At 31.6% G+C, this 249047-nt stretch overlaps 1 protein-coding gene and 1 long non-coding RNA gene across 3 annotated transcripts; both read right to left on the bottom strand.

The window, feature by feature from the left end:
• Positions 1-24884: 24884 nt before the first annotated feature.
• Positions 24885-32868, bottom strand: LOC143241034 (uncharacterized). Of its 2 annotated transcripts, XR_013022154.1 has the most exons (3): positions 32626-32868; positions 30985-31065; positions 24885-25314 (listed from the first exon to the last, which is right to left on the bottom strand). It is a non-coding gene; the product is annotated as an uncharacterized LOC143241034 (long non-coding RNA). The 2 variants fall into 2 exon arrangements; XR_013022155.1 differs by lacking the exon at positions 30985-31065.
• A 64999-nt stretch (positions 32869-97867) lies between these two features.
• Positions 97868-232820, bottom strand: LOC143237848 (protein turtle-like). Its single transcript, XM_076477521.1, has 14 exons — positions 232549-232820; positions 149576-149908; positions 149187-149297; positions 133258-133461; positions 130014-130307; positions 128050-128340; positions 127141-127428; positions 126098-126397; positions 120488-120613; positions 118700-118724; positions 104067-104164; positions 102787-102914; positions 98788-98847; positions 97868-98154 (listed from the first exon to the last, which is right to left on the bottom strand). The coding sequence occupies exons 1-14, from the start codon at positions 232664-232666 to the stop codon at positions 98104-98106; spliced, it is 2427 nt and encodes an 808-aa protein (XP_076333636.1). The 5' UTR covers positions 232667-232820; the 3' UTR covers positions 97868-98103.
• Positions 232821-249047: the final 16227 nt, after the last annotated feature.

The following is a 249047-nucleotide window of genomic DNA, read 5'->3' as shown; positions in this document are numbered from 1 at the left end:
TATTCTACACAATGAAAGTTGTGCAAATGTGTTGAGTTGATAGTCTTTCATGAGATTTGATCTCATTTTATAGCGCTCTCTTTTTGCAGCTGTAAAATGTGTTGCAACAGTGGGGTACTACACATTAAACCTTAGATTTATTCTTCAGCCTTAATAGTTACTGAGCCATACCTAATAAACAGATTTTTATATGGACAAACAAACAAACGTCATACTATAATGTAAGTAATCTTGCGTATTTATAAACCAATAACCAAACAGTAACCAGTGATAGATTAATGCTAGTAAATGAACTTTGCTCACTTTATTGTTTTTGACATATATTATAGGATACATAGCTGTATTTCCTTAAATCTACCACTGTAGGACTTTATGTGAACTAACTGCTACACTCACCCAACCGGGGAATCATAATTATCTCAAGTTTTAAATATAAAACTAACTAGAGTAACTACTTCTATACGTCTTTGTTCTGCATCTGTTGAAGTACATTTCATGAATCCAATAATTCTATCTTGCAAAAAAATGCGGTTCTCTCTCTAATAATAGTTAATTAAATCACAGTGAAAGCAAAGATTCCTTCCTTTTGGTCTTGGTACCTTTCAGAGCTCAAGTTGCATTAAATATGTTACACAGAAATTGAAAAAGGGTTTAAGATGCCATGATATTCCATAAGGAACCAAAGCAATTACATTGGAGCTGAGAGTTGACATTTTCAAGACATGAACATCATTAGAGTATGAAAACTATCTTTGTTTCAAATACCTTCCAAACCCATGTATGTTGAGTTCACAGGCTCTCGGCTAATTTCTCAATGATTATTCATTATGATATGTATAAAATACAGTCTGGTATGCTTCCATCTAATGTCCTGAACTTAGTGACTAACTTCTCGGGAAACCCTTGTATTGAAACTTCGATTATTGCCTCATGTGTTGTTCATTTCTTTATAGGATGGAATTCTCATTGAAAAGCATTTCAAATGTTATTCCACTAATTATGTTACTTTGTCCATGTAATGTTAGGCAGTGAGTATAAGACCATACATCCAAACTCAGCATTAGTTGTTCCACTACTTGTCTCTGAATTTCATCCACTACACACTAAATGGAAATATTTGATTACGACAGTTGAAATAAGAAGTAGTAGGCATCTTTAGACATTCTTTTGGACACAAGTAGGTCTACTTGTTTCATCCAACTTTCACAATTTAATAGTTTAGCAAAAAGTAACTGATTCCAACTTCTATACTGCTGAGCAATGAGAGTCTTTGCGCACTTGGGAAAAAATCACTATTTCTAACCTTCCTGAAAAAAAAATGCGCAGACCTTGACTAAAATCTCGTGATGAAAGATGTGGAATGTGAAGATAAACGTCACCGTCACATTTCGCATCAATATTAGTTGTCTGACAAAGTGTTGCTGTTCAAAAACGTTCCTCACTGATACTAAATTATCCTGGCTTATTGTAAAGCATTACGTATATTTCACTTCAGTCCTTGGCTACACATGTTCTAAATGCTTGAAGTATATTATGTAAGCATTTTAATAAGTGTTTAAAGTATTCTATATAGATCAGTTCAGATGATCAATTGATGTTGATGCTTTTTCACACACCACGACTCTTCTTTGCTCTTAAGTAACCAATTGTGTAAAAACAATCTGCATTTATAATGGATGCCTGTTGGCTGCACAGTACCAAGAATGTGAAGATTTATCCTTGCCATATTATCTGATGGAGTCAATATTTCAAACATAGTCTTTATCTCTACACTATAAATTGTACATGTTCTTCAAAAGTGTGAATCTATATACTTTGCAATTACTTAAGATTAAAGAACCAGAGTTAAATATAAAAAAAAGACTCACCTTCAAAATACATTCCACGGTAAATAAATTTTATGGTCAAGGTATTAAAACGAATAAATAGTCTGTAGAAGTCGGATTCACAGATATATTTCAGAAAATAGCGAAAACCGAACAAAATGCAAGTTCTGAAAATTAATCAATACATTTACTTGCAAACAGTTATTTACAGTAATAATTTATAAATTTTCTTTTTTTCTGGTGTGACTTTTCACAATATAATCACATAGTCATGTAACAACTCCCATATAAGGATTGAGTAATATTTTTCTAAAATGTTCTCACCTAACAACATAAAATAATAAAGGCTCACACAGGATAAGGATAGATGTAATAATAACCAAGTTCTATACTTTAAATTCAGACCAAAGCCCTAGTGTAATAGAATACAATACTGAGATTACCTACATTAATGACCATTGTAATTAAAATGTACTAAAAAGATAATCCTCATCTTATAATAAATTGTTCTAATGTCTGTTTACCACTTCCAATGCACATACAATCTTTGTACACCATTATTAATAGGAAGAAAACTATTATATACACTACGAATTAATATATAATCTCAAGATCCAATAATGTTTATTGATTATATGCATACCCTCTTATATATGCATTTATATTATGGATGAAATAAAGCGAAGCATGTGTATTGAAACAAACAGAAAAGTTGAAAATTACTACTAACTGATCCACAGAATAAATATTGAGATAAACCGTTGAAAATACTTTATTAATTTCAATACTGTAGGAACTACATAGCTTTTTTGCCATGGAAAACTAAAATGTAATTCAGTATCAATATTTAAGGATTTACTTCTTCTGTTCGAAATTCTAAAACAAAATGTCATGTTCATGATGATAAAATACATTTTAAAGGAATGTCCACTGACTTATAGACAGGTTTTTATTTGATTATTTAGTTTATTCACCCAAAGGTGAGACGTCAAAGAGTTTTAGAAATGAGCCGGTTAATTAAGTAACAGAAGTTTACAGTTAATCTGTTTAGGACTTATGAAAGGAGTTTATACCGAAATTCCATGTTTTAATAAAAAAAAATATAAACCAAAAAGAGGGTACTGATGATTATTAACTTAAAATACTGGCTTTAACTGGCTAGAGTTAAAACATTACATAAAATGTACTTTTATGTATATATGTCCTACTAAAAAAAATTACTAAAAAACTAGAAAGTGTATTATCTGGTCAAGTCGCCGTAACATTTATTTAAGTAAGCCCTAAAGGATGATTTCAGGTAGAAATATTTTGTATCAAAATGTATCACAATGAATTTTTGCACACATGTGAAACTTTGTATCTGAATGCTGTAGTTATGAGGGAAATAAAGAATGTTTACATAAATGAGCTGTTCTAAGCGCTTATTTCAATAATTAATATAATTTGAAACAATACCAAACAATTTGTGACTTAAGCACCTTTTTTATTTCAGGAAGTGAATATTATGGATAATTCTAATTTATATTCTTAAGAAATATTAATACTATCTCTTTCTCTTTGTAAAGGTAACAGTATTTTTTATAGAAGCTTAAGTTAGAAGTCAAGTTTATTTTTGCATCCCTCCCCTAATCCTCGTGAAGTAGCAATAAACCTGAAGGTTCTTTCGTTTTGTCTAATATGTTTTTTGAATTTCTCGTAAATTGCACGAAGGCTATCTGCGAAAGAATAGAGAGAAGGTAGCTAGCCACAATCACCCATCGCCAAATGTTGTACTCCTCTTTTGCTACTTTCACATTATAATATCTCCACAGTTGAAAGAGAAAGTGAAACGCTTTAATAACAAACAAATAAAACATAACTTCTATTTTATCACAGTTGTAACAATTAGAAAGTACTACGCACTCACCCATGTAGTTAAGGCACTCGACTCGTAATTTGAAGGTCGCGGGTTCGAATCCTCGTTACACCAAACATGTTTGCTCTTTCAGCCATGGGGCATTATAATGTGACGGTCAATTCTACTATTCGTTGGTAAAAGAGTAGCCCAAGAGTTGACGGTGGGTAATGATGACAAGCTACCTTCCCTCTAGTCTTACACTGCTAAATTAGGGACATATGACTCAATAAAATTTATTGAGTATCCTAATTCTACATGCTGTACAAATATTTTTAGCTCTGTAAAATATTCTCAATAACTTGTCAATAGTTTTTATACAGTTCTCTTATATTCAGGAAAAGACTGATCACCAGATCATTATATTTAATCTATATATAATTTTTGGCTAAAGTATGAGAGAACGTTCTTGATGATAATCAGTGATGTCGAGAAAACCCACTTGTAGAGAAATATATATGTAAAAACGGCTCGATGACCAAAGAAGGTCGAAACGTTGTTCGCTCTTCTATGTAAAATATTTTCTCAACTCGAACGAGCAGTTTTTGCATATATAGTTCTTGATGATATTATTGAAAACCTGGTTTCTTCATGAATGTCATAGCCTTATACAATATTTCACACTTAAACCTCTCATCTATTATCAGGGTAAGACAATGGTTGAGATTTGTGATGAAAAACGTCAAAGTAAGTTTTTTTTAAAAAAACTTAATATAATAAATTAACTGTTTAAAATTATATGGAAGAGGGATTCCTTGCAAGGCTCCATATTATTTTGTTTTGTATTCCTTTATTAGGTTTGCTTTTCTAACGTCCCTTCGGCAATCAGTGACGGTGCCATATTATTTTACTTTTTTTACAAGCCACTGGTCTTTTTAATTTTTTAATCTTCTGATGGTTCAGCCGTAAGTCGAAGGGATTCCGTCATTCAACAATGGATTTTGATACACGAAGGTGCCTAAATAAAGTACAAATTGTGCATATGCATATCAATAGATAAATATACAGACTTTCAAAAAGTTATTATAGTTATTTATATTTTTACATTCTCCTTATTTCCATCTTTGTTGTATTAGTTGAATTAATAAAATATGGAAAAGGCGAGGAAACATTCATTTAATGTTTAATCTATTAATTAATTAATGTATTTAATGTAGATGCTTAACTCATTTTGGTGGTACGTTAATATTATGTATTTATATCATACGAAATCTAAACTTTTTGTTACCTTAGTTTAGTCTAATTATTGAAAACCTAAATCTAACCCTTTTGTCTTGTAGATGTTTAACAAAAACAACTTACAAGGAAGTATAATTTTTACAGGTTATCTTATTATTTATATATTAAATCAACACATGATAATTATAATGTTATTCACATAGATATTATCTTTTTGAAGCCCCGAAGTGGCTTAGCGGTATGTCTGCGGATTTATAACGCTAAAAAGAGGGTTTCAATACCCATAGTGGGCAAAGTACAGATTTCCCATTGTAGAGCTTCATGCTTAATTCAAAACAACAAACTTTTTGGTATATTTATTCTTTACGTTAGTTATTTTAATGGTTTTTTTTGCAGACTTTATTGATTAATGTAAATGATACTCTTAATTTACTATTTTTTAAATATGTATCGTTATTTAATAACTTATTACTGGTCCACTGAGTAAAATATCAAAACATAATGTTAGTAAACGAAGTCCAGAATAACGAATTTAATAGGAAAAAAATATCAATGGTTTTAACGATATTACAACAAATTGTGATTTATAAAATGTCCTTGAAGAAAGGATGAAAGTTCAATTTCATGTATGTGTATTAAATGGTAACAAATTTTGCCCCGAAGAGTAATTTCTGCATTTCTCCTATTAACACCCGTTCCGATGTCAGTATTTGAATTTCTCAAAGACGAGGTAACCCAAACAGAATACGTTCATATTTTCATATAACAATGTGTCAATGCTTGAAGACAACACGTGGGACTAACTTTTATATCAAATATTCGCATTGATTCAAATATTAACTGTGTGATTACACTTGCAAATCGTTTAAAAACAATATTGGTAGATCACGTACGTAGCATGTCTTACTTTCTTAAACTGTTAATTTTCTCTGTCTGTTAAACAATATTGTCATTTCTTCTAGTCTATGGTTGGGGCAATAAGGTTAACAATAAAAGTAATATGTTACACGAATAGGCATAAAATACTAATAAATAAGTGGACATAATATTTTTCACTCATTTTCGGCTTATTTAATTTAGCTTATTATACTCTGTCAGTTTTCGGAATTTAAATAGTAATACTCTCTATAACGTTAAACCTTAAAATTTTGCCATTAATTAAGTGTTTGATTCTAACGTTATTTTACTGACTCTTTGGTGTTTGGCAGAACGTTTACAATAATAGAATCACTCTTTGTATCATGATTCATCATCAAACTAAACACTTTCTTAATTTTTTGGGTTTAATCGGTCTTCAGTAATAAAGAAATTTTTATGATGGAAAACTATGTAGAAAGAAAGTTTACTTAAAATGTTTCTAACTTTTACCACTATTAACAATTCCACGACAACCCAGATACTACGTTCCATCATCACCACATACACAAAATCTGTCTAACTTAAAAGCCTTGTCTATTACAGATCTTTAGGATGGTTTTTTGTTTTGAAATTCGTGCATAGCTACATGAGGGCTATCTGCGCTATTCGTCCCTAATTTAGAAGTGTAAAACTAGAGGGAAGGCAACTAATCATCACCACCCACCGCCAACTCATGGGCTACTCTTTTACCAACGAATAATGGGATTGACCGTCACATAATAACACCATCACGGCTGAAAGGGCAAGCATGTTTGAAGTGACGGAGATTTGAACCCACGACCCTCGGATTATGAGTCGAGTGCCTTAACCACCTGACCATACCGAGCCCAAATCTGTTGGAACAGTGATATTCAACACCATACGTGAAAGATAACATTGGACTGAGAAGTATGGTTGCTGAAAATGTCGATGGAATCACAAAAAGGGTATATATATATATATATATATATATATATAAATTGAATTTTCATTACACACTGACTTTACGTTTAGCCATTTCAAAGTAAAGACGACCCTATTTAAGTTTCAATGGTATATGGCCGCATAATATAATTTTTATGTTGAAAATGTTAAATTTATACTTCAATAATACTACGTTTACAACAATTAACTTGAATTTCAACGGTATTATGTAATAATTTAAATCCCAAAGAAAGTAATTCTTTGTCTTGTATAAAATCGAATTTTTAAGTTTATATTCCTAAGTATACATTAAAAATGCACGTTTAAAAGTATTATGAATTGAACATTTTAATGTTAAACTATTCAAACATGTCAAAACTTACATTAAAACCAAATGCAAACTTTTCCCTTAATTAATGTTTTAATTATATTATCATACTATCAGTAAATTAAACATTACAAAACAAATTATTATGAGGTGATGTCACGTACGAGTAATGAAATCAAGTGTAATATGTTCACATATTGTAAATTCATGCTCTTTAGAACCATTTAACTTTAGGAGGAATAAAAATGAAAAAATAAAAGATTGAGGTAACTTAAAAATATTAACATGTCCTTGCAAACATCAACTGAAATTCAGAGTGACTGCTGAACACCAAGACGAAAACTCATCTAAATTGTGGCTTTACGTTATAAAATTGACAGTTTGTGCTACATAATATAAATAAGTAATTTAAAGAATATATTGTTTCTCTCACCTCACATAAACGTTTTTGAAAGAGTTATCTTTTTTAGCATTCTCGTCAGAAACTTTATAAAGAATCAAACATAATTGTTTCTTTGTTTTAGAATAGCTACATTAAGTTATTTACTGTTTCAATCACGGATATTGAACCACAGGTTTTACTGTTTCAAAAACTAACTGCCATCTCAAACCTTTTACGAAATTAATATTCAAAAAGTTTAGTTCAAATTCGATCACAATGTGTTCAGCAATAAATTAGTATTATGGAAGAAATTACCAATCGTGACACTAACATGACAGAGCAATTTACAATAATAATTATTTATAAATTTACATTCAATCACAGTAAGTATGTTTGGTTTGGTTCTATTTCTATTTATTAACATATTACAACATTTAGCGAATCAAAGAGTGGCCCCACTCACATGTTCCTTTTTTGGAAATAATAGTTTCTGCACACCCAATTTGCTCTGTTATGTGTAAATAATCAAGTGGTGTGAGGTTACAAAGTCCCAACAATGTTATATTCCTCTTTTTTGCACCATCCCCCCGTGACACAGTGATATGTAAACAACAAACTGGGTTTATGTGCCTATCAGTGTTGTAGCTTTCTACTTAACTAAAAAGAAAAACATCCAATTAATATTTTATTGAGGGGAGAAGTAGCTTTAAAACATCTTAACAGTGGTTGCATATATAATAAAATTCTCTCAGGATTTTATTTCATAACAAAAGCTCCCTGATTATTGTTTGATTTGTAGGAATACAAACATTATGTCAAGTACTAAATAAACAACATGTATCGAATTAATATACTGCTAATATTCATTCTATTTATTTCAGCAAGAGGTCACAAGGTAGGTCCAGCATGGTCAGGTGGGTAAGACATTCGACTCGTAATCCGAGGGTTCCGTGTTTGAAACCCGGTAACACCAAGCATGCTCGCCATTTCAGTCGTGGGATATTATAACGTGCGGTCAATCCCACTATTCGTTGGTAAAAGAGAAGTCCAATAGTTAGCAGTGGGTGGTGATGATTAGTTGTCTTCCGTCTAGTCTTATACTGTTAAATTAGGGACGGCTAGAGCACAAAGCCCTCCTGTAGCTTTGCGCGAAATTCAAAACAAACAAACCAGGCTTAATATACTAAAAATCGGGTTTCTATAATTCTGATGCCTAGTTCAAATAGCCAATTGTGAAGCTTTGTGCTACAAACCAAACATAGTGCTATTTATACACTAGTACTACTATACACCTCTTTGAATTAGAGCTACTGTTGATGCTGGAAACTAAAATCATTTACTTCATATGTCACACGTTTCACAAACGTGATAACAACCAAAACATATGACAAAGGTACGAACTATAAGATATGTGACAAACGAGTAATGATGCAATAAGTTCTTTTATGAAGTATTTTAAAATTAATTTACTGAGGTAGCGCTATATAAAAAAACAACTTCTAATGGAATATTCTTTTAATAGCTAACTTCATTTCTGATATCAGTGTTTAAATAAGCTGTATGTATGATAAATTTCCTAGCTTTACCATTTTTTCCTCATTCGTTTGGAGTTTTTTTTATGTATTTCTACGAACGTTGTGTTCTTTAATTCCTACCTGTCACAAAACACTTCACTTTGCTTACCGCGAATGGGATGCAATTTGGTGTAGATATTTTACTAGGTGGTCCTGTTGTCCCAAATTGATCTGTATTTTTTCAATGTTATCAAGAGTTATGCCCATCATATAAATTGTAAATTTCTGATATCAGAACATTGTAATGATCTCAGTATGTGAATATTTTGTATTGGAAAGCGCTATTTATTGCATACTCTTCACGTAAATTATCGACTACACATGGCTGCGATGGTTTTATTTTTTTTAATTTTACATATTGTATTGTAACTTCTGTACACTGGATCCGAAAATTATATCCATTTTTCTCCATCCAGTACAGATTTTTCACAAAATGTCATGTCTACTTTGACATAGGTGAATCATTTCCAAAGAAATTGAGCAACATTTTTTACTTAAAATGATGACAACCACTGGCTATACATTCTTCTCGATCAATACGACGTTTGAGTCTGATCGATTGTTTTGGAATCCAAACATAATAATGCAAAATGTTCATTAAAGTAAACGAAGAAAAAAATTGATATAATTACGTGTTTTTCTCTTATCGATTTGTGAAAAATCATTACATGATAAAACAAAACGTATTTTATTTTCGAAATCTTTGAAGCTGAATTACGGAAGATCCGTTTTTAAACCCAAAACAACTTTTATGAAAATTAAATGCGGATTCTTGTGTTATCGATGAAATCACATTACCTAAATAAAGTCAAACAATGCCTAATTGAAGTTCCCATACGTGACATTTCAAGGTAACTTTATGACAGCTGTGGTTTTGTTGTTCTCGTAGAACACTGAGTTATTTGTTTTTTTTAATCACATGATGTTAAGAAAATACTAAGATGGAAAAATTCAGTTTAACACGAAAAATACAAAAACCCTACAATGAGTGAGCTTTCATTGAATGCTGTTAGCTGTTCAAATCTGTTTGTTGATTTTGGTATTTTATAACCTTTTTTCTGACTTGATTTATTTCAAACATATTCAACAAGCTAAGGGCACACAACAACAAAAAAAAAGAGTCAAACAGAATTTTTCTTGTTTTCATCAATCACAGTAACATCAGAAACGTCTTGCGTATTTAAAACAATCTATTTACCACAATTGTATGATCAAATAGGATAGATCTTTACTTGATGTTTCAATTATTTTTTCGGAAGAGCAGAAGTCTTAAAAATACAGAATGGTTGTCATTCAGTAATAAAGCTCGTTTTATATTCTGAAAGTTGTAAAAACCAATACTGTCTCATTTTCTCACATATATAAACAAAAACACTTTACTATCACTAAAGCGATTACTTGAGCATCACACAATACTATTTATCTTATAAAAAATATAAATAAAAATGCAGTGCTTAGTACTTAAGACAGATCAAAAATTCTTTGTGAAAACCTTTCAATACCATAACTTTTCTACTAACACCGAAAGAGACCTAACTGTTGTCCAACACTTCAAACAAACCAGTCATTTTATTAAAGATTTAATTCTCACTGGCATTGAAAAAGGTTTTATACTCAAAACTAGTGGAGATATATAAAACCCTATTGGTTGCCACTTTAAATGCCCTTAAACCTTACATAGTAATATGGATCTTGGAATCAGTTATCTTCAATCATTAATGAGTTCTCTGTGAAAATAAGGAAAACATATTTTATTTATGATGTGAATTCTTTATATTTCTCCCTATCATTTCCCAGCAGATATTAATAACTTATTATAATTTTCCACGTTTATCTTTTTACTTTTGTCTGCTTCACATTTTCTTTTTAATCAATCTTTAATTCTTATATTACTTTATCAATACTTAATATAGCTTCTTCGACATTTTTAACTTTTCATAACAACAAGCTTTATATGTAACTGATATATTCAAAGAGAAGAACGTTTTTAGAATCGTTACCGGATATACATTTGAAAATTACTGGTACATTTTTTACAGTTGCAGATACTAAGTATTTCTTTAAACACCTCAATATTTTTCCGTTTTTGTTATTGATGTTTATATGAAATTTTGATATTTAATCATTTATATTCAATTAGTATTTATTTTAGGAAACATTCAGGATAGCAAAAGCATCAGAGATAATTTTATTTGCTAAAGAAGTAACTGAGTAAAATCACTTTTCTCAAAAAAACAACAACAACAACAAACCTTCCAGATCGTTTGCAGGCTAAGTCGAAATTGAACTAAACAATATCTTTAAATACATTACTTTCATTTTATTTTAAATAAAGGTGTGTGTTTTAAGTTATGTTTTCTTTTAAATATTTACTAACTTCCAAAATTTGAATATGTTTTTAGTTTTTCCTTCATAAAAGTTCAGTTGTTATTTGTTGTCGTCTTCTGTTGTCAGCTGTTGTTGTCAAGAGAAACCATATAACGTATCGAAGTTTACCCATTTCTGTTTGTAGGCATGTCAAAACGTAGCCCAGAAATTTATTCGTCTGAAAACAAACTATTCATAAAATCTTTAGAAAATTTGTTTGTTTGTTTGTTTTTGAATATCGCCCAAAGCTACATGAGAGCTATCTGCGCTAGCCGCCTCTAATATAGCAGTGTAAGACAAGATAGAAGGCAGCTAGCCATCACCACCCACCGCTAACTCTTGGGCTACACTTTTACCAATTAATAGTGGGATTGTCCGTAACATTATAACGACCCCACGGCTGAAAGGACGAGCATGTTTGGTGCGACGGGGATTTGAATCCACGCCTCTTGGATTACGAGTCGAACATCTTAACCCACCTGGCCATGGCGAGGCCAGTTCAAAAATTGATTAAAAATTAAAACTGTAAGTGCTTAGTGCTTTGTAGTTGTTACAATCGTGACAAAAATAAAGGTTCTGTTTTATTCCATTCATATAAAGCAAACTCTCTCTTTCAACTGTGGATGTGACAGTGATTAAATAATAGTACAATATTTGGCGATGGGTGATAATGACTAGGTTCCATCACTCTTTCACAGGTAGCTCTGGTGTAGTTTACGAGAAATTCGAACAATATTAGACAAAACGCTAGAATATTAGCTATCTGCTCATTTGCTCACAATGTGTTTCAAAACCATGTATATAGTGAGAGAACCTTCAGATTTATTGCTGAGTCACGAGTGGTAGGGGACGAGGCAAAAATAAATTTAACTTTAACCTTTTACGATTCCATAAAAAGAGAAATTAGTCCATCAGAGACAGTATTAATATTTCTTACTAATAGAAATTAGAATTCCCCATAACACTTCCTGAAATAAAAAATACGTGTTTTAAATTACAGATTTTTGGTATTATTATACATTTTGTTAGCTTATTAAATTAATGCTTAGAAAATATCTCATTTATGTAAACTTTCCATATTTCCCTCATAACGACAACCTTCAGATGTAAAGTTTTATATGTCTGCAAAAAATCATTGTGAAACATCTTGATACAAAATATTTGTACCTCATTCTTTATGCCTGTTTTAAATATTTTGTTCGGCGACTTGACTAGATATTGTACTTTTATGTATATTTAACCGACCAAAAATACAACTTGAAAGGGTTTTTATTTTGTTTTAACTCTTACCAGTTAAAGTCAGTATTTTAAATTGATAACCATCAGTATCCTCATTTTGGTTTATAATGTTTGTAATAAAACATGGACTTTCGGAATAAACTTCTTTCATAAGTACGTAACATATTTATTGTTAGTTTCTGTTACTGCATTAACCAGCTCACTTATGAAACTCTTTGTGTGAATAAACTAAATTGTCAAAGAAAACCTGTATAGAAGTCAATGAATGTTCCACTAAAATGTATTTTAATGTATTTTATCATTATCAACATGAAATTTTGTGTTAAACTTTTGAAACAGCAGTAGTAAATACTTAACTATCATCTAGAGTATAACATTTAATTTTCAATAGCAGTTTAACTATGTAGTTACTTACAGTATTGAAAGTAATAAAGACTTTTTAAACGTTTTCAACTTTTCTGTTTGTTTCAATACATATGCTTTGCTTTATTTCACCCGTAAAATAAATGCATGTATAATAGGGTATATATATCAGCAATAACTATTATTGGATCGTGATATTATATATTAATTCGTAGTCCATATAATTGTTTTCTTCCTATTAATACTGATGAACGAAAGTTGTATGTGCATTGGAATTGGTTAAACAGACATCTGTGTAATTTATCATAAGGTGAGGATTTTCTTCTTAGTTCAATTTAATTACAATGGTCATTAATGTAGGTAATCTTAGTATTGTTGGCCATTACACTAAGACTTCGTTCTGAATTGAAAGTGTAATATTTTTAATTATTATTATTTCCATCCCTATCTTGAGTACACTTCTATTAGTCTTCTGTTGGTGGGTGAAAACATTTCAGAAAAATCGTTCTCAACTCGTATAAAGAAGTTGTTACATGACTATGTGATTCTATAATGAAAAGCCATAAGAAAAAGAGAAGTAAATTTGTAAATCACATAATAAAAAACTATTTGCAAATAAATATATTGATTAATTATTTCACCAGGCTTAACTGGTTTTATTTTGTTATCTTACTCATTTTCATACTCTGAATAATATTTTTAGACACTTTATTTTCTTAGTATTTGAATATTTTCTGAACGACATTTGTGAATCCGACTTCCAGATACTAATTATCAGTTTTAATACCTTGACCACAGGATTTGTTTACTGTGTAGTGTATTTTGAATGTGAGCCCTTTGTTTTATTTATTTGATAGATTCACCTTTAGAAGACCACATACAATTTATAGTCTAGAGATAAACACTGTGTTTGAAATATTGACTCAGTCAGATAATATGGCAATTATCAAGAGAAACATTGTCTCAGACCAAAAGAGCTACCAGCCATGGAGAGAGCAATCTTCTCAATTCTTAATACTGAGCAGCTAATAAGCATTTAGGATAAACGCAGAGTGTTTTTTACACAGTTGGTTACTTAAGACCAAAGAAGGGTCGTGGTCGTGTGAAGAAGCCTGAACATACATTGATCAGCCAGAATGGTCTATATAGAACACTAAACCATTTATTAAGTAGCTCAGAGCCCGGCATGGCCAAGCGCGTTAAGGCGTGCGACTCGTAATCTGAGGGTCGCGGGTTCGCATCCCCGTTGCGCCAAACATGCTCGCCCATTCAGCCGTGAGGGCGTTATAATGTGACGGTCACTCCCACTATTCGTTGGTAAAAGAGTAGCTCAAGAGTTGGCGGTGGGTGGTGATGACTAGCTGCCTTCCCTCTAGTCTTACATTGCTAAATTAGGGACAACTAGCCGAGATAGCTTTCATGTAGCTTTACGCAAAATTCAAAAACAAACAAACAAGTAGCTCAGATAATAAAGTGCAATGATTTAAATCACCTATAGCCAACTACTAAAGTGTAATATATGTAATGAGTATCGTCTGCATTACAATAACCTATTATATTTTAAAATTGATCAGGAACGTTTTTGAACAACGAGAGTTCGTCAGACAACTGAAATCAACGTGTAATGTGATGGTGGCTTTTATAATCCCTTTCAGCATATCTTTTTATGAGATTTTATCCAAGATCTTCACATTTTTTGAGAACGTTTGGAAATGGGAATCTTTACCAAGTGCGCAAAACCTCTCATTATTCAGCAATATAGAAGTTGGAATCAGTTACTTTTCGCTAAGCTATTAAACTGAGAAAGTTGAATGAAACAAGTAAATCTACCTATCAGTGTTTAAAGGAATGTCTAATGATGTATTACACCTCTTTTTTCAATTGTTTTAGCAAATATTTTCATGTAGTGAATAGTGGATGAAATTCAGAGACAAGTAGTGAAATAATTGATGCTGAGTTTAGATGTATTGTCTCATACTTACTGCCCAGACAGAGTAACATAATTATCAGTGATGACGAGAAAATCCACTTGTAAAGAAATTAATATGTAAAAACGGCTGGTTTGGGTTGAGAAAATTTATTATGTAGAGGAGCGAACAACGTTTCGACCTTCTTTGGTCAGTTATCGGTCAGTTACCTCTTTCTTTCTTTATGAACCTGACGATGACCAAAGAAGTTCGAAACGTTCTTCGCTCCTCTACATAAAAAAAAAATTCTCAACTCAAACCAGAGAAACATAATTACTGAAATAATGTTTCAAACATTTTTTACTGCATAGTTTTTCCTGGAATGAAATGAACAATTCCTAAGGAAGGAATCAAAGTTTCAATACAAGGGTTTCCCAAGACGTTAGTCATTTATGGAAGGAGATTAGATGAGTAAGCGTCCTAGACTGCATCTTATACACATTATAATAAATACTCATTGAGAACTCTGCTGAGAGACTGTGAAGCCAACATAATTGGTTTGAAAGATATTTGAAACAAAGACAGTTTTCATACTCTAATGATCCTCATGTCTTGAAAATGTCAACTGTCAGCTCCAATGTAATTACTTTGATTTTTATGGAATATCTGGGCATCTTAAGCCCTTCTTTTCAATTGTAACATATTTAATGTAAATTGAGCTCTGAAAGATACCAAGAACACAAGGATTAAGCTGTTGCTTTAACTGTGATCTAATTAATCATTGTTACACAAATAACTACATCCTTGTGCAAGATAGAATTACTGCATTTATGAAGTGGACTTAAGGAGATGCAGAACAACTGATATTTCAGGCTAGTTGTATATTTAAAATCAGAGATAGTTGTGATTACCCGATTGAATTAGTGTAGCAGTCAGCTCACATAAAGTCCTACAGTGGTAGATTTAAAGAATTATAGCTATGTGTCCTATAATATGTATCAAAAACAATAAATTGCCCAAAGTTTATTTTTTAGCATTAATCTCTGACTAGTTACTGTCTGGCTATTAGTTTATAAATACACTTTATTATTGCATTGTAATATGACGTGTGTTCATTAGTCCATATAAAGATATAATTACCGAATGTGTATCAGTAGATAGTAATTGAGGCTACTAAGGTTTCACGTGTAATAGCCCACTGTTGCAATATATTTTGCAGCTGCAAAACTAGAGCGCTGTAAAGTTAGATCAAATCCGATGTAAGGCTATCAACTCAACACATTTGCGCAAATTTCATTATGTAGAATAGCTACAAACTAGATGACAGTATAATAGTGTGCTATTAGAAATATTTTGTAGGTGTCACACCCAAAAATTGTCTTCTGGTTTCAGACTTTGGGTTTCAAAATTACAAAATCTGTTAGCCGTGTTTCGGTTGTAAAACAAATGAATTAACTTTTTTTGCAAACATTGCAACATTCACCACCACATTGTTCTGAAGTACAGTGGGTTAAGTGTGTACCTGTTGAATAAGATGTAGTAATGCTATCAAATGTGAAACAATGCTAGTTTTGTACTACGGGGGAAGCTACTCCATAAAATACACTGTGGTTATTGGACAGCCGGCTACATTGGCTAAAATAGCTCAAAATGTAATCTGTTAACGTGAATGTGTTGTACCTGTGATAGTCTTCATCTATAGGCATATGGTATTTAGTTTCCACTCAAAATAATCCTTGACACAGTGACAGAGGATGATTTGTTACAGAACGATTGAGTAGATTGTGTCACAACCACTTTATCGCAAACATTCAAACAATAGAACTAATAATGTTTCAAAAGTTTGTTTATGCAAACACTGAGGTATTATTGAATCTCTTTAGGCATTTGCTACTTTTGTAGAGATGATAAATCGAGTACATACCATAATGTCACATATATGTAGCTTGAACATATTTAAAAACGTATGTCATGTAGCCTTTACTGAAGGATGTGGAAAGGTTTATTCGTTGAATTTGAATAGATTTTGACAGGTGGGATAACAGAGCCCCCAACAAATTTTGGTTGTTTTTCAGGAATAGCTGTCAGAAGGAAGGAAGGTGCTCTGCATCTTTTCTTTATCACACACATACAAACAAATGTCTATATTTGGAAGGTGCTCTTGACTTAGTATATTAAATGTGTGATCAGATTACTGGCAATTTGAAGTTGATATTAAAATAAGAAAAAAGGCTGCTTCCAAGTATCAGAAGGACTTTCAAAATTTTGGATAAAATCATTCTGTCTGTGTCGTGTACTTAAATATTATAGAAAACTTACATATACATCTCAAATACAATAAGAAACAGTTTTTACTTTAGAGATTGCATACTAATGTTTGGAGACGAAGTGTAGTTTAAAATATTAGAATGTTTTTCTAGTGTTCTAAGGTTACAGGTTTAATATTCAAATGCAATAAACGGTAATGCACTTTATGTGAGGAACTTGATAATAAACTACCTGAGGATGGAATGTCACCGACCTATTCAATATTGTAGCAAATGAAAACAGGCTGCAACATAATGTATCTAAATATTAGTAAAGGTGTTTAAAATATTTCTTACATCTTTTGATGTAGGTTATTAATAAATACATTTTTTTTCTAAAATCAATTTTACTTTACGTGTATGAATAAAGTAGCAAAATTAAAAACGAAAAATATATATATATTACTATTTGTTTTTCTTCATTTCATTTCTATATATATACAATTATATATAACTTGCTCATATCCTATAGAAAGTTACTGAAATAGCTGACATTAAGTATATCTATAAAGGGGTACAGTAATATGAAACTAAATTATTAAGGTTATTCAGGATTACATTAAAATTAAGCAACTTTGATGATAAAAAATGGTAGTTTCTCTAATGTTGCTTGTTGCCTAAAAGCACAGCGGTATGTCAACGCTAGAAACCTGGATTTGATTCTCATGATGGGGAGAGAATAGATGGCTCATTGTATCGCCTTATGCTTAATTCTAAACAAAACAAAATAAAGTTTCTGAACTTTAAATTAAATAAGTTTTCGTTATCAAAATAAAAAAATATTTTAGAGAATATCTTAGATAAATGTTTTTGCGTTTACTCACATCTATACTCATGAATAAATTAACCACATTCATATAATTTGATGGTACAGATGTTAAATACAATTCATTGTTATTTACATGCTTATATTTCCAATACTTAGAAAATAAATAATAACATTTATTTTATGATTTATAGTTTCTAAGTACTTTCCTTACCGATATTTACAGTCATTAATTCTTGGTCTTGCTTAATACCCATAAATAGAATCGAGTTTGCACAAGAGGATATGTCATTCTATGACCTCTTTCAGGTTGTCTCATAAAGTATTGATTTAGTCACTGAACATAAAGTATTTATCATGAAATAGTCATATACCTGAAAAAGAATACTTACTACGCAAAGAAACTGAGTCAATTATCACTTTTATTTTTCACTTCAAATCAAATCATTCCTTCAACCCCAATATGAAGATATTAAAAGTCAAGTACAATAATTGGTTCAAAATATGTATATTAAAAGAAAAGATGTTGCCTCATTCCCAGCTTTAGAGAAAAATAGTGACACTAAATTCATCAGCTTGTTTGATTAGTTAGAATATCATCCGAAATGAAAGCAATCGTCATAGCTACAAAATATAGTTAATGTTCTGTAAAGTCTGCAAATAAAGTTAAGTGCCATCAAAATTTAACTCTCATACAAACACCACGCTTTGTTGTGATTGATTATTATGAGACAATGTGATCAGCGTTTAGGTGATTACAGAATATCGGCCAGTAGTTATACAATTATAGTGACAGTTATCAATTGCTTCATATATCACACTAATTTCTACAAAGGTTAACATTACATCACGTTGTGAACTAAAATGTAACCAATCATCCATGTCTTGTAAAGATACTGTTCTTTTAGGTAGATATGGAATGAACACCAACTTTTTTTTTCGTTTCATCTTTTTTTTCAGGATTATTACACTGCACATAAGAAATGTTACGAGAAATAGCAAATCCACAAGGATGTAAATAATTGTACCAACTTTCCTTTTTTTCTAAAAATTTGAAGGAAAGCATTCTCTTTAGTTTAAAATAATTTCACTTCGTTAAAAAATATGACGTTTAGTCACTAACGAAAAAGCAATAAGTTTATTATTATTATTAACCAAAGGGTACTAACTAGACTTTGTCTTCATCCACTGCAAGAAAGCAAATCCAAGTGTTAACATTGTAAGTACAACAATATACCTCAGAACAAAAATAAATCGCTGAAAAAATGCTCTGCGTATTAAATTTTACAGTTTTAAAATAATAACACTTGAAAACGATTCTGAAGGTGACCATATGCATTGTTAAAATAGAATAAACCTAATAATTAACAAGAAAATATTTCGGATAAAGCATAGATATGAGTTCAGAAACAAGTCTAATCTTCACGTAAATTAATATTTTCCAATAATACTTCCTGCTAATCACACATCTCTATTTATTGCTTTACTTTCTATTTGACTTTTGAAATGATGTCACTCTAAATGCCAATTTCCTTTCATGGAACGTACAATTTTGACTCTTTCATAACAGTAGTTTAAAATACAAAAAAAATTATCGCAATGTATAGAATCTAGGTTATATTACACGATTTACTTTCATTTTATATATTTTTTTTTAAATAACATAATATATTTCATAAGTATTGTTTTAAATTATGCACTGTGATTGACCTTAACATTAATAATCACGACATATTTTACACATTCTAGCAATTGTCGTCTTTATTTAATACTTGTTTGTTTTGAATTTCGCGCAAAGCTACACGAGGGCTATCTGCGCTAGCCGTTCCAAATTTAGCAGTGTAAGACTAGAGGAAAGGCAGCTAGTCATCATCACCCACCGCCAACTCTTGGGCTACTCTTTTACTAACGAATAGTGGGATTGAGCGTCACATTATAACGCCCCCACAACTGAAAGAGCAAGCATGTTTGGTGCGACTGGGATTCGAACCCGCGAATTACGAGTTGAACGCCTTAGCACACTTGCCCATACCGGGCCTTCCATTCGAATACTGTATGTACTTCCAGAAGTACTGATAAATCTTCAGTTGGCGACTGTACTTATGCCTTATTCTTAATAACAGTCATTTGACTTGTTCTTAATAATAGTTATTTGTCGTATTCCTATTTAATTATCTAAATCTTCCTGAGTTAAAAGCAAGGAGACGGAATATTTTTGAATATTTGAAATATTTAGATGGATATATTTTTACTTGTAAGTTGACTTTACGAGACAAGCTTCCACTCTTCTGGCAATTATGTAAGTACATACTATAGAAATATTATGTTTAGAGCGTTCATACATTAGACTTGAGAAAAACATTCAACTTTTTAGGCATGATATTCTAGTTTGAATACGTACCTTAATCACGAAAATATTCATCAGCAATGTTTTCTCTTTGCAAACCTTTCTAAAGTTTTTATCGACATAATGCTATACAAAAATGATATTTTCTATGAATTACAGGAATGTATTTGTTAAGAAAAAGGAAAAGTTTCGAAACTTACCCGACGATGGAGACAAAATCATATATTTAACAGAGAACAGATGAGGAACAACTTCCACCAGATTACTGTTTTGATCTACTAGACGCAATTCCTTGTTTCTTACAAGATTTTCAAGTCGTCTTATAACCTCGGAGCTCTGTTCTGATTTGATTACAAAAGTGACTATTTTCAGACCTGAACTAATTGTCACGATTGAAATATACAATAGTAAACAAGTTACTTCTTCTTGAGCACTTTCCTTGAACATATTCGTTTAATGTTTGACAAATGAGACAGGTAGTAATAGAAATACACATCTATTAATGTGTACCTATCATTTTTTAACAAATAAACAAATAGTGAGAAGCAATTAATTTTTGGACGCTATGAATAGAGGTTTCTTGTTTATTTATCCTTACACAGATTAAAATACAATTTTTTATATCCCTCAATAAGAACAAAGTTCAAAAAGTGAATCTTGCTAATATTATAACTTTATGCTATGGTTAATCTTAAATCAGAAACTATTGTTTAGGATATTCTTCAATTACAATAATGTTGAGAAAGAAACGTAAACGGAAAGTTTATGATGTTGAGAAGGAGACATTTTTCCTTGCAAAATTTTGTTTCTGTTTTATTGATTAAATTCGGTAATATAGTAGCTCCTCATTTGAGTGAGCTAATGCTTCTAATAAATATCTCTAATTCATCCCTCTATTTTTACGAATAAAAACACCAGTAAGAGAGATTATTTTTCTCTTTAATTTAATTTTACACTACCTGATAATAACACAAGATTTATGATTCTTGATTCTTCAACTTCCAGGATAGGAGCTAGCTGATACCTTATGACTGATTCTATGTCTAAATTTTCTCTCTTGATAGTAGCATTGAAACACCTAAGGCCACTTCGATTGCTTCTGCTAACAGAGGAAGTCAAAGGTCAATAATGTCGAAAATACATCTTAGCACTTTGATTATCATTATTGGTTTTATTTAGATATTGTTTTAGAGACATCACTAATTGATTACCCCACAAGACGTAGGATGGCCAAAAGAGACCTGAATATCATTTGTTTCAATCTTCTGGTGAAAACGTTTAGTATATGTTAAGATCTGTCACTTGATAATGAGGAACACACTTTTAAAAACCATGTCAGAACTTTTAATATCACTTATCATTCTGAAATATTTATGGTTGTTTCCTATAGCATTAAAAGTCATGTAATATTTAGGTCTGAAATATTACATTAACACTAATATTTAATGGATCCTTTAAATATTTCCCAAGCAGAACATTTTTCCTGCAGAACATACAGTTGTGACATTTGTCTGAAGGTTCACAGAATACCAGAATACGGATTAAATTGGTCTCTTCGATTCGTAGCCGCAGTTTTCAAGAATATAAGAGCAAATGCGTATAACTGATAAAAATTAACATTATTAAATTAAAATAAGTTGAAAGAGGTGTTTCTTATTTTGCAAGTTACTATTAACTCTTTAAATATATATAAAGTGAATAATTTAAAACTGCACTTAGTAAAAAGATATGTACACTATTAAAAGAGTACAGAACTAAAGTAAATACACAATCAATAATTTACTTAAAACGGGGACAAGTCTTATAAAGAACTCATGATTCTGTTTTCTTTGGGGACCATATTTATATTTGTAAAAAATACAGTTAGTTGTCAACTAGCGAAACAAAATGTTCTCATAGCAGAGAAAATAAACGTGTTCTACTCTCGGCGTTCAATTTGTAAATACAATAATATTAATATAATACATCTTTGTAAAATTATAACAGGTACATAATGTTTTTTTATGATAAAAAATCACCAATGGAAAAAATCAGTTACAACACATTCATATCATGGTATCATCCTCAACACTATTCGTGTTTAAAAGAGCAGTTAAGCAGAAAACTCTTTCTGTAAAATCGTTTCTCGAGGAGTACAATAAACTTGCGTAGATGAAGTCCATTTAAAATAACAGCTTTCATTAAATTTTGGAATCAGAATGACCAGATATAAAGAATGTCAATTCTTCATTTGTAACTGACTCAGTACATGTTTCTGTTAAAACAGTGTATAATAGCATCTCCACTGTACTTTGCTACAAATTGGGTTTACGAGACCTAATAGTGAATAATTTATGAAGTTGGTGTAACACACAAAGTATATTAAATTGTTATTTATATCATCACCTAGACCAAGCCATCATGCCGTATACTTAGTGTGTGGTTAACGGATCTTACCTGTTAGGAAATCCTTTAATACATAGGAGTTTAATATTTCGGTACTTGATTTATTTTTTTTCAGGGAATATAATAACATTTCTACAACGTTTTATAATAACTTATCCCTAGAAAAGTAACGATGGAAAAATATATACCGTTTATTTTACTGGTAATTTCGCTAGATTTCATTCCTTCTTGATCACTGTGTATGAGAGGTGAATCTTAGAGCTCTCTAGCCTCAAAATCGTATTGCTATATCTACAGTGGGCAGAGTTCAGATAGCCCTATAAGCAAATTTTTAGTTAACAATAAATAATACAAACATTTCAATATTACGGACGGCCCTGGCTAATTTTGTGCTAAACTCAACAAAAGGAAACACGTGAACGTGACTTAACACATGATTGCTACTAGCGATGTATATTATGGAAACTCCGATTAAGTTTAGCACCATTAGCCTATTTAAGGGAGAAAGTAGGAAATAACTCATATTTCAAGAGTTAGAATTAAATTTTTAGAATAATACATTTAGAGATACTCACTTTATCACACCCACAAAAATACTGGATACACAAAACTAACGAGACCTAATAACTTACCTCTAGGGTGAATAAAAATTAATGGGTGAATTCAAGTGTGGTACCTTTTCATTTGTCTTTGTCACGTAGAAGATATTGAAATGACATAATACGGATTAGCTCTAGTACGAAAGCTAAAATCCTAAAAAAAACTATTATAAACTCGCAAGGTTAATCCGGGATTTAGGATTGGAAAAAAAATATATATCTATATGCACATGCATAAGGATGTGTAAAAAAAATATCAAATACAAAATATAAGAGTGTGTTGGTTGTAAAGAAATACTTAAATGATACTAAGAGAAAAATTGGGGATTGTTTTACGTAGTGTGGGGAAATGAAAATATTTCATAAACAAACTCTCATAATAAGTATCGTTTGTTTAAAGTTAAGCGCAAAGCTACACAATGGATTATCTGTGCTCTACCCTGTTTGTAGTGTTTTGAGTTCGCAGATATACCGTTGTGCCACAGAGGGGGAGGGACAGAATAAGTAGTCAAAAGAGAAACGGCAATAAATGACCTTAATCTAATGAACTCGAGTTGTTTTCATTGTAAAAGTATCACTCATCAAAGAACTGTTAGTAAATACATTTATGTACTGCAGACCACAGAGCATGAAAGTTAACCAATATGAAAGTGCTTTGTCACATTTGTGCAAACAATAAATAACATTTTGAAAATACTAACTGTTTATTGCCAGTTATTACTTGGCAAAGTAACCCTTCCTGAGATATAAAAAAGAACACAACAATATTTAATAGAGAGATACTTTTCCATATCTCCTAGCATTCGAAGATTACGTCTCTCATATCTTGAATCTTCTCCTTTAAAAAGGAAAAATCATGAAGCGCAAGACATGTTCCATGATCAAGATGCAATACAAAGATATGGTTTTACAACCGGACTTCACGTTGACAACATATCCTCAGCTGCATAGTGCAAAGGGAAATTTTTATTTTTTCATTGGTAAATTGTTACGGTACGTTAAACACTGAGCTACGCTGGGTCCAATCAATCCATGAGATAAACCATTACGAAATTATAATAGATGCTGCCAGAATTAAATCATACCAGAAATTACAAATACAGGTTATTAAAAATTCATTAATAAAGCCCAATAGCCCTTTAATTAGTTTAAATTTAGTATAAATAAACAATACTAAGTGGCTGTGTTGGAGGTAAAGGTTATATTAAAATAGGACATCGATGGAGTTAAACATGATTGTTTTATAGTAGAGTTATGCTAAACAACAAAAAAATAGCAAAATAACAAATCATTCATATTGTATTTAGAATTTTACTACTGTAGACATTAAAATAATAAATGCTGTGTCATTCTCAAAGGTTGGTGCTATTCTATCATTATTGCAATTACTAAAGTGTTTAATTATCAAAATTTATTAATAGAAAGAGTGAAATAGTTTTGTGTTAATATTACGCTATAAACAATTTAAAATATTCATAAGAAAGTTAGAATAAAAAAATCCCACAGTAAGAAATGTTGATAGTAATATTTCCATTAATACTTATTCGTAAAATTTTTTCACTAGAGATAAATAAAATTGGAAAAAAAATGTGACAGTTTTTTTTTCTTTCTGATTTACTAAATCTGACAATGCTAGTTATTTTAAGCGCATTTGCTCTCACATCAAATGGCTACTTTTGGAAACTGATCTTCATACATTTATAAATACATGCAATGATAAGATTAATTATTATCTTGTTACTATAAGATAATAAAATAGCAATTTGACGAACAGTCAATCAAGAAATAATTAGTGGTGTACCTACAAAAAAAACGTCATTCTATAGTAATGTAATAAATGTTCAAAAATCGGTTGGTTTAATTAGTATTTGTTATCTTTGAGTTTCATTGAGATAAGAAAGTAAATGTTACAAGCAGTAGTACTTGCCCTATGTATTTCGGTGCTTGACAGCTCCATTCTAATCTTCCATATCTCAATTTAACTTTGAGACACGTCGTTCTATCCCAAAGGTTTGTGTTCCATGTTACACACTAAGTAAAAAAATAGATAAGGCTATGTTATACTTGTTGTAGCAAAAAAATATGAAATATATTATTTTCTCCATGTTTTATTTATGGAAAACATCTACTGCAAGAAATAATATGTTTATATAATAATAAATACAATTAATAATGAGTAGTCTCGATTATTTGTAACAGGACGTCAATAGGTAATAAAATGTAGTTTAACACTGAGAGGTTTGGAGTCCACCAAACTACATCAAAAAAGAAAAAAACAAGCAATAGAAATAAGATAATTCTAAACACAAAATAAAACATATTGCGAAAAACATAGCTGTACAGATTTGTATGCGTTCTGTTACTTTTTACACTATATATATCATAATTACGTTAATAGCTATAGCAGGACTAAATTGTACTAAATATGCAATATGCGCAATACACTTAAAATATAAAACATACTGAAAAAAATATATGTAAACAAAACATTAGAAGTACTTTATACACACTTTGAATAGTAAATAAATCAACATGCACACTACCAAATCTCCAAAACATTTGACAAAGTCACATAGAAAAGAATAATAACACAATTTTCAGAACACCATAAATTTCTAAATATCACTATCTGATTCACTGTTGATGTTGTTTTTTAATTTCACGCAAAGCTACATGAGGGCTCTCTGCGCTAGCTGTCCCTAATTTAGCAGTGTAAGACCAGAGGGAAGGCAGCTAGTCATCACCAACCACTGTTAACTCTTGGGCTACTCTTTTTGCAGCGAATAATGGGATTGACCGTCACATTATAATGCTCCCACAACTGTTTGGTGTGACGAGGTTGTGAACCTGACGATGACCGAAGAAGGTCGAAACATTTTTCTCTCCTCTACGTAAAAAAATTTCTCAACCCAAACGAGCCATTTTTACATATATATTTTTCTCTAGAAGTGGATTTTCTAGACATCACTGATCCAAACGAGTATGTTCAGCAAGTTGTCAGAAAGCCAAACATCTGATTTGAATGCTTCGTACATCGTTTCTCTTGAACTTGCAAGAGCAAAGAAACATTTTATTGATGAAAGTTTAGTAAAGAATGTGTTGTTGAAATGGCAGAGGTGTTTGGGGATGCCAAAATTGTTGAGAAATTTGAATGAGTGCCGATTCCCAACCAAACCATACAAATAAGTGTCACTGGTATGCAAGAACAGTTACAAAACTCACTTGTTGGATTGGCTGAAAAAAGTACTTATTTCTCGCTTTGTCTTGACGAAAATACTGATCAAGCAGATGTAAGTCTTCTGTTAATATTTGTACGCATTATTCATGAAGTTTTTTCAACGAAAGAGGAATTATTGAATTATGTGCTCTTCGTGGGACCACAAAAGGAAATGATATCTTTGAAACAGTGAAAAATTCAGTTGATAAAATCGAAGGTTTCAATTAGTGTTCACGAATAACGATGATGATTGGAAAAAAAATAGGCTTGCTTTTCTAAGGGAAAATTTAGTAACTTGTCCAACATTTCATTGTGTTATTCATCAAGGAGCTTTGTCAACAAGCTGACGTTCCACTTGAATTGTGTGATTTACAAGCTGATCCGTTTCTGGAAACCTGTCAACGAAAATAACCATATTTCTTTAAACTACTTTCAAAAATATATTTCCAAATCTGCGTGCTTTTAGACAGAAAATGATACCAATGTTTGGTAGCACATACATATGTAAAAGTGTGCTCTCCGCGATGAAATTCATTAAGAACTACAACAGAAGTCGCCTCACGGATTCTTCTCTGCTCCACCTCTTGAGACTAGCAACGACAGAACTCCATGTCGACATACCCGCTTTGGGTAATGCTGCTGAGAGACCTCAAAGTTCACATCGAAAATGTTATGTCCTTACTACGTTAAATATCATGGTTTGCTATTCTAGTTTCTTTTATATGCATATTTTTATTAAATTTACTTATTAAGTAATTGAACATGTTTTAATTATATTTTCCTTTTATTTTTACAATGAAATACATCTTTTTTTCACAAATATGCTCGTCCAAATATCATGCAACGTAAAGTAGGTCACATTCAAATTTACTTCTTCCCCAATCGTAACTCATTTTGCCATGTTTAAAGGACATAAACAAACCCTACCATGGATCTATTTACTCTTTATTTTGCATTATGTAATACACAAAAAAGCCCTATTTGGACAAAAATATAATGTCGCCCGCCACAAGACTCGTGAATGTAGTTGTGGCCCTCGGACACTCTTAAGTAGGAAGCCTCTGAAGTAGATGAAGATAGATAAAAAAACAATTAAAAAAAGGAAGGTGAAACCAACAATTTACACGCTGGTGTAAAAAGAGCAAGTAAATAGAAAGTGAGATCTAGAGGAACAAAAGAATCCAATTAAGCAACATAATTGTTTCAACAAAAAGCATACTGTATGGAACTATATCAGTTATAATTAATATTCCAGAGACTCCAAAGAAATGTTGAGAACGGATAGGCGTTTGCTAAGCATGGGTGAAAATGAGTAACAAAATTCAATAGAAATCCAGAACTATCAATTCTGTAAGTTTTATTCCACAAATCTAATTTTATTTGTAAGGTACGGGTATCACATATGTGGGTCTAAAAGTAAATAAAAGTAGAGCATTACATCTTATTTTTCTGAAAATAATGAAACTAATCTCTAAATTGTCCTCTTCCTCTGTACTCGTTAGAAGTGGTAACATAAGAGTGACGTTTCTGTTGTGTAATTCACTTTCTAATTGTCTGAAGTCCACATCATGAAGTGAACAATTGGATTGAGTGGTAAACAAAGTGACGCCTTCTTTATGTCACTTTCTTCCAAGAACGGAGAAGGTGAATGGATGCATATAAACATCTTAAAACTATAAAGACGACATGTCTTTTTATTTCCACATAGCCAAGTGCTGATCATTATTTCTACTTGTATAATCTGAAATATTAATTTAACTAAATATTACACTTTGATCACTATTAGTTTTGTTAAGAGAATGCTACAATAAAATGTCGGCTCCGATCATGTTTGATCGCGATAGTATTAATAATTCTAAAAAAAATATATCCTACTATATAAACAGCGTAATAAACAGCGGTTTCGTTTCTCATGTTCATGATATTGAAAAGTTCCTTGTTCAAGACCGAAGTATAAACTTGTGTGCCATAACTGCTAGTATTACCAGAAGACGTTGTCTGCCTCAAAGTAGAGATGTAACCGCTGTTATAACTGTTGTGTACTCTGGTCAGCATTAAGTTGTAAAGTGCTTCACTATTGTCTCGTTTGTTAGCTAGAAGATTACTCCTCCTTTTTTTTGTTTGTTTATTTTGAGTTTCGCGCAAAGCTACTCGAGGGAAGGCAGCTAGTCATCGCCACCCACCGCCAACTCTTGGGCTACTCTTTTACCAACGAATAGTGGGATTGTACCGTTACATTATAACACCTCCACGAGTGTAATGGCGAGCATATTTGGTGCGACTGGAAGTTGAACGTCTTAACACGCTTGGCCATGCCGGTCCCCATCTTAAGGAGTAAGTCTACAAAAATACTTACATTTTGAAAATAATTCTTTAACTTTGAAATTATGTCGTTTGATAGATACGAAACACACGAAAAACGCTTGTAAGATTTACACGAGTGCTGTCACGTGTGTCGGAACGTTGACAAAAGGTTTAAATTTTATTTCAACCACTTTTACATATGCTTTTAATTTCTATCTAGTTTTTTAACTTTTGTCACTCATTTCATAATAAAGTCACAGTATCGTTGAAAGTTTATTTGTTTTAGCCATTAAGCACAAAGCTACATAATGGGTTTTCTGTGCTTTGCCCAGCTCGAGTATCGAATCCAAGTTTTAGCGTTATAATTCCACACTGGAAGGAAAACAGACTGTTCGTCTGTCGTTACGCAACGCTATATTGAAGTGTGCATAATTCGGCCACTGAGTTCATGTAACAACAACTTCAAAATATACTAAAGAAACAGTCGCGATAAATGAAAATCCATTGATTGTTTAAATAATAAGTTGAAAATTTAGAAAATATGTATAGATATTTTCACGCTGACATTTTTTAACATTCACACGTGTAACACTTCGGCCAAATAATGAGAGACAACAATTATAATAAAATCTTAGATAAATCGGTTCAAGATGTATTTATTAATCCCTCCACACTTTAAGAGAAATGAAGATAGCATATTCACCAATCTGATTTCCCAAATTAAGAATAAAATTGCAATACGATAAAATCAAACTGTCATAAGTAAGATACAAGGAAAATAATATATACGATGAAAAGACTATAAATATATTAAGGAATGAAAAAAAAACATGTCTCTTTGCTCTTTATACCGGAAACTTGAATATGAATAACAGACTGTTAAAGTAGGTGATCGGTATATAAACACACGAACATTTTTTATGCAAATAGTTAAAGCTAACTTTTTATGCAAATAGTTGAAGCTAACGTTATTTTAGAAAATGTGAAACGCATGTACAGGTAAATACATACAATTTAGAATTATTTTTGCAAAATCTTTTTATTAATGAAACACGTCCGATTGTGTAATGAAAAATTTGAGGTTTAATATCAGGATTCAATCTCTTTAAGAGGGAATAGAACAGATATACGATTGTGCAGGCTTAAATTTAACAATTAAATGGGAATTTAAAATAATAAATAAATATTTGTGTTTTGGATCGCTATAATTTCAGCTTTACAGATATATTTATTTCTATTGCGAATTTATTCAAGCAAAATGGAAGCACTACAAATATTTGCCAATACTATACTATAACACATATGTTTAGAACTGTTCCTGTTTCTGATTAAAAGCATATTTTCCTTCGCTTTGCTCTCTTTATTTATTCGTCTTCTGTAATTGTTTGTTAATTTTTAATTTTGCACAAAGCTACACGAGGGTTATCTGCGCTAGCCGTTCCTAATTTAGCAATGTAAGAGTATAGAAAATTCAGATAATCATCACCACCTAGCGCCAACTCTTGAGCTACTCTTTTACAAACAAATAGTGTGATTGACCGTAAAATTATAACTCACCTACGGCTGAAAGGGAGAGCATGTTTGGTGGGACGGAGATTCGAACAAACGGCTCTTAGATCACGAGTTCACTGCCTTAACCACCTACCGTAGTTCTGTATTTTCTTATTCACTTCCATCATTTTTATTTATTTTCCCAAGCCATGCCAGATACACCTCTATTCCTTATACTAAATTAAATCGTTTCATAACCAAAAGGGATTTTGTTGTTTCTAAATCTGTTGAACTTAAAATAGCGTGAGATATTTCAATATTTCGAGCCGGCATGGCCAAAAGGTAAGAGAGCAGAATTAGCAGTCTCAGTAGCCCAAGAGTTGAAGGTAGCTGGCGATGAACATCTGCCCTCTCTCTACCCTTACACCACTAAATTAGGTGCGGGTAGCACAAATAGCTCTTGTTTAGCTTTGCGCAAAATGCCCCCGAAAAAAACAAAAAACTCCAATACTTGGGACAAACTATAGTTGAATAATAAATAAGTAACGAAGTATTATTATTCAGATTTAAAGCGTTAACTGATATCTTCATTACAGGCTTTTTAAGAAAAAAAATGAATTTCTAGGAAATCACGTATTGAAAAAAAAAGACATATTGTAAAAAATGGAAATACAATAAGTTAAACTTACTTCTCTTTCTGATAAGTAAAAAACATTTAGCATCACCGGGACGAATAAAGAGATCAGTTCCAGCATCTGCCTGCAAAAATTCTAAGAGAAAATAAATTATTACAATTTGAGTTGCTTTATATATCACAATAAGTTACCAAGTAACTATTTAGAAAGCTACAACTTTTTCATTAAATTGACCATCATGGAAATATAACAATATCACGAAAAATTTTAAACATACATTATATTTTGTAAGGTTGACTTAAAGTTACAATCACAAAAGTTTCATTCAAATTTTGTTACCTGTTAACATTTCTTTTGACTAAACTATTTTTAAAACCCTGAATGAACTCCAATTGGCTTCAATATTTTAAACGTGATTTATCTTGTGATATGTTTGTACTGCATTTTTTCAAAAATATTCATATAATTATATGTTATAAAGCATTAATAAAAAAATCATCATCATATGATGAGTGATTTTTCTATATATGCACTAGTATCTATGGATTTGAAGCTCATAAAATTCCGTATTTGGCCATTAAGTAAAAAAACCCGAATAAACATATCGAAAATCGTATTGTAATACCTCAAATGAAATACAAACTAAATCAAGGCCCGACATGGCCAATGGCGTGCGACTCGTAATCTGAGGGTCGCGGGTTCTCATCCGCGTCGCGCTAAACATGCTCGCCCTCCCAGCCGTGAGGGCGTTATAATGTGCGGTCAATCCCACTATTCTTTGGTAAAATAGTGGCCCAAGAGTTGGCGCTTGGTGGTGATGACTTGCTGCCTTCCCTCTAGTCTTACACTGCTAAATTAGGGACGGCTAGCACAGATAGCCCTCGAGTAGCTTTGTGCGAAATTCCAAAACAAACAAACAAAACTAAATCAAGAAATAGTTACATATAAATTAAATTTCAATACTTTTGTCTCGATAGAAGAAGGACTGAGGTATCACTAGGCATATTACACTTTAAGAAACAAGAAGGTATTTCATTCATATCGAATTAAACTAAAATATACACTAGTTCCAGAACGTATAACATAAAAAAGGTTTGATTTCCTTGGGTGATTAGTTAGTCTATTGTGTAGCCTTTTGTTTGACAGGAAAACTCAAAAAATTGTTTATTACTGATATTTTATAAAATAAGTTATCTTTGTTTGTTTACGAACATATAAATGTTGCTTATATGGAAGAGCTGAAGTCTTATTCCCTAAACAAATTCCCGTGTACGTTTCAAATGAAAAATAATTTTAAAATAATATATTCTGTTTCCATAAGTTATAATAACGAAAAATAATGAATTCAAAAATTATATTTGAGTGTCGCTAGATTGAAGAAATCTGTCATTATACTTTTTTATATCTATGTATATCCATAAATTTGCTTTATTTAAAATCTTGACTGACCTAACTCTAATCATTCTCTCACCGTATGTTTAATAATACACCCAGCTATTATAAAGTAAGGAATGATCGTAGATGACGCTACTAAAATGTAAGCTGTTTACAAAGCTGCAAAGAATACATTATGGCAATACATAAATTCAAAATTCAGAAATTACATATTACAATACTGTAACAAAATACTTTCTGAAAAAGATTTCGGAGTTTATATTTGGAGGAACATGTATTTTTTCACTAAAAGTAACTTACCTGCGAATGGTGACATTCTACGACCTTGTGTTTCTTCTAATAGTACAACCATTACAGCAATTAATCTATGCAATGCTACTTTTATTCTATCTGACATAACTTCACTTGGAAATATATTCAATACATCAGTCAAGGTATCAAATCCTTCGTTTATAAGATACGGTACTCTGAATAGGCTACAAAGATTTTAAAGAAACACTTTATACAAAAGGTTTATAAGTAGCTAAACACAGCCTTGTGTCTACGTTTCCTCCGTGAAACTGAAACGTGTTACTAACATATATATAGTTACAGAAGTACTTTGTGTACATTTTATGAATTCAATAATTTTACACAAGTAAAAATTTAGTGAAATATAAAGACTTAAAACCTATATCAGACTATTTGAAATCTCAAAAGAACAACAGAGAAGAAGTTAGTTGTTAAAATAATCGAATTAAAGATTAGTTGAACATAAAACAACATAATATTAAACTGACTGTGTAAAATTAAGCACACTTGCAATATACATAATTCCAAACATAAATTTTAAAACAATGACACTTTGATCATAATAGATAGGCAAAACCTCTTTAAATTTTTTACGTGCTAAATTATGTATTCATGCTTTTGATAGAATTATGGTGAAAAATACACCAGAAAAAGGAAATAATGACAAAACAAATAATTTAAAATGGAACAAAATGCTATTTTAAATACTTGTGAAAAGGCAGTATATGTCAAAGCTTCATGAAGCATTATTAACTCATATGGCATAAATTTGAATATAAGCAAATTTTACACTTTAATATTTAAAATTATTCAGATAATATTTAGTTGTACGTAAAAATACGATTAATAATAAACTGAATAATAACTCGGACTATGTTTTTCTTCTTTTTTCTTTATCTTTATTTTGTTTGTAGATATAGTCATCAATGTAGTTCTCCTTAAAATGTGAATATTTAATACGTGGAATACAACTGAGTGGAAAGCACAGAAGAATTATACACTAACCATAATGTACATATTGAACACGTTCCATCACATCCAGAAAAATAGATATTATGAATACACATTAACTGTTTTTAATCACCATGTAAAGTAAAAGAGTCGCGATGGTAACGTTTTAATAAAAAAATTATTTCATTAAACTGTTCGAATTAGTTAAACTTCATTATTAGGTTTACGATTACTGACATACGACGGCCAGGTTGGTTAAGGCGTTCGACTCGTAATCTGAGGTTGAGGGTTCGAATCCTCGTCGCACCGTGAGAACGTTATAAAGTGGCGGTCAATCTCACTATTCGTTGGTAAAAGAGTAGTCTAAGAGTTGACGGTGGGTGGTAATAACTAGTTGCCTTCCCTTTAGGCTTACACTGCTAAATTAGGGACGGCTAGCGCAAATAGCTCTTGTGTAGCTTTGCGCGAAATTAAAAAAACAAACAAACAATACTAATACACGGCTCGATTAAGACGCTCGATATTCCCTGACAAGGATGCAAAAGCGAATTATTGAACTAATAAAGTTATATCATGGAAATTTAGGTTGTAATTTTTTTTTACATTTATACAAATTATTTTATATTTTAGTAGGTGACGTAACCTTTCGTAGCACAGGGAAGAGGGCATAGGGCTTCCTTGAGTGACATAGAAGTTGTGAGATACTTTTCTCAAATAAATGTATTTGTTATTTGTTTTTTCTCTAAAATAATCCCCCCAGAGACACAGTGGTATGTCTTTGAAGAACAGAACACAAATAGTCTTTTAGTAGCTTCATGATTCACAACAAACAAACAACTCTGTAATAAAGAAGTATTTCAATAACATTCACAAATAGAATTGGATTATAGATTTATATCTGGATAACATTTCAAAACTTCATTATGAATTTCATTTTATCACATCTCACGATCTTCTATCTCTTCTCTGTTGAACTCAGATCTTTTATATTCCTTATCTCTTTCGTTTTAACCATGCACTCTGTTCCTGCATTTCGAATTATAACGTTTCATATTATAAGAAGTGTCTTTTAGTTTCCACAGGATTGTCGCTAACTCCAATCATTTCTTACTGAATTTCCCAAGGTAATCAAATAATTTTTAAAACTGACCAAAAACCGGACACTTTCTTACAACTCTCAACACAAATCGATATTTCTAAATTCATAATAACACTGATTTTTCTTTCTAATTTGTATTTAAAACAAAAATTCTATCACTGTAGTTACTATATACATGTATATATATAACATGTAGTTACATGTTATGAATCTTAAACAAACACTTATAATTTGAGTTCACACATTATTATAAGGATACTGGTGATTTTTGGTAAAAAAAAAGCTAGATTCTGATTTTACATTATGTATTTGAACTTTATGATACGTAAAGAAAATGAAACAAATACTCGATTTTACGATAAAATGTTGGAAAGACACATATGCAGCCTTATATTTAACATATATTTCTTTTTCTATGACTTATTCATATTGTTGTACTAACAAACAACAGATCATTTGAAAGAATAATTTTTACGTATAAAATAATATAGACAGTACATAGGCAAAATGTTCACCAAAATTAAAAGCACCAGCAAGCAATAATAATAAATGTTCACCAAAATTAAAAGCACCAGCAGCAATAATAATAAATGTTCACCAAAATTAAAAGCACCAGCAAGCAATAATAATAAATGTTCAAATTGGCACGTTTTACTACCATCTTATGTTGAGAATTATTAATACAGTAGTATTCTAGGAAAATATTAGTGATCCCGTCTACCCTTATCCAATGCTTCATGGAAGGAATGTAAGGGCATTCGACGATACTTTCGATTAGTATGACTACGTTGTTAGTTACACGTCGTGTCTCATTATTAAATGTTCCAGCAATAAGGAAAACTGAATATTAATAACGTAGCAAAAGTCAGCTAACTAATCACATACATAAAAACTTTAAAACCATCAAATGTCACTGTGAAAATATGAATCTTCACTATTAGGTATATTTGATGAAATTCAAAGGACTGTTAAATTAACACTTTTCTATCATTATAAGAATAACACGAATCTCACATTTTGCAAACATATTTATTACTATAATTTAGTGTAAAGAAAATGATATTACATTGTAACATCGGAAATTATTTGATCGATGTTTTGACAGTTTAGACTTCGAACTTCTTGCTGGAGTTAAGTAATACTAATTATACACTTACAGCTTAGTTTTACTTTGATTTACTGATAAAGTAACTTACAACTATTAAAAAAGCCAGATAGTTTTCTATCGAGTTGTCGTGGGGAAAGTTTATTTTATTCTCTAAACAACATCCTAACTTTTGTTTATTACCGTTACACCAGTTTATACTTTTATCGCAACATAAATATTATTATGCTACACAAACTAATGTACAAAGGATACACTGACACTCTTAATTCGTTTTACATTGTCCATTATTCATATTATTTGGTACATTCATGTTTTTTGTTAACTTTGTTTAAATAATAAAATGTCATACTCTTCAGGTGGGCTGGTGTTAACCAACAGAACAAATAAGTTCTTTCATTTTACAAAACTTTATTATACAAATCCTATAAGAAGCACACTTCGGTTTACCATTTATCAGCAGAACTGGTAGAAAGGTTCCATATTGTTAGACAAACAGTTGATTTACAAAAGGCACAGTAATTACAGCCATGTTGTATCACAGAAGTTTTTAACAGTGATTCATGTCAGTATTGCTTAATTAATTAAAAATGTATTTATATTTACTTAGTTTAATCAAACATTATGGAGGGCCTTATTAATAAGCATATTTAGACTTAACAATTATTATCAATTTGTATACTGTATTTTATGGCTGGATGTTATGTTTTCTTCTCTGTGTGTGTTTCTCAACAAAATTTCTCGAAAACGACTGAATGTATTTGAACTAAAGCTGATATACATTAAAACTATGACTCAACTTAGAAGTGATTAGTTTTTCAAAATTCACGTTTCAGGCAGGTCACTATAATCAAATAAAATATCTGTGTTCACATGAGGTCCGAATTTTCCTCTATATGTTAGTCTCAAAGGACTAAATTTTAATGAAACTTGATGGACTTAAGTAAAATATTATTCATCATTATCTTGCCACAGGGTCAGGCGGTTAAGCCGTTCGACTCGTAATCAGAGGGTCACGGGTCCGAATATCCGTCACAGCAGATATGTTCGCCCTTTCAGCGTTGGGGATGTTATTATGTGTTGTCAATCCCACTATTCGTTAGTAAAAGAGTATTCCAAGAGTTGGCGATGGGTGGTGATGACTAGCCGCCTTCCCTCCAATCTTACACTGCTAAATTACGGACTGCTAGCGAAGATAGCCCTCGTGTAGCTTTGCGTAAAATTTAAAAAAAACTCGTTTCAATACCCGTAATGGGCAAATCTCAGAGAGCCTACTGTGTAGCTTTGTGCTTAATTCATAAAAACTAACTAACATATTATTATTTTTGGATATTGGATTACCTGCTGCACAGCATATACTTTACCTATGAACCAATTAGACCGTTTGTAATTATTTCATCAATCAGTCATGGTCTTCTCATCAAATCTGAGGGTCAGCGATTAAGGTTTTTTTTATTCCTAGTTTCTTGCACTACCTTTCCTAATTCTAGCTTTCCTAATATCTTTCAGCTAAATGACTCTCTTTCTATCACTTGATCCTTTATATTCGGCTGGCCTACAGGAACACAGAGAAAAGTATTGGTTTGTCCTCTTGAAATGTGCGATTTTCTGTTAATACTATAAAGAAATAATTACTTGACAGTTGCCATAGCACTCACATTGAAGTAGATACGTAAGTTGATCTTATCAATAATGATGTGCATCGTAAGAAGTTTACTTGAAAATATTCCTGATGAAGACGTTTTCCCCTCCCTTGGTAAGGATTTTTCATTCTTTTCAGTATAATCGATCGTATGAGCTACTTAAAAATTAGTGTTTTAATATTTAATCGCATATATTTCTTAAGTATGCATTTCTTCTAATTTATGTCAAATTTGTAGTCCTTTTTATCCTTTCCCGTCAGAATTTTAGACTCAATCTGCTCTCTACATATCAGCCAATCATCTTTCAGATGAAACTGAATGTCTAAAATCGCGCTTCTTTTGTTTGTTTCTTTGCTTTTTGAATTTCGCGCAAAACTACTCGAGGAATATCTGCGCTAGCCGTTCCCTAATATAACAGTGTAAGACTAGAGAAAAGCAGCTAGTCATCACCACTCACCGCCAACTCTTAGGCTACTCGTTTACCAACGAATAGTGAAATTGACCGTCACATTATAACGCCCCCACGGCTGAGAAAGCGAGCATGTTTGATGCGACGGGAATGCGAACCCGCGACCCTCAGATACGAGTTGAACGCCTTAACTCACCTGGCCATGCCGTGCCACGCATATTTTGTTTTCTACATATATCGAGGAATTTTCATTTCGCTTATGTGCGTTCAGACGATTTAGAAATATTGCTTCTAGTAATTTTAGTTTCTTCTTGAGATGTGAAACGTTAAAATTTGTACTGAGCGTTGGTTCTGCTTACAATTCTAAATTATATGTTTCTAGTTCGAATGCTATTAAGAATGTGAAATTTATAGATATAGGTTATTTGATGCAATGTATTACCACAGTTTTTAATATTCTTGTTATATTTACTTTGAATTGTTTTGGTGTTTCCACTTTGATCTTGTATCTATGTTTCATTCACGTACTATTTAAGTTTTATGCATTTTGTTTTCGGTATCAAGCTGATGGCTGTTGCTGCTGTATTTCCTTTATAAGTTGAAATATAGACACACACATATATATGTAACTTAAGAAGAAATTCTGGTAAAATTTGAGGAAAACAAGATTGAAAGAAAGTTTTTCTTTTCATATTTTTTAATATACTTAATATATAAAGGTTTATCAATGCCATTTATTAACTTATCTTGTCATCTAATTGAAGCCTTACAATGCGTTGTACGCTAAATTGGAAAATGTTCTTGATTAAACTATATGTTTTTACATTAGTTTTCACATTTTGCGAATTGGTAGTACAAAAGATTAAGATATACAGAGGAAAACTGTAGATAATTCGATAGATTGTTTAGGAATTTATTTACTTTTCTAAATAATTTGGCACTAAACATTTTCACAAAAAAAAAGGAAATAAAACTTCTGTCGCTATTTCGTTAAATTATTGCAGGAATTTGCCTACACAGATAATATTTCGCGCTTGTGTTTAATATTGCTTACCACACGTGTGTTTGTCATAAGTAAAAGTGAATATACCAGTATGCAGGCGTTTTCAGTCGTAATTAACAGACATTATAGATCTGCACAGAAAACATACGATATATTGAGAAATATTAAAAGTATATTAAGCTTCGATCCAAGAAACTTCACAGTTATATTATGCTTGATTTCCCAATTTCGATATGGGAATTTGTTTTTCAATATTCTTTGTACGGCTGGTGGATTGGTAGATGTATTATTAGTCAGACAAGATTCACTTGATTACAGCTTAAATCGAAAAACAAAAGAAATAGGCATGGATTGAAAGCTTATTTCATCAAGCAAAAAGCATATAACTGGTTGAGCTAAAACTTCACGTATTTCTTCTTAGTCAGTTTCCTGTTGCTGTATCACATCTGGTAAAATGTCATATATGAAACAGCCCTTTGTCCAGGGAAATTAAACATAAATTAATTCTCATAATAATAAAAAAAAAATGATCATAAAACTTTTACCAATATAGTTCCTGCTATATACTTAATCTTATAACTAATTCATTTTGAAAACTTATATAATACGCCAGATTGTTAACCGTCTTGCTTTATAGTTTATAAAGGGAAACAATTACATTCCAATTTAAGCAGAATTATCAGAATTAATACTATAAACCTTATAAATATATGTATATATATATGTGTACTATGTCAATTAATATGTATATATAGAGAGAGGACTGGCAAAAAATAATTTTATAAGAGGTGGGAAAAACATACAGTTTACAGTTTCGACAATTATTGCAAGTGTTAAAAAATAATATGAAAAAATATAGGTGGCTTTGTATGAAGACTTAGAAATTATATTCATTTTCCATGTGATAACATTAGCAATCGTTTATTTAAAGTGTGGGTTTGATGTCGAATCCCATTCTGTTACAGCAGTGCCATGAAAATAAGGTTACAGCTAAGAACAAAATATGTCACATACTTCATTAGGCTTGAGAAGTTAAAGCAAAACTATTCCTATTTTTTCTTTTTATCTATTGTTCATATTTTCAGATTTATTGCTTCTTTTTTTAACTAACTATTATTTCTTTGTTTACGATTTTGTTTTCTATTTATTAATTACTAAAACATTGGCATTGACAGGGCATATAGTTTTAATTTTGGGTTTTCTTCTAATTTATGTATTAAGTAATGCTTCACGGTGGCAAAGCAGTAAGTGTGAAAGCTTGTAACAACAAAAAAGCAGGTTTTGACACCCGCAGTGGGCACAGCAAAGATAACCCAATGTGTAATTTTGTATTTAACGACAAATAAACAAATAATGAATACATAATTATAAACTATATTGTAAGGACTTTGAAATGGAATAGAACTTTATGTTTTATGTACTGTCAATGAAACATTTCATATGAATACATTGAATTTTCAGTTCGATTTTTTTATGTTGTACGAATTGCGCGATCATAATAAAAGTATGTATCTCACGAGTGGAGACTGATTCACAATACAAGCTAATACTACTTGCGTTACTATGTCATTTACGTTTGCTTGTAGTATTTGACATGCTACATGCTATATCTACTATATGTACTATACATACATTTAATGTCTATTTTAAAGTGAACAACATTAGCTTGTACTGACATAATCATGTATTTGAAAATTTCAACCTGAATGACACTTCATGCAACACATAGGCTAAACGACTCGATGAGAGACCCAAAGGTTTAGAAAAGAGAACAATTAGCTAGCAGTATCCATTGTTTAAACCTAGTAACAGGATTAATTATCACTTTTACAATACACCCACCGTTTATTAGCAGCCAATTGCTTAGTTTCCTTTTGTGATGACAAGAAACCCATTTGATGTAACAAAAAAAGTTTCAATACCCATACCAGTAGTTTACTTTGTTTCCGTATGAGGCGTGAACGGAAACTAAAACATTATCACTATTAGACAGGAGCAGACATTTTCTAGCATTTTTTGTTTTTGTTACAACAAACAAACAGGTGATGTTAATCCTTGATGAAAATGTTTAAGAACAATAGTGTTTAAAATAAAATAACGATGCAAAGAAAATGAGGTCATCGTTTGTGCAAGTAAGATTTTATAATAGAATTGTTTGATGTTTTGAGAAATTCTTATAAGCGTTCCTTCCATCTAGTGAGTTGAAAGTAGACTAAAAACTTCAGTAATGATAAAATAAAGATATATTTTCCCCAAAATTTACGTTTTTAGTTTTTTAGAGGAGGAGGTTATTAACTTCGCCTGAACTGCATGTAGCATACTTTGATATAAAGTTCTCTTCAAAATTATCCATTACGAGTGGATCCTACTAAAATTCATTCTATGAATCCAAAATAAAATACTTCAATACAATAGAATTCAGCACTAATGTTTCTTCTTCAAGTTTCACAATTATGAAAAAAAAATCTCAACATTACTTTAGAAGAATATGAGTCATTTTCATAATATAATAAAAATGAAGATCGAACTTATCAAAACCTCAAATAACAATTCTAGTAAAGAGTTTCAAATTTTACAATAGTGTATTTTCAGCTTGAAACCAGTTCTAGACTTTTAGTAATACCAAGTGAGTTTATGTTAAAATTGCCGATATTTCAAATCATAGAATAGAGAATATATAATTAAAATTTATATTCATTAATAAAGGTAGATATATGTGTATTGTATTACCACAGCGAAATCCCTGAGATATTAAGCGTTAGAATTAAAGTGGTATTTATTTTTGCGAAACGTAATTCACACTGTACTAAGTTCAAGTCGCTATTTCAGTGATGTCGAGAAAACCCACTTGTAGAGAAATATATATGCAAAAACGACTCGTTTGGGTTGAGAAAATATTTTACGTAGAAGAGCGAACCTGACGATGACCGAAGAAGGTCGAAACGTTGTTCGCTCTTCTACGTAAAATATTTTCTCAACCCAAACGAGTCGTTTTTGCATATCTAAGTCGCTATTTTGTTTTCACTCTTGATTTAGCGTCATCTGTTAGTTAGATTTGTTAATATGATAGCTCAAACCAGTAATGAATAACAAGCTAAATTAGATAATTTAATTTAAACATTTATAGGTGTAAGTTTTCTCCAAATATCCTATTTACAAGTTTCAGATACAAACTTTTAATTTCTAATCTGTTCTATGTAAGTTGTTGTGACTGGTGAAATGTTACTATATTACAAGTCTTGAACAGTTTTAAGAATAGATGAAAAATCACTCAATAATAATAATTCTGAGTTTAGAATATTGTATTTTTAGAAATTGTCCTAGAGTACATTTGTTCATTATTATCAACATTATTAATCAGAAGTATTAAACCTTCAACTTCTACATATTTTTTCAAAGAAATATACATACATCATCAAATAGTATAATTTTTTTCGTAGCAGTTCTTACTCTTATGATGTATCAAATACTTTTGAGGGCATAAAATTCTATAAATCTTGGTTCATTACTCGCGGGCACCAAAACACAGATTGTTTAGCTTTTCTCTTTAAAAAGGAAACAGAATACTATTAGTTATGTAAAAGCGGCTGACGATGACCGAAGAAGGTCGAAACGTTGTTCGCTTCTCTACATAAAAATTTTCTCAACCCAGACCAGCCGTTTTTCATATATATTTTTCTATGCAAGTGGATTTTCTCGTCATCAATGATTAGAATACTATTATTGATATTAAGTAGGTGGTCTTGGTTGTCTTAACATATCGGAATTATTGGGTATTCAATCCAAACAGAAAATTAATGATAAAAGCTTGACTACTTTTCGTATGTTGTAGCTTTGTAATGTACAATCAGCATCAATAGGTAGGAAACGACAAACATTTAATTTTTTGTAATTATAAATAATTAAGTATTTGTCGAAAAATGTTTTATATTTCCTTTCCTTGGTTCCCCGCTAGTACTATAGTAAATCTACAGATACACAATGTTACAATCAGCGGTTTAATTCCCCTCGGTGGACTAAGTAGATAGCTCGATGTGGCTTTGCTGTAATGAAACACACTCCATAAATCAGTTGTTTTTCAAGACACAAACTAAAGTAAGCGGTCTTAACACGCTCTCATATTTATTCTATTGAATAAACTAAATATTAGTCAAATAGTTCAATCTAACTTACTGATTATGCGTTAATAAGAATGAGAGATAATTTCTGCTAGAAGATGCACTTTTTCTTAGAAATTATGTAGATGTTATTCATACCACGCCACTATAACAATATCATGTTCTTTCAAACTAACAATATGAACATACACACGTCAGTGCTTGTGTATGTAAAATTTAACCGAAAATCAGTTGAATCATAATCAATTAACCTTGCACTCTATGCAAAGCATTAAATATATATAAGTATTTCATAAGAACTATAAGCTGTGTCTTAGTAAAAGAGATATACGCTAAAATGGATTATACATAGCAATAGGAATATGAAAGACAGGAATAATTTTTATGCTTTTAAGTCTAAGAGTAACTTTCATGAATAAAATAATGACCACTGTGAACTTGAAAGCGTTCAAAATTTACGTACACAAGAAACGTGTTGCGACTGATATATGTGATGTTTTAGAGAGAATTCAATGAACCTTTCTTATTTAGCGTGACATTATAACTTGGTATAAATAAATACTGGTAATACGAAATCGGTAGTTGCGACCCGTTCTGCAGTAGAAAATGATTTAACAAATAAATATGGTAACTATTCACATGTGAAATTGAATTTAACAGTTCATTTTCAGTGAGAGTCATAATTTCGTGAACGAGAGCGTCATCAAAGTAAGTTTAGATATTTTCAAAACACTTGTGAGCCAGAGATTTCAGTTGTAAACTAACAGTAGAAAAGTATCTTAAGCAAATTTTTATTTTAACTGTTTTAACCCATTTGATCCGACAATACTTCAAATACAATTAACATAAAACTATAAAAATATGAACCCCAAGTTCATGACTCGATGGCTACCAAGACACATGACTCATATGCAACAGTTGAAAATTGTCTCAAAAGGTCAAAACATTGTTCTTCTACTTTATTTTAATAAAATTTTAATACCCATACCAGCCGTCTTGAGAATAATTTGATTATTTTTGGCGCTACACTATTTCGTGTAGTCGAAAGCAATTTCTCCATAATAACATATTATGTATGACAACTTGCACCTCAAAATATTTATGAACAATTAACAATATAAATGGAATAATTACAATCTATGATTAAAATTTTATAATTGACGCATTTGATGTCTTTACTAGTTTCCGTATTAGGAATACCTGATTTTTTCTCTACTCGTTGGAAGTAATATATTAAAAACTTGGTCTTCATTGAAGTTAGATGTTCAGCATACAAAAGGTTGAAAGTCGAGATACAAAATATTTTTCACTATATTTCATAGAATAGATATTAGTCCATATTTTTCAACCTAGTTGCATATAAGATCGTCCAAACAACAAATACTTCAATGAATTTAAACTCCAAGTAAATTGGTATGTTCAGGAAGTTTTAATCGCATTAAATTAGACCATCAAACTTTCTACGAGTGTAATTTCCAAAATACAGTCAAAATAAACTATTTATTGTACTACTGAAATAAATAGAATAATTAATCGTAGTTTGGATGAGTTTTAAACAGTTTGGTTGCAGCTGATGTGGTGAAAGTCTGTTCGTCCGCTTTTACTTCAATCAAACAAATCTGATAAGACGACAAGCTGTTTCTATAGACTCCGAGGATATCAAAAGAAAAACGAAATATTGTCCTTTTCTTGATACAGGATGTATATATAGTTCATTAAGGCTCAAAAATGCTGCATACGGCTTACAATCAGTACAGCACAAACTGAAACGTTGGGTAATATTTCACATGGCTAGCAATAACTATTATTATATACTTATACTGAAGCTCTCTTTTCAAGCAAATTACAGTACATCGCGACGTCTATAAGCTCACATCATCTATGGACATTAGTATTAATAAGATGTCATCCCCTAGACTATTGCTGCTAAATTACGGACTGCTATTGCAGGTAGTCCTCCAGTATTAAAAAATAATTTATTTACTATAACAATTCTAAGAAATATTTGTTTACGTAGTTTATTAAACTTGCAATAGCTATCTTGTTATAAAGAATATATAATTGGAGATGCTTGCATTCCTAGTTATGTATTATATTTCCAGCTGCTAGGAAAAATTGAACGAAATTATATGCGAAAGTTATAAGTTTAAAGTATTTAGTTGTGTAAAATTTCTTGCAAGGGCTTAAGTAAATCTTATTTGTGTAAAAACATTTACTTTTACTTGTTTAATCACGCGAAACAAGTATATAATTAATATTCATACCAATAGTTAAAACATTCAAAATCATTTAAACGTTGTGAAATTTACAAATGCCAGCACCGACAACGTGCAATAGCATAAAACAAAAACGTTACATATTACAGAATAAGAAAAGAAATAGTAGAATGCTTTAAAGCAAATAAATTAAATAAATGTTAGAAAAAAAATGGACTGAAATATAGCAGTATTTTAATAGTTCGCAACACAGAACTAACAAAAATACTGGTGTCAAAATACAAACTATGTTGAATAAAAATGAGTTTGTTGTTTAAATTTAAGTATTCATCTGAAATCAAAGAATCTATCTATAATTTCTTTTATTTTCGCAGCTGATACCAATAAATGAATGTTTGTATTAAGCGAATTACGTGTCAGTCACAAACGACATAAACACTAGATGTAACGGCCAATATCAGAACAAAATTTTGACATTGTTTGGCGATACTTTGATAGTGTAATTACACCAAAAAGTGGTCGCTTTAGGGAAAGGTATGAAGCATTCCTTTTCGACTCAAATATATAGACTTGCTACAACTTCCAGCCGTCGTAGGCGATGAGCAGCAAGTTAAAACAGTTGAGGATTCACAAACACAATACTACACAACATACTGAACAATAATCTATTTCTGAAAAAGTGACACAAGTTACTTGAAGAATGGAATGAAAATGGTATTCATTTTATTGAATATCAGTCAACTCACAAAGCAACATCTATGGATTTTTGTGCTAATGGACTGTTGAAACAAGTGATCAGAAATCGTCGCTCTCGTATAGTATATGGTTATGAAAAGCACCTATGAAAAATGATTGAACACTGAACTTTAGACTTGGCAGCCTTATGATAGAACCTGCTTTGTTTTGTAATTGGAAGGCATGTTGAAAGGTTATTTTTTAAATGTATTGTCGTCAAATAGAGCATGACCAAATATGATGCAATGGACTTGCAATTCGGTAAGGTTACAAAATTGTTTTATATAACATAACTTTTATAGAATAAAAGCTAAGTAATGCATGTCATATCAATATTCATAATTTGACGTAACAACACAAATCTTATTAGATACAGTAATTAGAATCTTACCATAACACTGCATCCTAAAGTTTAGAAAACAAAATACCTTTTCTGAATACTTCCAGTGTGAAAGCAAGGGTCTTCAATTTATAGTAACCAATATTCCCTTTCGGGGCAGATAACTGAAAAAACAAAACATATTATAATGGGTAACTAACAATTATGGTATTATTTAAATTATACTATAATTTAACTTGAAACTCAGAGTGAATACAATAAACACGTAAAACATGTAGTCACCAGAAACTACATTACATTAACAGGCATTAAAAATACGTCTACGATTACCATTTAGGTGCAATTAAGGCATATATTAAAATTCTAATAATCTCTTTGCTAAAACCTCTAATCCTCTACTGATGAGAGAAACATTTGTGCAGATTTTTCTACACTGGTATGTTCATAAAGTAAATCTGATTGAAAGCACTTAACAATAAATTATTGCTTCTGTGACGATCGAATCTTGAAGTTGAAAACTAAAGACTCTGGAAAGGAATACTTGTAGAATTACGACTTTACCAATATTTCAATAAACAGAAAAGATTTATTAATAAAATGGTTTTTCGCAGATACATTATTTTACGGTAAACACGACAAATCTATAGATACCCGGAAATTAAATATTTTCAAGGTAATATTAGAAAACCTTTTACTTATGGAAACCACAGATAACAATATAATTACTGTTAATGACCACTCTCACCTACTAATTATATCTTTATTATCTGTGACTGTTCTAGTGCATAACACTTATTATAATGGGTCGTTATATTAAATGGCAACATAGATAATGACACGACACCTTCGTTGTTCTTGTTTGGTTTAGTTTGTTTTGAATTTCGCGCAAAGCTACACAAGGGCTATCTGTGTTTTGCCCACCACAGGTATCGAGACCAGGTTTGTAGCGGGATAAGACCTCAGAAATACTACTGTGCCACTGGTGATCCAGTGTCTTGGCATTTAAAAATATTTTACTAATTGAAAGAAATTGCATAAATGTGTATTACTGTAGCTACATGGTCTAACAGTATACGTGAAATTTCCTTTATTCATAAAGAAAATTAATGAATTTCTGTGTAAAAGGAAGTGCCACACACATACACAGGAGTACGTTTACATATCAGATGATACTAATTATTTTTCCCAATTTATTTAAGAAATATGTTTCCTGCTCTTTTCAAGACAATTATTTTGGTATATTTTGGTGAATGAGAAACACATATTTCGTTGTTACATGAGATAAAGTATTAATATTAACGTACTGAACTACATTCTGTTTGTATCACCTTTCTTAGAATTTGATAAATTCTGCTTTTTGTACTGTTTGGTTTATTTGAAACTAAGCACAAAGCTATGCAATGGGCTATTTGTGCTCTTTCTACCACGGGTAACGAAAGCCGGTTTTCAGCGGTTTGTATTCGCAGACATACTGATCTACCACCGGGGAGCTTTTTGTATTACTGTACACAAAGTTTACAAGGCAGTTGAAATAACCAAAATATTAGTTTATTTCTAAATTGTTTGACATATTACTAAGAACGTTAGGTCCATAGCAAAAAACACTACTGAATTTTTTGACATTTGTTTTGTAGTAGATGGCGCTTTTGTTGAAAATATGTAGAACTTTTATTTTATTACTTATTTGAATTTGAAAGTAATTCGTCAAAGCACATGTTCAATGTGTCATCTGTGACAGATATTCGAATGTATATTTATTTTAATATCGATGTTTGTTTTAGTATAACATATATTTACAAATGTGTGTAGCTTATATTGTTAAATGTGCATTACGAAATTCTCGCTTATTCACTAAATTTGTAAAATAATTTTAAGCATAAGAACGAACAACCTACTATGTGTGTATGTAAAATAGTAGTGATTGTCTAGATCTAGCTATTTACCCGTTAAGTGAACTGTACCGATATTAACTTGAAATTAATGAACCGTTGATAAAATATTCAGTTCCATAATAGATAGAATACTCTTCAGATTTTACTTGTAAGTTTATAGAACTTTTTTAAATATAAATAATTATTTGTAATAACCGTTATTATAAATTGTATTACCGTTTGTATATAAAAATATGTTTGTATTAAGAAAGAAAATTGTGTGTACCAATATTGTTGGCAAATATCGTAAATTTAATACATATCGACATTTAACTAATCTCTGACACTAAACTACAATTCAAAACAGTTTTAGGCTATTTGAAGTAGTAATACGTAACACAAACAACAATTTTTTTACATGTTCTTATGCGATTGATGAAGAGACCAAAAAACCTATTTCTTCTGTTCATTTGCATATCAATTTGCATTTCTTATATTTCAAACTATGAAAAATATGAACATTCTTACACATTTTAAACTGCATTGTCATACTAAGTTTAATGGTGTTAAAGTTAAAATTTCAAACTTCATAGCAATCCATCCAATAAAGCGCTATAGCAACGACATTTAATTCAATTACTATATGAACTCAATGTACATAATATATACCTACTCGCATAGCATTATCTGCTTTTTATACAATGTCAACTCAGTCCTTTTTGATATATATTGCATATATTTGTATATTGATATGTGTATTAATATATATTATTATTATTATTATATATATACGAGGGCTGTTCAAAAAATACGCGGACTAACGTCATAAAACAAAATGTACTTTATTTAGAAGTTACAGGTCTGGGACCCCTTCAAAGTACTCTCCTCCCCAACGCACACATTTGTCCCAACGGTGTTTCCACTTGTTGAAACAGTCCTGGTACGCTTCTTTTTAATGTCCTCCACCTCCTTCGTCGCATTTGCCTTAATCTCGGGAATCGTCTCAAATCTTCTTCCTTTCAAGGGTCTTTTGAGTTTGGGGAACAAGAAAATATCTCAAGGAGCAAGGTCAGGTGAGTAGGGGGGTGGGGAAGAACAGTAATCGAGTGTTTGGCCAAAAACTCACGAGTTCTGAGGCACAAATTTCGCAGCAACGCGGTGCATATTCAATTTTTCGGTCAAAATCTCGTAACAAGATCCAACTGATATCCCACACTCTTCAGCAAGCTCCCTGACAGACAGACGTTGATTTGCCCGCACCAGAGTGTTGATTTTGTCGACGTGTGGGTCGTCAGTTGACGTGGAAGAACGTCCAGGACGCTCATCATCTTCAATGGACTGTAGACCATCCTTAAAACGTTCATGCCACTGAAACATGCCGTATGCTTCATAGCAACATCACCGTAAGCCGTGTTAAGCATAGCAAAAGTTTCAGTCGCAGAGTTTCCAAGTTTAACACAAAATTTCACAGTGAGTCGTTGCTCCTTCAGGTCATTCATTCTGATATCCGCCAAACGAAAAAATCGCACTTCACTTAAAACCGCGTAGCTAATACACAAATGAAGATATCTGCAATCAGAAAATGGCGTCGTAATCATCTGATCTGTGCGAACCTAGCGACACCAAGCGGATTCTCCTGGAACCAACTGGAGCCGCGCAATTTAAACAGTCCGCGTATTTTTTGAACATCCCTCGTATATTAAATTAAGTTCTTGCATTTTTCAATACTTCAGAGAAAATGCATCAAAATTAATGTCTGATATCTCAGTAACTATAACTAATAAGATAACACAATTAAACTTTGTTATAGTTTAAACGTGTGACGAAATGCTTAATTCGTTTCTTTGATATCTTGATAATATCCTTTTGGTAAAAAAAGCATAAGTATTTATAAGTATTTAGTAAGTTTCTTCTTTACTTAATCGTTTATAAACACCTAAGACAAAAAGTACAAAGCTAAAAGCCAAAAGTTATTGTTTGAATACAAACAATAACAAAATGTACCTAGCTTTAGCAAGCCCATTTACAAATATAAAAAGTGAATTCATTTATAATAAACTAGAACATTAGTTTAGAATGTTTGAGAGAAAGATACTTTCGAAAGCTAATTTAAAAATGTTAAATAATTTTGGAGAATATCAAAAATTTGTGATATTTTTAAAGTCATTTTCAAGTATAAAGAGTATTACAAAACTAGTGATAAACTCAACAGCTGTAAAAACAGTCACATAGTTTCTTGGCTTTTTCAGTAGCCAACATAAAATATACATCAACATTTATATATTCTCAGAAGTGTAGGTGTCAAGATATTTTCTATTCCAATTTTTTCTCATGTCGTTACTGTTTTTTTATAAACACCATTTTGCTAGTACCACCGAATTAGTTGACCTTCAACATGATCTTGATCCTGGGTGTACATTCATCAAAAGCTATTCAAACTAAGACACCCTAATTTTAAATAAGATTAAAGGTTTCAAGTTACGCTTTAAAAATATCAGTCATGAGAAAATAAAATAGTATAGATAATATAAAAAGATAATATATGATTTCCGAGTTGTTATTTTTTATAAACCTAGATAAAACACTGGTTAATTCGTAATAAGATTACTAAGCAAAAAGTAATTATTTTGTAAATGTTGTTGTTACATCATAAGATGAAGTTTTAAAGAAATGTATGTGTGTACATATATATATATATATATATACAAAGGTATTTTAAATTTTTATTCATTTCAAGTTGAATATAGTAACTGGATTTTAGGTGTATGCTAAAATTTTGATAAGTGCTTTGATAAATCTTTTCATTTAATTTAGTTATTTCACTTTTTATTATGACAATATGTTACGCAGTGTTTTCGTAGTGTTTGGAGCGTTTTACGTTCTGTATTAAACTTAACTTTGTACTGTTATCTTGATTTGTTTCCAACAATATTTTCGTCAGTTATGAGTTTGTATTTATACTTGGAATATATAGTTTGGAGCAATAAGAGGTAAATGGAGCAGTATTTGGTGTTTGGTAAATATAAAGTAGACAAAATTATTATTAATAATAATATAAAAAATAAAAATATATACTTCCAAAAGACTCAATGTGAGAGGTTTGAAATTTAACAATTAACATGTTCATGGCGGAAAAATAATTACAATTAACTTAGGAGCAATAATTAAAATCGAAATTACAAGAAAACGTTTAACTCAGAAAAATATAGAATTAAGAAGTAAGATATAGAAGTTTTATTAATATTGAAAAATATTATGTAGTGCATAATACAATAGTACTAGCAGTAAGTAATTTGTAACAGATAAATCTGTGATGTATTTATGATCCTTAGGATGTTAATGAGGTGGAGGAAACAAAGAAATCTGTGTTTTTTATGGTGGTCAATTTATTAATTATGTAATACAGTAACAGCTGTATTGGATATACGAAATAGGACAATAATTTCTTTTAGTTCAAGCTGTTCCTAATAGGATAAATCGTTCTAAAGTAGAAACAAAATAATTTCCTTTATTTTTTGTTCCGCTTAATGAATGTCAATGATGGTGTGAAAGAAAGATAAGAAAAATATTAAGGAAAGAAAATTTCGGCATCAAAGCTTTAAGCTCAGAAACCGTAAAATCGCTTCTTTATCGTGCTAGTTAACTGTACGCACGATACGCTCTTTGATAATGATAAAGATGTTAGGTAGTTTTATTTCTTAAAGCGTCAAATTACTTTATTATGAACTTTCTGAATAAATATTATTACATGTTTGGGAATCATGAAATATATTTAATCGTAGAATTGTGGATGGTAAAAATAAAATATGTATAGCGATAATGTGATAGATAACTCTCGAGAATAAAAGTTCTAAAAATTTGTGATGGTTTATTAGTTGAAACTTTTAACAGAAGACAAAATTTGACATGTATTTTGGTATAATCTATAATTTCTCAACTTATAGAAACGTTTTTTATATGTTATCGTTAGATGAGTTGTTTTTGAAAAGCACATTACTTTTTCAAAAGGAAAAAAATGGTTCCTGTGTTTATTTAAACACACAGCTAAGTAGATTATCATGTAACTACTTATTACTGTGAAGAGATAGTAAGAATTAACTTTGAACAAAATTCAAAATCACAACACCAATATTTAATGAGCACAATAAATTTATTTCAATAAGATAAAATGAAAATTATGTTCTGCATATTTCGGTGGATAAAAATAATCTGGAAATATTGTGGATAATATTGTCCATTGAAACATAATAATACATTTTTCTTGTAATATTATAGAAATGAGTTGTTTGTTGTCGTTATTTTTTTTTGTCTGTTGAAGTACTCATAATATACGTCTGGCCAAAGTATTGAAGTAACTTTAGCTTTTACTACAAGATGGCGCATCAGTATGTTTGAAATGGGTTTAAAAACAAGTAAAAGCTCCCAATTTCAAACATGTTGAAGGATAAATATCCATACTGTTATTATTTAAAATCTTACGATGTTTACCAAATACATCATGTATGATTTAGTCATCATTTTAAGCAGCTGTTTTACAATTTTAAAAAAAATAAAATATATATTTTTGTTTCGTTTAACTTTACTGTATTTATTGAGTAAATGTAAAGTTTGTAAGGATTTATATTTGAAATCTCACTAATTTTAGTCTAGTAATAGATGACATGCTTTTAAGCTCATGAAATTTATATGGCTTTAAATATATTAACATGATTTTACTTGAGACAGACAAATTAAATATTAAACTCTTACAATTATACATCGACTTTGAAAGAAATATTATGAGCGTGTGTTTTTCCTTATAGCAAAGCCACATCTCGGGGTATCTGCTGAGAACACCGAGGAAAATCGAATGCCAGATTTTAGTGTTATGAATCCGTAGACTTTTTTTTTTCAATTCAAACGCTTTGACAAATTTTTCAGATATGTGACAAGAAATGAACGAATAAAAGGAAATGATTTAATGACAAGAAAACACTGTTCGAAAGACAATAAATAACAAGCATGGAGTAAACTTCGTGATCTGGCAAATATTAAAATTCTGTATAATAAATTCATATATTTCTGCTTGTTTTCTTATGAAAATCACTGTGAATAATTGTGTTATTCATGTTCATTAATAATTAAGGATTTATTAATTCAAATGTCATAAAATAATCAGAAAAATTGATTTCAACGTTTAAATTTTGTTGTACCAAAAAAACTGTAATGATACAATGTTATTGTAACGTAGCATTATTGAAAGTTATATTACAATGAAACATGGACATAGCAGTATAACTATTTTTTATAACTATTCAAAAATTGGGAAGTATAGCTTCTTATAGATTCAAATAAACGTCAACTTTCTAAGAAAAAAATATTTTTTTTTATTTACCACTGTAGTGGTAAACATGAGGAATTATAGATCAAAATGTCCAAGATTCGAACCGTTTTACCCCTGGACACATCCTAAACTTTCAGCCGTTTGCGTTTGTTTGTTTTGAATTTCGCGCAAAGCTACTCGAGGACTATCTGCGCTAGCCGTCCCTAATTTAGCAGTGTAAGACTAGAGGGAAGACAGCTAGTTTTAACCACCCACCGTCGCTACTCTTTTACTAACGAACAGTGGGATTCAACGTCACATTATATCATCCTCACCTCTGAAAGGGCGAGCATGTTTGGTGTGACGGAAATTCGAACCAGATGGCTAGATGATTAAGTCATTGGACTCATAACAGGACCAAATGTTCGTGCAGCATAAGAAAAATAATTATGTTATTCCATTCAAAAACAGAAAAATACTTGTAGCAGTAGGAGCTATTGACTAGCTGCCCTCTAGTAATTTTAAATTCAGGATAGCTATACTTAAGTTCCACATGATCGTGCCAATTATTCTATGTATGCATAAAGTATTGTTCATATTTAAAATACTAATCTGAAAAAGAAACGTATAAATACAATGAAATAACCTCATCATAAAACAAATAACTGTACATAAGACAGAGATTGTGGCATTGGAAGACCCGATAAATAACACGGTAAGAAAAATTTATTAAGTTTAAAAGAGACTAATTTGCGCACCCGCTAGTACAGCGGTATGTCTTCGGATTTACAACGCTACAATCATGGGTTCGATTCTCCTCGGTGGGCTGAGCAGATAACCCAATGTGGCTTTGCTATAAGAAAAAACACACAGACTAATTTGTTGAATTATTATTTACTTCCAATCAGAATAAGATAACTAGCGGGAACTTGACTGGAAAAAAAGTTAACCTGATAACTTAATATAACTAATTAGATACATTTTTATTATATTGTTACTTTAAAAAGTAAGAATGCATTATTTCATTGCGAAAACAAGTCGAAAATAAGCCTCGAAGGGCCTTTTGAAATTCGTATTTCTTTATTTAACATTCTCAAATCTTGAATTATTTATTATTTCTTTCTATATTTAGTCCTTTCTTAGATTTGTTTTACCTTTGAAGTGAATAGCAACTTTTTCCCAAACTTCATGAAATACACTTTGTTTCATTAAATTATAAAAAAATGAGTTGTCAAATCTTTGTAGAACTTTTATACCATCCGAAATTTTAAACAGAGTATTCTGTTAAATCTATTTTGCTTGTTTAAGATATTTAGGTTAGTCCTCAAAACGAATGTTAAGTAATAAAGTAAAACACTATTTATAATATAAATGTAAATCCTGGTTAATGAGTGGTAAATTAAAGCTTTTGTAAAGATAAAAATTAGGTTTCGATAAGAAAATTGAGTAAAGCATAGTTAGAAAATTGTGTAGGTGTGTATTTAATAACTATTAAAATTGAAAGCAAGTAAGTATTTTCAGACATATATAGATTGAACGTATCAACACCACTAGCTTCCGTTATTGTTCTGCTGTGGATAGCGATATTATTTGTCACAAAATAATTTTAAAACATTATTGAATGTTGAACTAATAATGTTAACACTTTTGCAAATCATGATAAACAAAATACCTTCTGTTATATATATATATATACGAGGGCTGTTCAAAAAATACGCGGACTGACGTCATAAAACAAAATGTACTTTATTTAGAAGTTACAGGTCTGGGACCCCTTCAAGGTACTCTCCTCTCCAACGCACACACTTATCCCAACGGTGTTTCCACTTGTTGAAACAGTCCTGGTATGCTTCTTTTGTAATGTCCTCCAGCTCCTTCGTCGCATTTGCCTTAATCTCGGGAATCGTCTCAAATATTCTTCCTTTCAAGGGTGTTTTGAGATTGGGGAACAAGAAAACATCGCAAGAAGCAAGGTCAGGTGAGTAGGGGGGGTGGTGAAGAACAGTGATCGAGTGTTTGGCCAAAAACGCACGAGTTCTGAGGCACAAATTTCGCAGCAACGCGGTGCATCTTCAATTTTTCGGTCAAAATCACGTAACAAGATCCAACTGATATCCCAAACTCTTTAGCAAGCTCTCTAACAGTCAGACGTCGATTTGCCCGCACCAGGGTGTTGATTTTATCGACGTGTGGATCGTCAGTTGACGTGGAAGGACGTCCAGAACGCTCATCATCTTCAATGGACTGTCGACCATTCTTGAAACGTTCATGCCGCTTGAAACATGCCGTACGCTTCACAGCAACATCACCGTAAGCCGTGTTAAGCATAGCAAAAGTTTCAGTCGCAGATTTTTCACGTTTAACACAAAATTTCACAGCAAGTCGTTGCTCCTTCAGGTCATTCATTCTGATATCCGCCAAACGAAAAAATCGCACTTCACTTAAAACCGCGTAGCTAATACACAAATGAAGATATCTGCAATGGGGAAATGGCGTCGTAATCAGCTGATCTGTGCGCACCTAGCGACACCAAGCGGATTCCACTGGAACCAACTGGAGCTGCGCAATTCAAACAGTCCGCGTATTTTTTGAACAGACCTCGTATATACATTTTTTTTAATTTTTGAAGAAGTAAGCATTTTAAAACTACCAAGATTTCAAATCCTCCTCAAGTTTGAAGAGTTTTTACATACTTGAAATGTTCTTAATTACTTAATTCCTTTTGTTAAACAAATGTAATTAGCCACATCAGTAAGGACTCCATGTCACTCCTAACTTCTTTTTTTCCAGTGAGACGCCAAATGTATTCATTTCTTCTAAGCAACACTTAAAATATACCTGCATCTTAAGTCAACTTTGTGAAGGTAAAAAGTTCTGCTAAATTTTGTTATGGCAAACACAATAAGCAAAAATTAACTATAGCAGCATCTAATATTTTAATTCAACAACAGATACGAAATTATGAAACAGATTAGTGTCTTGAACTAATCTTCTCAGATTATAGATCTCAATTAATTAAAGTATCTGTGAAATCACTGGAGCAATTTATTTTAAAAGTTAAGGAAAACATTTCAGCACCTTATGAAAAGTAATTCGTCACAAAATATTAGAGATGTAATATTACACAGTGAGGAATATTTGAACCACAAATAAGTCACCTCAATGAAACAAGAGGTTGTAGATTTAACGGATGATACACTTATTTGTGTGTTGATAGTTTACGGTGCTGTGGCTGCCACGAATATGAAAAGTCTTTTTTTCTTAGTGTTATGAATCCGTAAGTTTCGTTAGTATGCGCGTGTGGTTTTCGTTTGAGAGCAAATCTACATCATAAGAAACTTCCAAAGTTGTTTAATAAATACAGTTGAATTTTGTTCAGAAAAGTTATATTTATTGTATTATTTGCTTGTTTTAGAAAAGTTATACTTCAAAAGCCCAGCAATAATTCCATGAATTTACAACGCTAAAATTCGAAGTTTGATTTCTTGCGGTGTACAAAGGAAGTAGTCTAATGTAGCTTCGCTCTCAAACAACAACCACACACGCACACTAACAAAACTTAGGTACAGTAAGCTATCTACAAACAAATAAGTGTATCATCCACCAAATCTACAGCCTCTTGTTTTAATTAGGTGACTTATTTGTGGTTCTAATATTCCTCACTGTGTAGTATTGCATTTCCAATATTTTTATACGAATTACTTTTTATAAGGTGACGAAAGGTTTTGTATTAACCTTTATAATAAATTGCTCCAATGATTTCATCAATACTCTAATTCACTGAGATCTAGAATCTGAGATCAGTTCAAGACACTAATCTGTTTCATAATTTCGAATCTGATGTAAAATTGAAATATTAAATACTGCTAGAATTAATTTTTACTTATTGTGTTGCTCATAACAAAATTTAACAGAAATGTTTAGCTACGCAAAATTGACTTAATATGAAGGTATATTTTAAGTGCTGTTTAGAAGAAATGAATACATTTTGTATTTCACTTGAAAGAAAGAAGTTAGGAGTGACATGGAGTCCTAACTGATGTGGCTAATTACATTTTTTCTAAGAAAAGGAATTAAGTAATTAGGGACATTTCAAGTATATAAAATTATCCAAACAAGAGTGGGGCTTGAAATATTGGTCATTTTAAAAATTCACGTCTTCAAATTTAATAAATATATATATATAGAACAGGTGGCATTTTTCTTTAACATGATTTGCAAAATTGTTAAAATATGTTAAACATTCAATTATCTTATTATAATTATTTTGGGACAAATAATACCGATAACAATAGAAGAACAAATACAGAAACTAATGATGTTAATTCGTTGAATCTATATATTTCAACGTCTAGAAATATTTACTTTCTTTGGTTATTTAGTAGCTATTAAATACCTAGCTATAAAATTTTCTAACTATGCTTTACTCAATTTTGGTATCGAAACCCGATTTCTGTCGTTATAAAAGCTTTGATATACCGCTCATTCACCAGGGTAGGGGCGAATCCGTAAATTTGTCGTTCAAACATAAGAGGAAATATTTACATACTTATGTCGATGTTCTTGCAATATTTAACATCATTGGTTGTGATGTTAATGCGTCTTATTTCAAAATTATATACTAAACTTCGCTGGATCGTATAAAAGTTGTGACGAATAATAGTTTAATTTAAGGAGTAAAATTATGTATTGTAGTTGATGAGGTATATGTTAGAAATGTTTTAGACATTGGCTTTTAAGTCTAACTCAGCTAAAGGATTAGTTAGTTACAATTGTGTAATTAAAAAAGAAGTGTTTTATTTCTTGTTTGAGACAAATAGAACGATTAAAAAATTCCACATTACGCTTAAAACTGGAGGTAGAACAAATCATTTAAAAAGTACAATCTTAAACTCGGAAGACATATATATATGCTCGAATAAAATGATCCAATTGTAAAAATAACTGTTAAATGGATTAATCTCATTGCACGTTCTCTAAAAGTATTGGTTATAATGTTTAATATACACAATTTTAATACTTTTCCATATTACTTTATATTTATACTATAAATATTGTTTTACCTTTTTACTTAACACTCATTTTGAAGACTAACCTAAATATCTTAAATAAGCAGAATAAATTTGACAAAATACTATGTTTACCATTTCGGATGGTATAAAAGCTCTACAAATATTTGAAGGCTCATTTTTTATAACTTAATGAAACAAAGTGTATTTCATGAAGTTTGGGAAAAGGTTGCTATTCACTTCAAATGTAAAATAAATTTAAGAAAGGACTAAATATAGAAAGAAATAATAAATAATTCAAGATTTCAGAATTTTAAGTAAAGAAGTACGACTTTCAAAGGCCTTTCGAGGTTTACTTTCGACTTGTTTTCGTAATTAAATAATGTACTATTATTATTTAAAGGAACAACATAATAAAAATATATCTATCTAATTAGCTATACTAAGTTACTAGGTTATTTTTTTTTTAGTTTAGGTCCTGCCAGCTATCTTACTCTGATAGGAAGTAAATACTAATTCATCAAATTAGTCTATTTTAAACTTAATAAATTGTTCATACTGTGTTATTTATCGGGTAGTCCAATGCTACAATCTCTGTCTTATTTACAGCTACGTGGTTTATGATGAGATTATTTCATTGTATTTATATGCCATTTTTCTTTCTTATTTCATGCTTTATTTCATATTGGTATTTTAAATTTGAGCAATACCATATATATACATAGAATAATACGAGTGAATTATAGCTATCCTAAATATAGAACTACTAGAAGGCAGCTAGTTATAGCTCCTACTGTTACAAGTATTTTTCTGTCTTTGAATGGAATAACATAATTATTTTTCTCATGCAACACTAACAATTGAAAGTGTAGAGTATATCTAGTGCTATCGCGGTTCGAATCCTGGACATTGTGATATACAATTCCGCACGCTAACCACTAGCCTGTTCCAGTTACATTAATTTTTCTGTTACAAAGTTGACGATCCTTAAAATCTATAATACGTTTACCCACCATTTTTTGCGTAATTATAAAAAGAAAATTATACTATTATGTTCATGTTTCATATATGTATGCGTGTTTTTCTTATAGCAAAGCCACATCGAGGTATCTGCTGAGTTCACCGACCATGTTTCATTGTAATATTAAATTACTTTCAATAATGCTGTGTCACAGTAACGTAACATCATTACAGTTTTTTCTTTACCAACTTTTCTAATGACTTCTTTCACAGTGCTTTTCAAAACAAAAATCAGCAAAAACAAAGAAATTTATTCTAAAGATTTTTAACATTTGCCAGTTCACCATGTTTACTCTGTGCTTATTAATTATCACCTTTCGTACAGTGTTTTCTTGCCCTTAAACCGTTTCCTTTTATTCGTTCTTTTCATATCATACATCTGAAAAATTTGTCAAACCATTTCAACAGAGAAACTTTTCATGTAAGATGTTGACAATAACATTTAAAAACTTATCAGCTTTTATTTTTATCAGCGTAAGCTAACACAGTTAAAATATTACTTATTTAGGTTGCGAGGATGGTTAAAATAATATAATTTGTGAAAAAAAAATTGAAAACGACAATGTTTAGTTTTAAGAAAGAAGTATGAAGAGAAATGTTTGAAGAGTGGCCTAATTTTATGAATAAGTACACATATTTAACACGTTTTTATAATGACTCTGTAATGAGAAAAAAAGAAGTCTAAAAACATTCACTATCATACAAACACTTTATAACAGGTATTAAATTCAATTGCCTTACATATTCTTTGTTCGTTTAGAAAATGAAATTCGAGGTAAAGCTATCATTACCTTGAAAAATTACGTTTGAATTATGGACAGTTACGTTTATTTCCAATTGAGAACGTTTTCAATTGGATAAACTAGTCCACGGTGTAATTACAAAGTCAAATAATGTGAAACGTCAAACAGAATAAAGTTAAAATATCAATGTGATGTACTAGAAATGGCAACAGAGTCGTATTGAAAACATTTACCATATCTAGAAAATAAAAAAGACAGTGTAAGGCAAATTATTTGTATCACCGACATAACGCAATAGTTTTTAGAAATAGAATATTGCTATTCACGTTATCCATGATACATCAGATGAAATAGTTGGGCTTGCAATAGTTACAACGATATATTAGATATTTAATCAAATATTCACGTTATAATAATCTTACTTACAAAGTAAAGATAATAGAATTACAGAAGCATGTGAAACAATATTATTACGGAATTTGATTAAAACTATTCACTAATTATTGATAATTAAAAAGGTACATTATAATTATATATTAAAAACATTATAATTACAACAAGATAAAATATTTACACGATATTTTACTAGTGAATTAGATAAAGCAATTCATATTATACGTTCGACATTCTATCATAGAATCTTATTAACTCTATTCGTGTTGTAGGCGAGATGTTTAATAAAATGAGCAAATGAAAAGTATTGCATTATATACCAACTGAGGTGATCATAAGGTACGGTTACAACTAAATGATTTATTATTCATATAAGTGATAAAAGAATCAGGCTATAAACTATTTATAACATCCACAGACATTATCTCGAAGATATATTAAAATATTCAAAATGCACAGCACATAGTTGGTCTAAGAGCTAAGTAAAACTATTCGCATTGTACAACACGAAATATTTATAGACTCTTATTGAAACTGTCAATTTTAAGTTAAATTCAAATTAAATAACAACAAATTAGAATTACAACTATTCACAGCACTTAACAAGTAATGTTTCAACAGAGTCAGAGTTAAAATTTCCACGTTGTATACTCAAATTGATTGATTACTTACGTTACACAGGACTTTTTATTTTAAAAAATATGTATATACATTATAGACATATACTTGAACGATACAATTTTATAGACTAAAGACATAATTAAGCAAAAAAAAATTCACTTATTTATTAAGTAAATTTATAATTATTCACTATAAAATATTAGGATAAATTACTAACGTTATACCCGACACTGGTTATTATAGAATCAGTTTTGAATTTTTTATTAAGCATTAGCACAGGTAGTAACGAGTTAAATTAAATTTATTCATGTTATGCAAGAATACATGAGGTCAGAGGATCAGGCTAGAGCTGTTCACGTCAAAAGGTAAAGAATCGTGATCGTAAATTCGTATTAATTCTGTTAACCTTACATACAAAGCGTCTGATCAAGTATATGGGTGAAAACTGTTTATCTTATTCAGACTTTATCCAGTGATGACATGGATGTGGTAGATAATTTGAAAAATGCTATTAACTTGACCTTTTAATCACATTTATTTGATGTTATAGCTGAGTATTAATGAGTAAGTTTATCCTAAGATACGTTTTTGGTAAATGTATTTACCGCATACAGTTATAGATTTAACCTTATTTTGTGATCTAATGTACGCTTTGTACAATATAAACAATTATATTCTAACTCTATCAAAAACATCTTTAGTAGAACAAACTATTTCTTTGCTATTTCCAATAAAAAAGGATTGCAGAAATAATAATAATGATTTATGTTAACCATGATAATGCAGTCAATTTAAAAGTATTTAAATTGTGCTTCAAAGTTAATTGTCATGTGTTTGACAGTTTAATGTTGCCACATTATCAATGTATTTTGATGTTTATTCAGCTTAAATTTCAATATATATAATTAAAGAGTTTAAAACTACTTAAATTATACATAATTTTGAAATATGCACGTTCTACAAAAGAAAAAAGATGTTTGCAGGGTAAGTATGATATTATTGATGCCATACATCAAACAAGAGTTGTCACAGTGTTAAACTGATATTGAAAACTTTCAAGTGTTACATTTGGTTAAACTTTATTAGTAATGACTTCTCAGTGAAAGGGACGATTGTTTGTTTATTAAATTTCACGCAAAGCTGCGCTAGTCTTTCCTTATTTTGAAATTATAAATTATAGGAAAAACAGTTAGTCAACAACACCCACCGCCAACAATAAAACTACTCTTTTAATATTTAATAGTAGTATTGACCGTAACATTATAACCTCTTCAGACTATGTGTGGTGACTGGATTCAAGTGAATAATATGTTAACCACACTATATCTGTTTCATCCAGTATTAACAAAGTCATTTGCTCGATATCAGGAAATTTAAGGCCACTTGTGCTAGGATAGACATATTAGTGGCTGAGATGGTATTTATGTTAAGAATACACTTGAAAAAATAACTTAAGCTAATGAACATATTTATGAAAGACAAGGGGTCATAACGTCACTTAACAATTATTTACTTTGTAAATCATCATGAGAATCAATTTAATATTATCAGTGTTTCATATCAAGCGATTATTATTACATACTTATATAAATTGTTCACGTTTCACATCAAGGCATGTGAGCGAAGCCATGTGAAGGCATTCTCATTAAGTACTAAAAATATGTGGTCACAGAAAAATAAAAAACGAAACAGAAATATAACTTTACAAATCATAAGACATCAAGAAGATACTCACTTAGTTCCAACAGGTATTATTATTTCTCCATACATTTTATTCTATTTCATATAAAGTATGACAGCTTAAATCAAAAGCATGCTTTACATACATATAAATTGGTTGTGCATTTTAAGAAAAAAGTATAGGAAATGCATTACTAAATACTCTCTATGATAATATTAACATACTCTTCAGATATCACATGTTTCAGTTCTTAAAAGCAAACCAACAAAAATATATTCTCTATGCTGTGTAATTAATCACGGAGAATTAAAGATTAAGTAAATCCTATCAAAAGTGCTTCTATATACGCAATATTTATCACGTTTCTTCACTTTAATATTCTGAATCGTATAAACTCTACATGATGTCTCCAGGGGTGTGAAGAAAATAAAAGAAAGAGAAGAGATTTCCTGTTTATATTCTAAGCACTCGTTGGAAAGGGAACTAAAGAAATAACATGCACTATTTTCATATTCATAGAAGGAAAGCATTAAATTATAAATAGATAACTTATTTTTTCTTATCTTTTTTCTTGCAAAATCAATGTGCCATTTTAAGAATGTGATGTTTGATTTGTCTGTCTCAAGTTACATCATGTTATTATACTTAAAACTATATATATATATTTAATGAGCTTAAAAGTATATCCTGTGTTAATAGATTAAAATAAGTGAGATTTCAAATATAAATCCTTAAAAAACCTTGCATTTACTCAAGAAATATAGTAGGATTGAACGAAACAAAAATATCGATTTTATTTTTATAAAATCAGAAATTTTAAAAGAGCTGATTTAAATAATGACTGAATGATACATGAGATATTTGGTAAATATCCCAAGCTTTTAAACAATAACAGTATGGATATTTTGCGTTCAACACGTTTGTACATGTAATTTGGAGCTTTTGCTTGTTTTCTTTCTTAGAACGGCTGCAATGGGTATTAACACGTTTAGTGATCAGGATATATCATATAAAAATGTTAATACCCACAACAGCCATTGTGAGATACATTTTTATTTCAAGTGAGTTTCTCATCATCAAGAATTTTGCTCGTTTCAAAACCCATATTAAGCATACAAGTGCGCCATCTTGTAGTAAAAGATAATTCAAAACTTTGGCCTGACATATATTATGCATACTTTTAATAGATTTAAAAAAATTACGACAACAAACATTTCATATACACAAATATAATTTGTATAAGATTAAAAGAAAAAAAAACACATTGTTTATGTTTCAACAGACAACATTATCCATAATCTTTCCAATTCTTTTTATCCACCGAGACATGCAGAACGTGTTTTTTTTTTCATTTAACCTCATAGAAATAAATTTATTGTGCACATCAAATATTGGTGTTGTGATTTTGAATTTTGTTCAAAGTTAATTCTTACTATCTCTTCACAATAATAAGTAGTTGCATAATAATCTACTTAGCTGTGTGTTTAAATAAACACAGGAAGCATTTTTTTTCCTTTTCAGAAAGTGATGTGCTTTTCAAAAACAACTCATCTAACGATAACATATAAAAAACGTTTATATAAGTTGAGAAATTATATACTCTTCAAAAAAAGAAACGCAAAAGGCAAAATTTGAGAAAAATTGTTAACAAGTTTATTCCGGGTAGTTCTGTATGACATGTGTGAAACTTCGCACATTCACTGCTGAACATCCAAAGTCTGCAAAGGCGAAGTCCACGCTCACTATTTGAAGTTTAACGTCACTCAACGTCAATAACGAGTATGCTCCCCGTGAGCATCAATAACTGCTTGGCCTCTCCTGCCCATGGAAGCGATGAGATGACGAATCACATCCTGTGGAATGGCTGTTCACTTAGCCTGCAAAGCTGCTGCAAGCTGAGGTAGAGTCCGCGGTTGAGGTTGTCGCCGTCGCAGACGTCGGCCCAACTCGTCCCAAAGATATTCGATGGGGTTTAAATCTGGTGATCTGGAGGGCCAGGGAAGAACGTTGATATTGTGGTGTTTTAAGAAGACGGTGGTGAGTCGGGCTGTGTGAGGAAGGGCGTGTTCATGTTGAAAAACGTCGTTGACGTTCACCATGATGGGTTGCACATGGGCCTAAGAATCTCGTAGACGGTTGCGTACGGTCTGATCGGAAATCCTACACAGCCCTGGTATAATTGAGGCATTAGACGTCGCAGTGGTGGTCCTATCCCGAAGGTGACGTAACCGGATGTAGCGATCTTGTGTGGGCGTGGCCACACGAGGTCTGTCAGATCGTGGACGGTCACGAGTTGATTCATGTTGTTGGTGAAGATTCTATAGCCTTGTGATGGTGCTTGGGTGGACATTCACAGCTCTGGCAACATCTGATCGAGATTCGCCTGCTTCTAAGCGACCTATTGCGTTGTGCTTCAGTCAGTCTTAGCGTAACTGTATTGCGTGTCGGTGGCTTAACACTGATCTATGGAAACCGAGAACCCGTCACTTTTATAGGGATTTTTCACATGTTGCACTTGCAGAACATGCAAATCTCTCAAACAAATTTATTGCACACGAATGCGTTTTGGCGAAAAAACCGATGTTTTCCTCCGTTTTCAAAGTGAACAACTTTTATTGTCATTTTGGTCTGACGATCAGTGCCTTAACACGTGTTACATCACATACTCTGAGCTTTTAACGTTCTTACATATATTTCTCTTTAAAATAAAAAAAAAATATCCTTTTTTGCGTTTCTTTTCTTGAAGATTATATATTACACCAAGATGCATATCTGATCTTGTCTTTTGTTAAAAGTTTCAACTAATAAACCATCACGAATTTTCAGCACTTTTATTCTCGAGAGTTATCTATCACATTATCACTATACATATTTTATTTTAACGATCCACAATTCTACGAATATTAAATATATTTCATAACTGCCACACATGTAATAATATTTATTCGGAAAGTTCGTAATAAAGTAATTTCACGCTTTAAGAAATAAAACTACTTAGCATGTCCATCATAATCAAAGAACGTGTCGTTCGTATAGTTAACTAGCACGATAAAGAAGCGATTTTACGGTTTCTACGCTTAAAGCTTTGATGTCGAAATTTTCTTCTTCTTAATAATTTTTCTAACCTTCCTTTAGCACCATCATTAACATTCATTAAGCGGAACAAAAAATAAAGAAAATTATTTAGTTTCTACTCTAGAACGGCCTATCCCATTAAGAACAGTTTGAACCAAAGTTAATTATTGGCCTATTTCCTATATCCAATACCGCTCTTTCTGTATTACATCGTTAATAAATTGTCCTCCGTAAAAAACACATATTTTTCTCCTTCCTTGAACTCATTAACATCCTGAAGATCATGAATACATCACTGATCTATCTCTTACAAATTACTTATTTCTAGTACTATTTGTACTATTCAATACATAATATTTTTCGTTTATTAATAAAACTTCTATATCTTTCTTCTTAATTCCATATATTTCTCAGTTAAACGTTTCTTTGTAATTTCAATTTTAATTATTGCTCCTTTAGTTTCCTTTAATGATTTTTTACCCAATTAACATGTTGTTTATTAAATTTCAAACCTCTGGCTTTGATTCTTTTGAAACTATATCTGTTCTTATTCTTTTATATTATTATTATTATTATTAATTTTATATCATTTATTTTTACCGAACACCAAAAACTGCTCCATTTATCTCTTGTTGCTTCAAACTATGTATTACAAGTATGAATATAAACCCAGAATTAAAAAAAAATGTTCTTGGAAAACAAATCAAGGTAAAAGTATAAAGTTAAGCTTAATACAGGATGAAAACGCTCCAAACACTAAGAAAACACTACGTAATCTGTTGTCATAATTGATAGTAAAGAATTAGAAGTGTTGCTATACCATTTTTAGAGACTGAATTGTTCAAATTTTATTACTAAAATAGATGGTATTCTGATATTCAGTGTCAACATTGACACCACAGGTATAACAGTAAATATATCACTATTAACCTGTGCTGATTACTGAAGCCAACGTAAGCAAAAGAGCCAACATTAGTAACTTTGGACCTGAGAATCATTGTCCAACTATCAGAGTAGTGTGAAATCTATGAGAAGAGTACCATTTGTGCTAGTTAATTCTTAATAATACCAAAAGTTAAATTCAAAGCACATAGGTGTAAAATATGAACCTCACTTTACTTATTCACAAAATACTTTTAAGTAGAGCAGGTTTATATGACACGTCGGTCTCCTCTGTAAACGAATGGTATACATACATTTCGGTTAAAATTTGCTGACCATGAGTCAAACTACTTGTTCCTACTGAGGAACTTACACGCAATTGTTTTCCAGCTTAGACTTGATACAAACAACAACTATAAACTACTGAATCAGTTATCTTAAGAACTGATAAGATAGTGATTCGACATTGCTAAATTCTTTACAGACGAGTGTAATACTATAATCTGTCAGTGCTGTGTCAACTTTTACTTTCAGTACCAAGAAGTGTGTGCAATATGACACATTGAATTGAATTGTGTTGTATATGGATCTTGAACAATATCTTGAAGCAAAATTTGTCACAGGTGATGATCTAAACCTTTTCACCAGAAATTTACTAAAATGAATTCATTGATGAAATCAAACGTTTTGGACTTCCCTCCATTATTTCAGTGCAATTCAGCATTATAAAGTAAATGATAAATCTACATAAAACCATTCACAATGTGAATACTTGAATCAAATTACTCTAAATTATGAGATAAATGTTCTATACTGTGATTACAAACTGAGATATCACCTAATATTTAAACTAAAGTAGTGTTTTAGCTTTCGTTTTAGCTTTCGTTTTCGCTCACTCACGCGTATTCGAGTAGATTTCTCCTACGTGGATGTAACACACGAACCCAAAACACATGTACGCAATTATTGTTGTTTAAATAGACAATAAAAGGGAAGCCACTCAAATTATTACCCACGTTACCAAGTAACCTACGTGGGATTGGTAAGTGTGTCAGTTGTATCTATGACAATGTGTGAGGAAGAATCGAAAGCAGAGTGACACTGGATATTCTCTTCTGCTGAGCTGAGGTATATGAAATGAGCTTTGCGAACGAGAGTGACCAAATGATCGCAGGTATTATTTTATCAGTCGATGTTTTCTATCATTTAACACTGGTCTGTGATGAAACAAATAGATACTTGCTTACTGCAAAAAACTAAATACAGACACATTTAATTCATTGCTTAATGTTGTTCACGCTAGGATTATTATATGTAAAATTTGCGAGAAGCAAATAATAATCAGCTAGAAGTTCGTGTTTCTAGTATTTAAAGTACTCAGTACAGTGATCGCTATTCTAGTGGTTCCCAAATAAGGACCAGCAAGTTCTGATTTCAGAATTTCACAGAAAATTTCGCATAATACTAACTGCTTTCAAATACTGTTGTATTATATTATAAAATAGTGTATTTCAGTAGCTATATTTTAAAACACTTTTTTTTCGATCGTCTTGTGTATGGCCTGAAATCTGCCTGTAGAGCAGTGTTGGTTCAAAAACTGATGGTTGAGAACTATTTCACTCTGCATTTTTCGTGGTTACATTTTGTAGGTGCTTCTCTTTGCTACAAGCAATGGTAAAATACAGGTTGAAAGAAATTTTAAAGCAGTTTAAAAATTTATGAGCAAACTTTGGAAATAATTCTTGCACTTTATTCTTTGTATTGTTGGACAAAGACTAAAAGTCCTTTAAAATGTTTCGCTCTGAACCCAAATGTAGACAGAGAAAAAATGAAATTTTCCAGATCTTACGTAAAAGTGCATAATGTTCAGAATAAAGCAAAACATTTACCAATTTTATTTCCGGCGAAAAGTAATATGAGCGAATATTTCAGGCATAACGAATAAACTGTACAAGTAGAAAGGACATAAATAATTTTGTTTATTTTTATTTTGGATAAAAATTACAGTTTCATTTCATACCGAGAGTGCAGTGAAAAGGATTCCCAAAAGTACGCAAGCATGTCGTGCAATTACCATTTCATTCTATTTTTTTATTACTCCTTATCCATTGAACTAAACTAATTAAAATACCTGATCCCAATATTTAAATACTGATCATTTTAAGAAGTTTAAAATTATTTTGAATTATTGCTAAAAGGAAATATGTAGGTACTTTATTCTTTTCTTATAACTCTCTCTATAGAATAGTATTTATATATATGCAGTAAAAGTGGAAGTTTTATTTCAACACCAAGGCAAGGCGGGTTTAACAACTTAAATGCAACATATACATCTTTAAAAACTTTATATATTTGCTTTATATATTTATAAAAATATATTGGTACTGGAGAGGTTTGATGGTTAACGTTCTGAAATGTGGATACAAGGCTCTGAGGATCGAGTCTGTTGTAGAAAATGTCGCTTTATGCACTTTGGGTATGTGTTTTATAAGAGTTATGGAGAAATTGATAATTTCAAGTTTGTAGTAACAAATCATTTAAGTGGACCTTTTCGGTTTTTGACCAAGTCTGATGTCTTACTGTATATTTTATATAAGGTAGCATTCGGTTTGAAAGTACCAATCCAGCAACTCATAATCTTTTGTTCAATTTTAACAAATTGAACTTCGCCTATTCCTAAGCTATCTAAATAGTGAGTATATTTGCCTATTTTGAGAACGTAGGGGGTGGTTAATGTCATATCTTCGTTATCTACACGTGTTACAAATATAAGAAATGTAATGATTTCTGTGCAACCGTTTTTTTAGCATCTATGACTTATTGTTATTTTTACTGATACTAATTCAGCAAGCCTTTTGTATATGTGAGTATTCTTAAACATTTACGTACTTTAATATTTTAGCATTTTATGCTTTGACTACTAATTTATCTAACAAAGAGGTTGATTTATCTATTCCCTCTAAGTTAGCTTTTCAAACAATCTGGCTAAGTCATATATTTTATGACTTAAAAAATCAACCTTAATCATTGAAATCTATAGAAAATAGACCATGGAATATACTTGCATTGATTAGGGTGTGACACACAGCAGTGTACTCTAATGCTTTTGATAGAACAATACACCATTCTTAGTCTTTGAAAGTTCTTTCCAGATACCTAACCTCATAAAGCATGGAAAATCCAGGTAACCCAGTAAAAACTGTATACAGCCATGAAAACTCTGTAATGCTAATTCTGTTGCTAAACTCTCTCGTTCAATTTTGTACGTTTCCTCTTTCTTTAGTTTGTTGTCCTAAATTTTAGGTGAAAAATGTAAGAAATCCTTAGGTAATCTATTATATATGGATATTACAAGTTACGTATGACTTTGGTCATTATATTCTAATAGCTTGCTTTCTTTATTAAATGCTCTTAGTTAAATGATTTTTATAATTTTAAATCTTTAACTAAAGGTAAATCATTTGCTATCCCGAAAACCCAGGTAATAACAATTTAAATCATTTCTTAGGGAAAGTGTGTCATTGTTATTACCAAGATAAAGAGTTGAAACGCCAAGGATGCATCTGCCTGTTACCAACAATCTTCAGCTGATTCACCAGTGTATTCATGAATACTGTAGTCTCTAACATAGAAATCAAAATGCTTTCGCATTCTTATGTAGATACATATATTGCCAACGATAAGAGCAACTACGTAATAAGTCATTCCCATCAGTTTCTAGGTAAGTAGTGTGAGATAGGGAATTTCAATTTTTTGGTTATGATTTTCTTTATCGCTTATTTATTATGCATTCTATCGTTGAGTTTTCTATGAATTTTAGTTATATTAAAACGTCAGTTCATTTTCTAGCTGAATACTTTTATTTTGAGTAAATATATACGTATTATGAAACTAACATCAGCTTCCCTAACGGTGATGTACAGATATTGATATAGCAAAATATTATGTAAATTTATGATTACATGAAAAGCACCTTCGTGGCCTGAGTGAATAAATATCTAAGCTATAAGCACAACAAACTGAGTGACGAGATAGTGCGTGAAATATTGCTATTTATATTGTTATTAAAATAAAAGAGAAATTTTGGAATATTGTGTATTTGTTGTTTTTTTCTTTTTCAATTAGGTTTTTTCTTTTTCTGGTTATTTTACCTGATTTGCTCGGCATGGCCAGGTGGGTTAAGACGTTCGACTCGTAGTCTGAGGGTCGCGGGTTCGAATCCCCGTCGTACCAAATTTGCTCGCCCTTTCAACCGCGGAGACGTTATAATGACTTGATCAATTCCACTATTTGTTGGCAAGAGAGTAGCCCAAGAGCTGGCGGTGGATGGTGATGATTAGCTGCCTTTCCTCTATTCTTACACTGCTAAATTAGGGACGGCTAGCGCAAATAGCCCTCGTGTAGCTTTGTGCGAAATTCAAAACAAACAAATGAATTTTCTTGATTCCATTATTTGAAGTTATTAGTATTGATATTCACATTTTACTGTCATTAACATTAGTATTAGGTTCTGGTCATGCAACTGTTTGTTGAATGTATTTTTGGTAAGTACTTAATTTTATTCCGAGTGTTGTTATAATTTAATAAAATATTGTTGTTGTTAAACCATAATTTTAGTGGATAATTATTTTAGATAATTGCAGTAAAATCGAAGAGTTGAGTTGAAAGCATGTTTTGAAGTTTATCTGTGTAGTAATAATTAATATAATAATGGATTTCTTATGCCCTTCACTACTTGTGCAACTGCTGTAGCATCACTAACTTGAAATATACTGTGCAGTTTTTTCATATGTATGCCCGCTCTTATTTTTGTTACACACATTAGGGTTACGGCAACTTGTTAAAACGACTCTGTGTTTATTAAAGTAATATTTTATATCTGTTCTTTTGAATTGCAATGCAAATTAATGTTAAAATACATAGACTGACTCAAAGATCTTTATTATTATAAAGTCGAATAAATGTCAAATATTTGCATAATCGATTTTGAAATATCCCATGTCAAAATACCATACAATTCAGATAGCTAGGCCTTATAATTATGACAAACAGTCTTGCTATTCAGATAAGAGTAGTCACATATGTGTATGTGTAGCTAGCAGATGATAAACATTCCCATGCGTGGAGTCATAAATTAAAAATAACTTACAGTAGTCGTTTTACAAAACAACTTTATAAATTGAATTATACAACATATATAAGCTTTAAGAAATGATAATGATGAAGGTAAATTATTGAATGCTATGTCTATAAGACATCTATATATGTTTAACATTTCAAATAATATAATAAAGGTTGATACATTTATTTCGAAATAAAAATAAAATCTTATGAAGTTAAAAATCATAAAATTCAATATATTATTCTATTGTGTAAAAACAAAGTGCTCATGCATAGGAATTATAATTTTAAGGTTCCTGCATTATTTAAAAAATTACAAATAAATAATGGATAAAGTAAATTTAGATAAATATAAGAAATATATGATTAATCTCTTACCAGAGAAAATGTTGAACTTTTACAGTACGTTAAGTCGCGTTGTGTAGAATAATATTAGTTCCTTATCATTTTGGATATCAAAAGAATGTGCAATAATAAACTTGAAAACATACTTGAGCCTTCATATCTGGCCTAGTCACATCTTTTTTTAGTTTATGTATCATAAAAGTTTCGTCAAGGTTGAAAATAACAAATAAAGAATTTTTTTTAAATGTACTAGATAGTAATAATAACAATTCTTTCAGCTAAATCTCATTGTTTAGTTTTGAAAAGTTCGATTTAAATTTTTTACTTGAAAGTAACGTTGAGCTACATTGATGAATCTCAACCATTAAATGTCCTTAAAATGATTTGCTTCAATATTTTTTTCTTATTTTTCTCCTGGTAGTGCCTCGGTGATAAGTCTAGAGGACTATAACCGGTTTTGATACTCGTAGTGGGCATAGTAGAGATGTAGCTTTCCCTTTAATAACCAATAAATAAAGCAAACAGGATTTAATTTTTGTTGTAATACTCTTGTCTTTTCAAAACACAGATCTGCATTGGAAACTGAAATATTTAATTCCGGAAACAGCAATTTTGCTTTAAGAATAACATTAGGATTAACTAATCCATCAGAAGGCCACGTATTAAAATTATGCAACTAATCCTGTACGAAAACTTTTGTTTTTAGATTATCTATTCTCACAGATTTATAAATTACTCCTTTGTGCAGTTCCATGCACATCAAATAGTGTTTTAGTAAAACTAAGATGAATAAAGCCAGGAAAACTAGCTAGTTGATGGAAAGTAAAAATATATGAATTGCATACGTTAAAGCTACAAAAAAGTATATTAAAACATTGCTTTAATCAGTGATGTCGAGAAAACCCATTTGTAGAGAAATATATATGCAAAAATGTCTCGTTTGGGTTGAGAAACTATTTTACATAGAAGATCGAACAACGTTTCGACCTTCATCGGTCATCGTCAGGTTCACAAAGAAAGAGGTAACTGACCGGAAGCTGACCACATGTTTGGAAGGGGTTGTGTAACTGAGTGTCGGAATGTAGAGGGCGGAGTTAGATGTCTGAATATATAATTTCATTTATTTTATTATATTAATATAGGTATAAGGGCGTTCCATTGTACTGGTTTATTTTGGGTTTAAGTTGTTGTATAAGTAAGGCGTCTTTAATTTTGCGTTTCTTTATGTTTGTTTCGATGTTATATCCCTCTTTACAGAAGTTCCAACCACTTAAGCCTACAACATAGCCTTAGAACTCTATATCCAAGACCATAACCCAACTATAGACATTCCCAGCAACCAATTAGCAACCCTCCTAGAATTCACCACGATAAAGACAAACTTCATGTTCAACAACCAAAACTATATACAAACAAATGGCCTAAGCATGGGCAACCCAGTATCACCAGTTCTAGCCAATATTTTTATGACACAAGTTGAAACACAAGCAATTAACTAAGCATTACACTCATTACTATACTGGGACAAATATGTAGATGACACGATTGCGGGATTCAGATCTACAGAACACATACTTAATTTTTTCAATCACATTAACTCTATACATCCCAACATTAACTGCACATGTAAACAGGAAAAAAGCAATCAAATATCATTTCTTAACCTCAAAATAAAAAGAACCGACACACAATTCAAAACAGAAATCCACCGAAAAATCATCCATATTTCATCAACATCAATAAGTTTCCTCCACAAACCGTAGAAAACATTATACGCACACACCTAGACAGAAAGTAAAATCAACCAACAAAAGTAAATATATCTCACGAATCAAAAAATTACCAAACCATATACTGCTGCATACCATATACTCCCAACATCAGCAAACAAATAACCAACATTTGGCAAAAACTAGTAACAAAATATGACATTCCAGTTAATACCAAATTTATTCAAAGACCAGGAACAAAACTGAGGTCTATACTATGTAAAAACTACACTGACAAACACCACACCAACATTATTTATAAAATACAATGTGATAACTGCCACGACTTCTATATTGGAGAAACAAGTAGTAAAATCGAAAACAGATTCAAAGAACATAAAAAGTCACCTTCACACGTTTTCGAACACTGCTAGTCAAATAAACACAACATAACCATAGAAAACACTCAAATACTAAATAAAGAAACAAACATAAACAAACGCAAAATTAAAGAAGCTTTACTTATACAACAACTTAAACCAAAAATAAACCAATACAAAGGAACGCCCTAATACCTATATTAATATAATAAAATAAATAAAATTATATATTCAAACATTTAACATCGCCCTCTACATTCCGACACTCAGTTACACAACCCCTTCCAAACATGTGGTCAGCTTCCGGTCAGTTACCTCTTTCTTTGTGAACCTGACGATGACCGAAGAAGGTCGAAACGTTGTTCGCTCTTCTATGTAAAATATTTTCTCAACCAAAACGAGCCGTTTTTGCATATATATTGCTTTAATATTTATCAGCCTATAGTAATCACGATGAAAAGACTTTTTGTTTTTTCGTAAAAGAAACCTATATAATAAATTTCGTCCATGAAAACAGTTATTAAATATCTATATATTGAAGTTATCAGGTAATCGTGATTCACATTTTAGCTGTGTTTTTCATATGGGCAGAAAATGGGAAATTTCAAGCTATTATTTAATTAATGAATAATGAGACACTATCTGTAATTTAAGTAGGTTACAAAAATTGTGATTCATACAGCATATGACTTGAAAATTATTTTCTTCTATGAGTTTTTGTTGAAAGAAATAAAATATTTTTGTGTGCAAAGTTGTGCTACTTTTTTGTTATTTATCTAACTTTTTTCTTAATTCGTGTATATTTATTTTAAATATTGTAGCAACTAATATATTTAGATATTCTTTTGTGTATGTGTACAATATAATAGGTTCCGGCATGGCCAAGTGGTTAAGGCACTCGACTCGTAATCCGAGGGTCGCAGGTTCAAATTTCTGTCGCACCAAACATGTTCGCCCTTTCAGCGCTGAGGACATTATAATGTAACGGTCAATCCCACTATTCGTTGGTAAAAGAGGAGCCCAAGAGTTGGTGGTGGGTGGTAATGACTAGATGCTTTCCCTCTAGTCTTACATTGCTAACTTAGGGATGACAAACACAGATAGCTCCCGTGTAGCTTTGCGCAATATTAAAAATAACAAACTAAACTCTTTCTACCTTACAGAAAATAATTATTAAGTTACTAAAGTGTATTATTACTTTCTACTTTAAACATTGAATCTGTTTCCGAAAACATACTCGATACACAATTCAAATAATCCTGGGTCCGACATGTCCAGATAATTAGTGCGCTCGGCTTGTAATCTGAGAGTCGCAGCTTCGAATCTCCCTCGCATTAAACATGCTTGCCCTTTCAACCATGGGAGCGTCAATCCTACTATTCGTTGGTAGAAAGTAGCCTAAGAGTTGGCGGTGGGTGGTGATAACTAGCTGCCGTCAGTATAGTCTTACATTGCTAAACTAGGGACAGCTAGCACAGCTCGCCCTCGTGTGGCTATGCGCGAAATGCAAAACGAAATAAATAAATCAAGAAAGTTAACATGTTGGCTCGTAAACCTATACTTTCCAGGGTCCCACTCGTCATTTTACAATTTTGTTTTAGGAAAAATGTAGCATTTCTATATCACATTATATATAAATCCAAGACGTTATAAAGGTCATTTTTGAAACACGAACCATGGGTGGGTCGCTTGGGACCTAAAAATGCATTTCGTCTTACTGTCCCACGTGACCAACTCGTGAATCATGCTAGAATTTAAGAAGCATTTTTTTTGGCATATTAATTTATGTACAATAATTATTTTTTTCTGTTTTTTCAGATATTTTAATATTTTTTACAAATTTAAATAAGTGTTCCAACCAATTTGATGTGCCAGTAAATATTTTTTATGTTTCTAAAAAAGAAAATCAAGATCAGATTCCTCGAAAAATGAAAAAAATTCAGATACTGAAAATAAAGATTCTTAAAATTCAGGTTATGAACCTTCTAGTAACGTCACTTTTTACTCAGAAGATGAAAAAAGCCCTCAAATCTGAAGATTTTGAAAATACAGAATCTGAAACCGAAGCTGAAACTAACGGTATTGCCTAGCAACATATTCCTTCTTATAGATGGCGCCCAGTGAATCGTTCCATACAAAAAACCTTTTCATTTATTGATCCAGATCGTCTACAAATGCTATAATAACGATATTCGACTCTATGAGCTTTGTCACCAAACTAAGGCAGCTAGTGACACGAAGATAAGCATGTGGAAAGACACTAACTGTGATAAAATAAAACGTTTCTTCGAATTATTATGTACATGAAACTTGTGAGGTACAAAAAGATCACCTACTACTGGCAGAAATATCTCTTCTACAGAAATTCTTACATGCCACAAATAATGTCAAGAAATATGTTTCAAGCATTTCTATGATTTGTTTACTTTTTAACTAATAAAACAATTGGGAGAGATCGTTTAGGATAAATTAGAAGGTTGCTTGAGATTCTCGAAATATTTTTACAAGAGCTAATATTTCAGATGAATGCATTGCAGTATATGAAACAATGGTGTCAATGGTGAGATCGCCTAGTGTTTCGTCAATATAATCTTGGAAAGGCACATAAATATGTTTTGAAAGTGTATGAACTACATGATCCCCTATACCAACGCTAGTTTTGTTAAAAAAACGATTATACACAGCAACAGCAAGGGTGTCTCTTAGATGGATTTACCCATGCAACTCAAATAGTCCTTGATCTTGTTAAGTACTATCTAGATGCAGGGGAGAACAACCGCTACAGATAATTTCTATACATCAACCGATTTAGCAAAGGAGCTGCTAAAGTATCAAACCCACCTTGTAGGGACATTACAAGCGAACGAAAATTATAAGTGCAAAACTAAAGAAGAGATGAATTGTAGGTCGCCAAAAGATGGTGGAATTGTAATTGCAAAACGAAAAAAGCAAACATGTTGTTCTTAGGTTTTGAACGAAGCATGATCTGAGGTTCAAGGAAACTAGAAGCTCAATCGATGATGTGGATGTAAAAAAAAAACAGAAATAGTTCTCAATTACAATATAATAAAACAAGGAATAGACGTATCCGATCAAATGTCATTTATTTCTCGCCACTTAGGAAAAACATTAGATTGTATCATAAGATTGTCTTTGAGTTTTTGCTGAACACAGAAGTGGTAAATGCTTTGATATTGTTCAATAAGGCACACAAAAATATACTACAAATACATGAGTCTCGAAAATCAATCATTTAATTTTTGTGTCAAGTAAATGCTTAAGCAGCAGTAGCACCAAGGACAACAGCAAGAAGAGCCGACACATATTATGAAGACTTACACTAAAAGAGACAAGCCTACTGAAAGTTCGTATTTTCACACTTACTGTGATGAATGTGAAGGTAGCTCTGCTCTATGTATTACTTGTCTCAATAAAAGACATTAAGTCAAATAATTTCAAATTATACCTATAATATTGACTGTCACTTTTTACTGCTTTCTTACTATTGATTATTTTTATTTTCATGGTGAACTGATTTATTTGTTTTCTAATCTCTCTTGAAAACACTATGTTGGAAAATTTACATAACATTTCACTAAAAAAAATCTTTGTTGTGCATTTTTTTACATTTACTATGTCAAAACAACAATTTTGTTGCGCAATTCACTTTTGTTATATTAATTTAGGTCTAAATAAAGTTATTTCCGTAGTCTATTTGTATGTACTATATCCAATTATCAAGTTAATAAAACATAACACAAAACCTAAGACAAATAGGTGGACTAAGAAAAGAAATGTTGTCCTGATATCCAACTCTCATCTGTATATATAGCCCATTGAGTCCTAATCAATAAGTGACCCTTTTAAAAGAAAATAGAGCAAGATTCGCCAGTGGGTTGTGTGAGTCTTACTAGTAGACTATCACAACCTACCAATGGGTCATGTGAGAGCCAACATGTTAAAGAAACTATTCTCCAAAAAAATAAATAAAATACAAAACACTAGTTATAACAATCATCAGTTGGAAGCATTATTCAAACTTGCCCTAAAGTCGAGGTGAAAACTACGACCAAATATTTTGCGTGAAAATGGGGCCATTTGTAAGACAGATAAGAACAATCATATTTCTCTGACACTGTGATTGTCCTTGGCTTGGCATCTGCCCCATTTAATAGAAATCGGCCCCACATAGAAGATGTTCTCATCATTCATTTTTAATATTTCGAAGCTCTGACCACTTTAAATAATATTTAGATTATAAGCAATCTATCACCGTGAAGCTTATTTGTGAAAATGAGCAAAACAGAAAATTGCTTTTTATTTATATCGAAATAAATAGATCAAATGAGCAGTTTATAACATCTATTTAGTATAGGAAAAGAAAAAAAAAACTTTATTAACACTTTAGTACTTGCTTTGCAGTATTATTTCAAACTCGCTTAAAAGAAACCTTGTACTCAGCCTTCTCTGTGGAGCTTAGAACATTTTTTTGTTTCTTAATGCTGAAATAAATACCCTATAGCATATAATACTGGAGAAAAATGTCCATTAAGTCTAATTATTCCTCTTTTTCAGGAAATGCCTAGTAAATAATAGAATTATTGCAACATATATATTGTATTCTACACTTTATCCTCAAACGATTGTACTTTTATTTAATTTCTTAGATTGAAATACTAAAACTTTAAGAACTTACGTCTTACATATAGAATTAGGGACGGTTAGTATACATACTCAAGGTGTATCTTTACACGATTAGCCAAAACAAACTTTCGTGTGTGTAATTCCCACATAAAAGACAGAAAATTTCAACTCCTGGTATGTATTTATTGTTCTTAGTAAAATTCTTAGATTATATTTACACAAATAAGTATCTCAGAATTTAGTATTTCTGTTCCAACTTATATTAAATAAATACCGAATGATATTTTAACTTAAAATGGAAAGAGTTAAACCTATTTTTTTATATTTCTCTCTAAACATAAACACAACATATGTATTTGGCATTGTTAATCGTACTCTTTAAGAAATGCATAGCTTTTGTCACACAGAGAAAAAAAACATTTTCCAGCTAAAGTAACATATATAGTTTCTTAGGATCTTTGTACCGTATTAAAGTACCGTATTTAACAATGTTGTTGCTTTGTTGCTAAAGGGAGATTATAATGTTGATTGAGTAATATGTGCTGTTTGTTTACCAGTATTTGTTACTGTCATTAATCCATTCCTTCTAATTCTTCGTTACATGACTAAGTTATTTTTAAAACACTTTCAATAAGAACAAAGAAATAAATTAAGAAAGTTATGTATGTCAAGATAAACAATATCGTTAGAACATCCATAATCGCTATTTGTGTTTGAAGCTTCAATATAGTTTTCTTTATAAGTGGACCAAAGTTGCCAGCCAAAGATATTCTTCATATTTGTTGGAAAGCATTTTTGTCAAATAATAATAAGACGTTTTGAAATAAAAGCTGTGCATCTTACAATAATTTGTTGATTGAGAAACAGAATCACCCTTTAAAAATACAATCGTAAAAACAACTGCCTAATGGTAGGAAGCTGTATATCAAAGCTGTCAAGCTTGCGATACCACAAAATATTTTCATCAGTTTAATCTGTGATTATAAGAATGACACTCAAATCCTTACCATGGATAATAAGTGAAAGGATGCTACTGACTGGTTGGCTACCTTCTCTGTGGTCAGTAGCTTAAAATAAGATACGAAGACGCATGGGCTTAGCAGTTTTGTGAAATCATTAATTATTAGTAAGTATTAATAGATCACGACGCTGCTTAAAGAGATTTGTGTTTGTTACAATTAATTCACAAGATGATCGTATAGAGATTTATAAAATCAGACATTTAATTTGTTTTTGTATCAAAATCGTTAGTTTCATCTTCACATTCAAGAAGGTACTCATGACAACGAAAATATAAAAGATCAATCTTCGATATTCTGAGGAGCCTTTGACCTTTTAAAAAACTATACTGTTTTAAGTTATTTTTGTAATCTGGTAGTCGAAATAATTTATATTATTGTATTTTTCACAAATTATACGAGATTGTCACAAAGCACTAATATATTTTTAATAAAATATCGCGCATGTTGGCTTCAGCATGTTTTAATACCTCGTTATCTGAGTTGTTCGTTTTGTACAGTTCAAACTCTGTACTATTTACAAAGTTGTGGTCATAATCATAAAAGCCAAGTGTCGGTCAGTTACTCGATCGTAGTCGATTTCTCTGAATTTTGTGAGCTACAGAGTCCAAGTCCACTTTTTCTTCTATAGTACGTCCTGTTTTTCAGTGTCGTTCTCATTTAAGTTTAATTCAATCGTTAAAATAGGCGTAAATAATTCATAAAATTTAGTATTTTTCTGTTATGTAAAGTCTGTCAAGGAGACACTTTTTACACTAAGGGTTTATTTAGCACTGAATAAAATTAACTTGTTGTTTGTTATGAAGAGAAGTTTTGAACAATGACCGCGAAATTTACAAGAAGAACGGTTTTAAGAGAACTGTTACAATAATGCAGTCAATGTGATTATAAAATAACTGTGATTAGTGAATGATGAGAAAAGAATTCACACTACCAAGAGACATTATTTAGATAAATTAGACGTTAGATATTATATAATTAGCTATTTACAGGTGACAGAGTCGCAAATACACATTGGAGGATTCAAATATCTCAGACTTTTGGCTTCCTGCCATTTTTAACTGGCCTTTGTAAAGTATAAATAAGTTATTATTAGTTTTATCTACGGAAGCAGTAACGTATTAATCAACCAGTATTCAAATATTAGTTGCGTTTTTGTTCCGTAACTTGCTCATAGCTCTTGGTAATATTTGTAATGTTCCTTCATGTATTTCTGCATTTTTAAAAATAGCTTATATTTTCTTTTCTATTTTAAATTATTTCCACCATTTTGATAAAACATTTTGAGACATTTATTAATGTGCATTTCTAATACTTCTTGTGTTTTTTTTTCTAGCATTAAGAAACACAATTTAGTAACAAGTTTCATATGAATGTTATTACTAAGTAAGTGGGTTTGATCCATAGAAGAATAAGTTAAAAGCAATATTTTTAATCAGAATCAGCCGACAAAGACTTCTATTACTCTTATTTAAATATTACATTAAATATTAAATATTTAAATATTACAGGTGTGTTTCTATCGAAAGTCGGGGCCGGCATGTCCAAGCGTGTTAAGGCGTGCGACTTGTAGTCTGAAGGTCGCGGGTTCGCATCCAGGTTGCGCCAACATGTTTGCCCTTTCAGCCGTGGGAGGCGTTATAATGTGATGGTAAATCCCACTATTCGTTGGTAAAAGTATAACCTAAGAGTTGGCGGTGGGTGGTGATGACTAGCTGCCTTCCCTCTAGTCTTACACTGCTAATTTGGGACGGCTAGCACAAATAGCCCTCGAGTAGCTTTGTGCGAAATTCCAAAAACAAACAAACTGTCGAAAGTCTTTCTCCTTTTGGCCTTTTTACAAGAATAAATTATGTCTAATATTCTAAGAATTTGGTAATACATGTTTTATAGAAGTATATATCTTACTATTTACTGTAACTTAACCAGCTCTTAATTTTCATATATTAGCAGAACAATTAGGAAAAGCTATCATTACTCAATAGGTTGTAAGTTGTTTTAGCTTTTCTTCATTTTTCTAATGGTATTCAAAGCAATATTTTTATTAGCTAAATATTGACCAAACACCTATATTCTGTGCATTATTCTGTGTTATTTAATACAAACGTTGTAATATTTTATTCTCAGCACCAGTTAGCTTCATTACAAAAAAGGTACATCTGGTGTTTGTAAAAATTACTTTCCTAAAAGTTTCTAGCAATGATTAAGTTTCTAAGATTTTATTGAGCAAGAGTCACTACATATAACAGAGTAACGTAACTAACTTTCTATCCAGAAAGAATTGATAACAGACATGTTAAAATAACATTGTTACAAAACTCAAATGTAAACAAAATTAAAAGAAATTATCAGGAAGTTAATGTTTGAGAGAATAAACATTACGTATTCACAGTGTTCGATTACCTTTATTTTGAAATAAGTGACTGGAAATAGATACATTCTTCAGTCAATTCACAATACATGCAGTTGTCTGTACAGAAAGTGTTTTCGTAACATATAATTAGCAGAGAAATAAGTACATGAATTAATCTACTACTTTTAAATGAAATGTACAATAAAATATCTACCTTTATAACGGTAATTTCCTCGTCTTAAGTCAATTATTTAAAGAAAAATCTCAGATTAGCAATATGTTTTTTATTAAGTAAAAGCTACACAATGGGCTATCTTCACTCTGCTCATCATAGGTATCTAAACTCGATTTCTAGTATACTAAAAACACCATACTAAGTTCAAAATTTTAACTATCTTCAAACATTAACAATTTCTGTGCTTATAAAATTAAACAAAAATTTACTTTATAAAACCACTTTTATTTATTTTAATATAACGTCCATATTACCTTAATAACTATTAAATTTGCTAATGAAGACTATTCGTATTAGTTTGTTTTGGTATTAAGCACAAGGTTACATAATAGGTTGCCTGTGCTATTGTGACCGCGGGTAGCGAAACCAGATGTTTACTGTTATATATATATATATATATATAGAAATTTCTACCCTGTCTTCTACGATATATATATATATATATCAACGATAGTGACACGCAATCACAACCTTTTATTTTATTTACAAACCTTTGTTTTCAATGTATTCTACTGTTGTTTTTGATAAATCAAAGCAGACCAAATTGCCACAGAAATAACAACAAAGAAAATATAAGATTTTACTAAACTGCAAAAGTTTCCCAATTTTAATTCAAACGTTATAACACATACCAAGCTTATGGAGCTCTATCTCTCAATTACATATATGAACTTTAGCTATTAAACTGCTCTTGACAGTAATTGAATACAAGGCTCCAACTCTCTGGAGCTTTTAGTACCAAGAGTGAAGCACAATAATAATTTATAAAAAAAAACTCGTTACATATTTTTTCCTTTGGGATGTGGGGTGTAAATTGAGTTTGTGTTTCAATTTAAATGTTTTTGGATCTTTCTGTCGTCATTCATGAAATTTGATTAGGTTGAACCTTTCTTTTCCTATATAAAGTTTGTGTTCTGGTAATAATTTGAGTTGTCAGGAATACCTGGTAATATTTTGATGTTCTGGTAACATCTTTAATGAGTTTTTTCTCTCGAATAGGTTTTCAAACTAAAGAATATATTTAAACTTACTATTATAATAAAAGACATCTTGTGAAAGTGATCAATATAAATAAGGTCATGTAATGTAGAATATTATTTTAAATTATCTCATATGAATACAGTTGCAGAGTTATTCGTTTTAATCACGAAATTTGTCGTCGTAGTGATTAAATCAGCTACTTTTGACTATGGATGGTAGTTATAATCTGATCTGATTATATCATAGATTTACCTCTAACTCTCAAGACTGTTTTTGCTCATAGTTATTTGCATTAATAATAAAACAAAGTCTAAGCGTATTTATAGATGCGTATTAACAAATATGCTTTTACGAAAAGGTACGTACCTTTTGTATTATTCACTTACCTATGTTTTAATTTGTCTTTTAAAAAACAAAAACTCATCTACTTATTGTTTCGAGTTGTGAATTAATAAATATATGATGATTTTTTCTGTTTATTTAAGGTGGATGTTTGTTCTTTCAGTGTGTTCGCGAATTGTTATTGACGTACTGGTTCTAATGTTGAACTGATAAAGTAGCAGGAAGGTAGTTAGTCGAGATTATTTTACACTAAAGCATCGACTAATCTCGTCTAAATAAATAATGAGATTAATCTTCACACTTATGCCGTCCCTACGGTCCCAATGGTGAGTGCACTTTTACAATTATAAGACATCGGATTCTCAATCCGAGCACGCAATTTTACCATGCTCAAAACCACCTGTAAATATTTATACTACACAGCCACTTGAAATATTACTATTTTAAACCTGTACAATGCCTAATGTACACGTAGTATAATTAGCCAAACTATAAAGCACTTAGTTTTACATATGCCTATTTCTGGCTTGAGCTCACCAACTGGAAAGAAGCCAGTGCGCAGCACCCACCAACATAAGGGCCTTGTGTAGCGTTTTGAAACGAATAATGAAATTGTCTATCCATTTTGAACACATTTACGAATAAAATAAATATCATCTTCGCTGGACCATTCTGACTCAAACCCAAAACGCTAGCTTTTGGTAATACCCAGCTCACCAGTTTAAAAGATACTCAAGTTTTCAGATACTTAATTAGATCATTAAACTACTGTGATAGTTGAAATTATGTATTTAAATAATATATACATTTCGCAAACAATTAGGCTTCTCTGGTAACTTTTGAAATATATTATGTTAAAAACTTTGATAAAATCAATAATATACCAAATAGGTGATCTTTATTCGTCCTGAATAATACACTAATACACAGTGTCTTGTAATATTCACATTTTTAAGAGATACAGTGATGATTATTTAATATAATCTGAAAACTAAACAGAAACACAACTCCAAAATCAAAAACTCCCTTTGTTATATGTTGATTTCTTGCGTCATCGTAAATGAAAGATAACGTTAATTTGTATTCTTTAGATTGACGTTTTGATTATTATTTAAATTTTGGTCAGAAATTTTGAACAAATATTAGTTACTCACAGGTAGAGAAGGTTTCCAACTCAAATACAAATTATTATGGTGCAACTATATCTTTTTTTTTGAAAATTCTAGACCTAACATCAAGTGATCGATCTTTATAGCCTCAAAATAAAAATAAAAACTTGTAAAACATCAACAGCGTGACGTATTGAAAGATATCTTCTACAACATGACAATTAAGATTCGAATGCTTAGAATTTGTGGTATGAATTTGGTTTTTGTGATACAAATTGGACTAATAACCATAAAGAAAATTTTTTTTCAGATGGAGAAAAGATAATAAAACCTACTTCAACCATACTCTTGGTTGCACATTTTGACGTGTGTGTACATATTCAGGATAAGCATCAATGTTATTAGACACCTGTATTCTTTACAGAGAAGTTAAGGTTTCATGTTTCTACAAATGATTAATGGGTTAATATCTGGATATCGTGCCGAAATCGATAAGTTCATTGTTGGTTGTAATGATGTGAGGTGAAGAAGAGATATAATGATGCTGATATATGTTGTACATAACTAACTGTTACTACTTTTGCTAGTGTACTTGGAACAGATTTTGCTCTGATGTTACGTTCAGATAATGTCAGGATTATGGGGAACTATAATGACCAAGATTTAATAAAGGTTATAAGCTATCTAGCAAGAAAACCTGATCCTAATGGATAGTTATGAGACATCCGTGATTGCCATGTATGGCCATGCTCTACCAGATTAATTAACATCAATGATATAAATATGCTGGACAGACTTACGAAATGGAGGAGCTTTGTCTGTAGCTACAAATACAACATCGCAAACATTAAAACATTAATGATTACATTACTATAGTAGCAAATAATATTACAAACCTGAATCGTTAAAGTAAAACACTCATAGCTCGTACATATGGAATAATATTTCTTCATTCTGACGATAAAATAAACAAAACCAACCTAAAACAGTATATTTTATAAGATCATTATACACTGAGCAAAAACAGAAAACATGGGTATAAACAGATTGAGAAATCGCAATTTGAATGTCAATATTCGGAAGGATTAATCAAAATAAATGCAATATATTCGTGGTATAGCTTGAGTTCTGAATATGTACACAGTGACTTGCAAAATATTTCACCCCAACTGATAATGTCACATTTTGATGAAATACAAATAATGTAGACAATTTATTTAGCAAACTTCCTTTATTCTGAACTCCACTGATGAAACTTAACACTTATATGTGAATAAGGTTGAATGTCAATTAAACCTGCAAAGAAAATATGTATGAACTGAGATTGGCAAATTGCATAAGTATACAGCAACCGAAGTCAATACTTTGTAGAAGTACCTTTGACAAAAACTACTGATGTGAGTCTTTTCGGATAGATCTGTACCAGCTGCTAGCAATGAAATTGTGTATTTTTGTTCATTCTTTTTGGCAAAACTGATCTAATTTTGATAAATTTGTTGTACAACGATGATTAAATGAAATCTTCAATTCACATCACAATTTTTTCTTAAGATTCAAGTGAAGACTTTGACTCTACCACTCCATAACATTCACTTCAGAACATTGTCCTGCTGAAATGTGAATTTTCGATCAAGTTTTAAATACTTTGCTCACTCAAAGTTGGTCTTTATTTTACATCATCTATCTTCCACTCAATCCTGACAAGCTTCCCAGTTCCTGAAGATGAGAAGCGTCTCAATAACTTGATCATGCCACCACTATTCTTGACGGGTAGGAAGGTTGTTGACTCGCTAATGTGCTGTTGGGTTTTCGCCAGACGTAACACTTCCAATTTAGATCAAAAGTTTAAATTTCTGCTTTACCTGATCACAAAAACTTCTGCAACACATCTACAGTGTTGATGATTTGCTTTTTTGTGTGCAACTTTCATACAGGATTTAAGAGAATTCCTTTTCAATAATGAATTCTTTCTTGCCAATCCTCCGTATAGACCACTTTTGTGTAGGGGCATGGATACGTTAGATGTACGAACACTGATTTCCCTATCAGACACAGACCCTTGCAAGTGTTTTAAAGTCCTTTTCTTTAAACACCTTTCTGCTTTAATCGCTGCTTAGGCTAAAAAGACGGAATTATCTGGATGGAAAATGGGTAGTATGAAGTAAATTCCACTTCTTAATGGAGATTTACCGAATTCAAAGATATAATCAGAGATGCTAATTCTTTACAACTTTATTCTTGACTTGTTTGAAAAGTTTCTTGATCTTCATGGTTTGTTTGTTGTATAACTATATGAGTTGTAACACTGAAGTCAACTTTAACCAATTTAATCACATAAAGACAGATACTCTTATATCACTCTTGTGATCTTTCAAACTATTTTTTTTCTACCTGAACTTATTTATGGTTGCAATAACAGAGGGGTTGAATACTTATGCAATTGAAAATATTCTATTGTTCTTTGTAAAATCTAACTTACATAATATCAGCGTTTTGTTTTGGTTTTTTCAATTTGTAGTAGTTTGCGTAGATTCTACATATAAAGTCCCATTTGAAAGTTTTATGACTGCGAGCTAAGACGGTAAGTTATGGAAATATTGCAGGTAGGAAATACTTTTGCAAGATAATGCATATATGTATGTGTTTAAAAAACGGTAATTTATAATCATAATACTTCCATAATACTTTCTTTTTACGTAATATTTTTGTTTTTAATAAAATATGTAAACTGATTAAAAATGATAAATATTTTGCTTTAGGCGGAACATTACAGACCCGTCATACCCAGATGGTTAAGGCACTCGACCTGTATTCTGAGGGTCACGGCTTCGCATCCCGTTCATACCAAACGTGCTCGCCCTTTCAGCAGTGGTGGGTTATGATGTTACGGTCAATCCAACTATTCGTTGGTAAAAGAGTAGCCGAAGAATTGACGGTTGGACTACTAGCGCAGATCGCCCTCGTGTAGCTTTGCGCGAAATTCAAACCAGAAAATTACGCAGTTGTGAAATAGCTAGACAAAATTTTACTTTATTTAGTTCTGATTCCAAATCAACGTGAATTTCAAGGACATTTCATAACTCTTAATATTCCAATATGTATCAATTATCAACATAATTTTACTAATAGGCTTTTACTTAGTGGTAAGAATGCGAAAAAAAGAGCTCAATGTGCATAGTTTTCAAATTGTGATTCTCAAAACTGTAAAATCTAATAGAAAATATTTCAAAATAATATGTATTTTACTAATAGAAGCAGCTCCATAAACGTAAGATATTTCTGGCAATCTTCAATTTTAAACTAACACATTTTTTTTCAAACCTTAAGTAATTTACTTAATAATGTATTCAATACTATTGATATCTTAATCTGCATATTGTTTCTCTTTATATTAGTGGCTACCATTTAAACATCTTGTTAAATAGTGATGAATACAATTTAAGTGTTAATTTGGTACAATACGTAGAAATACGAGAAATTCAGTAAAAACACGTGTACAATGTACATTTGTTTTTCAGAAAAAGTAGGAGTAGGATGCTTATTTGGACGTCTGAAATAAATCAAATGAGGAATTACCAATGTTACAGCAGCATGAATGTAGGAATGATCAGAGTGGATGCAGTGTCTAGGTTTGCAGTTCATAATGGTAATTCGATTAATACGTGAATGGCTAAGAGAATAGTGTTTTTTTTTATTTTCAAGCTATCAATAAAGTTTCATTGTGAAGAATTAGTACGTATAAAACATAGAACATTAGAAGTTTGGATGACTTGACATGATAGCTAGTTGCAGACAGCTCAATGTGATCTGAACGTCTGGAGTTATCAATAGAAAGTTCTATATGTTACCTAATAGTCACAATACATCAATCGGATTTTACTATATGTACAATTAGAAGTATTGGAAACAATCGATAAGGTTTTATAATACCTTCTAATCACTTAGATGAACTTTTATATCAAACGTTGACGGGATGTCTATACATAAAAATCCAGCTGAAAGTTGTTTTTCGTAGTTTAAATTTTCAGTATTGATTTTTACACTATTATATAAGACCTATACATGAATTCCTAATGTACAGTGAGGAAGATATGTCCTAAGCTAGGATATGGTAAACCACAGAGAAAAATATAGTTGTTGTTTTTCCTGAATTATGCAGAATTTTGTATGTGACATTAACGGCCTGCTGATAGTATGTTTATCATATTGGTAGAATTGTACATAGTATATATCACACGTAATTAATTAATGCTGGAATTTGAATGCATGCATATATTCATTTTGTGATGGTGAGAAATAGTCAAGCATAAGGCTTTAAATATAATTAAATGATGAAGAGTAACTTAGCTATTGAGACATTAACATGAGTAGTGGTCTAGACTTCGGTGAACTCCCATCAGGTATCAGGCAGTCGTTGAGATAATCTCAGCATGTACAATAATACACACATACGTATAAAATATATATGTGTTAATATGTGGTAAAGATACGATTACTATGTGATGTTATAAACTGCCCATCCCCACCACCATTGCTTGAAAATTAAAGGCATAAGAGTAAATAACTTTTTCAGTTATTTGCTCTCACCAAACTAATCAGATAATGACACACAAATATTATGTCTAATAGGTTCAGCCAGTTTTGATTTTCTCAAGTAGTGTGATAAATAAACTCATAGATCTCAGTATAAAATCAAAGTATTTGGCTGTTGAAGTCTATCCGAAGTAATTAATTAAAGCAAAAATCTCATGTTTTTAGTAGAAGTTGTGTGAAATCTGAAGATGATTCGTGGAACTCATCAACATATATATTGTTAAATAATGACAGGATATATTCTTCGTATCACATATGAAACTTCAATATAGCTCTTACTAATGACCTAACTGTAGCTACGAATGCGAATGTTAACTCCAGCATGAAGTTTGTAAATTGATGTTTAGTTGTTTAAAGATACTCCTTACGATAAACAGCTTAACCGAAAGGTTAAAATTGAAATCAAAATGCAATAAATTGATGATAGTTTGCAGAAGAATAAAAATTCTAGATGTTCGGTAGCAGACAATAATAATTTGTTGGATGGTAAAGAGTATAGTATCATGGACAACACAGAAGAGTTTTTAGATCAATACAAGAGTGGGTTGCACATCAGTGTGAAATATACACAACCAATGACACCATTCAGACTTTTATCCCTCCTAGCATTCCATCAAGAAAAAAGAAATGTTTGGTAGCAATTCATCGTCTAACGAAACAGTGACCCCAAGCTATACAGGAAAAATGGTAGACTATATCCTTAAGAAAAGAGGGCAATGGAGTATTGTAAACATGTCTCAACATACACTGAGTACCAAAATGAATAATACTAATGTTTTATGGACCTACTTGGTAGCATGTAAAGGTCAAACGTCTGAAACATGAGTATCAATACTGATACTTCATAAGCTTAATGCAGCAGGAAACAAAATAAATTGTTCTATTTAAAACAAACGCAAACCATTATTGTTTTTATAACTTATTAGCTTTCATTTTGTAATTTCTGTAACAATGTATTTTCCCAATGTTGTTTATTTCATTGCAATTCCTCATTGTTTATCAAGCTTGTATCTGTATCACCTTTATGTTTTCACAATTACTTCAAATACCATGCGTTTATTGTTATTTCATTTATTTTAAAAATCACAATTTGATATGGGTAGGTAGAAATGTGTATAAATTGAAATATATTGTGTTATGTATACAATACCCCGTTTTATTTCATTTTCCGCTTAGAAAGGAGTACAGGTTTATTCTCACGACGGCTAGTATCGGTATTAAAACTTTAATTAAAATAATGTACAGACCAACAACGTCTCGACTTTCTAAAGCCATCTTCAGTTTCCGCAAACTCTCTTTGTTAACCTGAAGATCACCTTAGAAGTTCGAGACGTTGTTGTTCTGTACATTACTTTAGTAAAGGTTTTAATACTCATACCATCCGTCTCGAGAATAAATTTTTACTTCAAGTTGGTTTCTTTTTTCCGTGAACAGGTTTAGTTTACCAGAATTTTGAAACTAGTTTCACATTTCCGTTCATGAAAAACATACATGATGTCCAAGTTATAGCTAAATCAACTAAATAAAGTATGCCATGACTTTATTTTCATGTTTGTCATTAATTGTTGTTGGATATTCTTTTTGCTTTTGAGTGCGTTGATGATTTGGAAAACACCGTGTAAGATTTCATTGGATAATTCATCAGTCTTGTAAAATTGTTTTTCTATCATACTTATTGTATGAAGGTTCCGGGAAAGCTGTGAATGGCAAGTACAATCTGAATAAGTTACTTACTGTAATATGTACTTAGTCTAAAGCAGACATTATGGTGTTTAATATTTATCTTTATTTACAAAGTAGTACTGTCTAAGGTCTTGTGTTATCATCACCTGTTTGTGTGTTCTTCTGGTTACTGAAACAAATATATCATTGATTCTTTTCAATATATTCACATTTAAACATTTAATTCTTCAAAACAATTTCTGTTGTGTCTTCAGTAATCTGTGTAAAAGAATTCTCCACGGTAGTTCATAACTTCAGGCTTAGTATATTAATTCATAAAAAAATCCAATAAATTGTCACGTCAGTAATTTCAAAATATTACATATCAGTTATAGTAATGAATCGCAGTATAAATATGTGTTAAATGTTAAATAATTATTATTTAAATTGTCTCTCATTTTAAAATACAATGGTAAATGTAAAAATAAATACATTATTTCTTACCAAGCATTGCAATTACACGAGTTATTATTCACTATATATCACATATTTACATATATCAGTTATATTCCTGCTATTTTATCTGTAGAATTATTACTTAAGTCAAATATTTGCATTGATTCTTTTTTCTTTGGAGCCCTCATTAAAACAATGTTTAACTTACATACTTATAACGCTAGAATCTGAGGTTTGATTTCTCTCGATGAATAGAGTGCAGAGAGCCCATTGTATAGCTTTGCTTTAAAATAAACAAGATCCTTTTTTTACTAAAGTAAATGGTCAATGTTCCATCAACAAAAGTTAAATTCTACTTTTTGTAAGGACGCAAAAGTGAAATAGTTTATTTGCATTTTATTGATCGGAAAACGATATGCATACAAGGAACGTCCTTTCCCTGGATTATGAGAATAATATATATTAAGATTCTTTGTCTACTAATTTGTTTTTTTTTAAGAATTCTAGGAAGCCAGACATTAAAAAAATTATAAGTCTGAGAACAGTTTCCAAACGATCATAGAAGAAACCAAGATTTTCCAGTACCGTAACACTTGTTTTGGTTATTTTGGTTGCGTTTCGCACTGTGCAACATTCGATTTTGTAACTTTCCGCTTTCAAGCGAATAATGTTATTTTATCATCAATCTGGCTTGGTTAGCATTTAATAACACCTAGTTAATTATGACAGTTATATTAATACGTGTGATTTATTATAATTGTTGAAAAAAGATCTTGTTTCAAGTCGAGTTGCTCAATAAATGGTATCTTTCTTGTAAATAAATGCATGAAAGCACTTTTCATTAATCTTTTTATCATCTTCATAACGTAAAGTTGCGTAATTAGGAAAAAAGCAAAAATAGTGTTTTCAAAACTTTTAAATTATGTAACAATAAAGTAACATAAAATGTGAGGACATGTTAAGCAAAGGTACATTAAAATCACAGATTAAAAATTAAATTATATCATTTTGCCTTTCAAAAGAAGTTACTTAAAAGCTAACTTCGAGTTTTGATTAAGTAATTAGGCATTCAAACAACCCGGTGCTCCTCTGAGAATACTAAAATACTGAAGTTTCAGATTTTAAAAGTAACGTACTTACATATAAATTTTTGAGGTAATTGGTTTTATATTTTATGTTTTACATCTTTCTTTATGATATCTATAACTTATAAAAAATTACGAATATTATTACATATATTACATATATTTTCGTGATAAATCAAAATTTTTAATATACAACGCACGCTTTTTTTAAAAAAAAAACATAAACTTTTACGCTACACATTACTTGCTGTACGTTTTTGAATTCCTTTGCAAAAATCTCAGGCCCGGCATGGCCAGGTGGGTTAAGGCGTTCGACTGTAATCCGAGGGTCGCGGGTTCGAATTCCGGTCACACCAAACATGCTCGCCCTTTAAGCTGTGTGAGCGTTATAATGTGACGGTCAATCCCACTATTCGTTGGTAAAAGAGTAGCTAAACACTCACTAAAAGATTAGTGAGTGGTGATGACTAGCTGCCTTCCCTCTAGTCTTACACTGCTAAATTAGGGACGGCTAGCGCAGATAGACCTCGAGTAGCTTTGCGCGAAATTTTAAACAAACAAATAAGCAAAAATGTTATTGCCTTCGTAGAGGAATATTTAAGGACTAAGTATTTTGTTTTGAACAACTTCCTTTGTAATGTCAATTTGAGTTGTTCGCCATCGCTCGCTTAGGTCTGTTTTAAAACATTAGTAACACAAGAACAATGACGAAGTTATTATTACTGATAACAACATAAACCAAAAAGTAAGAAATATAAATTGTTTTATTTGCAGTCTTGTTACAATATCATTAAAGTAATTGTTGGGTTTATTTTCTTATGCTGACTTTTTGTTGAACTTATATACTTTGGATAGCATTAATTAACTGAATTTGTGTCCTATTTATTACTTAACAGTCATTATTTAGATCAAACTGGTAAGAACTGGAAATCTTTTCTTAATTACATCAATGCAACAAATTAGTTAAACATATCTGAGAGACTTATTGATTCACTTATTAATTTTCTATAGCCCAAAATACGCATGGTGTGGTGTATAAGACACAAATGTCTTATATGTCATAGTGAGTGCGCTAGAACTCTCTTGGAGGAATACAATAACACAAAATGGACGTAACTACTGCAGTAATACATAAACTGAGCTGACATTTGTACTCCAACAGCTACAATAAAGCTGATATTAAGAGCCCTTTCTTCAATTATACCCAGTTCCTACTTTGAACTGTGGCTTTCAACTTTGGTCCTTAAGATACTTCTGCGGCTATTGACCATCATTTAATTAATAATGTGAAACACTGTAGTAGGATATTAAGAGCTGGATGTTGAAAGCGGGTAACAGAAAGCAGCTCTCCTAATTCCATTACTTTGGTCGCTACTTTTTGAAGAAAAGTATCATACTTGATAAAATTCCCTTGGTCTGAAGTTTAAGATATATTCTACAAATTCTAAAAATAAATTTTGCTGATAGTTTAGTTGATTAAGGCCAAGAGCTTATAATGTAATGGTAAAATGGGGATTTGGATCAAAATGTTTTCTTTTTTATAAATGTTGAATAGATATAAGATCATTTCAATTTGTATGTTTAAAAGAAAGGAAGAGCTAAGAGTTATCAGTAAAGTAAAATTATAAACTTTATTGTGTTTTATTTTGTGCCTTATGCATCATTACAATTATCAAACAGATAGAGAAATCAACAGTTTTTACCTTTTATGATATCATTTAACATTGATTGATTGAGTGATTTATTGTTTTGGAATTAAACACAAAGAGTTATCTGTACTTTGCCTATCACGAGTATCGAAACCCGGTTTCTAGCAATATTAGCTCACAGACATAACGCTGTGTCGGTAGGGGAATTTTGTATCGTTTTAATCGAATTAATTTGACAACAGAGAGATTCTTAAAAGTCTTCGTAAACATTATCTGACCTGATAACAAGTAAAAACAAACAAACAGCATATATGATAGCTACTAATAATAAATCGTACAGGAAATAATATAAATATCTGGTTAGTAATTAACAGCTTCGCGACTCTTAATAAAATCTGAATATTTTATGATCTTATTATTGTCCAAAGTGAAACAGACTATTTTTTGACCTGAAAAATATTATGGTCTTCATTATCAAAATGCGTTAGTCTTGTAGCAGTAAACTGGAAACTAGTGTTTTTATTTTTGATTGTAAAACATCCAAGAAAAAGTTACATTATGGAACACCACAGTTAAATATTATATTACTATATCATATTACCAACTAAAAAAAGCGTCTTTAAGCTATAATTATATTAAAAATCGAAGACTTAACAAATGAAAGATTATAAAAGGAATTTTTTACACTGAGTTTCGATTATGAATATCTTCCTTTTATCTCGATACTTCTGTTAAAGCCGTTCACATTTTATTATCTCACCTTTTTATTTTGCAAGTTTAACCGTATGTTGTAGTTGGTAGAACTCTATTTCCAATATGATAAACTAATCCTTTCAATTAAATTGTTGCTTAGAAATTCGATGACCATAGTTACTTTACGATAGTTTTATTCAATATCACAAAAAATGTCAAATACGTTCACGATATTATTGCAATATGATCTACTCTTCCGTAAAAAAAAAACCTTAGACATTTTTAAACAACTGTTACCGGTCATTCATCTACCTACGTTGCAACATTTAAAATATTCTCTTCAAAACAAGAAACGCAAAAGGGATATTTTTGTTATTTTAAAGAGAAATGTATGTAATAACGTTACAAGCTCAGAGTATGTGATGTTACACGTGTTAAAGCACTGATTGTCAGACCAAAATGACAATAGAAGTTGTGCACTTTGAAAACGGTGGAAAACATCGGATATTTCGCCTAAACGCATGCGTGTCCAATAAATTTGTTTGAGAGATCTGCATGTTCTGCAGGTGCAACATGTGCAATATCCCTATAAAAGTGACGGGTTATCGGTTTCCATAGCTCACTGTTAAGCCACTAACACGCAATACAGTTACGCCAAGACTGACTGAAGCACATTGCAACAACGCCATTAGCCGCTTGGAAGCATCTCGATCAGATGTTTCCAGAGCTCTGAATGTCCATCCAAGCATCATCACAAGGCTATGGAATCGTCACCAACAACGTGGATCAACTCGTGACCGTCCACGATCTGGCAGACCTCGTGTGACCACGCCCGCATAAGATCGCAACATCCGGTCACGTCACCTTCGGAATAGGACCACCACTGCGACATCTACTGCCTCAACCATACCAGGGCTGCGTAGGATTTCCGATCAGACCGTACGCAACCGTCTACGAGATGCAGGAATCCGACCTCGACGTCCAATCAGAGGCGTCATCCTCAACCAGCAACATCGTCAAGCACGGCTTCAGTGGACTCGGGCACATCGGGTATGGCTTCATCGACGATGGAGACATGTTTGGTTCAGCGATGAATCACGTTTTATGCTTCGTAAGCAGGATGGAAGGACCCGTGTTTACCGTCGCCGAGGTAAACGTTTTGCAGCAAACTGTGTGCAGGATGTTGACAGATATGGTGGTGGCAGCGTCATGATGTGGGCTGTCATCGTTTACAATGCCAGAACAGACCTTTTGCACATTCGAGGGAATCCTACGGCTCAACGATACGTCGACGAGAATCTTAGGCCCCATGTGCAACCCATCATGTTGAACGTCAACGACGTTTTTCAACATGACAACGCCCGTCCTCACACAGCCCGACTCACCACTGTCTTCTTGAGACACCACAACATCAACGTTCTTCCCTCGCCCTCCAGATCACCAGATTTGAACCCCATCGAACATCTTTGGGACGAGTTGGACCGACGTTTGCGACGTCGACAACCTCAACCGCAGATTCTATCTCAGCTTGCAGCAGCTTTGAAGGCTGAGTGGACAGCCATTCCACAGGATGTGATTCGTCATCTCATCGCTTCCATGAGCAGGAGATGCCAAGCAGTTATTGATGCTCACGGGGGGGGCATACTCATTATTGACGTTGAGTGGCGTTAAACTTCACCTAGTGAGCGTGGACTTCGCCTTTGCAGACTTTGGATGTTCAGCAGTAAATGTGCAAAGTTTCACACATGTCATACAGAACTACCCGGGATAAACTTGTTAACAATTTGTCTCAAATTTTGCCTTTTGCGTTTCTTTTTTTTTTGAAGAGTATATTATAGAATGCTGTATGGCTGGACCGAGAGATAAATAGATAGGGATATCGTCTTTTGTAAAAAACATAGTTAATATTTTTTGTGCACACAATCCATAATTACTTATTCAGTATGTAACTCATGGTATGATGGTATATTACTCTACTTTTCCGTTACTACTCTCATGTTTTGTTTTGTTTTGTTTGTGTTTTTTTTTGTGAATTTTTGCGCAAAGCTACACGAGGGTTGTTTACGCTAGCCGTCCCTAATTTAGCAGCGTAAGACTAGAAGAAAGACAGCTAGTCATCACCAACCACTGCCAACTCTTGGGGTGTTCTTTGATCAACGAATAGTAGGACTAACCGACACTTTATAACACCCCTACGGCTGAAAGGGCGAGCATATTTGGTGTGATGGGGATTCGAACCCGTGACCTTCAGATTACGAGTTGAGGGCCCTATCCACCTGACCTTCTTATATATCATTAAACTGTTTTTGTTAGAATGAATGGTTGCATTTTGAAGAAAGAGATTTATATTAGTAGACTTATAGAGTTTATTTTATTTTCCGTTGAAGAATAAATAATTGTCAGGAATGTCACAAAACAGTAAATACTTTGATCACGTTCTCTAAAGAAAAGTATTAATAACATTGTGAAAGTTGTGTATTGTGCTTAATGATATAACTTGATGTAAATACCTGTATTATAAAATATATATAATATTTGATATTACTTTTTGAGTCGGTAACAATGACAATTTTTATTTCAAATGAAAATACAAAATCATCGAAAAGCTTACAAGTATGTGAAATATATTATAAACGAAATATTTTTTTTTACCTTTAAATTGATTTAGTCAGGATAGTTTAATATGTCAGCTACATAAGTTTGCTGGTTCTTAACGAAGTGTTTATGTGAAGACAAGTTTTGTTCTCTCGTGTCCTCCTTCTAGCTGTATATGAATTTAACAGAGCGTAACGCGATGTTCTGTTGTATTTAGGTTTCAACCATTTTGATGCGACGAACAAAAGCTATGGTTAAAGCGTTTCAATAGAGCAAACCTTTGGTAAAACTATTTCTTTCTCACACCGAAGTAGATGTTGGTTTTCTTTCATAGTTTGAGACTCTTTTTAGCTGGAAAGCATTTAAAGATTAATCAATTACATATAATTTAAAGTATTAATGAAACAATAAATAGTTTATGTACTTCTGTTAGTTTATTTCGCCTATTTAATTATTTCTTTTGAAACAAAATGAGAACTGAAATTCACCAAATGTGTTGTTAAAACAGTTCCATCCTTTCAGAGATACCAAAATACAAATAAACTCTGACTGTATATAAATATCATGACATATTATACACTATATTATTCAAGATGCATATTATATCTATTATGGTTATATGAAATTCCTCAGATGATGTTTGCAAGAAACAGAAAATAATCACGTGACAGTGAAATGAATATATTTCTCTTCGTACCCAAGAAACTTTATTATTGTAGCAAAGAGATTCACGGAACCTGTTCAGAGTAAAAAAGAAAATAAAGTCTTAAATCCCAGTAAATCCCAAGTCATTGATATTGATTCCCATTAAATACATGTCGATTATTTCAATAGGTTAGAGTAGAGATTGTCTCTCCATTATGCCAATTAATGCTTTAGTGCTATCTTATTCATCGTTTTGCAAAAATTTCATTGTAAGATGTTAGTTTTGTTTATTAAACAAATAGTGTAAGTGTATTCTGTTAGCAGGTACTATATTCTTACCTGTTGCAAAGCCTGAGGTTTGGGTAAATACAGTTCAGCGTAAGATACATCATGGTCGACCTAACAAAAATAATACCATGTGTCATATTAATCTTTCAAAGATCAAAAAAACTGCAGTTACAAAATGTTTATTAGTAAAATATGAGCTTGTTTGAAGCCATTCATGAATTTGTATATTAAAAGCTTATAAATCACCATAACATCATTATCTCTACCATATTTTTTACATAAATAAGGAATACAGCATGTACCAAAAGTTATACAAAAAAGGTAATATTATATATACTACTACAGCTCAAAGTATAAATATTTTTTGTGAAATTACTAAAATAAAAGTACGTATATCTGTATAACACATGCAAAGCAATTCTCAAAGGAATAGAATATATATTACAATTGTTCCATTTATATATATATATATTAAATATTAATGATAAACGGATAAAAATAGAATTATAGCCGTAATATTTAGGCATTATTTAGTGACATTCACGAAAGAAACACAGTCATGTACAGAAGTAATTGTTAAATAAACAGTGGGAAATTAGCAATGAAAATACACCTGTAATTTATAATGACTTCGCAATGCGTTTGTAGCTATTGAATCAATATTTCAGCAGCTTTATTACTAAGAAGTATTGACACTTACATGTATGAAAAAACAACAACTGTGTACCAAATTAATTAATATTTCTTTAATTAAGTGTTTTTTTTAGTTTAAAATATTGAAAATGTTAAGCCTTACTACAATATTTCACGAAATATAGTTGAAGTATTATAAAAAGTCTTTCTATTAGATAATAGAAACAAATTCATATTTAATTGGTTTGATGTCTGATTAGTATTACATTTTTATTTATATTGCAAATTGTATTCGTTGAACAATAGGTTCAAGTTCTCTTTTGATTGTAAATGCTAATTTAATGAAGTTGGTTAGAATGTTTTACGTAAATAATTTACTTTGATTAAAATTAATTCCTAAGCAATTCAAAGTAAGTAGTTGACCCTTAGTAAGTAGCTAAAAAAATTGCACTTTTATTTATTTATCAATACTTTGTTTTGTTCCTGTGACAAAACTGTACGTTACTAGTCTACAATAATACTGTAAGTTATTGCGTTGAATACGTAACTCCTATATGTCATTAACATCCTGAAAGGGAGATTAAAATATGCATATTGATCACAGGATATTTATGTAAATACGCCGTACTCTATATACGTAATTGATCGTTTTCAAATTATTTTTATTGATAAAAATATTTACTGTGAAAACATTTATATCTTAGATCTAAAATTATAAAACAAAGTATCAAACGTTTCGTGACTGTGAGCATGTTCAAAATGTATCATTAAGGTCTAATTTCTCGGTGGACTCATTAGAGAGCCTGATGTGGCTTTGCTATAAAAAAACAACACACCCACACACTCTCTAATTCCTCTAATAAAATATAACTTTAAAGGTTTTTTTTCTTAATAATATTTTCCTTATAACAGAGGTTTCCTACTGTCCTGTTAAGAATATTAAGGATTTTATTGGTGAAGATTCGATGGTAGTCGAAGTCTGTTTCTAATGGAAAAGTACTGTATATTACGGAAATCGTATGTAACAAACGACATGATAGTAAACTGGACGATGTTAAGCGTTAGTGTATTGACTAGTCAGTATTATATACATTTTTTCATTACAAGGCTATTTACGGTTTAAACTGAAATCAAGTAAAATGAGACAGATTTCTTCTTTAGTATAACATAAAAGAATTGAAAATAACGAATACTGCATGCTTAGAGGTTTACATTTGTAACTTCTTTAAGCCTACAGATGTATGCATTAACTTCTTATACATTGCACGCATATTTTATGAATACGTGATTTACTTGAGTATCTTGAATATGGTACTCATGTGTAAGGTATTTCCTTGACCCCTAAAAATGCTGAAATGTATTCATTTTTTTTGGACAGACTGCTATATAATCGGAAAGAACAAATATTGTTATTAATTTTTAAAAATGCATTGCATATGTTAAGGTATTGTGCAGTTTCCCAAGAAATATACTAATAGAGTCTGACAACAGTGGGAATCAAAGGGAAATACGCCTATTAGAAGTAAACTCTGTAGCTGCTTTCTACCAATGCCAAGCAGAAGAAAAAAATTAAGTAGGATTTTAAAGTGAAACAGACGTTAACGTGTCCCAGTTCATTAGTTATTTTAACCTTATCCCGCAAAGATATTACAAACCTTCTAACGTGATAGCAGACAGTGAGACTTGAAAATCACTAATTACAGAAGGAAAAAAACAAAAACGGCTTCACTGATGCTTACAATACCTATTAGGAATTTTAATAGAATAGGATAACAAGTTAGTATTATGGAACATGATAGACTGTGTACGTGTGAATATTAAAAACTTTGACAGAATGTAAGTTTTTTCCGGTATTACGGACTATAATAAACAACGGGTGTTTGATGTTATTATAAACTTTGATAAGTTGTCGCTGCACGGTGATATAATAGATTATGATAAACTGTGAGCTTGTGAACTTTAATGGTATTATGGAATATGAAAAGCTGTGAATACTTGATAATATTATGTATTGTGATAGTCAGCGTGTGATGCAGAATGACTGCGCCGTTACGCCATTTTTATTGTAGCAGCATATTTAAAGTATTGACAAAAACTAAGGTGTGTGTTTTTCGTATAGCAAAGCCACATCGGGAGGGATCTGCTCAGCACACCGAGGGGAATCGAACCGCTGATTTTAGAGTTGTAAATCCGGAGACATACCGCTGTACTAGCGGGGGTCCGAAAACTAACGATTTCTATAACTACCTAAATTATTTTGACAACATTGACACATAAATAGTATAAAGATACGGAAAATGCTCGAATCATAGGGTCTAGCTACTTCTATTCATTTAGAAGGAAAAACCTCAACCTCAGTGTACCCACATCTCGATCTTGCAATAAGTCATGTCCGTCCTGATAAACAAAAGCACTTCTGTGATTCAACAATGGAAATTTATCATGCTGTAATTACCAGATAATGGCTCAAAGATCTTGAAAGTCAGTGAAGCTTTATTAATCAGACTATCAATCCTACTATTATTATATTCATTATATTTTGGAAATTCTAGCAAAGCTAGACAGAAGCTTTCTGTGCTAAGATGTGTCTATTTTCAAAATAATAGACGCGAAAATTGACCTGATTAACAGAACCTATCTCTTACTCTTAAGCATAGCTAATTGCTACAGTAGAGTGTAAAGCAATTATATGGCAAAATAATGCGAAACATGGACCCAAGGATTTACAGTCCAGCGTTCTAACCAGATCTTGATTATTCTGTGTCAGGATAACAGTTAATGTGATACATAAAATGCGATAACTGTTGAAATCAATGACCTACAATCAAACACGATACATCTTGGCGTATTATGTATACAATACCATGTTAAGTCTTATAGAAAAGTTGGTTAAATCGATATTAGATGTGGATTTTAATATATTAATCAACTAGTGTAATCAGAGATGTAACACATCCCCAAAAATTATTAATTTTATGACCATTTTATCTATTTGTGTAGAAAACACCTATTGTTTATGTGTAACCCATGAATTTGATAATTGTATCTTAAAATTATTTATACTGACTCATAACCAAAAAAATGATAAGAATATTAAAGGTGTCTTAACAAACAATTATCATTCCTTTTCAAATATATAATAAAATTACCAATACTTCGCATCAGAAACATGTTTACAGTATTTCGACTCGGAAGTTGCAAATAATCTGGATGTTAATAGAAATCTTAACGCTTCAACATCAAGTCCAGTCTATTTTCGCAACAAAAATTAGTCCAATCCTGTATTAGTCACGTTCTGATAAGGTAATAATTGTGTTTATATTCTAAATAATCATAAAAAAGAAATAATAATTGCATTAATGCTATATTTAAATATGTAATATAATATCGACGTTTTGGTAACTCATTTTAGAATACCGTTGTATTTTCAGTGGAAACGATGATGTGCGACTGTGAATTGGCCAAAATATTATCTTCAGGACATCGATCGACTTTGTGTAAAAGACGTGAAGGAATACCTTTCATTTCAAGTACTTCTGCCTTACCTAACAGAATATTTGAAAAAGTATGTAGCAGATTAATTTATACGTTAAATTTCCTCTCTTTGGCATAATCATACTTTTTTTTTTCTTTTTCGTTTAAGAATCACTGTGTAACTCAGACCAAACCATAAAATCAAAATACAAGAATGATTTTGAAAGAATTATATTCCACATAGGCTAATAAAATATAAACTTTAGCAAATATAAAAAACAAACAATATAAGTTATATTTTTTAGCTAATTACATTAAAATGATATTTGTTAAACTATTTCAAAGAATATCAGTAAAATCGGAATAATGTGTTTTTTTTTACAATACACAAATTTCAGTTTCAGTAAATCATGTTAAACATAATATTCTTCTTAATTCAATTCTGAATAAACTTCTAGACGTTTTAAATTTTGATTTTTAGAAATAACAAGTCTAAATTGTTTAGAATATTACAATAATCAAAATGCTATATTAACACGTCATTCTTCCCTCGCCTTTTTATATAGTTTAAATACTTTTATTGATCTCTGACTCAAAATAAATAGAGAGTAAAAATAAAAACAAGTTATAAGTTACTTTTACACCTTTAATGATCAATTTTGACTTTGTACAGTAAGTAACAGATGGTTAAGACTTGGGAGTAATGAGTTAATAAACAACCTGTTTATTCCTTTTTTTATTATTATCTCTACAGAGTCAATTGAAATAGTTGATATATCTAAGAACATCTGATATGGGTATTAACGCTTTTACTGATAAGGAGAGAACAACGTTTCGACCTTCCTAGGTCATCTTCAGGTTTCTCTTAATCAAGGATGAAATAGCTGACGTTTCTCAGACTAGAAGGTTTTTAGTATATGGTATTGTATTTTATATATTTAAAAACGGCCGTTTTGAAATACATAATTTTCTCTACAAATGGGTTTTCTCGTCATCACGGATATGGTACTGTCTGTTGTTGCAGTGGTCTTGCTCTTGCTTCTTTTTGAGACCTGCTCAATCTTTGTATATTTGGTTTCTTAGCAGTAGTTGTGAAAGTATCCGCATATGTACTTCTAATTTTTCTTTAACTTATTTTTAAGCATATTTTGTGATATCGAATGTCACATACTTCGGGTTAATTCATTTTAGTATAAATAAAAAAATCTACATCAGAACATTACCGTGTGGGTTAATTGCAATTGCTGGTATAACATCTGGCTCTCTCGAGTCTCTGTTGTCAGTGATGTCTTCCACATCTTTCTGTATAAGTGTGTGATCCCTTGATGAAAAACAAAACAAGATCGATATACTTCTCTGTACATCGTTTCTTTGCTTTTATCATTGTTTAAGATCTCATTCTCAATTTCAAAATTTACAAGGAAGTATTCTTGCAAAATGATTATCAAAAAAGCAAAATTGCTTCAGAAACTGATTAATTCTTTAACAAAGGTAAAATCCGATCACTAGAATATTTACCAAACTAGTATTTTACATTCAACATTGAAATAATGCTGTAAGAAAGTAAACAAATATTTTTATCTATATTTTGTAAATCAGAAGCATGATCTATACCTAAAATAATATTTGTATTAGTTAAGAAAAATTTCACTATTTATCATATACATGTGTCACATCGTATGTATCTTTTATGAACGCAACATAATTAACATGGGCGAGATAGACCAATAAGTCTCATTTTGTTTAAAAAAATTATGTTAAATGACGTTAATCTCATATTATGATGAAAATAAATCAATAATGTCACTCGTATAAATATTTTATTTTACAAAGAACTACCGTCTTTTATTTCATCTTTGTTGCTGGCAAAAATAATACATATGTATGTATCTAATTTGTGTTTTATTTCTGAATATAAAAGCATTTAATTTTAAATTTGTTTTAAATTGACATTATACAATATCCATTACTGAAAATTTCCTATCGTCCTAGAATTAGAATTTCAACCTTCTTAAACCTGTGGTAAACATACTATTTAAGACTTTCGAAACGTCGTCCTTTACACTTGTGTCTCCACAACAGGCAGTTGCCGTCCATTCTACAAAGTTTCATCATGAATACTCTGCTTAAACGATCTATCAAAGAACATATTATTTGTTTTATACCCTTTATTTGTTCTTTAATTCATACATTCTTTAAAGAGAAACTTGGTAGAGAAAACGATCAAGTTTTTATCGTCCTAGTTACTCACGTAGCTAGGTCATAACCGACTGTGTAACATAAAGTTTCTTGGGAAGACCCACTTAACGTAAAATATGTTGTTTAGAAATAGGCAATGGTATTTTTTGCAACCAAGTCACATTTGTTTTTAAGACACACTGAGACCTCTTCAATACAGACAATACATAATACACTTTTCTTTGTCTCATATTGTTGAAATGAAAGGCATTTCACTGTCATATACACTATATCTGTCTCTTTGTTTCAAGCTGTTTCTGTACTGAGTAAAGTGTTTTGTGACAATCATTCCGTTATTCTATTTCTCCTACATTTTCCCACATTGTAAAATCCCACATTTTAGACTGCTCACGCTCACATTACTTTCATTTAAAACTACCATTCCTAGTTTCCACTATGCAACTGGAAGACAGTGAGCTGCTCTCAAGAGGACAGAAGCATAAAAGCAAAACCATATTATTACGTGTAACGTTAATCTTTTGTTTTGAAATTTGCATTCTACCAAAATGTTCCTTATAACTGCCCCAAGCTTATATATACAGCACAATAAAACTTAATATTCTCAGATTAACATTTCTGCAACAAGAAGAACGGAAAGAGAAATCAGAAAAATACAAGTAAAGCACGTTATACGGTCATTACCACATTTAATAATGACGTGTATCGAGGTTAAGCACCTATGTTTACGTTTAAGTAACGTACCAATGAAAAAAAAAATAGAGAAAGAGAGGTTATTTTACAGTAATAATTTCTGAATTTTCATATACATTTTGTCAGAAAGCATTATTGTTGTTTCTAATTAAGTATTATCAATAATATTGCTGAAAACGATACTGTTTAAATTTATAATCAAATGATCTATAATTAAAGAGAAATTCCAGTTTATTACACGTTCTACAGGATAAGTTATTAAGAAATTGTACAGATTAAATTAAAACTATTATGGAATGGAATACATAAATCTCTAGTGAAAACTAGTTGCCTTTATTGCAAATACTTCTTCTTTAATCTGAAATGTTTTCATTTGTTTTATAACACCATGTTACAAACTTTTTACAAGTGTTATTTTCCAAATGCTTATGCCTATTTATCTCTTCAAATTTTGCTTTTGTGACCTGGGTAATGCAATTTTCAAATTTACACATTTTCCAAAACATTCCAGGTAGATTCAGTGCTGTGTAGCTGACAGAGAATTTTCTCGAACTTACAAGAATTTTTCAAAAACTTTCTGGAATGCTGTAGAAGCCTTAAAGCTGTGCTGTTCCATAAATGGAATAAGTATCCTCGCTAGAAGCCTTGAAGTATTATGAGCATGGCTGGGAGGTTATCGGAGACTTCAAAATGGTGGCATTCCTGATGGGTCTCCAAGGAGGCTTTACCAACTTTCTCTGTTATCTTTGCCTTTGGGACAGCAGGGACACCGCAGCACACTACAACTGGAAGCACTGGTCAGAGTGCACCGAGTTCTCTGTGAGGAGGTATAATATCAAGTGTGAGCCACTAGTGGATCTGCAAAAGGTGTTATTCCTACCATTGCACATAAAACTGGGTCTTATGAAACAAGTTGTCACAGCTCTTGAAAAGGAGTCTGCAGCCTTCAAGTACCTTCGCGACTTCTTCCCTAAGCTGTCTGAGCCAAAGGTCAAAGCTGGTTTCTTTATTGGACCACAAATAAAGAAGATTATGGAGTACACAGGATTCCCCAAGAAGCTCAGTAGGAAGGGAAAAAAGCTTGGGCCAGATTTGTTGCAGTGGTTTGGGGGTTTTTGGGCAATCACAAGGCCGAAAATTATGTGTAACTGGTTGAGATTTGGTAAAGAACTACAGCAAAATTGACTGCAGGATGTCACTGAAAGTCCATATCCTTGACGCTAATCTTGATAAATTCAAGAAGAACTTGGAAGCATACTCAAAGGAGCAAGGCGAGCGCTTCCACCAAGATATACTGGACTTTGAACGCCGCGACCAAAGAGCATATAAGAGCTTTTGTGATCTGGAAGCGTATAACAAAAACATGATGGGAGACTATATTTGGGGGCTGATACGTGAAACTGATTTACATTATAGTAGCAAGTCTCGTAAAACTACTCGCTTCTAAACATTTTTGTATAACTTTAATATAAATACATGTAAATCTTGATTCTTATGTTGTTTTATTCAGACCATAAGTAAATGAAAATGTGCAAATTTGTCCGTTTTTACATACAAAATAGGTTAATTTCTGAATTTCATTATCCAGGTTACAAAAGCAAAGTTTGAAGAGAATAATGGCCATTTTCTTTACTTTTACAGCATAAGCAATTAAGAAATAACACATACTATCCGAGAACAAAATTTGTGTTACATAGTGCAATCTTAACTGTGATCCATTATGACGCATTCAATTGGATGTATTTTACCATAATATAGTTCACTAATACTCTAGTTATTTAATTTGAGAGATTAATTCCAGTATCTCTATCTTCAAGAACATCGAAGAATTGAAGAAAATGATGAAATATAATAAACTGACTTAGTAAACTGAAAGACATATAGAAATACATTGCATAGGATATTGATCTTTCGGTTGCAAGGTGTCTTAAATAACACAAACATTTCGTCATAACAGTAGATATATATATACTAGTACGAAGTAGCAACAATTTTTAGAAGTTTTTAATTGTTCACATAATATACTCTTCAAAACAAGAAACTTAGACATTTTTAAACAACTGTTACCAGTCATTCATCTACCTACGTTGCAACATTTAAAATATTCTCTTCAAAACAAGAAACGCAAAAGGGATATTTTTGTTATTTTAAAGAAAAATATATGTAATAACGTTACAAGCTCAGAGTATGTGATGTTACACGTGTTAAGGCACTGATTGTCACACCAAAATGACAATAAAAGTTGTGCACCTTAAAAACAGAGAAAAACATCGGATTTTTCTCCAAAACGCATGCGTGTCCAATATATTTGTTTGAGAGATCTACATGTTCTACAAGTGCAAAATCCCTATAAAAGTGACGGGTTCTCGGTTTCCATAGCTGAGTGTTAAGCCACCGACACGCAATACAGTTACGCCAATACTGACTGAAGCACAACCGAACAACGCCATTGGTCGCTTGGAAGCAGGCGAATCTCGATCAGATGTTGCCGGAGCTATGAATGTCCACCCAAGCACCATCACGAGGCTATGGAATCGTCACCAACAACATGGATCAACTCGTGACCATCCACGATCTGGTAGACCTCATATGACCACGCCCGCACAAGATCGCTACATCCGGTTACGTCACTTTCGGGATAGGACCACCACTGCGCCATCTACTGCCTCAACCATACCAGGGCTGCGTAGGATTTTCGATCAGACCGTACGCAACCGTCTACAAGATGCAGGAATCCGACCTGGACGTCCACTCAGAGGCGTCATCCTCACCCAGCAATATCGTCAAGCACCAGTTTTAATAAAGTATTAAAAGCTTAATACTTTAAGCTTAACGCAGGTGTCCTAAGGCGAGCTCAGCGAGGACAGAAACCTCGCGTAGAGCAAAAAGGCAAATGCTTGCTTGATTTTGATTTTCAGTACGAATACGGACCGCAAAAGCGGGGCCTATCGATCCTTTTGACATTATGAGTTTTAAGCAAGAGGTGTCAGAAAAATAAGAAATTTTCAACATTATAACGCCCGTCCTCACACAGCCCGACTCACCACTGTCTTCTTGAGACACCACAACATCAACGTTCTTCCTTGGCCCTCCAGATCATCAGATTTAAACCCCATCGAACATCTTTGGGACGAGTTGGACCGACGTCTGCGACGGCGACAACCTCAACCGCAGACTCTACCTCAGATTACAGCAGCTTTGCAGGCTGAGTGAACAGCCATTCCACAGGATGTGTTTTCGTCATCTCATCGCTCACAGGAGCATACTCGTTATTGACGTTGAGTGACGTTAAACTTCACCTAGTGAACGTGGACTTCGCCTTTGCAGACTTTTGATGTTCAGCAGTGAATGTGCAAAGTTTCACACATGTCATACAGAACTACCCGGAATAAACTTGTTAACAATTTGTCGCATATTTTGCCTTTTGCGTTTCTTTTTTTGAAGAGTGTATAAAAACTTATGAAACTGATTGTACTTCCACTAGTGTTTCACACATCAGACATAACATTACATGGGTGTGATTTCTGAAAATTTGAGTTTAAAAAAAGAAACACTTTCTCAGTGTTTCCGGGATATTCATAAATATAATTCATGTTATACTACAAAATATACAAGTTAAGTTGAACTAGCTTTATAAAATTTAGTAGATTTACGCATAAAAAAAACGGACCATTACTTAGTTGATTACTTAAACGTAAATTCGAAAGGCCGGAAAGGTATAGTTAACATAACAAAAGATATGTTAAAGGTCTACAGAGTTTTGAAAACAATGATGACTTAACCTAAACTGTATGAATAGCTATTTAATATTCCCCCTCTATTACTTTTTTCTTGAACAAGCAAGTAACGACTGAAGATAGGAAACATGTTTCAGAATTTAGGAATGCTAAAAACTGGAACTCTTTATAGGATTACTTTTGAAAAGTGAAGACTGACTAAGCACTTTTATACATGTAAACTTATTCGCTGTGATATCTTGGTTTCGTTCTTGTCTGATGACATTATTATTGTGTTCTGTATACATTCAAAGAAATGTAATCATTCAAAAAAATACGATTTATGCACACACAAAAAAACTACCTAAGGTTTCTCATTTAATATTCTACTTCAAAATTATTTCCTCATTCCAGTTCCTTTGAAAACATTTAAATAGAGTTTCTAAACTTGAGGCCAAAGTTATGCAAGAAAATAATTAAAATGGCACATTTTCTTTGCTTGATACTCTGAAATTGTACTTTCTTTTGTACTAACAAAAAGTATCATACTTGTGACATAGGTAAATGAATAGTCTAGAGATACATCGATATAATACTTCTATCATTGCTCAGACTTTTGATTTGTTTAATTAACAAAAACTGAAATTGATGATGTCTGCAGTGTATTTTGCTCAAACCTGTTTCATTATTAAAAAAATCGTACAGTTTAATTTACAAACCACTAAAACATTGCTTGATTAATATTATTCGATATTTAACATGTTTTTTTTCCATAAATTTATATACTACGTCCCTTATGATTAACAAATAATTATATTTCTCTAATAGTTACCCGTAAAAGTAATTTTTTGACTATCTTAAACCGATACTTTAAGAATGTGACATTATCGTGATGATAGTTTATAGGCTATCATTTAAATACCATTAAGGTTGTTTTATCTTAAAATCTTTAATACAACCTTAATGAATTATTAGTATGAAATTTCGTTGTAAACTTTTTTCATTCTATAATATTTGATGAAATTAGTAAAAAGAACGGAAACGTTTTTTTTTCTGTTACCTTTAGGTATTTGTGTTTTGTTATTATTGTCTCGTGTGACATTGTCAAGCTAGAAGTCGACTTTCTTGAGTTACAGGTCTAGTTCACCCATAGAAGTAGAAGAGTAGTTCAGGCATTGTTCACACACTTTGATTTGGTGCTGAACGCTGTGGATACATTCTATCGTTATTTTATATATTAACTTTAAATCATTATAATATTTAGTTCAGTCTCATTTCAGCTCCTCTACACATCATTCTGGTCACTTCAGTACTTCTGTCAGTAAAGATTAGATCTTTCTTAGACCGGCAGAAAAATCAAAGTAAAGTCTTCATAAAACTTTATTGAGTTGTACTATTATCTCTTTGTTTTGTGCTCGAAAACTATAATATAATACTTTGTGACACTTAGGTTTTGTTTTTAATATGACAAATTGCATGCAGCAGTAAAATAGACAGAAACAAATATAATTTTTGATTTATTTAGATTTAAATGTCATTTAGTGTGTCATATTTCATAAAAGTCTTGCAACATGGAATTACACGCTATCTATCCAGTCATCCGATAATCTTTATATCTATCCACCAATTCTGGGGTGTGCATTTTTACATTTTTACTTTGTCTCCCATATTTATGGGTAACAAATCACTGCTCCTTGGTAACATAGTTGCACCTGTAGCGGCATTGTAAAAGTACTTCAGCAGTATAATTGGCAATGATACAAGAAAGCAACACAGTTGAAGGTGAATCCTGTTTGGAATGAAGTGCATTCCAGAACTGAGGATAGATGTGCCAAAGTTAGCACAATTCAACTGCCAGCCTATTGATGGTCAGTAGTTGTTATGAAATTAGATGTAACAAACACTGGTTAGAGCTGAAAGAACTGAGAAAACGATCGACTTTTCGTCAGCTTGTTAGAAATTAGAGAATTACAACACAGTAATTTATTAACAAATGACTGAAGTGAGTAACTACCTTTCTTTTTCAATCAAGGTGGAGATTACCGGACCCTCTATGACTGTGAGATATTGAGAACCAATATAAGGGAAAATAGGTGCCATATGCAAACAAAAAGGGACCTGTTTGGCGTGGGTTTGAAAAAAGAAGTATAAAAGACAGGAGTTTAAAGAAAGTAGACGACCAGATTATGCGAGAGAAAATGAATGAACAATGAGAAGTGAAGGAAAATTGTTATATGCTGGCATTGAAAAATAAAACCTAGCTCTAAACCTACCTGTTATTGATTATAACAATAAACAGCAAGTTGTTACGTTTGCATTAGTATCTGTCGTTTCCTTATAGGAATAAGTACAACATAAATAAACTATATGGAGGATAGGGTAAATAAAGATCAAGTATATACGATAGCAACAAAATGGTGCCATAGCAATCTAAAGCAGTAGTTTTTGAGCACTTCTTTCTAAAATAATTAAACTACTCACCCAATAAACACAAAATACAATACGGGTCATTTATCTGTGCTGTCTCTGCATTTGTATGCTATTTATTTACTTGTATTCAATAATTTGAATGCAAGTAATGAAACTATGAAGAAGAAGTGCATAGATAATTGTAAAATGTGTCTCATCGTAAGCAGAAAAGAACTGATAATATGAATGTTTCACCTTAGTTTCGGCACCTTATGATGACAAGGTGTAATAGATGCGTGTTGCCGTCTTCCATTGAGTACATCATTCATTAATGTGTTTGAGGTAATTATTGTCTACTGAGAAACATGATCGCGTTGATTAAAGACTATTATTAATATTTTAGTCTATGGAGAAGAGCTATCTATCAACATTACCTTAAACCTCTCAACACTGAAACAGTGAACATTTTGGTTGCTTATTTGGGAAATATAAAGAAATTACATTGTCTAAGTATAACAAGATATAACTGTGGCAGATCCACATGTTTATCTAGAATCCATTCTAGTGGGCCAAAAATCCATTACATGGTTATTAGAGTTTTTCAGTGAATATAAGCAACATTCGTAGTTATTACTATGATACTGTAACTGGCAATTGTTTGGCTAAAAAAACAATTGCAAACTAGAACACAACTTTACAAAAATTCAACGATGAAATTTGGCTCTATTGGTTAAGATACATGGAAGGACAGTCAATCTATGCAATGCCCCCATTTGCTTTCAGTCCCTTGGCCATTATCTATGGAAGGAATTGAAAGAGAAGATTCAACAAAACTGGCTGGATACTGTAGGTATTCTGATATGCGATAAGCCTCAGATTCACAGATTTGTGCTGTATATACTGTAATATAATCAGTTTTTGAATCATGACAACCATGAAATTGTTGGTACACTGTTTTTTAAAACACAAATACTTAATATGTTACATGATAATTAATTACATAGAAACCAGGGTATTTACTGCATCATAGCTAAACTGTATTAACACATCTAGTAATCATAATAGTGATTTAACACAGAATAGTAATATTTATGCACTACAAAGTGTATGGAGCCCAGTAAAAATTGACCTGATGAGAACAATTTAAGGAAGTAAAAAGTAGTTTGTATCTGCAGCAGATTATTATGAAAATCTTCCGGAATAAGTTCATTCTGATGAAATTATATACGTTCCAAATAATTATTTTATCATATTAGCTGATGCTTATGCGACTCTCAATACAATAACTTAAACTGTCAGGGTAGAGATTTGCATGCTTGGAAGCAATGTAAAAAATACACAAGAACAAGAGAGTAAACTATAACACCAAGTTGTTCACAGAGCTGTGTTAGTTGTTGGCAATATTAATGATTTCCGTTTGACGACGTAACACTCATTGGTTTAATCTTGTTGAAATTAGTGTACATATAGTTAAACTAGAGTTTGTCATTTTTATTACTTTAGAGTAAACTCTCAGGGATTACTAAATTACAACTCTAATGATACATTATTAAACTGACAAACATCATATTTCTTGTTGTTCCACACATTTTTAATTCATATACAAAACATTGTATATGCTGCAGAGAGAAATTCATGAGGCTGGCGGTATTTAAGTTAACTGGCTAAGAAATATTATCTCTACTAGTGTGTATTTCTTCATTGTTTCTTAGTTTAACATTTTATCTAGATTTACTTTATACATAAAGAAACGTCATGTTGTTCAAATTTAATAATGACCATTGCTGAAAAGCGCGGATTGTGCACTGTTTAGTAAATCTGTGCTTCAGTAAATTAAAGGCTACGAAGAAATTAAAAGGCAACGTAATTGAATATTGAAGCTCAGATGACAAAAAGAAAGATACTCTTTCAGTAGACCTGAACACAATGATCAACAGCTCAGCAGTTGGAGACAATATGTTAGATTATTACGATAGAACAGGAGGAGATATGAATGCATCAGATTTGCATGAGATCAATGTGAAGCAACTACAGAAGGTAAGGATTGTGCAAAGATATTTTTTTTGGAAATAAAGTGAGAGAAGCTACTAAGGGCTGTATGACATTCATGGATAGTAATACTAGAGCTGGTAAGCATAAATAATTTATTAATAGTGTCTGACTTTCCTTGCTGCAAATCGTGGGTTTGAGGTGGAACATTGCCAATGTGTCATGTCAAGATGTTACATATAGGTGTTTTACCTCACAAACGTACGTGCTGGATATGCACTAAGAGCATGCAGTAAATTGCGTTATTGTATCTACAGTATACATATGTATATGTATTTATATACCTGTATGAATATAAAATTAATACTTAAAAATCAAGCAAAATAAAATCAATAGGAAGGACTACAGCAGAAACAATAAATCCAATCCTGTGATAAACGATACAGAAACAAGCATTAAAATAAAACAAAATTAAATTAGAAACGTTTCATAAATTAAAAGAATCCACAGGGTACAGGATATAATATAGGATATAACATATGCCCTGGGTTTCGAGGTGAATGCGAAAATAGGGCCCACATTGCGTTGGAAATACATCGTCTTTCAGTTCTAACTTCCGTTCATCAATCTCATATGAAGGAATTCATTTTAAGAAAATGATAAAAAATACACTTTAGAGGAGAGAGATGGGAGTACTCCAACCCGCAACGTTCCACATATATATATCACGTATCACTTCTGGGAGACAGTTGTTAGAAAGTGACTGTGCTCCAAAATAAAAGAATTAAAACGAAATAAGGTGCTACTAAAACATGGGGTAAGATAAATTTACCTACTGAGGTTGGTATTCCAGCTATCATTATAGTAACAAAGCACTCATTTAACTTAGTTAGTAGTACAGTGGATATATTATATTAGTATTGACTTAAAAAGACGTTTTCAATTTAACTTTTTTGTTTGAGCTTGTTTTTGTCCATTTAAATGTTAAAATACAAAGTTTACGCACTAACGATACTTTTTTTGTTTTAAATTTCGCACAAAATCACATGATGGGCTACCTGCGCTAGCCACCCATAATTTAGCAGTGTAAGACTAGGGGAAGGTAGCTAGTCATTACCACCCACTGCCAACTCTTAGACTACTCTTTTACTAACGAATGGTTTAATCAATTATCACATAATAACGCTACCACGGCTAAGAGGGTGAGCATATTAGGTGTGACGGGTATTCGAACCCGCGGCCCTCAGATTACAAGTCTAACACCCTATTCACCTGGCTATGTCAGGCCTCTAACAATGCAATTAAACCACAAGAAGAAAGCGAAACAAACAAAGCACTTGCTGTTATGGTAAAAATAAAACATGATTTAAGAAACACGTATAATATGTGTATAAAATGAAGATAAAGAAAATATTGTAATTAAAGTAATTATACCCTAAGAATACGTGTCCTAAAAAAGGCAAAAATGTCTTCCGAGCAGGTTGAAAATCATAAGTTTTCTTGTGAACGGTCTAGACATATCATAGCATGTTTAAAATCAATTTATATAAATTACTTTTCTCACAAACTAACATTGTTTTCATGTATTTTATTTATCCTTCCCTCAAGACTGGTGACTTGAATAAAATGTTTGTCAAAATGCATAATACAGCAAAGATTAATTAATCTAATCAGACCAGAAAATTGTCATACTAGCTTCATTTAAGGAAATATTTTGCATGCTGATCGAGAATCAAACGTTTCGAAATACTGTGGGCAAAGATATAGGTTTTTATACGGTATCTTCTTTACAACCGTCATTTAATTTTAAAAATTACGCAGTACATGAGTGAAACAGTATCTTAAACCATTAATATAAATAACAGGAATGATAACAGTTATTGTATATTTATGGGTTATGCAGAAGATTCAGAAGGAGCGAAGTCTTATGGTCACAATTATATAATGGATACTTATGACTGAATAATCTAGACTTCAGGATAGCCAAAGGACTCAACTGATACGTTAATCAAATGAATTCAAACTATAGCATCTCTTGAAGTTTATAGTACACTTTTGGCCCTAGTAATTAAAGCCAGCATGGAAAGGCCAGATAATAATAATATTTCTATAGCCTTAGTAACAGCTACTTTTATTGCTAGTATCGACAGTTATCATATATGATTTCATTTTACAAACTAAGCATTTGAGCTGAACAATTAAGATAATAATGAGCAATTGGCTATAAATAATCCAATTTCTTTGCTTTTCTTCACCATTGATAGTGTTAACGAGCTAATAAAGAACAATACTATTCACTGACAGCTGAAACATAGTTTACCAGAATCTATTTATCGTCGGTACTGGAAACATTTGAACTTAAGTGATGAATTATAGTGTGACCAATTGATAAAACTACTCTTCGATATACATATGAGAATCTTATTGGAGACAATTTCAATAATTAACGATCTGCAAATGTTTTTATATCACTTTTTCAAATGGCTAATTAACACCACAAATTTTCTAGTAGTTGTCAACCATCCACGTCTTCAATTCCTCCAATTAAGTGATCCCGACAGTCAATACCATTGTATAAGCTGATTGAGTGTTGGAGTGGTTCTTCAAATTGTGAAGTGTAGTGACAACATTAGTTGCATATGTGAATGACACCAGAAGAGTTTCACCAAATACATTTAAAGCCAAAGAGATATGATCCAGCCATACTTGGGTAATCACATTAAACTTTCCTAGAATAACGTCAAAGAATAGGAAGATGCCAATTCACCATTGATGGAACTCGCAATTTTTGTCTAAAACCTTTTATCTGAATTTATTACCTCACTTTTCTGATCATTTTTTATCGCAGTCTGTATGTTAAAGATAGGGAATACTCCTTTATTTATACATCACCAGTAAATTTAGGTATTTGTAGGTTTAGGTTTAGTGTCTTCTTGATATCAAATATAACTAAGTCTTGTCATAGCTTTACTACCACACAATCGTAGGCCAGTATTACTACAGGGGTTTTCAGACAAATAGAAAAGAAAGTCAAATGTAATTCAGTAGTTGTTATAAAAGAAGTTGCGATATTTTTATTTAAAATATTTTATTTGTTTTTATGTACACGTTTCCAATTAACATTTTGATACATAAAACATTTTGGTAATCAGTGACCATGTATGATCCCAAGGGTACTGTGCTAAGTTTGCACTACTGGGTTTCATTTCATACTATTAACAGTTATTTTCATATACCTTTCCATTTTTGAGTTATTTGCTTGTATGAGGATTTTATAAATTTGTTGAATAATTCAGGTAATTAAATCAGTATATGTGCAAAGAGATCTCGGTGTTTTAGTACACATGCAAATGCATTAATAGCAGTGCAATTAAAACATTCAGCTTATAAGTAAACATACTGTGAGTATGTAAATTATAAGCTTCGTGTATAGATGCTATATTCAAAATTTTTGAATAATACCATCATTATCTTTTGGGTGAATACTTAGATCGTATAGATATTTCAAACACATTTGTATATACAGAGAATCTACACGTGAACATTTTCCAGAAACGTTTTCTTTCGTCACGTTACCGTAAAATAAAAGTTATCCAAAAACTGTCTACTGGCACTTTTTTCCATATAATTCCGCTTGGTATGTCTAATTTGTAGGAAATAAAATTATGAGAGATCACTGAAAGGGACAAGTTTATAAAATTATTGACACAGCATTATAAAAGTGGGACAGCAACATCAATAAATAAAAACACATCAATACAACATTAATTGACAATAAATGTCCTGAACATTTCACAAAGAGGACAAAAATTACTGACGCCCTTCTACATTTTCTTATGTCAAACGTATCATTAAAACTATACAAAATAAATGAAAACAGCGTAGAATTACAGATATTTTTAGAAGCTGCAATACAGTAAAATTACGTTTCCTACATACCAAGCCACCTTAAAAAGAGAAAAGAGAACATAACTACTATTTAAAGCATCTTATTAGAGTTATCAGGCCCTATATTATTGATTGATCTTTCGTCACAAATTACGTCAGAGAAGATCACAATTAAATTTGATGCGAACCACACACAAGAAAAAGAAAAAGAAAGAAAACGTTAGTTGATAACACTCTCAGACAACATCGCATAACTCAGAAGAGCCTGGATACCTCCCTTAAACGTCTTAAAATAAAAGATTCAAGTTGACTGAAGCTTATATTAGTACTAGTTTCACACTGGTTATAAGTTCTGATAAAATGACTTTATCCGTAATTACAGTGATTTAACATTTTCATATTAATTAAACACATCATAAAGAGCAGACAACAAACGTTGTTTTTATAAATCATCTAAGGTAAGATAGTTAATTGCCTTTGTTAAAAAGTATTGGGTTTGGGAAGATCTTTAGTTAATGTATTCCTAACATAAATTGAATAGAGAGTATGTTTATTTCACGTATATTTAATTTAAACGAATAAAAATGTCTTTATTACATTTTTTAATGAATAGCTGCTTATTGTAACGTAACAATACATTTAATTTTTACACTACACCCGTACAGTTACCGTGTTATTAGACTCGATTTAGTGAAAAACATTATGAATAAAAATTCAATCTATTTTGCTGATATAGATAAAATATTGTTTGAATAGGAAATTGAAAAAAACCTCACACAAACATACTGGTGTCCAAGTTTAGATTTGTGTGTGTGTGTGTGTTTCCAAAATTTGCAGAACACACTGGAGAGATTTAGGTATACTATTACAAATTACTGCACAATATTTCAATGTTTCCAGTGAAAGATGTTTAATGGGTGGATACAAATCGAATTTGTTTCTTAAAATAAAACGGTAAAACTTACTTGTCAACAACAGGTCTTTTAGATTCTGTAAAATAAATAAAAAGAAATGCTTGCTTAGGTTTTATTATGCAATAACCAAATAATATATATATTTATATTCATTGACACGCAACCTGAATTGTTATACGTTATCTTACATCATTTTCTTTGTTCCCAACTTTATTAAAAATAAAAATTTATATATATATATATATAATTTGAAAATACGTATAACCAGCCTTTTAATATAAGAAAAGAATATTTTATATAAATGTTTATTTACCTTTTTGGTTTTTATAATGTGAGTTAACAACTTAAAAGTTTAATATAAGTAAAAAAAAAACGTATCTTTATTTTAAGTTACACTAAAAACAGATATATTTAGTCGAGAAAGTTCTGATATTCAATTTTTGATTCTTCTACCTTATTGTGACCTAATTCCTACTAATTTGGAGCTGACCAGTATTTATATAAACTAATTTTTGTTTTCACTATTAACATATGGGTGGCTAGCCCAATCGGTAATCATATAAAACAATGATCAGTGAGAGGGACTCAACCTCGCTACCATCAGTTTCTGAGTCGAGCATCCTACCACTAGCCAAGAAGTTGTACCTGAGCTTAATTTGAAACAAATTAGAGAACTGCTTAGTATAAAGATTAATAATTTGTATTTTATTTTCTTTTTCGCATCTTTTTACAAGAAAATGACCAAGTTCAAGCAAGTATTTACCACAAAGTTTGTTTTAGTATAATCCTGTATTGCATCACATATAATTTAGTACAGTGTTTCCCCACTGCCAGGGCGCGAGATATTATATTAATATTTCATTCAAATAAAAAAAAAACAACAGTAGTAATACTTTATCCGTAGCTTTGCCCGTTTGGATCTGCTTTCAACAATTAACCTTAACCCTTTCGCGATAGGCAGACCTAAGTGCACATATAACGACGTTTTAGGGTTGATGTAAAATATTCAAAAGATCTACCTGGCCACAGTCGTATTTGGGTCGGTAAAAGCTGATTTAGAAAACACAACTCATACTTTTATCAAAAGCCTAATATTTTTGGAGTTCCAAAAAACAAAATAGTTGTATTGCACTTTGCTAAGTAACTGCAATATAAAATTAAGCACAAAATACAATTCACTTATTATTTTATTTGTATATGCTCTAATAAAATACCTCACATTTTTTCAAGTATTGAAACTATAAAATATAGATCATCAGTGACTTTTAAACCTTACCAAACATTATATTTCAGCTTGTTTTTTTTAATACATTTCAACGTATTGCTATACATTTTTTATTAAATCTGAGAATATTCTTTATAAGATTATCGTCTCTTAACTCAATCAGTTAATCTAGATTTACTGGTAACAAATATTAGGACAACATTAGTTGTGCAATAATAATTAGAGCAGTTTTCATTGTGCAAGTATATTTTATTATTCTGCCCCAGAATACATTTCAACGTATTGCTATACATTTTTTATTAAATCTGAGAATATTCTTTATAAGATTATCGTCTCTTAACTCAATCAGTTAATCTAGATTTACTGGTAACAAATATTAGGACAACATTAGTTGTGCAACAATAATTAGAGCAGTTTTCATTGTGCAAGTATATTTTATTATTCTGCCCCAGATAAGTACATTGTTAATGAAGATAAAAGGCTAAATTTTAATTTATTTCAAATATTTGAATGTTTAAAGTATAAGTTTGCTTCCCATGAAATTTAACATAAGACACACAAATCTCTCTGAATATGCAAAAAATAAAAAACTTATAATACGCTTTAGTTCCTACCTTTCTTGCAAATATGTCCTCGAAGTTTCATGAACACTATGATAATCACACCAGCAAAAAATAAAGTAAGAACAACTCCGACTAATGTTCCCACAACTGGACTTAATATGGGCTCATAATTATCTGCTGCCAAAAAAAAAGAAAAAGAAAAACAATAAATTAATATTTTTCTTTCTGTAGACATTTGATTTCTGTAGAAGAACAACAAAATCGCTTATACTATCGAAAATTTTCAAATTAATTTTTATTTAGACTTTTCCTAGTAATGTAACTAGGATCCCTATTTATTTTGACATTACTTATTTTATTGGCCATTGGTTTTATAATGACAAAGAACTGTGATACTGGTTTACAATTCTATAAAGAACAAGGTGATGTAAATTTCTAACTCTCACAATAAATTAATTTTATTTCGGAATTTAGAATCATGATGACTCCTACGTTAAACATACAGACAATTTTATACAATTTTTATATTTTACCTGATTTTGTCATATAAACAAAAGAACTATTACTGATTTTTTAGTTTCCTTTTTTTACTATAAAAGTTAAGAATTTTTGGACCTTAAACAGAAACCAATAAAAAGATTGCGTAAACACAAAAAATATTGTTTGAATATATTCCTGATATAAAAAAATAATCAAAATATTAAGTACATAAAATTGTAAAATATGCCTAACCTACCTAAAATGAGTATATTTTCTGAGAAGCAAGCTTTGTTAGTACTGTACAGAGCAGCATGGATAACAATACATAAGACAGCTGCTATCGGCAACGTAATCAGATCTTATAATCTTGAAACATTAAATGTTACTGTTTGTTGATCAGTTCCACAGCTGCATACAACAATTAGCATTTTAAAACTGAAACATTAGATAACTGTTACGAAAACATTGTTGTATAGAGCTGGCAAAGATGAAACATAAACATCTAATGTCTTCATGTATAAAATGTTAGAGTGAAAACTCGGTAAAGAAATAAACAGAGAATACGAGATTAGTAAAATATGATTGACTGGCTTTTCTGTGTTGAAGGAGAGAAACAGTTACCACCATCACTAAAACATTTGTATTCGAAACAGAAAAAAACACACAAAATATCATTAAATAATTATCTCTGATTGAAACAGAGTTTTTCATAACAATTACTTGTGAACTGTATGAATTAATACGAGTTAAAATATATGTACATTCGAAAAATCATAAAGTTTAGTTTGTATGCACTTACAGAAGATTAAAGTTATTAAAAATACATTAAAAAGCGTGGCTTAATTTGCATTAAAACCGTGGTTCGTTGTAAGAATTTCAAGACTTGATGACAATTATCAAACAATATTGTGGTGTTTGGATTTTTTTTAATCAGAGTTATTTTACATTATCAATTATCTCTTGCAGCACTTTTACCTTGGATTACAGAGAAAAAGAAGAAAAAAGAACTCTCCTTATTGTCGGGTATAAATGTTTTTTTGTAGTTGAAATTTATTTACCATAAAAAATTAAAATAAATGCGTCAGTCTTGTGTTTTAATTCACAAGTTTTGGAAAAAAAAAAGTATTTCAAATTGAAATAGACTAAAATGTAAAGTGTAGCACTCTATAATATTTTAGTTTTTCTTGTGTAGCTTAAACATGATTTGCACCTTAAGACCATAAATATATCTTTTTACTTTTTACCAGCTACTATGACAAAACTATATATAGATAAATGACACTCGCCATAACTGTCATCCAAAGAACGGTTTAGTAAAAAAACAAACGTTTTAGGTGTGATTGCTTGACATACACTCCAATAAAAGTATTGAAAAAAAACGGAAGCCACAAAGACCAATATTCGAAACATGTAGCTTTATGAAACGATTCACGCAAAGATGTCGACGTAACAGATTTTTAAGATAAAACAAAAGGGAATATTTTTTTCCTGAATTTCTTTTAGGCAGGATTAGAGTAATTAGTCCATTAGTCCTTTTTTCTCTCTTTTACATCAGCTAAATATTTATGCGCCAACAATACCAAGTGTGGGACGCGTGAATATCAATTCAGTTTTATTACTTTTCAAAATCTTTATCAATATATCCTCAAACTGATTTTTTTAGGAATAATTAGAGTAAATCTACCTATGAGACCTTGAGATGGCTAAGATACATCAATCGAAGGGGTTTGAACTCCTGAATCGAAAACTGTAATTCGATTTTAAATTAATCACGGATAACAGGGCTAGAAGTTTGTACTTGGAAAATAACTAAAAAACTTCGAACCATTGTACACCCTATTCTGCGGCTAACAAATTAAGAGAGAAAAATCAAAATAAAATTCTGTGTTTATTTTGGAGTAAATACTTTGACTAATATATAGCAAATAATACTGAATTAAATTAGAAACGTCGAAATTCAGGGGAAACAAAAATGTTAAACTATCCTTGGTAATTATGAACCCGGTTATTCATTTCATGCGTTTCACAGATGGAGAGGATTAGGTTCGACAGCAGTCTCGCGATTATTTCGCATACAACTGTCAACCAAACAACAAGATGCGGTGGAGATTGTGTATTAATTTTAATCTGCTTTAGTTAGTTTGGTGTTAATGTTTAATCTAGTCATGCACATCCTTAGCCAACGTTCCAGATGACGAGAAACTCATTTGAAGTAAATATTTTAACATGAAATTACCTAACAAGGCCGAAACGTTGTTCTCTGCTTTATTTTGATAAAAATGTATTAATACTCATACAAGCCGTTTTGAGAAACATCTTATCCAACATTGTTTTATTTGTATTCTACGGGAAGGAACATGCTTCATTTAGAATGATAGCGCATTATTTTGCACCTCAAAGGATATGAAATACTTCCCATAGGACAAATTTGGAGATTTAATTGCAGTTGAAACTACGTTGCAGTATATGTGAGTTGTCCATTACAACAGGAGTTCCACAACAAGTAACTCCAATAATTAAAAGCTATTAATTCGTTATTGAATCGGACTGCGACCCCAAGGTTAAAATATAACCCTTTCCCCACTACCTTTTCAATAAAAGAAGTTCGAACAATATTACACGTGTGAGTAAGACTGTGTTTGGCCCGGCATGGCCAAGTGGTGAGAGCTCTTGACTCGTAATCGAAGTGTCGCAGGCTCGAATTTCCGTCACATCAAACATGGCTCGCCCTTTCAGCTGTGGAAGGTGTTACAACGAACGTTCGATCCCACTATTCGTTTGTAAAAGAGTAGCCCAAGAGTTGGGGATGGGTGGTTATGACAAGCTGCCTTCCTTCTAGTCTTATACTTTTAAATTAGGAACGACTAGCACAGATAGACATCGAGTAACCTTGGGCAAATTAAAAACAATCAAACAAATAAAACTGTGTTATGTATTCTGAATATGATAATACTTTCACCAGCTATAGCCAACTATTAACTTTCGAAGTAATTTTAATGCTAGTCTGATTAAGTTGAAATTATTTCATTGTTTGTAATTAAACACAAAACTATACAATGGGCTATCCACGCTCTGTCCTCCACGAGTATCGAAACTCGATTTCCATTGTTGTAAGTCCGAAGACCTTCCGCTGTGTCACGGAATGGCGATTACGTTGTCAATCGAAGATGAAACGTATACATCTTTCAACCTCAAATTGTCAGTTTGTTAAGATACCAAGTAACAATAATGTAGACAGCAGGAACTGTAAAGTAGAGTATAAATTCAAAACCACACCAAATAAAACTGATTTTAAGTTTTTTCGATTGTAATCCACATATTAAGTAATTTTATATTCTTACTTGTCAAAGTTTTCAGACTAAGAATCTGATGTAAAACATTAGGTGAAGTTGCTCATTTATTATGTAATTCACGTAGGAAGTCCCAATAGTAATTACTGTGACTCTATATACAAATGAATAATTTGTATAAACTTTATGACAAGGAAAATTAATTACTTTTGGTGAGGGTATGCAACAACCCTTTCTGACAAGAGATAACAATTATTCTTATACAGTAAAGATTTACTTAGTTCGAGAATTTAGAATTTCTAGAATGAAATATCCTTTGCATTTAATAGCATTTGTAAGAAAAATAATACAACTCAATTTTGGGTGCCAGGACAATCCAGAATGAGACATGCAGCAAGTCGTACACCAGTTTTGGAAGCAAAATTGCTGCTATTTATAACAAGTGAGAATCAATAGGTATAAGAGTCAACAACAAAAACTGTCCACATGCTCCAGGCAACAATAACGAACAAAATAAAGAAGGATATATCTGTGTAAAACTGATTCATGTCCCATATACAGAAGTTACTACCATCGAATATTTGTTCATATTTTGCACGTCCAAAGCAACTGAATAATTATTTGTGTATTCTCTACCAAGACATTCTACCCCAGTCCTTGGGCGTATCGTCGATAAAATTGAGTGTGACCTTACTGTTGAGACGAGTGATAGGAAACCATTGTTCTTACACTCTAGATTGTGTATGAAAAACCTGAAAGGTGAAGTGTTTCTCTTTAGATATGCCAATGTTGTGATGAAACATTTTGCAATACAAAATACGCTGCGAGACTAATGTAAATGATTCATAGTTGTGAGATAGAGCGTGACCAAACGTGACAACAATGACCGTAATGAAGTGATGAGGTTATAAATTTATTTTACTATATCGTTCTCAACCTATATATTGATGTATGCCACAAGTTTGACTTTTAAATTTTGAAGTAATTTAAAATTAATTATTTGAATCAGTTGTAGGTATTAAACAACATGTAAAAAGTTTACGTTTTTTCAATCTATAGCTTTCAGTGTGTCAGTAAAAAGTTCAATAAACTAAAAAACTTAGAAAATTGCTACTGATTATAAAGAAAATTAAAAAAGCACGGAATAAAACTAGGAGTAAATCAAATATAATTAAAAACTCTCACGGAAAATGACAGTATTTGTAGTTTATAAATCTCGCGTAAAGCTACACGAGAGTTATCGAGAGTTATCTGCGCTAGCCGTCAGTAATTTAGTAGAGTGAAACTAGAAGGAAGGCACTAGTCATCACCACCCACCGCCAGCCCTTGGGCTACTATTTTACCAATGAATAGTGTAATTGATGGTAACATTATAATGCCTTCACGGCTATAAGGGTAAGCACGTTTGGTATAACAGGGATTCGAACTCGCAACCGTCGGATTACGTAAAAGAGCGCCTTAACCACCTGGCTATGAAGGGCCTTGTAGTTGATATTTATTTATCTAAAACTCATACATGCAAGTAATTTAACTAATATTTTCTGGTAGATGTAAACAAAAAAATATATGAAATCAAGGATTAAGATAGGTATAAAGTTTTTACCTTTGAAAAGTACAAGTTATATCGCTCAGAAATTTATATTAATTAAGTACATTTTTTTCTTGAAAATAGCATTCATTATATAAGTATCACATTCTAAACGCCATTTTTAAGTGATTGTCACAAAAATTGACCTTAGCAATTTATAATGTTTGATGCCTTAGATATAAGGTTGCCTTGTTGTGGATTTTTAAGTCAACAACGTTTCAGCTTTTCGTTTTTGTCAGTAATAACTTATATAGCTTCTGGTATTTATTTCACAGAAAAAAACACAAAAAATTCAGTACATACCAGTTCTTTTTATAGGGGATGATAATGTACTGGCTGTTAATGTAATCGCAGTACTCTTCCCTTTAGAATTCGATGAATATAAAGCAAGAATAAAAGACGTTCCGAATGGTAAATCATTTGCTACAAACACGGGTCTGTCAGTTTTGGTAATATTCTTTTGTATCCGTTCTAGTACCATGTTGAATATTTCCAAATGGAATGTCTGCTTCAATCCACCGTCGTATCCAGGATCACATTTTACTTTTATGACTGTTGTTGATCTATTGATCAGTCCGCAATTACGTAAAGCGTCAGGAGGACCTCAATGAAAAAAAAAATCACAATATAATCGCATTGAACAATATGCAATCTGTTTAGTATGTAATATCAAAATATTTAACTAAATATTAATCAAACTGATAGCCTTTATTTTAATTTCGTTAAGCCATGGTTTTCGATACATTGATAAATTACAATAAACAGAAGTGATTACAATAAGAAAACTTAATAGTTGACACAATGTATTATTAGTTACAAGTTAATTGATATATGTTATCATAAATTCGTATATTCATTTATTACTACGAAAGAAAACATTTTTATTTTGTACACTAAAATCTTTTTTTATTAGTAAATAGTGATTTACCCCTGAGTGACACAACAATTTATCTACGGATTTACAATGCTAGAATCCGTATTTCGATACCCGTAGTAGGCAGCTTATGTTTAATCTTCAAATCTTCAAACAAATGAATATTAATGAATAAATTATCTGACTACTAATTATTAAATAGTTAAACAAATAATATTTTTATGTTTCCAAAACTATGTAGAAATATTAAAATATTAGACCACACAACAAAATTCTAAATAAATAAGTTTAAAAATATTTTAATAAATTACAAATTATGTTTACTAAACGCAGATCTTACAAGTTAAGATATGGATAGATCTGTAATCACCATTTATTTTAGTTACTTTTTATATTATTTTTAAATTAATGTCTAACTACTTTTTAAAACTATTTGTATAACATTATGATAGATTCCATGAACTTAAGGTACCTGCTGGTATAACAGTGAAGACACATGGTTCTTTCTGGATACCAAGATCGTTACTAGCCAAACAGTACAATAAACTGTAACCGGTCATTTTGTCATATTTGTAGATTACTTCAGAGTGAGTTCCATTCGATTTAAAAGAGTTTATTTCGATTAAACCCAAAGAGTTGTTAAGGAACCATTTGAATGAAACATTGGAAGGAGTAGCTTCTATTTCACATTCAACTATAATTGATTCATTTGGTGCTACTCTGTACACTGTCTTCTGACCCCTTTTGCAAAAAGGGATGCCTGTTAAATGAAAGTATATGGTTAATACGCAAAATGTATGTAAAATATTCACTTTCATAATGCGATTATTTATAAACAATGTTTATCTTTGAATCTCAGAAAGGCAGGTATGGGTATTTATACTTTTATTGATAAGGAGAGAACAACGTTTCAACCTTCCTAGGTTAATAAACCTGAAGATAAACTAGGAAGGTTGAAACGTTGTTCTCTTCTTATCAATAAACGTGTTAACACCCATAACAGCCGTTTTGAGATACATTTTTATTTCAAGTGAGTTTCTCGTCATCAAGGATGTTTTTCTTTCCACAAAACTGCTAAACAACAGTTTCGAATTCGCACAACAGCATTGCTTTTAACGTATTTTGTTACATTAAATCTATATTTAAAGTAACTGCTCGTTATCCATTACATTTACCAAACACAGTTAAATTAACATTTATCCATTTAATATGACAATGGTATACTCAGCTGTACAAAATAAACTAAAATTTAAACCATTAGGAAGAATATAACTATTTTAGTGTCGGTGGAGATACTTACTTCGATGTATATTTTCACAACAAAAGGTATATTTTATTTTTTTCTCTTTAATATTTATATTACATAACGAATACCACTTACGGTTTATCGCCAAAAGTACTTCTTTGCTCACTCCTTTGCCTTTCATGTTACTTCCCACACACCGATATCTACCACTTTGATCATTTGTTATCGTCTTCAGCACCAGGGAATGGTTCTTGATAATTATATTTTCTCGCGGATTGCCAAGAAGAGGTTTTCTGTTAAACTGCCATCCAATTTCTGTAACCTGAGGATTGGCTTTTATATTGCACTCAAAATAAACATCGTCACCTTCTTTGACGAGATCGTTTTGTACTTTTGTTTTAAGTGCAAGTGAAAGGATTGGTAAATCTAAAATAAATTCCAGATATATAAAAAATATATATTAAAATGAGAACCAAGCAAATAATTTGAACGAAGTAATAAATAATTAATTATGCAGCGTTTTTGTTCATTTCTAATACTTTTATAATACTTTATTATGATCATAACTATGTAATATATTTTTCGTGAAATGGCATCCTCATATTCTAACGAGATACAAGTGGTAAAGATAAGTATTATATAAAACTAATCTTTTGACTTTTGTTCATGCTATTGAAGCATACATATTTGAAGACGATAAATACAATCCTCGCTACATACGTGGTTAACCATTTAATTAGTAGTTTTTTTTATTAAAGACTTTTACAGCGGTCTTACAACTTATTACTAACCTGAAACTTTGTGAAACCCTGTAAAAATAAACATTTAAGCTGAACAAAAAGTAACAAGGATGCAAAAGGTTTGTAACATGAAGTTATTTGAGTTCTTTGTTAGAACAAACTACAGATACTACAGACAAATTGAGAAAAGTAAAAACTACGTCCAGACATTTTTCCCCAAAGATAAATGATGTTATATTTATAAATATAATAATTTTATGGGTTGCCTTTAACAGGTATTAGAAATGTAAGATGTTATTTAAAACAGCAATAACTTTATGATATCCATGAAATAGATCAAGCAAATACATTTAACGTGTATTTTTCCATGAAAATTGACTTACAAACATGCCATCTGAACTTACTAATTCCACATTCACAAATAAAACAATTAAAATTTTTGCATTTGATTATTTTTTCTCAATTACAAAGTTTTTTTTAAATCTTATTGCGTAAATATTTACTCAACCTATAGACAACACATACAGATCACATCACTGTTTAAATTATTTGTGCTTGGATTTACTCAATTTTTCGTTACAATCTAAAAATCATTATTTTATTTAATTTTTGCCTAACTGTGTCTATATAAAATGTCTAAAAGTTAAGAATCAATGCTTTATTTAAATAAATTTAGAACGTTTATAGATGACTAGAAGTTACGAAACAGCGCTTCATTTAACTTTAGTGTACTGATGTTTTTTATTTACAGAATTGTTTGAAAGCTATTTCTATATACTTGTTAAATAATTATAGGACGCGTTTGCTGGGATCAAATTGTCACTTACAAATTTTTATTTTAGTACATTTGATTCATGTAAATAAAATATTAAATATTTTGAAAAGGAAAAATTAAAAGTGGTAGCGTTTTCTGAAGAAGTTGTTCATTTAATTTTAATGTAACAGTTTATCATAGATTTTCGTCAGTTTTTGAAAGACAAACAATAGAATATTTTCTAGAAATGAAAAATTGGTTTTATCATTCATCATTAGCTACATCTATAGTATTTGCTTTGTTCAACATGCTGTTATTACCACTTTTCTGTGAGATGCATCTAACAATTATGAAGATCTAAGATTATATCTACATTAAAATTTATCAAATTCAATCAAGATGAACTTCCAATGAATATATTAAGATGTTTAGGTTATTTTTTGGTCATAGAATCCTGAGAATAATTTTATTACCACGTGTTTCAACAAAATTAATTCGAAGAAAAATTGTTTAATTTTATGTTGCAAACTGTTTTCGATGGATAACAAATATTATAGAATAACACTTTGCCATATTTTTCAATAAATATTTTACATCATACTTACACATTACATCAAGTTTCCATTTAGCTTCTAAGGCACTATTTACGATGTCAGGATTATCAGCCCGACAAGTCAATATCTTCCCATTATCATGAATTTCCGGTGTAAAATATAAATTGCTGATAGTAATATTTTCTACTGTTGTTGTCGCAGAGGCTGAGAAGATTTTTATTCCATCTTTCCACCATGTCATTCTAGCAGGAGGTCTAGCGCCCCATGAGTAACATTCCAAATGAACTTTCTCATTTTCTGATAAAGGTCTTCTTCTTGAGGTTATACGGACGTGTAGGGGTTTCACTTCAGAAACATACGTAAAATTTACGTTACTTAATAAACGAGTTAACTGAAATTTGAATACTAATATAGAAATAAAAGAATAGTTTTCTAAATTTACCACCTAAAAGAAGGAGAACACAATAAAAGAAGACTTTCTCGCTTAGTAGACTTGTAACAAAACTTTTAGACAAGACCAAGAACAAATGGGAAAGCGTCATACACATTAGACAGATAAAAATTAAAATGAACGGAAGAAACCAAACTACAACAATACAGCGTCTGCAACCAGTTTAAAAAGATCTATTGGACAACCCGCTGCAAATCATAAAGGTCGAATAACAAAACAATACAATCTCAAACGTCTAGATAAAAAAGCTATACAATTACGTGAATGAAAAATAAAATTATCGTTTCAAATTTAGAAAAGCAGGGATAAAAATAAGTCCAGTTGCTGTCAGTGGATGTTAGTTATAGATGTGGGTCGGTATGAGCTTATTCATCTTTAACGAATTCACTGTTGTACATTTATTTTAGTGCCCACGTTTGTTTCTGTATAATTTTCCTTTTTGCTGGTGACATATTTTTGATTGTGGGTTGCGCAATTTCCGCAATTTGGTTCTCCAAATTTGTAGAACGTTCTTGAAAGTGAGAATCAACAATATTTGTTTACGAAATCGCGCTAGAATATTGTTGAAACGTCGAAAAAATCCCGTGATTCGTATAAGACAAAGGATATTGTTATTGAACAGCTACAGCTAGTGTACTATTGGCCGACAAAGCTATAATTGTGATTAACGCATATTAATAGAAAAACTACAGAATTGGACCTGGATCGTTTATAGTATTCAAACATTAAAAAAACATTCAACTTTAAGAAATAACTTTGAACGTTAACATTTCTCCGAAGACATTAAATATCTTCATCGATAAAAAGTGAATTTGTAAGGGTGTGAGAGTAAAAAGACGTCGTTTGCTTAAGCGACGTGCAAAAATATCAACTAAGAATTAATTTTGTTCGTCGTGAATCAGGATCATCGAAAAATATATTCAGACACAGACCGGATACAAAACTCACTATTTTTGTAAGCTTTTAAACTCTTGTATATAAACTATCATTTGTAATAACTATTAGTATTAACTGTCATAATAAATTGTATTATTTCTATGTTTCTATATTAAAATGGTTCAGCATGTCCAAGTGGTTAAGGTACTCGACTCTTAATCTAAGGATCGTGAGTTTGAATCTCCGTCACATCTAACATGCTCGCCCATTCTTAACCCACTGCGTTATAATGTGACAGTCAATTTCACTATTCGTAAGTAAAAGAATAGCTCAAGAGTTGGCGGTGGGTGATGATGAGTAGCTGCCTTCCCTCAAGTCTTACACTGCTAAATTAGGGATGGCTAGCGCAGATAGCCCTCGAGAATCTTCGCGCGAAATTCAAACCAAACCAACTATATTAAAATACTTTTGTGTTAAAATTTGAAATAGTTTGTATTATTCTTATTGGCAAATACCATAAATTTAATACATATTAACATTTAACTAACTTGTAAAATCAATCTTCTGGTTACTCGAAATAGTGATACGTTACGTTATATAAAAAATTGGAGACACGTCCGAAATTAATAATAACATGTGATATAACACATTCAAATCCAAAATCCAAATCTTAATTCAATTTATATTTATCAGTGCAAACAAGAATTTAAAAAGTTTAGAATTAGAATTTAAAAAAATCGATGAGAAAAATGAACTAAAGAAGTATATTGTTGAGATATTATTGGATGATAATTTGTTGACTGAAGAAACATTAAAGGAATACTCTAGTGTCTTTACTAGCCAAGCAGAGATGAGTGATAAAGATAAGTTAGAAATCCAATTAAAACTCAAACAAATCAAGCTTGAACAAGCTCACATCTAATTCCAGAAAGAAGAAGCCAGTATGGAAACAGAAAGAGAAAGCAAACGTCTCGAAAAAGAGAAGCCTAAATTGAAGCCGAAAAAGAGAAAGAGTAAGTCCGTATAGAAGAAAAAAAGAAAGTAAACGTCTCGAGGCTGAACAAGCCCGTATTGAAGCCGAAAAGAAAATTAGGATGAAAGAAATGGAAAGTAAACTCAACTTTGATCGACCAAGACAAAATGACAACTTTCAACTCAATCTACATATTAAAATACCACCATTTCACGAAAATGAAACTGATTATATGAATATTTCCAGCATTTTCAGAAAGTTGCCTAAATCATAAAATGGTCCACCGAAAAATGGCCATTACTGTTACAAAGTATTTTGAGTGGTTATGCCCAAGAAGCTTACGTTGCTCTCTCTCTAGAAAATTGTACCAATTTTGATAAGATTAAAGCAGTTATCCTCAAATCTTATGAGTTAATGCCAAGTTTTCATCGCAATGAATTTGGAGATCATCGCAAGCAAGATAGTTAAACTTATATGGAATTCGCCCACGAAAAAGAGGTTTATTTTGATCGATGGTGTAATTCTATGCATATTGGCAACAGTTTCGACAAACTAAGACTATTATGTCTAATTCAGGATTTCAAAAGCTGTACAAGTGACGACCAGAAAAGTTATTTGGATAAAAGAAAGTTAAACACTACAGTAATCTGCTTCTTTTTCTGGTGTTTACACTTAAAAAAAACCAAAAAAAACTCCTGCCATCCCAGCAAAAACCAATGTCTTTCCAGTCCGTTTAAGTTGAATATTCTTTTAAAAATCCAGCTCTTATGGTTCGAAATCTCTAAACAGTCATGAAAAAAACTATTTTTTTCAGCCATTTCTTTGAAATTTCAAATCCATAACAGACACCAAAAATAATCATTAGTAATTAATTACTTTCTGAAATATTTGAATTAAACATATTCTTAAGCATGACAACTAGAAAATATTTATAAAGCTAAGTAATTAAATAAAAACTACATCTAGTATTATATTAAATAATTATAATAGCTTACAGTTCATATCTAATGTGATAGAACTCGATACAGGAGGGGTAAAATTTGTATTTGATGCCTGACAGGTTAGCACAGTCCACAGATGTTCTCTCTCTAAAACTTCAATAACTAATTCGTTTCTGGCTATTTTCAGTGGCGTAATAATGTAGTCATCATCTAATATAGCTGTATTCTGCCACCAGGTGATATCTGGAGGTGGGTCGCCTGGGGATGAAAACGTGAAACAGAATCTATAATTCGACTAATTGTAAAAATATAGAATAAATTAATTTATGTTACACAAATCATTCTCATAAGTTCCTTGAGGCTGAAACAAACTTTTGTATGAATTACAGCTGATTTTAAGTTCTGAATTTGAAATTATTTTCTGCTCAATTTGTGTCTGAAACATAATTTTACAATGATGAAAAACACGATAATATAGATATTGTGTAACAGTATTTAAAACCATGAATTTCTCAGGGAATACTTTTAAATATAACAAATAATGACAGTGTCGTATCACCTCTTTTCACTGTTTGATAAATACAATATTCAACTCTCATCTACACAAAAGATGTAGTTGTTATAAACTTTCTTAATACATTAACAAAATATAACTACATTGATTTTACAAAATGTTAGCTGCAAACAATATTGTATACTCTGTTATTTCCATAAGTTACCGTCTAATAATTCATAAAAGAGATCTTGAAATAATTCAAGTAATTGTACATCTTGATTAATATATTTTGAATACAATGCTCATCAGCGGCACAGCTGTATGTCTTCAGATTCACACCGTTAAAAATCGAGTTTCAATACCCGTGGTGGACAGAGCACAGATAGCCCATTGTGTAGATTTGTATTTAATTCCAATCAATTAAGTGAAAAGAATAAAACATCAAATATTTTGAAATTACACACTGAACATTATAAGCCTGTTTTTACTATATTCATCTAATCCAACTTTGGAAGGTTTAAAATGCTCTGAATATACAATTACAATAAAATGGTGCGTCTAATATTTAAGTTAGTTATTAATGTTTAAGAATTACACTTGTTTTATTTGAAAGGTACATGTACGTGGGATTAATTTTTGTTTATTAAATATTTATTATGTTGCCACAAAACGGTTACCAATGATAAAGGGACTTTCCATGAATTTTTTGATAATTTGATTATTTCTCAGTTACATTTTTCTGGTACGTTAATATAGATTACTTTTTATTTCTTCTTCCCATTTTTTTTTCAGAAATAAAATATATTCTACTATTGAAACAAAATATTTGTTAGGAAGCATTTTTGTCTTTTTATTATTATAAAGTTAAAGAAGCGATCAAACTTTCAAACTTTTGAAAAAAAAACTAAAGTTAACTGCTATATTTAAAGACGTCTGAAACTGAACGGCTGTCTATTTCCACATACATTCCTCAAATAAATGTAATTCGGTGAAAAGCATTTATTGTTTATCACTATATTTTTTTTTATTTAGCGTTAGATTCTTCAAACTATTTTTAGAGAAAAATATGCGCAATAATATCTTCAAAGATACTGAATAAATCTTGAAAGAATCCTGTTTTATTTCGCTAGAGAGCAAGAAGAAAACTGGATACAGTGAAAATATTAAAAATAGGTTCGTAGTGCAAAGGTTTTCTTTTAATTTCGCAAAAAGATACACGAGTGTTACCTCCGCTAGTCATCATTAATTTAACAGTGTAAGACTAGAAGGAAGGCAGCTAGCTAGTCATCACCACCCCCTGTCACCTCTTGGGCTACTTTTTCGCCAACGAATAGTGGGATTGACCGGGTTATTATAACACCACCATGGCTGCAAGGGTGAGCGTGTTTGGTGCGTCGGGGGCTTCGAACCCGCAACCCTCATATTAGGAGTCCAGTGTCTTAACCACCTGGCCATGCTGAGCCTAGTACAATGGCGTAATGTCTTTCGATAAGTATAAAATTTTAATTTTATTGGATGCAGATGCTTGGCAGAAAAACATTTATACCCAGTGAAAGTGCTACCAAAAAGCATATTGTTTTCTACAATATCTGAGAAAAGGTGAGGTTCCATTTTGTTTAAAAATAATAATTTTAACTCAACTGAACATATCAATGTGATAGAAAATTAGCCTTATCAGATAATGCGAAAAATAAATACATAAACAAACATATTTTATTAGAAATGACAAAATTGATAATTACATTTAGCGAATATACTGAAACGAGCCAAATATTTTAAAAGAACCATGAACTGCCTCTGAAAAGTGACAATATGATACATGATACCTGGGTCATTCAATATTCATAGAAACGTTATAAAAACTATCGATAAGAAAATAAAAACTACAAGAAATGTAATACTAGTTGTATTGATTTTAAAACCATTTTCAATTTTTATTTCTGCTAACATTGTGATTCATATAGCTAAATTAAGATATCTAAATTTGCTACAGATGTGATATTAAGTATTTATTCAACTGGCATCACTTTACTTGTTTGGGCACTTTTATTCCAGTATTTATTTTGTTTTGATTACTCATTCCAATAATGTTACAAATAACCACCGATTACTACTTTCTCTTGAACATTAAATTTTTACCCATATTTATTTGTTTTATATATCCACGAAAAGAAAGAAAAAGATCAAAAACTTCCAGAATAGTAATATTTCTGATAGCTTTAAATTTTACGAGAATTAAAACTACAATAACAAATTTATAAAATTTAATATGTACTTTGGCCTGCACAAAGGTGTATAAAATGCCAAATTAGAGTTTAAATTTTATAAATTTGTGATTTTAGTTTTAATTTTTGTTTCATAGCTTTTTATAGTAGGGCTTCTACTTTGTTTTAAAATTCTTACTTTTTAATACTCTTATGTTTTATTTTTCATATTATATTTGTATAAAGTATGTACTTAACTTTTAGAAACTGTCATACGTCTGTTTATCGATATGTAGCACTTTCTGTTGGGTTGAATTGGGTCAAAAAGACATTTAAGTACATGCTAGATATTTTTACCATTTATAAAATAAATATGTATGTATTTATCAAAATATTAAAAGTAGATATTCATAGATCAGCTGGAGAAATATTGTAGCGATACTTCTAGCCGTCTAGGGGCTGGTCCCACTGACATGATCTTTTAGATAGGTAGATAATAGACAAAAAAAAATATATTCAATAGTATAACCTGCAACGATGTCTTAGCAACCATTTAACATTTTATTGTTATACTGTAAACTCTAGAGTTCTCCTTAAAGAAAATCATCACTGAGGATCAAGACTATCGAATCTCCGTTGCTCCAAACATGCTTGCCCTTTCAACCGTTGTGGCGTTATAACGTGACGGTCAATTCCAATATTTGTTCACAAAGGGTAGCTCAAAAGTTGGCGATGGGTGATGATAACTGGCTGCCTTCTCTCTGGTCTTACACTGCTAAATTAGACACGGCTAGCGCTGATAGTCCATGTATAGCGTTGTGCAAAATTCGAAAAACAAACAAACGAAATCCTATCTCACATGACATTGACTTTTTAAAGTGTTATAACACAAAATTATTATCCCTAAACAAAAAAAATGACCATTTAAATGAATAACAATTGCACAAATTTTGATGGGTTCATTCGTAAGCTCTCTATATAAGTTAATATTTTTCGTTGTTTCGTTGTTAATATGTTTCTTTTTCATGAATACATGTGGCTAAAACTTTAGTATCAGTTTCATGTATGTCTAAACAAAATATTTTTGACGTCGCTTTCTCTAATATTTGTCTAAAACACATTTCTTGTTTTAAATTGTCTAAATTCACAACAACTTGATATTTAAATTAAGGTTCATGAAGAAAATAATCAAACTTTTCCTCCTGTAGACATATGCTTCCTTTTTTCACAGACCTTAAGATTTTTGCTTACTGTAAAAAGTAATCGTTATATTTCGTCTTTTTGGCAGAGGTTATCGAATCTATTCGACGAACCGACTTATTCATAATGAAACTTTTTATGTAATATCTTGAAAAAAGGAGAATTAAAACCTGTTAGAAAAAAAAATGTTAACAAATTCTGTAGCACCGAAGTTCAAATCAAAATCTTAGCAACCACGTCATCTGTTATTTCTTTTATTTCCTGTTTGAATGACAATTATTATTTGATTTCGGCGTTGAATTCCACACGAAAGCTAGCTGTATTAGCCGTTAATAACTTTGAAGTGATAGTCTAGACTCTAGAAGGAAAACCAAAAGTTAACACACTTATAGCTTGGCATCCTCTTGTCATACAGATTGGTGGGATTGTTTGGCCATAATGGAATAGAACCACATAACGTTAGCTTCACATTTCGATACGCTATCAATTGTCCGATCTTGCACATCAAAGCAGATATTAGTTTATTGAACTGAGAGTTGAGAAATTATCTACATTTAACATTACATTAAAAAAATATATTTATGTGATGTGAATAGTTTGCTGTTGTAGGCCCAGCTTACTGTACCCGTTAAACTTGGATATTTATTAGAAATCTCATCCTTAAAAATTGTATTAGCTTTTTAACGAACATAATATGACGCAAGAACCCTACCAAAAACGTATTAAAAATCATCTTTTCATTTACTAATTCTTTTGTTTGTGTATTGTTAAGCACAAAGCTTCTCAGTGAACTGCCTGTTGCCTGCTCTTTTCTGGTACAAAAACTTATTTTTTTATGATTATAAGCTAGTAGGCTTGTCATTGAGTTCTCGAGTTGTGGTAGGAGTCAAGGTTAATATTTAATTTTCAAAATATGTACAATATTTTTCGAACTCCGTGGGGTGTACTGTATACTGATTTGAATTCAATGAATAAATTCACAATTGAACATGCAAAAGATGCATAACCATGAAATTAACAACAAAATGATCGAAAATGCTGAGATTCTATTGGAACCAATAAAATATAAAACATCAATAATAACAATATTTATAGAGCATACGTCTAAGGACATGACAGATATAAATATTTATACATTTTAATTGAAATAAACTAAATAACGCCACAATATTATATCTACAGTGTTTCTCAGTGAAAAAGATATAGAAGGAGAATCATACCATTGATAAATTTTGAATAATTTGTTAAGAATGTGCAGTTCAAGTGATCTGAGGATCTATTTGCTGAGGAGAAGACACTGCTCCCATATTGCCCCCATGTTTATTTTGAGGCTTACTTTCCGCAGAAAGAAATGGATACAGATGCATTTGCAGTGATCATAAATTTCCTTGCAATGGAATGATTAAAGGACTTTGTATCGTGACAGTCTATAAACATTTGGAAAGGTTTTGGAAATTCCCGTTTGAAATTACCGCACACATGCATATTTGCTTTTCACATACTCAAAAACAGCAGTATAAACCACAACCTAGATAATTTCAAAACTGACAGTTCAGATAAGTCTGACATAAAACGTGGATCATAAAAAGAACGCTACTGATCGATTTTCGCTGACCTATTTTCAACAGCATCACCATTTTTCTTACGTAAGACTTTTCCATTATTTTCACCTTAAACACATATAAGCATAAAAATATTACATGATAACAGTTTTACATATGTGATTTTCAACTAAACTTCGATCCACAGAACTTTTATGTGAACATAAGGATAGCAATTAATGTGATGACTTCCTGATCAGTTTATCTCAAATTACGCATTAACAATATAAATTTTTATTCACATTCGCAGTGATATTTAAACTAGCAGCAATAAATCATTTTGAAATATTACGTGTGATGATCATGATTCACGCGAACACATAACAGAAAATAACCTTTCATCAACTTTTGTTGAAGTAAAATAAACCACTATTACATGTTTACTAATGTTAATTTATTTTCGGTCACACATTAATGTCGTATTTAATTTAACCAGTGTAGAACGGCAAGTCTGGGTGCTTATAATGCTAGAATTCGAGTTTTGATACCCATGGTATTTTGTTCAACAATAGACTCAATCAAACCAAACTGGTCAAAGGTATTTCATTTCAGTTAAATATATTTGAAAGAAAAGTAATTCACTGTAATCAGATCTAAAACATGTTTCATGTTTCGTGGATTGTAAAACATCACAATATTTTTCTTTCTTTCACAGTGTTTCTTTAATAGCTATAAATAATACAATATTTTGTATGATTGTACTTAAATTTGAAAAATACAAGTTTATGTTACTTCACTCGCCTTATTTAAAACCATGTAGATCTTTATCTTATTAAATATATTAGTGGTCTATGATTAATTAAAAAGTGGAGCTCATATTCACGAAAATTTATGTAATTTTCCGTTAATGTGATTTTTTTTTGTAACTAATACCAAATGTGTACGTTAATGTGCGTCAAACGTTTCTAAATAGAATTGGAGAATTAAAGACGTGTCATTGGAAACTTTTCAATAACCATTTTTATATGGATTAGCTACTCCCTTCTTGGTTAATTAATTAACGTTTCAACGAATTGTCGGTCGTTCTTTGAGAAGAGAGAACTATTAAATGTTGTTTAGAATAAAGGATACTGAATATAAGGCTGTTGTTTTTGGATATTTCACATCAAGAACTGTTTGCATCAGACCTCCCTAATTTGGTATGTAACGGATTTATTAGTATATACATTTGTTTTAATACTGATGTTTGTTTTATTTAAATATATATTTAGAAATGCATGTAATTAATATTGTTAAATGTGTATTGTAAAATTTCCGCCTATTTACTAAAGTTGTATAAGATTCTCGAGTGTATGAATCAATAATGAGTATGTGTGTATGTAAATACTAGTGACTGGAAGTATTTTTGCGAACTAAAATACCGAGAACCTCGTATAACAATTATAAAATATAGCCATCGGAACACGGGGAGAGACAGCATTTACTGTTGGTTTGCTACAGTTGGTATACATTAAACCTCGAAAATTATAACTGCAACTAACACTTATTAATCGAGAATTTTCGGATATTTGACCAAGAAAGTTTATAGATTTCGAATATTACAAACCGTTTAATTTCAGCTTATTAACTTCGAACGTTAGAATTTCTACAAAGACACTGTGTAACTTTAACTGTTATAAGCTTACGTTTGAAGAGCTAGCTAGCTCGCCGTTAAGTGAATTGCGCCTATATCAATTCGAAATTAAGTCGCTCTTCCTGAACTCTCGATGAGATATCAAGGAAATTCTGGATCGGAAAGAAGAATGAATATCATTTGTTTTAAAACTTCTGTATACAAATAATTATTTGTTATAACCGCTATTATAGCTTGATTTATTGTTTGTACATTAAAATATATTTGTATTAAGAAAGAAAACAACGTGTATAAATCTTCTTTGCAAACACAATAAATTTCATACATTTCTATATTTAATTAATTTCTAAATTTAAATTCAATTTAACTCGATTTCAGGCTATTTGAAATTGTGTTTTGTAACATAATAAATTGGATGCTTATCTGAGATAAATTATGATACGTAATAGGTATAAAATAAAAGGGGATTTTGTTTGCTTGTTTATTTGATTTTAACAAACCTGTATTATGGTATCTGTTGTGTTCACTGCGGGGAATCGAAACTCGAATTTTATTATTGTAAGTCCGTGGACTTACCGTTGTCTAACGGTGAAAGTAGACAATAAAGAAGTAATTAGACAATAGCACGCATGACGCATTCGGTGGGCAACTATAACCGAATAGTAACATTTGAGTATCGCTCCTATAATTGACCAATGGAACCATAGTGAGAAGAGTTTGTTTTTTTTCTTTCTGGAGTAACCAGACCGCAACGAACGCTAGAGAATAATAAGTGTTTCAAAATATATTTATTTGTTTGTTTTGAATTAAGCACAAAGCTACACATTGGGCTATCTGTGCTCTGCCTACCAGGGATATGAAAACCTGGTTTTTAGCAGTGAGAGTCCGCAGTCATACCGCTGTACCACTGGTACAAAAATATATTTTTTCATGTAATCCTCTGCATAAACACATTGGCGGACAGGCTTGATTTATACTCTTTTTTCTTTATTATTTACTTTTTGTTCTTGAGTACTTTGAAGTTTAAAGTTACTGTCTAATTCTACGTTCCTCAATACGACACATACGTGACTCATTATTTATAGTAAAAGAGCGTTTGCCCAATACAGTTGAGTTACTATATTATACTACAAAAGTGTCTGCTCAATATACAATTAAGTCATAAAATTGTACCAGGTTATCTCTTACTTAACGCACTGTTGAGTTTCTCTATCGTATGAGTATATTACTGATTCAAATCACAGTAAAGTCCTTTCATGTAAATAGAAAAATATTTACTTCAAACAATATTACGACAAGCTGTTTTAATAGAAGTGTGTTTACTTAAATGTTACGCATTTACTCTGTTATATCAGAAAAAAAAAAAAAACACTTTTACCTGACAAACCACCGACTGCCCTTATTTAGTACAAAAATAATCAAATAAAAAGTATAATTCTGTTCCATTGTCGTATAAGACAATCACATATCCAGAAAATTATTGTTTTCCACAAGCATTCGAGAAAAACCCTTGTTCAAAATACAAGTGAGTAAATCAAGGACAAAAACATCCATTCGAGTCCGAGATCATAGTATAAATTTACGTTTTATACATGTATTGTTTATTTTGTATTTCATTTCGTGCAAACCTATTCAAGGAATTTCGCATTAGCCGTCACTAAATTAGCAGCGATAAGCTAAGGGGGAGGGCAGCTAGTCAACATCGATCACAGTCAATCTTTAAGCTACTCCTTTACCAACGAACGGTGATATTAACCACCACATTATAATTCTCTACGACTGAAATGACGAAAATGTTCTGTGAGAGGAAATCGAACCTGTAACCCGAAGATTGAGAGTCAAGCCTCCTAACCACTAATGCATACAAGACACAATTATGCCAGTTTCAGTTTCTGTTTTATGTAGAAGAAACAAAACAAAATAATGGCAGACAACTAATACTTTGTTGGTAGATTTTGTTTGTCTTTTTAATCTTCAGGATTGTTTGATTAGTTCATTTCTGTGAAACACATAGGGCTATTTGTGCTGCACCCACCACCAGAATTGAAAGCTGATATTTATCATCATAAGAGCAGGCCTGGCATGGCCTAGCGCGTTAAGGCGTGCATTTCGTAATCTGAGGGTCTCGGGTTCGCGCCCGAGTCGCACCAAACATGCTCGCCCTCCCAGCCGTGGGGACGTTATAATGTAACGATCAATCCTACTTTTCGTTGGTAAAAGAGTAGCCCAAGAGTTGGCGGTGGGTGGTGATGACTAGCTTCCTTCCCTCTGGTCTTACACTACTAAATTAGGGACGGCTAGCACAGATAGTCCTCGAGTAGCTTTGTGCGAAATCCCAAAACAAACAAAAAATCGTCACAAGAGTTCTGTTCTTTAAACAAATGGATAGCGAGTCTAAATTTAGAAATATTTCCGTTTACAAGTAATTTTAAAATTTCATTTCTTGTAAATGCATATTTTTTGACAAATATTATTTATATTGTTTTATCAAATGGGTTTAAGCTGTTTTAGTTTTTACATTCAAATTGAAAAAAAATGTGATAAAATGTAAAGTAAAAACGATTTTTTTCAATTTAATTGTGCCTTTTGATGATTGAGGTGAATGTTTGTGAGGAAGTATTGAGTTTTGAATGATATTCGTTAATGTAGCAGAAAGGATATATTTTACAGGTCTGTTTTGCAGAAAGAATATAATTGTGAGGTGTAAGTTACAAAATTTGTTATTACTTTCAGATCTTGATTGGTTTTGTGAAATAAAAATAAAAGAAATTGAGTGAAATTCGATTATAAAATGTTTTTGAAACATAATTGATACGATGTTTCACATGTTTCTGCACGTACTGAATGTAACTGCTGATGATTTTCTGATTCATACTTCATGCATGAAATATTCCTCATATGAATTTAATGTTGCTTGTTACTTATTCAAGTATAGTAATAACAAATATTAATCTGGTGTTTTATTCTTATTATCTAAGTTATTGAATGACATAGTAAGCCCGGCATGGCGCTCGACTCGTAGTATGAGAGTCAAGGGTTCGAATTCCCTTAATACTAAACTTGCTCGCCTTTTCAGCCGTAGGAGCGTTATAATGTGACTTTTGTACCCAGTATTCGTTGGTAAAAGAGTAGCCTAAGAGTTAAATAACTGCCTTTTCTGTTGTTTTACACTGCTAAAGGGACGGCTAACGCAGTTAGTCCTCGTGTAGCTTTGCGCGAAATTCAAAAACAAACAAACAACAGAGCATTTTCAAATCTGTTTTGGTTCTTGAGTTGCGATTACTTTCTTTTAAAGCAAGTAAATACACATATAATGTTAGGTTATTGTTATTTTTCTTTTCTGTTTGTGTTTCTTTAAACTGTAATAGTACTACTCATAATACTCAAAGGATAATGTGTTTTCTATACGTTTCTTTGCACAATTTGAGCCTCCCGCAAACACAGCGGTAAGACTACGGACTTACAGCGGTAAAATCAGGCATTCGATTCCCCTTGATGTGCTCCGCAGATGGCTTTGCTATAAGAAAACACAAACACACTCAAAATTTGAAGAAAATGATATATTTACCAGTCGTACAACTTATGACACAAAAGCGCGGAGAAGAAATGTTCCCTTTTTTTCTCAGCAATGGGACGCAATCCACAAAGCCGTCTCAGACACCAGAAAATAATGACAGTAAATAGAAAAGACGAGAAAAGTAACTATATCTTCTAAAACTATACCAGTGCTACGAGTTAGCAGAATGACGTTTAACAAAAATTAAACTCTCTTATTACAAGCATCAAAAGGAAACAAATACCAAGCAAGTAGAAGAATTCTTATACGCGTAACAGAAGAGCAAAAATTAACCAAAAATACTTATACTTAACTGAATAAATATAAAAAAATAACTTATTAAGATGAACAAATTTAATAAAATGAACTTGTAGTAGCTGTAGGCTTATTACTTTTCTGCATCTGTTCCATATACTTCTTACGAGAGTTTGGCTAACGTACTGGGGCACCATAGTATCCTTCTGAACGAGGATTTCTCTAAGCCCCTACAGAGTCATAGAAAAATAATGTCTATTCCGTCCTGCTCTCCGTAACAAGTCCCACACATGCTCAAACATGTTTAGGTGTGGTGACTTACAAGCCACTCCAGTACTTCTATTTCTTAATGAATGCTATTCTGCTGATATACGAACTCATCTCTGACAGCACCAACGTAAGGAGTAGCAGTTGGAAGTAAGATCTCATTCACGTAACGTTTTGGTGTTAGGAAAGTTTGTAAAACCCCTGCATGCAGGTGCCATCCCAGGCTATAATTAAGTCATCCCCAAAGAACCATGGTGGACAACGTTACAAAAATATGTGACAAATTTGTTTAAATGGTTTTAATTTATAATTAAAACGTCTACTCAATGTTACAGGCAGAATATTACTTTTTCATTTACATATCCAGGTCCTCTCACGTCGATTATTTGAAAAGACACAGATTTTTCTCTCTTCTGTTAATGGAACAGGAATCCGTTGCCGAAGTGTCCAGGTAACGTGTTATTTGGTGCCTTGGGGTTAATTCAGAGATTCTATCTGATGTTCTAGAACTTATCTTAGCCTCATAAAGTCTGTTCCTGACCGTCCAGCTTAAATATTTTTCTTCAAGCACAGATTGCTACCGGTGTATCTTTCAAGGACTAATTTCCACAGCTATAGGTCATCTACTGTATCTATCTACTTTCTGCAGTCATGACTTAGCTCCCTGGTGTATATTCCTGTAGCCTCGCAACTAGCCATAGGTTGCAACACCTCTATGACTTGACCACCTAAATTTGGGTGCAGTCCTTCTGAAGCAGTGTGACTGTTCTGTAAACTTCAATTTCATTTAACTGTTTTTTACTAGCTTCTATACTCTTTGCATAAATTAGTACCAGTAAGAATCCATAAACCTAGCATTATCTCAGCAATAAACTTCTTTCATAATAAAGTCTTTTGCTTTAAATAACTTGGGTCATTTTCATACACGCCTATTATATAGCAGGTAATAGGCGCATACACATGCAAACATTATGTATGGTTGTGACAATGCCAAATTAAAAAAAACAAAACAAATAAAGAAACTTAAAAGTACACAAATTTTAATAAAACCTCATATACCTATCATTTTCATAAATGGTATATATTAAGCTATTATAATCTAGAAACCTTAAATGCATTTGATTTTGGTATTGTTATAACTATTTTGGTTTGATCGTTCAGTGAAAAGAATACAGGTTTCAGTACCATTGATGACAGTAAAGGCAAGTTATTTTTTAACTTTAATATACAAGTTATACAGATTATGTTCGTTGATAGACGTAACCCGTAAATAAAATTAAAACACTCACTCGTTAAGTTTCCACTGCTATCTATAATATAGTTCAAAACTGAATGACTAATATGTCCTGTTGCAAATTGATAGCACAGAAACAAATTTAATCTCCACGTAATCAACTAACTGATTCGTAAGCTTTGTGCCCTCTAGTGACTTAGTGGTATGTCTGCGGACTCAAACTACTAGAAACCGGGTATCGATGCCCTTGGCGGGCAAAGCACAGTTAGTCCAATATACAGCTATGTGCTTAATTTCAAACATAGCTTTGGCGTTTTTGTACAATATTGTTTTCCCCCAAATTTTGCGGAAATTCCAGCCATCACGTCAAATCCAAACACTAAGAAAATGTATAAGCAAAAGGATGCGAGTACAAAAGGAACAAAGTCACTGTATGTCCAAAGTCAGTGGTATGTGTCTTGTACGTAGTATCGTATGTTATTTATTATTAACTCGTTATTAGCAGAAGACGATCTTTATCCAAAGTTTTTGTCTGAAATTATTTCGAGGTTTCCAAAATATACTGATTCAAATATATATTCCTGATAAAGATTAAACTTCATAGACACTTGAAATTATTAACGAAAAATTTACTTCATACAATTTGTGTTAACTGGTAAGGAAAGCTAATGTATTTAGTCATGTGGTGAAATAATCATCACAAATATTATGTATTTTTCCCACTGTTTTTCTGAGAAACGGCTTAAACATATTGATAGATATTTACTCAAATGGTGCTCCAATTGTTATATTTGTCCACGCTGCTGCTTCTCGGCATCAAACCATTAGAAATGTTCTATTACTCTTTCCATTGTCTCCTTAACACTTAAGTTTCCAGATGATGGAAAATTGTGGAGATGATAGAATGCATCAGGCTGTAATGACTGTAGAAGTACCAAATGTTATCATATCTTCTGTTCAATTATATCTTTCCAATTGCAACAAGACTAAACAATCCTTCTCTTAGCATAATTTATTCACTGTCTCCAGGAAATTTTTTGTCTTTTGGCAAAGAGTGTCATTTCACCCAAGTTATGGGAATTTTAAGACGATTAAATCAAAAATTAATACAAATGGAACTAAGTTTGAAGAAATCCATCTTTAAGTATGAAAGTCTGACTAGCTAGTCAGCCATTAAATCTTAGTAAAGGTATTAAACACAGGTCATTATCCTTATTCCCGAAATGAATCTGATTGTATTAGTGAGTCTAGATAGAGAAATCAGTTCACCAAAAAATACACAATAAGATAAACAGAATAAATTATGGAGCTAGTTATTTGGATAAAGTATGTGCTAACCCTTGCTTTGCCTTTCACATAAGTTTTTAAAATTGTTTTTACTAATATAACTAGTTATTATATGTACAGAAACACTCGATATGACCAAAACAGAGATTTGCCAATGCAGATTATCTCCACTTGAGGCAGAGATTACTTTAGGTGGTTTACAAAGAGTTTCTAGGCTATTGCTTGTCAAAACGCTTCAGCTATAGCTCTGGTACAAACCACGGATGAGCAACCAAGAAAGACTGAAAATGTTGTTAGTGTTACTTAGAGTCATCGTATAAGCATATGATACAATATTTATCTATCTGCATCATAACTTCTGAATATTCCATCCTGTTCATCCTCTTTCTCTTTCGTACCTTAGATTGGTCATCTTTTACTATATTGTGCTTTTCTCTTTTCATAGTATTTAAATTCTTTATCAACGCAAGGCCTTTGGTGAAATGCATCACCATTTCTGTGGTTGTGTCTATGGTGATATAGATGCTAAAATTGTACTTCAAAGATAGAAACATCTTGCTATCAGGCATTTCAGATTGTAAAAAAGAATCACAAGTCACTTTAATTTTGTATGATATTTCCAGAGAGCAAACATTTGTCCATACAGGTTATAATGCAACAAAAATTAAAAGTTATTTGTGAGTTATACAATTTCTCCTTTCTGTAGTATTCATTGCCGTGTTATAGGAGGTGATCTCCCTGCTGTAGTTGTGATAGCACTTGTACTAATATGAGTGCGTCTAAAACAAGAGTAATAGTTAATTCCATCTTCAGTTGGTTCAATACTTATTCAAATTCAGTACTCAAAACTTATCTGCTTCATAAGTAATTTATGCAGATTACGAGATAATTCAAATAATGAGTTTACATATTGACACTAGTAAACGTACAGCACAGGAAATGATTTATTTCACTCAAGTTCTGTGGAGTTATCCAATTCCGGACATACTTAATCAAGTAATCCAGTTCCTAACACTATAATTGTAACAGATTCTTTACACAATGCAAATTACAGTCTACGTAATGATATTCGTCTTTACGTAAGATTCAAGTTCTACAGGCTATGATTATTGATAAGCCTAGCCTACAAGTCACTTTCTAGTTGACTTTGCTCTCGTATTTACCACATAACTCAAAGCTAACAGACTGGCTCATTCTGTATTTGTTGGATACCACAGTGATATATTTGCTATTTAACTAATGAGGTGACTGATTCACTGCCACTCTCATTGATTTTTCAACTGTAGTGTTTCTATACTGTTTTATTTCCTAAACGCAACTCATGAACATTTTAGACATAGCGTATGAGCTAGACAAAACTCTCATCTCTTATGAATGTCATAAATTGGCGTCATAACAAAACACTCAGTTAATATTTAGGCTTTACTAATTACTGCTTCAAGACAAAAACTCTTTCTAGAAAACACTACAAAACAGCAAATTTAAGTATTGAAAATTAACCTACAACATCATGAAAACTATATATGTGCTTAGTTGCTTCGTTGCGGTAATTAAAGGGTGATGAAAACGATCACCTGAGCAACTGTGCAAGAAACTATTCTGATTTATCTGAATACTGATTCATACAATAAACAGATCCTCATTGAAGATTTAAAAACTAGTTATGTTTGGCTAAACGAACTCAAAACTACTTTTTGGCAGTTGACCGAAAAATTGCTTCTCTCTTTCGAGTTCAAAACAACACATTAAAAAACATAAATGATATTATCCTACAAGTTAATATTTTTCAGTATTTCTTGAATATTAAATCACAATTAATTTTATTTACTTAGAAATCTTAAACTCTTGAGATTTACTATTTGCACCTAACTCTGATGAAAAATCCTAAATAAAATTATAACTTAATAAAAGAAAGTCACCAAACGCATTCACTGTTTTTACCATGAATGCGTTTACGTCAAAATCAATCCTACTACTCGTTCGTAAAATATATCTCAAAAGTTGCTGATGGATGGTGATAACTAGTTGCCTTCTCTCTTATATATCATTTCATGATAATGGGTGTTTACTATAGAAAACCCTCTCCTAGTTTTTCACAGAATTTAGCCAACGAAGAAACAATAACAACAACCTAGAAATTGTTCATGTCATACCAACCTATTCCTTTACCGCTTTCAACACACTATTTGTTACAGAAAAAAATTATATTTATTTAATTTGAAAATTCGAATTGTTAGAAAACAGATGAAGTGAGGAAACCCATTTTCTCACGTCAAAACATCACTAATTAATTTAAATATATCAACATACCTCCATCAGCCTCGCAATTCAGAAACAAAAGAGATCCTTCATTATACGGTCCAGCAACTCCTTCTAAACGTTGGCCATTTTCATCCATAATAATTGTAGATTTCGGAGGCACTGCATCACGTAATAGGATAATTACAACGTTATTATTCTATTTAAATGCAACGTAGTTAATTTAATGTTTTTGACCTAAAATATATCATAACACAATATATTATATGTATATTTTGAAGTTATTTTTGCGTTAAATAATCCTGTACAGCCATAGTTTGTTTTGTTTTTAAGAATGGGTGAAATGTCTTTGTGAAACTCGCTATAACGCTCTCTAAGAACAATAATTCACTAATATTAAAGGGTTTTATTTTATTATATTAATGATGAAACGATCTTACCAGTAACATTCAAAAATATTTTCCATTTTTCAGTCCGTGCTCTTCGATAGTCTACTCGACACTCGTATTCTCCTTCATCATCTTTCTTAACATTTTCGATCTTGAGAGCTGGAGGTCTGGAGTTTAAATAGAATTGAGCTCTTGAACCAAGTGGATCATCTGAAAAGTGTGTTGTTTTGTAAGTTGAGTCAGAGCGAGCATCATAGCTGTAAAAAGGAACACCAGAATCTGCTTTAAACCATAAAACTAAAGCAATCCCGTCCTTGTTAGGAAAAACCGCATTACAAGGTAGAATAGTAGGATATCCTTGGATAGCTTGTATCTCCGAGGAAGCTGAAAAAAAGTAATGGTTCTCAGTAACTGAATTCAACCGATAAGTAAACTCCAGTGGTTTATCACCAAACAACAGGTTTCTAAACATTCAGATCAGGTAAAACTGAAGCAAACTAAACTGGACTTAAATAATAAAAATATATGTAGAGTGTGTAAACATTAACTACAACTGTAAACACCATCAAGACATTAGCTTATTGTAATTTCAACACTGTATTTCTACACTTGCAAATACAAGTACAATTTGTCGAAAAAGTCATGCATTCTCACAACGAGTAGTATAAAAAGATAGTTAATTAATGACTTGTTGCTTTTGCGAATCCATTTGGTTAATTTAAGTTTACAAATCAGGTTCAGATCATATTATTGTAAAAATATGATGAATTTTGAACAATAAAGAATTACATTGTTTATGCGCTTTCAATTGAGGATTTGATTATAGTATTCAAGTTTTTAAATTATTGCTCCTATTTAAATATTCTTATGTTGTATTAAGGTATTTCTAGCTTTTTGATAACGAACCAAATATGTGTATCATTACATAAATTTATATCAATAATTTGTTTGAGGCTCGCATTATAAAGTTCAACAATCTTTCTCAACTGTAAAACTTTACTAAACAGATCGAAATAATCCTTTCATAAACACTCAGGTTAATAATAGGTGGTTAAGCAGAACCATAGAAGCTTTCAATGGTAATATTACTCATTTTTAAATAATAATAACAAGAGATATGATAAGGTTAAATATATCGAAAAGAAAAAACAAAATGAAATAAAAAATTATTTCAGCAGATTCTATTGGAATTATTTTTCCGAACAGACAACATAAGGAATTCAAGTGAACATTTCCTCGTGTTTATTTTACGCATCTCCAATAATTATTATGACGCATACGAACGCGTTATCACCCGAAAAAAACATGTTTTATATCAAGATGTACTAATCCATTATTGTAAATTTATTTAGCCTCTTAAGGATGTATTTTGTGTTTGTATTTTCTATTTCTGTGAAAGCTATAAAAGAGATATCTATGCATAGTTCCGTAGTTCTTACTGACAACTAGAACGAAGGCAGCGAGTCAACAGTCCACTGAATCATCTTTTGGGCTGTTCTTGTTTGACCGAATGGTGGGATTTCCTATAACGCTTATAACACATCAAGAATGAAAGTGTACGTAGTGAAATTATTAGACATATTCCATGTTAATATAATGCAATATTAGCCCAATTATGGAATTAGAGTATTTTGAAATAATGTTTCGAGGACTGCGTTTCCATACACATTGCGAATGTCGTACTTAATGAGATCACACTAAATGAGAAAACCTTTCGCTATTACTTCAAAACTTACACTTAATTATTCCCTTACAGAAGACCCGGCATGGCCAGGTGGTACAGGCACTCGACTCTAATCTGAGGATCGCGGGTTCGAATCTCCGTCACACAAAACATGCTCGCTCTTTCAGCCGTGATGACGTTATGATGTTACGGTCAGTCCCACTATTCGTTGGTAAAAGAGTAGCCCAAGAGTTGGCAGTGTGTGGTGACGACTAGCTGTCTTCCTTCTAGTCTTACATTGCAAAATTAAAGACGGCTAACGCAGATAGCCTTGATGTAGCTTTGCGCGAAATTTAAAAGAAACAAACAATCCCTCACAAAAATACACAATTCTAAGTTTATTGAAGTAAATAAAGGTCTATGTTCAGCTTTCTTTACAACAATATCCCAAAATGAACTGATATCAGTCATTTCTTTATTTAAACTGATTCCTGGTGTTAACGTCAGATACAAAGGATGTTTTGGATGTTGTTGCTTCTTATTTTAGAAATGTAAGATTTACTCTCAATATATGAGCAATCTGATATTTACTAGATTACGAATGCACTTTCGAACATTTACTATAACTATTATTTAAGAATTTCTCTGTTTTCTTTTCTGAAAGACATGACATCTGCAATTGGATCTTAATGTAAATGGTTAGCTTATGTTTACAAATGTTTTGAACACTTGAGAATGAGGTTGATTGCAATTTTTACTTGTTTAGCATCTGTATACAGTATACAAAACTCATTATAAATATTTGTATGTTATCCATCATATACAAAGTAATACACTCTAGTGACTCTTTAAATAATTTTTATCTTTTGAATTTGAACGTCAAAGCGCATTTCTAAACACTAGCTTATTGTATAAATTTAGTACTTGTATAGCATTGTAGTTTAGTTTAGAATATTATTGTCCAAATGTTTTGTAATGAAATCTAGAGGCCAAAACACAGAAAGTTAATTAACATATTATATTATGTAGCTAATAATAATTTAATGCCTAACCAGTGAATAGTGTTATTGGAAACTACCGTCGTGCTTAATTTTATTTTTTCCAGGTTTCTTATTTAAATACTTATATTTAAATATTGTTAGCACTGCAGACTACAAATGTTTTTAGAATATTTCTTACAAAACATAGAGAGGAATATAAACGAAAAATATTTTCAAATAATTTTTATGATAAAACTTAAAAGAGAATATTCGATATACAAGGTATAGACTGGTGGAGATCTGACATGCCCTGGTGATTATGGCGTTCTTGTAATCTAAGAATGCCGGGTTCGAACCTTCTTCATACCTTAACTGCTTGCCCTTTCAGTTGTGATGGCGTTATAATGTGACGATCAATTTTACTATCTAAAAGAGTAGCCCAATAGTTGACGATGGCTGGTGATGACTAGGTGTCTTTTTTCTAGTCTTACACTATTAAATTAGGGACGACTAATAGAGATAGCCCTTGTTTAGCTATGCACGAAATTCAAATCAAATAAACTAGACTGGCATAGCATAAAAATGTGATAAATATGTGCAATATGAGTAAACAGCATTATGTACAAGTTAAATAAATACAAATATATATTTGTTTGTTTTTGGATTTCATTCAAAGCCACTAGAAGTCTGTCTGCGTTGACTGTCCATAATTTAGCATTGATGGATCAAAAGAAAGGCAGTTAATCAAGACTAACTATTGGAATTTTCTTTTAACAAAAAAATGCTCAGATTTATCATTAAGTTATAACACCCCCTATGTGGAAAGAACAAACATGTGTGGTTATGAGGATTCAAGCTTTTCCCATCCTGCTTATGAGAAACTAAAATTACACTATGTACAAAATTTTTACTTTTTCTTGTTCCTGGCAGAAAGTGTTATTTCCCAATAAAATAGAAAATACCTATTTTTTCTCAAACTTCGCTTTTGTGACGTGGAAGCGTATAACGAAAACATGATGGGAGACTATATGTGGGGCTGATACGTGAAAGTGATTTACCTTACAGTCGCAAATCTCGAAAAACTACTCACTTCTAAACATTTTTGTATAACTTTAGTATAAATACACGTAAATCTTCATTCATATGTTGTTTTATTCAGACCTTATGTAAATGAAAATGTGCCTGTTTGTACCTAGAGAAAAAAGGTTAATTTCTAAATTTCACTATCCAGATCACAAAAGCAAAGTTTCAAGGGGATAATGGCCATTTTTTGTACTTTTACAACGTAAGAAATTAAGAAATAACACACATTATCCATGAACAAAATTTGCATTACATAGTGTTATTAGTAAATGCACTTTGTCATTATTTAATTGACGTTCAAAAATATCTACATTTATAAACGAAGAACGGCATATTTATTTATATAATTTCTTTTGACACATAAAACTGACTATGAATTGTGGTTTTCTATGCAACAATAATCGAGAATTTCAGTCATAATACTTTTCTTAAAAAACGCATTACCCTTACTTTGAAAATAATAAAATATGTGCATCACATCGCTTTAATTCTTAGTCAGATAACATTAAACTTTAAATTTCTATTCAAGTTATATTATTTTTATACCAATTATTTTCACTCCCGATAATCTTTGTATATTATTGTTAAGCACATTATATTCATATATATTTTTTGTATTTTATCATTCGTACTTCTGTACACTCAGTTTAAATTTGTTGATGTTGTTGGATAAGTATATAAGATATTTATAAATATATATATATACATATATTTACTTAAAAAGTCAAATTATTTCTCACTTTTCTAATGTATTTTCCTACTAGTCACCGTTTACTTTGTCTATCTTATCAGAAAATATAATTTATTTCTGTTATTAAATCCAACAACCATTTAAACCAGAAATTAACGCTTAATTCAAAACAGAAATAAAAGTTTCGAATAACTTGGTGTTATATTAGCATTGCAAATTAACCACATTTATTACGTGTAGAAAAGTTGAGCTTTGGAATATCATTTTTATTAAACAGGTTTTCGTAAAATCTCAATGGGGAATAAAATCCAAAATTACAAATCGTAACACACTGTTGTAGTTCTTAATGAGAACGATAAAAATAGTTAGCTTGAATTACGACTGATTTTATTATCGTCTCCAATTTAAATGTTCTGAATTAATGAAATTGCCAATAATACCTATATATCATTATCCATACTCCAGATTTATACAGGAAAATAAATTTATTTCGAGCACTTTGTCTTGCTAGAAACCATGTCGTATAAATCGACGTCGTATACGACTTATTTCGCTAGCCATCCCACAGTGGCACTATGTATGTCTACTGGCTTACAACGCTGGAATCTGGGTTATGAAACGCGTGGAAGGCAGAACACCGAGTGCCCATTGCAAATATTTGTGCCGAATTATATATAATACATATTTTGTGCTTAATTGCAAACAATAAATATTTTCTTTAGTTTTCTTATGTATGAGCTTCTTTTATAGATTGTTTATTTTATGTTAATTTGTATTGAATAAATTCCTTGTAATTTTAAATTTATAGTCGAATCTACGTTTAAGCATTATTATATTACTATATCAGTATAATTTATATTTCAGAGTATGGGTCACATCAAACAAAAACTCATTAAAATATTATTTAATTGTTTGGCATTGAATTTCGCTCAAAGCTGCAAGAGGGCTATCTGCGCAAGCCGTCCCTAATTTAGCAGTGTAATACTAGAGAGAAGGCAGCTAGTCATCACTACCCACCACCAATTCTTGGGCTATTCTTTTTTCCAACAAAGAGTGGGATTGAACGTATCGCTATAACCCACTCACTGCTGAAAGAACGGCATGTTTAGTATAACGAGGGTTTCGAACCCACGACCCTGAGATTACGAGTTCAGTACCTTAACCAACTGGTCATGCCAGGCCTATTTAACTGTTATCAAATTAGTATATATACATAGATAGAAAGATAAATTTGGTGTTTACATATAATTATTGTTAATATTTTGAACTGAACGACGAGAATTACTTTATTTCATGTTTGTGATAATTATCATTACTCTTACAGTACTTGATTTCGTGTCTTTAATTTTTTTCCCCGCTACGATAACCAGTTGTTGAAGGATAGGTTTGTGAAATTAATACGTTCGATTCCACCTGGTGTTCAGGATTTGCACTAGAAATCAACAACAGCTAAAATAGTTCATGAAAGCTGAAACACTTAAAGTTAAGTAACTATTATTATGTTGTGTGACGGTTTTACTATTATATATTTATTTTAATATCGGTGTTTGTTTCAGTGAAATATATATTTAGAAATGCATGTAACTTATACTGTTAAATGTGTATTGCAACATTCTCGACAATTCTCATAAAGTTTTAAAAATTTATCAAGAATAAGAAACAACAATGTATTTTCTGTGTATATAAATATTAGTTTTTGGTAGCATTGTTTTCCTAGCTGAAATTTTTAGAAACTTTCCTCTTATACTTATGTGTGTTTTTCTCATAGCAAAGCCACGTCGACCTATCTGCTCAGCCCACCGAGGGGAATCGAACCTCTGATTTTAACGTTGTAAATCCGGAGACATACCCGCTGTACTAGCGGGGGACCCTCTTATATTAACGCAACGCGTTATTATTAGTTTGCTACAATTAGTATCCTCTAAACCGCAGAAGCTATAATTGTGATTAACGTTTATTAATCAAGAACTACATATATTTGACCACAAACGTTTATATATTTAGAACTTTACAAACCGTTTACCTTCAGTGGATCAACATGAGACGTTAGTATTTCTAGAAAGACATTATTAACTTCAGCTGTGAAGAACTCATAATGTGATCAGCCAAAAGCTAGCTAGATCCACGTTAAATAATTGTACGGATATCAACTCGAAATTAATTCAATCAAAATGAAACCTCGAAAGATGTCAAGGAATTTCCAGATCAGATAAAAGATTAATATTGTTTCTATGTTTGTAAAACTTGTATATATAAATAATTATAAGCAATAACCGTTATTATAAATTGTGTTATTGTCTGAATATTAACATATATTGTATTAATAAATAAAAATTTGTATCAACCTTGTTTGCAAATTACCTAAGTTTGATGCGTCTCATGATATAAGCAACTTTTAAACTCAAATTAGAATTTAACGCAGTTTCAGGCTATCTGAAATAGTAATACGTAGCATAATAAATTAGATGCTAGTCCGACATAACTTATAATAAATAACAGTTTATAAACCTGAAAAATATGATTGTTTGAAATTTATTAATTTCTTATTAGTATGCTACAATATTAAACTATTATAAATTTAAATAGTTCTTTATAATTCCTTAGAATTGTATCCTGACTAATTTTCAAGGTTTTAATGTTTGTAACTTTGTATTTTTTTGTTTCTCCATTTGTAATGTGTTATTATATATGCAGCTATAACTTGTATCAAACATTTTTTTTTACTATACTGATACCATAGCTCTTTTCAATCAACATGGTATTTCGTTTACAAATATATCAGTATGTAGTTATTAATCACGTTTTTGGCGACACTATACTCATTAAAGCACGATTTCACTGTGATAATTAGATCTATCTATAAGTTAGTTACTCATCTTATTTTACCTGCTTACATTATAAACTGACTACTTCTTATGAGTTTTACTGTCATTCTTGTACCAAAGTTAAGAAAAAGATAAAAAATAAGTAAAACAAAGATTCTAAAAACATTGGTGATACAACTTGAACAAAAGGTAATGATAAAAGAATAAAAGCTATTGTAAGTCTAACCTTTCAGGCCGATAACAGCCTTTCTTCAGAGGCGTTTATTTCCAAATGGCGAATATAAAAAGAATAAAACCTTTACTAAGTCTAAGCTTTCAGGTTGATAACGGCCTTTTTTTAGAGACATAAATAAAAAATATAAAGAGTACACGACCTTATAAAGTTTGTAAATTTTTATTAAAGACTTAATATCGTTTTATTTTTTCTCTAGTACTGATACACAAAAATATATAAAGAAAGAAAGCACTTTTAATATAAAACTAAATCGAGTATTAATACTAGTACTATGTTTGTAGATTTTTTTTTTTTTGTCCTCTGCTGGTACAGCAGCATGTCTATGGATTTACAACGTTAAGATCAGCGATTCTATTCCCTTCGCTGCACTCAGCAGACAGCCTAATTTGGGTTTGCTATAAGGAAAAACACACAAACATTTTTTTTTATGTGTTGTGGTATAGTGCCTTAGCTATTGGATATGATGCCGTTAATGTATTCTTTTAATGATGACACGATTACGGGGCATATGGCAGGGTATAGAAATATCACTACAGAGGAATGATCAATAATATTACGGTGTATATGAATAATAACAATTTTTCGTTACTTTCATATGTTGCAATACTTTGTTTTATTATTGGAAGACAAATAATCAATGCAGATACTTCACGAGTTTCAGTTTATTGAACATGTACATTAATACTTGCATGTAATCGCACCATAAACAATGGCGAAGGTAGCGCTTTTTTTCAATTTCTTTTGATATACAATACAATTTTGTTTGAAATAACTACTAATTTCATACAGCTTCACTCTGAATGTGATTGATATCAACAATATCAGTGCAAAATTTTATAAAACGTCATATGATTGAAATAATATTATTTTTGCTACCGAATAAAATATGAAATTTTCTTACACAACATTAATTATTTCTTCTGCATTAAGATGAAGTACTGAAACGAAAAATGAAACAAGACCTCTGGTTTTAAAAGTTAACAAAGTGTTTCTATAAATTAGTCTTTACAACTAAACAAGGTTTTAACGTAGGGCTCTAAGTAGAGTAATATTAAGTTTCTCTTAGTTTTCTCACATAAATCATGTTTATCAATATATCGATTATTTAAGTTTCTTTGACACATAACTTTACGTATTAGTGGTTCTGATAATATTTATTATTATAGAGAGCTATCTATGGCGATTTATGCATTTCACTTGACGCTAATATTTTAATTAAGAAAGCAAATTTTGTACAAAATGATTTTTAATCTTTCAATAGATAAAGATAACTATTATACTAAAGCTTGTTTTTTGTTGCCTAACTGAACTAAGAAGAAGAACCTTTACTTAAAAAGAAGTTAATTTTAAATTATTATGTACTTTTACCTATAGTATAACTTGGATTTGTTTCTGGTTGGTTTATTAAACTATGCAAGGACGTTTTTTTATATGTATGAGTTTGGAAGACTGTAATCAACATTTATTAAAATTTTGCTGAGGACTAATATCCAGAGTATCACTCTAAAGTTTGTTTTAACTCTGAAATGGTATGCGATTTGAAAGAACTGGCATAGTATAAAAGTGCATTTGTTTTTCTTATAGTAAAGCCACATTGGGCTGTCTTCTGTGTCCACCAAGGAGAACCGAAACCCTTATTTTAGCGTTGTAAGTCCGAAGACTGACCACTGTCCCAGCGGGAGACTAGTATAATATTTTTTTTATCTTGCAGTTAATATCCTTGCACCTTAAGTAAGAAATAGACGTATTTTTAATGCATCAGTTTTTCTGAGCATGTTCCTTTTATTATAAATAATGTGAAAATTACGTCATTACTTTTGAACTATGATTGCAAAACAAACCCAATGTTATCATTACTTGTAAAAACAAATATCTATTCTTAAGAAACAAAATTTTCTAGGATTAAAACCTATAAGGTAATACATTTATTTTAAGCATAAAATAGTCTACTAATTTAAAACGTATTTTAAATCTAGAAAACCTGAAAGTATACTGATAATGATTTAGCAAATTATAACCCAACATATACTTGATACAAGTGACTAATATATGATACCTTGTCTTGAAAGAAAAATTATGACAACGATATAGTCTCTCCAGCTCTTCCGAAAACCACATTTCGTTTTTCACTTATATAACTTATTATGTTTCAAAATATTTTGAAAAATTCGAGTTGAAACACAGTTTTCTTTTTCTAACATTTAGTTCTCTGATGCGATTTCTTCGAACTTTACAATTTTTTTGAAGTAACATAAACAGCATAAAATGATATTCGGTTTTCATGCTCATTTTAAGTTACACACAATGGATTCTGGAATTGTTTGCAAGCACAGTAGACGCAAAGAAAATTAAAAACGAAAAGTTTGGAAAGGTTTGTAGCTCAAAAACAATTGTATTTGCACAAAGCCAAAAGTACGTTGAGCTATACTGAAGATAGAATTCATATGATACAGAATAAAAGTATTTTTTTTTATAAACTCATTCAAGTCTAAAGGTTAAAACTGGTGTTTCTTTCTTACGGTACAGACCTCAATAATCAGTATGTTATTATGTTGATTTATCCTGGATAAACAAAACGTTTGTGATTTATGAAGCATTAAAATAAATAACTCATCTACATATTAAGATAACAGTGAAATAAAGCGTGATATATATTATTTTATCTTTTTTGTCAATGGAAATTAAAGTTCAGTTCTTTCATATATTTGCTTCTGATATTAGCGAAAAACGAAACAAGACATATCTTCGCTAACTGTTTCTAACATAAAATTGATGAACTAGAGGAGCGAAAGCACCGACTCAGTGATGTCGAGAAAACCCACTTGCAGAGAAATATATAGGCAAAAACGGCTCGTAGGGGTTGAGAAAATATTTTACGTAGAAGAGCGAACAACGTTTCGACCTTCAGTCATCGTCAGGTTCACAAAGAAAGAGTTCAGACGATGACCGAAGAAGGTCGAAACGTTGTTCGCTCTTCTACGTAAAATATTTTCTCAACCTTTACGAGCCGTTTTTGCATATATGGAAAGCACCTACTGCTTGTTCATTGGATAGCGTATGTAAATAACTAGTCTTTGACTAATCACGTTTTAAATTGTAACTGTCTACTATTATGTATTTCTTTCAATATCGATGTTTCAGTTAAATGTATAATTAGCAATGCATATAACTTACACTATTAAATGAGTATTGTGAAATTTCCGCCTATTATTTAAAGTTGTAGAATGTTCTCGAGTGTAAGAATAAGTAATGTACTATGTATATATGTATGTAAAGTAATAGTGATTGCCAATATTGCTTTCAACTGAACTTTCAAGAACCTCGCCTTAACGTTTATAAATTAACGCGCCGAAAGAGAGTACATATTGTTGGCTTCCTACAGTTAGTATATTATAAGCTTCGGAAGCCTTAATTGTGATTATCGCTTATCAATCGGAATATTGCAGATATTTAACCAGAAAAGTTTATAGTTTTCAAACGTTATAAACCGTTGAACTTCAGAGAATTAACTTCATATGTTAGTATTTCTACGAGGACATTACACACCTTTTCGTCGCTGGAAACGTACATACGCTCAGTGAAGCAACTAGCTATCTAGTCATTACACCCTACCAGTGACACAGCAGCATGTCTGCGAATTTAGAATGTTTCTATTTTCTATACCGAGTTTCTATACCTGTGGTGGGCAGAGTACAAATAGTCATTGAGTAGCTTTGTGCTTAATTCAAAAAACAACAACTAGTCATTAAGCGAATTTTTGAAATATCAACTCGTAATTCATTCGCTCATCGTAAACTGTCGATAAAATATTCAATTTCAGACCAGATAGAAGACTCAGCATTATTTGTACGCTGGTAAAGCTTTTGTGTATAAGTCATTATTTGTAAGAGCTGTTATTATAAGTTGGATTATTTTTCGTATACTAAAATATATTTGCATTGAGAAATAAAACTGTGTGTATCAATATTGTTAACAAATATAATAATTTTAACATATATCGACAGTTAATTATTTTTTAAATTAATATTAAAACGTAATACACAAAAAATATAGGTACTTGCAGCTCAATGTCCTGAGCTCAATTTTGTAGCAGCGGATCGCGAACAATAGTTCCTAAGATCCGCAATCTGGCACGGTAGTTACTTGGCTACGGAAGACCATTCTGTCTTACTAATTTTCATTAACGTAAAAAAGAAATAGTTGCAAAAGCAGACCTATATGGAACTGCTATAGTGACTTTCTTGAAAACACAAGTTACACCAACGTATTTTTAATCATTAATTCTTACTAAATTCATGATAATATATATAAAACATTGATGTTTTAATTTGCAGTGAAATGTAAAACTAAAATAATGCAAATATTGAGAATTATAGGATTGTAAAACTATAATGTTTCATACGAGTTAACTTCCAAATCATGTAATTTTTAAGCTGTTATTTTATAAGTCAAATTAATAAAATTTTAGTTTCCACATGTTTTAGCACTATGATGTGCACTAGAAACTCTTCTCTTAACAACAAAAAATATTAGAACATAATAATGCGATTAAAAATAAAATATGCATCCAAAGTTCTGAACTCTTTAATAAACACTTCAGCCAGCTTAAATGAACACTAGAAAGACACAAGCACCAGGCAGATAACAGGATGAAAAGCATGTACGTCACTCACCGAGGTAGGAGGGGGAATTAAAATAACTGATAAGATGAATTAAAAGAAAAATGTAATAAATTAAGGGTCATACCCAAGAACCCTCAAAAGGTTTATGATAGTCAAAGATAAAAATGCTAGAACGTATCAGTTACGGTCCTACACATAAGCAAACGTAAACCTCTTTATAGTATATATATATATTACTTATTTATAATGAAGTGCACGGACCATGAAGTGTAGTTTAATAAGTTAAAAAGAGATATTTATTTTCATTTCAACATCCTTTCATATTAGTAATCAATCGGAATTTCTAGCTCAAGTATTTAAAATAATGTGTTGACATCATACGCTACGATAACAAATTTTGTTACTTTATGTAAAGTTCTTTTCCATAATTGACATTATGACGGTTTCTCGCTCAGTTTATTTATACAAACGAATATGTGTCTCACAGTGCAAATTAAAAGAAATTAACTCACAGTGTTATTTTTTTTAACTTAGAGAACACAAAGAACACATTGAATATGGGTTTGATCAAAGGCGTTAATGTTCCGATATTTTATAATTGGTTAAGAATTATTGGGTATGTAATTTTCTGAAAAATAGTTTTGTCTGAACTACTTCACTTAAAGTAATTTGTACTTAGTTAAGTAGTTCTTACATACCTGCATTGCTGATAATTATTATTTATTACAAATTATAGCATTTAGAGAGAGAGAAGAATCTTTTAAAAACAGGTCGACGTTTCGACTGGTAGTGCGATCATTCTTAAGTACATTTCCTTAATATAATTTATGATAAAGTAGTACTTGTAATCAGTAATGAAACTCAAAACGAAACTACTGAGGAAAATTGCTCAACATGGTTGTCATATATATATAAATGAACGTTCTTCATGGCTGTTTTACATTACATCAAAACTAAAATAAAGAACTAACGGTTAAAGGTAATTTGTAACAAATAATATTTCCTAGAAAATAAATAGAATAAGATATAAACTATAAGTAATAGATCCTTGCAAAATACTAGTTATAATTGTTCAACGTGGATGAACATTTTCAAACACGTTTAATACTTTTGTATTAAAGCACAATTATGTTTTCCTATATTTTGCTAATTCTACTTATAACTGAGTCATAACCTTCAGTGAAAACATATGTTAAATGTAAACCTGTAACTAGCAAAAACAAATCAGAGTCGTAAACTGAATATTATATTTCATTCTATATATCGCACACAAAATGAATATAACGTTGAGTCGCGCAGCTTCTGTAAATACATAGCTTACCTTTTGGTGTAGATACATCAAAAAGAGGATCATGCATTCTACACTGTTCAAACTATGTACTTTGTAAGGCAGAATAAAACGATGTGATGTATTGAATTATATCAAGGTGCCAAAGCTCTGACGATTTGTATATAGATTCCAGCTACTATCAAGCTTCAAAACGATAAGAAACTGGAACTCAAATATTTCCATTTCATAACCTACTTGACAAGTATTAGGAAGCAGCATCAATTGACTTTTCTGTGGTTTAGAACTGATCTCACCATTTCTTAGAATAACTTTTTAATTGCACAGTGGAAACTGTAGTGTCTGATAACACTGTGTAATTTATTTTTTTTTTTCTTCTTTCTGGGAAGAAAGTGTTATTTCCCAATTACTTATGCCTAAAATAAATGGAAAAGAACTATTTTTCTCTTCAAACTTTGGTTTTGTAACCTGGAAGCGTATAACGAAAACATGATGGAAGACTATATTTGGGGACTGATACGTGAAACTGATTTACATTAAAGTCGCAAATCTCGAAAAACTACTCACTTCTAAACATTTTTGTATAACTTTAGTATAAATACACGTAAATCTTGATTCATGTGTTGTTTTATTCAGGCCTTATGTAAATTAAAATGTGCAAATTTGTCCGTTTTTACAAAGAGAATAGGGAAATTTCTAAATTTCATTATCCAGGTCACTAAAGCAAAGTTTGAAGGGAATAATGGTCATTTTCTCTACTTTTACAACATAAGCAATGAAGGAATAACTCATACTATCCAGGAACAAAATTTATGTTATATAGTGCAATCGATAAAGAAAGAATTAGTTTCAAAGGTAACGAGGACCTTGGAACATCACTTTTATAATATATTATTACCATTTACTGTATTACCATTTTTTTTTTAATGCTGTTAACCGCTATAGGATAAGCCACTGTTGGGAAACAAGGCTTTTCGACAATGCAATTGAATTAGCACATACGTTTGATATTTGTAGATGATTCGATAAAGAACATTTCTTAAATTTCTTTATATAAGTTAATATAAATTCATAATGATATATACGCTCCTGTAATCTGATCTCAAGTTCCATAATTCATGAAACCCTACTTTTGTATGCCTCTTTATAAATAAACTTGATTCACATACATAAAGCTTGTAACATATTTATGAAAATCTAAACAAGTATTAGCCTTACCTACTGGTAGTTCTTTTGAAAGATCGCAATCGAATTCCGCTCACTTTGTCGAGAAATATTTAAAACTTTCGTTTATTTAATATAAACGGTTTACTTTGCAAATAATGAGTACTTACTGTTAAAAATGTATGTATGTATATATATATATGTTGATAATTTTGAACCATTCGATGTACGTTGGTATTTGTGATCATGTTAAGAGCCATCATAATTATTTGGTAGGTAAGGTACTTATTTGTATAAATAGGTTAATGTTATGATTTATTTGAAATACTCTGCCTGGTGAAGGCTACATCGGATATCATGGTTAGTTTTTAATTTGTCTAGTAGTCAGTTTCTATGCAAGCATGAAAACGTATCTAGGGATGTGGTTGGAAAGTTGATATCTTATTGTTTTTAAATTAATTTAAATACCATACTAAAATAGGATTATTGTTCTATATCATCAATGCAGTGAATTCTGTACTGAGCCTGGCCCGGCATGGCCAGGTGCTTAAGGCACTCGTTTGTAATCCGAGGCTGTTTTGTTATCATAAAGGATAAAGTAAAATTTGATTTAAAAATATTTTACTTACTATAAGTGTGTCTATCTTGAATGCATGGATAAATAATGTGGGAAAAAGCGATCCCTCAAAATGGAATAGGATTTGAGTGAAAGGCAATTGTAGAATTGACGTTTCACCAGTTATAAATGCAACTAGTTTTTTTTTTCTGTTTTTGTCCTAAATATGTTTCTAATGATTGATTAAAAGTCTGTGTGTATACTCCGTGCAATGTAACAGTAAACTAGAAAAATCTCATCAATAACCCTGGTTACCATTTCCAAAGACTGATTTGTTGTGTTCAGTCAGCAGCGGAGTTATGAAATCTATGCATTTTAAAATAAAACTAACTTCTTATTGACACATCTTGCATTACACCTAGCTGATAAACTCATATTTGACAAGTCAAAATACAAAATCCAAAGAGGAAATAAGGGAAACAAACACATAAACAAATCAATTTCTCTCAAAACTATGTAGAATTACCGCAAGTTTAGGATTATGCGTTGCAACGAAAACATACAGCAAGCAATTTTTATGGTTTTCTAAAAATTCAGGTACAAGTATCACACTATAATATAAAAGTGTGTAATAAAATTAGTTGTGAAAATAAATTACAAAATTTCCTTGTAAGTATACATATATTTTGCTGAGAAAAAGTCCTGCTTATAAAAATAGTATCGAAAAAAACGTAGAAATGCACAAGCACTGGACTTACGAAAACATAATTTCAAAAGTATCCACAATAGAATTAAACTACAAACTTAGTGAAATTTACTGAAATGGGTAAAGCAATTACAATCAAGTGAGTAAATTCATACGGGAAGGTTGTAGCGATTAAATATTAATATTTGTCATGGATATTTGCCTACACTATTACTTAAATGTAGTTAATAGTTACTTACTATGTAATGGAACATTTTTAAGTAATACTTTCAAAACAGTTAATATAACTCTCATATGGGGTTCAAATGTATTTACAATACATTGTAACATAACAAAATACTAAAAAATAGTTCCGTGAACACTGAACAGATAATATTCAGCGATACACTTCGCAATGGAAAGAGAAGAAAACAAACTATCATTCCTAGAAGTGATAATTACCATGGCACATAACTTACATACCAAAGGCGTTTTCGAGAAATCCTCGGATACGATTTGTATGTCATACCATAGCAATAGTGTAAATAACAATGTCATAAACTGACTAGTTCTTATAATTAACAACATTTGTAATACCGAAAATTCCAAGAAGAAGGTAAAAAAAAGACATCACTACAAACATCATTGATAGTTCATAAACAAAAGATTTAATAAAGAAGATAATCTCGAAGTATTTGTATTAGTAATATCATAGATACACAGCCGCATTCCTCTGAAAACAAAAATAATATATATAAACAGAATAAATTCATAACAGTTTTCAAAGGTCGTCATAATACATTAACAATTATTACACATGTAACCACCTTTAGGACCATATGAGAGAAAAATCAACACCTTTTACAACATCCTTTATGTGTACTAAGCAGGAGATAAAGAACAAGTTCATAAATTAAACAGAAAAATTTGGTTGATGAATCACTTAAAGCAGAGTATAATTGTAATTGTTCATTATTTTAAATAGAAGACATAAAACAAGTTGATAACTTTAAGTAGAAAATATTATGTGTATTGGAGAGTTTTAGGAATAGCATTACTTTGTTACCACAAAAGACATGAAAGAATTTTATCCGAGTAGATTTAATTTGCTAATCGTATTAATCAGACAATATCACACATATAAAACCAAATATTTTAGTTACTGATCATTAAGACAACTGTTCTTCTCTCGGGTACGTTAGCATTTCTAACATGAAATTTTTGTACATAGAAAATTGATGTTCTAATGTGCAATGATTCTTGATGTTCAAAAGCTGGAGAAGCGTATGTTTTTACGTTAATGATGTTATAACTCTATATCAATGTAGATGTCACTCTTAATATTGAGAAAGTTGTATGACATTTTTCTTTTCGCATGGCATACTAGTTAATGTTTGAGAATCTAATTATTATTGGTTAAATCCAATTGCTGCAAATTCTTGGTTGAGCTGTAAGAATTGTTGTTAAATTCTTCAATTTACAAAAACAGAAGCAGAGAAAGAGTTGGCTATATATGTTTTATATATCCACCATCCTTCTGAAGTTTATGAGGTGAAAATTGGTGACGGGATATGCATAGACAATCTTTGTATAGATTTACGCAAAAAATTATAAAAAACAACGACCAAAATGACTGTTGATTCAGTACTTAATGAAGATTAGTAGTTGTTTCAGATTAGAGTAATATTAAAAAGTTCAAAAATTATTTTATTTTTATATGTCTGTGAAAAGTTTGTTGTTACATCATATACGACACGTGTTAATTAAAAATTCTCCCACATAAACACTTTTACAAACATTACACAGAATATTGTAGTTACCATACCAGAATTAAAAAGTGTGAAGACCTATACAAAGAGTTAAAATTTATAAACGGCTAAAATGGAAAAAAACCAATGCATCATTTAAAAAGAAAACAACGTTTTGCTAATATTAACGTTGTTTTTAAATGATGTATTTTTACCACATTTTTGCCGTGTTTCAATTTTAAATTTTGTAGAGTGTTGGATGCCTTCAACATTTATTATTGTACAAAGATTATTTTTAGAAACTATTGTTTCTTTTATTTTAATGAAAAAGTTTTATTGTAGACCGTATTGTAGTGTATAAATATGAAACAAGTTTATCAGTATTTTCTTATATTAATGTTAAACGTGCAGAATGTTGTGTATTAAATATTCACAATGGCACTTTGGGTAACACAACAATTTTTATCTTTACATCATTATTAGGGATCTTGGAGACAAAGTTCTAATACTAAAAAGTGTAAGATTTAACACGGTTTTAGTGATAGAAAAATTAATAAGACTCTCCAATAATTCTGGATTTTAAATATTAAGAGAGTAAACTCAAGCTTTTGTTTACCACAACCGAAACATGTTTCCTATTACGTAAACTTCACATCATTTCTAAAGTTAAAACAAATCGTAGTTTCAGGAATATTCACCCAAATTTATTCCCTATACAATAATACAAAAACAGTAAATATTAAAATAACTCATTTCTCTCTTTCAAAGACTAATAATCATCTCATAACTCAGTTCATTATGTTTGTATCTTGAAAAAAGAAAGAGAAAGAAAAACACATACGTCACTATAAAACCGAATAGCTCATTGAGTGACACATGGCTCAATGGTTGTGCCACCACTTATAATAAATAGACATACTATATCAATTTCAATGATTTACTGAAATCATTCATTTTCCTCATGGTGCATTTCAACTAATAAATAATATTTCTGATTGCCGTAAGCTCAGACAAAAACACTATCTACTACCATCTCTTAGTCTACTCTTGTCAAACCAAATAAAATCATCAATTTTATGAGGTAAATTTATCTCCAAATATGTGGAAAACATTTTCCTCTTTGTCTAAGTGAAACGCTTCAAAACGTTTGTCAGATCCACAATTGGAAAGTTGATCATTAGGTCGTACTCACTTCTCTAATGTATGTATTGATAATATTAATAAACATATGAAAAATTATGTATTCTAATCTACATTATTACGTATTATAATTTATCTAGGATTTATCTCCGATTCATTATATTACTTATGTTACATAATATGATTCCAAACAGCCTGAAATTATAATTTTAATTTAAAAGTTAATTATGTCGATATTTATGATATTTGTCAACATGATTGATAACACAATTTTCTTTCTTAACACAAATATATTTTAATATACAAACAACAATACAATTTGTAATAATAGTTATTACAAATGATGGTTTTTATACAAGTTTTACAAACTTACAAACAAACGGAGTCTTATATCTGTTATGGAACCGAATCTTTTATCGATGATCACCAAAAGCATTGTTTGTTTCGTTTGTTTCTGAATTTTGCACAAAGCTACTCGAGGGCTATCTGTGCTAGCCGTCCCTAATTAGCAGTGTAAGACTAGAGAGAAGGCAGCTAGTCATCACCACCCACCGCCAACTCTCGGGCTACTCTTTTACCAACGAATAGTGGGATTGACCCTCACATTATAACGCCCTCACGGCTGAAAGGGCGAGCATGTTTGTCGCGACAGGGATGCGAACTCGCGACCCTCAGATTACGAGGTCGCACGCCTTAACCCGCTTGGCCATGCCGGGCCACAAAAAGTAAATTTATTTATTGTTGATACATCTATACACTCTTTTGACGACTAGCTAACTTGAAGCATCTGTAAGTTTTCGCCAGCGACAATATCTAATGTCTTCTAAGAAATTAATACTAACATTCCTGGTCAAATTCTGTTGTTTTCCGATTAATAGGCATGAATCACAGTTATAGCTTCCGAGACCTACAGTACAATGACTGCAACTGGTTAATAGTATAATCTGTTATCTCTTGGCGCGTCAGTTTATATAGTTTAAGGCTAGATTCTCGAATGTTCTAACACGCTAGCGTTTTCTTTAAACAAATATTGTTGATTCTTACTCTCAAGAATCTTCTTCAAATTTAGAAAACAGGCGGGACTAAGGCAATGCAGTCTAATAATAAACATCACATCAATGAAAACTATACTGAAACATACATAGGTATTAAATTAAACATTTAACGGTAATTCCGGTACGTGGTTTAATAAAATAATATTTCAGTAATAAAAAATAATTATGTTTTAAAAATTAATTGCTGAAAATGTAATAATTATAATTTAATGTAAAACAGATGCTAAATTTCTTACTAAATAATAACAAAACACAGGAAAGATGGAAAAATATTTTTCAGAAATATTACTTTGAAAGAGATGGATTCCAAATTCATGGGAAAATCACAACTATCAACTTTCTTGACAAAGGAATAGTTTATTAGAAAAGGAATGTTGCATTAAAAATATTTATATAGTATGTGTATTTTTCTCTTATAGCAAAACCACACTGGGCTATCTGCTTAGTTCACTGAGGGGAACAGAACCATTGAATTTAGCGTTGTAAATCCGTAGACTTACTGCTGTACCAGCGGGGAACATGTAAATATATTAGCAGATCTATTTCTTGTTCACGATTTATAACAAGTACTTTTATATATGAAGTTTCTTATATGTTTATCATCACTTCTATAGAAATGATTTTATTGTTAAGTTATTAAAGTTCTTTCTTTATGCTTCACAAAAATTCCATTCGTTAAAGTTTGTTTCAGTTTGTAGAAATAAATCGCCCCCTCCAGTGACGCTGCAGTAAGCCTGAAGGTTTATAGCGCTAAGACTTTGTTTTTAAACTCTGTGATGGCACAGCACATATAGCTCATTATGTAGCTATATACTTAACATCAAAACAAACATATTAACTCGTAGGTGCCATAAATTGTAAACTTTAGTAATTAAACACCTCGACTGATATATTTGAAAGTCATAATCAGAGCATTTAGCGGTGAAAACGTTCCATATGCGGTGATAAATCTACAAGTTGTTTTGACCTGTTGGAAAAGTATGAATTTTGTCTACTGACTGATAATATGGACGTAACTGTGTCATTGCAACAGTGAAAGTTGCTGGTGGATTTATAATGGTTTGCGACTGATTTTCATGGTGTAGACTAGGTATCATGTTGTAGTTAAGAAAATGAAGAATGTATCATCTTATATTATCATTTTGGACAACTTTATGCCTCTACCTTTAACGCAATACTGAAGTGTGGTATCTTATGTCTATCAGCATGAGAATACGCTTTTTCCATAATGTTGTGGCTAGTGGGAATCGATTATTGGAAAACAACATTGAAAATGTAAAACAGACCAAGATCCATTACTGAAATGGCATTTGATATGAGGAAGGAACTGTGCTTTCTCATGTTCTATACTTACCAAAATTCAGTACAAATTTAATATGACAAATTTTGAAGTGAAGTTTTGCAACGGACGGACCAAGAGTCTAATGGGGTAAATGATTATGAGTTAATATTTTTTTAAACTTTCAGTACTTTTATTAGGTGCTGTTATTTACGATAAAAAATTCTGAATATGTTTTACAAGAAAGCTGTGAAGTTCTAAAAAAATATTTTATTTTTTGCAAAATTTGTTTATTTTACCTATTTTTTTCTTGAATGTTTAGTAATTATTTTACTGAAGTTTTGAGCTAAGGTTTGAATCCTCCCTAACCGAATAGTGCATTGTTCACTGGTTGATGTATCTACACATTTTTGCACTAATTTGTTTCTCTCCTAAAACCCCAATTAATATATAGATATAACATTTTTTTTCATAATCATAGCAATATTTACAATGGAAGAAACATAAGAATATTCTAAAATTGATTTACCCCGATTGTTAGTCATTCAACCAAACGTATTGTATGAAACTGCTTCTCAGACAATAGGAAATATTAAAATTGGTAAATTTAATTTCTGACAAAAATGTTAAAAGATGAAACAATTATATACTATATTTTTCTGTCTCATATTTTCTAAGCTAAACTTTTCCTTTCTTTTACAATACACTTAAGAAGTTCTAAGACGTTTTATTCTAAGCAAGAGTAAACTGAAGTGGAAATTTGAATTTCTCGATATGAAATCACACCTTAAGTAAATTCGGGTTAAATTTTCAAGAAAGTGTTGCTGAAAGCTCAGGAATAGCCACTTGTATTCATGAACAACGCATTGAACAGTTGTGACTTGTATTTACAGAAATTGTAGTATTATTCTGGTCATTTCTTCCAATAACTTGATTGGACTCAGTACCGTGGGTTTAAATGTTTTATACGTATAAACTAACTGTCCATATATAAGTCCTATCAGGCAAACTGATTTTTTATATGTTCCAAATTGCTATTTTTTTTAAACAGTAGAATGTTTAATAAGATATGCTGCTTACTTAGTAAAAATATTTTTTTATAAAATAAATTGAATTTATTTTTATATAGCTTTAACCTATTTAATCATTTTTACATTGATATTGGAAATTATCAAAAGACAAACAATGAAATTTACGAGACTCCTAACACTATCTCAATGTTTGTAGCTCAGAATGGCTGTTATGGGTATTAACACTGTTATTCATAAGGAGAGAACAACGTTTCGACCTCTTTTTCTTAACCTGAAGATGATCTAGGAAGATCGAAACATTGTTCTCTCCTGATCAATAACAGTGTTAATACCCATAACAGCCGTTCTGAGATACATTTTTACTTCCAGTGGGTTTCTCGTTACCAAGAGTGGCAGTTTAAATACAACCAAATATTTTTTTTAAATCGACAGAAATATTTTTATTATATTGGTAAATTTTTATACGGGAACCTAACCATTGACTGTATTTTACAAGATACAGATTTTTAAGAAATGAAGTTTAAATAGTTCACATCATTATTAATTTGTATTTAGATTATTTAGAGACAGAAATATTTCACCTTGTGATATTCAGCACAAAGAAAAGTTGTTGTTTTTTATATTTCATATATAACAACCATGGCTTCATGTTTCCTTAGTACAATCAATATTTATATTTTTTAAATTACATCAGTATCCATTATCCACTGTGAGTAGCTTCCTAATCAATATATTTTTTTGAATATAAACAATGTGTCAATATGTTTATCATCTTATAAATGTTCTGATATGACAGAATGCGATATCTAGTAATCGATTTTGAATTGCTTTTCAAATACAATTCGGTTAGAAAAGTTATAGAACAGCAATATTTCTTCTCTCAATTTATGAGTGTTGTTTTTTGTGATAAATGGTTAAAATGGCACGATGATATATAAGACACTTCAAGAACTGCGCATAAAACTGAAACAGCAGTGTTAGTTTCAGAAAATAATAGTTTCTTATTTTTTGTTTACGAAACTGAAGGAAAGATTTAACAAAACATCAGCTAATATTATTCACAATATTTTTTGTATCATATGTAATTTATTTTATTATTTAAAACCGTGGACATTATATACCAAGTACAATTAGCAAATTCATTAGATTTTAATATCTTACAGGCTTTAAATGTGCAATAAATATTACAAATTTTGTTAATAAGCTTAGAAAATACTTGATATTTATTTCCTGGTATTATATTATTTTCATATCGTCAGTATAAAGGCATATTAAAACTTCCTGAAAGGATAATGTGTAATTTTATTTCATTACCTTAGTTTATTAAATTAGCTTTCCTCTTTTTGTTAAGGGTAAGTTTAGGGACTTACATCACAAAAACCCGAGGCTTAGTTCTCCATTGTGGACAAAGCACAAATAGTGATTATGAACATCTGTGTTAACAAAGACAACAATAATTAAATAATAATCATGCTTACAGAGATCATAAGTTTCTCAGCGTCTAATATGAAATTTTGTTATAGCTGTAAGTTAAGAAACATGAAGTAGAACTCTTGTTATAATTAATGTAACGCAACTACTTCAAATATTTTGAATAAATACAAACTGTAACGCGAGAACCGTACAACTCTTTATATACGTGATTTGAACTCAGTATTTACATATATTTAAGCACATACTGTAAATTCAACTCTATTGAATTCATGTGTTACATGTTGATGCGCTTAAGCTTTTCATTCTTATTGAAAAATAATGTTCTACTTAGTAGACAACTTGTACGTTACAAGCGTTATTAAAAACCTTTCAGTGGCACAACGGTATTTCTCTGGGTTTAAAACGCTACAAATAAGGTTTCGATACTCATGATGGGAAGAGCACAGGGATCTCATGTGTAGTATTGTGTTTAAACTTTGAAGAAAAAATTATTAAAATTAGAAACATGGTTTTAACCGTGTCAGTTAAATGTTGCTGAAGATTATGAATCTATTTTTTGTGTTTTATACCATTACTTGAAGAATAAGCTTCACTCTAGTCAGTTCCATAGTTTTAGATAACTAATAAATCGAACTACATATAGTAAAAGTTACTAATCAAGAACATTATCCACTGAGTGGATATGAATACAACATTATGGTAAAACAATTTGTTTGTAACGACCATTTTTCAAATGTGTTCTGTATTCAAATGAAATGTACAAAATAAAAGGTAAAATGAGTTTATTCAAGCATTGGATGCATAAAGTATATTTCGTAACTATTGATTTTCTTCCATCTATCGATATCCAAACCGTTAACTTCGGACTTAGTCGATTACAATCACGTGTTATGTGTATATATCATGGTGATGGTTGTAATTATCCATTAAAATATTTTTAAAACATACAGATATATTCTATAAGATTATAATAATAAGCGTGCGATATCAGCACTTTTTATGTCGAATTTTAGTAAGCTAACATACACATATTATTAGTAAATTAAGGTATTTCGTAACAAAAATTAAAAGTTCAACATTGCATAAAAATTACATTATCTTCTGTGAAGAGCGATTCGTTTCCACCAAGTGCTACCTTCCAAAGATACAATAAAACATTTTGCATACAAAGAGCTTTCACAACGCTAAAATGTATTTAAATAAAGAGTATTTTACGCTGAAAATCTTACGTCATTAATATTTAAAAAATAACAAAGTTCTTATCTGTTTATGTCGCTACAACATACATGTATGTTATAGTTCACATAAAATATTATTCGAAGAACACAATTTGTGTTCCTAAAAATACGTTTGACTTTATTTGTAAACTTATTTTTCCATGAATTATTTCAGTTTTAGTGTTATCATCTAAGCACCGTCAATAAATTATTTCTTTGTGACGTAACTTAATTGAAAAGTTTTATTGCATTTCGTGTCTATATGTGATGTATAAAAACCACTAAAGGTCGGGCAGTAAGTGAGAGTGATTATAACGTTAAGTTAAGCCTGGCATGGAAAGGTGGGTAAGGTACACGACTCCTAATCCAAGGGTCTCTGGTTCGAATCCCCGTCACACCAAACATGCTCTCCCCTTTAGCCGTGGAAGCGTTACAATGTGACGGTCAATCTCACTATTTGTTGGCAAAAGAGTAGCCCAGGAGTTGGCGATGGGTTGTGATGACTTTCCTTCCCTCTAGCCTTACACTTCTAAATTAGAGAAAGCTAGCGCAGATAGCTCTCGTGTAACATTGAGCGGAATTCAAAACAAACCAAACCAACGTTAAAATAGGGTTTCTATACCCGCGATGGGCAGAAAACAAATAACCCACTGTGTTGTTTCTTGCTCAACAACAAGCGATAAAATACAGATTTTATCCCACAAACACGGACTTGTATGAACTGTAACCCAATTTATTGTTGTAAGATCATAAATACACGTTTTATGTTTTCTAACAATACAAATGACGTGCATTGTAAAGTCAGATTTTATTACAATATTGAATGCTGTAAAAATTCCAACACTCTTTTGTTCTTGGTTTGGTTTGTGCTAAATTTTGAGCAAAGTTACCCGAGGGCTATCTGCGTTAGTCTTCCCTCATTTTGCAGTGCAAGACTAGAGGGAAGGCAGCTAGTCATCACCACCCACCGCCAACTCTTGGACTACTCTTCTTCCAACGAATAGTGAGATTGACAATTGCTTGATAACCTCACCACGGCTGAAAGGGCAAGCATATTTGCTTTTGTTCTTAACTATTTAAACACCATATTTGAGTTTCAAAAGAATACACTTTGTGTTGTTTTTATAGTGAGTACAGTACTTCATATTTTATTTTTGCTTAAGTTGCACTAAGGCTCTAATAAACTCGATATTAATCAGTCCTTTAGAGTGGTACCCAGAGAACTTTTTATGTCTTTTTCTTGAAAAAAAATTAACGGAATTCATTTCTTTTGCTAAGCTTTGTTAATACAACACAGTGTTTGAAAACTTGATGCAAATAAAATCTGAAATTTTGAAAGGAACAAACAGGAAATAACTTATAAACGTCCAAAGATTTAATACAATGATTGTTTGCACTGTAAACGAACAAGTCCTTCTCATGTGACCATAAGTATTTCTCTTGTAAAACATATAAAACGGAAACAACATGTTCAGATTAGTTAATAAATTCTAAGTTCATAAGTAAAATACAGTCATGTGAAAATGTTAGGACACCCTATGAAAGCCTGTGTATTTGTGTAATATTTTTGGATATATAGATATTTAATCTCAATTTCAACAATACTGATTAGTTATATGAATATAACTAAACAATCAACACTGAAGAAAAGACTTTTCAAGATCTTCTGAAAATGTAATTCTACAAAAATATATATTCTAACCAAGAGAAAAGTTAGGACACCCTACCCACTAATAGCTAGTGTTATCCCCTTTGGCTGAAATAACTGCAGTGAGACGCTTATTGTAGCCATCTACCAGCCTCCGACATTCGTTTGAAGAAAGTGTACCCCACTCTTCTATGCAAAATTCTATCAGCTGTGAGATGTTTGAGGGGGTTTCTTACATGTACAGCCATTTTCAAGTCACCCCACAGCATCTCAATAGGATTAAGATCTGGGTTTTGACTCGGCCATTCCAGGACTCTTTATTTCTTAGTTTTCAGCCAGTCATTTGTAGAATTACTGGTATTTTTTGGGTCATTGTCGTGTTACAGGGTCCAGTTCCGCTTCAGCTTTAATTTTCGTACAGATGGTTTCACGTGATCCTCAATTACCCTCTGATACACAGTAGAATTCATGGTGGATTTCATGAAAATTAGCTGTCCAGGTCCTGCTGCAGCAAAGCAGCCTCAAACCATGACACTTCCACCTTCATGCTTTACAGTTGGTATGAAGTTCTTTTCCTGAAATGCTTTATTTGGTTTACGCCAAACATGTCCAATTTTGGACTCATCTGTCCAAAGAACATTATTCCAGAAGTCCTGTTCTTTGTCTACATTCACTCTGGCAAACTTCAGTCTGGCCTTGATGTTTCTCTTAGAGAGCAAAGGTTTCCTCCTTGCACACCTCCCATGCAAGTTAAACTTGTGCAGTCTCTTTCTGATTAAAGAGTCATGCACTTTCACATCAACAGTAGCCAGAGCCTGCTGTAGGTCCCGTGATGACATATTAGGGTGTTTTGAGACCTCTTTTAGCATCTTTCGGTCTGCTCTTGGGGTGAACTTGCTTGGACGACCAGATCTGGGCATGTTGGCAGTTGTTCTGAAAGCCCTCCACTTGTTCACTATTTTTCGGACAGTGAAATGACTGATTTCAAAATCTTTTCGGATCATTTTAAATCCCTTACCAGACTCATAAGTTGCTACAATTTTCTTTCTGAAGGCCTCAGACAGCTCTTTTGCTCTCACCATGGTGCTCACTCTCACTTCAACAGTCAGGAGCACACCAAACTAAATGTCTGAGGTTTAAATTGGGCAAGCTTCATTCAAAATGCTGAATAACGATCTTCTAATCATGTGCTTCTGGTGTGATACACCTGTGTGTAAGTTGAGCCATTTTAAGTGCAAATAAATGTGGGGGTGTCCTAACTTTTTTCTCAGTTAGAATATGCATTTGTGTAGAATTGCATGTACAGAAAATCTTGAAAAGTCTTTTCTTCAGTTTTAATTGTTTAGTTATATTCCTATAATCTTTCAGTGTTGTTAAAATTGAGATTAAATATCTATATATCCAAAAATGTTACAAAAATTCACAGGCTTTCATAGGGTGTCCTAACATTTTGACATGACTTCATGTATTAAATAGAAGCTATATTAATTAAAAAAAAAACAGTTACTTGATAAATTCAATTTATAATCTACTTTGTAGCATATGATAATTTTATAAAATTAATTTCATCAATTTTTTTCAGTATATTTGATCACCATAATTTAGAAATAAACACCACAAATACTAATAAGTTTCAGCTTACTCTCGCAGTAATGGAGTAGAACGTAAAAGCTGTCAAAGTTGCAATAGAGAGTTAAATAAGATCTGTCTTCGAAGTCGAAAGGGAATTGGTTAGTTCATTTGCTAGTTTTCTTTTCACTTATTTTTTTTATTATCATTATTCTTTTGAGTTAAGTAAGTTGTCTGTTCATTGCAATAGGATCCATTGTGTAGTCAAAATGGAAGGGAAGCGAAGTTGGTACAATCCATCTTACTGTTACAGAGCAAGAGCAAGATAAATTTGTATGTTCACAGCTATACTAGAAAAAAGTGAAATATCTTTTTTATCACGGTTAATGATCTTATTAATATGGTTTAAATATAAATTCAATGCACTTTTAACTTAGAAACTTTTTGAATTCAAAAACACTTTGTTAGGAACAATAAAATACTGTTTCAACACTTATAAGTCCCCAGTTAAAGCTGGCAAAGTAAATAAATAAAGGTTCAATATATCATATACAAACAATTTTAAATATATGCAAATAAGCAAACCACCTTACAACAACAGCATATATAAAGTTTGCGTAACAACATGTATGAGAAAATGCTTTTGTTCTATTTGTTTGTTTGTTTTTTAATATCATGCAAAGTTATACGAGACCTATCTGCACTAGCCGTTTCTAATTTAATAGTGTAACACTAGAAGGAAAGCAGCTAGTCATCAACTCTTTAACCAACGAATTGTAGGATTGACTGTCACATTATATCACTCCCACGGCTGAAAAGGCGAGCATGTTTGGTGTGACAGGGATTTGAACACGCGAGCCTCAGATTACGAGTCGAGCACCCTAACCACCTGGCCATGTCGGGCCTCTTTAGATATTGTAAAATTACTAAAATTTTCCCCTCTTAAGAACGACATACAAGATTACTTTTAGATGAAACATATTCGTATACTTAAATCACAAAAATGTATTCATGTCATGTATTTTAATCTTCCCAAATGGGATATCCCTCGAATGACAATAGAAAACAAAGGCATGTGAATTCAATTAAGGCATCAGGCCCACCGAGAGAGAATCCTTCAAAAGCTGTATCAAAAGAAAGAAGTCAGCAAAGTTTGGAGTCTTATAACAAAAACCACAAACTTGCCCTTTTAATAGAATGCAAAATAATCTGTCTAGAAAAGAGCCACCAGCGTTTAGATTCATCTAGATACGTTTTCAGAAATACCTTCAGTTTCACCACTGCATATCTCAAGTAGTTGTAGAATAAAACCGATATTCACGCTATTTCGTATGAGGACATATCGATCAAGTTTTAAAGTACAGCCTATGTAGACCCGAATGTTCAAATAAACGCTGAAAAGCAATTGTCCTTGTTCATGCAGGTAAGAATTGTGAGCTTTTTACATGAAAGCCTTACAATGTAGAATTTTACAATAAGTTGTCCTTGTACATGCAGGTAGGAATTGTGGGCTTTTTTACATGTTAACCTTACAATGTAGAATTTTACGATAAGAACAACGCTGCAGAGCTTTGTTAAAAGTATACAGTCGTTAAGTGAAGCATAGCTCGACCAGACAATATAAGCTGTACTATGAGATGAACTTCACAATATTTTTAAAATAATGTGTTCAACAATCTTTGTGTAATTAAATGTTGCAGTATCGAGCTTTCAAACAACTAATCCTTGAAAAACACTTATTATCTTTTGTGTAATTACATATCAAATTTTAGTATTTAATCGGATAACATTCCTTTTACTTTCTATAAATCGATTTTGCTGCAATTTATTCAGTATGAACCAGCCTGGAATTGCACGAATATATTAGTCATATCGTAATGAAGAAAGCAGAATGTTACCAAAATATTTTTCTCGTCTATAATACGAAATAATTGAAGTCTAGCCAATAGAATCGCTTTCCTATTTGGAGTTAGAAGTGAAATCAATTACTAAAAAAGACGAAAATTGCGAGACAACTATGTTAGTAGTTTAGCATCATCGTATACGTAAAACACATCAATCCAGTGAATATTCAAATTAATTCAACTAGTTAACGTTGATGCAATGGAAATATTTGCTGAAACAATTTTGATAAACTTCAATATCACACACTGTCCTCACATTTACAGTATTTCTAAGAATCCTTTGTTAAGTTGAAATAGTAAAAATAGCAATAAATGGATACATTATGAATTTAACAAAAAGTAAGCGTCTGAGAGTTCTCATCAGCAATAGATAAAAAAATTCGTGTTTTGAGTTACATTATTATAAAAAGGCAAATTGTTCTTTATACTAGTGTGTAAACTCTGTTCGATTTTAGGTTTCTCTGAAAGTATGGAATGAAATTTGCAAAAGTGATGCCTCCTTATACATTTTCAACACAAGTGAACACCATAGAACCAAAAGTAATTAGCAATTAGTAATTAATAAGCATTAGATTTTTTCATAATTTTTAAACACATGCATTGTCTTTTAATTCTTTATTTTTCCTGTGTTTCTACTTCTCTTTTCATAAATTAGAAGTCCTTATATACGGTTCAACGTTCCTGTCGTAAAAGTAAACAATAACTTTCTTATAGTAGAAAAACATTTGAGACGTAGGATAAATTTCTTAGCAATGTTTCTCTTCCTTAAAAGTTTGTGAAAAGTTTAGTCACATTGATTATAAATTATCCACGAAATGTTTCAAGATATTAAATTTACCACAAAATGATGGCTCTTACTAACTCTAAATAAAGTATTAAACTTAATATAAATTTCGTATCATAGCAAGAAAATAGTTGATGAGAAGTTTCATTAAATTGTTTCCTTTATTGCTTGAGGAAAGCAAAACAGAATGGTTTATTTTCCATCATAGTGACAGCTATGGGCGATAAATAGCCACAAAGTGGCTCACAATGCGTTAACAGCATATAATATAATAGTACAGGTGGTACCATATTGGCGGTACCTGTACTCGAACATTCCTAACCATGTGACTTGAATCCGTTAGAAGTTTAATTATTCTTTCCAGTATTTGCTTGTAAAAAAAAATTTTCACATCAAACCGAATATTAATTATCTATAACCCAACGTGATATGATGAATATGTTAATGAATCATCATGTAATATACAGACTTTTTATTAGTTATAAATTTAATGGAAGCCGGCCTTGGAAAAATCTATTAGCATATTGTAAATTAAAGCATGTCAGAGGGAGGTGTGGAAAGTCGTCCCTGAATTTTATTGATTGTTCTTTAGCCCCATAAGAGGTTGAGAAATGTATTATAATACAGCTTCAGAATATCAATGACAAAAGTGTAGAGATATTAACGTTGCATTTTGTCGTTTTCTAAGGGTTAGAGAAAAAAAAATTAGGAAGAGAAGACGACTCAAGAACAAACATCTAAATTGTCATACTACGTAAATTAGGGTTGATTTAAAATATTTTCTTATACAATTAGGACGTAAAGCTTATATAATAATAAAAGGTGATTTATTATCTATGGTTTGATGTTAAGTTTGTTTGTATACCGTAATAGTTAAGTTGTTTAATTAAATTTTGAAGGTAAGTCACTAAAATGTCGTGACATGCATAGTTTGACCTGCCGGGGTTAATCACACCTACTCTAACTAACGTGCAATCTGATATACGAGGGCTGTTCAAAAAATACGCGGACTGTTTGAATTGCGCGGCTCTAGTTGGTTCTAGAGGAATCCGCTTGGTCTCGCTAGGTTTGCACAGATCAGCTGATTACGACGTCATTTCCCGATTGCAGATATCTTTATTTGTGTATTAGCTACGCGGTTTTAAGTGAAGTGCGATTTTTTCGTTTGGCGGATTTCAGAATGAATGACCTGAAGGAGCAACGACTTGCTGTGAAAGTTTGTGTTAAACTTGGAAAATCTGCGACTGAAACTTTTACTATGCTTAACACGGCTTACGGTGATGTTGCTATGAAGCGTACGGCATGTTTCAAGTGGCATGAACGTTTTAAGGATGGTCGACAGTCCATTGAAGATGATGAGCGTCCTGGACGTCCTACACGTCAACTGACGACCCACACGTCGACAAAATCAACACCCTGGTGCGGGCAAATCGACGTCTGACTGTCAGGGAGCTTGCTGAAGAGTGTGGGATATCAGTTGGATCTTGTTACGAGATTTTGACCGAAAAATTGAAGATGCACCGCGTTGCTGCGAAATTTGTGCCTCAGAACTCGTGAGTTTTTGGCCAAACACTCGATCACTGTTCTTCCCCACCCCCTACTCACCTGACCTTGCTCCTTGCGATTTTTTCTTGTTCTCCAAACTCAAAAGACCCTTGAAAAGAAGAAGATTTGAGATTATTCCCGAGATTAAGGCAAATGCGACGAAGGAGCTGGAGGACATTACAAAAGAAGCGTACCAGGACTGTTTCAGCAAGTGGAAACACCGTTGGGATAAGTGTGTGCGTTGGGGAGGAGAGTACTTTGAAGGGGTCCCAGACCTGTAACTTCTAAATAAAGTACATTTTGTTTTATGACGTCAGTCCGCGTATTTTTTGAACAGACCTCGTATAAGCGCATTTTCGTCCTGTTTCAAAGGGTGGGAGTCATCAGTTTGCCATATTTCATTCTATTGATGACTTTCACAGCGTGGTTAGCTTATTGACTGAAGTATTGTCTTAAAACTACCACATCAAACACTTAAAATACTGTAAAAATCAAATCTAAAATACAGCCGAGACATTTGGTCAAAACTCGAAAAGAAGGGAATGAGATAACACATATTATTCTCAGCATGTCATATAGTATAAACCAGTACCGTTACCAGTAATGGTAGCAACTACAAACCCTGATAGAATGTGAGACTTAATCAACAAAAAAAATAGATGACTTTTTAGAAGTTTGAAATACATATAAAGATCAAAGCTTGACTTTTATGGTTCTAAGATTCATATCTTAGTAACACATTTCACATACACACACCAATGTATATATATAACTATTGAGATCAAGCATTGGTTTTTAATATACTAATGGTGATCACAGCGCAAGTGGACTCTTGTCTTATTTTGCGCTTAAGAACAACAAATAAATTATACGATTTTGCAAAATGTTCTCCATAATAATAAGCGACATAACATTAATCGTAAGATAGTAAAAATACACTATTACGCAAATAATTTGTGATAACGTGTATTTTTTTTTAATGTAGTTCAAACATGAAATACTATAAAATAAATGATACGAAATGAATTTGTACGGAATGGAATGCAGATTTCATTATAAAAGTTGTAAGTTAAATCATATTTGATATATATAATCTACCGATACTTTCAATTATATATTTGTTATATTTCGCGAGAAACCTGGTGTACTTTGAAATATTCGTGTTAAGGTAATTTTATGTTGTTTGAATAAATGGGAAAATGTATCTTAAGTAAGAAGAATGGCTTAGAGAAGAAAATGTATGCCGTATATTGTTCTTCAGTATTGTTTGTCTGCTCATTCAAACGTATTTGTTCAGTATTTTCAATGGAAAATTAAATTAATTATTACCTAATACGTTATGCATAATAAAATCTGCCTTTTAATTTATTTTCAATAAATTTATTGCGTGTTTTAAAACATGTCTCATAATCTAAACTACATTATTTAATAATATTTAAAGTAAATCCACCTGTTTGTCGAAAAAATTAAAATATCAGTTACTTAAGCATTTATTTTTACATATTATGAGCTCCTTCTACAGTTTAACAAATTATGAGCAATAATGTAATTTTGTTTTGTTGTTTAATTTAATGTTTATGTAAATTACGAATTAAAGAAATGTTTAAATGTAAACATAAGTTCAATACTATTTCCGAAGATTAAAGTCTAAGAGAAAAAACTCTAGCACTTTGTTAACTGATTTACAGAATTTGTCAAAATTTGTTAGGTAAAAACTTAACATTTCCCTTCTGTGACTCTATATAAATTTATCTCGAGCTGTTATAACACTTATGATATTATCGTAAACTTTTATTTAAACAGGTAGAAGCTATTAATAGTATAATAATTGCTATTTAAAATTCATTTTCTAAAATGGCCCTAATGACCAGGTGGTTAAGGAACTCGACTCATAATCGGAGAGCCGCAGGTTCGAATTCCCGTCACACCAAATATGCTCGCCCTTTTAGCCGTGGAGGCGTTATAATGTTATGGTCACTCCCACTATTCGTTGGTAAAAGCGTAGCCCAAGAGTTGGCGGTGAGTGGTGATGACTAGTTGCCTTCCCTTTAGTCTTACACTGCTAAATTAGGGACGGCTAGCGCAGAAACTCAAAGAAGTTGCTATTTGATTACAGTTAATGGAGAATATCGTATCGTATCATGCCTAAATACATTTGAAATTATATTTGAGTGCATTAAAATTTTCAAGACTAAAAGAGCGAAAGATGCGCAAGTATAGCCACGGTAAAACTATACTTAGGAAATGTTAAAATGTACTCCACTAAGGGAGGGGTAGGGTTACAACATCTATCCTATATAATCTTTTGGAAGTCTCACATGTAGAAGAAAACAATAATTATTGGTGATTATATTCACAACAAATTGTACATATAGAATACTATTATTTGGACAATTGTAGGAAGATAGTATAAAGTATTATTACAACCCAAACACTGGGGTTGGTAAATAAATCATGTTTAATTGGCATTCTTTTTTCCATAATGGCTTCATGCCCACACGTTTTCCTCCTTTCGGTGTTAGATTAACATAACTGTTGTAAAATACTTACAAATATATGTATGTATAAACACGCGTATCTTACAACTAGCTATGGTAAAACCTTTATACTGAAACATTTTATTAACACTATAAGCTTATCTCTTCCGGCTTATATCTTTTCGGTAGTCTATAAGTATTACGTTCCAGTTTCCTTCATTAAGAAAGATGTGCCAATAAATCAGTAAGATTATGAAAGTTTTTTTGTTTTTTTTTCCAATATTTATTTATTAAACATTATATAGAAAGCAAACGTAATTTTGAAACTGTTATGGTAAATATACTGATTTTTTTTTCGTTTTTTATAGCACTTGTAATTTATTTTAATACAATATAGCAAAATGACCATGAACACATTTCCGTATTTACCTGTGTTTTATCTCTGTTACTCAAAAATTAAAAAAAGAACTTTTATGTTTACAGATTGAAATTGATTTTAATCTTAATAAATTTCTCCTTCTCAAAAACACCTAGGCTACTAAAGTATATCACAAAGTACAAAATACACGTGTTTCAGAAGAGAAGAAAAAAGTGGTACGCATTGTTCTATACAATTAGAATCCTTTGTTTCTAATGCTATAAACTAATGGAGGTAACTAAGCATTAATAATTTTAATAATAAATGATCTCAATGAGGTACTGGGACTATTCATAGGTTAACCAAACAATTATATCTAGAAGTATAAAACGATGACATATTTTAACTAAATTAAAATGCCAAATTAGTCGACTGATTTGATAGGTTTTGTAAATTTCTTAAATGTGTGAAAATTTATATGCTGTTAAGCTCAAAGCTATAGAATGAGTTCGCTATCTGAGCTATGCCTTCTATGTACATCGAAACCAAATTTTTTGCGTTATATACCATCAAACCTGTCGGTGGACGCACATATAAGGAAATGGAATATAAAATCCTATTCAAAATATATAAATACGAAACATGCTTGTAAACTGATGTGTAGGTAATCAACTACAAGGAGTTATTGTTGTCAAATTTAAATAATTGCAACTTAATTTCATTGAAACTGTGGACAATTGGAGAATATGTGTACTATATTGTGGAAAATATTTCCTGTATTTCTGGTATGTTAATTATTTATGTATAAGTATATATTTCATGATATAAAAGACTGTTTAGTGTAGATGTTATTAATTTTGTTATTTTGTAAGGGAATGTTTTATTTATTCTTCAGTTTTGTTCATAGCAAGAGAGTTAGAAATAGTTATTTTGAAGTAAATATTTTGACATCTTTAGTTGTTTAATCGGTGGTTATAACTCATTTAAGTATGCATTGTTGAATGTGGCATAAAATTCATTGTTGTGAGGGATTAGTGAGCAGATTAAGTAATAAATATATAATATATGTAAAAAACAGCTGGTATGGATAGAGAAAACACTATGTAGAGGAGCGAACCACGTTTCGACCTTATTTGGTTATCGTCAGGTTTACATATATAGTTTTCACTACAAGAGGGTTTTCTCGTCATTACGAATAATTATATAAATAGTGTGAGATGAGCGCAAAAATTAGACAGACAGAGTAGATGGGAAACAAAGTAAAATCACGTGAAAGAGAAAAAGAGACGTTCGAACAGATAAGGAAGGCGTAACGATTGATGTTGGCCAAAACGGTTGATATATATTAGTGTGATACAAACGGTGTTGAAAGAGATAAGAAGAATAGTTTACTTCGTCAAAGAAAATTATAAAGTAATTAAATCTGCCTGTATGGGCTTTGTTAAAATGTGACATTTATTGGAAGTAAACCTAAAAACGAAAAAGATGCAGAGGATTTTATAAGTATAGGTTACACACTGTGATAACTCAATGAAACGCAAGTAAACTATGCTCGGATAGTCTGGCTGTGGTAATAGAGAAAAATAGTTTGGCTTGTTAACTTAAATGCTAAAGCAACTGAATTGGTATAAGTGGACTTTTGACAACAAGAAGATAACTATATAGTGCTTATAATATGCTTATGATAATCTATACTGTAAAACATTTCTTATACATACGTTTAACTAGTTCCCATTATATATATTATTTCGAAAATAAGTGGCGTGAATGCTGTTCATATATTTTTTCTCGAATTTAGCGCCAACAAGTCACAGGCACCTACTACGGAGAATCCTAAACTCAACAGCAATAACACAGTATATATTTATACAATTCTGCATGTATGATTTATAGCTTAATTGCTCAAATTATTGCTCACAAATTCAACTTATGGAAAGCTCATACATTAGCATTTGACAATTTAAGAACTAAGATACCAAATTTGTTTTCATTCTTGCGTGCAGTTCATAAAGACAAATAGGGGTAAGGAAAGGCTCCTTAAACGATTTTTCCTTCAGCTAACGTTCTATATTACCCTTGGCATTGCCAATAGGAAACAAAAAGTGTGTCACTTCTTCATAGTAAGTTATTTGAAAATTGCTTTTGATTACAAGTCAATCAAAAGTAAGCATTCACTTGGTTATTCATTATGCATAAAATTAAACTCAAAATACAAAGTAATTGCTTTCATTTATAATTTTAGTGATTAACTGTAATTACGTTGTTTCAATTGCTTTTGAAACCAGCCAAATAATTACTTCTTTTGCGAAAAGGAAGAAAAATACAATTAATTCTTTGTGTAGGGCATTTCTTTAATTAGCTTGACCGTGTGAAGACTACAATTTTACAAGAAAAATGATGCAGATCAGAACTATTTATAGTATAAAACAGTCTGAATTCTATTCATGGTTTGAGTAATATATGTGCAAATGTAGACAAACTAGTAAATTGCATTAATAAGATACATATTTTCATATTTTTTTTAAATAAAAGATACATGGTTATGATTAGCATGTGTTATTTAAATATAGAGGCTCCAGTATGAGCCAGGAATTATACGATAGACTGTACATTTCCAGTCCTACGTAAGATTATGTTTGCTGCAAGAAACACGCCATACCCACTTTATGATCGTGATTGTATTGTAAGAGACACGTTCACATTCCACTATTTATCTTGACAATATTAACCTAAGAACAGCTGATGGTATTTGCTAACTATTGGATTTGCTATAAAAAACACACACACACACACACTTGCTGACTAACTGCCTTCCCTTTCTCTCTAGTCCATCGGTAAAAAAATAGAGAGGGATTGGTTTGGTTATTTTATGGCAAAGCCACTTTAAGCTATTTCTTGGGTCCACTGGGAGGACTCGAGGCCCGGATTTTAGCGTTCTTAGTCCGTAGGTTATCGCTATCCCATCCTGATGACAAATCAGAGACCCATAACTCATTCAATATTCGAATAGCTTTGTGAAAATGTCTTAAAATAAGCAAAATAAATCAGTAAATCATGTTACAAATAAAATCCGACATAATTATATGAATCCCGTGACACCCAAATATGCTCGCTCTCTTAACCGTAGGGGCATTATAATGTGATAGTCAATCCCACTATTCGTTGGTAAAAGAATAGCCTAGAAGCTGGAGGTGGAATGTGATGACTAGCCCCCTTCCCTCTAGTCTTACACTGCTAAATTAAGGACGGAAAGCGCAGATAGCCTTCGAGTAGCTTTGCGCGAAATTCAAAACACACTAATTTTGATAACATAGTGATGCAACTGTTGTTAATAAAACCATGGAAAATTTAAACCTTAAATTACGTTTTTAGATTTTTTTCTTAAATGTAAGTCATTCTTTAGATATTTATACCTAATATATTAAATAAGAACTGTTGTTTTGTGTGATTTCGGAAATATATTACTTCCATGATGTTTCAATGTCGGTTTTTCATTAATCAAACAACCACTAAAATACACTAAAAAGAATCAATTGCTTTTGATAATTATTGATACATTACTTATCTAATATACGAAATAGATTGAGACCTACTTGAGGATTGCGGATGATCGTTAGAGGAAAGCATTCTAGGACTTTGTACGAGCTGGCTATTTTCGTAATTAAATCTAGTATTATTATTTTACTTTTCAGATATAATGTATATAAAATTATAACTAAGAACATTAACCATTTTATATAATGAAAAATTAATGATTATACATTCTATCCCATCTGTTTTAATCTTAATGAAAATTAAAAAGAATGTCAATGACTGCCAAAAGGCAAACAAGATGGCGGCTTCAGGTGGAGGAACCGTTTCCAAACGAAAGATGATTTTTCTCCAAAATTATTCGTTGCGAGGAGCAGAATTAATCTCAAACATGTTATCCTTATTAATTAAAGAATACTTACCAAATAACGTAAGTTAAAATCAATAATAGAGTAAATGAAAAAATAATATTAAACTGAATAATTCTTGAAGGAATTCTCATAAATATAAAAGCTACTGTGAGAATCAAACACGTTACATTTTTAGAGGCAGAGTACGTTGTGTTAAAATGACTTTGCAGTTTCACCACGTTATGACGCTTCTTCCTTACATGTTGTATCTGACAAGTGTGCACCTAGAAAATAGCCTGAAGAATAATTTCCGTAGCAATTTACTTCGTCGTAAGACTATAATATCTAAACTAACCCCTTCTACATGTAGGTTTTTCAAAAACTATAAAATATACGAAGATAGCGTTTTTCTGCGCATTTCATAAGCCCAAAAGCAGAGTAATCCATAAGCGTTCCATACAACAAGTTTGCTGAAATTTCTTTGCTTCAAAAAACAACAACACAGATATCTGTTTCATTCTGCTTTCAGTAATTAAAAAAATACGTTCTGGCACTTGTGAAATATCGATGGATTTGTGGTAAAGTCCTAATGTATTTTCAAGACAGTTGGCTTGAAAGTTTCTTTCTTAACCTGACGATTATAGAAGGAGGTCGAAACGTTGTTCGCTCCTTTATTTGTGCCTTCTCTACCTATATCAGTCGTTTTGAAATATATATTTTAATTAAAGTTTTAATACCCATACCAGTCGTATTATAAAAACATTTTTACTTCAAGTGGGTTTCTCGTCGTCACAATGTGAAGAATAAATTTAAAAAACAAAAATATTTTAATTGAGAGTTTAATGTGATTTTCATAAATTTTTATACAAGTCATTAGCTTAGGTGTGATACTGTTTTTACCCGTTGATTAAAATCTAATATATATAAAAGTCATATTTTGTGTGTATGATGTTCTTATTTTGAGTCATTTTAATCTTAATCTTGCATCATTCTTATTGATTTACTAGAAAAATAATTTTATTTTTACCTTGTGTAATTTTTTTCTTTCATGCGAAAGTTTGTTTGTTTTGAATTTCGCACAAAGCTACTCGAAGGCTATCTTTGTTAGCCGTCCCTCATTTAGCAGTGTAAGACTCGAGGGGAGGCAGGTAGTCATCACCACCACCGCCAACTCTTGGGTTATTCTTTTACCAACGAATAGTGGGATTGATCATCACATTATAACGCCCCCACGGCTAGGAGAGCGATCATACTTGGCGCGACGGGGATGCGATCACGCGACCGTGAGATTACGAGTCGCACGCCTTAACACGCTTGGCCATGCCGGGCTTTCATGCGAAAGGAGGAAGTTCAGTATATAAAGTTTATTGTAGAAAGAGCGGTGGCACCGAAATGTTTTTTCTTCAAACCCTCAACCCATCATTTTTTTCTGAAAAGGCTAGATATAATTATTAAAGTGATTAGTATTTTCGCTATTTTTCCTCAAGTGGCCATCATACCCTGTTACATTTCATACTTACTTATGTTTGTCACATACTACGGTAAGTCTGAGGCCTTATAGATCAAAAGCTGCATTGCATAGAACATAGTGTGCGTTTTTTGCAGGTTGTTGCTTTTACAACAGATAAGCAGATGCGAAACTACATTTATCAGATCGTACTTCGTACGGTTAAGAGCTCTATTATTTATGCTGATTTGCGGTAAAATTTACATTGCTTTTTGTTGTTTCTGAACTGAAAGTAAAAAGTGAAACAGTTGAAGCATATATTTAATAACCTCAGAGTTTCCAAGCAAGAAAATTTGTCGGTGACAATAATGTATGCATTACTAATTTATTTAAAAAAAAAATGAAGTTATATAGACATTTCAATAATTAAGCTATAAACATATGAAGGTTTAACATTCTCCGACATATCTTTATTAAGTTTTAGTTAAAGTTTGATCAATGCCAAGAACAGCATTTGAATAAATTTGTCTAGATGTAAATTATCCTGAAATAATAGTACTGAAATATGTATATCTTATAGTGTAAACCTTATGGTACTTAAAAATATCTTATATGATATCCTAAGGTGTGTTTTTTTCTTACCAGTATTATAGCAGATGTAAATTTAATACATTCATTGAAATTTTAGCTTGAGATATGTATTATTGGGATTGTTTATCTTAATTGTTTGTGTGTTTGATTTATCGAATTTCGCGCTTCCCAGGGGAACAGCGATATGTTGGCGACTTACAACAAAGAGACAAATTTTGCACAAAACAGTAGAGATAAGGTAGCTAATCAAAATCCAACTCTCTCTCTAAATATATGTACATATGGAGAGACTCGTCATTTTAAAATGATTTTATTGTGTATTTTTTTTAAAGTTGTATATTTATCATTTTAACATCCTCCTTTAACTCTTTTCTATTTTAATTGAACAGTGTGCTAAACACAATTTTTTATATAGCAATATAGGAGCTCTAATCGTGAAACCTTCGAGCCGCAATTCATCACTCTATCCACTTGGGCGTGCTCAGCTTTCTTTATTGTAACATCATTTTTAGTCATATATCTAATAAGTTATATTATTTTACTCATTAATTTTACAGCAGGTAGTAAATTGAAAATAGAATATTTTATATTTCTTATTCAGAGCCTTATCTACTTATAATTCTTATTTTGCACTTATATCACCACTTTAGGAAATAATCCAGCTTCAACCCTTAAAATGTTATGAATTAGTTCACAGTAGTAGCTAGGATTTTTTGTTTTCTTTTCGTTTCGATTGAATTAATATTTTTCAAGCTTATTTTTAGTAAATACACAGCTGTTTTCGAGATAAAAAAGAGCAAAAAATAAATACGTAGCAAGGGTCATAATCGTAAAACAAAATAATCCAGATAAGAAACATTGAAAAAATAATACTTAACTCCAAATACTGGATAGACTAGATAACGCAAGAGTACAGAATAAAGTTAATAAGTGAATAGCATTATCATTTTATTGATTCATTATTCCATTCGTATGCCAAATGCTAACTATAAGAAATGTTAGCAATTATTCTATTATACTTAGGAAACGCAAGAGTGTACAACACTTCTAAATAACAAAATATTGTGTAATCCGTGTGTTGTTTTTTTCGAAACATTGAATCCTCAAAAGCCTTTTGAGGTACGCTCTTCAATATTGGTAAATTCAACACGTAAACCCTGTTCACGGAAACCCCAATGTATTACAGCTGACAACTTGTTTTTGTTATATTTTGTGCTGAATATTAAGAGGTCAACGTCTTTTGTGCTTGTTTTTTTTGGCGGGGAGAAGACAACATAGCAACAGACAGAATCAATATACAAACAAAATGTGATTTTTCTGTCACATAAAAATGAAAAAGAAAAAATCTGAATAATTTGTAATTTCCTTTTACGTGGTCTTTACTAACAGAATTTTGCAATGTACGAAAAATGTCTAAAATATGTAATATAATATATTTTACTTATAGGATTACATCAGTTCCAAAAACGGTGCACTGTATTTTCTTTCAGACCAAGTTTCAATTTGACATAAATAAAGAGTAAATATGGATAATGCTATACGTGGACGTAGTTAGAATCTATTCACATGTTTTTATTACACCAGCCCCGGCATGACTAGGTGGTTAAGACACTCAGCTCGTGATCCGTGAGTCGCGGGTTTGAATTCTCGTCACATACTCGCTCTTTCAGCCGTGGGGGTGTTATAAAGTGACGGCCAATCTCACTATTCGTTTGTGAAAGAGTAGCCTAAGAGTTGGCGGTGGGTGGTGATGACTAGCTGCTTTCCCTCTAGCCTTACACTGATAAATTCGGGGCGGCTAGTGCTGATAGCTTTTGTGTAGCTTTGCGCGAAATTCAGAACAGACCAAACCAAACTTATTACATCAACATATAATAGAAGGTATTATGGCGTTTTAGATATTGTATGATAAGTAGAAATTTTAAAGTTTGAATACTAGCATAAGCATAGATTATGTTTCAAAACTCATATAAAAATCAATTTTAATGTTGCGGTTTTGATATAAAAGAAGAGTCTTGTGAGTGAAGGAGAAAGTTAACAAAATATCCTAATAGTTAAATTCAACAGTAAATTGTTTGTAAAAAGAAATTGGGTAAAAGTGTTAATACTACCACTTGTAGAAAGTCCAGTGAAGATTATTTTGTCCAGTGACTGTAGTTTCAGTACATAAGTTGCAGATAAATAAGAAACACATTGTATTTAATGACAAATAAATAAACGTTTTAATGTTTACGGTAAAAGATCAAGAAATAAAAACTATGCCATTAACAGGTTTATTGTACAAGCAGTAATCAAGGCTCCAAGGCACCATTACCACAGAGGATTAGATACTAGAAACCATGACGTATACATTGTAAATTACTCTTATATGTAAGCTATTACTTAGCTTTCATTGTAATTTGATTTAGGACATTTCATTTCCAGGTAATGTTTCAACTTGTTAACATTTACAGTGGTCAGTTTTCGATTGAAATTAGAGAAAGAAACGTGAAGAACTATTTCTATTTCACACACGCATATATTTTTACATTTATAATTTTGAACAAAAACTTTTCTCTTATTAGAAACAACACGTAACGTAAAGATTGTTTTTCGGAAATCTTATTAATTTTTCCTGCGACTTCAAGGTTTTTTTAGTTTTAACATTTTCGAAAGCTCTAAGTTTGGTCGATTTAACCAGACCTGATAATTCAGGTTTATGATTAGTTCTATTACTTAGATATTTTATCCTAATATCTAAAATTTGGCGTACGATTTCCGTTACCGCGAAACAGCTCTGTTTCTTACTTGCAACTTTTCAAAAGCTACTCGTACTTTACTTACTGTTGCGTATTTTAGTTGTTAGTAATAAATCACGTTTAGAGTATATTTGTGTGAAGTTTGATAAATATATAAAATGCAATTATATATTTTTGTCCTTTGTGATATATTTAAATGACAAACAGACAGACTACTTTGATGTATTGTTCGTTGTTATTTTTTGATTGAATACAAAGATATAACAAGACTATCTACACTACTGATACCTAATTTTAAAAGTGACGGGTCAGAGGGAAGGCAGCTCGTAACCAGTAACACAGCCAACTGTTCTGTTACTCTGGTTTCATCGACCCGATATAACCAGGTTGTTAAAGCATTCGACTCGTTTGAATGCCAGTCACATCAAACCTGCTCGCCCTTTCAGTCGTGTTGGCGTTATAATATGATGGTTAATCGCACTATTCGTTGGTGAAAGAGTAGTCCAAGAGTTGGCGGCGGGTGGTGATGACTAGTTGCCTTCCCTTTAGTCTTACACTGCTAAATTAGGGTCATCTAGCGCAGGTAGCCCCAGTGTAGCTTTGCCCAAAATAAAAAAAACAAGCAATGAACAATCTGGTTTCATCGAATAAAGAGATCTGTCCGTCATTTTTATCATGTGCCTACGGCACCAGAGCGTAAAGCATAATTTTAATTTGGTGCTTTGAAGTAAAAATTGCATTAATATTATTTGGTTCTAATACTAATATAAAACTTTAGCTACGTAATTCATTTCATCATTTAAAAGAACAATTGTACGACATGAAGCTTTTAGCCCAACTTTAACCTTAAGCATGTATTAATAAAACGTAAATGTCAAATTGAAATGATAGCAAGATTCAAGATAGCAAAATTATTAGATTAGCTGTTCTAAAAATTTAACTTTTTATAAAGTTAATAGTAAGTGATAACAATAAATTACAAGTGAATTAAACTACTGAGTTTTTCTATAGGTACTCTTTTTAGTCGTTACAATATATATTTCATATAACTGAGGGATGAAGCGTATTTTTCTCTGTGTTTTATACACAAATTACAACAGTAATGTATAAATTAATTACTTTTATTTTATTGTTAACGTGTAATTTATTGAATTTTTGTCCAAATAGTTTATTTTAATATCTTTTTATAGTTATTGAAGATAAATCTGAGGCCTCAAGTGTAGTTAAAACTGCGAAAACTGTGCTCTTTAATTATTAAGTAAGATAAAATAGGAACGTTAGTGCATTTTTTTGTGTGTATAAAATTGTCATATACGTGGCAATTGAGTTTACCCTCTAAGGAAATTTTACTAGAATAAGCTTGGAAATTGATATAAAAATACTTCTGATTAAAATTTGCACTCGAGTAGGTATTATAGAATAAAAGCTTGCATTTCAATTATTCATTCATTTAAGGTCTGCTTTCTTTAAATTTTTAGACTCTCATGACATCAAAAATAAATTCAAGGCTATAAAATGAGCAACCTTAAAGTAATTCTATATTTACTTTTCTTATAAGTATTTATACGAACGGGAAACGAATTTTATTTACAAATTACAATAAAATATCGTACAGGGAAATTAACAGTAGTTAGTTATCAAGGTCTCTTTCAGTACTTACAAGCCATTAGTCACACAGCAACATAAACCTTACATAATTATATTCTGTATATAAATTGTCCTTAGATTCTCAAAGTGATGTAGCCAGTTACAGAACTACAAAGAATGTTTACCATTAATACGAAAAAGTGCTCTAACTGTATTTTATTCGACCATTTCATCAAATATGAATTAATTTTGCAGATCAGAAAAGGGTCATATAAAAATATCGAAGTCTGATTGCATGACTACATCCATGTTTGAAATAATTAATCAGATCATAACTGTCTAGTGTAACACGTATGACAAAAAACATGATCTTAATTAACTAACTACCAAAACGAAATGAAAATTAAAGAAGATATCCGTAACTTAAATGCGAATTAAAATTTAAAATCCGGTCTAAACGTGCCGACGACTTATTTATATAGATATTATTCAGTTAGTTTAAACATCTATCCATTCATTCTTTTCAGTTCAACTCACAATTAGGTGAAATATTGTAAATATGCGAAGCGTTTTCATGAGGTTTGAAGGTAAAAATAGTGTAATAATGTGCCAGTCACACTAAAGCTACTATAATTTCATAGAGGTCTCCTGTGAAATAGTGCGGTTGATCAGGCACACTGAAATACGACAGGCATAGCAGTGTAGCTATTTATATCATCACTTTAGATTGTTAATGACAAATGAGATATTTTAGGAGTGTAGAACAAGGGTGCTTGAGTTGCTAGTTAAAAGAGTCGAAACCTTACATGTACTGGAGACATAGATAAGTTTTCGTGATTCAAGAAAAAGTTTTTGACAAAGATACCAATTCAGTTAGTAATATGGTTAAAGATAGGAAGTCAACAGAAATGAAAAAGTGACATTAACGAATGAATATGTAACACCAACAAAATATCTTAGGTTGAAAGAAGATGACAATCAAGCTAATATAACCAGTTCCCTAACTACATTTTGTAGGCAGAATAAGAAAACTTCGGAAAAGAGGGTGAATGTAACGTGTTGTATTGAAGATTATTTTAAATTCAAATTTAAAATAACTGATGAAAGACAGGCAAGCCAGGAATGTTTTATGCAATACCGGTAGTTGAAAAACTCTAATGTGAAAAGAATTACTAAAAGCTATTCAACTTATAGTGATACATTAAATTCAGTTGAGATTAGCATCACAGCATGGGGGTGTCGGTTGCTCTAGCCAAAATCACATTGAAATATCTAGCTTTTGAAGATGAAATAGCTATAGAAGTGGTCTATAGAGTTGCTAAGAGGCGAAGTAAATTTATATGGTTGAAACATATACCAGTAGCAGTAGCAACATATAGCTAAGTAAGACAGATAGCAAATTATATTAAACTCAAAAACCGAAAAGAAGTTGCTAACAAAATATATATTCAAGGAAATAACAAATATATTGTAAAATTTTTATTTCATGTCCAAATAGAGAATATTTATCAATACCACGTAATTAAGTGGTAGTTATTTTGATAAGGGTTTGGATAATGCCGCAGTGGAACCGTTGTAGAAGAACCAGAAGAAACTTAACTTGGTCGAAACCATTGTTACTGACGGGAAGGTATATTGAGGTGTAAATGTAATGGGAACGATGGTAAGAATCAAAGAGTATTCTTAAATGATATAGACTGACATATTATATTTTACGGCTGGATGCAATGTTAGCTGGAGATTTAGACACAGTTAAAATTAAAGAGAGGATGAATAAAACGTATTATTGGTTGGAAATATTTGGAGATATAAGGAGTACTTTAAGAGCTGCTCAGTATGTCAAGTATCTGGTAAGATGGATATGAAGGTGAAATGTCGGGTGGTTAATTCACCAGTTCCGTTAGAGTCGCTATTACCGAACTTCCTCCAGTTGGACAACAAAGAAGTAAATATATTCTGACTGTGTTTGATTCTGAGACTATATATATAGAAAACGTAGCACTAAATTATACAGAATCATTAAAAGGTAAACAAGAACTGATAGTGATATTCGTATAGTTCTGGTTTCTTGAAAAATTCTAGTCAGATTTAGTTAACAATTTTCTATTAAAAACAAGGTAAGAGTTATTGAAAAACAGGACTGAAAATGGAACATACTAGTATGTATAGACTCCATACTGCAATGTTAAAAACACGATAAGAGTAATGGTACGATAGAATCCTATTAAGCTGAGTATGTGGGCCTGGCATGGTCAAGCGCGTAAGGCGTGCGACTCATAATCCGAGGTTCGCGGGTTCGTGCCCGCGTCGCCCTCCCAGCTGTGGGGGCGTATAATGTGAGGGTCAATCCCACTATTCGTTGGTAAAAGAGTAGCCCAAGAGTTGGCGGTGGGTGGTGATGACAAGGTTCGTGCCCGCATCGCCCTCCCAGCTGTGGGGACGTATAATGTGAGGGTCAATCCCACTATTCGTTGGTAAAAGAGTAGCCTAAGAGTTGGCGGTGGGTGGTGATGACTAGTTGCCTTCCCTCTAGTCTTGCACTGCTAAATTAGGGACGGCTAGCACAGATAGCCCTCGAATAGCTTTGTGCGAAATTCCAAAAACAAACAAACTTGAGTATGGTGGTATTTGTATATCGAAAGGTTCTTCATGTTACAAGAATAGTTTTACCATTTGGAACACTATTTGTTAGAGGTGTTGAAAATCCATTAGATTTATCAAAAATAAATTGGTCCAGAAACAAAGCTGAGTCATAAAACGTTTTAGCATGTTTGACTAACTTAAGGTAAAAATTAGCGAAAGAGTCGATAAAGCTGCTTAGAAGAAACATATAACGAAAATTTTGCTGTGTTAAACATACTAGAAAATTTACAGAAATAAATTAGTTGTAGTGCTGGATTCAGTACCAGAAAAAAAAAAAGAGTTGTGGCAACGTGGATAAATCCTTTCCCTATATTTAAAAATGTCAGTAAAGTTACATATGAGGTAGATATAGAGAATGGAGATGTCATGAAACGAACGTATCATGTTAAAATACTTGAGCCATGGTACACCAGATTTTCATCTCAAACTGTAGTAAAGAAAAAAAACAGCACCATATTACATCCTTATGTGGAGACGAGCCATGTTAAACATTTTAAGGACTAACTCTTAATCAGCTAGAAAAAAGTGTATGGGATTGTGAGATATGTGTGAGTACATTTGATGATAGGCTAGGGCCAACCTAATTAATTAAACATGCAGTAAAAGTAACTTTTCATTTTACAACAAATGAACTCCAAAATAGGAGTTAAATAAATTATTAAAAGGCGAAACAGTTAGGAAATATCCTGGCTTTTGTGCAATGGCCGAAGTGTTAATGCCTAAGACTGTAAATATAAAATTATATATTGACCTGAGGAAGTTGAACGAAGTTTATATCGCCGATTTCTATTTGTTTCTGCACATGGAAAATATGACGGATGTAGTTAGTCAAGCAGGGTATATTAACTTATCTTAAGATTAATTGCAAAGTCGAGTTAGAGGAAAAGTATTAAGAGAAAATCGAGTTTTCCATTCTTTATGGATTATTTGAGTTGAATATATTGACAATGAGAGCAAAAATGCTCCAGTAAAATGTCAGAGGTTAATGACTAGAATCCTATGGAACTTAGGGGAACAAAACACAGCTGCCATTGATAATATTTGCCTGAGAATTAATAAAGAGTGAGTACTTAACATAGTTGAGGAACGTACACTACAGGTTGAGTAAAGAAGGCCTAACAGCAAAACTAGGTAACTGGGAGATTGGTGTAGACCGTATAAAGTATTTACGTTACATAGAAGTTAAGAATTAATTGTCTCTGTAGAGGCACATGTATAAGTTATTAGAGATAGTAAAATACGTATAAAATAAGAGCACGGTTAGATTTTTCTTTGGAATAGTATGATATTGAGAAAGCTTATTCTTAGATTTGCAGAAATAGCATCTCCACTCAGAGTATTAAATCGTAAGTAAAGATCACTGTGTGATGTGTGGAATGAGTCCAGTAAGTGGTATTTAAAAAATAAAATGATGTATATAAACATAAGTAGACATTAACTGTTGTTGTGTACATTGACTCGTCTAATACAATTATAGTGGTAGTACTGAGATAATTCCACGAGGATGTGTGGAACAACCAATAGCATATCTAAGCTGACAATTACTAGTATGAAATGAAGCTTTAGTCACAACTGAATAATATTTGAAATTGTGAATGGATGTGGGAAATTAGACAAGTTCTCTTTAATGAACCATTTATTGTGGAAACGGACCATAGCACTTTAGTCTTCTTGCGCACAGTAAAGAATTAAAACAGAGAACATTTGCAATGGAATCTGTTTCCTCAACACAATTTTATAATAAGCTATAGATCAACAAGTACGAAGCGAATTGCAGGCGTTCTGTTGTGCTTGACTTATTAAGATTAACTTGGGACCTTGCACTGACTGAAACTAATTTTAATTTTACTGGATGGATCTTAAGTCGCATACTAATAGAAAATATAAGTCGTTTGTAAACGTCTAATTATGTAACTGGAGGAAAGAATAATATTTTGTGAACTTACTAGCTCGAACCCCGAACAGTAAAAGTGGAACTGAAGAAACGATTAATTGTGTAAGGGTATAGATATGTTACTATATTGCAGCGATATATACATATATATATATATATGTATATAAGAATATTGTCAGTTGTAAAGTGGTATTAGTACTGATAGTAAAGTTATTCGTGTTTCACACTATGACTGGTGAAACAATCCAAAGAAGAATGAGACGATACATTTGAAGCTTGCGGTAACTTCGATATTAGAACGAAACACATCTGCGATTGAATGCAATCAACATTGTTGAATGCACTTAAGGAAAGAATGGAATGTGTTATGAAGCTATTAAAAACGTTGGTTAGGGTTGAAATCCATCTTTAAAACATTAGAAGATTACAGCAGTTTAAGTCGTTAGAAAATTATTAGAATGAGTGGTTGCCTTTCTTGCTCAAATGGTGCGGAGATTATAAGACCCTTTTATGATTATGAAAAGTTGTGAAATGAAATACCAGAAAAGCAGATGTGCAATATCAGAAAAAAAGTGGACTTCTTCGGTGAAGGTTTGGGAAAATAATGTAAAAGACAGGAATTAAATGAAAGAGAAGTGAAACTGAATGGATAAACAGAGCGAAGCGAATGAATAGAGTAATATGCTGTCAATAAGAAAGAAAGAAAACGTACTTCTATATCAAAGAGCTGTTGACTGTAGCAGTAAACCACAGTTTGTTTTAAACCTAAGTAAGGTTTGGTTCGTTTTGAATTTCGCGCAAAGCTGCTCGAGGGCTATCCGTCCCTAATTCAGCAGAGCAAGACTAGAGAGAAAGCAGTTAGTCATCATCATTCACCGCCACCTCTTGGGCTCCTCTTTTACCAACAAATAATGGGATTAACCGTTACGTTATAATGCACCCACTGGTAAAAGGGCGAACATGTTTTCTGCGAGCGTGATTCGAACCCGCGACGCTTGGATTACGAGTTGTACGTCTTAACACACTTAGCCATGCCGGGCCGACACATGTTATGAAAATAATATACTTACATTACTATTTACGAGCTGCACGTGAAAGAGTAACATTAAATTATGGAGCATGTAAGTTATAGAATGCCATATATTATCTCTAGCCCATACAGCGAAACGCTGCTATGAAAAGGGATTTCTGTAATAAAACATCTGTCTGAAGAATAAAAAGCTAATTTTCAATACAGTGAAAGCACACACGCTTCTAAAACCAACATGAAAGTCCTTTCAGCAGAAAAGTAAAAACTCGCACGTGTGAGAACATACTACTTGAACTAGAATACGTGTGTTTTCGTGTGCTTTTTTTCATATAACTAAGCCACATCGGTTTATCTGCTGAGTCCACCGAGGGAAAGAACTAGAACACATCCTTTTGGTATGCGTTTCATGTGCTCGTTCAGAAACTACTTATTCATGAATTCAGATATTTAAAAAATGGATAAGTAAAACAACATGCAAATTTCAAACACGAAAAATATTGAAATTAGAAAGATTTTACATGGAAACTTTTATATATATATTTATAAATGTACTTATATCAGTATATATTCATATTTTTTAAAATATATCCCATAATTTATGCAGCAGTATTTTTTACGTTTAAGTGGACAAACAATAAAATTGGAAAATACGTGTATTTAAAAGTTATATAGACAATATAGAAAAAGAAATCTGTCAACCCAAAACACATTTTAAAGTCGAAAATTCTCTTTAGACGGGGCTAAAATGAAAAATATAACAGTTCATCCTAGTTTGTACGTCAAATAACAAACAACTTTAACACTATACGTCTAGCAACAGTGAATTGTTTATATTAATTTTCGTCCCACATTGGTACAGTGGTAAGTTTACAGATTTGCAACGCTGAAATCAGGGGTTCGATTCTCCTCGGTGGATTAAGCAGACAGCCCAATGTGGCACTGTTATAAGAAAATACACACACACATTAAGTTTCAAAATGCAAAATAAAATTTAATTACAAATATTTTATTATTGGATTTAAAGCTTTTCTCAATTATACATTTTTTAAAGGAGTACATTTCTTAGAAGGTAAAGAATGACATTAACTAATAATCTGTGTTTGTTATTATTCCACAATAAGACAAGCAATAACTTTAATCATTTTATTCTTTATCGATCCATTGTAACCAAATTTATATGATGTGCTTCTGTAGAATACGACATAGAGGATTCATGGTTTCCGAACCGTTGCTACAAAAACGGGTACCGCGCTTTGGGCTGTAGGGTGCTCAGTAAGAATAACTTTAAGTTCTATTGCTTCAGTCAGGAAAGGGTATACTAGTTGTCTACACTCTAGACATATAAACCGCTAGCGATATTTTAATCTTAGGTTATCTATGAATACAATGATTCTTCAAACTTGATGCTTTTCTTATTTCCTTTGTTATATTATTATCATTGTGATATATTTCATTTAATCAAAAATTACGAATATATGGAAATATTTCGACATTTACAAAAGTGATATAAATTTACCGAAATATTTTGTCCTGACATAATTAATAATGGCAACAAAGAGATAAATTGAAGTGCTCAGAAGAAATTATTTGTTTTTGAATTTTGCGCAAAGCTACACAAGGGCTAACTGCGCTAACCATCACTAATTTTGCTGTGTAAGAATAGAAGGAAGGTAGATAGTTATGACCACCCACCGCCAACGCTTGGGCTACTCTTTTTACCAATGAATAGCGAGATTGATTGTCACCTTATAACATCCCCACGGTTGAAATGGCGAGAATATTTGAAGCGACGGGGATTCGAATCTGCGATTCTCAGATTAAAAGTCGGTTGTCTTAACCATCTGGCGATGCCGGGCCGCAGAAATTATAAAAATCAGTGATGACGAGAAACCCACTTGTTGAGAAATTTATATGCAAAAACGGCTCGTTTGGGCTGAGAAAACACTTTTACATAGAAGAGCGAACAACGTTTCGACCTTCTTCGGTCATCGAAGAACCTTTTGTGAACCTGACGATGACCGAAGAAGGTCGAAACGTTGTTCGCTCTTCTATGTAAAAGTGTTTTCTCAGCCCAAACGAGCCGTTTTTGCATAGAAATTATAAAAGAAATGAAACGAAATCTTGGCAGGATTTTGTTTATAGAGAGAGAAATCTGAGAAATTCTCTCCCCAACATGGGTGTTCGGGAAAGTTGTAGTTTCTCTTCGTCCCCTCTCGTCAGAGATTATTTATCTGTACATGGGAGTTTTCTTGTATTTTAATTTGGCTTGTTTTAAGCAATGAAGTGAGGTTGGTTAGTATGAAAATGTCGAGTGAGAATGCAGAGCGAAATGAAGACGGCAAAAAGGAAGTGTTCAAGTCCGGAGCCCGCCGTCAGAAAAGAAGATACCGCAGACCAACCCCGCTATAATCAGTAGAATGTACCTTAATCAGGGCCACAGAATGGTTGGGATCTGTAAATCCAAGTGCCTCAGAATTTGTTGTGAGGGGAAACGGGAGTGCCCCGAGAAAACCCATTTTCACAGGACAGGCGCTGAATATTCTAACTGTCCTGTGCCCAGGCAGAAATTATTTGAAAAGAGCAGTATTATAAACATTTTTTAACATTACATTTAATTGTGTGAAGCTTTAACTTAATAATAAAAAGACATGTATTTTGAGACATCATCTTGCAACTTTTGAATATTATTATACTTATTGTTCTGCTTTTGGAGTATTTTTTAGGAAATAATGCGTTAGACACCACAATAAGAGCGTCATTTCTGTTTTGTATTCATGGCAACACTATTAAAGCAATATGCTGCCATCCCTAAAGCTGACAAAAAAAGGGAGGCAGCCAGTTAGCATTTTCCATATTGAAAAGTTTTCTTATGATGTGCAAAGAAGACGAATGAAAGATGAATAAAATGGGAAGAATTGAAATTAATAACAGTTGGTTAACATTTGTTTGTAATAATATCAGGTAAGACATAAATTAAATCTCTTACAGTACATAATATACCTAATCGTGCCTTATTTTTATATATGTGAAGCCAAAATTGTAATACTAAGTATCATTATTTGTACAAAAATACGAATAAAAGTACTGAACAGAGGAACTTTAAATGCAAAGTCAATTTTTAAGTGCGTTTAGCAAAAACAACTACAACCTATAACAAGACAAAACAAAAACTAGTGGTTAAGCATGATAGATGAGCAGTGAAATTCAGAGTGAAATATATTCAACTACAAAAAGAGCAGTAATAATTGGAAAAAGTTGTTGTTGTTTTAAAATAAGCATAAAGCTACATAATGGGCTATCTGTGCTCTGCCCACTACGGTTATCGAAACCCGGTTTTTAGCGTTGTAAGTCCGCCGACATACCGCTGAGCCATTAGGGAGCTCAAAAAAAGAAGATCTGAAAACATCTAATGTGCATCATTCATAAAGTCTAAGTGTATCCAATTATCCAATTATGAATTATTGTTATAATTAATGAGTTTAAATGTAATAGTATGACACATGTAATGATAATTTACAAATATATTGATAAGTACTATATATTTTAAAAGATATGTTAGGGTAGATTAAATACATTGTACAATTTATTATTAGTAGTTGATTTATCTTTATCGGTTTCTTAAAAGATTTATCGAAACTTTGAATGTATTTTTTAGTAAATATAAAATCCCTCTTTGAAACAAGTTTCTCTCAAATAGTAGATTTATAGTTATTCTTAGAGAATAATCTCTTTCATTAACATGATTACATTTTAAAACTACTTGGCCTATGGAAAGAGTATTCCATTCCATCAAAGGCATATAAGTAGTCAAATGTTCTATCAAAATAGGTTATGTGTGGCACGTGGTGTTAATCCATGTTTTCCCTCATTTCCATTCACTATATCAATCCTACGAAGCTGAATACTATAACGATGTCGGTTCTGGACAGTAATCATTACCTTCTACAATATAATGCACATTGACGTGCATTTTATTCAAATTACTGCTTCAATATTTCAGCTCACCTGAATAAAGCTTATGATTCGTAACGAGTTTCTAATCACACTATGTTTCCCACGACAAGTATGATTTAAATTTTCTTCACATAACCATTTCTGGTAACGAATGTCAGTAAATGTATAGAATCGGTAACCGTTGAAGTCGATTGCCGAGCGGCGGTAAATTTATTTGTTAACCTCAAAAAGTGCCAACAGCTTCAAGTCAGAAAATTCCTCTTGAGGTGAGTAGTTGCGACGCGACAGAAAAAGTTGTCAAGATCATATGAGTTAATTCTTATAAATACATTAACCAAGGATCGGCTCTATTCCTATTCTTCGGAATTAAAATATTTGAATTTATAATCAAAATAAGCACGGTATTAACAGAAAAGCTCAACTAACTTTGAATGTATGTAGCTTAAGGCACATACCATCACTTGAAATAACAAAAACTAAAAAGAATAAAATTCGCGAAACACGTGCTTTCCACAAGGCAGAAATTTGTTTCTAAATTTCGCGCAAAGCTACACGAGAGCTATCTGCGCTAGCCATCCCTAATTTAGCTAATCATCGCCACCCACGACCAACTTTTAGACTACTCTTTTACCAACGAATAAAAGAACTGATTGTCACATTATAACGTCCCCACGGCTGAAAGGATGAGCATGTTTGGTGCGACGGGGATTCGAACCCGCGACCCTCAGATTACGAGTCGCACGCCTTAACATGCTTGGCCATGCCGGGCCCGAAGGAAAGGGACATGACAAAAATACATTTAGCCATTGAAAATACATGAACAATTAAAACATAGAAGGAAAAGGCGTAAAATATTAACAGGCGCCAGACTGGTTGGTGGTGTGAGCCCATTAGTCACCCCAAAATATATTAAGGCGAGGAACCTCAAGATTAGCAAAACAATTAAATAAAAAACTGCAAGCAGGAAACAGTTGCGGATGTAAAATGTTTTCATTTTTAGATGCAAGCACTAATTCAAGTATTTGAATAGGTTGTACCCTATGGAATCCTTGATACGATAAAATTTTAAAGATTACGAATAGGAATCAAAGTAATATTGAGAGAAACAAAAGTTCAGACAAAACCTTAAAAGAAGTAAATAATTAAGAACATCAATACACGAAGACGAAAAAGGAAAAAAGTGGAATATCTAGAGGTTGTAGAAATAGTGACAACAAAAAGAGAAGAGATATATCTAGAAAGAAATTCTGATAGAAAAAATACCAAATAAAGAGAGAGGATCTAAACAGAATGCCAAAATCTGCAACAGAAAACCCCTACAATAATCTAAAGGATTAAATCAAGAAAGCAACAGAGATTTTACATCTTTGTCATCTTCAATCAGTGGTTTTATACTTCAACAATAAAAAAAGGAGTTAGAACGAACTGAAGATTAGAAACTTGAAACTGTAGAAGAAACACCTAAAATCCCACTCCTACACGAGGTAAAAACTGCTTTAAGAAAAAATGAAAAATAGCGAGTCCGTAGAACTGTGTAAAATCACAAGAAAAGCACTGATGGAAGAAGGAGATAAAGTAACCAAGGTTAAGCTCTGTTTGAAAGAAAACTTGAAAATATTACCATTCTACAGGGTATTCGAAAAGTCACTGTGCACTTATATATTTATAAACAGACATATTTCAATATAGAATACAAGAGGTAAATATGAATGATAATTATAAATAATGTTGAAAATGACCCCCGTTGGCATCAATACAGACTTGGATCCTTCTTATTTTGTTTCTAAACACCGCTATCAGTTGTTGGCTTGAAATAGACTGAATAAAATATGATTACAAAAATGTACAGTAACTTTCCGAACACCCTGTATAAGCCTTATCTTTTCTGCAATAGTTCTATTGACTAGACTAGTGAAACTAGCAGACCAACCCAGAGAAAGAAATGGATTTAGAAAATGAATAATTTAATTGAATGTTTACAAGTTATTGGTCATCTACTTGAGCAAATAAATAAGTAAAGATTGAACCTATTTCTTGGTTTCATAGTAATACGATAAAGCTTTCGACTCAAGTGAACGCACACAAAACTGTATGGTTACATCAGGGAAAATAGGCATTAAGTGTGTGTAAAATGCATCATCTATAATATATATATATTATGACGTGTTTGAGATAGTAACAACAGCAAAAGAAGTTAGACTCTATCTCACTCGAGCTGTTTACGGCGGATCTTTGAAATTTGTTTCGAAACGTACATTTATAAAATAAAGGATAATTAATATATATAAAAAAAGCTGCAAAATCTGAGATCTTTAGCCAATGTAGCGAACACGACAGGAAATATTAAAGAAACAGAGGTTTAACTCAATAGTATAAACTCGAAATATTTGGGCATAGAACTGAAAATTCTTAGAATTAATATATCTATGTGCATATATAAAAGAAACTTTATTACAAACGAGGTTATAAAAATTCAAGGAGACACAATCGATAAAATTATTAAAACAAGTAATATAAGTTTTGATACTTGGCGTCTCACAAAAGACAAGATAGAACATACAGCTATAAGAAATAATTAAAGTACAAGGTTTAAAGACAATTATTAATGAAAAATAAATTGAAATGTGCTGGAAATGTATGTGAAAAGGATATGACAAAGATGGACCAACATAATAACAGAAAAACAACCCAAAACAGAGAAAACAAAAAAGTAAAGAATGATGAAAATATAAACACGATATATGAAAGTATATGTGACATAAAATCTGGGAAAATGCTGTGACAGACTGGAGAAGGTGGAAATTATATGAGGAGTGACTAAGAAAAGAAAAATGAAATAAATAAAGAAAAATAATTATTGTAGTGTTTGAAACTCAACTGTTAAATAGAGTCTCACTGTTACTGCAGAAAGGACAGTTGCAAAATACTAGAATCAGTGGATTTACACGGATCACCACAGTTTCTACATCTAAATACCACTTTAAGAACATGATGCATAAAGTTTAACAATTTTATTAAGATTACATTTTGCAATTGAATATATTATGATCCTTATTAAAAGTATTTCAATTAAACACTTTATATGCTCTTCTCCAAGAAAATTATTGAGGTCTGACACTAAGCAAAATGCCTTGATGAGATAAGCTTATGAAAGACCAACTATGACTTATATTCCATACGTACTTGTATTTTTAGGCCCGGCATGGCCAAGCGTGTCAAAGCATTCAACCCGTAATCCGAGGACCGCGGGTTCGAATCCCGGTCGCATCACACGTGTTCGCCTTTCAGCCGTGGGAGCGTTATAATGTGACGGTCAATCTCACTATTCATTGGTAAAAGAGTAGCCCAAGAGTTGGCGGTAGGTGGTGATGACTAGCTGCCTTCCCTCTAGTCTTACACTGCTAAATTAGGGACGGCTAGTACAGGTAGCCCTCGAGTAGCTTTGTGCGAAATTCAAAACAACCAACTTATATTTTTTTTAAAAACTAGTCGAAACTTGCTTGCAACATTAATAAAATAACAATATAAAGTAGAGAAGATAAACAATAATAAAACATTAATGGAATAAACTAACAGATTACTTGAAATTAGAAAAAAGTTGTTTCAACTAATTGTAAGTTTTCTCCAATCTTACTTTGTCAACAACGTCTTCGTGACATCAGAATTTCGAATTCACTTAAATAAATAAGTGGTAAGAAAGCTGTTCATAACGAAATGATCTTAAGAATGATTGAAAGAAGAAAAGTCTTGGATAAAGCTACTCGATATTTCTTAATTTTTCTTTAGGTATTCGTTTGTAAAAAGAAAAAACAAACTATTACTGATTTATTGTCGCTATGATGGCTAGAGTCATACGTATAAAGCTGCCAATTTATATGTTTACATATTTAATCATTTTTATAATGTTTACAATTTCTCATGTTAACATTTTTTCTAGTTTCACTTACATATTTATCACAGGGTTATACAGAGATGCCATCTTACGATGATTGGCTGCCTAGGAGGAGGGAAGGGGTTTAGTCAATTACGCCATAATCCTACCATCAGATACTATTATGTCATAATTCTACGAACTGGCACCATTAAGAACACCCCACAATGAAAAGAGAGTGACGGGGATTTCAACCCACGACTCTCAGTGTGTGAATTGAGCACCCAACTGTAAGGCCATGTTAGGTCCTACGCTTGCAGTTTAATGGTATGAAAGGAGGGAGTGGTGATGCACTTAACGCGCGAAATTCTTAACATGAAACATTATTCAAGATTTATTATTATGATTCATTTAGATACAGCACGACGGGACGTAGCTGTAAGGGTGTGTTAAAGCTTTAAAATTGATTTAAAATAATATGATTAACATTTATATACGTATGAGTATAACAATATGTGTTACTGTTATATGAGAAAAGAAAACAAACGAAAACTTAGACAAACCGATATTCCTTAAGGATGTAATGCCATCAGGATATTCAAACTTTCAGAGAATGTATTTTACAAAATTTCAAGTAATAAGATGTAATGTGAGAAAGTGTAAACAAATATATATATTAGATATATATATAAATTTTTATATAAATATTAATATTTCACTGCAATAAAACTAGGAATATTAGCAGAAATGAATAAGTTAATCGGTAATGTACTTTGTTTAAGTAATAACAAAAATGAAATGTTTAGATAACATTGTTGTTGTTTTATTCAGAAAGACTGAGGTATGATGGCTATCTTTGTAAACATGTTTTCTATTTTAAGAAACTCTTAAACGTTAGAAAGCATAAACTTAATAAAAACAAAAATAATGTTTGAAGAATGAACCCTTGGTTTTATTTACGGCAATTTGAAGAATAATTTTATGAATGCCAGCTATAGTACTTTCCTATTTGAAATAGTTTAGTTTAATGAAGTATGCAGTTGGTGTATGAAGTTTTATCGGTGACAAAATGACATTTAAATTGGCTTCATGCAGATCGGGTGCGTATTACTCCTGACATCATTGCCACAGTTATCTTTGATAATGTTATTGATTACATGATAATGTAATCTATGATTACTATCATGCATTGTGACCAACATATCATTTTTAATGTATGTGCTTGTAAAATTATTATTAATATTACTAGTATATGTATACTCTGTAACTGCATAAAGAGTTTAAAACCCTGGATTTTAAGTATTAATAAACTGCACTGAAATGGTATATGTACTGATTTTTATAACTACACGAGCTTTATTGGATAATGACTAATATTTAAGATCTATGTGTACATAGACACAGAACCATTATAGCTGTTGAGTTTTCTTTTAAGTTGCAAAGCAGTATAAATTTATAGCCAATTGAATTTTTCAAGTTACAGTGTATAGATGTATGCATAGAAATTCAATCTAAATATAAGAAAATATGTCATAATATAATATCATATATGTATAGATAAACATTTCTAATATTGTTTATGGTTGTATATTTCACTTTTCGTCTTCCTTGTCTCTGCTTGCTTTAGTAAAACTAGTCATGATTTTGGTGCAGCTGGCCAAATTTCCTCTGTGTCTGACACCTATTAATATTGTATGTTACTTCCTGTTTCACCTAGTACTATATCTTCTTGAAAGAATGCCAGGCATTTATTATAAACTAATTTATATTATATTCATTATATCAATGTACCTTCCATCTCTCTTTCAAAGTGATACCCTAAACTTTGGTGGGCTTCAATGATGGCTATTCAAGTTGCAGTATCTATAAAAGTTGCAATCAGGCATTGTAGGCTATAATTAGTTATTTCGGTTCAGCAGTCACCATAATTGCCAATCTGATGTTATGAAGTGAGGTCGATGTTATCTTTTAATTTATGGTTTGAAGATATCTTTTGTGGAAGACTAGCTGATACAGTTCATAATAGTTTACTGTACCTATTGATTATTAACTCGCATTAATTCTAAACGTAAAAAAAATTAAGATGCAGCCGGAGGTTGTCAAGGAGAATTGTTTGAGAATATATTGAACATTTATAGTTTCTGTGCAAAGAAATTATCTAAACACAATGCATAGCAATGGAGATATATATGCCTAAACTAAGACATAAATATCCACTAACTCGTATACAATTTTACTTGTAGAAAAGCAATATTTTCAAAGAAATGATATACTTCTAAAACATCACTTTAAATATTCTTTTTACATTTTCGTGTTTTTAAAGCAATTATTCTATGAATGCATGTAAGTGTAACAAAAGTTAATATTATGTACTTTGTCATTTTCTACTTTTTCATTTTGTACATTATTTAGGGGTTGGTTCCTTTAAGACACCTTTTATATAATTTACAAAATATTGAGTATCAATGTATTATAGTCATCTAAGTTTGTTTCTTATTGTCTGTTAATTCCTGTTTCACCCTGAATTTAAGCTTTTGAAAGGACCAACACATATTTGTAAGAAATTAACATCAAAGGGTAATGATAACTTTGTTTACATTAGAATTATGATTTTTCTTAGTTCAAAAAAATTATAGAAATAATTTAAAAGTACCCTACAGAATGTGCAATGATCCGTTCAGTAATATTACCTCGGTTTGACTGTAGGCTGTAGGCTAGAAGAACAATAGCAATAATATTAATAAGAAAAGAAAAAAGAAATGTGCGATCCTTATTATGAACCACTACATTGTGCTTTAATGTGCGCACTAATGGGTAGTATATGCGCATAGATGGTGTGTATGTATGTGCTCTTTTATATAGTTTAAAAGTACTTAACATGTGTATTAAGCAACATTTCTGTTATGCACTTTTGAGCAGGCGTGGCCTCACAGTTAACACATTTGAGAGTTTATAGCTAGCATCCCTCTGATGCAAAGTAGGCTAAAAGAGTGACGGACAAGTTTTACCAGTGGGTCAGCAGGGAGCAGTCTAAACTGTTATTCTTGAGTAAATACTTCTTTTTTTCTGATCCATCAGTCTAAAATTAAAGACGGATTTGCAGAAATTGTTCTTGCGTTATTATGCGCGATGGATAACGAAATCTATCATGCATTGTCAGACTTAATAGCAAACGCTTTAAAGATTCAAAAATATGTTTATGTTTTCTAGATTACAAAAAGAAAGCTAAGTGACTAGAAGCGTTAAATATGCAGATTTCATGCTCACTTTCCACATTTCAACGTTTATTTTCTAAGATACGTATAAATATTTATATCTTTTTCTAAATATATCAAACCTCTCGATTTCATCGATTGCTTTCACGCATTGTCAAAGTTTACACTAAAATATATTCAAGCTATTGTTGCTGAAACGATTCCTTTTCCTGTATACCATTAGTTAAAATATAAAATATCCTAATTTATGCTATGCATACTTTATGTATTATGTCATTTCAAATTTCAACAGTCTGCTAGCAGGCCTGAACTGTTTGTTTGTCTGTTTTGAAGTTAAGCACAAAACTATGCAATGGGCTATCTGTTCTCGGCCCATCACGGGTATCCACACTCAAGTCTTAGAGTTGTAAGTTTTCAGACATACCACCGTGTCACTCGAACATAACAGGCTTGAAGAAAGGCCTCAAGTTCATCTTATAGACGAAAATATACTGAAAATAATTTGTCTTTTCTATTCGTGCTTGTTATTATCAATGTTCTAGCTGTTTCAATTAACTTCTTAACTAAAGATATGTTATCAATTGTGAGTATATATGTATATATATATAGAGAAAGAGTTTTATAGCATTATTAATTTGGATACGATTTTAACACTAAGATGGTTCCTTTTAATTTTAACTAACTCTACATACCCACATTCCACTGTGGAATTTTAAAATTTCTCATGGTTCACAGAGGCTCAAATATGTCAGTTAAGCTCGTCTATTACATCAAATTACTTCTATAATTACTCGAAGGGAGAAAAATACCTGAGAATAAAAACCATTAGGAATAAGCCCTTGGAACCATCTACTAGATCTCATCATATGTTTGTGACCTGGTTATCTGAGTGCATGCCAGATTTGGTCGTGCTAGGTATAAACATGTGTATGAGAAGTAAGCAGTCATATAATGTGAATTGAAGTAGAATTCCTGTGTTTTATTTTGTAAAGTAAAAACTTTTCACTGAAACGAATATAAAAATATATTTTCCTGAAACTGGTTTTGTAAATTCTTTTATGTAAATGAAAATCAAAAATGTGTTTAACATTTATATTTAATGAAACTTGCATAAATTATTCATATTCCGGTCAAGAATATCCTCTTGATTCACAGAAGCAACAATATATCAATCAAGTTTCTCCATTATCTCGAATTATTTCTACAGTTACACCAAGAGTACCAGAACAAAACCCTTTAAAACACTGGCCAATGTATCCTTGGTGCATATATCATATTTGGTTCCGTTAGCTTATGAGTGGACGTAAGAACACAATTTCTAAAATTGCGCCTCAATATCCATTAAGGGGCCAATAACATAAATTCTAATGCCAAATTTGGGTTCAGCGATTTCAAAAACATACTATCAGATCCACAACGTACTTGAGTAGCCTTACGATTACTTTCTGACCCCCTTTTGTGCCACTTGGTTGGGAAGGAATAAGTTATATATTTAACAATACCTCTAGAGCCAAGTTGAGTCAGTTTACAACGGTTGTTTTTTCTAGCTCTATATGTGTGGCGGAAGTTTACGTTGAAACAGATAAATTAAACACAACAAGAATAAATAAATTTAATTTCCCTAAACATTCTTTCTATTGTTTTGTTTTGTTTTTAATAAAGCGAAATTGAGCTATCCGCTGTGTCGAATACGGAAAATCGAGCTCCGGATCATAGCATCGTAAATATGTAGACTTTTCGATTGCAGATCGGGGAACTTTCCCAAAATATTTTAATATAAATTCATCGATCTTTAATATCAGGAAGGAATTTACAGCGTTAAGACAGAAAGTGCTCTCCATTCGGTCCAAGTTTTAATTATTTCTACATATACTACATTTAAGCTTCAAATCTGGAATCTACAACTAATGGTTACTCCTAAAAACGAAAAAAAAATTAATGATATGTACTACGTATGCACACGAATCTTCATCTTTGTATTTACAGGAAGAAAATTAGAATACTTGAGGTTTAAAAGCATTGAATCATACACAAATAATTATTTAGAAATTAACCTTCTTTGAAATCTAAGCACCTGAACTCTACAACTGTGCATAGAAAATGTCAATGTGTTTCTCTGATTTACGTAAGTTTCGTGCATCTAAGTGTTAGAACGAAACGAATTTCATTAATTTACACGCTTAAGTTAAATAAGTTAAAACCACCAACTCTTTCAAAATTGGAGAAGTCAATCAAACTACAATTCGTCGGATGTATGGTACTTTAAGATATCTATTGGGTTTCAAGTTAAATTATTTCTGAATGTAAAAGCGTGTGTGTGAGTGAATTGAACAACAAGTAATTACAAATGCACTGGGATTGGTGGCGAGTACCTGTTGTAGGAAAAACACACAAGTGAAGAGAATGACGTTTCTAAAATTTTCCGTCTTTTATCTCCAGAAATATGATAAAACGAAAGACTTTCAAAACGTTGTCTTTTACACTAGTGCTTTTTGATTTCTACAACAGGTAGTCGCTGCCCATCCCAGTATACTCATTATGAATGCTCTGCCTAAACAATTCATAAAATAATAAATAATAAATTTAGAAAACAATCTTTTCAGGTAAAAAAATATCGTTCAAAATTACATAAGTTCAATATAATAATGAGGTTCTACTGTTAAGATTTAAAAAAGCTGGTTGCTAGAAAGATTAATACATATATACAATGTGCTTTTTTTCTGATGACTACAGTTCTAGTAGGTATGACTGTTTCAAAAATGAAAATATTCTTGTTTCTTTTATTTAATTAGTTTTAAACATATTAACTAATATTATTATTGATATTACGAAATATGTTTTACAGTTTCAAAAATTAAAGTAAAAAACTATGTTAGAATGAATGAAACAATTAATTTGCAATTTTCACAGCAGAGCTTTGTTTACGGATAAAACAAGTATTTGTATCTTTAAAAGCTTATATTTATACAGTGGTACCTCGGTTCTCGAACGACTCCTTTCTCGAACAATTCGGTTTTCGAACATATTGTTTAAGAAAAAAATGTCTCTGTTGTCGAACATAAACTCGGTTCCCGAACCAAGCTGTCGTGGCCTGAACCCCCGAAATAACCCGACTGATGACCCGAACGACCTTTCAACCATTTTCGGCCAACGCCAAGCTTGCCCAAAACATTTTACTCACACCTGTCGCTCAGTCCACACCCCCACTAAAATCTGCTGTGTACGTTCTCGTTTTTATTTTTGTTTTTGTTTTTCTAAATATTCTGATTAAATAAGCCACCATGGGGTCAAAGAAGGATAATGAAAGCAGCAAACCAAAAAGAAAAGTTGTTAGAGCCACAATAGAGGTGAAAAAAGATCTCATAGCAAAGTATGAGAGTGGTGTTTGAGTGGCTGACCTTGCTACACAGTTTGGTATGGCGAGGTCTACAGTTTGCACCATACTGAAAAATAAAGAGGTCATCAAAGGAGCTGATGTTGCAAAAGGAGTGACAGTGCTTACGAAACAAAGATCACAAACAATGGAAGAGGTAGAAGAACTGTTGTTGATTTGGGTAAACGAAAAACAGTTAGCTGGTGATAGCATTTCTGAGACCATCATTTGTGAGAAAGCAAAGCAGTTGCATGCCGACCTCCTGAAAAACATCCCTGGAACGAGTGCTGATACAAGTGATGCCTTTAAGGCTAGTAGGGGGTGGTTTGAAAAATTTAGGAAGAGAAGTGGCATACATAGTGTGGTGAGACATGGGAAGGGTGCCAGTTCTAACAAAGACGCTGCTGATAAATTTGTTAGTGAATTTAAGGACTATGTAGAAGCTGAGGTTTTATTTCCCAACAAGTGTTCAACTGTGATGAGACAGGTCTTGTTTTGAAGAAAATGTCAAAGAGGACCTATATCACCAAGGAGGAGAAGTCACTGCTGGGACACAAGCCAATGAAGGAGAGCCTGACTCTATTGTTATGTAATAATGCAAGTGGGAACTTAAAACTTAAGCCTTTGCTTGTGTACCATTCTGAGAACTCGTGGATTTTTAAGAAAAATAATGTCCTGGAAAGTAAACTAAATGTCATGTGGAATGTGGAGGGCTAATAGTAAAGTATGGGTAACCAGGCAATTTTTTATGGAGTGGGTCCATGAAGTGTTTTCCCCAAGTGTAAAGACTTACCTCACGGAGAAACAGTTACCACTCAAGGCCCTTCTTGTGATGGACAATGTACCTACTCACCAACCAGGCTTGGTGGGCGGGTTGGTGGAGAAGTACAGTTTCATAACGGTGAAGTTCTTGCCCCCTAACACGACTCCTCTCATTCAGCCCATAGACCAGCAGGTCATATCGAACTTTAAGAAACCCTACACCAAAGCACTGTTTCAAAGGTGCTTTGAGGTGACCTCTGACACAGTGTTAACCCACAGAGAGTTCTGGAAAAATCACTTTAATATCCTTCATTGCTTGAGGATCATAGACAAAGCCTGGAGGGAAGTGTCTTTGAGGACCATGAACTTAGCCTGGAAGAAATTATGGCCAGACTCAGTAGCAGATAAAGACTTTGAAAGCTTTGAGGCCGAGCCTGTTGTCGAGGATATTACCTCACTAGGCAAGTGTATGGGCTTGAATGTGAGTGGTGATAATGTGGAAGAGTTGGTAGAAGACTACAACACTGAGCTCATTACAGAAGAACTCCAAGACCTTCAGAAGGAGCAGCAACAGAAGGCAACTGAGGAAGTATCTTCAGATGAGAAGGATAGAAGGGAGAATGTTTCTAGTTTAATAATCAAGGAAATGTGTGGAAAATGGGGAGAGTTACAAAATTTTGTGGAAAAATTTCACCCTGACAAAGCTGTAGCAAACCGCAGCATAAACCTTTTCAATGACAATGCCATGTCTTACTTCAGAAACATTTTAAAATGCAGGGAGAAACAAATCTCATCAGACAAGATTTTAGTGAGAAATAGGTTCAGTGAGTCTCAAGCAGGTTGTAGCGGTGCAAAGAGACAGAAAAAAGAAAGATCCCCAGAAGGAGAGTTACCTGACGTTTTTATGTAAGGTGACTCCCCTTCCAAACAGCAATAACCCTCCTACTCTCCACGTTCCTCACCACCTTTCACTTACGCCATCAGCTCTCCTCAGCACAGTTAAATTTTAATGTATTGTTTTTTATTGTGTTCATAGATTTTGTGGTTGACTTTACGCATCTAAGTATTATTATACAGGTATAAATAAGCAATATGTTTTCTTAAAATGCTTCATAATGCGTAATTTTTGGAGGTCTGTAACGGATTAATTTAATTTACAGTATTTCTTATGGTAAAATTGATTCGGTTTTCTAACAGCCTTCTGGAACGGATTAAGTTCGAGAACTGAGGCACCACTGTATTAAGTTTAAAAAACATTACCTTTCACTATTATCTAGCATTGTTAAGTATATAAAGTAAAATAAAAAAATTAAACCATTAGGTATTGGAGTAACATCAGCGTTACTACATTGCATGTCAACAAAATAAGGAAAATCGATAATAAATACAATTTTTCATCTGAAATTTGACTATTTCTAAGTTTACGATTGTATGATAGGTTTAGCTTCATTATTATTTATATTATTTCTTTAACAATGACAATAACATCCGAAAAAACAAGTGTTGATTTTGAGCCATGTACTCAAATCTAAGGGAGTGTATGTGTGTTTTTCTTATAACAAAGCCAAATCAGGTAATCTGTGGAGCCCTTGGATGGGAATCGAACCCTTCATTATAGCGTTGTCAGTCCGTTGACTTACCGCTGTACTAGCGGGAGGCAAATCCTACTGGACAATTTATGTTTTTTTTATTTAAATTCGTACACATATGTTAACTTGTTTCTTCAATATAAGAGTAAAATACTTACAAAGAATTTAGTATGCGGATTCTTAAATGCTCTCGTTAACAAATTGGTGCAGTTCAATTAGCCTGGTTTTCTTGCTTGAAGGAAAGAACATTTTATATCGAAATCTATGTTGTTTTTTTTCGCTGTTTCTATCCAAGTTTGTTTTGTGTATGCCATGTGAAAATCTGTAAATACGTAGTACAACACAAGAAAAATGCATTGTTATTTTTCAAGTCATTGATTTTATGTTCATTTAGTGATTCATTTTCTAGTAATGTCGTTTGAACTATAAGTTCAGACTCAAAATTTGAATTTTCGTAATTGAAACATCAAATATAATTTGTCAACATTGGATCACCATAAATGACTGAGAACATTAATGAAACATATTGAAACATATGGGTGAAAATATTTTAAGCTCCTAATTAACCACGATAACGAACAACTCCTTAGTACAAAACAACAGAGGTTAATGTTTTAACGTGTTAAACAGCATTAAAGTTCTCGACGTATTATAATGGAAATGTTATTTTTATTTATCTCGCAATACACAAAATGTGCTATTCATAGCAAAGTCCATGGAAAAACAGCAGAAGTATGAATATGAGAGCCATAGTTCTAATACTCGTATTTAATTTCATAAAATCTTTGAATATGTTACTGTTCATACAAATCGTGCACATAATTTGCTACAGCAAATGATTATTCATAATACTGTAAACATTTTCAAGAATGTAGTTGCTTGAAATTAACGCATATGAATGATCCAAGGTGAGAACATTCTCAGTTAAAACAAAATGTGAAGATTCATTATGCAATATTAACATGATGCGCAAAGTCCGACCAAGGAATATATAACATCCATGCATCTAGGAAGTAGACGTACAGCGAAGTTTGTATTAGAAATGGTTCATTGTGAGACTGTAATGTCGTAATTACATTTCTCCTTCCTACTGCTCCAAGGAGACAAGGTTTTCCGGTGCTAATTTCCACACATCTGTCTAGCAGACATCAATTTAGGTACTGTATTCAGCGACTTTGCCAGCATGTTTTGGTCTAAAGTCACATACACGCTTCTTTCATTTTACTCTAATTGAAGTATACGACAGTTCAACGAATATGTTAGTGATGCAACTTGCATACACTTGACTTTTTTGCTTTTCCAGATGGAGAATCTGCTTGATCATTTCGCATACTGTTGTCTGGAACATGTGGATAGCTTTTGTCACTGATCTTTGTGTTTGTTTTTTGAATTTCACGCAAAGCTACTCGAGGGCTATCTGCGTTAGCCGTCCTTAATTTAGCAGTGTGAGACTAGAGGGAAGGCAGCTAGTCATCACCACCCACCGCCAACTCTTGGGCTACTATTTTTACCAACGAATAATAGTATTGAATGTAACATTATAACGCCCCCACGGCTGAAAGGGCGAGCATGTTTTGGTACGACCAGGATTCGAACCCGCGACCCTCGGATTACGAGTCGAACGCCTTAACACGCCTGGCCATGCCGGGCCTGATCTTTGTGTAAGTTAACTCTCGTATGCTACAAGACGCTGAACTCTACTTACAATTACTTTGATAAAATTGTTGTAAACCATTTTTTGTGGATGCCTATGGTGCCATAAACTCATTCATATTCCCCTTTTTTTCTCCAAATATCATTATGTACAAGGGATATACCCATTTTGGAATTTTTAAATAATGATTCGAACACAACATTATGACCTGAGTTTATGAATATTTTAATTTCTAAAGTTTGTTTGTTAGCTTTTTAAATTTTGCGCAAAGCTACACGAGTGCTATCAGCTCTAGTCGTCCCTAATTTGGCACTGTAAGACTAGAGAGAAATCAATTAGTCATCACCACCCACAGCCACCTTTTTATAGGCTACTCTTGTGCCAACGTTTAGTGGGATTTACCATTACTTTATATCGCCCCTTGCGGCTAAAAGGGTGAGCACGTTTGATGTGATAGGGATTTTATCCCGCGACCCTCAGATTACGAGTCGAAAGCCCTAATCACCTGGCCATGCCTGGTCAAGTTTTAAAAGAGTTGATGCATACCTGGCCCGGCATCCCCGTCGCGCCAAACATGCTCGCCCTACCAGCCGTGGGGGCGTTATAATGTGACGGTCAATCCCACTATTCGTTGGTAAAAGAGTAGCCCAAGAGTTGGCGGTGGGTGGTGATGACTAGCTGCCTTCCCTCTAGTCTTACACTGCTAAATTAGGGACGTTTAGCACAGATAGCCCTCGAGTAGCTTTGTGCGAAATTCAAAAAACAAACAAGCTTGATGCATACCTTTCTCAAAAGTGATGAATCCTTGGTGGCATAACAAAACTTACAAATCCTCAAACTTTACTTCAGATACATGTTGTTCCATTACAACTTTATACTGACTGTAGTTGTCAAGTAAGTTGCTGATTTGAATATTCAAATTTGTTTTATTGTAATCCATTTTCATTATAAATTCAAAAAGAAAAGAAGGGATAACTTTCTTATTTCCATGTTTTTCATCATATTATCAACTTTTTATCACAATGTTGGAGTGCATAAACTACTGTTAAATTATTATAGGTAGTAAACGAATATCATTTACTCATGCTCTTGTGATGTTTCAATAGCATATGGATGCTATGAAAAACGCTATACATAACCTTGAGAAAGTGACAGGTGGTTAGTGAAACATAGTTGCTGAAATAAAACTGATCTTCTTGTCTTTGTTTTTCAATTTTTTATTTCTTTTCAATTTGTTTTAGAAGCTTGCTGGTAACAGAAAGTTCTATTATAGTCTTAGGGTAAGACAACCTTATAATTATTGAACCATATAATAGCAAAACGTCATGTTTGTTGACATGATTAATTATAAACTAAGAATTATTTTACCAATTAATTCTGAGTCCTTGCGAATTCACAAGCTCAAAATAATACTGAAACGTATTCATTTGTAAGTAAGGTGCGCGTTTTACAAAGCAAACTTTATATCTTTAAGTGTTCTAAGTTTTTAACTTTTTATAATGAGCATTAACCACAAAAAGGAAACACAAATCATCAATTTTCTATTTTTCCAGTTAATTTTTCACAGCAAACAAACATAAGAATTACGAGAAAGTCTGTTAAAATTTGAAATTTGGATTATAGCTAGATTTTTAGAATAATCCTCAACTTTAGTGTATTGAGTAGGCACAGGAGTTTGTTGAGATGGCAAAAATTTATTTTTATGAGAAGTGGTTTTATGTGTTAAAGTGTAATCATCGGAAGGAGTATCTTCTTTCTATAGTGTTTAAACATTCTTTTATCCAAGCAGCTTTTGAGGTCATGTTGTACACAACGTTTATTTTTTTTTTAATTAGATATCATTTTCATAGTTTGTCAAAACTGTTGCCAGTGTGGATAGTATTACACCTAAAAATCAAATTAAACCTCTTTTTTGTGGGCAAATTCCATGTAAGTTGGATTAACTTGCTTGCAATAATTTCGAAACTTTTTGGCGATAAGCCTCTGTTACCAACTCATATGTTTTGAGAATAGCTGCTTTAACTTTATTATAATTGGTGCAATCTTTTAGTGAGAAAAAGTGATATAAGCTTCTTTTCCTTTACCAGATAAAACACTTTTAAATAATGATGACCATTTAACAGTGGGTTACTTTATGGTTAAGGCAGCATTCTCAAAATGAAGGAAATATTTATCGGCTTTATTTTCATTGAAGGGTAGTAATTTAACATATCGATTAATGTATTCATTTTACTTTTATCGATTGAAATTGACTCTAATTTCCAGTTCTTTCAGCCTAATTTCTTCTTCTGCATCAATAAGAGATCGTTCTTTATCGACTACAATATGGGCTTGTTCTTTCTTGACTTCAATACAAGGTCGATTTTTTTTAGCTTTAGTTGTATTTTTAAGTTATCTCTATCACGCAACTCTCATTGGCTAGTGGAGACACTATACTATTCTTCTCAAACAACAAATCATTATACTCTAATACTTGATTAATACAATTTTAATACATTTTTTTCATTGATTTCTTAAGATCTGGTGCTAAAACTTTTGCAATTTTGACTAATTCACTTTGGTATATTTTTCTAGTTGTTCGTGGGAGTATGGTTCAAGAAACTCTTTGTAATCAGACATGATCAAATATTGTTGGCAATGATAATTTTAAAGTTAATTGTGATTTTAATTTTAATTCAGAACGAATTTTATCTCTGATTAAGATCTCGAACACGAATCTCTAATTTATTATGTTACCTACTATAATTTGCCTCAGACGAGCTTCCATATTATAATTTATTAATGTTACATACTACTATTTCAAGTAGACTGAACTGAATTAAATTGAAATTTAAAATTAGAATTTAATTAAATATAGAGATTTTCAATTTATTACGTTTACCAACAAGATTCATATAAACAGTTGCCTTTTTTAATACAAATATATTTTAACAAACAAACAATAATAGAGTTTATAATAAAGGTTATTATAAAGTTATTATAAATAACTATTTATATACAAAAGTTTTACAAACTTATAGATAGAATTGTCTTCTATCTGATCTAAAACATCCTTGATACCTTATCGAAGATTCATGACAAACGAATTAATTCTGTATTTGCACAGGTACAATTCACTTAACAGGAAGTTAGCTCGCTCTTCGTTGATCATACGTTAGTTTTCACCACTAAAGTTATATACTGTCTTCGTAAAATTACTAACACCCGAAGTTAATTCACTGAAAACTGTAATGTCCGAAATTTATCAACGTTCCTGGTAAAATATCTGTAGTTTCCGATTACAACATTAATCTCAGTGATAGCTTCCGAGTATACCAGCTATAGCAAACCAGTTGCGGAGTTGCTTTGCTTACCTTTTATAATCTTGAAAGGATACTTTCAAGAAATTGCAGCTAAGGCAACAATACTGGCGATCGCTAGAATTTACATACACACATAGAACATTGTTGATTTTTATGCTTGGGAATCTTCTACATCTTTCGTGAATTGGAGGGAATTTCGCAGTACACATTTGGAGTATTCGTTTCCTAGATAGAAATTATGTTAACTCATGATTAATGAAAGGTTATCTTGAACATAAAAAAGCTACTTCCCTTACGAAATACGCAGAAATGCCCATAAAAACTGCATAATAAAAAAGTGAAACCGCAAATTTGCATTTATATTTACATGGACTAAATGAAACATCATACCAAATTTGGTAAACATTTACAAAACCCGCAAACCTCAAATCTAAATCTGTAGGCACGTCTGCATGGACCTAATAACCTACAACAACAATTTTAGCGAAGATGCATCCATACTCTTGACCTATAAAAGCCAATATACAGTGCTGTTATATTGATGTAGATTTATTAATTTATATAATGTGTAAAACGAGAAAATCTTTTGTATTCTGAACAACGTTTCTCTTTTTTCAGGTTTTTATACACATTTACTTGAAATAAATTTTTGCATAAATATGGTTTATCAAACAATACTAATGAAGTAACATGCTAGAACAATAGCTGAGTATCATGAGCTCGTGGATAACTAAGCAACAAATATATATAATTAAACAGATTATAAAATGATGTTCTCACTCCTCACAAACGACAACGCCTGATAATCAAGAGCAACAGAAGATAAATGAATATAATATAAATACTATTCAGAGACTCTAATTTAAATAAGCATTTTTTCTATCGTTTATAATATGTTTTCAATGTAACTGTCTAAAATATTTAGTCATTTATATAAATCTCGAGCATTTTTAAAATAATTATTGCCTGTCACAGATCAGAAATAAAGTAGTTGATATTGAGGCATTTGTAGTTGTTTTTTTTTCTGTGTAGGTAGTAAGGAGGTACAGAATAGACACTTTCATGCTCGTGAAAAATGCAATTTGGAAAATTAAAACTATTTCAAAGAATATATTTTGCATATGAGGACCTACTGAGGCAGAGCTATCCAATTGTGGTTTGCCGCTTCCGCACCAGGATATCCTGGTGGACATTTATAGCAATTTACCTTCGGTAAAGTGATGTATTACAATTACAAACTGTATTTAAGTTTAAAGTTTAAGCACTATTGCTTACATTTATAATATTTTATTAAAAGGTTCAATATATATGTTTTTATAACAGATTGATATTTCAGATAATAACTGTTATAACTACGAATCACATACTATTTTAACAATATTCAAAATGTATCGTTTACAAATTTGTTCAACAAAACTTTGAGATTTTAGCCGTATAAACTAGAGAAAGAATATTTTTTATCAGTACTTTCACTGAAGGCCCAAGTCTGTGATAGCTCGTCGACATGTATTAAAAGTGTATAAGATTGACGTTTATGTCAAGGCTTAAGCGTTTTATACTGAATAAAAACAAAGTTTCTAATCACTTTTAATTTTATATAACTAATAATTTCAATGAGTAACTTTTTTAGATTTCTGCTGCGAAATATCATAGCAGTTTTACAACATTGACTATATAAAAACATAACAATACTAATCCATTTGAGACTAACATAAACATATGTTTGATATATTTTTTTAGTATACTCTTCAAAAAAGAAACGCAAAAGGCAAAATTTGAGACATATTGTTAACAAGTTTATTCCGGGTAGTTCTGTATGACATGTGTGAAACTTTGCACATTCACTGCTGAACATCCAAAGTCTGCAAAGGCGAAGTCCACGCTCACTAATTGAAGTTTAACGTCACTCAACGTCAATAACGAGTATGCCCTCCGTGAGCATCAATAACTGTTTGGCATCTCCTGCCCATGGAAGCGATGAGATGATGAATCACATCCTGTGGAATGGCTGTCCACTCAGCCTGCAAAGCTGCTGCAAGCGAGGTAGAGTCTGCGGTTGAGGTTGTCGCCGTCGTAGACGTCGGTCCAACTCGTCCCAAAGATGTTCGATGGGGTTTAAATCTGGTGATCTGGAGAGCCATGGAAGAACGTTGATGTTGTGGTGTCTCAAAAACAACAGTGGTGAGTCGGGCTGTGTTAGGACGGGAGTTGTATTGTTGAAAAACGTCATTGACGTTCACCATGATCGGTTGCACATGGGGCCTAAGAATCTCGTCGACGGTTGCGTACGGTCTGATCGGAAATCCTACGCAGCCCTGGTATGGTTGAGGCAGTAGACGTCGCAGTGGTGGTCCTATCCCGAAGGTGACGTAACCGGATGTTGCGATCTTGTGCGGGCGTGGTCACACGAGGTCTGCCAGATCGTGGACGGTCACGAGTTGATCCATGTTGTTGGTGAAGATTCCTTAGCCTTGTGATGATGCTTGGGTGGACATTCACAGCTCTGGCAACATCTGATCGAGATTCGCCTGCTTCTAAGCGACCAATGGCGTTGTTGCGTTGTGCTTCAGTCAGTCTTGGCGTAATTGTATTGCGTGTCGGTGGCTTAACACTGAGCTATGGAAACCAAGAACACGTCACTTTTATAGGGATTTTGCACATGTTGCACTTGCAGAACAATGCAGATCTCTCAAACAAATTTATTGGACACGAATGCGTTTTGGCGAAAAATCCGTTGTTTTCCCTCGTTTTCAAAGTGCACAACTTTTATTGTCATTTAGGTCTGACAATCAGTGCCTTAACACGTGTAATATCACATACTCTGAACTTGTAACGTTATTACATATATTTCTCTTTAAAATAACAAAAATATCCCTTTTGTGTTTCTTTTTTTGAAGAGTATATTTTAAACTTAAATATATTGAAACAAAACATCATTTTGTACCTAAGCCCAATGTGTTTATGTACGTCTGCTTTTGTTCTGGTCTCTTTGCATAAAAAATTTAATATTTTGTCATCCAATTAAAATATTGCAAAAAAATCTAATTAAGTCTACATTCAATAGCCTTATATGAGAAGTCTATAAAAGATATGCATACAAAGTAGTTGTTACTAATAACTTCAAGTAAGTTTACTTAACTTTATGTTTGTAATTTATTTTCCTTAATATGTAAATAACGCTGTTTCCCACGTTGTTGTTATTTTTTAACACAGATAATTCCATTTATGCTTTTCTTCAGTCATATGGTAGTTTAATATAACGTAATAGTCGTGGCTTTAATATCTGGAAATTTTCCTGCACGTTACGAATCAACTTTAGTTATTTATCCGTTTCAGTAATGCGTGTTTTCTAATCTCCTTTCTACGCATTTCATGAGTATATTACTGACTAAAATTCAAAATGTGTTTAAACAAGTTTAATGTCAACATGTTTTAATGAAATTATCATTGCAACATATGTCATGATACCAATTTTAATAATATGTGGTTTTTAATTACTTTATTTCGAGAAAAAGTTTACAAATACATAAACTTCAATTTTGTTCTCACATTACACAAGCATTCAAAGATCTTAATATTTTGTTTCTATTATTTCAATAACAGTATCTGTAACATAGTACTTGTATGTCAAGACTTATTTATTCTCCTATAGCTCTATTAATTCGGCTCAAGTTAGTTCCAGTCAATTCAAAACGCGCCCCGCTAGTACAGCCGTAAGTCTACGGATTTACAACACTAAAATCATGAGTTCGATTCCCCTTGGTGTGCTCAGCAGATAGCCCAATGTGGCTTTGCTATAAGAAAACTCACACACAAATACAATTCAAAACAGAAAAATATATATCCTCTCACATATTCAATACATTGACTTGATATTACAAGCAATATATAAAGAGCCACTTTCAACGTAAGATGTGTGTGTTTTCTTATAGCAAAGCCACATCGGGCTATCTGCTAAGCCCACCGAAGGGAATCGAACCTCTGATAGGAGCATATAAATCCGTATACATACTTCTGCACTAGCGAAGAGCTTAAGCTATAATCTCTCAATAGTCATTTTAAAACTAGCTCGTAGTAGCTCTCATTAAAAGTGCGTCAAATCACTGGTGTTTTTGTATTTTGACTTATGGTTGTTTCGCACTTTATACATATTAGTATCATACAAGGTTAAATTGCATTTAGGTTTTACTTAGATATATACTATTTATGTTTTAAAATGCATTTTCATTAGTTTATTTTTTTATATAATCCATTAAAACTTCGCCTCGTTTCGCGAGTGTAAAATTAACACACCAGTGCAAATATATTTTGCCGAAAATTTTAGTTTCTTTGTTTTTTTAATTTTGCACAGAGCTACACAAGAACTATCTGCTCTAGGCGTCCATAATATAGCAGTGTAACACCAGGTAGAATGCAGCTAGTCATCACCACTTACCGCTAACCCTTGGGCTACTCATTTTCCAATGAATAGTGGGATTGACATTATAACGCCCCCATGGCTGAAAGGGCGAACATGTTTGGTTCGACGGGGATTCGAACTGCAACCCTCAGATTACGAGTCAAATGTCTTAACTCACCTGGCCATGTCGGGCCGAAAACTTTACTATCTGTGACAAAGATATTTTGCAATGTCCGAGGACACTCGTGACGTGTGGCCAGATGTGATAAACGATAAAGGACAGGAAATAAAAAAAACAGAACGTTAAAAATAAGCAATAAATTAAAATATAAAGCCTAGGAAGTACTAATACAGTAAAAAAAAGATACTTTAAAATTATTTAACAAAGAGTTAAGGTTTATGTACATGTTTCTATCTTAATTTAGTTTTAAAGATTTCATTTCCCAGTACGTTGATGTTAATAGCTTCAATTTGTGATATGATAGAAAAAACGAAAAGTAAAATATAAGTAATTACCGTAAAAAAACACTTTTTATCTTCATTTTGGAGGTTTAATTGGTTATACAAATAAAAATTTGAAAATTGTAAGATAAAAAAAGTATTTTTAGGCTCAACATGAGAATCATCTTACACTTGAACTATTCCGAGTTTGAGTGCAAATAACTACAATAAATAATGGATCTTTATTAGAAATAGAGAAAAATAAATAAAATTTAAGTATTTCAATTTCTTCTGAAACTAAATGCAGTTAAAAAAATTATATCAACTTTCAAACAAATTTATTCAAAAGTTTCATTTGTTGAATAAAATTTTATGACAGTTACGTGTCCTATTTGTAATGTAAGTACGTCGTCTTGGAAAAAATGTAAAACACCTAATTACGCTACAGTTATTACTTAAAGAAGTTTGTTAACCAGTTAAGCTTTTCGTTGACCCAACGAAGGAAATAAAGATAGAAGAATAAATAGTAAATAGAATTTCTTTAAGAAAAAATTATTTACGAAAAAGTGCCTATCGGCGAATGTCAGTCAACTTAAACTTGTAACTTGAATTAATACTTATATTTCTAATGTAAAAGCTCCATAGAAATCGTTCTTTTAAATGCATGTATTTTGAAAAATTTATGAACCAGACAAAGTCATTAACACTTCTGTTACACTTTCACAATTAGCCCATAACTTTCTGCATTATCGCCTCGATTCGCTCATTTCTGGGGTGTCAATTATTACACTTTTTTTAGAATAGTGTAATTTGTAGAAAATAATACATAACATTTGCTCGTAATTTAGGGTCTTATGTATGGTGTTAAATGTAATAAAACTAGGTTTCTTTACTTTCGTGTCTTTAACTGCACATGGAGTAAAGAAAATAGCAATAAAGTGCCTTTTTCGAAGCACCCTTTTTATGGCAAAACTTTCAAACATTTTGTATGTACTATCGAATAAACTATTACATTATTCCAACGTAAAAGTAAAATTGTTGTATTTTTTCGTATTTGTTTTCATTTAACCGTTAAGTTATTTAAAAAAAAATTCTTATTTAAGCGCATCGATGGTAGATTAACGTGGTTATCTGAATAATTCAGATAAAACTTCATCAGTAAGCAAATGTTTAAGATAACAGCACTGCATGGAAACTCTGGTTATTAGTTTACGTTTTCTACTACGTACTTCAATCGTTATATTTAAATATAGATAGTTCGGTCTTGGACTATTCAGAACCTGGAAGATATATGTAGATTGATGTAGATAATTTACACATAGGAATAACATAGTTTAACATAAATGCAAAATGTTCTGTAGTAGCAGCTGTTGTTGTTCATTAAAAACTAAAGATAATCAATGCTATATCAATCGTTACAAATATCAAACTAAATAAATACTATCACTCTACAAATTAACAGATATTTATGGCTCATAAAGATTAAATTTGATTTAAATTATAAAAAAATTCTTGAAATCAAGATAAAGTAGTAAAAAATAGTTATTAACAACATAACAAAATCTCGTTTTAGCTTTAATAGAAAACATTAAAAGACGTAATAATTATAACTCAAGTCTTGGAGAGTTAACTTTATATCACAGATAAAATCTTGCTCGAAATTTTCAAGTTGTCGCGTTGCAGTCAGAAATGAAGTGTATACATTTCAATCACCTTTTTTATCGTGCATAAGCCTTCTATAAGGAATATAGAGAGTGGTAAAACAAAAATCAACAATTTGTAAACGTATGAAAAAGGAATTTGAAAATTTTCTGTGGGCGTATCTTAGATACGTAGCAGCAGATGTATCTTATTCTATATCTTTCTTATTAGGTACACAACTTATTCTTTCCTTAGACACCTGATTACAACCTAATTAATATTTGCGTCATGATACTGTCAATACAAAATCCGTGTCGATTAGTGCATAAAGCATTTGGATAGCCGGTTGTCGAAAGGAAATAGCAGCATATGTGTAAAGATTGGCTTGGTTCGTTTTGAATTTTGCCCAAAAGCTTCACGAGCGTTATCTGCGCTAGCCGTCCATAATTTAGCAGTGTAAGACTTGAGGAAAGGTAGCTAGTTATCACTACTCATTGCCGACTCTTGGCTACTCTTTTATCAACAAAGAGTGGGGTTGAATGATACATTATAACGCCCCCATGGGTGATAGAACAAGCATATGTGGTGTAATGGGACTTCGAATTTGCGGCACTCAGATTACGAGTTGCCTTAACAACCTGGTTGTGCCTGGCCATATGCGTAAAAAATTATTACTTATCCTATATCACAATTTAATATGCCAAAAGTTATAAAAAGAAAAAATCACGAAGTTGTAATCATGATCGATTTCATTGAACAAGAGTTTGACGGTTAATACAAAAATGAATATAATTTGCATGACTGTTATATTTTACGATAATGGTCCAACAATAAGTGAATGGTAAGTTTCCGATATAAAGTGATGAAATATTTGGTTCAATTTCCTGTGGTGTACAGTAGATAGTTAACATATTATTTTATTTTACTCTAGTGAACCAACAGCGATAAGATTACTCACTATGATAGATCAAATAATTGTTTATTTATTACTGTAATCAAACTACATTTTTAAGTCTATAGGTCAATGTTTAAGTATGATGTGAGGCGGTTGCTAGAAACTTTACCAATCAAACGTTTTTTCTTTCTTTGATGATTTCTTTAACCTCACTCTTTACCTTTTATAATCCAGTTTCTTACGAAATGAATTTTATTCTTTTTTCAGTCAATTAAGTTAAAAATATTTTAACTAATAAATATTAAAACAATTGTGGCACCTTCAAATTATGCATATGCAGCAACACCATAACCTACAATTTTAGCATTTGTTTATGTTTAAAGAATATCATAAATAGCACTTTATATGCTTACAATTTATTAAAAAAACATGTTCCCTACCACTTCTAGTCGATTTTAGAATAGTCTAAACGTTATTTATATCAAATATTTGTATTAATATAATGATAATTAATTATACAGAGTGGTTCAAAAGTGGGTATACAGTTGCATGTATTGAATTTATTGAATTGTTTTGAGTTTCAGAATTTATTGAGTTTCGATTATCTTAATAAAAATTTCCCTCACAAATGGATAGGCCCTAGGGACAACTAGAGGTACTTACATGGTCATCGGGCTGTACTCCTATGGTCTTTTTCTTGTGTGGGATACTCAAAAACAAAGGGTACAGTAGGAAATATCAAAATGTTAAAGAAATGAAAAGATACATCACAGACGCACTTACAAAACTTGATCTACACACAAACATGTATCAGAAAGTTTGCATAAGTGCTGCAGACAGACATCAGGATTGCGTGAACAGTGACGGATTTCAATTTGAACACTTTCGGGATTAATTTAACCATACTTCCATGTCATGTGTAAAGTGCCGTGACATATATTATCACTTATTACTGTGTACATGCTTGTGGGCAACCTTTTATTTTGGATTAAAAATATTCATGAGTATAAACAATCAAAATAACTGACTACAAAATAGCAAATATTTTAGAACAGCCAAAACAGTAGTAGTGACAACATGAAACATAAATATCAGTAACTGATTTGAAGTACTTCAGACATTAAGTCTTCGAGATGAAAACTAATAATGGTAATAATGTTAATATATTACTCACTGTGAATGAGATCGCTTTAAAAAAGGAGTATAGCAATTAGCAAGTAACTATAAGCCAACACTACTTGTTGCTTTATTTATTTTTAATGTTCTTAATTATAAAATACACAAACATTAAACGTAAATGAGCTCACTTTTCGATATGGAACATCCTAGATATACGACTTTTTTTTAAAAGTGGTTAACTAAAGGTCGAGAACTATTGAGTATTTTAAAATCATTGATTACTGGCTCTCATTATTTCTTTATGTTTATGAAAAGTTCTGGATGATGATAAGTTTGTTTGTTTGTTTGTTTGTTTTTGAATTTTGCGCAAAGCTACACGAGGGTTATCTGCACGTCCCTAATTTAGTAGTGTAAGACAAGAGGGAAGGCAGCTAGTCATCACCACCCACCACTAACAATTGGGCTGCTCTTTTACCAACGAATAGTGGAATTAACCGTCATATTATAACGTTCCGACGGCTGAGAGGGCAAGCATATTTGGTGCGACGGGAATTCGAACCCGCCACCCTCAGATTTACGAGTTCAGTGCCTTATGCCATCTGACCATGCCGAGCCCTGATAATAGGTAGTGAATGGTCCTAAATTTCATAACAGAATGCACCAGCTTGTTAAGAATCACAGGCTAAAAAGGGTGAAGTATATAATTAATATTTGTGTAAACTTTATTGTAAGTACTTGTTAAAGAAAAAAAATTAGAAAAGAGGTGTAGCTTTAATGTACACTGTTGAGAAGACGAACATGTTCAATGATGGGACTGGAACTCGCGACCTGAAGATTTGGGCAATTGATTTGCAATCGGCAGATCGCGAATTTCAGTCCCATCACAATTCCATAAAGGGAAAGTCAACATGAATGAACGAAACTGTTGTCCATTATGTTATGTTATGTTCTCGATAAATTAAACATAATTCTCCAGCGGATTTCATAATATAAGGAAGGTCAGCAGTAATAACTGACAAAGCTGGAGCCATACGTTATTACAATGAACATTTTCAATTTTCCTTCAATATCTTTAGCTTTCTTCAATTAAAATAACACTTCAACATAAATGCATACATTTAATAACATCCTCAATGTCATCAGTTTAATTCTTTTTTGTTAAATATTTTATACCTCTATGATGTATTGTTTGTTTTGAATTTCGCACAAAGCTATACAGAGGCTATCTGCACTAGCCGTTCCTAATTTAGCAGTGTAAGGCTAAAGAGAAAACAGCTAATCATCACCACCTACCGCCAACTGTTGGGCTACTCTTTTACTAACGAATAATGCGATTGACCATCTCATTATAACGTCCATACAACTGAAAGTGAGAGCATTTTTGGTGTGACCGGGATTCTAACCCGCAACCTTTAGATTACGAGTTGAGTGTCTTAACCACCTGGCCATACGAGCCTCCTATGATGTAATCTGATTTTATGAAATAGCAGTACTTTCTTGGGTTTTCTTATATACATAAATGCGATTTCAAGGTAATATTTGAAAATAAAATGTTTACCGTTTTCTTCGCCAAACAAAACATAGCTGATAATGTATGATCTTTGTTAAATTTTGATTTATAAAATAATTTGTTAAAAACGTATATTTTGTATTTGTGACCGGTTTTTATGAACTTTTATAGCTTTTGCTAGAATTTTATGAAATCCTAAAAATATTTACATCGATAGGTTAAGCAACCAGTAACAAAAAACTCTACGTTCTGAGCATCCAGCTTTTGTTTAGTCACAAATTACTCGCAAAGAAGGACGTTCTTGAAAGTATAATGATAGGACTTCATACTTCAATAGGCAAGTTACAAGTTCCTTCCTTTCTTTAATCTTAAATCATAACACATGATATTCAAAGTTCCGAGAGATTCGACAGGCATATATCTTATACATGTGAATTTCAAAAGTATCTAGTATTTGTAATTTATTGTAATAGATCTACACTTAGCACAATATCTCTGATTACTTACTTTCATTTACATCGAGACAGCTGACAATGAAGACATATGTTGCAAAAATCCACAATAGCTTTCGGCATACTTTTCTTGAACTTTTTCTCCAAAACCCGTCTCCACACATCATTAACATATAGGAACTTATATTAAGAAACTTTTCTTTGCAAAATATATTGCTTACACGTCAGAGTCCTTTGTCCAAGACAACAACTCGTTATTATATACTACCTAACTTCTAGTAATGTTACTTCTAAGAGTCAAGGCAGCCGCATGAAGACGATGAATCCTTGTACAGTTGCTACAGCATCTAAGGTAAAGATGAAGAGTTGGTAGAACCTGAATCTCCCGCTTTCTCCAATGATCGACCACCTCACGGTTGAGACCACTTATTAACGGGGGAGAATAGAAAGCACGCTCTTATTTGAAATGTATTCTCAGTATTAATTATGATTAGAACATGCTAACTAAAGTAGCAATAACAGGAATCTATCAATGATATATAATTTAAATATTCTATGTTTAGTTTAATTTATAGTGTATTGTTGTTAAATATCAACCTTTATTTTTCTGCATGGTTTTAGTAAGTATTTATAAAATATTCATGTTTTTGAATGAATTGAATATAATGATACATGTTTTACACCTAAAAGATAAGCTAATGCTTGGCGTTACCAGACAGATGATTAGGGCGCTCGATCCCTAATCTGAGGATCGCGGGCTCGAATCCCCATCACACCAAACATATTCGTCCTTTATATATGTAAAAATGGCTCGTTTGGGTTGAGAAAAATTTTTACGAAGAGAATCGAACAACGTGGGTTTTCTCGACATCACTGATACTCGCCCTTTCATCCGTAGGGGCGTTATTATGTGACGCTCAATCACATTATTCTTTGGTAAAAGAAAAACTACAGAGTTGGTAATGGCTGATGATGAGGAGCTACCTTTACTGTAGTTTTACACTGCTGAATTAGATATGGTTAGCGCAGGTAGCTCTCGGGTACTTTGTGCTAAGTGAAATAAACAAATAAGCCTTTCTAAACGTCTAATTTTTTCCTGTAGTTAACTAATAGACAAACAGTGTGCACGCTTCCAATAAAACGTAGTTCAGTAATATGTTTGAATTGAACAACTTTAAACATAAATGGTAATTTCAGCAGCTACCATTAAATAGACCTTAACAAGCACGTGTCTATTCTGGGATACTTTAAAGAAAGTTAGTTTTCAAGCACAATTATATGACACATTGTTAGATTAAAAATATTTGTTTTTTCGTTCTAACTAAGTGATGATTATATCAAGTTTACTTTAATTTAATACTAATATTAGTAACACTCGTAAAATTACAAAGCGGATTTCTCATGGATTACATGCTGATTTAAAAAAAGAAAATTTTTGTATTACAATACAAGCTCTCTCTGCATAAACTCATCATAGGAACATTAATGATAAAAAGAAAATTTTAATATGGCTCATTCTTGCCTACCAGTTGAAACTTAAAGATTGTTAGCCTTTATAGTGCATGTGTAAATTCACTCAAATATGCAAAACAAATAAACTTTACTAGAATTTTTATTTTTTGTATAAAAGTAAGAAAATAGTATTCTACTATTCTTATGTACACCCATTCTCTTTGTTTTCATAGTTGAAGAATCATCTTGTAACACAAACCAATAAAGTGTCTGTTTTCCACATTATATCACATTGTGTCCAATTGATTTCTATCATTTCAGCCTGTTTTGACATCTACCTTATTTCCACGATACTTATCTATCTGAACCACTAATTAGAGTGGTTATTATCCTTACTTAAAGTAGATTAATGCTTATGATGCTTTATTTGCTAAGAACTAGATCTATTTATAATTGTTTTTCTCTATTTCTAACAAGGTGTATTTTTGTGCTGTTTTTTCATTTATCTTGTATAAAATAAGTTTTGGAATTTAGTGCTACTCACAAATAGTATTTTGCAATGTAGAACTTATTAGAAAGGAAAATAAGTTTCATGTTTAAGGTAGACGTCGACAAAAGAAGGTAATAAGGCCTACAATTATTATATCGGACATCGTCTTTTAGCCATTGCTGTGATCTCAATTTTGATATGAATTTAATACGTTGAAACCAATAGAACTTTAGTTTCAGGTCAAAAAAAATGTGTAACTGAGGTCCAATCTATGACGTGTGGTGTAATGGTTTTTATGATTGAGTGGAACAGTATCTACAGTACACCTAACAGATCAGCAGACAATGCAACTGGATTCGTACCTGGTAATTATTACTCATGAAATGTGAAACACGTTGAAAGAGTCACTGGGCGAAGAAATATACCAACCAGAATTTATCGCTATTTGGAAAGTCAAGAGTACGTGGTGATGGAACCCATGGAAAAGACAAGAGCTTCTTTGCAAGGAGTGACATACTGTTCTAATCAATAAAGTTTGGGAAAAGAGTTGGAATCACACAGATATGTTTTCTATGTCTACTGCTATTTCTTTTCAACCGGAAACAAGAACAAAATTTTTACAAACGTAGAGGCCCCTGTTTATTGCACACCAACCACTCTTTTGAAATCACGTGTATATGATCTCAGGTTTGATAGATATGCTGGTATGAGTATGATGTTGTTAGTACTGTCTTTTTCCAGCATATAGAATTTGATATTTCCTCCACTGTTCAAGGGAACAGCGAAAAAATGCGAAAAGTATTTTCTTTTTTTTAATATTTTTAATTAAATCACTGCTTGAAATATCTGGACTCAAGAACAGTGGCTCAATACCACTGCACAACACAGTTTTTGCTTCTTGAACACTGTTGGGTGTTCCTTATAGATTTTTGGCTGCTGATCACAAAAATCACATTCAAATTTGCCCATCACGTACCGTTTCATCGAAATCTTAAGTTTTGCTACAATGGAAAAACGATATCAGGGCAACTGGAATCCGTCAATGCTTGCTGACTACTGTTGGACACTGCAACGTGATCCACCGGACATTGAATACAAACGAGAATCAGAAGCAAAACACTTTTAATTATGTTGAACTTAATAAGTGTATTAGAAACATAAACACAATTAAATACGTTATTGCCGGTAAACAGTTAACTGTCTATTTCTCAGAGTTCCTACGTGATGAAGCAAAACCAAAACTATGTTTATGCATACCCACCAGGTACCTGTCACTATCAGCAAAAACTTTTCAAAAAATTCTTATGCAGTGTACTTAATTCTATCTATAAATATGTCAGTAATTCATTGATTGAACATTTAAATTAACAAAAACGAAATTACTGAGGCGTGGTCATAACTGAGTTTTTCAGTTGTTTCGGCTTAGCGCAGAAGAAAGCTAGCCGTTAAACCAAAAGTTCATATCTGAGTAAAGGATATCAATGAACCACTTTTAAAGATCACCTGTACTGTCTGACTAGAAAGACATATTCTAAAATTGTAAAATTATTTAACAGTTTGTAGTGAATAGTTTTTATGTTTCTTTTTATTTAATTATTTTAAACTCCATGTATATATATATATATATATATATATATATATACTAGATACTCAAAGGGATAAGGTAAGTTTGTTTGCTTATTTTTGAATTTCGCTCAAAGCTATGCGAGGGCCATCTACGCTACCTGTCCCCAATTTAGCAGTGTAAGATTAGAGGAAATGCAAATAATCATCACCACCCAACATTACTCTTATCAACGAATAGTGAGATTGACCGTAACATTATAACGCCCCCACAGATGAAAGGGCAAGCATATTTGGTGTGACGGCGATTCGAACCCATAACCCTCAGATTACGATTCGAGCGCCCTATCCACCTAGTGATGTCGGGCCGATATGATAAGTAAAATGGTAAAAACGTTTACTATATCTAAATAGAATAATTAAGCGTTCTTAAATCAGGGGTTTGATTCCTTTCAGTGAACTAAGAACTAGAAGTGGCTTCGCTGCGAAATCACAAGTACACATTATTTAGATTTTTTTCTCTAGATGTGAAAAAGTAAAATTTGCCCATTTTACTCTTTTAGTTTGAAAGCCAAAATGTAAGTAAAAAGATAAAGATTACTTGAATTTTATTAATATATTCGTTTAAGAGTATTGGTTAAAATCTTAAATGGCCTATCATTTGATTCAATTATAATTGGTTGCATTTCATGTACAAACTAAGCCAAAAATTAAATGCTGTGAATAATCCTATTCTAAAAATATAGTTTTGTTATATTATTGGTTAATAATTAATGGCTATTAAATTTTATAACATACCTAAAACAAAATCACAATCAGAAATCTTAAGTATTAAACAGTTGTTGCAAAGTAATTTTAACCACTATTAGTCTTATTTTATGGATCACACACGCACATATAAAAGATTTGGTTGGAATATATAATTTTGCAGTCAATTATTTGGGTGTGGCTACGACTTTATGACAAAATTATTTTATTGCTGTTGCATATTGTTATTAACGTTTTAAACTATTAATTATATATTTTAGATATTTTGTCAGACTCTATTAATCAAACAGATTTTGTCGGTGGAAAACAAGTTTACGTTACTGAGTTTTTAAAACTGTATTGACATTTGAATGTAACGAACTGTTATTATAATTCAGTTGTATCTAAGAGTGACTTGAAATAATTTATTTTAAAAACAGTTTGTTTTTGCATTTATTTATGCAAAAGCTGAGGTAGATCACAGCGTAAAGCTCAGAATACAGCATTACTATTTTGAGTGCAGGTAGTCATAAGAAGGAGGCAGATTTAGTAGAAATAAATGTTGGTAAAACCTAAGCTTTAAAGATAGCAAAGTACTTCGACTTAATTCTACATGAAGTAAAAGCAAATACAAATAAATATAACACGTTTAAGTATATACCAATTTAAAAGGTGTGTTCATGAAGTATTAGTCCAAGAGATCAACTAGGACTCACAGCGCATACTTAAATAATAGAAAATGCGATAATAACCTATTTAACCGAAGCTTGTAAATGTAAATGATTTACGATAATGTGAAAATTGCGTTTTGATAATTTTCCTACGTTTTAGTGCTTGTTATTAAGCTTGTGTTAAACTTCTGATAAAATAGCAAAAAGTAGTCTCGAAACACTAAATAATTTCATAATTTTATATTTCATTTGAGTATAACATATCCTCATATTTCTAGAATTTTATATTTTATTTAGTTTCGATTTAATAGATGAAATACTTGAATTGTCAGAAGATTTATATGTTTCTTTGTGTTGAATTTCGTGCAAAGCTACATGAGGACTGTTTACGCTAGCCCGTCCCTAATTTAACAATGTAAGACTAGAGGGAAAGCAGCTAGTCGTCACCATCCACCGCTAACTCTTGGGCTACTCTTTTAACAACGAATATTGGGATTGACAATCACTTTTTATACCCCACACGGCTAAAATTGTGACCAAGTTTGGTATGACGAGGAATCGAAACCGCTACCTTCAGTTATTATGAGTCCAGTGCCTTAACCGCCTGGCCATGCCGGGCTAGACTTACATGACCAAGTCGTGTTGAATTACTTCTGTGACCTGTTGTTGTCTTTATTTTACTGATTTTTGAGACAATATATTATTTCAGTTATAAACAGTTAAATGAACAGCACATATATTTTGTAGATTTTAGAATATTTTTATTGTAATATTGATTATATGAAACATCACTGAAATAATGAAAATTGAAACTAATGATACAAATTGTAATTGTAAAATGATTTCAAATACTTACAGTATTTCTGTTGATTGAAATTATAAATATGTAAAGAATATTACCACTTCTGCAAGACCACATGTGGATTAATATTTAGTATGCCAGACTATGGATCGAGTTGTGATTAGTAATTAGTTTAAATATAACTGCATTTCATAGATCAATGCTACATCTAAGGTTGTGCTACAGATCAAGATAATGATGCAAGTTTTGGGATATATTATGTTTCTCCGGGTTCTGTTTGAGCTTTAAAAAGATTCATCTAATTCAAGATTAGTATTCGAAGAGATTAAATACCTATAATATAGGATTCTGAACATAATCTAATGGTTAATGTATTAGCTTTAGTATCCGAGGATCTGTAGTTTAAGATGTGGCTCTGCCAAATAATGCTTCTCTTTATCAACTATTCAGCTAAAAACAAGAGATGATGATTTTTGTGTTCTCTCTCGTCTGCAGTTCAAAATTAATGACGGTTGTACGTAAACCACAGGAGTTTCTTACCTATCTGATTAATTTAGAGCAAGTTTGAGGACTTATGATATTAAAAACTGGCTTTCGATACTCGGGGTACGCACAAAAGAACATCTTTAAACTTTTATGCTTAACAAGAAAAGTAAAAAATGCATTCTTCGCATAACTTGGACAACAAGAGTTTTGCTATGATTCGGGGTAATTTGATTATGCTGATTTTATAAACGTAGTCAGAATATTTTTTCATATTTTCCAGACTTTGAGTCATTGTAATATCTTTATTTCATCAACACAATGTGAAATACCGTGCAATCAACTCAGTACAATAGATTTATAATGTGAAACTAAGTTTACTTGGACAATGTAGTGATTAAAAGGCATACGCTTTTCATAACTTCAAACGTAGACTGTATTGTATAGTCGTAAAATCACAAACATATTCTTCACATATTTTATTTCTTCTCAATATAATTGTAGCGAATTGAGTGCACCACTTTTCATTCACACGTCTACCTGCTCCGCCAGGGAATCACAAAACCGTATGTACTTAGTTTACTAGAACATTTGAGAAATTCTTCGATGATCATAAAGGGAGAAAATTCAGACGTTTTACTCTTAGTTTCATCTCGCCCACTCTTTTCGCACACAGTCAAAATTAAGTCTAATCTTCTTCCTAGCATCATACCCCGATATAATCTCCTTCTGTAAACATGAATTATTATATACTAGAAAATCATATGAAATGCTAGTTGTTTCCAGTTTAAATAAATTGTGAAAGAGCAAAAATAACAAAAACGGTTTCTGCTTGATTTGTGGAAAATATATCACTGTTTCTCGAAAGGAAAACATCACATACACATGGTAAAGTTAACTTACTATCAATATTTGGAATGTAAACTTCGTGACAAAGAAAAAATTCGGCACTATATATGAGCTGTGTAGTTTCCACATGTGGCTTGATACAGTGGCTGAATAAGAAGAGACCAAACATGTTATATATAATTCCCTTGATATGGTGTGAGCTCGAAGGCCATCTACTGGCTGTTATGTTTTAATGACTAATGTTTCTGGATATTCATACAAAACTAAACAATATATTAAATATCCACATACTCCATCTTCAAGGAAGCTAATATCTCAAGAGGGTGGTCTTCCAGTGCAACATTCATCAGTAAAAATAAAACACACAGAAATTATTCTCTTCATTGGGTAATTATACTCCGAGGCACCTCAACAGAAACTGCTAGATCTGATTCGTGACTTATCTTTCTTAAAGCAACATGAAGAATTTCTTTGCTTTTCTTTATAGTAATGGAATTTATTTATTTAAAAAACAAGTTTTGCTTCTCATTAGAGCTTACAAGATACCTTGTCTTTCTTTACAAATGTTGGTACACTAATGTAAGAGTTAAATACTAAATATCGTCTTTAAAAACGAAGATCTTAGAGCGACTCATCTAACATTAGTCTGAAAGCTGTATTTTTGCATAATGTGATCAATAAGCCATCGATTCCTATTCTTTATGCTGTGAGCATGAAATAAACTTATCAAAACATGCAGATTATACTTGAGGCCATTAAGTGTAATAAACATATATAGAACAGATGTAGTGATCAAAAAGTTAATGAATTGAGCTTGTTTTGCACAGTAGATATATAAAAAACTATTACTTTTGTGTCTCTGGGACAGCAGGTGTGATAAAAAATCATATAAAAAAGAAAGACCAGTGATAGAGAATTACATATCAGATAAACAGAATATCGAGTATAAACCTTTAGTGAACCCTCAAGATCTGTTTCTGCCACCAATTCATAACAAACTGATATTCGTGAATAATTTATAAAAGGAATGAAAAAAATGGTAAGTTTCACATATCCATCTGACAAATTTCCAAAAACAAGTGAAGTAAAAATTGGGCCAAAGATTCGAGAAGTGCTGGTGGATGAACTTTTAGAAACAGTACTCAATAAGAAATATCTTTCTACCTGGAAATCATTCAAACTGTTTGTCAAGCATTTTGTAGGAAAACACAGAGGTGAAACTATATTGCAATGATTTGCTAGAGAACTACTAAAAAAATGGTCCAGAATATCAGTCACTAAAATGAACTTCTTTCGTTCTCACTTAAACTTATTTCCAAATGATCTAGATGCAGTGGGCGATGAGGATGGCGAGTGTTTCCACCAAACTACTACTACAATAGCACAATGATATCAGGGATTATGGAATCTTCCGATAACGGAAGATTATTATTAGTTCTCACAGCGTGAAACTGGGAACATCACAAAAGGCGGAACATGTCAAACAAATATTTTCTAAGAAACAATAATAAACAATATCATGGTCAAAGTTTTGAACTTTCCATGAATATATTCTCAGTATATTATCTTATAATTTTCATTATTTATAAAGATTTTATCATTCTTAAATGCAACTTACAATGAATAAATACAGCTATTAAAGAAAAGGTTGTTATATTCACAATATATTAGAATATTGTGAGTAAATATATCATAACTCCAAAACTAGAGGTGAACAGTAATTTTTAACATGTCTTTGAAAATCAACATCAAATTACTCAGAAACAGTTACATTTTTTTTATAGTAACTGGGATTTTTTTTGTTGCTGCCTGATGTGTGTGTGTGTGTTTGTTATAACAAAGTCACATCGGGCTATCTACTGAGTCCATCAAGAGAAATTAAATTCCTAATTTTAGTGTTGGAAATCCGTAGACTTACCGCTGTACCAGCGGGGCACTACTCAGTATAACATGTCTTTCAGATGAATAAACAAACTTCCTATAAGGAGGAATGTGGTTGTACTTATAGTTGAAAAAATTAGCTATTTTTAAAATTGCTAAACCAAAATATGCAACTCTTTAATGTATTATATTATACACATTGTATTATAGAGTATATATATATATATATTTAAATATAAAGTTATACATTCTGAACTATTATCGTTTTCAAAAAATAGTTATAGTTGAGTAGATGTATTGAAAATGACTCGGATAAATTATATAGATTAAAATATCAGATAATACAAATAAATATAAAATAAATTCTTATTATCTGACTTTCCAGTTCTAACTTTATTTATCACTTTATTAATTAAGAAAAAATACATGGTAAACTATTTTTTATTAGTTTAAGCCTATTTGCAGAATGTACTGAAATTATTAGTAAAATTATTATTTGACGAAATAGTAAACTGTACCTTCTGGTAAATTGGACATCAACTCTTCGAAATGAGCAATAATTCATTATAAAATGGATCAAAAAGATCAAAAGTATCCATTAAAACTATCTTTATGATTGCTTAGTTTGATTTTCTTGATGTTATTCTTCAGTTAGGTAGATATATAATGCAACTTTATTCCAAATATTTTCTTTATGACGAAATATCTTTGTAGCGTATCGTAACGAATACACGAAGACTTTCATGATAATTTAAATTCCCATCGAAATGCAGTTTTCTTTTAATTTATTCCAATAGTTATAAAACATTTAAGACTATCTAATTTATAATAAATTAAAACACAGTAGTTACATTGTAAACCTTCAAAAATGTAACTGTTTTCTTTTTTGTTACTACTTCATGTTGTTCTTTGCTCTTTATCCCTCTTTGAATATTTATTTTATCTACACTCTATTCATAAGACAGTACATTTTTTGTAAAACTAGGAAACCAAACCGTAACTTGTTTTGAAACTTGCGAACTTTACGGCTTATAGGGTAAGCAAGACAAATGCATTTAAATAGAGAATTAAGAACAATTGGCATAAAGAAATTCTTAAATAAGCAAAATATGAAGAGAATGGAACTAGTTTCTTTAAATTTTATGTTTCTGGTAAAAACCTCTTAGTAACTTAGAGTTAAGTGTGCGTGTTCACAACGCTGGAAATCGTGTTTGGACACCTGCGGTGGACATAGTACAGACAACATTTGTTTGCAATCATTTCTGCTAGGGTTATTTGTTCGTTGTTAAGAATAAAGGTAGATGACAGGCTGTTAAAGTTGTGCCCACTACTGTTATCAAAACCCGGTGTTCAGCATTATAAACATGCAAACTTACTGCTGTGTCAATAAGGGGAAGGCATATCGTTTGATGTTAAGTTTTAATATTTTGCAAAAAATGTGAATATATTCAAAATGAGTAATAAGTTATAATACCTTGGCCAAAATACAGGGAGTATTTATTGAAGAATCATTGATTTACAATTCAAAGAGACGTTTCGTATTTCAAATATAACCAGGCAAGCTAAATGGTTTAACTACTTTCACTGAAGTGACATATTATCAAAACTAAGTATCCGCTTTTATAAGTATTATTAATATCTAGTAGTAATTAAAAAATCATAATTCTAGTGTAAACGATGTTATCATTACCACTTGAGGTTAGGTTACTTACAGAAATTTGTTTTTCCTTTAAAAAGCTAAATATAGGGTGAAACAAGAATTACCAGCTAGTAATAGATAAACAATAAATAATACAGTTATAACCTTATTGTCTATACAAATTTGTTTTAAGTACAACATTCCCATGTTTATTGAAACACTGCATTAAAAAAAAAGCAAACAAGTAAAGAAAAATTTTCCAAAAGAAAGTAAAAATAGTGATGGCTAACACCAACACTTCAAAATTAATATAAACAGGATAGTACAGGTTATATTTGCATCATTACTACGTTAAAGCATACGTAAGAATTAACATGTAGCAATGCATATAACTATTCAATCAAAATTGAATTTCATTTATCCTGATTCTGTCTGTCAACATTACACTACATTGTGTGCCCCTGCTATTATGTATGGATGATGTAAATGCTAGCCATACTTTCTTCTTCAAACAAACGACTTTTTTTTAGCTTTTCTTTTCCCACTAGTTAGCCTAATAACTTAGTTTTCATTTAACATGATAGGTATTATTAAAGGGTATTGATTTGACTTTATTTACTTTAGTAAATATACTTAATGTTTAATTATATTTTGTTATATGTACGACTTAAGTGTAGCACTAGACTTTCTATAAGCATTTTCATCTAGCACATCTTCAATGTGTTATCAATAGAAAATTCACAAACTCGGAATGCACAGACAGATTTTATTTACTAGCCATAAAGTGATTTTTTGGCAAAACATATGATAATTGAAAAGATTTCTCTAACAAGGGAATGAGAATTTGTACAGAGAAAGATGAATATATACAATAAATGCAAGAACTGCATCCTAATTGTTGGAAATTCATATAAAAACTGTAAGGTCTGAAAATAAAAAAAAACGTTTTATCTTTTATTTTTTTACTTTTCAATAACTTATTCGTTGTTAAGCTGTTTCTAACAGGCATCCGTTGGGAACATGATTGGAGTAAAAGTATTATTTAAAGTATACTCATCATGTATACTTATGATTACCCACATATTATGGACACTTTCTTTAATTCTATTCTAGTTGTAATTCAAATATACTTTTTTTATTTTGTATCTTAAGAAGTTTCGTACAATAAACGTGTCGTAGAATAAAGTTTTATGATTTATTATTGAAATGTCTGAGTTAAGTAATATTATATATAAAAAATAACCAGTATCCAACCCTCATTTAGCACAGAGAGTGGTTTGTCCTTATAGTAATCACCTAAATTTCAAATATGGCAAGATGGGTTTAACTCTGCGCATTACCACAATATACCCCTCGCACTTTAAGCTGTGATCTCATAATAAATATTATGGATAGTCCCATATTGAACCTCCAGACTGGTAATTTTTTTCAAAATTAAAGACGGTGGCAAGTAGCCTTAGTAGCTTTGTCATAAATACTAAATACAAATTCCTTTAGCTTACTAATGTTGGTGTTTCACTAAAGCGCACATTAAACTTCTAGACTCCCAAGTGGTACTGTGGTATGTCTGAGGACTTACACTGCAAGAAACCCGGTTTCAATATTTTTACCCAATATAACACAAAATATGTGAGTGGGAGATGTTGACAACTCTAATACTTGAACACAAATAACTAAATTTTGTTACGTGTTTACCGATTAACGCTTCGTTTCAGTATGGTTTTAAACTTTTGACCAGATAGTATTTCGACTAATTTCATAGTGTTGATATTTTCCCTATTAAATGCTGAAAAGTTTTTTTTATTTTTATTTTTCCTTTTCTTATTTTCATCTTTGAAAGCTCTACTGAAATAAGTGGTTGAGTTTAATAATGCAAAATGCATATTTTTTCTTTATGTTTATTGGCCTTAAGATTTTGGCCAGCAGTGTATTAAGTTTTTGTACTAAACAATTTTCCTTTTCAACAGAGTGCTAATGAAGAATGAAATGAATGTAATTAAGCACGTAATAACTGGATTTAGTAAAATTATTATAAACCTTACTTCTCTGCAGTAAATATGTCACTTAAATATATTCAACTAAATATAATACAACTAAAATAATGTGCACAGAAATGGAGAATTATTAAGTAATGGAACTACCAAGATTAGTGTAAAAGAACAAAGTTAAAACTTCACGCTTAGAGTGACAATTATATTTGCAAACTATTACAGTTTGCTTTTCTGAAATTCGGCGATATCAATAAATCTGTTATTTGTATCTCATAAATTGAATTCTAGATACTATTATATGCGAAACTATGCGTTTATTTTTTGTTTATCGCTAAATACAAGAAATGAAACTTTGATTAAGTTGTAAGTTGTTTCTTTGATTAATTTTTTAGTTATAATCTCAGATTTATATTTACATATATATGTGGAGAGAAAGGTTGAGTATGTCACATTAAAACTATTTTGAAACATTAACACATCGTTAGAGTCATGTCACCACTTCAAATCATGTCCGTTATAACGAATGTACATCTTAACAGCAGCTCTGCAGTTTAATTTCAGTAATTAGGTCATCATGACCAAAACACAGTCACCCCCACTGCTTTCCATTATATATCTTGTGCAGGAGAAGAACGTTTTTTTCAGTGTTGGTTTCAACAGTCGGATCATACAGAAATCCATAATCGTTGAATTAAACGACTCGTCCATTATACCTTCCTATGGAGTAACATTAATAGCCCCTTAATTCATCGGAAAGTATGAGCCTGTTGAGCATACATGTTATAAAAATTTTGGAAGTAAACCTGTAATGTCGCTTTTTCAAACGCATTTTTATTATATTATGTGCTGTTACCTAGGACACATGAATGGCCTTTGAAACTGATGCTTATGCTCTTCAATTCACACCTATTAATAATCCCTGCACTTTCCTTCTCGAGCTTTGGGTACGACTTAGTACAGTCTATTTTTGGATGATGTTGGTGTCCCAGGTTTTTTCCCAATGTTATTAAGTGCAATGTACATCTTATTTTGAAAATTATAACTCCTACTTCCTGGGTGCGTCTTTGTGATCTGAGTGATTTTTTCTTCTTAAACTCCTGATACATAAATTCATCAAAAAACTTTTAATTTTCGATGATATCACACTACTAACGACCCATAAAACAATTTCACAATGTAATCTTGAGATATGCCATTTCAGTGTGACCTTATACCGATTGTAATTGTGATGTAACTTACTAATTTACATATTCAAAATGCTTTAGCCTTTTCTCAACCCTCTATACACATACATGACTAGGGCTCATTTACTAATGCTTTAATACTTTCAAGTTAAATTCACTAAAGATTTGATCTTGTGGTCCAATGAAAGTTATAATGTTAAAAAATTAATTAATGTTATTAATTTTCTTAATAGCGCTATTTGTATTACAGTTTGGGCAAAATGTCTTATGGTTTTTTTTTTTTTTTTATTTTCTTGCCGAGTCAGCTAGAAAGTTTTTTTTTTTGCGTAGTTTAGGTAGTGGTAAGAGCATTTTCAAGCAAGATAGTTGTTATAGAAAAAGAGACCTTTGGGCTATATCATCCAGTTAATGTCACGTTGAGTGCAGTTCAAAGCTAGTTATGTATATATATATATTTAGTAATGCTTGACAGTTCTTCAACACGTATGGCGTACTATCGATCTCACGCTACATTGCAGTAAGTAGAAAACGACATAGGCAAAATTTTCTCAATAATCATTTGGCAGGCATAATAAATTGTATATTACGAAAAAAGCTCAAGCACACACATCTCCTTCGCAGCTCACACTTTGTAATAATTGTACAAAACAAATCTAGAAAAAAACAGATTCACCAGTTATAAAGTTTACCTTACGAATAACAAGAGAAATTTAAGAGCAGTTGTTACTTGTTATTCTGAAGTGCATGTTACTAGAAACATCTTGATGTACTTCACAACGTACTACTCCACTCATGTAATACTGTTGCTCTAATTTTCTCGATTTATTGCTTATTTATGCTCGACTTCATTCTGTAATATATATGTAACCCATTGTAAAATAGCATGAGATGCGTATGTTGTTATTCTTATTAATTGTAGAAAGTAAATAATAAACACAGTTTTAGTTGTATGTATGTTATTATAGTAAAGCCAACCAGGCTATCTTCTGAGTTCACCGAGGGAATTGAACCGCTGATTTTAGCGTTGCAAGTCCGTAAACTTATCGCTGTACCAGTAAGGGAAAATTTTAGTTGATAAGAAACAGCTACTTACAGTCAACAAAGTATTAGCACATTTCGGTATAAAAAACAACTCGATTTATGCAGTTGTGTGATTTATCTTTATATTTTGTTATTAAATGTCATTGAATTATACTTAATATTTTATCTCAAGTACTAATACAGCAGGGAGCTAAAAAAATTAATTTTATGTTTTTAGACTCTTTAGGGCATTAAAATTCTACGGATGGCTTTTGTTCCATCATTTTTAATAACTGTATACTACTAAATAAATTAGAGTTAGTTAGTTATCACCATTAGATTCAATCAAGGAACATAGGGCCGCAATCGCTTGCGGATTCTTCAACAGGTATTTAAGTGAGTAGATTGTTAGCCCGCTGCACCGAGCCTCCCTAATTTAGTAGTGTAAGACTAGAGGGAAGGCAGATAGTCATCACCACCCACCGCCAACTCTTGGGCTACTCTTGTACCACCGAATAGCGGGATTGACCGTCACATTACAACGCTCCCACGGCTGGGAGGGCGAGCATGTTTAGCGCGACGCGGGCGCGAACCCGCGACCCTCGGATTACGAGCCGCACGCCTTACGCGCTCGGCCATGCCAGGCCAAGTTAGAGCTACATCTTATCTAAACTGCAAAATGTAGTCAAGAAAAAAAACCAAAAAGACGGCAACTAAAAGAAATGAAATAAAAATTGGCGGTCATGCCAGTGTGCTAATGGTAATGCTGAAAAATAAAATTTTAATAATGTCAATTCGGGTAAATAGTATGCTACCATTCTTCATTTTGGAAGTCTAGTTTTGATTTCAACCAGGTTTTACACACAATTGCATATGTAGATTTATCATGTCAATCAGCACTTAGCCTACATATCAGTTTAATGTCCACCAGGCAAAGAAGCTGTTAAATATAAATAAAACTATGAATGTGGCATAATATAATATTGTGTTGTTAATGTAGCATATATGTAAACCATCACATGTTGTCAACTTTTAAGTTGATGTAAGGGCAGTTCACGTAAATAATTTTAAAACGATTCCTTTTACCTCTTTCGTTGCAATCTGAGCAAAAAAATTATTATTTAAAAGTCGCAGATCATTTTTACCGTGATGGTTAATTGCTGGATTGGGTTTGTGTGAAATATTGTATCAACATAATATAAAATGTATGTGATTCTTTTTCTCAATTTCATAGAATTTGGTGTGTAAAAGACGGGGAAGAAGAAAATCAGATGAAGTATGGTATCGCATATCTCTGTTTTGGCTATACGGATCTTTTCGAAATTTGGAATGCGAGGTAAGCAAACTATGAGACAATATGGGTCAACAATACAGGAAAAATCATGAGGAGATACTAAGCTACAAATAGCTGAAAATTGTAATTCATTGGCTCCTGTAAAAAAATATTGTGTGCTGTATGCTCTCAAGCCTCAAGGTTTTGTTTCTTGACCCGGCATGGCCAGGTGGTTAGGGCGCTTTACTCGCAATCTGAGAGTCTCGGGTTCAAAACTCCGTCACACTAAACATGCTTGCCCTTTCATTCGTTGGTCGTTATAATGAGATGATCAATCCCACTTTTCATTTGTAAAAAGAGTACACCAAAAGCTGGTGGTGGAAAGAATGACTAGCTGCCTTCCATCTAATCTTACACTACTAAGCTAGGGACGGCTAGAGCAGAGAGACCTCGTGAGGCTTCAAGCAAAATTAAAAAACAAACAAATAAAACAGTTTTTCTTTTTCTTG

Source organism: Tachypleus tridentatus, chromosome 13 (genome assembly GCF_004210375.1).
Source record: "Tachypleus tridentatus isolate NWPU-2018 chromosome 13, ASM421037v1, whole genome shotgun sequence".
In the NCBI taxonomy this organism is placed as follows: domain Eukaryota; kingdom Metazoa; phylum Arthropoda; class Merostomata; order Xiphosura; family Limulidae; genus Tachypleus; species Tachypleus tridentatus.
Note: the sequence above shows the minus strand (reverse complement) of the source record. Positions and strands in the feature narration are given on the sequence as shown.

Coding starts and splice junctions, on each gene's coding strand:
- LOC143237848 (XM_076477521.1), bottom strand. CDS start 232,666: ATGTTAATGATGTGTGGAGACGGGTTTTGGAGAAAAAGTTCAAGAAAA. Junction 149,909..232,548: donor CTGTCTCGATGTAAATGAAA/GTAAGTAATCAG, acceptor ACTTTTTTTCAG/CTTCCTCGGAGATACAAGCT. Junction 118,725..120,487: donor AGGACATATTTGCAAGAAAG/GTAGGAACTAAA, acceptor TTTATTTTACAG/AATCTAAAAGACCTGTTGTT.